Here is a 288,358-nt window from a genome sequence, read left to right as displayed (position 1 = left end):
CAATCGTTACTCACAGAGTTCTGGGCTACAGTATGCTAGAGCGTGTCTCCCCAGTTGCCAACCCTACACAGTTAACAGATTGAACACACACTAAGCTACACAGTTGGGAAATATCATAACTTAATCCCTAATTTGCCTTGGTGTGTTCTACAACGATATCCTCATCTAAATGTCTTAAACTAGGCCTAAGAATGCCTAGGATGGGATGAGGATGCAAAAAAATACACTTAGAAAACATTTTCAGGATTTTCAGAGAAACAGAGTCCCGCTCGAGCGTAGGTTTCCCCGCTCGAGCGTACAGGCAAACAAAGGTACACGCTCGAGCGTAAACTTTCCCGCTCGAGCGTACTGTAAAAGTACTGGATGGGTGAAATCCCCGCTCGACGCCCGCTCGAGCTTGAGACATGACTCCGCTCGAGCGCCCAATCCTCCGCTCGAGCGGACTGTAAAACAGTGCAAGATGCTGGAAGCTCGATTTTCCCGCTCGAGCGGCACTTCCCCCGCTCGAGCGGACGACGGAAATCTGGAAATCCCAGATTCGAGCTCCAGGTCCAAAACCAAGCTCAAAAGCATCAAAACCAATCCTCTTGGGCCCATTTTCTGGAAAACATTTATAAACACATAGGATATCATGTTTCAAAGCTCAATTTTAAGAAATCAAAGCCCAATGGTGTTTAATTCAAACCCAATTTAAACCATTTTTCAAGCACAAGATGAACATGCAAACATGCATGAATTCAAACCATTTTGAAGCTTCAATTTGATGCTCTCAGGAGCCAATTCTTTTCGAAACATGGTGAAATCATGGACTTAAACATGATTATGAACATGCATGTAACCCTTTGCCATGAAAACAACTCAAACATCTACAATACAAACATGCATGCATGAAATGAGCTTCAAATCAACAACAATGAACCAAAATATGACTTAGTTCTACAATGAAGCATGACTCATGCAAGAACTAGCTCAAACACATCAATAAAGGTTGAGTTCCCTTACCTAGAGCCTCAATTCCAAGTGTAGGACCACAAAGCAACAATCAACCTTCAATTCTCTTCAAATTCTAAGCAATATTGAAATGAACTCAAGACTCTCACTTCCTCTCTCTCTAAATTCGGCTAGAACAAGAAGAAATGGCTGAGTAAATGTGTTTGGCTCAAGTATAATGAGCTCAAAGTGTAGAGGTAGTGGCCCACTCAAGGGCAAAACGGTAATTAAGTCCAACTCTTTAATTAGCATATTTTAATCTAATTTAATCATACCTAATCAGTTTTCAGGTAAATACACCACAAAATCACATAAATTATGATGATCATTAAACATCAATCAGTTTCTAATTCGGCCGCCGATAAGGCCTTCAATTAGCAGTTTAAACATATAAGCATGAACAGATAATCATACAATCAAACAGATAGAATGCAATTCAGCTAACATATACTCCATCAATTCGGTTTCCAATTTTAGTCAGTCAGTTCAGTACTTTTACCCGTCCCATTATCAGTCACGATCAGTTCAGTTTTAACGATAATCGATGGTTATCGGTAATCAATCAGTCATAAGTCGGTAAACAGTATGAGGGTTGTTACAGTTCATAAATTAGAACTTGGATGTAAATGTTTTTTTTATTTTTTTTGGGACCTTTAGGATCCACCCTTACAAGCTAGACTGAGAGAAGCTAGCCGATCCACCAAAACCGTTGGACTTCCACTTGAGTAATAGGGGATTCGAATCCTGATTAGTAAGGAGATGAGCATACTCCCTTACCAACTAGAATGGCTCCTTAGTGGTTTTTATTTTTTATTTTTTTTAAGGACAAATTTATATACAGAGCTAATTTAGAACTCTAAAAGATAGAGTACGAACCAGCTTTAATGAGCTAAAAATTCAAAAAAAAAAAAAAACCAGATTCAGCCATCACATGATGGGGGCCTAGTGACTCCATATTTAATGCTCCCAGGCATTTTTTATTTATATAAGAGGAGAGGAGATCGAATTAAAATCCTTTCCATGAGTTCTTTCCTTCACTCCCTACTTGTAAGGTTGTTGGGTTCATTTTTGGGCCTAATTTTAATAATTCGAATCGTTCATATTTTAAGATTTATTGAGTATATCGTACATGTAAAAAATCAAATTGATCGGATATCAGAAAGTATGTGTTCGAAAAACTGTTTATTAAATTTTTAAAAAAAAAAGTTTTTAGTTTGATGATCCGAACATGTAGTTTCTGATATCCGATTAACTTGATTTTTTACAAATATGATATACTCAATAAATCTTAAAATGTGAACGGTTTAGATTATAGAAATTGGGCCAAAAAATAAGCCCAATAACTCTACAAGTAGGGAGTGAAGGAGAAAACTCAAGGAGAAGATCTTGATTCGAGGAGATCAGCAACCCAGGCCAAACATGATGTCGACAGATGGTCGACACGGAGTTTCCTTCATTCACCAAGGGAATTTCCTTCAGTCACCAAGGCAGGAGTGACTATATATATAAGAGGAGAGGAGATCAGCATCCTAGACCAAACATGCAGAGGGGCTTACTACCTGTACTCATGTCATCATCATCTTCATTGCAATCACAAAATTAGAGGTTTGTCTCACTCCTCCTTTGCCTTCCCCATCAAAACCCTCCTTCAAAATTTCTACCATTTCATTTTTATTTAATTTCACAATTCACATTATTTTAAAGAGACATGTTCCACTTGGAATTTAGAAATCTTTTATTAATCTAATAAAGAGCAGTGCTGTTGTTTTATTTTTGTTTTGGAGATAGATGCATGATTTTATTGTGCCAGTGAGAAAGAGTTGAATGCATCTCTTCCATCTCATGCTCTCTTCCAATACTTTGGCGAGAGAGAGATTGAGGAAAAAAAAAAAGAACAAAGAACAAAGAAGATGAAGGTGTAAGGTAGGAAGCTGTGTGCGCGTGGGTTAGTGGCATCAACTCCTCTTCCTACCTTATAAAGAGAGAGATAGAAAAAAGAGTGAGAGAGCGAGTTAGATTTGAGACTGTATTTCTCTTTAGCTTATACACTCAGATCTTAACGGTTTGGGTGTTTTGACATCGACACTCTCTCATTCACTCTCTCTATACAGTGTTTTGACATCCTCTCATTGGTCTTGGGTGTTCTTCAATTTGAAGAGAGAGTGAGTTAGTTTTGAAATTGTATTTCTCTTTAGCTTAAACACTGAGATCTTAATGGTTTGGATGTTTTGACATTGGCTCTCTCTGTACAGTGTTTTGACATCCTCTCATTGGTGTTGGATGTTTTTCAATTTAAAGAGAGAGATAGAAAAACAGAGTGAGAGAGTGAGTTACTTTTGAGACTGTATTTCTTTTTAGCTTATACACTGAGATCTTAATGGGTTAAATATTAGGTAGAAGAGATGAGTCAAGCTTGCAAAAGTAATGCATTCAGATTCCCTGTGGTGGTGCCATGGATGCTATTTGCACACAACCACTAAATCAAATATATATGAAATTATCATTTATTTTTTATAACTTTTTCAAAAAAATATGAATGTAATTTCGTGATTATATTTTTTTCCACTACAAGTTTTTAAACAAAAAATTAAAAAAATTCAACTATTCAAGAATGTGAGAAATTAATTTTAAGATTTAATTTAATAAAACTAGATTAAATGAGATAAATAAAGATAGAGAAATAGATTTTAAGTATCATACATAACAAATTAATTGAGTATTTTATTCTCAAATAATTTCTCCATTCAAGTAAAGATCAATTTTAATTTTAGGTGCAATAAATGAGAGATTGTTTGAATTGTTTATCATTATCAAATGATTTCTTAATCTTTCATTCTCTATCAAAAAATTGTAATTTATTGTAAGGCCATTAAATTTTTAATTTTTATTTTTTTACTTCTATATTTATTTATTTTTTAATTTTTGTAATTATGTAAGATATATTAACCTGTATTTTTTAAATATGCATCAATTAGAAGTTTAATGACTCAAAAATAAAAATTGAAAATTGAAAATTGAAAATAATATATGATTGAGAAAAGATGAAATAATATATTTTTTTTACATATGAATAAATAAGTAATGTAAATTGTAGGAAAAAAATAAATAAATCCATTTATTTCACCTTTACAAAAAATCAAAAAATAAATACATTACTTAAAATGATAAATTTTACGTTGTTTATGTAGTGTGGAATAAGTCTTATATTAAATTATTAGAATGTTATATAGTAATATTAATTTTAGAGAAATTGTTTATTTTTTACTATTGTATCAATAAATTTTTTTTTCAATTAAATGATTTAATAATATCTTAACAATTTAAGGGTCTTATTTAATATTATATGAAATTTAAGAATTTTACTAAATAATGCTAAAATATGTATGAGTCTTTGATAATATATATGCAAAATCTCAAAGGAGGTGTGTGAAGTTTCTTATTTGAATACATAAGGTAACTAATGGGTAATTTCGTCATATTTGGTATTAAAACCTATAACATCAGCATGTAACATCAACGAATTCTATTAAATAGCCTAATAGATAGTAATAATAGGGGAATCTTGATAATAATTTCAAAAATAGGGAAGGTTAGTATAATTATTGAAACTACAGAGAAAATCCTTACAATTTTCAGAAACCTTAGGAGAGGTAAGTGTAATTTACCCTTATTTATATAATTATGAATTCTTTTTCTTCTTTTTTTTGGGGTAAACTTCACTTTAACCCCCAGTGTGGTTTGGATCATGTGCGATTTACCCCCCTAATATTTGAACATGACCACATAACTTCATGTGGTTTGTTGACTGAAGTGTACCGTTAGGCCCGTTAACAATTTAATGAAGAAAAAGACTAAAATATCCCTATATATAAGTAACTTAAGTGTGTGAATTACAGATATTTTCGTCATTTATTTGGAAGGCAAGGTGTACTTTAACCCCCTATGTTTTATTCCATGTGCAATTTTTCCCTTGAGTTTGGAAATAAACATATAACACCGTTATGTGTGTCACGTGTTTCACACTTGCTACTAAGTTGGATGAAATGTTTAACGGTGCACTTTAGTCTACAAATCATATAGAGTTATGTAGTCATTTCCAAATGTTAAGAGAGAGTAAACTGTACATAGCCAAAAATTTGCCCCTTTTTTTAATTTTTATGAATAACTTCTGAGCTATAATATGGTTCTAAATAAGACTATATCGATATCAAAAATTTAAGAGTAATGTTAGAGATTTCAAAAGTTTTATCAAAATTTTTACCGAATGTCTCACATAAGTGTAAGGCCCACACTATATGGGTCCCATGTGAGTCACATACTCAAGTGAGTCACATACCCATGTGAGACATTTGGTAAAAATTTTAATAGAACTTTTAGAATTTTTAGTATTTTTGAAAATTTAATCCATCTATTTGTTTTTTGAGTGCGGCTATTCAAACTAAGGCTATTATGTCAAAATTACTAGTCGACTTACATAGATGCTGTTGTGGCAACAACATATGGGTCTACTCATTTTTCGATAAATGTTTCGATTGTAGTATCCTTGACAAAAAAAATGAGGGTTTTGTGTTTGGAAAATGTTTGGAAACTCTAGAGGAAGAGCTCTAGAGAGAGATCTAATGATGGACCCCATCATGTGATATTATATTTTGACCTGTGTTTTTGGTTTTGTTTTTGTTTGTGTTTTTTTTTTCTTTCTTTTCAATGCCACATGTATAGAGCTCAATTTAGAGCTCTATACCCAGAGCTTTCAATCATTGCTGTTTGTGTTTTATCACACTAATCCGTTGTGGTATCTTTCGTTATAATGGTGTTTGCCTCATATTTAAAACACAAAATCATATATAGTGAGGTGAATGGGGTTGAAACTAAGACTGTTGATCAAAGAAATACATAGAATATATATTTAAATTGAAATTAAAATTTATATTTTATAGATTTAATAGCACACTTAACGAGTGAGCACACAAGCACTAGCATATATATATATATATATATATATCATTCTACCATACAAACCTCTCAAAAGAGGTGTACTATATGTAAGTTTATGATACTATGTACATAACTAAAGATACAACAATGGATTATAACTAAACATTACTTAAAGCATAATTAAAATCTATCAATCATAATATGTCATAACTAATATCACAATAACACCATTTGAGATATAATTAAAAATTTATTTAGTCATAACTAAATTATAACCAACACTATAATGAGTCATAACCAACACCACAATATATCATGATCAAATAACCAACACCACAATATATCATGATCAAATATCACAAGAATTATAACTGAACCATATGGTACATACACTTTTTTGAGTTGTCTACTATAAAAAATTTCCCCATTTTTACAACGAGTGTTTTAATATAAAGACATGGATGACCAGCAATTTTAAAAATGTTTTAATCTAAATCTTAGTGTTGTTCATTTTTGTTTGTGATTGCATATGATTGTACAAAGTGGGAAAGAGTTCAAATCCTTTCCTCCATGCCAGGCCATCTTCAAATACCTCATACCAATCCTAGTCGCCCTCCTCGTAATGAAGTATAATGGCAAAACAGAGATCCCATTTGAGGCCCACCCTGCAAACATATGGACTTTCTTCACGGCCATATGCATCTACTACCTGGCACTGGGACTCATCTAGGAAATGAAAATTGACTCTGCAATTTACTCTCAAATGTTGGGCTATCTTGCAATCATCTCCGGAACTGTTTCTTGTGTCTCCCTAGTTTCGATTTTTCTTCCAAATATGCTTGGGAAGCTTGTTTTATGGGTATCATTACCCATAATTATGGCAGGCATTTTGCTTAAACAAGTCATCTTTTGTTGCCCGGACATGTTTGGTGCAACTTATCTGAGCATTAAGCAGAGAATTTCAAATGCAATCGATTGGATGCAAGACAAGTTCAGCTCTGTAATAAGGAACCTAATGGAGTAGCCATCTCTTCCCACTGCATCCTGTCCTGTCTAGGCATTTGATTGTTTGGTGCAACCTATATCCGTGTCGGATACTCGATATCTGGACAGGAACGTGAGATATGTGTTTGATAGTTTTCATCAAACACTTGTTATATATTTGTGTAACACTACCATGATATATATTATTGTATAATTGTTATAAAATTATTTTTATTTTATTTTATTTTGTTTGGTGGAACAAGAAAAATGTTATGGATAATAAGATTCTCAAGTTAGACTTACCTGAAATAATATATATATATATATATATATAACTCCCATCCCCCTCTCTCTCTTCTCTTCTCTTCTAATTTAATTGATGCGAGTTTATCTAAAGTACCTCGTGGCAGCAATAGATTGAGTAGGAGCTTCAGTTCTTAGGGTTTTCGCCTTTAGGGTTTTCGACAACGCCTCCAACTGATCTAAGTTCCTTTGAAACAAAATTTATGATTTTACGCCAAAAACAATGATAAATTCATGAATGCTCAGTCAAGAAAATGTGGAAAGTAAAAGAAAAAAACATAAACCTCCAATACACTATTCCTCACATGACAATTTAACTTAACCAAGCGACTCAAGCATTTTTATTTTTGAATTAAACAAAATCAACAAACATAGAGCACATGTCTCGAAATTCCTTTTCTTTTGTTTTCTCGAGTTTTATCGAGGAACCAAACAAAGTGGAAAAGTGAAGTTTGTGATAAACCTAAAGAGTAGGGAACTGTGCTGACAGAGCTGCTTGTTCGAGAAGCTTTTAAGATGAATGGAGAATATCGGTCCAGCTACCCATGTCTGCTTCGTTCACCATTCTCTCTCTCTCTCTCTAAATGTTCTCTCTCACTCTCTACAACTAGAAGAGTACTACTTGAGAGATCGATTTCGCGAAGATTGTTTTGGAGCCCAATATCGAAAGGTAAAGTATGAAATGGGTAATTCTGTGAAGCAACCACATCATATCTATCCGTGGATGCCAAATCAGAGCCGTCGGAATAAATACCTTTTTGGCATTTTTTTAATGATTTTTTAAAGTTTTAATAATTAAAAAATAAATAAATTTGGTGCCTATGAGAAATAGTTTATTTATTTATTCATTTTTTTGTGAGGAGCAAAATTAAATAGCTTTTATTTTTTCTTAATTAATAACAATCAATTTTTTTTTTATAACTTTCTTGATGTATTTAGGCCTTGTTTGTGAAAAGATTATTTTATTAATTTTTTTACTTTTTGACTAAATTATGAAGTAAAAAAATTAATATATTTGAAATTACATTTTAATTTTTTACAAAAAAAGTGTAAAAGTATAAAGAAAATGAATTTTTTGACTTCGTTTTTGTGTATAATTTGTTAGTTTTTTTACTTTTTTAATGACTTTTTAATTTTTAAAATAAATTCAAACTCTTCAAACGAGACCTTAATTAAATAAGGCCTGGTTTGACATGTCTTAAAAAAGACAAAAAGTTATTCAAAAAGTTAAAAGTTATCACTATTTATCAAAAAAAATATTAAAAAATTAATTTTACACATAATTAAATTTTAGACAAGTCTGACGTCCCACAGGCGGAGCTGACGTTTTGGAAAAATTACACTTATTTAGGTGCACAAATAACACGGTGCTGTTCGGCTCATAGGGGCCTATCACGGGTCCATTTTAATAATCTGAACCGTCAATGTGTAGAACTCGTCGAGTACTATATGCCTGTAAAAAATCACGTTGATCGGATATCGGTAACTATATGATCAAATCAGTTAAAATTTATAAAATGGATGGTGTTATAGTTAACGGTTGAAAAAAAACTATTTCGATCAGATAGCTATCGATATTCGATCAACGTGATTTTTTACAAACAAATAGTACTTGATGAGTTCTACACATTCAACGGTTTTGATTAGCAAAACGGGACCCTTGGTGGGCCCCCACGGGCCGAACAACACCTCTAATTTAATGCCCGAAAAGTAAGGAATCATATCTCAGCTTACACTCTACACACGCTGTCTTGAATTCATCCCACCGTACCGCCTATTCCATCTTAAGCACCGTTTGGGAAGTAAGTTTATGGGCTTTTTTGGCTATTTTAGCCACAAAAGACAAAATAGGCTATTTTAGCCATAACAAACAAAACATCACATCCAACCCATAATCATTACACTCTTCTCTCACAAAAAAAGTCAAAAAAGTCAAAAAGCCAAAAAGCCCTTCCCAAACCAAGCTTTTTAGCCCAGGCTAAAATAGCCAAAAAAGCCAAAAAGCCAAAAAACCAACCCACTTCCCAAATGGAGGCTTAATCTTCTCCTATACACTAATTTATACAATTTTTTAATACACATTTTTTTATAAAAAGTCAAAAAGTTATCTCAAACAATCATTTTTTTTTCCCTTAACTTCTTAGTCTAAAAAGTTAAAAAGGGCACTTATTGAACACCCCAAACAATCCTAAATCAAAAAATTATCTTACCTAGCTAATTGAAAACAAGGTCTAACCATAATTCATAATTTATCATGACTTGTAATGCATTAGTCGACCTCCAAATATACTTGCCATCATTATCGTGTCATTTCGTATAGTTTGGTTTTAAATTTTATTTTATATCTTATTGTTTTTTAAAAATATTTTACTCAATTTTTTTAACTATTAAACAAACTTAAGATATATGAGAAAATCTTATTTAAATTTTGTTAATACATTCATATATTTTGATTTTCTTAAGAAAAAACTTTTTTATATTTAAAAGACATTTTTAATTTTTTCCCCATAATGTTATCCAACTTGTTAAAAAAAATTCAATAAAAATATAAACTTTTGCATATAAGGCCATATGGGCCAAGCCTAATTTTTCTCCCAAAAATTTAGGGCCTAGGCCCAATTACATGGAGTTTGATTAGCCAACAGCGGGCTAGGCTTGGGCCAATCTATCCTACATTTCTAAAATCCTAGCCCTACCCATGGGCTTATGAGTTTTTTTTTTTATTAAGTCCAAAATTTATTGGGACAATAACAAGAAATTATAATGCCAAAATTTAAAGTGCATGACAACAATTATAATTACACATAATAAAAAATGAACATTATTTATTGAAATATAAAATTTTATCCATTATGCTATTAAACTGTATGCATCTTTAATATCATTGAAATATAGTATTAATTTCATAGTTAACATACTACTCAATAAGTTTTTCAGTTTTAATTTTATTGTATTGTAAAAAAATATACATATATACAAATAAATAAAAATAAAAGAAAACAAGAATAAAAAAAGTATTCGTCTTTAGACGATAATATTTATCATTGTTTGATTCTTTTAATATGAAACAAGCAATGCAATGTGGCATTGCAAGGAGTTTGAGTGTAATGCTTGCGGAAATGCCAAGTTAAAAAATGTGATTTTTATTTTCACGAATCTATTGAGCTTGATTCTACTGAAATTTGGTTCGATTATCAAAGGACCTTAAAAATTTGACTTAAACTTGTTTTTATATTGACATAAGTAGCCCCATGAAGGACATGGCCCACTACTTAAGACGCAATTCATGATTTAAATATTAAAGCCCAACATTCTTATAACCCAACGTTATACCAAGAACCAATGACATCTAAACACTTGTTAAGAGAAAAACAAGCCATATCAGCAGACAAAGATCTTGCAGAGTTATTGCACTACATATCAACCATTAATAAAGTTCCTTGCAGCAATTATTACGATAACCCTTTCACGTCGGAACAGAACAGCCTCACCATGAACAAGGCAAGCTAGAACATAGGCTTTCGGCCAACATGACAGGTCAGAGTGGATAAGAAAATGATGAACAAAGGATATAAGCAAGTTTCTAAGACAAAGAAAAGGTTAAGTTCTCCATCAACATCCTATCTCTAGATTCCATCACTCTTTCTTCTCTAACTTGCTCGTCGGAGGGTTCGTTGGGGGACTCTTGTTTCCCGTTGAACTCTTGTGCAGGTTTCTCTGTGGGCCCAACAATCAGACAACGGTTTAGGAGGCATAGATCAACCTGACCCGTTCCATCAGAAAAACGCAGTATCATTAGTTGGCGCCGTCTATTAGAAGCTTTTACTCCGTGTGATAATCGTGCTCATTGTTGCCGGAGACCTACTCCTGATAATTCCTCCTTGCCACCCACCGGGGTGAATGGTCATAACAAGATCCATGGCTTCTTAACACAACGTGGCAGACCCCCAAGCCAACCCTCCTAACCCAAATAACCCGCCGCAGTATTTCACAGAACTCACCAACAGCATCAACTGCCTAGCCGAACAAAACCAAGCCCTTATCAACATTTTGCTTCAACGAGACCTCCCTGTGCCTCCTCCATCACCACAAGATATCCCACCTAACCGAGAATGAACTTCGAGCCATCCCTTCCAACAAGCCCACCCCTCCAACTTGAAGGGTTTGCGACCCCTACCCCAAGATATGAATCCACCACCTCGGGGTTTACATCCGCTGGTCCAAGCACCTGCTCCTTAGGGAGAGGCCAGCAGTGTTCAACCTCTACTGCATTCTGGGGGTGACAACGTCCTTGTCTGGGATGCAGAGCTCCGAGCCATGAAACTCCAACTTCAAGAAGTCATGCAGAACATACAGAATAAACCCTCTACAATAGCAAACTCACCGTTCGTCGCCTCAATCAGAGACAAACCTTTACCTCTAAAGTTCAAAATGCCTTCGATCGACTCTTTCGACGGTACAACGGACCCGGTCGACACTTGGAAACTTACAGGACCTTAATGATCCTCCATGCTTTTCTTGATGAGATCATGTGTCGGGCTTTCCTCGTAACGTTCAAGGGGTCGGCTCGACTCTGGTTTAGTCAACTGTCGATGGACTTCGTCTCTAATTTCCAACACCTAAGTGATTCTTTTCTTAGCCATTTCATTGGTGCCTAACGCCAGCGGCGTTCGGCGACTCAGCTCCTCAACATCCGTCAGACAGAGGGGGAATCACTACGCAGCTTCGTCACCTGTTTCAACACTGAAGCCTTACAAGTGGCAGAAAACGAAGACAAGGTCATTCTCACGGCTTTCATGGCTGGTCTACGATCATCCAACTTCCTTTTCTCTCTCTCCAAAAACCCTCCAACCTCCATGGCAACCCTCCTCTTCAAAGCCCAAAAATATATGAAAGCCGAAGATTCTCTAACCACCCGACAAGATTCCACAACCAAAAACCCAACCCTCAGAGAGAAGAGAAAGGAATCTGAAACCAGAACCACCCAATACATGCAGCAAACACCTCAGCACACCGATCAACCTGCTCGAGCTAACCGGTTGGCACTTACCCGACCGCCTGGCCGATTCAAACGGTACACTCCACTCAATTCTCCAATGGAACAAGTCTTGAACCAGATCCAACGAGATTTACCCCTAAAATGGCTGCAACCATTGCGGTCTCCCTCCCACCTGCGAGACCAGTCCAAGTACTGCCATTTCCATCAGGACCATGGCCACAATACCAAGGAGTGTGTTAAACTTAAAGACCAGGTCAAGAGCTTGATACGCCAGGGGTGTCTCAATCAGTTCACGGCAGGTCAGCAACGGCCAAGGACTGAACCTACCAGAGGCAACGACCGACACATCCCTCCCCGACAATCCGCACAACCTAACCAAGGCAATGAGCGACTCCCACAACAACCCCGAAACACAAGGCAACCCTTCCCCCTCGATTGGAGAGATTAGAGTCATTGTCGGCGAGCTTGCATACGGGGGACCATCCCGTTCGGCCCAACGAGCAGAACTCAGAAAAATCCGGCAAGGCTCCAATAAAGAAGTCGCGACATTGGACCGCCCTTTCAAACACCCCAAGCAGTGGATGGAGCCCATCACCTTTACGGAGGCCAATTGCACAGGCATCTGTTACCCCCATGACGACCTCCTTGTCATCTCTGCTCTCCTGTCCAATTACAAAGTCAGATGGGTGCTTGTCGACAACGGTAGCTCTTCAGACATCATCTTCCTAAACGCTTATCGCCAGCTTAAGGTCGGGGAAGAAAGTTTGTTCACTCTCCAAACCCCACTTGTCGGCTTCACTAGGGATTGGGTGGCCTCCATAGGCTTCATCGATCTCCCCATCACCATTGGAGAGTACCCACGGTAGACCACCAAGTTGCTTATTTTCCTCGTCATCGACTGTCTCTTTGCTTATAACATCATCATCGGCCGCACCGCCCTTAACACTTTTCAAGCTGTTACATCCACATACCATCTGGCCATGAAATTTCCTACCAACCTCGGAGTCGGCACTATGAGAGGAGAGTAGACTGTGGCCAGAGAATACTACGTCGCTTCACTCAAAGAGGTCAAGCTGAAGGAGGTTATGATCATCGAAGGACTTGACGTTAGAGACGAAGACAAGTTAGTCAGAGGTGAACCAGTGAAAGAACTTGTTGAAGTCCCCATCGACCCCACCAAGCCAACAAAAACAGCCAAGATCGGCAGCCAACTATCCTCCCAAGCCAAGGCCGACCTTACAACCCTCCTAACCAAGCACAATAATATGTTTGCCTGGACCCATTCCGACATGCCAAGTATCGATCCCTCCTTCATCACTCATCGTCTCAGCATCGAGCCCCATTTCTGACCTTTCCGCCATAAGCAGCGCGTCTTTCACTCGGAACGCAACACCCTTATTGCTTCTGAGGTAGATAAACTACTGGAGGCACGATTTGTCAAGAATGCAGGCTACCCCAGATGGCTGTCAAATGTGGTCCTGGTCCGTAAAAATAACGGTAAATGGCGACTCTGTGTCGATTACTCCGACCTCAATTGGGTTTGCCCCAAAGATATTTATCCCCTCCCCCACATAGATCTGCTTGTCGACGTCACGGCCAGACATCACATGCTCAGTTTCATGGATGCCTTCTCTGGCTACAATCAAATTCTGATACACTCGTCTGACCAAGAACATACCTCCTTCATCACTGATCGGGGAACGTACCACTATCGTGTCATGCCATTTGGGTTGAAAAATACCGGAGCAACTTACCAACGATTAGTCAGTGTCGTATTTCATCACCAGATAGGTCGGAACATGGAAGTGTACGTTGATGACATGCTTGTTGAGAGCAAACTCTCCTCTGATCACCTGATAGACCTGCGGGAGACCTTCAACACCTTACGCAAGTATCAAATGAAGTTGAATCCGAATAAATGCGCCTTCGGCGTAGGATCTGGGAAGTTCTTGGGTTTTACGGTCAGTCAATGGGGTATCGAGGCCAACCCCGAAAAGATCAAGGCCCTGATAGAAATGCAGTCACCCAGAACGATTAAAGAGGTTCAAAGGCTTACTGGTAGAGTCGCCGCCTTCAACCTTTTTATTTCTCGCGCAACAGACAAGTGCCTCTCATTCTTTAAAGTCCTTCGACAGGCTTTTGAGTGGACCACAGAATCCGAAGAGGCTTTTCAACAATTGAAGCAGTGCATGGCCAACCCCTCTTACTCTCTCAGGCGCTCACAGGTGAGACCATTTTTTCTCTACTTAGTCATGCGGGAAATCCCACATCGGCCTGTGAGGGACTACTTTTTCACCTTATAAGCAGGCTGGCTCCTCTTACCTTGCATAGGCCTTTTCCCTAGTAGAGGAGGAACAAAATCGTGCGGTCAGAATGCCAAAGCGGACAATATGTGCAAGGCATGGGGACCAGTGACTTTATTTGGCGCTGTCTGTGGGAACTCCCTCCGGGGTGACTGGAGCCAGCGCGGCTGGGGGCTAATGTGCGGGAAATCCCACATTGGTCTGTAAGGGACTACTTTCCCGCCTTATAAGCAGGTTGGCTCTTCTTACCTTGTATAGGCCTTTTCCCCCAGTGGGGGAGGAACAAAATCGTGCGGTCGGAATGCCAAAGCAGACAATATGTGCAAGGCACGGGGACCGGTGGCTTTATTTTAATTGAGAGGGAAATTTATAAGCTGGATTGGGCTGTGGTAATGACCGGGTAGATTATGGGCCGAACATGTTGTGGGCCGTGGTAGCTTGGGCTTAGTCAGAGAGGGTTGTGCTCGGCAATGACCCAGGACCATGTTAGGACCAAGCTACTTGGCTTGTTTGCATGGGAACCGAGCTAATTGGGTAATTTGGCTGAGATAATGGAAGCTGGTCCTGTTCCCATAGTTTGCGTTTCCAGCCCAGCAGGAAAGGTCTTCGGTTTATCAGCTCGACCAGTTTCAGCTCGGCTATGCCGAAATGCAACCAAGCTCGGTCGGCGTTGAGCTCGGCAAGCGGAGCACTCTAGCCTGTTGTGCGACACGGCCGTTGGCAGTCGAGATGATGCAGCCCGATTGCCGAGATCCCGGTAGTGTGGGCTGGCAGTTTGGTTAGGTGATGATCAGCTAGATTTGTGCTGATAGTTGGGATAGCAACACCACGTGTCGAGAGACTAATGGGAGTAGATTTGGGGCGTAGAAGGTATATACGCGAGTCTACGCCCCCCATGCCTAGACAGATGAACATTTGGTGAGATATACACTTACACTCAACTTTCTCCTCTTTATCTGTCCCTCTGTGTGTGTGCTAACTTGATCGTCGGAGGGGTTTTCTGGCCACACACCGCCGGGTAGCTCACCGTCATTGTGCTTGCAGGTCGATTGGACAGACAAGTGCTTGGAAGAAAGGAGTACGGGCTTGCCTGAATATTTGCTCCCTGTACAATTGGCACTATCTGTGGGAACTTGACAGACAAAACGTTGTCTTATAGGCTCATCTGATCGCCGTCCATGGCGAACAACGACGAGATTCCGTTGTCTGCCATCGACGGAGTTACCCTGGAGTCAGGCAGACGGAGAGAAGGACATCCTACCATCCTTCCTATGGAAGACTTGGAGGCTTCTCCAGGAGGACATTCAAGAGACGCGCGGGATAAGCGCGGAAGAAGCTTTGGTCATTCACGGAGTCTAGACGGTCACCAGCGGCGGAGAGAATCGCATGCCCGACGACTGGAACACAAGCTAAGGGACCAAGACGCCGTCATCCGGCAAATGGCGGCGAAGATGGAGGATCTCAAGCGGCATGTCAAAAGGAAGGGTGTAGCTGGAGTGGGAGACCACAGTGAGCGCACCCAACCCCGCCGTTCAAGCAGTCAGAGCCAGCGGCATACTCCGTCCATCTCAATCACCAGAAGTTATAAGGTTGGAGAGAAGTCCAACGCATAAGACAGCACCTATCAACCCTCACGTTCGGCAACGACGTCGAGGTATTCTTATTCCGCTCGTTCAGAGGATTTGCGGGTAGTCTTGAAGGAACGGGCTCGCCGGGGGGAGGCTCAGAGGGTGCCAGCGTTCCAGCGGCTATCCTATGGGGTTCATGCCAGTGAAGAGGTCGAAATGCCTCCACCCCGCCTAGTTGCGCCTCTCGTTTTAGACACAAACTTGGCGAGGCTGAGCGCCACTCCTTTCTCCCTGGAGATAGAAATAACACCGCTTCCGACGGGCTTCCACCAGCCAAAGTTCACACTCTACGACGGAAAAATCGATCCATATATGCATGTAAGCCACTTCTGACAGGTCATGGCCGGACATAGGCGAAATAACGCTCTTATGTGCCTTATCTTCCCGTCAAGTTTGGGCGAGCTGGGCTTGAAGTGGTTCGAGAGGTTGTCGGAGGGAAGCATCGAAAGGTGGCAACAGTTGGCGGAAGCCTTCGTGACACGTTTCAAGACCAACACCAAAACGCCAAAGGAAGTTGACCACCTTCTCAGTGTCAAGATGGAGCCGAGCGATACACTCAAGGCATACAACTCCAGATACTGGGAAAATTTTAATGAGATCTTGGATTGCCTGGTCAACCTGGCAATCACTCAATATAAGCGTAGTCTCTCGGTCGAACATAAATTGCGGGACTCACTTACTATGCACCAGCCGACATCCATGAGCCAATTAATGCAGCGCATCAACGAGCACATTCGAGTAGAAGATGATGCGGCAGCGTCTACTGCGAAGGCAACTCCGGTAGCAATAGAAAAGAGGTTGGCTGGCAAGGTGCACGCGGTCGGATAGGAGACCAACCGTTCAAATGATCGCGCCGAGGAATCTGACTAAGGTTTAAATCGTCGACACCGAGGTAGGGGTCGACGGAATGACCGAGATGAATACCCCCGCGACGACGTAGCTAATGTGAACAAAAGGTTGAAAGCCAGGACAGGCATCACCATGGTCTTTAAGATTCCAATTTATCGCATACTTAGTGAAATCCGTGACGAGAATTATGTCCGGTTTCCTGCTAAGTTGGGCGATGCGCAGAAGGGTTTCAATCCACGATACCGCTGCACATTTCACTGGGAGCGCGGACACCGAACAGAGGATTATTTGCCTCTGAAGCAACACTTGGAGGAGCTAGTCGCAGCCGGACACTTGGACCTTTACATTGATAGGTGTGTTAAAGCCACGCATCCTGCTCCGATTGATCCGCGTGGACCGGATGACTTGGAGGCACCCCCTTAGGGCATTGTTAATGTTATCCACGGCATTGTGGAACTGGCATATGTATGTGAACTCCGAGGTATGATCAAGAAAGCGGAGCACATGAGGGAGGTTTTGTCGGTCCAGCCCGCAATCAAAAGGGGCAAGACCGAAGAAAAAGATGTGATCAGTTTCTCTACAAGGGACCTAGAGCGCATTCAGATGCTGCACAACGATGCCTTAGTGGTCACACTCCGCATCAAAGAATTCGATGTCAAACGCATCTTGATCGATCAGGGAAGCTCGGTCAAGATCATGTATTACGACGCATTCAAACAGCTCAAGCTCTGGGATACAGACTTGGCTCCGGCAACTTCGTCACTGGTTGGTTTCAACTCACAACCTGAGTGGCCTTTGGGAAAGATTATTCTGTCGATCAAAGCTGGATCCGTGGTCAAGCAAGTGGAGTTCTAGGTATTGCAAGTGCCGTCCACATACAACCTGATCCTTGGAAGGGGATGGCTTCACGCTATGCAGGCCATAGCGTCAACCTACCACTAGGTGATGAGATTCCCTTCGGCTATGGGGGCAATTGAGGAAGTTTGGGGCGATCAAGTCATGTCGAAGCAATGCTTCATGGCAGTCAACGGGAGCCGAGCTGCCAAAGGCTTCGTCCAAATGATTGAGGGACCGGAAGACTAGGGAGTCCTTGACGATGTGGGCACCAAGGCTGAGGACAAGGCCGTTGAAGAATTGGTGGAAGTTCGGATTGAAATAGAAAGCCCAAACAAGTTCTTCTTGCTCGGTTCAAGCCTTACCGCCCAAGAAAGGATCGATATAGTGGAATTCTTGATGGCAAACATCGAAGTCTTCGCATGGTCGCCATATGACATGCCCAGCATCGATCCGAGTTTCATTTGCCATCACCTGAATGTTTTCCTCGGTGCAAAGCTGGTCATTCAAAGAACGAGGAGATCGGCGTTGCATCACACCGAGGTAGTTGCGGAAGAGGTGAAGAACTTGCTTGAGGCACGAGCTATTCAAGAAGTACACTACCCTCGGTGGATTTCAAACACAGTTGTTGTACCCAAGAAGAATGGAAAATGGCGTTTGTGTCGACTACAAGACCGTCAACCGAGCTTGCCCTAAAGACAGCTTTTCACTGCCCAGAATGGACCAGCTTGTGGACTTAACGGCTGGACATAGCAGGCTCAGTTTCTTGGATGCCTACCGTGGTTATCATCAGATTGCCATGCATGGCCCCGACCACAAGATCATCTGCTTCACTACACCGAGGGGACTCTTCTGTTACCGAGTCATGCCTTTTGGTTTGAAGAACGCCGGGGCAACTTTTTAAAGGATGGTGACCAAGATGTTCGCTCCTCTGCTAGGCCGGACAATGGAGGCTTATATAGATGATATGGTTGTTAAGAGCCGGCATCAAGCAGACCACTTGTCCGACTTGACCGAGATGTTCGCCATTCTCAAACAACATAAGCTACGCCTGAATGCGTCTAAGTGTGCCTTTGGCGTGGGATCCGAAAAATTCTTAGGTTTCCTAGTCATGAACCGAGGCATCGAAGAAGACCCCACACAAATCAGAGCTGTACAAGAATTAAAGTAGCCAAGCTCGACTAAGGACATACAGTATCTGGCCGGCATGGTCGCCGCACTTAACCGATTTATAAGCCGGTCATCAGATCGCTGACGCCTTTTCTTTCAAGCTCTGAAATCAAAGTTCTCATGGGATGAAGAATGTGACCAGGCTTTGGCCGAGCTCAAGGAGTATCTGTCTTCAGCACCCTTGTTGGTCACACTAAAACCCGGCGAAGAACTCTGCCTTTATTTGGCCGTTTCTCAGCACGCAATAAGTGCGGTGCTTGTCCGATCAGAAGGAATCAAGCACCTCCCCATCTTCTACGTCAACAAAACCTTGCTACCGGCAGAGTCGAGATACTTGCCGCTGGAAAAACTTGCATTGACATTGATGATGGCCTCTGGTAAGTTGGCGCACTATTTCTATACTCATACCATCATTGTTTTGACCGAGTTCCCCCTCAAAGCTTTGTTCGAACGGGCGGATTTCTCCGGTCGAATTCTCAAGTGGGCGGTCGAACTGGGACAGTTTAACGTCAAGTTTCAGCTACGCACTGCCATAAAAGCCCAGACATTGGCCGACTTCGTTGCTAAATTCTCACTTGGAACTCATCCGGTATGCCCGGTGGATATTGCCGCGGCAGATGAGGAGGTGAATGCATGCTCGACCGAAATAACACAGCTTGGCGATGTTGGCGATGCGGACATTGCGCGCCCCGCCGAAGAACCTTCAGCTAGTACGACACCTCCGCCCGGCGATGCGTCGACGGAGTTGGGTATCACCGACCAACCTGCTCTACCTGGTGCCGCATCACCAATGGGGGAGGAAGTGGAATCGATCAGCATTGAACCTGAAGTTGAACGGCCGAGCTACCGTGGTAACATCAATCTTCAGGCCTCCTAAGACCCTTCAGAATGTTGGAAGCTCTTTGTGGGAAAAATGTGGAAACTTTTTGTTGATGGGGCTTCTAACTGCCACGGTGCCGGGCTGGGCATCGTTCTAATTTCGCCAGACGGACTGACCATCGAACACTTTATCACCCTTGGATTCCCTGCATCAAACAATGAGGCTGAGTACGAAGCGCTTTTGGTCGGGCTTAAGAGCGCGCTTCAGATGTAAGCATCCGAGCTAATGGTTTACAGTGATTTGCAGCTTGTGGTTAACCAAGTTTCTGGGGTTTATGAAGCAAAGGATGACAGAATGGTGAAGTACCAAGCTCTGGTCCGAGACCACATCAAGCGATTCCAGGCGATAAGGGTCCAATAGATTAGCCGTGAAGAAAATGGCCGCGAAGACGAATTAGCCGGCATTGCTTCCATGGTCGATAACACATCTCCCAGCCTGATTGAGTTCCTACCGAGGCCCAACATTGAGGAAATCGGGCAGACAAAAGTACTTTGCGCTAAGCTAGGTCCTTCTTGGATGGACCCTATTATCCTCTTTCTCAGAGAACAGACCCTTCCAGCCGACAAGAAGAAGCACATAAAGTCCGGGTGAAGTTAGAGCGGTTTTTGCTCTCTCCATCAGGCGCTTTATACAAGAAGTCTTTCACCGATCCCTATTTAAAGTGCGTGTACCCAAGCAGCGTGGAAGGCTTCCTGTACGAAATTCACAAAGGCATATGTGGCAGTCACATCGGGGGCAGATCTTTGGCCTACCGGGCTATATCGCAAGGATATTGGTGGCCGTACATGCAAGCAGACGTGCAGAAGTATGTTCACAAATGTGAGAAGTGCCAGAAGTTTGCCCACCAAATCCACCAGCCGGCCAGGGAACTTCTTCCCCTCACCAGCCCTTGGCCCTTTACGATGTGGGGGCTAGATATAGTGGGGCCACTCCCAACGGCGCCAGGCAACCGGAAGTTCTTCATCGCGGCCACAGAATACTTCACCAAATGGGTTGAAGCTGAGACTTTGGTGACAATCAAGGAGAAAGACGTCAAATGGTTTGTCTAGCAGAATGTGGTAACGCGGTTTGGCGTCCCCAAAATTCTGATCTCGGATAACGGCACCCAATTTGACGACCGCCTATTTAGAGGATTTTGTGAAGATTTGAAGATTGAATTCTACAATTCTATCCCGGCTTACCCGCAGTCTAATGGTCAAGCCGAAGCATCAAACAAGACCATTCTTGATGGGTGGAAGAAAAGGCTTGAAAAAGCCAAAGGCAAATGGGCCGAGGAACTCCCAAGTGTCCTTTGGGCATACCGAATGACCCCGTGCCGATCAACCGGGGAAACTCCTTTTGCCTTGGCATATGGCATGGAGGCGGTCATCCCTTTGGAAGTTGGTATGCCCACCCTCGGAAGTGAAAGTTTTGAGCCCGAGTTGAACGCCGAAGCCATTGCCCTGGAATTGGACCTAGTGGAAGAACGCCGGGAAAAGGCTCTCGTCCATGTGGCCACCTACCAACAAGAGCTTTCAAGAAAATACAACAAAACGGTGCACCCCAGACCATTCAAAGTAGGTGACTGGGTCCTGAGGAAGGTCATGGGCAATACCCTGGTGCCAGGTGAAGGCAAACTAGGAGCCAACTGGGAAGGACCCTACAAGATCACAAGTCTGGCGGGCAAGGGGGCATACCACTTGGAGGACCTGGAGGGAAGAGGAATACCCCGGCCATGGAATGCGGCCAACCTCAAACTGTACTATTTTTAGCTTTTGTTTTCTTTTTGTGCAAAGGAAGTTTTTGCCTTACACTTCAGGATGTAATATTCTTTTTGTCAATATATAGAAGTGTCTCATCTTTGCCTTAGCATTCTGATTGTTGCTTTTTAATTTTGAGATTAAAACCGAGATGTTTTACTCCGGTTGAATGAGTTGATGTTTTGCTCAACTTTGAGATTCTCAATCGAGATGTTTACTCCGGTTGAATGAGTTGACGATTTGCTCAACTTTGAGATTCTCAACCGAGATGTTTACTCCGGCTGAATGGGTTGATGTTTTGCTCAACTTTGAGCTTCTCAACCGAGATGCTTACTCCGGTTGAATGAGTTGATGATTTGCTCAACTTTGAGATTCTCAACCAAGATGTTTACTCCGGCTGAATGGGTTGATGTTTTGCTCAACTTTGAGATTCTCAACCGAGATGTTTACTCCGGTTGAATGAGTTTATGTTTTGCTCAACTTTGAGATTCCAACCGAGATGTTTTACTCCGGTTGACTAGGTTGATTATTTATTCGACTTTCGTGGAGCTTTATTCCGGCTGACTGAGTTACTGATTTGCTCAACTTTTATATTTAAACCGAGATGTATTGTTCCGGTTGTAACAGTTGATGATTTATTCAACTTTATGCTTAAAACCGAGATGTCTTTTTCGGTTAAATAAGTTAAACAAGATGATTAGTTTTGCCGAGGTATTTTGCTCGGCTGAAGTTATTTAGCTTAAAGACCGTGCAAACACTTGATGGAAATTGAACTTTTTCATTGATGTGCAAAATAACTACAAGAGGGGGGCAGATAGCCCGGTTATATGTTCAGACACAAAAGAAAGAAGACAAAAAAAAAAAAAAAAACTAAGCTAGGGGGAAAAGGTCAGTGAATTCATCCCCACTTGCCTCCAAGTTGACCGTTGGTGTTCGGTCTTGGACACCGGTCTTCGTTTGGCCGGGCTGCTCTTGGCAGTTCTCTTCCTCAGCATTTTTCTCGGTCTCTTCTGCGCCCTCTTCCTCGGCTTCATCTTGCAACGCGCTGAAGACGTCGTTGGCATATGGCACGAGATACGTCGGCAGGAAGACAGCTGGCGGAGAGGCAAACACATCAGTCCCAGCTCCTTGGCCGAGCTGTTCACAAGCAGTCTTCCAACCCGCCTTAAAGTAGATGTCTTGGATGGCATGGACCTGCTTTGTGTAGCTCACTTCGGCCTCCTTGAAGCCGGCATTATTGGCGTCCTCCAGCTCCTTCTCCTTTGATTGTTTCAGCGCATCAAGCTCGGCCCGGAGCTCGTTTCTCTCTTTCTCGGCTAAGCCAAGCTGGCCGAGCAGCCGGGTATTATCAGTGTTGGCTATCTGCAGTGAAGATTGGGCTCTCCCGAGCTCGGCTTGCAGGCTTTGAACTTGGCTGGAAGAGTTAGTTGCCTTCTGCCGGAGTCAGTGAATGCGCTCCATGACCAAATGTTGCTTCTGGATGGCCTGTAGGGAGAAAGTTTGATTAGAAACCGAGCAAAAACTTGTGAAATTTGCATAAAAAGTTTGAGATTCTTACCCTGGTCATGGACTTGACCGAGGATTTTACCAACCTGGTGTCTGGCACATGGTCGCTGCCGACCACGTCGCTCAGTAGGAGGAGGGCTTTGCTGAGATCAAAGGCGAGCAGATATTCCTTATCGCCTTTAACAGAAGCTGTCGCCGGGATCTCTTTACCCCGGTGCTTGAGTTGGGGCCTCCACGAAGGAGTTGGGTCAGCTATCACGGCAGGTTGCTTAGTGTTGAGCTCCGTAACAGGCTCGGCTGAAGGGTCTGCACGTGGCCTTTTGCCAACCCGGCGGGTGTCTTGGCTGGATTGCCCGGCAGCGGGAGACGCCAATGCAACCACGGTTCCGCTGGATAGCCCGGCAGCAGCAGAGTGGGTTGTGATGCTCGGTATCTCGGTGGAGGTGGCGGTGATCAGGTTCTTGATGCGGCTTCTCTTGGCCATCTCTTCTGCTTCGGTCAGACGGATGAATGGAACGTCAGGAAGTGTAGGATCTGGAGGCGAAGATGGAGTGCGGAGAAAGTCTGTGACCCTACTCCGGCGTGGAGCTGAATACCGATATGTTGGTGTGTAACCGAGGAGGTCGTGGCAGTCCCAGTTGCGGTAACGGAGCATGGTGCGGATGGCTGCTTCGTTGGGGTAGTGATAGTTAGCTTGCAGGGCTTTGATCGCTGCGAAGGAAAGAAGAAAAATTTAAGTATAGAATAGTGGAGAAAGTCAATCGACTAAGAAAGTTAGCACGGCTTACATGTGGAACCGAAGTTCTTGCTAATGAACCAGCCCGGCATGTTGGCTGTTTCATAGTTACCGGACACCTAGAAGAAGTCGTCGTCGTGCAAGTCCTTGTCCGGGGTGCCAATCACTATCTTTTCTTTGCCCGGTCTAAATCTTTAAGTAATAGGCGAGGCTACTGCTTGTGTGCCCAAGGGTATATTGGCAGAGTATCTCGGCTAAACCGAAGTTGGTTCCAAGCCGGTTGTTCATCTCGTGGATCCCGTTGATTATTCGGTATGTGTTTGTTGAAACTTGTGTGAGTGCTATCCCGGTGCGACGCAAGAACTCGGTCATCAATGGGTTGACCGGGAAGCAGAGGCCTTCTTCAATGATGGATAGCACGGTGAAGGGGCATTGGTCTAATCTGCCCCAAGGGTTGATGTCTAAGGCGCCGAGCTCTAATTGAACGTTAGCCGGGATACCATACTCTTCTCGAAACACGGCCAAGGCGGCCGGAGCGTCAACAAGGAAGCGGTAACGCCCCATGTGTCACCGACTGGTCTAGCTCGGCTGAGGTGGTTTGGCACAGATTGGTGTTTGATGGCTGCTCGGTCTTTGAGAGCCTCAGTATTTGGTCTGTGGTCCCCTTGGACTCTGCAAGAAAATGATGACAAGTGTAAGTGGAAGCGCGGTCGCGCAAAACGAGCTTGACTTTAGCTCGGTCATGAAGAGTGCCAGACCACCTCGGACGCAAAGGTAAACCAAGGAGCTCGGTCGCTCAAACGAACCATTTGTTAGCCCGGTTCGAGCGGCCTAGTCCTCTGTCTACCTCGGTTTCTACTAAGGTTTTGGAAAACTTGTAAGTTGCTCGATCTCAATATTTTTTGGGATCAAAAGAAGACCTGGAGCCCGGTCCGCTCCAGATTTTCATGTGTTCATCATTGGGATTGAAGAACAACGAAGAGAATAGGGGAAAGTGAGGGGTATATCCTAAAACCTACGGATTTTGTGCCCTAGAATGTGAAATACCAAGTGAAAATAGCAAAAAGGGGCCCAAAGGACTTACCAGTTAAGGGCAGAAGCTTCTCCCTCAGACATGAACTCAGGAATGGCAAGGAATGATGGGCGCAGGAGCTCTGGATCGACGAGGAGGAAGGAAGGTTAGTAAAGAGGAAAATGAAGGAGGATATAGCATGTTTATAGAGGTGAAAAGGCCGCCAAAATTTGAATATGAAAGGACATGATGGTTGGCTGCTCGAGGCCAATCCAGGCATGACATGTGTCCCTATTGACGGCGGCGTCAGTACTGAAGAGACGGGATGGCAAATCGAGGCATCGACTGGGCAAGTCTTGAAGACATGCATGTTAGCTAGCCCCGTCACCGTCTTGCAAGCTGTGGACCGAGGAAGAGTTACCCCGGTCAGAACAGGTAATCCCAGTCACGCTTGCGCGGACGGAATTAAAGGGCAATTGAGAGGGAAATTTATGAGCTGGATTGGGCTGTGGTAATGACCGGGCAGATTATGGGCCGAACTTGTTGTGGGCCATGGTAGCTTGGGCTTAGCCGGAAAGGGTTGTGCTCGGTAATGGCCCAGGACCATGCTAGGACAAAGCTACTTGGCTTATTTGTGTGGGAATCGAAATAATTGGGTAATTTGGAAGAGATAATGGAAGCCGGTCCTGTTCCTATGGTTTGCACTTCCAGCCCGGCTGGAAAGGTTTTCGGTTTATCAGCTCGACCAGTTTTAGCTCGACTATGCCGGAATGCAACCGAGCTCGGTCGGCGTTGAGCTCGGCGACCGGAGCACTCTAGCCTGTTGTGCGACACGGCTGTTGGTAGCCGAGATAATGCAGCTCGGTTGCCGAGATCCCGATAGTGTGGGCTGGAAGTTTGGTTAGGTGATGATCAGCTAGATTTGTGCTGACAGTTGAGATAGCAACACCACGTGTAGAGAGACTAATGGGAGTATATTTGGGGCGTAGAAGGTATATAAGCGAGTCTGTGCCCCCTATACCTAGACAAATGAACATTTGGTGAGATATACATTTACACTCAACTCTATCTTCTCTATCTATCCCTGTGTGTGTATGCTAACTTGATCGTCGGAGGGGTTTTCCGGCCACACACCGCCGGGTAGCTCACCGCCGTTGTGCTCGCAAGTCGATTGGACAGACAGGTGCTTAGAAGAAAGGAGTACGGGCTTGCTTGAATATTTACTCCCCGTACATTAGTCGTATCGAACACTGCAGTCAGTGCGGCCCTCATCAGGAAGGACTGCTCAGTGCAACGTCCAGTTTATTACATTAGTCAGGCTCTCAGGGGAGAAGGACAAAACTACCCATTGCTGGAAAAAATGGCCTTGGCCTTGGTCATAGCCTTAAGACGACTCCGACCTTACTTCCAAGCTCACTCTATAGTGGTCTTTACTGACCAATCTTTAAAGAAGATAATGCAACAACCAGAGTTGCCCGGCAGACTTATGTAATGGTCTGTCGAGCTCAGCCAATTTGAAATCTCCTACCGACCTCGAACAGCGATCAAAGGACAGGCTGTCGCCGATTTTACCTTGGAATTCACCAATCCCACTCCAACCACGGCCCCCTTGCCCAGCCAATTCAATATTGAGACAGAAGATCCCCACTCCTGGACCCTCAATGTCGATGGATCATCCCGCAAAGAAGGCAGTGGGGCTGATCTCATCCTCACCACCCCCGAGGGCGGTTATTTCAAGTGTACTCTTTTTTTCCTGTTCGACGCAAGCAATAATGAGACCGAATATGAGGCCTTGATAACAGGTCTTCGCCTAGCCAGAGACATTGGTGTAAACCATATCCAAGTGTTCAGTGATTTCCAACTGATAGTCGGGCAGATTATGGGGGAATTCGACGCAAAGAAAGACACAATGCGAGCTTACAGGGATATTGCACTCCCCCTTATTCTCCTTTTCAACACTTTCCACTTTAAACACATTCCGCGGTCGAAAAACTCCAAGGCAGATGAAATGGCTCAATTAGCTTCGGCCGACCAGACAGATCTCAGCCATGGCGTTCGCCTTGAATACCTTGCCCACTCGGCTACTTCGCCAACCCAGTAGGAGGTCCACTTCCTCCAAAACGAACCTATCCCATGGGCGACGGACATCCTTCATTTTTTGACAAGTGGGGAGTTGCCAGACAACAAATAGCAGGCCGTCAAAGTTAGAGCCCGGTCGTCCAATTACATCCTCATCAGCGGCCTCCTGTACAAACGTGGATTTTCACGACCATACCTCAGATGCCTCAATCCTGCTCAAGCGACCTATGTGATGAGAGAAGTCCACGAGGGCGTATGTGGTAATCATTCGGGTGCCAGGTCACTGGCCCATAAAATCCTTCGCACCGGTTACTTCTGGCCTACTCTCAACCAAGATGCCACTGAATTCGTGCTTAAGTGTGATAAATGCCAGCACTTTGCCAATATCTCCCATGCTCCTCCTACAGAACTGATTACACTTTACAGTCTCTACCCATTCACCAAGTGGGGGATCAACTTAGTCGGCCCATTGCCCACCGATAGGGGCCAAACCAAGTTTGCTATCATCGCTATTGATTACTTCACTAAATGAGTGGAAGCGAAACCCCTCACCACAACCACCAAAAGGAACACAACTAGATTTATCTGGTAGTCGATCGTATACCAATTTGGAATCCCTTATGCCATCGTCTCAGACAACGGCACGTAATTCGACAATGCCAAGTTCAGAAAATTCTGTGCAGAGCTTCACATTCAGCCATGTTTCTCTTCCCCGAGTCATCCCTAAGCCAATAGGCAAGTCAAGGTTACCAACCGCTCTTTCCTGAAGATCATCAAAACTAAGTTGGAAACCGCTAAGGGACTCTAGGCTGAGGAATTACCAAACGTACTCTGGGCCTACAATACTACCGCCCGAACCCCTACTGGGGAGACCCCCTTTCGCTTAACATACGGTGCTGAGGTGGTCATCCCAGTGGAAATCGGCCTGCCAACCCCGAGGGTTTTGCACTTGAATCCAGAACTAACTGAAGAATTGCATCGGGCTGACTTAGACCTGATTGAAGAGCTCTGAGAGACCACTGCTATCAGACGGCCTTATATCAACAGAAAATGAGAACACACTACAACCACAAAGTCCAACCGAGGGAGTTCATGGTTAGGGACCTAGTTTTGCGGAAGCAACTCTTGCCACCAAAAATCTTGCCGAGGGCAAGCTAGCAGCCAAGTGGAAAGGACCTTACGTTTTTAAGGCCAGACCTCGCCCAGGCACTTACCGACTGTAGGATATGGAAGGCAGAGACCTCTCTTACCCATGGAACGCCGAACACTTGAAGCGTTATTTCCAGTAGAGTGCTATATCCTATTTTTGTATTGATCAATTGCTGTATGTTCTTTTTGACGATCTACACACTTGGTCGTTTTTGTCTTTTCTATACATGGTGTAAATTTGTGATCAATAGGCTACGCCTTAAATGACAATGACTTTATATCTCCATTATCTGCGGTATGTTTCAATAACGACTTGTTACATTGAGTTAATTAAAGCCTCAGCCAGACTGAGCACAAAGAGCTCAGCCAGATTGAGTTAATTGAAGCCTCAGCCAGACTGAGCACGAAGAGCTCAGCTAGACTGAGTTAATTGAAGCCTCAGCCACACTGAGCACGAAGAACTCAGCCAGACTGAGTTAATTGAAGACTCAGCCAAACTGAGCATGAAGAACTCAGCCAGACTGAGTTAATTGAAGCCTCAGTCAGACTGAGCACGAACAACCCAGCCAGACTGAGTTAATTGAAGCCCCAGCCAGACTGAGCATGAAGAACTCGGCCAAACTGAGTAAATTAAGGCTTCAACATGGTAGAGCCTTCTCAGTCTTAGTCAGAACTCGAATGAAGAATTCGGTCGGTCCATTTTCATAATTTAATATTACGGCATGGTTGCCATACTTACAAAATAATCCAAGTCCATATTACAACAGTTTTTAACATTTCTTACACTTTTAACATTTTCAGTAGACGTACAAGCCAAACTTTCATTTTTAACATTCTTTACATTTTTATGTCTGCCCATTTTTAACATTTTTTACATAATGCTTTGGTTACTCATTTTTAAACTTTTTACATCACAATTTACTAGCAAATTTCATAATTCACACACAAGTCTTACTTTCACACCCATTTTGCATTAAGTTCTGCTTAACCATTTTCATTATTCCAAATTTACAACTCAAAAGAAATAGCGACAACAATAATACAAAAGAAAATTCGTTGTTTTATTTACAAACTTACGGTTTCATATAATTCGCTGTAGAAATTACACAAAAAAACAACAACAAAGGTAACATTTTTACACTTAGTTACACAGCTCACCCTTCCTCACTGGAAGCAAGATCCACCTCTTCAATGCCCTCGTCTAGGGGGGTCTGGGTGACATCGTCTTCGCCTACCTTCACCAAGCTGAAATTCACGTCTGGGAACAGCTCTTGCGTCTTATGCTTGAAGGTCATCTAGCCGCTGTCCCAGAACTCGCTCATCTCATGCTTGTAGATGTCAAACCGCTGGAAGCTCTGGATCACTTCCTCTTCACTCCTACCTCTAGCGGCTGCTCCCGACGGCCCAGCCCCTTCCATTCCCCTCCTTCGCCAAGCTGCTGGCGACAACAATATCTATGGCCATCTGGAAGTCGACAGACCCCTTGAATTGCCCTACTGCCGTCGCACACAGGTCTGGGTATGCTGCGCTCTCAGATGCCAACTTCGCCCTTTCCTCCGCCAGGGCTTTCTCCAATGCCACAATCTGACCATCGGCCTCTTCCTTGTCCTTGATCGCCTGGTCCCACAGATCTTCATTCCTAGACCTTCTCTAGTTTCCTCTTCTCACCCGCCAACTCGAACTCTAGTGATATCGCCTTGTGGTGCTCCGCTTCCAGCTCTGACTTGGTTGCGAGGAGCTTCACACTAACTCGGTCCACTAAGTAGCTCTGCACTAGTGCCAACACGCCCATGTTCTTTGCCCTTTGCACATACTCCAACCCCTTGGTGCACGCACTCCGAGCGACCTTCCTTCACCCCGCCGTCTCCACCCTTAGGTTCTGCAGCTGCAATTTTGCCTTTTCCAATTGGGTCTTTAGCGGCTCTACTTCCATTTTAGCGCGCGCTGCCTTATCCATCAAGGCAGTCGCTAGGGTCGCTGCCTCTATCTGGGCTGAGCGAAACCCTCTCAGGAGGTCGGCCTCTGTCAATCGAGCCATTGATCGCACCACTGCATCCTCCACTACTCCAACAAGGTGGTCAGCAGCGACTTTTGGCTTTTCCCACTTCCGCCGAGTGACCTGCCAGCATGCGCGCGTGGTACAAAGCGGTTGCCAGCGCGACACTCATCGCTGGCTTACTAATCCCAGTCTTCTCCTCGCTGGGACTTGAGGTTACTTCTGATGCAGGTGTCATCGTCGGTACCATAGGGGCACTTAGGCCCAAGGGTTCTTTCAGTATTTGGGCACTTAGGCCCAGGTCTTCCTTAACCACTTGGGCGGTCTCTTTTTCTGAAGCCTCCTTCACCTTCCCCTCTTCCAACTTCTCCTTTTTTTGGGGCCTCCTCTGTCCTCCTCTCCTTTAACTTTTTCAAAACTGGGGCATCCTTACTCCCTTCAGCTGTAGCTCTCTTTTTCTTTGTTTTCTTCAGTATTGCCTCCACCTCTCGCTTGCCCCTCTCCTTCAGCGGGTCTACAGGTGGTGGCAACGAGGCATAGTCAGTCAGGTTTTTGTCCCCCAATGGCTTGGGATGCGGTCGGACCCTGTAGACGCGCCCGCGGAGGGGGACCTCGCTACTACAGTTCGGACTCGATTTGTATCACGGTTCTTAATCTGAACCAAAGAGTCCAAATCCGGCAAATCGTTTTGAGAAACAGATTTTTTGAAAAGAAGTGCCAAACATGGACTGCTTTGCCAGATACAGAGTCGCCACCTAAATATTTTAAAATGGAGAAATTTAGGAAACCCTGACTCGGTGCCGAAGGCCACGTGTCCGTCATCACCAAAGTTGCCTCGGCTCGGGAACTTGGGTACGATCGGGGAAGGTCCGCTATGAGCACCCCCTCTCGCTCGGTCTAAAGACCGGCCTCTACTAACCGTGATATCCAATTTTGAAAACGTTATGTGTTCTTAATCCGGTTATTAGCCTAGAATTACTATGTTGTGCGCGCAGCAAACAAGTATAGACCAAATCGCCCAAATTGGAACAAAACATTTCATGTTTGTTTTGAAAATGGTTTGCTACTCGCAAGTAGGCTAAAATGCAGATTTTGCCACCCTCAAGTGGGCTTTTAGAAAAGATGATTTTGCCACTATCTAGTGGGCTTAAAACTCACAGTTTTAATGCATTATTCCAATTTAGGTAATTCAACCTCCATCCACAGGCATTCAAGCAGTTATATCACATAAGCAGCTAGCCTCATGGTAATCATACTGTCATGGCAACACTCACACGCATGCGATATGCTAAAGCATAAAAGCTTACCTAGTACTCCGAGCCAAAACAGAAACTAGTCAGTAATCATATGCATGATCCTAGTTCATGTTAAAAATGGCTAATGCAACACATGCAAAGATGCACTCTAAACAGGCTCGGCTATCCTAAAGATGGCATGTGAAATGCTGCAACTAACAAGTACTCAACTTGGAATTGAAATACAAGTGCAGTTAGCATGATGTGCCGAGCCCGGTGCATGTAAGACAAATGTATGGATGCACGCATGCTATCATACTGTTATGCGAATTTAAATATGCCCTAGTCTACCATCATAAGCGGGTAAATAAAAGGGAGAAAGAAGTGGGGGTTGGAAGACATGCACAACGCACCCACACTTATTACACAATTGCCCTCACTCGGAGGGTCCAAATAAATATTACAGTCCGAATAAATAACTAACCACATTAATTATTACAGAATTTCTAATTACTGAACAAAATGAATGCAAAAAGAAGAAAGGTGGCCACAGCCCCCGCCTCGGGATGCGCGAACGATGCAAGCTTGAACCCGTCTCGCCCGGAAAGTCCGTACCATACCACTGCCGCCTCGGTTTACACTGCCCTGCTTCTCTGAACAGTGCCAAAGTACTGGGACAAGCTTGTTGCATACTGCAGAGTGCCACCGGCTGGGGGAAATGCCCACCGGCAGTGCATAATTTCCATCGGCAGATGATGTAATTATCGGCCAGCCACCAATTGCCGGTCGGCACTAAATGATGCCGGTCGGCAGAAACTCCCTGCAGAAGACAGTTTTTGACAGCAACAAAAACAGACAGTGTATGGCATGGAATTTCAAGCAAGTGTATGCATGGCCACTCTCCCAATCATGTAATGGACTCAAGGGAGTATGCCCCTCGACCCTCGGGCCATCAATTATGCATGATGGCCTAAGAGGCCAAGTTTTGCAATTCAATGTAAAAATACAATGCACACAAAACATACAAGAGACCCAACCTCAATCATGGTTGGTCAAGAGGCGAGGCAATGCACAACAATGCACATGCAACCTAAGCATGCAAGCAAACATACAAACATGCAATATAACTACATGGCACACACAACGCTAACAACATAACATGCACAACGCATTGAAACATGGCATACACAATGCAAGATGGACTTACACCAATGTGAATGGACCTCAGCCGCACCCACATCAGTGGCCATTAGATAAAAATGAGATTCTCGAAGTACGTGCACACGTGCACGCAAACCGAGGACCGGCCCTAAGGCACCAAATGCCGCTCGAACAAGACATGGCAAGATGATATGCTAGCATGAAAATTTCAGAAGCTAAACATGACCCGAAACAGCCCCGAATCATGGCAAAATGGCACCCGATGCATGACATGCGACCCGAAATGCAAAATTAGGCATACGCAATGGCCTACAGCTATACAAAGCATACATTATTTGATCATGACATGTGAAGACAGATTCAAGGCAGCCCCAAAACAAGCATGTTTTCAGTTTTAATCAGGGCCAAACAGCAAACACAAGTAGGGGAAAACTAGTATGCAAAAATGGCCCCGAAAGCAAGCTAATGAAGCAAGTCACACCTGCAGGCCTCAAACAGCCGAGGGTCCTTCAACAATGTTTAAGAGGGACCCAAAATATGACATTTTACAGAACTGTAAAAACCCCAAAAACAAACATAGGTATGGCTAAGCTCTTATGCAAGAATTGGACCGAAAAATGGACAAAGAAGCAAGTGGTAGATGCAAAGCCCAAACAGAAAAAGACTCTTCTACAACACTGAAGAGGGGCCAAGAATATGACTATTTACAGTTTATGGAAGCCCCAAAAACAGTATATAAATACACTCAAAATGTCATGCAAGATGAGGCTCAAAAGAGGCTATAACACAAAGTATACAAAATATTCAACAAACAGCCAAAGACCCTTAATGAAACATGAAGAATGGGTCAAAATGAGGCTGTTTTGAGTTCGGACCTCAGTCCAAAAACAGCAACATCAGGGGCTGCTAAGGCATGCAAAAATGGGACCAAAAAGAGAATATAAAGGCAAGTATAACATGGAGGTCCCAAACAGTGTTGAGCCCTTCTTCAATGTTGAAGAAGGGCTCAAAATAAGCCTATCTACAGTTTATGACATGCCCCAAAACATATTACACATAAGCCAAAAATAACATGCAAGATTAGGGCCTAAAGGAGAGATAAAGAAGGAAGTGCTAGCTACTGTCCTCAAACAGCAAGAGGTCCTCAATCAAACATGAAGAGGACCTCAAAATATGATGATTTACAGTTTGGGTCGGAACCCAAAAATTCAAGCAACTATGGCTTAGATATGAAGCAAGAAAAAGGGAAGATGAGGACTCACCCTTGAAGACCAGCAAACCAGCACCTCTTGGACCAAGTTTAGGTGCTCCTAAGCTCTGAGGAACAGCCTCAAGTTGCTGCAATGGAGTAAGGATGCCTTGTGCTATGAGTTGATGAAGAAATGGCCCAAGAACAAGGGTGTTTGATGGTTGAATGGGAGAGATAGAAGGAGATATATGGAGGGATGTATATATCAATCCCAGCTGGTTTTTCTAACCTAGTATAAGGAAGAAGAGAGCTTCCTTTATAGAGCCAAGGGAGTAAGACTTCTCTTAGAAGCTTCAAAACCAAGAGCCAAGATCCTCCATACACGTGTATGGAGGATCCAGTCTGTGCCCTCCAGCTGGCACAGCTGGAATCCACTCAATCTGCAGAACGCTCCGGAAGGTCGTCGGCTAGCAAAAATGGTCGGTCGGCTACTTTAATCTGCCGATCAATAATCTATTTGGCCGGTCGGCCATCTGTTCTGGCCGGTCGGCCATCTATTTGGCCGGTCGGCATAATGTTTGGCCGGCCGGCAGGAAAAATCTGCTCTGCAGGTCCAACTTCAAACGGGCATAACTTCTTCATATGAACTCCTTTTCAGGTCAATCTTGTGTCCAAATTGAAGCCCCAGAAGTAAGATTTCCAATGGCACCAGCCTTGCATCAAAATTACAACTGTGCAAAAAGTTATGCTTGTTTTGGTGAAGGCTGCTCAGTTTCGGCTCAACCGGGATGATGCCCAACTTCAACCAATCATATCTCCGCCCTCCGGACTCGGATTTAAGAGATTCTTGAGTGAAAAATGAAGCCCCGGAAGTCTTCTTTCCAATGGTGGTGACCTAATAACTAAAATCCAAGTGTACAGATAGATAAGCCCGATTCAGCGAGGGCTGCTCGACTCGCTTCTACCCGGATTCATGCCGAACTTCTCCCAAACTAGTTTTCTCCTCTCCTTTCCTCTCTTCTTCAACTCCAAACCCCTAAACAAAGTGTTTTGAAGGATTTGCCTCTCTCCTTGCCGAAGAAACTGAACATTTGCCCTGTACACCTTTCTCCGCCAAGCAAAACATCAGTGGTGCCCAAGTCTTAAGGGCGGTCAAAAATGGGGTGTCTACAGACCCGCTCCCTCATCACCAGTTTTGGGGCAGGCCCCAACTTTGTCTCCTTATATTTGTCCACTTTGGCGAACACTCTCATTTTTTCCGCCTCCTCCGCATTCCTCCGCGCCTCTAGCTCCTCCCTCGCCAGATCCGCCTCCGTCGACTGCGGTCCCAATCTCAAGGCAAATAGGGTTGAAGGAAGGATCAACTCATCTCACTTCACCCCCTTCTCTTCCCTCCACTCCTTCACATTCTTCACCCTATTTTCGGCCCCCACATCTAACTTTGGCTCCACCTATTTTGTAGGGACTTTCCATGTTATGTAAACTCTTGCCCCACCGTTTGCTGACACATAGAACCATCTCAGCCTCCATCCATTCATCAAAGATGGCAAGCCTGCCACCACACTCCGGCCCGCCACTTCCTGTAAGGTCACCCACGTCTTCTGTTGACCGGAGGCCTTGTAGTAGGAGAAGAACTCCTCCATCGTCATTGTCGCCCCCCCGATAGCCTGCGGCCAGGTGCTCGCACAGGCCATTAGTATTTTTTAGGCGTTCGGCATCAACTACCCTGGCGCCACCTCTAACTTGTTAAGTACCTCCACCACAATTTAGTGGAGCAGTAGCCTTAGGCCCCCCCGCAGTGCTTCCTCGTATAAGGTGAATTCTCCCATCTGTACATCCAACGCCCTCTCTTTCGATGTAGGCATCCTCAACTCTATTTCCTCAGGAATTTGGTACTTCCTCCGTACCTCCTCCAACTCCCCTACTGTAAATGTAGATCTGTCTACCTTCGTGTGCCAGTGGTTCGGCTCCACTTGGCTAATCGGCCTAGCGGCCACGATCATCGTAGTCGGACGAGCCCGCGCCCCTTGTACAGTTCCCTTCTCCTCCCTCCGCTTCACTCGATATGCTCTGCCAACTCCACTGCGTCGTCTTCCCCCAAAGAGTCTAGTCTCATGGTTGGCACTTCATCTCGAGCCATTCCTCCTACGTGTCTGCGTATAGCTTCGGACGCTAGCACAAGGAAGTTCAGAAAGTGTCGCAGAGGCGTATCACACGAAACAAATGCGTTCACTTCTGGGATGCGTTGGTTTTTGCGATAGGATAGGTAAAGCGAATAACTCCAAATGCCCACGGCTTGCCTATATTCCAAGGGTCAAGATTCAATTTCGCTAGTTTGGAAATTTCAAAAATTTGCATCCCCGCCTCTTCACCACCCTATAGTAGCCTATTCTTTTATTTCTTGCCAACGCACCACCTCCCTTATTACGGGATTATGCCACGTGTACGACCACGATCCACTACTCTCTTTCCCTTCCCCATCTATTCCACTTCACATCGTCATGTGCCACGCCGCGCCTCGAGCCCTGTGCGCCACCATTTTCCCTTCTCACTTGGTCACCCTTCGCGGTCGGCCTTCCCCCTCGGTCACCCTTCGCCGTCAGCCCCCCTCGCAGTCAGCCTTCTCACTTGGTCACCCTTTGCGGTCGACCCTTCTCACAGTCGGCCTTCCCACTCGGTCACCCTTCGCGGTCGACCCTCTTCATAGTCGGCCTTCCCACTCGGCCACCCTTCGCGGTCGGCCCTCCTCGCGGTCAGCCTTCTCACTCGGTCACCCATTGCGGTCAGCCCTCCTCCCAGCTGGTCTTCTCTTACTCGACCACTCCTCTTCCGTCTTCTTCCTTATTCCCTTCGTTGGACTAAAGCTGTACTTGGGAATGGGAGACTACTGACATAGGTAGCCCCATAAAGGACATAGCCCACCACTTAAGGCCCAATCCATGATTCAAATACTAAAGCCCAACATTCTTGGAACCCAACATTAAACCAAGAACCAATGACATCTAAACACTTGTCAAGAGAAAAACCAGCCATATCAGCCGACAAAGATCTTGTAGAGTTATTGCACCACACATCAGCCATTAATGAAGTTCCCTGTAGCATTTATGACGATAACCCCTTCATGTCGGAACAAAACAGCCTCACCATGAACAAAGCAAGCTAGAACATAGGCTTTCAGCCAACATGACAGGTCGGAGTGGACAAGGAAATGATGAACAAAGGATATAAGTAGGTTTCTAAGAAAAAGAAAAGGTTAAGTTCTCCATCAACATCCTATCTCTAGATTTCATCACCCTTTCTTCTCTAACTTGCTCGTCGGAGGGTTCGCTGGGGCACTCTTGTTCCCCGTTGAACTCTTGTGCAGGTTTTTCTGTTGGCCCAACAATCGGACAATGGTTTGGGAGGCGTGGATCAACCTGACCCGTTCCATTAAAAGAAAGCAGTATCATCATATATAATAAAAAAATTGTGCTTAAATGAGCAATTTGATTTTTCTAATAATAGGTTGTTGGATTGATAACAAAATTCTTCTAAGAATGGTTCCAACTTCAGATAACCCATTGGGCCAAGCTTATGGATCAAATCATGGGCCCTACCATTTTATCCAAGCCCAACTCATATTTCATGGTTGAAAACTCGACCCATCAATAGGAAAATTTATTAGGATAAACTACCAATAGGTCATAATAGTTAAACTTAATTTTCATCAAGTCCTAATAAAATTGTCGTTGAAAATAGTTGTGTCGATTTCTTGCATATGTCGTTAAAAATTGACAATTAGTAACTTTTTTTTGTCACCGTTTTTATAAGTTGTCGCTAGAACTTATAATTAGTAACGTTTTTCTGTGACGAATTTTCAAACTGTTACTGAAAGTTAAAATTAGTGACTTTTTTATGATAATTTTTTTAAACTGTCATTAAAACTTATAATTAGTGACTTTTTTTGTAATAAAATTTTCAAACGGCTGCTAAAAATCAATAATTAGTGACATTTTTTAATAGTGTTTGATGAAAAACGCTATTAATTATCGTAGGATTTATTAGATAATACGTCTAGCGATTAGGATCTATATGTATGTCTCCCAAATTATTAAGTGGCCTGGAGGTACAATATTTCCACCAATCATAAAATGTCATGCATTTTTACTGTTCTTCATCATCTAACCTTAAATCGTGAATCCCACTCTCTTTAGCAATTACAATACTCTTAGAACACCACCTGACCATGCCTCAAAATTATCAAATAACTTTCCATCATTAGACTTGAACCAAACTATTACTGTAGGTGTACGAGCAGGAAATAATCTTATCGTATAATCCTGTCGATCAAGTTTGCACTCCTCTAAACAACGTTGCTTTGCTACCTGAAAACACAAACGTGAGCGAACTGGCGGGTGTGTGCCGGAAACCCCTCCGATGCCTAAGTTAGCAACTAGACAATAGACAACAAGCTCTATGTATTCTAGAGTAAGAATTGGGATACTTCTACATAGGTCCTGCTATGAGCTTTTATAGATTCTGCCTGGCCCAATCCTAGTAGGATTCCAACTCTCCTTATAAGAGTCCTCCTAGGAATCACACACCCTACTCATTACCAACCAAGTGAGATGGTTTGCACAATCCTAGTAGGACTCTACTCTCTTTAGCAGAGTCCTCCTAGGAATTACATTCCCAAGGATAATGCATATTTTGATAACTCCTTACTTACTACTTGTTTAAGTGAGATAGTTGCAACTCTTACTCTTGCTAGCACAAGACATAACCATACTTACATAACTCGGTGCTAATTAAGTCAATTTAGTCAACCTAATCTTGGAATGACCTCCTGCCGAGCTATCTTTTAGCTCAGTCTGATTCCCACAAATACCTCGGTCTACGACCGCTAGACCAGGCCACTGATAGCCCACCTTTGACCGAACCAATGCGACTAAGGACCAAGGCTACGGAGATAATTACCTCGATCCATGGCTTAGCCCAAGACTATATCTATCTCGTTCTATTCCAACGAACTTACTTAGCTCGGCCCATTTTATGCATAAATTACCCTCTCAATTGCACCTTAATTCCATCTGCGTAGCATGATTGGGATTATTTTTCTCCAGCTGAGCTAAGAACGCCCAACTCTACCAAGCTAGAAAACTTGTTCGGTTTCAATAAGTCGTGTCAGTTGCTCAGCGTGTCCTTCCACTAATCTAGCATGTGCGCGTGCCCTCATTAGCCTCGTTCTCCTGTTACAGCCGTCATGCAAAAAATTTGACTAGTCTCGCCTTTTTGCCTTCAATGTATATACCTTTCGAGTTTGCAATTGTACGACAAGTCTTTCTTTCTGTGTAACCGGGCTATATGTCCCACATTTTGCAATCATCTTCCAATTAATGAAATTTTTTGATCTCATGGCGTGGTTACTGTGTTTCTTTTTCAATGTTTTGCATCATTCCCACTATATGTCTAGCCAAACTAATTAGCTTAGCCTTACCTGATCTTACCGACCTTTTTTGGCCGAGATACGTACCTTGGCTAAAGAATCCAAAAAACTTGTCGGTCAATCCTGCCAACCCGCTTTGGCCGAGGTAACTGTCATCCCGGCCAAAGAGTGCAAAAAAAATTTTGTTGGTCAAACCTGCCAACCTGCTTTAGCCGAGGTAACTGTCATCTCGGTCAAAGAGTTTCAAAAAAGTTTTGTTGGTCAAACCTGCCAACCGCCTTTGCCCCCTAGTTGTGCAAGGAGTCTAAAAAATTTTATTGGTCAAACCTGCCAACCGCCTTTGCTTCCTAGTTGTGCAAGGAATCTAGAAGGTTTCGTTGGTCAAACTTGCCAACCGCCTTTGCCCCCCAGTTGTGCAAGGAATCTAGAAAGTTTTGTTGGTCAAACCTACCAACCGCCTTTGCCCCCCAGTTGTGCAAGGAATCTAGAAAGTTTTGTTAGAAAGAGTTGGTCAAACCTGTCAACCCACTTTGCCCCCAGTTGGGCAAAGATTTTTGCGCGATCGGTCCTTCTTGTCGATCGTGTTAACTTTTGCCGAAGGTGTTTTGTCCGACATTGCTGTTTGTATTGAACTATGCCTTAGTGCGCATCCCATCTTCCTCTACAAAGACGTGTTGGTGCACTCTCTCCATCAGGGCTTCCATAGTAAGAGGCGGCGTCATTGTCATTGAATCCCTCAATTTATTGCCAATCGACAAACCTCGTTTGTACTGTGCGATGGCTAGGTTTGTAGGGCAATCTCCAATCTGATTAAAAGTCTCTAAATATCGATTATTGCAGAACCTCAATGTTTCCTTCTCGTCCATGTCTGTGGAGAGAAGCTGGTTAATCTCCACTGGAATCTTGGTGTTTGTTTTGAATCTGGTCATAAATACTTTTGCTAGTTGCGCCCATGAAGCTATGATACCTTCTGACAACCTTTCAAACCACGTTAAACCTAGGTCACCAAGGCTGGAAGGAAATATGATGCACATTAGAGTTTCGTTTCGCCGATACACTGCCATAACCTGGCGGAAGTGGCTCAAGTGCATGTAGGGGTCCAATTTTCCCACATAAATAGTAAATTTAGGGTGGTAGAAGCCGGAGGGTAATGGTGCGTTCTCTATCGCCGGAATGAACGGTGAGCTCTGCAACCTTGCTAACGCTTTATCTGCCGATTCATAGGCAAGAGGCGGCTCTAGCATTCCAACTTCGACACTTCCATGTGTTCTAGGAGCCAACCGTTGTAATGCGGAGACTTTGCGGGGGTCGTGAGCCTGAGTGTCTCCTCTCCTTCGAGCCCTTTCTTCAAGCACTGTCCGCAGGTTCGCCAACGTAGGCAACTCCGTGTGCCTAGATGTCGTTTGGTGCGAATGTGTACGCCGATAGCTGTTTCCTTCTGTGTAAGACTTTTCAGTCCTCATTCTTTTAGACTTGGAGTAACGAGTCCTGAAAGTCCTCGATTGTGTATCGCCTGACCTAAGGCTTCTATTTTCAGCTTGTGATGGTGTGACTTGTCTGTCACCATCTTCTGAGTGGCGAAGGTGCACCCTACTCTTTTGTTGCCACCCCTTTGCCTTTTATCTGGCACTTCATCGTCTCCATGTTTGCTGTCATCCTTCATATCAATTCGTCTTGCTCCCTTATGCGATCTTCCAGAACCTGAGGATCCAACCTCTGCCTCTGCCTTTCAGGGCTTTAGGAGCAATGAGGATTGGAGCCTCGTCTTTCTCGTGTGTCCCTCTGCGGGTTCCGTCGCTGGAGATCTAACTCTGCCATAGGCGAGATAAAAGGTAAGCCTTCGAGCCTCCTGCCCCCTCCGGGGTTTTCCCATCAATAGCAGAGTGTGGGAAGTCTTCATCGTACGCTATAGAATTCAATTGAAAGAGAACTTAATCAAGAGGTTTGTTCTTTGTGATTGCAATTCCCACAGACGGCGCCAATTGTACGAGTAGGAAATAATCTTTTCGTATAATCCTGTTGATTAAGTTTGCACTCTTCCAAACAACATTACTTTGCCACCTGAAAACACAAACGTGAGCTAATCGGCGGGTGTGTGTCAGAAACCCCTCCGATGCCTAAGTTAGCAACTAGAAAATAGACAATAAGCTCTATGTATTATAGAGTAAGAAATGGGATACTTCTACATAGGTCCTGCTATGAGCTTTTATACATTCTGCCTGGCCCAATACTAGTAGGATTCCAACTCTTCTTATAAGAGTCCTCATAGGAATCACATACCCTACTCACTACCAACCAAGTGAGATGGTTTGCACAATCCTAGTAGGACTCTACTCTCCTTAGCAGAGTCCTCATAGGAATTACATTCCCAAGGATAATGCATATTCTGATAACTCCTTACTCACTGCTTGTCTAAGTGAGATTGTTGCAACTCTTACTCTGGATAGCACAAAACATAACCGTGCTTACACAGCTCGGTGCTAATTAAGTCAATTTAGTCAACCTAGTCTTTGGAATGATCTCATGTCGAGCTATCTTTTAGCTCGGTCCGATTTCTACAGATACCTCGGTCTACGACAGCTAGACCAGGCCACTGGTAGCCCACCTTTGACCGAACCAATGTGACCAAGGACCAAGGCTACCGAGATAATTACCTCGGTCCATGGCTTGGCCCAAGACTATATATCTAACTCAGTCCATTCCAACGGACCTACTTAGCTCGGTCCAATTTATGCACAAATTACCCACTCAGTAGGGATTTGGACATTTTGACCATACACTTTTATTCTTTTTCAACCATGGTTGTTCAAGGAAAAGACTCTTCAAGTTCACATTTAAATGGTCCATGATTTCAAAACTGATTGAAATGAAAACACACAAAACAATCCAATTTATGCAAATTGAACAATTTGATTTGATAATAATGTTGGACAATTATTTCACGAGGCTATAATAACGTTGGACAATTATTTCATGAGGCTAGGAACACTGTCAACACCAGGGACGGAATCGGGAATTCATTTGTGGGGGCCAAGACATGAATAATTTTTTTATATGAATTAATATAAACTATTATTTTTTTGAAATCAAAAAATAAACTAAATTTTGATATTACATTAGTACTAAAAAATAAAACAATCATATATTTAGTATATTTTTTTTTATAGATAGGTATATTTAGTGAATTTAATATAAGAATAAGAATGAAGTCATGTATTAAATAATTCTTTATACAAATAAACTCAATCATCTATCAAAGTGGAACTCGATATTTTTTCATATCTCGAAAGTGTTTAATGATTGACTCTGTAATAAATTTTTTCGCAATTTCCTTTTTAGGCTCCGTTTGGCAAGTTAGTTTGTGGCTATTTTAGCCACAAAAGACAAAATAGGCTATTTTAACCACAACAAACAAAGCATCACATCCAACTCATAATCATTACATTTTTCTCTCACAAAAAAGCTAAAAAGTTAAAAATTCCTTCCCAAACCAAGCTTTTTAGCCCAGGCTAAAATAATAAAAAAAGTCAAAAAGTCAATCCATTTCTCAAACAGAAGCTTAATGTATGCAAACAAAGAGTCTGTAAAAAATTATGTTTAATATATGAATAAAAAGAGATTAATTTTTAATTATATTTTATTCTTTATTTTATGTTCAGTTTTTTTTTTTTTTTTTTGAAAAGAAGAGGCGAAGAAAAAAGAATGGGCCATCTAATGAATAGGTGAGGCCACAACGACAAGAGAGGGACATATTTCATACACAATTATATATTATTAATATTAGGTTCAAAAATAAAATATAATATAAATTTGTTTTTTTTAATTTAAGCGCCGGGGGGGGGGGGGGGGGAGGCGTGGACCTTTTTTTAATTTAAGCGCCGGGAGGGGGTCGGTCCACGCATAGGTCATCGTCCACGCATAGGTCATCAACACCCATGGGCTACGCAACCTATCTATCTATCTATTTTTTTTTTTATGAGCGAAGGGCTAAGTTGATAGTGACGTTTTGTGTCACAGAAGTTCATGTATTTGCAATATTTTTGTTAAAATAATAAATAAATAAATAAATAATTATTTCAAATTTCAAATGTTTAAATTAGATTGTAATGTAATGAAAATAATTATGATAAACATTTTTATTATGACAAATTTTAGAATTACTTCAGACACCGAGATGTATCTATCGTTTGAATATTTTTATTATTTTTTATTTTTAAATTTAAATATTGTAATGTGATTCTTTTTTAATTAGTCGTCATTGAATTTCTTTTATATAATCGATATTTTAATTTAATTAAGAATATTTATTTTATAGTTTTATAATTTTATATATATATATATATATATATCATATAAAATCATTATATGATAATCTAATTGTAACATATTTATATTTAATTTTTTAATAAATTATATATAATTTCTCTTTCTACATATTTTTATTTCCAAATAAATATAAAAGAAAATTAAATAGTTAGAATTACTTTTAATTTTATGTTACTAATTCTTCTTCTAATTTAACTATTATTTTTAATATCAAAATGAGTATTTATTTTACTATTTTATAATTTAATATATATCATACAAAATTATTGTGTGATAATTACACTTTTATAATACGATATAACTAAAATTATCAAAATACACAAATAATTTAACTAAAATTAATATATATAAATATTCAAGTAACAATTTTATAGAATAATAGCACCAATATTATTAAAATAAATAATTAAAATCATAATTTAATTTTAATTTTAATTTTAAATTTAAATTATTATTTTATAACACACATTATACCATTAAATATTTTTTTAAAAATAGTACATGCACTACATGGGTCAATTGTTAGTCGATAAATATACTAAAAAAGAATTTAAAAAATTATTCAAAATTTATTCATTCTATGTAATAGCCCCACTTTGCATTAAATATATATATATATATCTATACTATATATATAACCAAATGTAGTTATTTTGTCAAAAACCTTTAAATATTTATTCTTAAATTCTCATAATTTTGAAACACTCTCTTTGACTCTTTCTTACGTGGCAATTTTCTTTGATTGCCTTTCATGTTTTCTATTTTTCTTCATTTTCTATTTGTTTGATTAATTAAAATTAAAATTAATTTCATTACTTATGGATAAAGATTTGAATTTCAAAATTCCTCTATAAAGATAAACATATAAAAACTGAAAATTAATTTTATAATCTACAGATAAAAATAAAAATAAATAATAATTAATTAATTTAAAAAAAATTAATTTCATAATTTATAGATAATTTAAAATTTCTTCCCATAAATAAACAAATAAAAGTTGATAAATAACTTATAAAAATTAATTTCATGGCCTACAAATAAAGATAAAGATTGAATAATTGATTTTTTTTTTAAAAAAAGAAAAATTACTCTCTTTCCCCCTCCCTCATTTCGTACTTTAATTAATTTCATTATAAATATACATATAAAATTCATAAATAATTTATGAAAATTTATTTCATGACCTATAGATAAAAATAAAAATTTTAAAAAAATAATTTCGTGACTTATAGATAAATAAACATATAAAAATTGATAAATAATTTATAAAAATTAATTTCGTGGCCTACAGATAAAGATAAAGATTAAATAATTGATTTTCAAAAAATTAAAATAATAAAATTTAAATAAAGATATAATTTGTTAATCTATATATCTATCAAAAACATATATATCTAAATCTTTATTTTTATTTACTCATTTTTTTTTCTCCTATCACATATTATTTTTTTTTATTTTAAATTTTTTATCTTGTGAAATGCTCTTATCTATAATTTCTTATCTCCTATTAAATTCTTAACCTTCTCTTGATAATTTTTATTATTCGTTATTATCTACAAAATGATAAAGATTATAAAAAAAATAAAAAATAAAAATTATCGCTCTGAATGAGAATAGTATTAATAATAAAATAATAAAGGCTACATGGGAGAAGGTAACACAAAAATCTCACAAAATTAATTTTTTTCACTATATTTATAAAAGGTATTAATTTGAGATTCTTTCTATTAGTTATTAAAAATAATTTACATTAGATCATTGTTATATTTTTTTTTTAATTTTTTTATAAGGTTGTCATTCTTTATAGTATTTCTTCAATCTCATCTCTAAATTCTCTCTTTGAAATTTTTGTTTTTTCAATAATTAAGTTTAGAATCAATTTTTTATCAAATTTGTTTTCTTGATCCTTATTTTATTGAAGGATCGAGACGAATAAAACTTTCATATAATATATGAAATTAATGAATATAATACAAAGATGATAGGGAAGTACTACATATTTTTCAATATCTCTATATTATTATTAGTTGATTTGCTAAATTATACTATCAATTTAGAGCCCATATGATGATTTAATTTAATGTTTATGACTCTATTTGTATTTGACCTTTTTTCGTTGAGTAACTGATATAATTTTTTTTTTGGTATATAATGATTAAAGCTATCATTTGTTATATTTTTTCAAGTACAATTCAAATAATTTTTTTATCATTTTTTTATAAATAAAAATGGATTAAAACTATTCTCTTATATAATTTTTATAATACTATGACATTCTTATCTTGATTAATTTTTTAAAAATGACGTAAGAACTATGCAAGTATTATTCAAATTATGGAGAATGATTTATACTTTGATATGATATGAGTGTGTCATTGATAGAGAAAATCAAAGATTGAGAGTTGCTAATATAATCAATTAATGATTTGTTTGAGAAGTTCTTTTTATAAGCAAGGCAACAAACTTAGATTAAATTTTTTTAAAAACTACTTATAAATTATAATTAAAAGTTGATATTTATTCATAATTTGATCCCACAATAATAATATACACTACTGATTTAAAAATCCAAGTAAATTTATAATAACTTTTCTGAGCTTATAAAATTTCTCTCTTTTAATGTTTTGTTTAGTTTGATACAAGTTATTTATGTTATCAAGTGATTGTGATACTATTATTCTCAACAATTTTTATAATTAATAATTTCTTATGCATATCAAATTTTATTGTAAAATTTTGTGGGTTAATTATTGTTAACATCTACCTAGATAGCTTAATATTATGGCTTGTCACTATTAAGATATAATTTAAGATTAAGATGATTTATTTATCACACAACATATATATAATCTATTTTTCCGTGCATCGCACGGGTTACCGCTAGTATATATATATATATATATATAAATGGTGAAGTCTATTATATATTAGTAGGGTTGGGTTTGTCTTTAAGTTCAGATATAAACTCGGGACATGAAAGGCTCATGAAAGTCACTAAGAATTTTATTTCGATAATTTGAATTGTTTATTTTATAAAACTCTCAATGTATATTGTGGAGGAAAAAATATTAGGCCAGACTCAATTCATGTATTTCAACCCAAAAGAAGATAATAGCCTAAAAATTAGTGGTGCTACATGCACCAATTAATGTACTAACTAGTGTACCAACTAGTGATATGTCATTATTACTGACCCCACTTATTATACAAATTACAAATACTCAAAATATTTAAAATTATATTACAACATCTATTAGTCCATTATTTAATTGTACATATAACATTCTTTAAAAATACATTGGGGACAAACAAAGAGATGACAACTAACTGACCCAAGCTCAGGCGTGTGAAAGAATGTCTCACTCTTTATTCTTGAAATAAAAAGGTTACCCATTAGAAAGAAAACATGTAAGAATGTCTCACTCTTTTTTTGTTTTTTTGTTTTTGGTAAACTGGAACTAATAGGAATGTCTCACTCTTTATTCTCGACCTCCCAGTAAGAGACTATAACCTGGAAGCTTGTCCCGACCTCCCAAGGCAAGCTCCGCTTAAGTTAGGACTCACACAGCGGGGGAGAATTAAACCCACACCAAGTAGCTGATAAGGCATATTTGAGGTCAACCTCATAACCAACTGTACTACGCCCAGAAGATTGGCCCAGAGAGGAGTTGAACCCAGGACCTAGGGGCTTAAACCCCAGGCCGTTACCAGGTTGTCACTCACCCTTGGGTTTCACTCTTTGGCCCCGTTTATTTTAGGCTATAGGGAGGGTATTGGGACTAGTAATACCAAGGTATTACTAATGTCCTTATTTGTTTGCAGAGATAGCCTTGAGACTATTAGTCCCTTGGCATTACTAATACCCTTGAAAGGGGGATTGGTAAGGAGAAGGTAGAGATGGTATCAGAAAATAGTGAGGGGATTAGAAATTTTTTTATTTTTTATATATTGAATTTTTTTTTTTAAATATAATGTTTAATTTTTTATATTTTTTATTATTTTATATAAAAATAATTTAACAATTGTTCATTATTAATACCCTCATTATCAATCTTCTTACTATTAATTCCTTTCCTTCTATCTCCCAAAACAAAACGGAGCCTTTATTCTTGTAACAAAAAGGATACCCATTACAAAGAATGCACGTATGAAGGCCGAAGTCAAACATCTCATCTGGGTCCACCGAACAACACCAATCAACACGAATCATCCGGGTACGAATCACTACGAATCATCCTTTCCTTTCCATTCTCCTTATTTTTTTATTTAAGAATTATTTGGAATGCTTTAAATAAATATATTTTTTATCTTTTTATATTAAAAAGTTGAGAAAAAAATATAAGTGTTTAAATTAATTTTTTGACTTTTTATGAAAAAATATGTATTAAAATATTGTATAATTAAGTGTGTAGGAAAAGATAATTAATTAATCCGTACAGTTGGGCAATGAGTCGTCTAAAAATGATATAGGAAAAGATTGCCTATTTTTTGACCTTTGATTGGAAGATATTGTTCGGCCCGTAGGAGCCCACCACGGGTCTCGTTTTTCTAATCGGAACCGTCAATGTGTAGAACTCATCGAGTACTATATTCTTGTAAATAATTACGTTCATTGAATATCGATAGTTATCTGATCGTATTAGTTTTTTTTGTTACATGTTAACTATAACACCATCCATTTTTTATATAAAACTGATTTGATCATGTAATTAGCGATATCTGATATACGTGATTTTTTACAGGCATATAGTACTCAATGAGTTTTACATATTAAACGGTTCCAATTAAAAAAATGGAATCCGTGGTGGGCCCCATGAGTCCAACTTTACCATCCAATTTAAGAATCTACATATGTAATATTTATTTTTTCCTTTCACTCCTACGCTTTAATGTCTGTATATAGGCTGCCGTGTGTGTCGGTTGATTTGTATTTAACATTATATATATTAATTTTTTTATATATATATTTTTTTGAATAGTAATAACTTTTTAATTTTTTGCGTAACTTTTTTGACTTTGTCTTTTTTCAGAGTTGCCAAACTTGGCTTTATTAGATCATTGAGCTTACTTTTAGGTCTCATTTTGATGATCCGAACCGTTCATGTTTTAAAATTTGTTGAACATATCATACCTGTAAAAAATCAAGTTGATCGGATATCAAAAACTACGTGTTCGGATTATCGAACTAAAAATCATTTTTTTAAAAAATTTAATAAATAATTTTCTGAACACACGCTTTCTGATATCCGATTAACTTAATTTTTTACAGGTATAATATACTCAGTAAATTTTAAAATGTAAACAATTTGAATAATTAAAATTGAGTCCAAAAATGAGCCCGATACCCCCAACAAGTAAAGAGACAAATTCTGATTCAAACCCAACATCCTCTCGTCTGAACACTTACACTCCACCCCTTCTCGTCTAATGTGTCACATCATCGTCTAATACCGGTGACATCATCGTGTAATACCAGTGTAGCTTCTTATGTCTTTGGATCAGATAACTGTGCTGTATTAATAATAAGGGTTACAATTTGGAAGGAGATTTAAGCCTTGCTTAAAAACCCTGCTTGCTATAAGCCTTGTCCACTCCACCACTTCTAGTCTAATGTGTGACATCATCGTCTAATACCAGTATAGCTTCTTATGTCTTCGGACCAGATAACTGTGCTATATTAATAATAAGGGTTACAATTTGGAAGGAGATTTAAGCCTTGCTTATAAAACCCTGCTTGCTATAAGCCTTGCCCTGTAGTTCTAGCTGCATTCTTCCCCGGCCAAACAAGCAGGGAGACTTACTATCCGTACTCATGTCGTCATCATTTTCATTGCAGTCACAAATCCAGAGGTTAGTAAGGATTAATAATTCTATTACGGAGTAGATTAGTTATCTAATTAAATTAGTGAGATAATTAATTATTATGAGAAGAGAAAAATAAATAAATAAAGTGCATACTCATAGAGATAATCCTCTTTTTACCTCTCCGTTTTCTTCATTTCACTTTTATTTATACAATTTTAGCTTTCTTTTTTTTCTTTTTTTTGAATAACTTATGGGCTGTAGGTGTACTAAACATGGTTCTAAATGAGACCATATCAGATATCAAAGATTAATAATTAAACAACTGTAATACTTGTTTCTAGATTTGTATGTTTTAAAGAATGCCTTACACCTATTGCATAATAATATATGTATTTTTGTATTAAATGTTTCTTTTCTTCTTATACAAATCATAATAATTAAACTATTTTAAAGATGGATTTATATGGCAGTATGTGACACCTCCAACATAAAGGTGCCTTTTGGTATAGAACTTTTAATCACAAATTCATAAAGTTAATTATTACCTTTTCTTCTTTTTTTTTTTTTTTTGGGGTTTGAATTTGGGTTTATATTTTTTGGTGTGATTTGGATTTAAATTAGAAGAGAAGAGAGAGAGAGAGAGAGAGAGAGAGAGAGAGAGAGAGAGAGAGAGAGAGAGAGAGGGGAGAAGGGAGAAGGGGACATGGAACTAAAACAGAGCACCCATTTAACCTTAAATGAATAAGGATAGTACTCAAATTTAATATATATATATATATATATCTTCTAGGGATGGCAATGGATAACCTACCTTGTGGGTATCTATGGAGACCCAACTCAAATACATGGGTTTTCTTCTTTTTTTTTTATCTATTGGGTAGGGTAGGTGATATTCTTTAAATATCCACAGGGGATGGGTTGAGAATGGGTACCCACTAATTTCTCCATATGTTTTTTTTATTTTATTTATTTATTTTTTATTTTTAAGATTCACAACCAAAACTAAATATACATTCAATCTGTTTTCTTTTTATTTATTTATTTATTTTTTCAGGTTCATAACCATTTTTTTTTTTTTTTTTTTTTTTTTTTTTTTTTTTTTTTTTAAGATCCACAACCAAAGCTAAATATACCTCCAATCTTTTTTATTTTTATTTTTAAGGTTCACAACCATTTTTTTTTTAATTTTTAAGATTCACAACCAAAGCTAAATATACATTTAATCTTTTTTCTTTTTTTAATTTTTTTTACGGTTCGCAACCAATTTTTTTATTTTTTTTATTTTTAAGATTCACAACCAAAGCTAAATATATATTTAATTAAATTTTTTTTTTTAAATTTTTTTTAAGGTTCACAATCATTTTTTTTTTTTTTTTTTTTTTAAGATTCACAACCAAAGCTATACATTCAATCTTATTTTATTTTATTTGGCTCAACAATAAAATCAAATACATATTAATTAACATTGTCACATTATTCTTGTCAAATTTTATGCATATCTAGAATTTTTTAAATTTATTTAAAAAAAATTAAGGACACTGTCTAGTGTAGGTTTCGGTTTGCTTTTCTATGTTATTTTATTTTGTTGTGTATTGTAATTTTCAGAATGGTTTGCTTGTTCTGAAATTTCAATTAACGAGTATGAATCTATTTGTTTTATGTTATCACACAATTTATACAACATATATATATATATATATATATGAATGTATTTGAAAATAAAGAAATTGTAGAGAATCAAAACAAGCATGAGTTGTGATTGGTTAGAAATGATGGGTACAAAGATTTATTTGCTAGAAAAACAAAAAGGAGATACAAAGTCATACTAAATAATTTTTTTTAAATTAAAATAATTTTTCTTAGTTATGAACAGATTTAACTGAAATCAACTTGTTTCCCAATGTTATGCTTCATTTATTTAGATAGAAAATATTTTTTAATCAAAAATATTTTTTATAAAAAAAATTCAAAATATATTTTTTTATATTTGGTGGTGGTGGTGATGGAACGAAGGTGAAAATAGAAATTGTTACATTGTGGTGGGGTGATGGCGGCAGTGATGATGGTAGTGGCTATGGTGATGGTAGTGTGACAGTGAAAGTGAGAATAGTGGTGACGGTGTTGTGAAATTAGTAAAAATTTAATTGAAAAAATATTTTTTGTTTTTTAAAAGTAACAAACAACAAAATTCGTAGGGGACTAAAGGAAGAAGATGGAGGATGAATTGGGTGTGGTAATGCATAGATATCTTAAAATGAGTGGTTCAGATTTGTTAAAGGTATAATTAGATTTTGGATAAATTAAAATGAATGGTTCAAATTTGCTAAGAGAAAGATGATTTAATGTCTAAATTGTCCGTGGCTAACAATTCCTTGTTTATGCCCTGATGCAATTTAATATGAGTCTTATAACACTTTCTTCAAACAAACTTTTTGATTGTCTCAAAATTATATATTTGATTATTATAAAACAAACTTTTTAATTAATTAATTAATGTGTATTTGATTTTGTTGTTGAACCAAATAAAATAAAATAAGATTGAATGTATATTTAGCTTTTGTTGTGAACTTTAAAAAAATAAAAAAATAAATAAAAAAATAAGTTGTTAACATTAAATATATTAAAAAAGAAAGAAAAAAGATTGAAGGTATATTTAGCTAAAACCTTTATAAAAAAAGACAAAAGAAAAACAAGAAGGTTGTTAACATGAAATATATTAAAAAAGAAAGAAAAAAGATTGAAGGTATATTTAACTTTTGTTGTGAACCTTAAAAAAAAAAAAAAAAAAAAAATTGTTAACATTAAATATATTAAAAAAGAAAGAAAAAAGATTGAAGGTAATTTAACTTTTGTTGTGAACCTTAAAAAAAAAAAATAAATAAATAAAAAAAATTGTTAACATTAAATATATTAAAAAAGAAAGAAAAAAGATTGAAGGTATATTTAACTTTTGTTGTGAACCTTAAAAAAAAAAAATAAATAAAAAATAAATAAATAAATAAAAATAAATTGTTAACATTAAATATATTAAAAAAGAAAGAAAAAAAGATTAAAGGTATATTTAGTTTTTGTTGTGAACTTAAAAAAAAAAAAAAAAAAAAAAAAAAAAAGTGGTTGTTAACATTAAATATAAAAAATAAAAAAAAGGGGATTAAAGTGGGTTGGGGAAAATCCATACCCATTAAAAAATGGGGAGGGTGGTACCCATGGGGAATGAGGAATGGAGAATGGGAAAAATTTATTATAGGGGAATGGGGATGGGAAATTAATATCCACCCCATTGCCCCCCATTGCCATTCCTAATATCTTCTACTCTTTTTTGCAACCGATTTTACTCATTACCTATCAATTGAACAAATTTTCCAATTATTCAGTACTAATGGATGAGATGTGATTAGGATATGGTGCCCCGAAACTACAACCATATAAAAATTCAATAATCTTGCAAGCATAAATACCTCTTAATGATGCAAAGATAACATAGTATTTTCTAATCATATATTTATTATGAAGTACATATAACAGGTGAAAAGTTTAAAGATATCCTTACATATTAGAGGACAGCCTCAAAATCACTAACTTAAAAAAAAAAAAAAAAAACCCCTCTAATATGACACACACACGACCCCTTTTTAACCCACAAGGTCATTACATACAATTCCCCATATCTAGATCATTACTCAACTTTCTAATAAAAATTACTCATAACCCATTTGAGTGTTAGTATTTTAGCCATCAAATCCACTCAAAATGACTAAGATACCCTCAGAACCCTAACATTGTCCAAGACAGGGCCACATATTTGACCATAGGCATGAACCTTAGTATGATAAGACGAAGTGTAGAATGTGAGCTTTGTTCTAGCTGAAATTGCTTGGAACTTGAGCTTTCATTCTTGACCCCATCCTTTCCATGAGATACATAGGGAGCTTTTAGGGTTTCTTTAGCGACAAAAGCTTCGACCATCATCGATCCATGGCAACCACTCTTGGCATCTCCAATGGAGAAAGTACGGTTGTAGAACTTGTTATGGATTGTTCTTATGACTTGGGCAGTGGCACTCTCTCTCCCTTCAACTAGTTCAATTGTGGTGAGTCCAGAAGGGTTAGAGAAGTGTTTTGAGTTTATGTATTTGATTGGTTTAAGTGACTCAGTGATCCATCCAGGGGCTAGTGAAATTAGGTCTTGTTTTTTGGGGAGGAGGAGGATTTCTGTTGAGAAGTTCTTGAATACATGTGGGTAAATTTCAAATCCATTGTTTTTTACTAGGTTACTTGCATTGGGAAAAATAAAATTTAGTTTAAAAAAATAAAATAAAAGTAGTAATAATAGTATGTGCCATAATTTGGAGCAACAATGGTAGAGAGCTCTAACATTTGAGCTCTACACATGTAGCAAGGGAAAAAAAAACACACACACACACACACACACACAGTCACACACATCACATCACAGGTGTGTCTCACCCAGTTAGAACTCTCTTTCTAGAGCTCTCAATCTTTATTCAATTTGGAGGGTTTGGTGAGGAAAGGAGTACAAATGTGAGGCTTAGGCTTCAGCACTTGACTTTGGGCAACTCTACAAAGTGATGAAAGATAAGGCTTGAATTTTAAAAGGTAAATTGCACTTTTTAATTGTGTGTATAAGTAGTATATATTATTGATTTACTAAAATTTACTTTAAATTTGAACTCCTATTTTCATATGGTCCTCCCAACGCTAGCTACATGCAACTCCATAACGGGTGAGAATTAAATATCACCACAATGGGTATTAAATTCTTCTAAATAGGAGTTGAACCCAATACCTTACACTATAAATACAGCCACTAGGCCAAAGGCCTTGGTTGAATAAAAGTTAAAACATAAGGAATCAAAATAAAATTTGAATAAAAATCAAAAGGAAAAAGTGTTTATCATTATTTATGAGTTTTTTGGCTAATATTTATAAGCCAATAAATAAATCAAGCATAAAAACACAACAAACTCATAAGTTTGGCTCTCTTAAAATTTGATTTAAATAATATATATATATATATATATATTTTTTATATGAGTAATTCATTGTATTTATACTTGTATTTTCACATAATCTGCATTATTTTGATCCCTTGGTCAATTTTACTTAATGAAAATAGGCCGATGGTTTAGATTAAAAATAAATTTAAATAATATAGTTTAAATTAAAAAAATAAAAAAAACTCAAATTTAAGTATTATTTTTTAATCTGTGATGATTATTGTACATAAAACAATTAATAACAATAATGATCAGTTAACATGACCTCATATTTAAATATAACTTTTGTATCGAACTAATTTTCAGTCCTACCATCATCTAAAAATTAAGTTAAATTATAATTTTTGGTGTCCCTTATGAGCCAAAATCTTGGTTCCGCAATAGGACTCATAATCCCTTAACATATAACACAACCAAACATGGGTTTAGTGAGACTCACGAAATTATTAATCTAATCCCCCCTAAGAGGCCAAACAAACATGCCCTTCTTGTTCAACTTTACTATGCAAAACTCTAGGAAGCTATCGCCTAACCTGCCAGTGTGTGTGCGTAGGTTAGTGGCATCAACTCCTCTTTCCACCTTATAAAGATAGAGACAGAGAGAGAGGTTTGAGACTATATTTCTCTTTCACTGCCAGAGTGGCAACTCTGTCAACAACATATGGGTCTACTTCTCATTTTTTGTTAAAAGCTTTTGAAAGCAGTGTTATTTATTTATTAATTTTTGCTTTGGATGCATGAATTTATTGTGACAGTCCTCCATCCCATGCCGTCTTCCAAAACCTCATTCCATTACTATTGATCGTCGTTGGTTTGACGTACATTGGCAAGACACTGAGCCCAATGGAAACACACCATGCAAGCGTGTGGGCTTTCTTATTTGCCACAGTCATCTACTGGTCGACTCTGGGACTCATGATTGCAAGGACATTCGACGGTGAAACTTGCTCTCAAATCTTGAGCTATGTTCTTTTCATCTCTGGAATGTTTTGTTGTGCCTTTCTGTTCTCAATTCTTCTGCCAAATTTGCTTGAACAATTTGTTTTACATGCGTCCTTGCCCTTAATTCTTGCAGTTGTCGTCTTGTTTTATTTTCGCAAGAGAATTAAAATTGCAATTGGTGACAATTTAAACTCACAGATAATTGCAAATTCATTTGATTGGGTGCTAAACAAGTTCAACTCTGCCAAAGGTTGGGTGCAAGACAATTTAAACTCACAGACAATCGCAAATTCATTTGATTGGGTGCGAAACAAGTTCAACTCTGCAAGAGGTTGGGTGCAAGACAATTTAAACTCACAGACAATCGCAAATTCATTTGATTGGGTGCGAAACAAGTTTAACTCTGCAAGAGGTTGGGTGCAAGAGTATTTCAACTCACAGACAATTGCAAATTCATTTGATTGGGTGTGAAACAAGTTCAACTTTGCAAGAGGTTGGGTGCAAGACAATTTAAACTCACAGACAATTGCAAATTCATTTGATTGGGTACGAAACAAGTTTAACTCTGCAAGAGGTTGGGTGCAAAGGTTGCAGCAGCATCCATATTCTCTTCCCACGACATCCTCTTCGGTCTAGGTATTTTTATTTGATTGTTGTATTGCTCTACACTAGTAGCTAAGAATGACAAGTGGATTATGGCAATGTGTTGATTTTAAATAATTTGGACTTAAAAATAATAATTATACAACTATAATAACTGTTTCTTGATTTGTATGTTTTAAGATTTGCCTTGTATTGCATGCATAATATATATAGTTTTGTATTAAATGTTTCTTTTCTTCTTGTTCGAATCATAATAATTAAACTATATTTAAGATGGACTTCCAGGACAATATAAGACACCTCCATTATGGAGGTGTTTTTTTTGGTTTAGAACTCTAAATTTGACAATAATTCTTAATTTATCACTCCTAAATAATCTCTAATGATGTGACATTGAGATTAGATCCTACATAATGAATGTTTGACAAATTAAAATTTGATACTTGTTAGACACGTCATTAGAATTTATGAGTGGTTTTTAAGGGTGATTACATGTCTCAAGCATTTTTGAAATCTCAAATCCATAAAGTTAATTATAGGGTTGGGACAATTTCTTTTAGACTTAGGCCCTGTTTGGCAAGTGGACTTTGGGCTATTTTTTGCCTAATATCCACAAAAAGACAAAATACGCTAAAATAGTTAATACGATAAAATGTCACATCAAACCCATAATCATTTCACTTTTTCTCTCACAAACATCACATCCAATTACAAAAAAATCCAATTATCTTTCCAAACACACAAATTTTAGCCTACTAAAATAGTCAAAAACTAAAATAGCTTACTAAAATAGCAACTTCCCAAACACCTCACTTAATATAAGGATAGATTTTTTGGCCACAATTTAAATAAAAATTTAGGCCGTAAACAACAACTTTATTCGTGAGTAATTATCTTGTTTTTAGAAATTTTATATTGGCGGTGTGCCTAACTAATAGTAGGGGATTTCAAAGTTACATAGACCTAAAAATAAGAAAATAATGAATGAATGACAATACACTATTACATAAGCACACGATCACGTAATCTTTCTGATAGGAATAATAATTTCTGTTTGCTCGTCTATTTCTTGGGCTGACCCTAGTTGCTATTTGATAATTGTATGCCCAAAACTAGAAGAATAGAATATTATAAATTTTAGAGTTCATTTTAATAGGTGTAGATTCCAAATCAATAGATTTGAATTTGAGCTTGGGATCCTTTGTTCCATATTCTTGTACCCCTCTCTGTTCCAAAACTCGTCTAGACGACGTGTCCAACAAAGAAAAAAAATTTGCACCTGCTATAAGGAAAAGTCTATGAACAACAAAAATTTCCAAACACAGAATACAGTGATAAGTATGTGAACATGTTCGTATCTTCGCAACTACAATTACGAACACAGGTCAATCTCACATATGTGTATTCTGTGCGATACTGTAAACCAACCAAACCAGTGAATTCCCCTCTATGTCTTCCTCTCTTTCAATTTAGCAACAGACATTTCCACTGCTTGGCATTCTTCCACTTCTCTTTGGATTTGTTGCACAGCCCCATGTGACTCATAAGCAACTAGATCAAATGCATTGATTGTGGTAGAGAAACAATTACTAAAACGAAATTAGAAGAAAAATTATTTGATCTGGGTCTTTATTTGAGTTCATTTCTTTGCTCTGTTTTGGGTTTGGGTGCTTTTCATTTTCATTTTATTGACTGACTCCATATTTGAGACTGTAGACTTGCAGTCATGTCTTAGTTACAAGATCAGATTTTCCATTTTTTTTTTTTTGGTGGTTTGAATTTAGATTTATATTTTTTGGTGTGATTTGGATTTAAATTAGAAGAAAAGAGAGAGAGAGAGGGAAGGAGAGAGAAGGGCAGGGAACCAGAACAGAGCACCCATTTGACCTTAAATGAATAAGGATAATAATTCAAATTTAGATACAATAGTTTAGTAATGAATTTGAAAATTGAATTAAATAGCTTAATCTTGATGGGTTTAAATCACCATATAAAATCAGTTATTTAAAATCATACGAAGTATTGCTATTTTAATTCTAACATATATATATCTTCTACTCGTTTTTTACAACTGATTTTACTCATTACCTATCCATTGAATGAATTTTCTCATTATTATGATTAGGATATGGTGCCCCAAAACTACCACCACAGAAAAATTCGAGAGTCTTGCAAGCATAGATTCAAATACCTCTTAATGATGCAAAGATCACATAGTATTTTCTAATCACATCTTTAGAATTAGTATTAAGGTCATTTGATAAAGAGAAAGTTCAAACATATCCTTACATATTAGAGGACAGCTCATTTTACTGATTACCTATCCATTGAATGAATTTTCTCATTATCATGATTAGGATATGGTGCCCTAAAACTACCACCATAGAAAAATTCAAGAGTCTTGCAAGCATAGATTCAAATACCTCTTAATGATGCAAAGATCACATAGTATTTTCTAATCATATCTTTAGATAGTAATTATTATTACGGTCATTTGATAAAGAGAGAGTTCAAAACAAATCCTTACATATTAGAGGAGAGGCTCAAAATCACCAACTTTGCAAAAGAAAAAAAGAAAAAAATAAATAAAAATACTATAATATGGCTCACACATGACCCCTTTTAACCCACAATATATCTAGACCATTTCTCAGCTTCTAACCAAAATTACTCATAACCCATATGAGTGCCAAAACATTAGCAAACAAATCCACTCAAAATGACTAAGATACCCTCACAACCCTAACATTGTCCAAGACTGGGCCATGTATTTGACCATAGTCATGAACTTTAGTGTGATAAAATGAACTATAAAATGTGAGCCTTGTCCTAGCTGAAATTGCTTGGAACTTGAAACTTGCATTCATGAACCCACTCTTTCCATGAGATGCATACGAAGCTTTTAGGGTTTCTTTTGTAGCGAAAGCTTCGATCGTCATCGATTCGTGGCAACCATTCTTTGTAATGAGTTGAATCAAATTGAATTTATTTATTTATTATTCTTTTCAATATCTATGTAGATTTTTTTTAAAATATGTTTGTGGGTTCGGGTCTTGATTGGAGTTGGATTGGTACGAATTTTCAAATCGTTTGATTTTTTAGTTGTTATTATTATAGTTGTGGTGTCGTGAACCATTCTATTTAAATTGGTGAAAATAAATTATATTACTTCTTGATTTCGATTTCGTAGGGCCCGCTTGGCAATATTTTTAGTTTTAGTTATAGTAATTCTTGGGTCTTGTGTAATAAATGAGATATAAATTTAATTTTTGAAACTTATTTAATTAGCCCATACTTAATCATTTTGGTTCATATTTAATTATGTGAATGGTGGGGACTATATTAAGTCTTTTAAATTTTATTTATACTTTAATCTCAATTGGAGATTTATTTTAAATTATTAAACTCCATTCATTTTAGACCTAATGGATTGAATCATGACCCATTAGTAACCATGTATTATTGTTGTTGTTGTTATTATTATTATTATTATTTATTTTATAATCTTGTGAGAGTTACAAATATTTATGGTGTGCACCATCAAACGAAATATATTTTGTAGTGAAAAAATATTATATCGTTTTTGTCATTAATGATATTAAAATATACTTTTAATTGATATATATATATACACATATATAGATTCATAGATATTTAAATATAATAAATAAAATATAATAATAATGATAGAAGAGCGGCCCACGTGGGGCTACTCCCTTCCCATCTCCTTCACTCTTTTTTTTCTTGTTTTGAATCAGAGTACCACTTTCTATCTTTCTCTTTCGGCTCTCTCCCGCTACTCCCTCATTTCTCTCATCTCTTTCTAAACACCACCAAAAACCCTTATTTTTTTTTTTGTGATCTAGCAAAATCTATAAACTTTTTGCCTATAGTTCTTAAGGTTAAATTGATGAGCATTTCAAGAGGAGCATTTTGACTGGTGAAGATCAAAATCCGACAAAGTCGAAAATTGGAATTGTTGCTTGTTTCCTCTTCTAGCTTTTGAGATAGGGATTTTCTAAACATTGGGGGTGTTTGGGAAGAAAAAAATAGCCTAATTTAGGCTAAAAATCACAAAAAGACAAAATAGGATAAAATAGCTAATAAGATAAAATATCACATCAAACCCATAATCATTTCACTTTTTCTCTCACAAATATCACATCCAACCACAAAAAAATCCAATCATCTTTCCAAACATAAAAATTTTAGCCTACTAAAATAGCCAAAATATAAAATAACTTATTAAAATAGCCACTTCCCAAACGAGGCCATTGTGTATGTGTTTTAGCTTTATTATGTGTTATTTTGATATTGTGATATTTGAAAAGATTTGGGTTTTATTAATGGTATATTAAATGTATAAAAAGAGGGAGGTTCTCAACTTTTTTTGAAAATCCATTGCTAATTGTGTTTGGTTTTTTTTTTTTTTTTGTATGACTCATGGATGTTGAGGAATATATTTTATTCTATTTTATTTTATTTTTGAGAAATTCCCAAATTTTAATAAAACCTAGAAATTTAAATGTTAAGATTTAGATTTTTGGAATGAGTTTGTGAAAAGCTTACAAAAGTTAAAAATATATGTTTATTTAAACAAATGAGAATTTGAAAGTGGGTGTTTATGAGGATGAGATTGATGAGAATGCTATTAGGAATATTGAAAACCATTGAGGTTTCTTTTGAAAATTATTAAATTTGAAAATATTGAACTTTTGAGGAAGATATGAAAATATTATTATGTTGAGGTATTGAGAATTGTTGAAAGAAACCTATGTTATTTTTGGCATTATGAAAATTATTGATGAATTCTTGAGTTTGAATAAAAAGGGAAGATTGATGAATTTTTTTTGAATATTATGATTCTTGACTGAGTTGGGAAAGAGGAGATTGAACATGTGCTTATGTTGAAATGATTGAAAATATGAGATTATGAGTTAGATTTATCTCTTGAAGTTTATATTTTATATGGAGATGGTTGTTTGGGCAACCGTGGAGGGTTGTTTTGATTATTATAGAAGTTGCATGTGAAATAGGTAAATTGAAATATTTTCAAATTTATGCATGGCATTGAATATTGCATAATCTGATGATTAAATTCTCGCATTGGATTTGAGAAATTGGTTTTGTTTCAAATTGATTCTTTGGGAATATTTGAAATGTGTTGAGTTATGGGATAAATACGTTTGGTAAGTCCAGATAGGGGGTGTAGTTTGATATTGGTTAAGTTGGCTTGAGTGTCCAGAGTGAAAGACCAAAAACACGCGAAGAGAAGGTACCACTGCCCTTTTGGTGAGAGACTGGTAAAGTGGGGATTTGGCGCTCGATATGCCTATTTGCAGACACCAGCCTAGGAATTACCAGTGTTGTATTTACTGCCCTTTGTTCTATGAAATGGATAATTGAATTGGTTATGCTTTTAAACAAATGCATGGCATGAGAGTTTTGAAATGAGAAAACCTATGATTTTTGGCATTGGCATCTCATATGCATTGCACCTCATGATATTGTTAAATTGCGTGCACTTTATTTAGATTATCTCTGCTGGGCTTTATGCTCATCCCTTAGTGGAAACCAATTCTCAGGTGATTGTGGTGTGCCTCTGCCAAAGTGAAGGTGTGGAGCATCTTTTGGAGCACAAGGCTCAATTATTTATTTGTTTTGTTTTCTTGCAAGCCAAGGGCTATCTATGTATGGGTTTGAAAATCATTTTGTTGCAACTGGGCAAAGCCTTGGAACTTGTAGCCGTTAAGACATAAATTTGTATTTTGTTGCTTTAATTTGTTATTATCACATGCTATAAACTTATATCTTAAGGATGATGAATGTATTAATGCAAGTGGTCTCTCTTTGTGAAATCTCATGTTGGATATCGGTAATAGAAAAAAAATAGTGATTTAGTATGAATGTTGACTATTGAAATGTCTATATTATTCAATGTTCTTCTATGTTATCATGAGAAGTAATTAGATTTAGATTATGCCTATGAGTTAATCTAGATATATGAGATGTTAATATTTTTTGGGGCGTTACATTCTTGGCATCTCCAATGGAGAAAGTGAGCTTGTAGAACTTATTTGGGATTGTTCTTATGACTTGGGCAATGGCACTTTCTTTCCCTCCAACTAGTTCGATCGCAGCGAGTCCGGAGGGGACAAAGAAGTGTCTTGAGTCAGTATTTGACTGGTTTGAGTGACTCAATGATCCATCCAGGGACTGGTGAAATTAGGTCTTGTTTTTTGGGGAGGAGGAGGACTCCTGTTGAGAAGTTCTTGAACACATGTGAATGAGTATATTGAGATCTCTACAGCAGGCTTGGCGAAAGATATAGGAATTGATTTGATTGATTCAATCCATAGTCAGAAATTGGGAGTTACGGTGAGTGAGACCCAATTGGAGGAATTTTTCTCCTTGATTTCTTGAGCTCGAACCTACAATTAGGAAGTAGTTTAAAGTATAAGCCATAACTGCTTATGATTGTCAATTGATGCATTCTTGTAAGCGAATGAGATATGTTGATTTTGTTGATTTAGAATGAATTTTTTTTGTTTGTCTCTTTGTAAATTTTGTTTGATGGAAAATGGGTATATTGAACTCACGTGTCGTGGGTTTTGCCAACTTTCCATTGACAATAAAATTTGTGTTGTTTAATTAACAGCTATTGGACAAATAAATGGTTTGGTGTTCAGTTTTCACTTTCTATTTTTGTTTTGCACAAACGAGCTGAATTGCTTTTGTTAGTCGGTCATTTTTGTTCGAAATCTGAAACAAAAGAAAGGTGAACTAAATTAGAAATGCTAAAATGGATTCCTCAAGGCTCAAGGCATAAACAAAATGGATTAGCAAAGGATTGTTGCTGTGTCATGTAAGGCAAAGCTAGGGTGCAACTCAAGCGGGTTTGGACGGGTTGAAAGGCTGTTTAAGCTCATCCCAAGTTATGTTGAGAGCTGTCCAAGTCTGAATTTTAATCCGAAATTGTATAACTAAGCCCGACTTGAGTTAAACTTTAATTGCCCGAATTTTATATAAATTTTAGTTCCCCCTTTTCGCTTTTTTTAATGCAGCTAAGTTAATTAATTTTCTTAAAATTAGATTCTATTTATATATATATTTTTTTATAAAATCATTAATAGCTTCAAAACAAATAATTTATATAATATAAAAGAGATGTCAATATGGTGGTCTTCACAATTTGGGAACTTGGTTATTTGAATTGATTTTTTAACTATTTTAGCCTGACTAAAAAAAGTTGTGTTTGAAAAGATAGTGAAGTGGGTAAAAATTAATCAAGTCTTGGTGCTAGGCCCAATGCGATGCTCACTCTGAGGTTGAGCTAGGTTGGACCTCGGCCCTATGGCCAACACTTGCTCCGAAGCAAGACAATCATAGGAGCTCGGCCCAATGTACGAATGTCACTCCAAAGTGGGCTGAGCAACACGGTGGACCTCCTGGACGGACAGCCAACCACTCCGAAGTAGGTTAAGTAACATGTTGAACCTCCTGGATGGACAGACAACCACTCCGAAGTGGGCTGAGCAACATGTTGGACCTCCTAGTTGGACAACCATTCTAGAGTAGGCCAACTCAAAGAAGGCCAATTCACTGAAGATCTTTCTTGGGCCCACAAGAGACAAACAACTCTGCTCCTCTCCCTTTGTATGAACAGAACGTGGAGACATGGAGGTGCAGAGGGACAAGGTGCATATATGACAGACCTGCATTTGAATGGCAGGCGGAGTGGTCATCCTCCTCCAATGAGAGATGTCCGCTAATGAGACAAACAAAATAGACCTGCACCCGAGTATCAGGCGGAGTGGTCGTCCTCCTTCAATGGGAGACGACCACGAATAAGACACATTGGACAGATGGCGGTGAGAGAAGGACTTGAACGACAAACAACATTCTCTTATAAAAGGTGAACACTATTCACTCTTAAGGGATCCGAAAATCGACACATTCAACACATACACTCTTTGTATTCTCTCTTCTCTCTTTTTCCTCTCCCTGAGTCCCTGACTTTACCATCGGAGGGGTTTCCGACCAAACCCCGGTCGGGAGCCTCACCGTTTGTTACTTTGTGCAGATTTTCAATTCCCGGAGCACGTTGTTCATCCACGAAGTTCAACCCTTCTTCATAGTGCGGAAATCACCCCCGCACAATTGGCGCCGTCTGTGGGAAAACCACTGATTGCTTCGTGACGAACTCCAGCGATGAGAATCGAAGATACACCCCATTCTGGACTAGTAGAGAGGACTCCAATGACGGAGAGAACCAAAGATAACGGTCCAGCATTCCCTAGAAGGCATGAAGACCTTGCAGACCTTAATGAATAGACCACCGATGTAGTAGAGCAACGTCATGTCATCGTCGGCGAGTCACCTCAACATAGCTCCCTTGATAGAGACAACCGCGACCAAAGGGAGAGAGTACCACACTGTTCTATGACAAGCTCTGGTAAGGGAAACGAAAGAGATACCTTTGTTGCCACTGTGGAGGACTCTGTTGACAGAGAAGACAAAGGATAACAAATTAACACTTTGAAGAGTGCCGGAAAACCAGATCTGCACTAATGGATATAGAGAGACCAGATCTGCACCAACAGATGAAGTCCAGACACGGCGTATACCACTGTACTATTGTTTAATCGTTCTAATTCCTTATTCTAAAGGACTCCGACGAAAGAGATGATGATCGATAAAGGACTATATTTTATGAAAGTATTGGAGGACCAGATCTGCATCGAAGAACAAAGTCCAAATACAATGGAACACCACTGCATCATTGCTATTGACTCGTCTCATCATCTAGACGGAAGGACTCCAATATTGGAGAAGACGAATGATAAAGAACCAATAATCCTAACAGTGTCAAAATACTAGATTTGTATCGATTAATGAAGTCTAGATGTGGCAAAGCGTTACCGAATCCCTACTATTCAGTTGTCCCACCGACTAGACGGAAGTACTCCAATGATGGAGAAGACGAATGACAAAGGATAGATGCTCCTGAGTCTTCTGAAAGATGAGATCTGTATTGACGAACAAAGTTTAGATGTGGTGAAGCTCTACTATATCCTCGTAATTGAGTTGTTCCACCTATTGGAAGGAAAGACTCCATTGATGGAGAAAACGACAAACAAGGGTATGGTACAACCAAAACATAAGTTTGGGTTAATCCCAGCCGACTACATTGATGTGGGCCTAACAAAGGTCTAGGCCGATTCCAACCAACCACCTTAGTGTGGGCCTAACAAAGGTCTGGGCTAATCCCAGTCGACCACCTTGACGTGGGCCTAACAAAGGTCTGGGCTGATCCCAGTCGACCACCTTGATATGGGCCTAACAAAGGTCTGGATCGATCCCAGCCGACCACCTTCATGTGGGCCTAACAAAGGTCTGGGCTGATCCTAGTCGACCACCTTGACGTGGGCCTAACAAAGGTCTGGACCGATCCCAGCCGACCACCTTAGTGTGGGCCTACCAAAGGTCTGGGCTGATCCCAGTGGACCACCTTGACGTGGGCCTACCAAAGGTCTGGGCTGATCCCAGTGGACCACCTTGACGTAGGCCTTACAAAGGTTTGGGCTGATCCCAGTCGACCACCTTAACGTGGGCCTAACAAAGGTCTGGACCGATCCCACCCGACCACCTTAGTGTGGGCCTAACAAAGGTCTAGGTTGATCCTAGTTGACCACTTCGATGTGGGCCGAACAAAGGCCACTCCGATATAGGCTGAACAAAAGCTAGGTTGAACCTAGCTGTCCATCCCGAAGTGCAACGAACAAAGGCCACTCTGAAGTGTGCCAAACAGAAGTTAGATCAAAGCTAGTCCTTCACTACGAGGTGGGTTGAATAGAGGCCACCCAACATAGGCCAAAAAGAAGATAGGTTCAACCTAGCCGTTTACTCCAAAGTGTGCCGAACAAATGCTACTCTGAAGTGGACTGAACAAGAGCTAGGTTAAACCGAGCCCTCTACAATGAAGTCTGAACAGAAGCTAGGTCAAAGCTTGTTCTCCACTCCAAAGTGGGATAAACAGAAGCGTAACCGAGTCAAGTAACGGCCGAACAATGATGATCGATTGGGGGCAAGACAACTAATTCAATTAAGGCCAAACGGGAAATCTCGCAAGGTTTCCCTATTACTGCTCGATTGGAAGAACAACTCAATTTTTCAAAGGCATAAGGCGAAGTCTAGCCGAACAATGAAAAATGTAGGGCTACATCCTTGTTGCTCGGCTAGGGGCAAACAACATAAACATGAAGAAATTGAAAGTTCGAGTTACAAGTCCAACACTTGGCAAATTTCGAAGATACTTTATTAACTTAAAGTTTCATTACAAAAGGACCTTAGCCTAACGAAGGTGATACGAAGTGGAAGAGCTACAAAGAGGGATGAACAGCAGAGGTTGGTTGGACGCTCAACGCCCACTTCGAAGTGGGCCGAGCAACAAAAGTTAGTTGGACGTCCAATGCTTGGACAGAACAACAAAGGTTGGTTGGATGCCCAACGCCCACTTTGAAGGGCACCAAGAAATGGAGATTGGTTGGACTCTGAACGTCCACTTCGAAGTAGACCGAGCAACAAAAGTTGGTCAAACGCCCAACGCTTGGGCCGAGCAATAAAAGTTAGTTAGATGCCTAAAGCTTGGGCCGAGCAACAAAAGTTAATTGGACGCCCAACACCCATTCTGAAGTAGGCCGAGCAACAAAAGTTGGTCGGACGCCCAATGCCTGGGCCGAGCAATAGAAGTTGGTCAGACGCCCAATGCTTCGACCGAGCAACAGCGGTTGGTTGGATGCCCAACGGTTACTCTTAAGCGCGTCGAGCAATAGATGTTAATTGGACACCCAACACCCATTCCGAAGTGGGCCAAGCAACGAAAGTTGGCCGGACACATAATGCTCAATTTGAAGTGAACCGAGCAACAAAAGTTGGTTAGATGCCCAATGCTTGGGCCGAGCAATAGAAGTTGGTTGGACACCCGACGCTTGGGCCAAGCAACAAAAGTTGATCGGACGCCCAACGCCTGGGCTAAGCAGCAGAAGTTGGTCATACGCCCAACGCTTGGGCCGAGCAACAAAAGTTGGTTGGACACCCAACGACTGGGCCGAGCAGCAGAAGTTGGTCAGACACCCAATGCCTAGGCCGAGCAACAAAGGCTAAGCAATGAAAGTTGGTTGGACGCTCAATGCTCACTCCGAAGTAGACCAAGCAACAGTGGCTGATTGGACACCTAACATCCACTCCAAAATGGACCGAGCAAAGGAAGCGGGTCAAAAGTAGCTAAGCAAAACCAAGTTTCATAGCTCGAGTAAACAACCAAAAGATTGACAACAAACAAAGTTGGAAGTGCAACATTCTACCAAATAAACACACTACAAACAACAAGCAAAGGTCGAAGGAGTGCAGTGCCCGACAAGAGTCAATATTATCGAAGTCGATACCAAGACTATAACGACTATGTGCTAGACAATTCTCAAGATAAGAGGTGCTAAGGTTGATAGTAGCTTGGTGGTAGAGAAACCGAATTAAAAAATGTAAACTCGCAACGCCAAAGCTGTTAGGGCCAACCAAGCAACTCAGTGTTAAAAAACAAAAACTATGCAAATAAGCTACTACGGCCGACTAACTAAGTGACGGACAATTCTTAAGCTGAAGGTAAAATGACCGATCAATATATGAAGAAACGAGCTGAACAAATAGACGTGCTAATCATGTCCAAACAAAAAAATGGTGCATGATCCGCATGACCGAGCAATGTTAGCAAGCTATGCTTCGAGACCGAACATAGTGGAGGGGCAGGACTTGGCCGACCAAGCATTGAGACCAACACCAATTTATCTCCTACAAGTAGGACCAAGCAAAAAGATAGCGAATAAGTCTTTCAAATTAGAACAAAGCTGTGATAAAACACACTTGGCTTGCTTTGAAGGGTCGCTGTGTTGCTAGGCCCAGTCAACGAACACTGCAAAAATATATATATACTATTCTGTATATATTTTTTCAAGTCAAGCAACGACGCTCAGCCGACTAAAAGAGCACCAAGCTAGACAATTACGAGGATAGTGAAGATACACATTTAGTTTGGGGGCATAATCGAGCTATGAAATATTGGGCAGACGCAAACGTTGGGCCGAACAATAATTTTGAATCCAACTCACGAAGCTCAAATTAAGTTATGATCAACCAAACTTCGAAGTTTGTGACAGAATTGGCTTCCGCTTCGCCAAACGTAAGCGCAAGCCAGAGGGCAAATGAAGTGGGTAAAAATTAATCAAGTCTTGGTGCTAGGCCCAATGCGATGCTCACTCCAAGGTTGAGCTAGGTTGGACCTCGGCCCTATGGCCAACACTTGCTTCGAAGCAAGACAATCATAGGAGCTCGACCCAATGTACGAATGTCACTCCAAAGTGGACCGAGCAACACGGTGGACCTCCTGGACGGACAGCCAACCACTCCGAAGTAGGTTGAGTAACATGTTGAACCTCTTGGATGGACAGACAACCACTCCGAAGTGGGCTGAGCAACATGTTGGACCTCCTGGTTGGACAACCATTCTAGAGTAGGCCAACTCAAAGAAGGCCAATTCACTGAAGATCTTTCTTGGGCCCACAAGAGACAAACAACTCTGCTCCTCTCCCTCTGTATGAACAGAACGTGGAGACATGGAGGTGCAGAGGGACAAGGTGCATATATGACAGACCTGTATCTGAATGGCAGGCGGAGTGGTCGTCCTCCTCCAATGAGAGATGTCCGCTAATGAGACAAACAAAACAGACTTGCACCCGAGTGTCAGGCGGAGTGGTCGTCCTCCTTCAACGGGAGACGACCACGAATAAGACACATTGGACAGATGGCGGAGAGAGAAGGACTTGAACGACAAACAACATTCTCCTATAAAAGGTGAACACTATTCACTCTTAAGGGATCCGAAAATCGACACACTCAACACATACACTCTTTGTATTCTCTCTTCTCTCTTTTTCCTCTCCCTGAGTCCCTGACTTTACCATCGGAGGGGTTTTCGACCAAACCCCGGTCGGGCAGCCTCACTGTTTGTTATTCTGTGCAGATCTTCAATTCCCGGAGCACATTGTTCATCCACGAAGTTCAACCCTTCTTCATAGTGCGGAAATCACCCCCGCACAGATAGTTAGCTTTTTTTTATAATTGATTTGATAGTTATGAGAGAAAAAAATAAAATGATTATAGTTTGAGTGTGACATTTTTTCTTATTCATTATTTTAGTTTATTTTGTTTTTATGAACTATTTTAGCCTCAAACCCTCTTCCCAAATAGGGCCAATTTATGAGTAAGAAAAAAAACATAAGATTTTATATTGTGTTACTTATATATATAATATATTTAATATGATCTAATGATTTAAATTACTTTAATACATCTAATAGCTAATAATTTATATGTTTATTTGCTATATATATAATTCAGATTTCGAGTTGCTTAAGTTGTTTAATGTCTTTGCTCCCTTAAGCAAAACTGCTTTTCAACCATTCTATCTTTGATCTTTGTGGATTCATAGATTTAACTATTCCAATACAGTTGCTCCATAAATTCTTTAACTACATGTTCTACGTCAGATAATTTTGAGAAAAAAATTTGTAAGTGGAAATGTTTTTTAGGGAAAGTATAGAAGTGGAAAATTTGAAAGAAAGACATAAAACCAAGCTCAGGGGGAAAAATTATTAGCCTTTTCAACTTGAGAATTTTGAGCCAAAAAAAAATCAAATAAGCTTAAAACCAGAAAAGTTTTACTAAAAACATCCCAACTTTTCAAACTTCAAAGTGTAACTGATTAAGCATGGAATTTCAAATTTTAAACTACTAAGCGACAAATGCCCCAAGTATTTTAAACTTGTGCAGTAGACAATAACAAAAATAAATAAATATTCATGGTAAGTACCAATTTTCAATCCAAATTGAAAAACAATCGAATAAATGAGGCTAAAATTCATATCATCTCACCATTTTGTCAATGAAGAAACAAGGAAAAAGGAAAAAGAGCGTCATAACCTAGCGCCCCTCCCACCAGTCCTGGGTTTTGCAAGTGGTGAATCAGGTACAGACCTAATCGGGACCATATTGGCCCAAAGCGTGCACCACTCATCTCATCAAAGAAGATCTTTCGACCAAGAAGTTAACATCAAATGGCCATGTATTATTCAAGTTCGCATTTCTCTTCTTCCAAGAAACAATAAAGTCTCAGTAAATTTAAGAATTTATTGAAGGATCCATCCTCTGGTCACACATCAGATTGTCAGTAATGAGATAGCATCGTTACTCACATATCTAACACTTTTGGCAATGATACATCTATCTAATTTTGGAGTTCTAATTGAGTTCTAATAATGTGATAGGGAATAAAAATAAATAAAACTAAAACCAAAACATCACATTACAGTAGGATCTACTCACATTAAAACTCATTAGAGTTTCTTTATTAAAGCTCCCAATCATTTTTCTTCGTAAATAGCTTGAAATCCTCAAAGATCTAATATAAAAAAACAGTAGTCAGCAGCACTGACTTCCAGCTTACAATTACAATCCTTAAATTGCAAAGTCCCAGACATCTCAACCCAAAACTTGGTAATCTTTCTGTTATTCATTACTTCTTGAAGTAGACCCATAAAGTTATCTCTGGGAATGGTATGATGCCAATACCATTACGCTGTGTTTGGTTGGGGGATTTGATAAGGGATTTAGAAAGAGAAAGAGAAAAGTTAGGTGAAATGTAAATAAAACATACTTACATTTCACCTAGTTTCACACACTTTTTCCTTTTTCCTTTTCAAATCCTTTCTCAAATCCCTTAACCAAACACAGTCTTACAGTTTCATTTCAGCATTAATCCAAAGCTACATTATTTCACATTCTGCAAATCCGTACCAATGATTCATTTGGATATCCGCTGCAAATAATTTAAGTACCATAATTACTGACCTCTAAAAGTTATCTAATTAGCATTTGCTCCACTAGCACACCTGTTACCTGCTGTATAATACACTTCTCACATTGTTTACCATTAGTATCCTCGTCTTTCTTCAAAAAGAGTAGAATTAAACGCCAAGCATAGTGGGGCAGATGCGTTTAAAGCCAACCATGCCAAACAAAATGCAGTCTATGCAGCCCTCTCACCATTCCAATACCTCCAAAACATACCCAAAAATTTGATTATGATTATGCAGTAATCCACCTCAACGACATGGTTGAAGAAGACTGCCAACTGAATCAACATTCCAACCCACATTCAACGTCGACAAATCATAGAACAAAAACAATCAAGACTGCTGATTGCGAGCATCATCATAACATCAAAAACCTCAAGAATTTCATAAACCCTTAATGATACATGTGTGAGTCCCACTTATTCCTTAAAAAAAACATAGATCAATGTGAAGATCACTCACTCATATTCAATTACAGATCAAAATCACATCACTTTCATTCCACATAACGATTCAACACATATAGAAAATCAGAGATCAATCAATCAATCAAAAAGCATTAATCACGAACAATTAAAATTAATAACACATCATTCCTCAAATTAGATTAATTAACAAACTAATAATCACAACTAAAGCCTACCCAATTAAAAATAAACCGTCTAAGCTCGGATCAACATAGCAAATCTTAAATTACAGTCAAATTGGAAACAGATAAGCTAACCCATTTCAAAAAACAAGAGATCTAAATGAATTCTGATGAAGCAGTGATCAGAGGATTGAGGTACCTTCTGAGATCTCTGTTTTTTCTTTTTCCAGAAGATGATGATGAGAGAGAGAGGAGAGTATATCACATAGAGCTGGCAATACAGAGAGAGAGAGAGAGAGAGAGAGAGAGAGAGAGAGAGAGAGATGGTTGGTATAATAATTCAGAAAGAAAAGTGAAAATAATTGCTTCTATCTGTCTAACTTTTGTCACTTTTGAGAATTGAAGAGAAAATTTGGAATTGGGAGAGGATATACAGGAATGAGAGAGACAGAGGAAAGATAGTTTTAGAGCGAGAAGGCGAGCGGATGGGATGATGAATGATGAGAGAGAGAGAGAGAGAGAGAGAGAGAGAGAGAAACGTGGGTAAGGATGAGAGAGAGAATGGAGAAGGCGAAGATCCGGTGACGGGGCACCGGCCCTGATGGTTTTTTTTTTTGGATTTTTCTTGTTTTTTCATTATATTTATTTATTTTTTAAAATTATTTAAGGTAAACTTTACAATAATTAATAATTTAAATCTTATACTTTTATATGAATCTATAATTATTATTTTTTAAATATCACTTAATTATAGTTTCTTTTTTTATTTTCGTAAAATTACAATATCCTTTACTTGAGTTTTAGAAAAACTATTATTAATTCCGTAATTTTAACATAATTATATCAATTATGGGTTTTTGCGGTGTGGTTTGGACGGTTTGAGAATAAAATTATAAATCGAATGGCAGATTGGTGGATTTTAGCAGTTTAGCAAATCACGATTTGGGCGATTTTGGTCAAATTGACATATTGAACAATATTCTAACCAATTATCAAATATTTATTTGATATATAACACTAATTTGCATAATATTTTTCATGTATATAACACAAACTAATTTTACATGATATTTTTTTATATATATAACTACTAATTTGTAGTAGATTTCACATCTTAAATATCTCTCACACTTATTTTTATTTTGATATTTTACTAGAAATTAAAATATATATATATATATATATATTAACTATAATGGAGTAGAACGATTTCGAAGACGGATTATAAATTTTAAAGTTTAATCCATGATTAGTAAATATAACAGTGCGGATTAGTTCAGTTTAACGGGTTAAGCGATATTTTACACAACACTAATATCAGTCTCCCCATTAATAGCAAAGTTAATTATAACAGTAGAAAATTATCTTTTTATTCATTTTCAACTTTGTTTAATTTTTTTTATTATATTTTTTTGTACACAACCCCAACTTGCCACTCTACTTCCCTCTCACCGAATTATTAGTCGCCATTGCTCTTTTTTTTCATTGCCTCTTCTATTTCTTCATTGAGAGCCAAAAAAAAACAATTATAACCATGTGATGGCCTTGGTGTACTGCAAATGTGCATGTCGATTCATTGAAGGTACGAAAAATAAAGATGTAACAGTAGTAGTGGCTATAAAATGATGTTAGGAGTGATTTAGGTATTGATTTGGTGTTTCGGTAAGGGTTGACTTGGTTGTGTTGGAGTTTGGAGTGATTTAGGTAGAGTTTGGCAATGGTGGTGAAAATATAATGTGTAGTGAAAGAGTGATGAAGAAAATAGAAGACCTCTAAGTTATTTGGTAATTCAGCGGGGTTAACAATGAAAATAGATATAGCAGAGCCGGCAATGGATAATCGGGGTGTGGTAGTGGAACTTATGCTGGTGGATGTTTTGCACTGTGTAGTAGGCTTGTGGAGATGGGACAAGTGTGCTAAAAATATTTGTTAAAAACAATTAGTATAAGATGAAAAATAGAGTTATATTAAAATAAAATAGTCTATTGTTAAAAATTTGACGTTGTTCTCATGAAGTAGTGTAAAATATTTTGTAATTTAAAATTTAAGAAAAATTAATATAATTATATTAAAATTATGCATTTATTCTAATTTTGATAAACAAAAATTGGTATAATTTAACCATATTATCTATTGAAAAAAATATTTTAACGGCCTTGTTTGGACACACTTTTCCAAATGGGATTGGCTTTATTCCAATGGACAAACAACCATTTTGTCCAATTGAATGTTCCTAATGTTTTCTATTAAATTTCCAAAAAAAAATACTAAAAATTCCGTGTACATGCATGCAAGTAAATGCCTTCTCCCAAGTTTATCGAAACTGTGACTTTTTAAATGCTTTTCAAATTTCAAGGTGAAAAGTCAATTAATATGTATGAATATGAAAATTAAAATTAAAATTAAAATTAAAATTGATTATAATCCATAATTTAAGTTTATCTCAAGAGAATTTGAGGTTATGCCATTTATTTTGTAAGGTCGAATTGTAATTTTTAGTTACAAAATATTGTTAATTTATTATAGTAAGTAAGTTAGATTACAATAAAATGATGATACATTTTATCGATTTGAATCTTAATGCTGTGTTTGGTTGAGAGATTTGAGGAGAGATTTGGAAAGGGACATGGAAAAGATAGGTGAAATGTGAAAAAAATATACCTATATTTCACATAATTTCACAAACTTTTTCCCTTTTCCTTTCTAAATCCTTCCCCAAATCCCCCAACCAAACACAGCATAAATCTCTAACATTCTCACTATTTCAAATTACAATAATATAGATCAATAAAAGAATTAGATGATCTAATTTGTTTTAAGAAAAAAAAAAATATATTCACTCTAATCAGTTACAAAACTGAAACTACAATAATGTTTCATACATATCATTTTCAAGGGGAGTAATGCTAGAGACCCCAAATATTCTACTAAAAGTTTTACTAAATGTCTCACATGGGTGTGAGATGTGGGTCACATACCCATGTGAGACATTTGATAAAACTTTTAGTAAAATTTTTGGGACCTCTAGCATTTTTGTTTTCAAGGGCCACACTATGACATCCATTTCCATACGCAAACTAAACTAATTCAACTGGGGCTTTTCGTTATCTGTCAAAGTGGTGAACTTTTTAAATGGCCATTAAAGACTTCTACACTCACTGTTATTTTTACGTACAATTTTTACAGACTTTTATTTTCTAATGAGAAATATCTTAAATAAAAAAATTAATAAAATACAAGTGAGACATATTCAGTAAGTAAGAAACTAATTGTAAATCATTTATACCTACTTAGCACTCCATTTATTATAATTTTATTTATTTCAAATTTTTTATTCATATGTTATTTTTCACTTAAAAAAAAATATTTTGTGAGTCCAACGTTGCTCGGACCATGTTGGCCAGAACGTGAACGTCATATACATCAAGCTCATAAGTGAGAGAGAGGCCATTAGGTGGAGTAATATTACACCCTAAATAAATAAAAATAACAAGGAGAAAGAAAATGAACCAACGCATATACAATAAATATATGTACCTAAAATTCATACACAAAAATTAGGAATGGCAATGGGGGCAATGGGGTGGATATTAATTCCCTATCCCCATTCCCCATTCCCCATGGGTATCACCCTCCCCATTTTTTAATGGGTATGGATTTTTCCCAACCCACTTTAATCCCTTTTTTTTTTATTTTTTATATTTAATGTTAACAACCACTTTTTTTTTTTTTTTTTTTTTTTTTTTTTAAGTTCACAACAAAAACTAAATATACCTTCAATCTTTTTTTCTTTCTTTTTTAATATATTTAATGTTAACAATTTATTTTTATTTATTTATTTATTTTTTATTTATTTATTTATTTATTTATTTTAAGGTTCACAACAAAAGTTAAATATACCTTCAATCTTTTTTCTTTCTTTTTTAATATATTTAATGTTAACAATTTTATTTATTTATTTATTTATTTATTTATTTTTAAGATTCATAACAAAAGTTAAATTACATTCAATCTTTTTTCTTTCTTTTTTAATATATTTAATGTTAACAAATTTTTTTATTTATTTTTTATTTTTATTTTTATTTTTTTTAAGGTTCACAACAAAAGTTAAATATACCTTCAATCTTTTTTCTTTCTTTTTTAATATATTTTATGTTAACAACCTTCTTGTTTTTCTTTTGTCTTTTTTTATAAAGGTTTTAGCTAAATATACCTTCAATCTTTTTTCTTTCTTTTTTAATATATTTAATGTTAACAACTTATTTTTTTATTTTTTTAAGGTTCACAACAAAAGCTAAATATACATTCAATCTTATTTTATTTTATTTGGTTCAACAACAAAATCAAATACACATTAATTAATTAATTAAAAAGTTAGTTTTATAATAATCAAATATATAATTTTGAGACAATCAAAAAGTTTGTTTGAAGAAAGTGTTATAAGACTCATATTAAATTGCATCAGGGCATAAACAAGGAATTGTTAGCCACGAACAATTTAGACATTAAATCATCTTTCTCTTAGCAAATTTGAACCATTCATTTTAATTTATCCAAAATCTAATTATACCTTTAACAAATCTGAACCACTCATTTTAAGATATCTATGCATTACCACACCCAATCCATCCTCTATCTTCTTCCTTTAGTCCCCTACGAATTTTGTTATTTGTTACTTTTAAAAAACAAAAAATATTTTTTCAATTAAATTTTTACTAATTTCACAACACCGTCACCACTATTCTCACTTTCACTGTCACACTACCATCACCATAGCCACTACCATCATCACTGCCGCCATCACCCCACCACAATGTAACAATTTCTACTTTCACCTTCGTTCCATCACCACCACCACCAAATATAAAAAAATATATTTTGAATTTTTTTTATAAAAAATATTTTTCATTAAAAAATATTTTCTATCTAAATAAATGAAGCATAACATTGGGAAACAAGTTGATTTCAGTTAAATCTGTTCATAACTAAGAAAAATTCTTTTAATTTAAAAAAAATTATTTAGTATGACTTTGTATCCCCCTTTTTGTTTTTCTAGTAAACAAATCTTTGTACCCATCATTTCTAACCAATCACAACTCATGCTTGTTTTGATTCTCTACAATTTCCTTATTTTCAAATACATTCATATATATATATATATATATATGTTGTATAAATTGTGTGATAACATAAAACAAATAGATTCATACTCGTTAATTGAAATTTCAGAACAAGCAAACCATTCTGAAAATTACAATACACAACAAAATAAAATAACATAGAAAAGCAAACCGAAACCTACACTAGACAGTGTCCTTAATTTTTTTTAAATAAATTTAAAAAATTCTAGATATGCATAAAATTTGACAAGAATAATGTGACAATGTTAATTAATGTGTATTTGATTTTATTGTTGAGCCAAATAAAATAAAATAAGATTGAATGTATAGCTTTGGTTGTGAATCTTAAAAAAAAAAAAATGGTTGTGAACCTTAAAAAAAAATTTAAAAAAAAAATTAAATTAAATATATATTTAGCTTTGGTTGTGAATCTTAAAAAAAAAAAAAAAAAAAAAAATTAGTTGTGAACCTTAAAAAAAATTAAAAAAAGAAAAAAGATTAAATGTATATTTAGGTTTGGTTGTGAATCTTAAAAATTAAAAAAAAAATGATTGTGAACCTTAAAAATAAAAAAAAAAAAAGATTGAAGGTATATTTAGCTTTGGTTGTGGATCTTAAAAAAAAAAAAAAAAAAAAAAAAAAAGGTTATGAACCTAAAAAAATAAATAAATAAAAAAAAGAAAACAGATTGAATGTATATTTAGGTTTGGTTGTGAATCTTAAAAAAAAAAAAAAAAAAAACATATGGGGAAATTAGTGGGTACCCATTCCCAACCCATCCCCTGTGGATATTTAAAGAATATCACCTACTCTACCCAATGGATAAAAAAAAAGAGAAAAACTCATGTATTTGAGTTGGGTCTCCATGGATACCCACAGGGTAGGTTATCCATTGCTATCCCTATCAAAAATATATCTAAGAAAATAATGTGTAGTTAAAACTCAAGTTTTGTATAATAAAACCTATAAACATCTTGAATGAATTTAGATCATAGATTAAATTTTTCTGGGTATTTTTCTATATATAAATCATATGTTTGTAGCATTTACTCATTCATACTGTTAATGTACACCTCCTACACCACTAAAACCTACCACTACCACTACACACCTCCACTACTCCTCACCCACTCCACCTACCACCTCCACTTTACCTACTACCACCACCCACTCTACACCTACTACTCCCAAAACCTCTCTATATATAGGACTTGTAATATACAGATACAAATAACAACACAACAATCTTGTAATACATCAATCAATAAACATCAATCTATCAATTTCTCTTACATGGTATCAGAGCTATAGGTTAGCTCTTGGTGATCTTCACCTTCCGGCGGGCGGCAACCTTGCCTTCACCGCCCGCCGGAACCCAACCATGCTTATGCTGCGCCACTCTGATACAAACCTCCAAAGCACATAATTTTCATCTTGGGAATGGTCTTCAGCTCTAACACCACTTCCTTTAGATGAATATTGACCATCATCATCATAAGCACGGTCCCTTTCTCTGTCGGAGCTCCTACCTCTCGAGCTATACTGGTAGTCATCAATGCTTCGACTTCTTCCCTGGTGATCATCATCCCTGTAACCATCTCTGCTATAACGTTCATCGGAATCTCTACCATAGCGATCTCCATCACGACCATACGTGTCCCCATACCTACCATAGCGGTCATCATCCCTATAGCTCCCTTCTCTTTCTCTCCCATAACCATTCCGATCATCATCTCTACTTCCATAACGGCCTTCATCACGATCATCATCATATCGGTCACCATATCCTCCTGAACCTCATTGATCATGTCCTGAAGCTCAGCTTCTGTTGGGTTCTGTCCCAAAGACCGCATCACAGTGCCAAGCTCCTTGGTGGTGACACATCGCCATCGCCGTCTTCAACCCTTACTGTCCGAACCGGCCTCCTCTCCTTCACTTCTCTCGCCGACAACGTCTTCACCTCCGCCGCCTCTCCTCCACATCACGGCCGGCAACAGCCGCCAGCGCTACCAACCATAACCTCGGCCTCTATCAGATCGGCACGTGTCTCTTCCCTAGTTGCTTCCCAGTCACTGCCAGCCCAACCACCACGCCGCCACTCGCGGCAGCCACCGCCGCCGACCTGTGCACCGACCCGCCACCACGCTACGGTCACTGGAATTGGACCCCAAACACTGCCAGATGGATCCTTCTTCTCAACACTCTTGATGACACCAACATGGTTCGAGTTGGATTTGGAGAGCTTTTACCCAGATCTAGATTTGGAGAGCTTTTACCCAGATCTACTCCTCTTCCTTCTTCTCCTACATCTCTTTTATTTTTTTTATTTTATCGTTGCTGATAATGCTGACATTAAGTATAGCTTTTAGTTTTTTAAAATCAACAAATTCCACCGCCCATCCAAGACTTCCACAACACCTTTCTTTTCTTTTCTTTATTCTCCACCCACACAACCCAACCCTCCACTCTCACTCACCTTTTTTTTTTTTTTTTTTCAAACCCATCCACCGCCCACCTCTTATTTTTTATTATAAACCTTAATTGATGCTCTATTTTTTATTCATTATTCCATATTCATCATCCCCATCTCCATATCTTTTTTTTTTTTTTTTTTTTTTTTTTTTTTTTTTATTGTTCGATTCCCTTGATTTTCACACACACACACACAACAAAAAAAAAAAAAAAAAAAAAAAAAAACAAGCAAAAAAAAAAAAAAAAAAACAAACAAACAATTTCCAAATTTGCACAACACCCATATTTTATTCATCTCCGGGCTCAACCCCGATCACCATTTTCCACAAAAAAAAAAAAAAAAAAAAAAAAAAAACAAACAAACAAACAAACAAACAAACATCACCCACAAACACCCACCTACCGGCGGGACTTTTTTCCATCTCCCTTCTCTACTCTGCAGCCGGTCTCTTCTTCTTGCCTCCGTCCTGGGCAGCCCTTGCCGGTGTTGCCTCCGAGTTTCCCACTCCACTGGGCATGATCACTACTCCCTGCTCCTCCACTGCAGCATATGGCGGCCCTCCAAATCGGAACATCACGGTCGCCTTCCGCTTCAGCTCCTTGTTTTCTGCCCTTAGCACGCTTATCTCTGCTCGCGCATCCTTATACATGCGTTGGAGCAGAGCCAGCTGGGAGTTTAATTGCTGCACCTCATTTGTCCTACTCTGCAGCCGGTGCGACAAGTTTGTGACCGCCGTCATGGACTCCACACATGCCTTCAAAGTATACTGATTCGCCTCCACATCCGTTTGCACTGCCATTTTTTGCTCCACCGACTGCATCGGAAAGTTCACCGGAGCAAACCCAGTGGTGTTTGGTTGAGGTTCACGGGACACCGCACCAGTTCTCTCTCCTGTGGACTCGTTCAGGTCGGGAAAGAGGGTGAGCAGCCCGCGGGACGACGAAGCCATTTTCTGGGCAACAGCAACAGAGTGTTACAGACTATCTCTCTCAGCAAAACGACCTCTCTTTCTCAGCAAAATGAAAAATTTTTCAGAGGTTTCTCTCAGTTTTTTCTGTCTCAGTTTCTGCCTCCTCCGCTTCGGTTTATAAAGACCATGACACAGAGACAGCCACGCGCATCGCGCGCCTTTTGACGCCGACAAACGGGCACGCCAGCCAAGGCACTCACGTGCCTCGCCATCATATTTGGCACCCGTAAACTGTCTTCTACATCGGTCCGACATGACCCCGTAAACTGTCTGCTACATCGGTCCGACATGACCCCGTAAACTGTCCTGCTACATCGGTCCGACATGACCCCGTAAACTGTCTTCTACAACGGTCCGACATGACCCCGTAAACTGTCCTGCTACATCGGTCCGACATGACCCCGTAAACTGTCTTCTACAACGGTCCGACATGACCCCGTAAACTGTCCTGCTACAACGGTCTGCTACAACGGTCCGACATGACCCCATAAACTGTCTTCTACATCGGTCTGACACGACCACACAGTGTCTGCTACAACGGTCCGACATGACCCCGTAAACTGTCTGCTACAACGGTCTGACACGACCATACCGTGTCTCCTATCCTGTTTTATTTTATTTATCAGTTTATTTTTTCTGTTTTGTAACTCTCTCCAAACTCAAGTTGGTTTGTGTCTAACCTCCTTGAGTTTGAGGGGGGCTGTTAATGTACACCTCCTACACCACTAAAACCTACCACTACCACTACACACCTCCACTACTCCTCACCCACTCCACCTACCACCTCCACTTTACCTACTACCACCACCCACTCTACACCTACTACTCCCAAAACCTCTCTATATATAAGACTTGTAATATACAGATACAAATAACAACACAACAATCTTGTAATACATCAATCAATAAACATCAATCTATCAATTTCTCTTACACATACATATGTAAGGATGGATAAATATGAGATAAATAATAAATTGATATATATGCGAAAGACAATTGAATCTCGCTTTTTTTTTTTTTTTAATTGAACTTATTTGGTGTAATTTATTACAAACCAAAACATTGATAATAAAAAAATAGAAATGAAAAATATCTTACGAGGCTTGCTACCAAATTGAGCACCTTTGCATGCTATAGATGGGAAATATTTAGGTATTATTGTTAGGTAGAATGTTATATTTAAACATCCAATCGAAACATCGGTTCCTTAATCCCAAAATTTCCCTTTAGTTGATTGGATAAGAGAGTTTTTGTCATTTATTTCTTGTCAAATTGGAATTTCTTAAAAGATCCCCTATATTTCTAACAAGTGCTTTGGACGAAAGCAAAAAATAAATATAAATAAAAAACATATTATTTTTAATATATTTTAAATCGTTTCAAAACAATTTTTAACATTTATATTCATTCGTTTAACTTGTCATTTTGTAGGCTTCCAATACTAAATAACATTATAGAGCAAAAAGAGATTGAAAGGATCTTTTTCTTGAATGGTTATTGAGTGTTTTGGGAGTACGGTCATGTGGTGTTTTAAGGTATTGCAATTGATAGAGAATGTAAAACTCATAACTTGTGTCAAGTAATTAAAGAATATGAAAAGATATGATATATAATAATAAATTTTAAATTATAAATACCTAACGCTCTAAGAACATTGAATAGTTTTTCCTTTTTCTTTCATTACTTTTTCCAACTATTTTGCTCTTGTTTGACAGTTTTGTTGAGAGAGCACTAAATGAACATATCATGTGGTTTGTGATATTAAAATGCACATTTTGTATGCCTCCCCCTATAATGGTGGTACCCAAGGAAGCATAATGTTCACAAACACTCGCAACATTGTTTGGTTGAAGCCAAATGGGTCCATTGAGGATATTTGGTCTTTAGACATTCTGCGTTGGTATTCTTCACTTGCAATTTCCCTATAATTTACAATTTCCCCTATATATTAATAGGTGTTTTTAAAACATTTATTAGCATATTTAAAATGATTGTACATATATTTATAAAAATTGATAAATGAGAATAGGAACCCAAGATTTTAATATATGAGAATGAACATATATATTAACAAAATTTTTAAAAAGAAAGTATCTATATCTATATCTATATATATTAAGGAAAAAGTAGTTTCTAACCCCCAAGCCTTGTGGGAGTTCTAATATCCCAATCTTAATTTTTAAAATTTTTTATTTAAGAAAAAATCTCAGCATTTATTGATTTGGTCAAAATCCCCTATCAGCATTTATTAACTTTTTTCAATCCACATGTCTTTTCCACATGCCTGCATTTATTGATTTGGTCAAAATTCTCTGATCAGCATTTAAAATCCCCTCATACAAATAATTATAGATACCACCCGTGCATAGTTACTGCAGTAGTTTTTCAACTTCTCCCATACACCATGGTTAGTGATAAGATTGTTAAATTATTTTTACAAAAAAATTTTAAAAACATAATTTATATATTAAAAAAAATCTAAAACAAATATAAATATTTATAATTATCCCGTGCATAGCACGGGTGATAGGCTAGTAGACTATAACATCATTTTCTCTTGATATAATTGGCGAAAAATAATATGAAAAGATTTATAAATAAATAGGTTTTCTCATACTTATGTTGAGTTACAAAAGATAGAAATTGTAAGATAATCTATCGATACTAATTATGAGAAATCAATTATTTTAATTATATTTTGGCCAAATTGTTAAATTTTATACTTAGAACCACATATTTCATAGATACAGAGGTGTGTGGGTCACCAATTAAACATTTTTAAAACCTAGATAGAGTGAATTTGCATAGTTTAAAAATAATCATAACTAATACTTATATAATTTTTTTTTTTTAAAATCGTGGGAGGATGATCGCCCACTCTTTCCCTTCTCTAGATCCATCATTGAATGACAAATAAACTACATCTTTTAATGCTTTATTAACCAATATTTTTAGAGTATTCATTAAAAAAATTATAGCCAACAGTGTAGTACACGAGACTTCTATTCATAGAGGGTGTAGGATAGATAAGATGTATCTATAAATGGACTATTTTTATATTTCAAACTCATAACGATTACATCAAAAAAAAAAAAAAAAAAAAAACAATGTTATCAATATCTCAAGATTAACCCTCCAAAAGTTACATATCTAAAAATAAATAAATAAATAAATCATAAAAAAAATTCAACTTGCCATCCATTAACATCTAGAGTGTGTACCAATTCATACCCTAATACTATCCACCAAACACAATAACATCAAACAATGTTTGCAAAAAAGATTAAAATGTAGAATTCAATAGGTCAATAAAACTATGTAAAATGCAAGTAAGTCAGCAGTGAAGAGCAGCATAAGTAAATGTAGTTGGATGGCTTTCTTCAGAGAGAAGAGTAACAAAAAAAAAAAAAAGAAAAAAAATCAAGAGAGAAGAGTAACAGACCCAGAGCTGATAAAGAAAGGCTTTCTTCTTCTTCTTTTTCTTTAGTTTTTTTTTTTTAAATAAAAAAAAAAAGCTTTCTTCAATACATGCTTTTTCATGGAGACCCAAAAAAAAACATAAGCAAATAAAATTGAAATAATTGAAATGCAGGCTTTTCATAGGGAAAAGATTTTTACCAAAAAAGAAGAAGAAAAGAAAACAAAAGGATAAAGAAAGATAAAGCAAAAGGGGCCCACAATGGGCCTGCTGTGAGCAAAATGGGCCTTCATTTTCTTTCTGAAAAGTAGACCAACCTGTAAGCTGTATACATCAGTCACAACCACGTTCAGATTTGGAAACATGATCCACCACAGGAAAAAGAACTACTGGACTGTCTAAATGGAAAAGGATGCTCATAGTATTTTATTATTAAGGGAAATTAAGGTTGGAGTTAGGGAAAAAAATTATTATTACATAGAAGGGTACAAGTGACATTTGTATTTCTTCGTGTGTTTATAATTTTTTTTTTCAATTCCTACCTGCATATCCCTTTAAATTAATTGAATATTGGCGTCTACAAGTTTGATCATATTTATGTTTAAAAAATTGATAATAAATATAATTTAAAAAATAAATCTCTATTTATTTAAAAAATAAACGAAATCTTAACAAGTGAAGATTGATCTGCTCAACTTAAGTTTTACATGAAAAATTTATTAAAAACAATACTAAAAGTATAACAATACACATTATTGAGATGGACCAACAGGAGCCTAAATTTTCCACAAGCCCAACTATGTAAAAATTTCCATTTTTTGGATAATTGGGAGAACGACATCGTATAAAGAAAGATCCTTCATACCCACCAATGCCGTGTCCTTCATGTAATCCCCCAACTCAAACTCTGCAAAAATACCAGTTCTTCGGAGAATTTAATGTGTGTGTTGTGTATTTTGTGAACGACAAATCATATACGACAAACAAACGTATATATAAATATATATATACAGATGACGGCTTCGAATTTGGATTTTCAATCAGAAATCACTATTGCTCCATTGAACTCGTCCCAGTTTCATCATACCCCTTTCTACTGATACTCTATCTCTCTCTCAAGATTCTCTCTCTACAACTGGAAAATATACGGGAATTTAGTTTTGAGCAGTATATATATATACTAGGGTTAAGTTAAATGCGATTTGCACATACCCTTTTTGCTCAAATGCCTCTTTCAGTGATCGTTTTTGGTTTTTGGTTTTTGGTTTTTTTTTTTTTTTTTTCTCAACTTGTAAGTTTGGCAGCCTCAAAAAAATCTAAAAAGTCAAAAAGTCATTATCCTATTTAAGTCACATCATCTTATTTAAGTCACATCACCTCTCTAACACATCACTTCAAATCCATCCCAAATCCAACTCATATTTCATAAAAAGTCAAAAAATACACTTATTTAGTATTTCCAAACTTGGCCTAAGCTTGTTTACAATTAATGATTTTGTTTGGAATTAATTATATGTTAGTTGTGTTCTGCCCAAAATTTATCTTACATATAATATGGGTTCACATCAATTGTATTTTTTTTAATACATTTTTTTACATTAGTAAACAATGAGCAATGCTATGACACTTAAGATCTTACTAAAAAGCATCCAGGTCCAAACATTTGGAGGTTTAAATATTATTATTTTTTTAACAATCAATCACATTTGACTATTTGTATTTTTAGTAAGATTGTTAGTACGTGTAGAATTATTCACAAACAAATGCTTGTTAATCTGTGAATTGGGTCTTCTTTGGTGTTAGGGAAGAGTTTGCCTAAAACTTGGTGTTAGGGAAGATTTCAATAATATCTTATATGGTATTCGATATCACGTCAGCAAGCCTGTTTTTAGAGCAGTTGTAGTGAGCGACATTGTACACACAGCATTCCTTCCCTCTCTCGGGACTCAAATCCCATGATAACCTGAATTTGATACCACTTGTTAGAGAATGCTTCACTTAATTCTTTTATGACATTTGACATTATGCCACAACCTGTTTTTTGAGCTGTCACAGGGAACAGTGTACTCAATATAAGGGACTAATATGTACGCACACATTGATATTGCTGCGCGTAGGCAATAAAATGCTTCATGTCTGATTTTAACTGTTTTAGACTTTTAGTTCTATGTAATTCTTGAGTTGAAGTTGTGGATAATGTTAATACTATACCTATAATATGTTATAAGTTAATACTATATTAATCTGTATAGATCTACAGCTGCTAATAGTAGATAGTATATTTAATATATTATATTAAATATCTGTATAGATAGTTGTTGCTAGCCTAGCACAGATAGACGCCTTCTTTTCCTTTTGCTTTCAGTTATCTTTCGGTGGCCTTTCATTTGTATATTTTCTTTGTTCATCATTTTGTCTTGAAAAACATCTCCTATATAATGGAGGTTCCATTTGGTTGCAATATACATCAAAAACATAGAGCTAATATTTGCTCTCTCAATCTCTCTCAATTTCTTATATGGTATCAGAGCACAGGTTTTCTGCCTAGCCTCTTCTTCCAACATATTTTTTCTGCAGATTGCATTTCATCTGTATCCCTTTTTCTTCCATCTCTGAAATACAGTTTTCACCACACCAGAGCCTTCGTCTCCTCCGGACGATTCCAACGCCACCAATTTCAGCCCAATACGACGTTACACGCGCTCTCACGCGCCACTTCTGTGAACGGCGCGTCGCCTGCCTCCGCCTTCCGCCTCACACGCGCTCCACGCGTCCTCCACACTGTCCCGTGCTAACGTGCCCGCGCACTACCTTGCTAACGTGCGCCGCGTGTTTCTGATGTCAGCACACGTCAGCCCTCTCTGCTACCGTGCACTGCCTGGCCTATTTTGCTAACGTGCACCACGCCCTTTCTTGCTAACGTGCGCCGCGCCCTTTGCCTCTCATTTCTGTGCCTATGTGGTCATATTTTGGGTCGTTTCACTCCTTTTCCCACTAATTTCGGCCTTCTGAATTCACTGGTAACCTCGGTTTTTTCAGATTCTACCTCCATTGTGCTATTTTTCCCTCATGGATCGCCCGGATTCCTCTAATCACCCTATTTCCGTTATTCTTGACGGGACTAATTATGTCCTTTGGGCACAAGCCATGTCTGGATTCCTCAAAGGCAAGAAACTTTGGCGTATCATTACTGGGGATGTGTGCAAACCAGTCCCAGCAACCACGGAATCCGCTGGCACGGACTCCGCTGCCAAATATATCGACCGACTAGAAGATTGGAATAGTAAAAACTATCAGATCATCACCTGGCTTCGCAATACTTCTATTACATCCATCAGCCTTCAGTTTGGTAGGTTCCAACTTGAGTCTGCTTCCTCTCCAGCCAAGGCCATCTGGGATTTTTTGCAAGAACGTTATCAGATTACCGGTCTTGCTCACCAATATCAGCTTCTGAGTCATCTTCACCGTATGCGCCAAGAAAACACTCAGACCATTAATGATTTCCTCTCCCAAATGTATTATGTTTGGGATCAACTCGCTCTTTCTGAGCCTCTATGGCCTCATACTGAGGATGCTGCCTTGTTTACTACCTACCGTGACCAACAGCGCTTGGTTCAGTTTCTCATGGCTCTCACTCCTCGTTTTGAGCCCGTCCGCGCATCTCTCCTACATCGCACTCCTTTACCCACTCTTGAGCAAGCCGTTTCTGAACTCCTGTCCGAGGAAACCAGGTTTGGTACTCTCCATCCACACCCTGTGGACTCTGTTCTTGCTACTCCCCAGATTCGGAGTTCTCCTTCACCACAGCGGTCCATTACCTGCAACTATTGTCACAACCGCAATCTTCCATCGACTCATCTTCTGGTTCATTGTCCCGTTCGTCTTTGTCGATTTTGCAACAAGACTGGCCCCGGTCATCTCCAACAAGATTGCTTCCGCAATCCTACTCGTGCCTCTCGCCATGGTCCTTCTACCGGGAATTTTTCCCGCAACAACTCTCACCGTTCTGGGACTTCATTTAAAAACTCCCGCAGCAACTCTCACCGTTCTGGGACTCCATTTAAAAACATGCCTGCTCCACGCACTGCTGCTGCCGCCTCCGAAGATTCACCTTCTTCTGTCCCTGTAGATCCTTCCACTCCGGTCTTCTCTCATACCGATGTTGAAGCCATGTTTCAACATTTTTGGTAGCATTCCGGTACTCCTCCATCTACTGCTTTGTCTACCACCGCAGGTAACACTTCCTGGTACTTTGACTCCGCTTGTTGTAATCACATGACCTTTGATCCTACTATTTTTACTCCTCTCTCTTCGACTCCTCATGTTCCTTCTATCCATACTGCTGATGGGTCTCTTCTGTCTGTAAGTCATGTTGGGTCTGTTTCCACCTCTCACTTATCTTTATCCCATGTATATCTTATGCCTGCTCTCACTTTAAATCTTATCTCCATTAGTCAATTATGTGAGCATGGTCTAACTGTTACCTTTTCCCATACTGGTTGTTTGGTGCAGGACCGTCGGACCAGGCAAACTCTTGGGATAGGCCGTAAGCAAGGACGTCTCTACGAACTTATCCATCTTCATGTTCCGGATTCCTCTCAAATCACTGCTCCTACCACTGCTACCACTGCTCCTCCTTTATCTCATTTTCAGCTTTGGCACTATCGTTTGGGCCATCTTTCTGTTGGTCGTTTGAAGTCTTTAATTTCTAGTGGTCATTTGGGTACTGTAAGTTCTGATGCTTTCAATTGTGTGTCCTGTCAACTTGCAAAACAACCTGCTTTGTCGTTTAATAAAAGTGATTCTGTTTCTCTTGCGCCCTTTGATCTCATTCATTCTGATATTTGGGGACCCTCTCCTACTCCTACTATGGGAGGCACACGTTATTTTGTTGTTTTTATAGATGATTTTTCTCGTTTTACATGGTTGTTTCTTATGAAAAATCACTCTGAACTCAAACAACTTTATTACAATTTTGCTGCAATGGTTAAAACCCAATTTTCTAAAACTATCAAGATTTTTCGCTCCGACAATGCCATGGAATATAAAGATTTTGACTTTCTTTCCTTCCTTAGTAGTCATGGTACCCAACCTCATCGTTCCTGTCCAGGTACGTCCCAACAAAATGGCCGTGCTGAACGAAAACATCGGCATCTACTTGACACTACTCGAGCCCTCCTTCTCTCTTCCTCTTGTCCAGAAAATTTTTGGGGTGAAGCCGCTCTCACTGCTGCTTACACTATCAATTGTATCCCTACACCGGTCATTCATAATCACACTCCATATGAGCGTTTACATGGCACCCGTCCCCCTTACGACACCCTTAGGGTTTTTGGCTCTGCCTGTTTTGTTCTTCTCCAACCTCATGAACGTACCAAACTTGAACCTCGTTCTCGCCTTTGTTGCTTCTTGGGGTATGGTATTGAACATAAAGGGTATCGCTGTTGGGATCCTCTCTCCCAGCGTCTCCGTATCTCTCGTCATGTGGTCTTTTGGGAACACACAATGTTTTCCTCCCTCTCTCAATTCCGTTTATCAGTTCCCTCACCCTCTCTGTGTTTTACTAACCCTTCTGCAGATCTGTTTTCTGATGAGCTTCCTCCACTGCCCATGCCTGACTCTCTTGAGACTGCCTTGCCTACTGGTCTTTCTCAAGCACCTGCCAGCTCTGATGGTCCTGATCTTGCTCCCTTGGACTCCTCACCCCCTGTTGAGTCTCTTCCTCTGGCTCCTCCTCCTCCTGCTCGACCACACCGGGTAATCCAACCTTCTACTCGTCTTCGTGACTTTATTGTTGGTTCTACTGCTTTTTCTACTTATGAACCCACCTCCTATCGGGAGGCTCGCTCTAATCCTCTTTGGCAGCAAGCTATGACTGATGAATTACAGGCTTTAGACAAAACTCACACTTGGGACATTGTTGATCTTCCTCCTGGCAAGACTGCCATTGGCTGTAAATGGGTATACAAAATCAAAACCTGTTCTGATGGCTCTATTGAGCGCTATAAAGTTCGCCTTGTTGCTAAAGGCTTCAATCAAGAATATGGTATTGATTATGAGGAGACCTTTGCTCCTGTTGCTCGTCTCACCTCTGTTCGCAGCCTCATTGCAGTTGCTACTACTCGACACTGGGATCTTTATCAAATGGATGTGAAAAATGCCTTTCTTAATGGTGTTCTTCTTGAGGAGGTCTACATGCAACCTCCCCCTGGGTCTACTTATCCACCTCATAAAGTCTACAAACTTCAACGTGCTTTATATGGTCTCAAACAAGCTCCCCGCGCTTGGTTTGCCAAGTTCAGCTCTACTATTCATGACTGTGGTTTCACCTCCAACTCTTATGATACTGCACTTTTTATCCGCAAAACTGCTCAAGGGACCACCTTGCTTCTTCTTTATGTGGATGATATGATTATCACCGGTGATGATGTCAATGGTATTCTTCATCTTAAACAATTTCTTAGCCATCATTTCGAGATGAAAGACCTTGGTCCTCTCAGCTATTTCTTGGGTCTTGAAATCTTCCATGATTCCACGGGTTCTTTTCTCTCTCAAGCTAAGTACACATCTGATCTTCTCACCCGTGCTGGTCTTACCGATTGCAAGACTGCCTCAAGTCCCCTGGAGCCTCAGAGTCGTCTTACACCTCTTGATGGCACTCTTCTCTCTGATGCTACTCTATATCGTCAGCTGGTTGGCAGTCTTGTCTATCTCACTGTTACTCATCCTGATATTGCCTATGCCGTCCATATTATCAGCCAGTTTATGTCGGCTCCTCGTACCACACATTATGCTGCATTAATTCGTATCATTCGCTATCTCAAAGGCACTATGTTTCATGGTCTTCATTATTCCGCCCGCTCCTCTCTCCAGCTTCGTGCTTTCTCTGATGCTGATTGGGCTGGCGATCCTACTGACCGCCGCTCTACTACTGGGTTTTGCTTTTTTTTGGGTGATTCTCTTATTTCTTGGCGCAGTAAGAAACAATCTTTTACTGCTCGTTCTAGTATCGAAGCTGAATACCGTGCCCTTGCTGATACTACTCAGGAGCTTCTCTGGCTTCGTTGGCTTCTTGCTGACATGGGTGTTACTCCCTCTGGCGCTACTGCCCTCTTTTGTGACAATCACAGTGCTCTTCAAATTGCTCACAATGATGTTTTTCATGATCGCACCAAGTACATTGAGATTGACTGCCATTTTATTCGGCAACACGTTACTCATGGTACTGTCCATCTCCATCCGATCTCTTCTGTTGATCAACCTGCTGACATCTTCACCAAAGCTCATTCTCCTGGCCGCTTCGTTGACCTTGTCTCCAAACTCAAGTTGGTTGATGTTTGTCCTCCTTAAGTTTGAGGGGAGATGTTAATACTATACCTATAATATGTTATAAGTTAATACTATATTAATCTGTATAGATCTACAGCTGCTAATAGTAGATAGTATATTTAATAGATTATATTAAATATCTGTATAGATAGTTGTTGCTAGCCTAGCACAGATAGACGCCTTCTTTTCCTTTTGCTTTCAGCTATCTTTCGGTGGCCTTTCATTTGTATATTTCATTTGTTCATCATTTTGTCTTGTAAAACATCTCCTATATAATGGAGGTTCCATTTGGTTGCAATATACATCAAAAACATAGAGCTAATATTTGCTCTCTCAATCTCTCTCAATTTCTTATAGATAATATGATACATTAAACGAAGTCCTGCAGAATCCAATAATATTTCTTATCTAGCCTTGGCTGTCGAGAAATTCTCTAACTATGTTTTATATCTCATAAGAATGAGGGGACATATGGACTGGCAGTGTCTCGAGATACATAAAGTTTCCAATGGTTCTATATAGAATCTTATCATTTGGTAAAATCCCCCTGCACCTAACTTGGAAGAAGTTATGGATGTGTTTGAGAGAGTTATAAGTCACTACATCAAAGACAAGGAGTCATTCTTTATACTGCTACCAGATATGCTTCATTATAAGATAATAAAATAGTTTTGTTTAATATATTTATTTATTTTCTTTTATAAAGTTTAATGAATAATTTTTGAAAAATAAAATAAAATAATATTCCATGCAAGAAGGTAGGCTGGATCTCTATCAAGCAAATAATCCTGAAGTTTCTTTGTCTATATTTGATTGGTTAACATGCATTACCTGTCAGCTGTTTCTTTTTTGTATTTCCTTGATCAAGATTTTTTGGGTTGTTTTTTATATTACTTTTTGTAGTGAGGAGAATGTATACTTGCTTTGCAAAAAGCTCTGCACAAGTGGGGTAGCTGATGCAGAGGGATCTGATCTATTTGTTGTTTTCATCTCCAATGAGAAGAAGCAGGTGTGTAACCTCCCATTTTTCTTATTTCATTTGTTGTGTTCCACTAGATTCTGGAGGTTCTGTGATATATTTATCATCATTCTCCTGAACTGGATTTATAATTGTCAAAGCTCTATTTGGTGGTGCAAAAATGAGACATAAAACTTCTAACTGATAAACCCAATCCTTGACTGCCTTAGCTTTATTAAGACACCATCCCAAAAACTCCATTACACTGTTGTCATGGACGGAAAGCATCTTCCCCTCCCGACCACCCTTACAGCCATGATGACCAACACTCAACAGTTTTGGAGGCCATGTTGGTGCCTCCACTTCCTGAACAAAGATCTTCAGCTCAGACTTTTTCCTCCAACCACCACCATGAAAGGTCCTTGATGATGATCATGGGACCCATACCCTTCACTTAAGGTTTCCAAATCCTATTATACTTAAGTATCCATTCAATAGATGCAGCATCATATGTTGTTAAACATGTGCAATTGATGTGGTATCATCACTTGTTGATGCATAAATAAATGTAACAAGTTGCTTGATTTACTTTTCGCAATCACCCATTTTGAGTGTTAACACTTTTTTCCTGTTTCCATGTGGTGGAACTTGTCATAAACTTCTTTTAGTACTAGATTTTTGTAACTGGAGCAATACTTCGCTTAAAACCAGTTCCTATCTCGCATTGTTGTCTTCTGAAGACATCCGGATTGAATTTTAATTTTATTTTTTCATTTTCTCTTTGGAACCAGTAAGAAGGTAATGATATCATACTCAAGAAAGACTGTCTAAGCACCCCACGTTATACGTAAAGAGCCATCAGGACTCCACTTTAGCTCTAATTGAATTTTGACAATTTCACGTGGTTTTGCTTTAGTAAACAAAAGAAAAGGCATTCAGTCATAAATGCACTATTGGATAGATTAATTTTTTTGTAGACAAGGGTGTGCTGAACTGATAACCACCTTGCAGGTTCCACTGTGGCATCAGAAGGCCAGCCAGAGAGCTGATGGAGTTGTTCTGTGGGATTTTCACGTCATCTGCATTCAGGTGACTGTTGTGTTGGTTGGAAGAGTCTTGTGAACCAGTATACTTATTTTTTGCATTAATGGTTATTAGAAACAACATTTTTGTTTACAAAATTCTGATATTGCAATGATTGTAACAGAGAAAAAAAGGTGACTCTTCTCCTCTAGTGTGGGATTTAGATTCAAGTCTTCCATTCCCATCTCCTCTGGCCTCCTATGTCTCGGAAACTATACGGCCATCTTTTCAGCTATTTTCTGAGTTTCAGAGGTAATATCTAGTCTTTCTTAGGTTGCCATACAATTTTTCTGACTTTCATATTATCCTTCCATTGATATGCCTTGTCGTGGTTGATTATTCAAGGAAGCTTTCTGTTGTTCTTTTCCTGTATTTTTCTTTATCACTTGATGAAAATTGATTCATCACTTTGTGCATTGCTAGATATCTTTAAAACCCAACTGCGAAAATATACAAGTTCATGGGAAAAACTTCTCTGTGATCTCAGGTTTTTCCGGGTTGTGCATGCTCCAATATTCCTTCGTTCCTTTGCATCTGATAGAAGACACATGAAAGATTCTGTAGGAAACTGGATTGCCCAACCACCTGCATATGAAGCAATAGTTGCTGAAGGTAAATGAATGAATCAGTTAGATTTCAAATTTGTGCCTATTAATATTGAACTCACTTTCCAATTGAATTTCTGTGAATACTGATACAAGATTACTTTGTGAAAGAGATTGTAGTTTGAAATTTTGAATTGTATTTCACGTATAATTTTTTGAAAGTAAGGTGTCTAAACATATATATACTTGGAAAGTCATGATTTTGATCATTGATTATGTCTTCTTTCCCCTCTTCCTGCTAATTCCTTTGTTTTTACTTGTGTAGATGGAACTGTTCACAACGTGAATGAGTACATAGAAATCTCTACAGCAGGCTTGGCGAAAGATATCGGAGTTGATTTGATCGATGCAGTCCATAGCCAGAAACTTGGCGTTATGGTGAGTGAGACCCAATTGGAGGAATTTTTCTCCCTGATTCCCTGATATGACCAGTGAAACCACTCTGAGCTTGAACCTGCAATTAGGAAACATTTTAAAGTATAAGCCACAACTGCTTGCGATTGTCACTTAATGCATTCCTGTAAGCGAATGAGATCTGTTGATTGTGTTGATTCAGAATGAATTTTTTTGTTACTTTGTAAATTTTGTTTGATGGAAAATGGGTATATTGAACTCACGTGTCGTGGGTTTTGCCATTTTTCCATTGACAATAAAATCTGTGTTGTTTAACTGCTATTGGACAAATAAATGGTTTGGTGTTCAGTTTTGCTTTCTGTTTTTGTTTTGCACAAACGAGCTGAATTCCTTTTGTTAGTCGGTCATTTTTGTTCGAAATCTGAAACAAAAGAAAGGTGAACTAAATTGGAAATGCTAAAATGGATTCCTCAAGGCCCAGGGCAGAAACAAAATGGATTAGCAAAGGATTGTTGCTGTGTCCTGTATGGAAAACTAGGGGTGCAACTCAGGCGGGTTCGGATAGATTAATAAGTTGTTTAAGTTTAACCCAAGTTAGGTTGAGAGCTATCCAGGTTCGAATTGTAACCAAGCCCAACCCAAGTTAAACTTGAATTACCCCCACCTTTTTTGATACAGCTAAGTTAATTAATTTGTTAAAATCAGATTCTACATATATATATATTTTTATAAAATCATTAATAGTATCAAAACAAATAATTTATATAATATAAAAGAGATGCCACTATGGTGGTCTTCACAATTGGGTTGTTGTTGAATTATGATTTGAAAAGAGAATTTGTTTGATTCTGAGTTTTGAATTGAATTTTAAATTGAGTTTTGAATTTTTAAAATGAGTTTTAAATAAGAAAAATTGTTTGGTTATGAGTTTTCAAAACTTAATTAAAAAACTTATAACTCATAACCAAATACACAACTCAAAACTCTATTGAAAATTTTATTTAAAACTTATAACCAAACTTTTTTTAAAATTCAATTCAAAAAAATAATTATTTAAAAAAATAATTTTTTTATTTAAAAGATTCAAAAAATTCTGAAAATATTTTTAATTTAAAATATTAAAAATATATATTATTTTTTGTTAAAAAAAATTCAGCTAGTGCTTTAAAATTACTTTTGATTGTATATTTGATTGAGTTTTTTTTTAATTGTTTTATTTAAAAATGTTTTTTTTTTAAAAAATTACTGTGACAAATTAATTTTATTTTAATTTTTTTTGGTTAATTTTAAATAAATGGCCAAATAATTTGTCATTTTGGTCTAAAAAAAATAATTTATATATTTAAAAAATATAAAAAAACAAATATAATTTTTTTTTTCAAACAACATGTGGCAATTGCAAAAAAAAAAAAAAAAACAATATTCCGGTCAACCTGCCGGACGTTCGAAGGATGTTCAGGCTGACAATCAGGTAAACCAAAAATTCAAAAACTGTCTGAAAGGATGTCCGGGTGAATGATCGGATAGATCAAAAAATTCAAAAACTCTCTGGTTATCAAACATGTTTTTAAATGTATTTTAAAATGTCATTTGGAATCATATTTTGAAAATTATAATTAAACAGAGAGTTAGAATATGAAGGTAGAATCATGATTCCAAAATGAAACCAAACAGAGCCTTAATTTTTCTTTTTATTTTTTTGCACATTTTTTTTTATAAAAAAGTTTAAGAAATTATTAAAAAATCTAATTCTCAAAACAACCTTAATATGAAGCGAGGAAAATAATTACAAGTTACACAATTTTTTTATACTCAGCACTCAAATTCATCCACCCTAAAAATAAAAAATTAAGAATCAACCATACATGATAATCAACCCAAAAATATCAGCAACCTTGTTTTTATTTTTATTATTTTTTAACTAATGGCATGTGTTTGCTAGACAAGCTAGAAAAAAAAAAACTTTTTTTTACGCAATAAAATGCAATCAAAAATAAAATAAAATTATACACGACATCTAAAGAGAAAGGAGAAACCTTAATTTTGTTGGACAAAATCTCATTGAACTTCTATACATAATCAACTCTGACGAATCAATTTTGAAAATAAAGTTCTAAATGAACTTTGTAGGAGATTAACTCCTTCAATTCAATTTTGAAAATAAAGTTTCAAATTTCATTTGATCAATTTTGAAGATGAAATTCTAAATGAACTATGTAGGAGATCAACTCCTTCAATGCAATTTTGAAAATAAAATTTCAAATTTCATTCGAAAATACAGACAAACAAATGAAGAAGAGCACCAAAAAAAAAAAGCATAAGAAAAAAAAAAAATGTTGAAGAAGAAATAACAGGTGTCATTAATATCCAAAATTACCCATGAAATAGTTTGGTCGACCAAGAAAAACATAGGGATAAAAATGGGATAATTCTATTTCCACACACCTACTTACCTTAGTGCACATAATTTATTAGTGCACACATTTAGTAATTTGATTATGAGTTATTGTTCTCATTTCACACACTAAATGTTTCAATCATATTCTTAACTCATATGCTTGTATACACACCACCTCAATCCTTTTTCCACGCACCTATCCAAAATTGTATACCAACTGTTCAGACCCTACTTCGATTTAAGGCAATGCAAAGTTTTTAATTGGTGGTGTGACTGTGAAGCAGAGGATCAGTGGGTGGAACTGCAATGAATATGTGTTTGAACTAGACCTTGTTTTTCTAGGGAGTAATCAAGATGATGATATTGTGAACAAGTTTGATTTAGCGGCAAAACCATCATTCAAGACAGGGAAGGAGAGTCAGAGAAGTTGGATTTACTGACCCAAATGGATGAAGGTGAGATTGGTGGTGGTGGTGGATCAATGGATAGGGAGGTGATGATGGGAGTTTGATGTTTTCGAAGAAGAGTTTGGATGATCAGAGGCAAAAGGTGATGAATATAATTGATATGATTAGTGGGGAAGAGAATATGAAAATCAATTGATAATTACAATTGATGCAAGTGATTGAGAATTTGAAGATAGAATTGGAGGTTGTGAAGAAGATGAACTCTGATTTGGAGATGGAATTGGGGGTTTTTTAGTTCATAGCAAAACAATAATTCCTCTGATTTTGAGATGGTTCCATGGATTTCAATGGCTTCTCTCTTGCTCTCTCTCTCTCTCTCTCTCTCTCTCTCTCTCTCTCTCTCTCTCTCTCTCTAAATTAGGATTTTTTTTTACTCAAAAAAATGTGCATTGAGAAATTTTTTTATTTTTTTATTTTTTATAAAAAAGATGTGTATAGAGAAAATTTAAATTTAATATTAAGGGTGTGTTTTGATGTCCATTATAGTCATTTTATTTTAAGGTATAATTGTCATTACAATAATGTTTCATTAAGATAAGTAAGTGTGTGGAAATAGAATTTTCCCTTGTCTAGGGACTGTGAATTTTCCCTTGTTGTTGAATTATGATTTGGAAAGAGAATTTGTTTGATTATGAGTTTTGAATTGAATTTTAAATTGAGTTTTGAATTTTTAGAATGAGTTTTAAATAAGAAAAATTGTTTGGTTATGAGTTTTCAAAACTTAATTAAAAAACTTATAACTCATAACCAAATACACAACTCAAAACTCTATTGAAAATTCTATTTAAAACTTATAACCAAACTCTTTTTAAAATTCAATTCAAAAAAATAATTATTTAAAAAAATAAATTTTTTATTTAAAAGATTCAAAAAATTCTGAAAATATTTTTAATTTAAAATATTAAAAATATATATTATTTTTTGTTAAAAAAAATTCAGCTACTGCTTTAAAATTACTTTTGATTGTATATTTGATTGAGTTTTTTTTTAATTGTTTTGTTTAAAAATGTTTTATTTTTATTTTTTTAAAATTACAGTGACAAATTAAATTTTTTTTAAATTCTTTTTGGTTAATTTTAAATAAATGGCCAAATAATTTGTCATTTTGGTCTAAAAAAATAATTTATATATTTAAAAAATATATAAAAACAAATATAATTTTTTTTTCAAATAACATGTGGCAATTGCAAAAAAAAAAAAAAAAAAAACACTATTTCGGTCAACTTGCCGGACGTTCAAAGGATGTTCAGGCGGACAATCAGGTAGACCAAAAATTCAAAAACTGTCTGAAAGGATGTTCGGGTGAATGATCGGGTAGACCAAAAAATTCAAAAACTCTCTGGTTATCAAACATGTTTTTAAATGTATTTTAAAATGTCATTTGGAATCATATTTTGAAAATTATAATTAAATAGAGAGTTAGAATATGAAGGTAGAATCATGATTCCAAAATGAAACCAAACAGAGCCTTAATTTTTCTTTTTATTTTTTTGCACATTTTTTTTATAAAAAAGTTTAAGAAATTATTAAAAAATCTAATTCGCAAAACAACCTTAATATGAAGCGAGGAAAATAATTACAAGTTACACAATTTTTTTATACTCAGCACTCAAATTCATCCACCCTAAAAATAAAAAATTAAGAATCAACCATACATGATAATCAACCCAAAAATATCAGCAACCTTGTTTTTATTTTTATTATTTTTTAACTAATGGCATATGTTTGCTAGACAAGCTAGAAAAAAAAAAAAACTTTTTTTTTACGCAATAAAATGTAGTAAAAAATAAAATAAAATTATACACGACATCTAAAGAGAAAGGAGAAACCTTAATTTTGTTGGACAAAATCTCATTGAACTTCTATACATAATCAACTCTGACGAATCAATTTTGAAAATAAAGTTCTAAATGAACTTTGTAGGAGATTAACTCCTTTGATTCAATTTTGAAAATAAAGTTTCAAATTTCATTTGATCAATTTTGAAGATGAAATTCTAAATGAACTATGTAGGAGATCAACTCCTTCAATGCAATTTTGAAAATAAAATTTCAAATTTCATTCGAAAATACAGACAAACAAATGAAGAAGAGCACCAAAAAAAAAAAAAAAAGCATAAGAAAAAAAAAATGTTGAAGAAGAAATAACAGGTGTCATTAATATCCAAAATTACCCATAAAATAGTTTGGTTGACCAAGAAAAACATAGGGATAAAAATGGGATAATTCTATTTCCACACACCTACTTACCTTAGTGCACATAATTTATTAGTGCATACATTTAGTAATTTGATTATGAGTTATTGTTCTCATTTCACACACTAAATGTTTCAATCATATTCTTAACTCATATGCTTGTATACACACCACCTCAATCCTTTTTCCACGCACCTATACAAAATTGTATACCAACTGTTCAGACCCTACTTCGATTTAAGGCAATGCAAAGTTTTTAATTGGTGGTGTGACTGTGAAGCAGAGGATTAGTGGGTGGAACTGCAATGAATATGTGTTTGAACTAGACCTTGTTTTTCTAGGGAGTAATCAAGATGATGATATTGTGAACAAGTTTGATTTAGCGGTAAAACCATCATTCAAGACAGGGAAGGAGAGTTAGAGAAGTTGGATTTACTGACCCAAATGGATGAAGGTGAGATTGGTGGTGGTGGTGGATCAATGGATAGGGAGGTGATGATGGGGAGTTTGATGTTTCCGAAGAAGAGTTTGGATGATCAGAGGCAAAAGGTGATGAATATAATTGATATGATTAGTGGGGAAGAGAATATGAATATCAATTGATAATTACAATTGATGCAAGTGATTGAGAATTTGAAGATAGAATTGGAGGTTGTGAAGAAGATGAACTCTGATTTGGAGATGGAATTGGGGTTTTTTTAGTTCATAGCAAAACAATAATTCCTCTGATTTTGAGATGGTTCCATGGATTTCAATGGCTTCTCTCTTTCTCTCTCTCTCTCTCTCTCTCTCTCTCTCTCTCTCTCTAAATTAGGATTTTTTTTTACTCAAAAAAATGTGCATTGAGAAATTTTTTTATTTTTTATAAAAAAGATGTGTATAGAGAAAATTTAAATTTAATATTAAGGGTGTGTTTTGATGTCCATTATAATCATTTTATTTTAAGGTATAATTGTCATTACAATAATGTTTCATTAAGATAAGTAAGTGTGTGGAAATAAAATTTTCCCTTGTCTAGGGACCGTGTATTCCACCCCCCCCCAAAGGACATGATAGTCTCACATATTGGGGACTAAAAGTCCGGTTAGACTATTAGTCCAACTTATAATTTTTTAACAAAACAACGGACATATCGATATGACATGGAGTCTAATTCCCTTTCCAATCCCTTCAAACAAACGCTCCCTTAGTGTGATAAAATGAACCGCAAAGTGTGAGCCTTGTTCTAGCTGAAATTGCTTGGAACTTGACACTTGCATTCTTGAACCTTCCCTTCCCATGAGATGCATGGGGAGCTTCTAGAGTTTTCTTGGCGGCGAAAGCTTCGATCATCACAAACTGTGACAACCATTCTTGGCATCTCCCGTGGTGAAAGTGAGGTTGTAGAACTTATAGGGATTGTTCTTATGACTTGAGCAATGGCACTTTCTCTCTCTTCAACCAGTTCAATCACTGCGAGTCTAGAGGGGACAAAGAAGTGTTTGAAGTCTATGTATTTGACTGGTTTGAGGGACCCAATGATACATCCCGATAGTGGTGAAATGAGGTCTTGCTTTTTGGGGAGGAGGACACCAGTTGAGTTTTTGAATACAGAGGACCAATTTCAAATCCAATGGTTTTTGCTTAGGTTACTTGCATTTGGAAAAAAAAAAATTAAGTTTAAAAAAATAAAATAAAGTAGTAATAATAGTATGTGCCATAATTTGGAGGATTTGGTGAGGCAAGGAGTACAAATGTGAGGCTTAGGCTTCCTCACTTGACTTGGGCGACTACTACAAAGTGATGAAATGAAAGATAAGGTTTGAATTTTTAATTAAAGATAAATTGTACTTTTTAATTGCGTGTATCAGTATATATTATTGATTTAATCAAATTTACTTTAAATTTAGGGGTAATTACACCCCAGTGGAATTTTGAATTTTGTTTTATATTCCTGAAAAGTTTTATAATTTTAATTATTAATATTTATAATTTTTTTATTGATTTGTAATTATTTTTTCAAAATGTTAATGATGTGATATTTTTCCTTAAATTTAAACTCCTATTTTAATATGGTCCTCCCGACACTTACACTTTAAAATTTGAATAAATTTTTTTGGGTTAATTAGTAGAAGAATAATTACAAATACAACAACTATTCCATCCAATAAATCATTAGCCTAACAATAACTAAAAAGTCAATATTAACCTCAAATGGCTTAACAACTACTAGCTGCATACAATTGTGGAGAATAAAACACTACCACAGCGAGTATTAAACTCCTCTTCATAATATTTGAACTTGAGACCTCACGTTATAAAGGGTGCTACACAATTACTAGGTCAAAGGCTTTGATTGAATAAAAGTTAAAATATAAGGAATCAAAATAAAATTTGAATAAAACTTAAAAGGTGAAAGTGCTTATCGTTATTTATGAGTTTTTTTGGCTGATATTTATTAGCCAATGAATAAATCAAGCATAAAAATATAGTATATTTGGCTCCCATAAAATTTGACTTAAACAATATTTAGTTTCCTTTTTATAAGTAATTCATTAGCCGTATAAATAAAAAATGATATTATCAAAATTTTAAAGTGTTTACACTTGTGTTTTCACATAATTTGCATTATTTTTGGTTCCTTTAATACCCCATTTTCGGTCAATTTTACGTAACATAAATAAGTAGATGGTTTAGATTAAAAAATAAATTTAAAAATTAAAGTTTAAATTGATAAAGTTAAAAATTAAAAGTTTATTATATTATAATAGTCAAACTCTATAATTTTTGTTTATTTGTAATTTCTCATTCCTTTTATGTTTACAATAATGATTTGAAAGTTAAACCGTTGAGCAAATTAGAAAAGGGACCGGATTAAGGAATCTTGGAAGCTTGCTCTGTTGCTGGTTGCATTCTGCTTTTGGAATGAAATCTTTGAGATAAGGTTTTTGTTTACTCTCTGGTTGGTATCCCAGTGTTGTTCTAGTGGTGGGTTGGACTGTTTGGGAATATTTACTAACGTTTATATTTATAAAATGGGTAAATTACATGGCACCCCTTGAGGTTTATATTTATTACAGTTTTTTTCTCACTTTTTGAAAATTACCTCTCCCCCTGAGGTTTAAAGTTTCATTATAGATTCTCCCCTCAGCAATTTAATTTTTTTAAATACTAATTTGCCCTCACTAGGTAAATTACATTGACATCCCTCACATTTTAGAAATTACAATCCCCTCCCTAAGGTTTAAAGTAGCATTACTAATTGCTCCCTCGGTTAGTATTAGTTGGAAAAAAAATTAATTGGAAAAAAATTAATTGAAATTTTTTTTTGTTAGTAAAATTTTTAAATTTCTGTTTAAAAACCAACATAAACTCAATTTTTGAATTTACGTTTTTTTCTCAAATTTACAAACTGAGATAACAATTTATAAACCAAAAAAATTATCAAACAAGTTTCTATGACAGTTTTTAAAATTTTTGTAAATATAAATTGAAAACTGAAAACGAAATGGTTACCAAACAGGCCTCAGATAGTAAAAATGTTGTAAAATTAACAAATAATTAAATAAGTTACTAACGTAAGAAATGACTTATCAAAAGATTCTTAGGTTATGTATGGTTTGATTTTTAGAAATTTTTTTAAAACATTAAAAATTAATTTGGTTAAGAAATAAAAAATAAAAAATAATTATCTTTTTAACTTTTGGACAAGTTATATACATACGTATGGCTGTTTCAATTTAATTTGTAAAAAATTATTTCTAACCACTCGAAAGATAAAAATTATATAAAAATGATAATTATTTTTTATTTTTTATTTCTCAACCAAATTAATTTTTAATTTTTTTTTTCTAAAAATCAAACTATACATAGCCTAAGAATCTTTTAATAAGTCATTTCTTATGTTGGTAACTTATTTAATTATTTGTTAATTTTACGACATTTTTACAATCTGAAACATGTTTGGTAACCATTTCATTTTCAGTTTTCAATTTATATTTACAAAAATTTTAAAAACTGTCATAAAAACTTGTTTGATAATTTTTTTGATTTATAAATGGTTGTCTCAGTTTTTAAATTTGAGAAAAAAACGTAAATTCAAAAAATGAGTTTATATTGGTTTTTAAACAGAAATTTAAAAATTTTACTAACAATTTTTTTTCCAAATAATTTTTTTTCCAATTAATTTTTTTTTCAATGATTTTTTTTCCAACTAATACTAACCGAGGGGGCAATTGGTAATGCTACTTTAAACCTTAGGGAGGGGATTGTAATTTCTAAAATATGAGGGGTGTTAATGTAATTTACCTAGTGAGGGCGAAATTGATATTTAAAAAAATTAAATTGTTGAGGGGAGAATTTGAAATGAAACTTTAAACCTCAGGAGGGAGATGTAATTTCCAAAAGGTGAGGAAGAATTGTAATAAATATAAACCTCAGGAGGTGCTAGTGTAACTTACCCTCATAAAATTTATAAATTTTTTAAAATTTATAAAAATTGGTTTAGTTTTTGTTTTTATTTTTATTTTTAAAAAGTTGTAAGTAAACAAAAGTTGATTTCGTTTTCTATTTAATTTTTTTTTTCATTTCTTCTTCTTTCTTTCACTTTTTTTTTATTACCACCCATTACTCTTCTGTCCCGATCTATCCTTGCCTCAATTTTATTTATTAAATATATTTATATAATTTAATTTTTCTAATATAATAAAACTAAAATATTAAAATATAATATTTAATATTCATTTTCACTCATTTACATATTTTTACTCTCGTTAATTATAAATTATTATTTATAATATATTATATTATATTATCTTTAATTTTTAATTTTTAAAGTTACAAAGCTAACCTATCCCCCACGGATATGATATGGGATGGGAGTGGGGGACGACTAATTCGTTCTAAATCTGTGTCGTTGCCATTCCTTCTCATGGCTATCAGCTACCATCACCAATAATGACTTCATTCATCAACTAACTTCAACCATCACATCCTTCAACCGCTAACCACCTTCCATTGCCACCAACCACCTCTTACTAGTGGCAACCATTTTTGGCCACCACTTTTTATTAAAAACTACATTCAACTATCACTTTAGGCCGTTGCCGGCCATCATGACCGACCATTGACAATCATTTTCGACCAACACTTTTGTGGCTAATAGCCACCCCTAGCCATTGTCAATTGCCTCTTACCCGTGACAACCACTTTTAGCCATTACCTTCCGTTACCAACAACCACCTTAGCCTACCATTGACAATCATCTTTCGTAGCCTCTATTTTCACTTGTTTTCAAAATAAAATTTTAAAATGCTTATGTACCAAACATGTTTTTTGTTTTCGTTTTTACTGAAAATAAACATAACTTTTCCAAATAGCACCATAGGTCATGTTTGTTTTGTAGATTAGGGGTGAAATTGGAGTAGTAATGTCACGACCCAACCAGCCCCTAAAAGGTAGGTTTATGACCAGCCTGTACTTAGGCCTCAAAACAAAAAATTCAAAATAATATATACTCAAATACGGGGCCTTAAGCGAAGGCAAATACCAACATATATATATATATATATATAATGCCCATTGAGCTTGTGCATACATGAAGATTTAGATTGAATGAGCATTTAAATACGCTTGCCATATATACATATAATCACAGAACTTATATAGATCTCACACACAAATACATAAGACTTAGTAAAATATATAATTCACCAACACAAAGTTAAAGCCTCGACATAGAGGCGTAACTCAGGCGGCTTGACACAGAGGTGGTCCTAAAAACAACTCTAGTGTCGATCCCCAATGGTTCACCTACAAAAATATATAAATAAAACGGAGTGAGCAAGGCTCAGTGAATAATAGCAATGTAAGGAGGTTAGTTGAATGAGCATAGCCTTGGAGAATATAAATATACATATATCAAACCATATACAGGTCTTATCCATAGCCATATTTCAAAACGGCCTCCGGCCTATATGTAATACAGAACGGCCTCGGGCCCATGCATGATACGAAACGGCCTTAGGCCCAACATAATGACAGCTGTCCAAAGCAATATAGGGAAGATGGAACATCAGCATGTCTCCATCTCCCTTGGCATTAGAGCCATTAGCCATGTATGATTCATATCATTATAGGGTAGATGGAATATCGGCATGTCTCCATTGTAAGATTTTAGGATCTATATACTAGAAATCAAAACAATATGAATATAAGTAACTACTAAAATATAAACTCAGATACATACCATTTGATTCCGTTATTATCTCGAGTTTTGCTTCCTTGAAAGAATATGGCATTCACAATTGGAAAACCTTAGCACCAGCTCTTCCTCTCCTTCTCCTAATCTTTTTGTTGTCTTTTCAATGGGCCTGACAACCCTTTGATCTACATATATATAGATATATGTAAACCCTAATAAGGATAGGAGAGGGGACTGGGCCTCAATAAAACAATTACTGGGCCCTCCCATTAAGGAACCCAAATAACTTAAAACAGGCCTTACACCTCCATATCACATATCCACATATAAAATAATATATACATTAAGATGACCATGGCCCAAACTTTATGGATCACAATAATAATTTTGGGCTCATACCAGTCAATCTATCTGAATCACATTCAACCCGTTTTTCACAAACCAAACAAAATATAGTCAATGACAGTCTAATTAAGAATAAATTCTTACATTCTCCCACTTAGGCAACATTGACTACTACTTCAAGAAAATATTTTATTTAAGAAAAATGACTCTCGGGTTAAAGAACTTTAGTGGCCACATAAACATGATTCAGAATAAAAACATCTCAGTACACAATCCCGTTCAATGAGAAATATTAATATCGAACTGTAGCGGTAATTATGCTATTGAACAACATAACACCTTCCACAATTACAAACACTAATATCTCACCAACATGGATTCCTATATGTGATAAAGTGTAGTGTGGAATTTCAGCATAATTGATCCAAAAATTATATAACATGCTAATTCCACATTCAGTCCTCTGTATGGTCTTGACGAGACCCTGCAAGGAATTTTATTCCATTTTACACTTCCAAAAGAAGCCTTTATTCCTCTAAATGGAGGTCTTTCATGCTTTAAACCAAGCATTATACTTTATGGATCCATATACACTTCTAAATCGAAGCATTATACACTTCTAAATTAAAGTGTCAATCTTTATATCTCAAAATTTAAATATAACTGTAAGAGCTCATATAAGACGGATACATACATAACAGTTACCATTTATGTGTACACACATAACTATAAACAAAATGTGAATAAACACATTAAACTTTATTAACTGAAATACACCATAGATAATATTCATGGGTAAAAAATTTCTTTAACCAAGAACATAAAAACTGTAAAGTACCCATATGCTCAATATATTTAGCAAACTAAAATTTGGCCTAAGCCCTATATTTAGAGGATCAACTAGTATGTATTCTATAACATATGCTCATAAAGAATATCATCTTTAACAACTCTGTAATTCTGAAATACTTTAAAATTATGTATTTAACACCATCAGAGTTTTTGTTATTCTTCATAGAGAAAATTAAAACCATATATCATAATACATCTTTATAGGTTTGGAGATAAAATTAACAATTCCAAACTCTGAAATAAAATTCTTTAATTACATAACTCAAGTCGAACTCTAAAACATGTTTGTATAGTGAAAAATTATAAGAGATTTTATGAAACTCTTTCATGAAACAAGATCTCATGCAAACATAAAAAATGTAACCAGTAACAGACACTATATATCATTTGAGCAACTTCCAAAGTCGACATTATACAACCAATAATATTAACATGATTAATTCTTCCATAGCTAATTGTATAATCTTTAATTCTCTATAAATTTCATGACACTTTATGTCTTTCAACCCAATTGTCCAGGCTTAAATTAAAATAATAATTGTCTAACAAACTAATTGCATATGCACCAAGTTTAATTCAAACTTCATAATTCATTAAACTCTCACAACACTAGCATACAAGACATTCCTCATGAACTTTTTCTCAAAATCATTTTATGAATACTGAATGTTACTTAATTAATCTCGATCATTAAGAAGAGCAGTGTAAAGCTTTCAATTTTGCATATTAAATTCAGTAAAAATGTGATCTAGGTATGCTCTTTGAGATGAGACAAATAATCCTTTAAGTTATTTTTCAAGTACCTCAATGCCAAACACATAAAATACTTTATCAAGATATTTTATACCAAAAATTTATTAACAACAATATCTTCACATCAAGTATTAATTCGAAATTATTACTAATAAGTAAAATTCCATCGCTATAAGGGATCAAAAAAAAAAAAAAAATTGCTCCCACTGACCTTGAGATGTATGCATAAATTAATAGTATTATCCATAAAGCCAAGTAATAATATTTGGTGAACCTTTAAATATCATTACTCAGAAATTCGTTTAAAACCATAAATAAATTTGTTTAACTTACAAATCAAATTTATTTTGTTTGGCGAAGCAAAAGATAAAAATGTCACAATACCACAATAATAATTATAAACCTATATTTATGACATTGGTAAGAACAATACTCTTTTCAAATCACAACCTCTTGCAATAGTATTGTATTTATTTATTTATCTTCAAAAAAAAAAAAAAAACTCATTAGATTTCAAACTTTTAAAAAAGATATAACATGATCTCATATCTAATTAATAATTTGTACCAATTCATTTACCATATTACAAATCGCCAATATCTTCATCATACGTAACAATCATCTCTTCAATCTCTTGATATTGCTCATTTAGAAAAATAATATAATCGCAAGGATCTTTTAATTGTATGAGAATGTCTAGAAGGTTGCACATGTCATACATGTTCAACTTTTATCAATAGACTGAATAGACACTTCAGATTCTACTTGCACTCTCACTTTCTCTATGTGAGAATGAACGGACCAATTTATTATAATAGGCACAAGTATACAGGAAGATTTATATATTTAAATTGTTCACCAATCTAATAACTTCACATTTTAAAAGCTTAAAAGATTCTTATGTCAGAAGCAAGATAATAGAACCATTGACAACTTACAAAGTAACAACAAATAGCGATAGGTCCCATTTTGATTTAAAAATATATCATAAAATTTTTTACTTCTGTACAATCCCAAACTCAAAAGTTATTCTAACTAAATTTTATATTAGTTCGTAATTCAAAAGTGTTTTAAAAATATTTTTAACTTAGTACCATATATAAAGTATACATAAGTATACATAGCAATTAAAAATATTTTATCACAAAAACTTGTATAATTTAAACATGTTAACATACACCTCATCATTTTATTGGAGTCCAATTACGACACTCAAGTACTCAACTTTCTTTCGAAGTTACAAGCATGATATGTTTAAATTGATTCCACAATTTTATAAAAAAATTAATAAGAGGTTATGCATATTAACCAAAATTATCATGTTCTCTATAATATCGATCTTCAATTAATAATTTTAAAATCTTTATCAGTGTTTTTCAACATAAACGAGATTAGACAAACGCATAACATATAGCGATCCCGGTTTTCCCTTTTCTTTAACTGTTGTACCCGGACTTAGGTTCCGTGGAGTTGGTTGTTGTATATGTTTTGTTTACATCCTTTACTCCTTGCATTCGAGTCTTGAGTTGTGTTGGGCGAGTTTGAAACAGGTTGGTTGAACTTAGAAACCAAGAGTAGTTGCCCAGATTTTGGCCCTCACGCTCGAGCGGGCCCTTCGTTGTTGTCTGTCCGCTCAAGCGGGGTTTTCGACGCTCGAGCGTAGTTTTCCATCTTCCAGTATCTCCTCTGCAGAGTTGTACGCTCGAGCGGGAGTTTTGACGCTCGAGCGGGTTGTTGTGTGTGACGCTCGAGCGGGAGGGTTGACGCTCGAGCGGGAGTTTGTGAGTGACGCTCGAGCGGGGCGTTGGACGCTCGAGCGGGGCGACTGGGTTAAAGCTCCGTGTTTTGACTTTTCAAATCACTTATTCCATTTCTCTTCTCTCTCTTACTTTTCCAAAAACCCCATTGTTGAGCCTCTCACTCTAGGACTCTACCTTCTCTCTAGGTATTGATCTAGTAGGAGTGATTTGCTCACCTTTGGCCTTTACAAAAGAGTTGTTGATCGTCGAGGGCTACCTTTTGATCCGAAAAGTTTGTGGTTTGGAGCACTTCCGTTTTCTTCGTCTTCTCGGTTGGGAGTTATCTTTGGAGGTAGGGATAACCTACTCCTCACTATGGGTTTTGTCTTTAAATTTTAGTAGTTTGAGATGTTGGCGTTAGTTTGTTAATTTTGTGAAAGTTTGAGACTTTTGTACAAATTTACAAAGTTGGGGTTTTAACTACATAAAAGCCTAGATGCATGTTTGGCATGGAAAAGTGGAATTAATGTTAAAACATTAATGAAAATGGAACCTAAGGGTTGAAATGTTAATTATGAAAAATGCCCTAATTACATTGGTTAATTAATTTGTAAAATTAATTCTGAGAAATGAGGAATTGAATTGGAAATGTTGAGATTAGGAATACATGGGATTAAAGGGTGTAGTTGGATTTTATGTCACTCACCTAGTTGGAAATGTCGATTTTATATCCATTTGTTGCATTTATTCTCTGTATAGAAATAACTACTTTGGGCTATCGGTGGAGGATAGTTTTGGTTGTTGTAGACAATGCATGATGATTAGGCAAACTAAAACTAATCACTGGAATGTGTCATTGAGTATGACGGTTGAATGAATACATTAAATGTTATGTATTGGTTGATGATGTGTATAATTATTGTTTATATGCATTATGTTGTGTTGGAGGAGATAGGGGATGTACTCCGCGGTTTAGGGGAAGATAGGGGATGGACCTCTAAACCGGATGTTGTTGGGAGAAGATAGGGGATGGACTCCGTAGATAGAGCTCATATGCTTATCTAGTAATGTGTTGACAGAGCTCATATGCTTGTCATTGGAAGTGTGATAGTGCTCATACGCATATCTGTGGAAGTGATGATATAGCTTGTATGCTTATCTGTTAGTATGTGATATAGTTAGTATGCTTATCTGTTATGTAATGGGAGGTACTTGATATGAGTTACTGTCTCATATGAGTTGTTTGGCCAGGTTCTGAGCCATGGTTATAAATTGAGAATTTGAAAGGAATTGGAAAATGAATGGTAATATGGACTTGTATGTCATGAAAATGTAAAGTGTGATAAAGGAAAGTATCAGTGTTGGCCATCTATCAACTGCTAATCTTTTAGTCATTGTTCATATTTGGTTTAGTATATTTCTACTGGGCTGTGGCTCACCCTATATGGGAATATCATTTTCAGGTACAGGTAGCATGCCACCTCCAAGGACGTAGCTTGGGAGGCTAGAGGCAGGCGGACTTTTGTTGTTTTATTTCTTGATGTATTACATGTATATTCAAGCCAAGGGCTTAATGTGTAAATGAGTTAGCACTCTTTTGTTGTAACCAAGTGTTAACTTGGAAAGCTGTAAGCCCGTAGGGCATTTGCTTTTGTTGATTAACATGTAATACTTTTGTAAAGAATTACTCTGATGATTGGAAGAATGATATTCTTTATTACCAATGCATGTCTATATTGATGGGTTTAATGTGTTATTTTGAGGGCGTTACATAACATCAATACTCATTTATGAAATTAATAAAATAATTTTTCCCACACACCTTATGATAAATGAAAATCTATTTCAATTATTATTATTTTTATTTTATTTATTACCAAAATTAAAAATAATAACAATGCTTATTTTGTTGACATAAAAATTGAACTGTATCTCATGGATAATATAAAATAACATTCTTTAAAATAAGATCAGTACTAAACTATAACTTAAATAACTTGACCATAAAATAAAATTTTGATTAACACAAGCATTTTTTTTAAAGCAGTTTAAAAAATAAATAAGGAGATTCCGAAGGTAGGAAGAGCGTCATAGCTCACAAAAAATTCTAAAGAATTTTTCTTACTTGAGTTAATAATATATAAAGAGATTTGCGGAATATTCTGAAAAGAAAAACATAAAATACTAAAGAGAGATAACGATTTGTAAAAGTCGAAGGTATTATATAGAGCATTGTAGAGTATAATTTAGATTTTCTTATAAGAATCACCTAGTGAATATTTTAAAATTCTACTTTCTTAAATAGTTAACATTGAATATAATTTCAATCTTTCACACTATATTGAGGTCTTAATATAAATGGTTAAGAAGACACATTCTCGAGTATGTCAATGTCTAAATCAGTTAGTCTTAAAGCTAACTCAATATCTTTTAACCGATTCATAATCAAAACTTTAATGGAGTAAATTTGATTTTCATAAAAATATCTCCCTTCATTGCTTTCAATTCAATATAATATCATTCAATTATATATAGACAATAATAATCTCATAATCACAATTAATATTCTCAAATATTTAAAATATATCACTCTTAAACTGAATATATAGAAAGCATGTTCACAACTCCAACTTTCAATTATACATAGGCAATTAGTATAATCTCACAAGAATATGCTGCGAATAAACTTTAGCAATATTCTCAGATGTGCCAGAATGTATCACTATATAAACACCTTTGGGTTGAATATATAGAATACAATCAACATCTTTAAACTTTAATATAATCTTAATTAATTATACATGGGCAATAATTATAATCTCACAACAATGGGCTGTAAATAAACTTTAACAATCTTGTTAGATGTTTCAGAATGTATCATCATATAAATACCTTTGGGCTAAATATATAAGACACATTCTAACACCTATAAACAAGTCAACTAGTAAGAATGATTTATCAAGAAATTATCTCTTTTGGGTAGATAAATTCTTTCAAAAACAATAAAATTTCCCTTACTAGCGGCTCACACTACCTCTAAAATTAATACACTCAATTAACCCCCTTTGGGTAGGTAATTGAGTGATATAATATTAGAAGGGCTTCCCAGAATCCTTATTGGTAAATCACTTTAAATCTCAATAAGTTAACCACTTCGGCAGTATCACCCATATTGATTCAAAAATCTTCCAATTGAGACTACAAAATAAATATTTGTCCACCTTTAAAACTTTATTTATTTATTAACAATAATGCAATCTGTAACCCATCAAAGCATATATAATATCATATTACGAATCACTACTAAACAGTTACTCAAAAATAATAGCTCACGGCCAACCAAAATTCGCATATGAATTTACAAAAAATACACCAAAGTGATATACATGAAATAGAACTCTTAAACAATCTTAATGTTTATGTAAAAGTCATAAAAACGAATATGTTTCATATGTTTTGCAAATATTTGATTAGGTAAGATTTGAAATATATATATATATATATATATCAATACAGATTCAATATACACATGTCCATACTTCACAATTTTCGTAAAACTACCAGATCTAAATTACTTTTTATTTTTTATTTTTTATATGATACAATTGGAAGCAAACTATCAATACTCAAATAGTATGTACTTGTTACATTGAAAAAGTTTGTTTGAAATTACTAAAGCACAATTTTGAGATGCAAAAACATCATTCAGTAAAAGAAATATTAATTTATTCCTTATCATTATATAAAATAATTTTACTGAAATAATCTGCCATGATTTTGATTCTAGTATAAACTTGCTCTGATACCACATGTAAGATTTTAGGATCTATATACTAGAAATCAAAACAATATGAATCTAAGTAACTACTAAAATATAAACTCAGATACATACCATTTGATTCCGTTATTGTCTTGAGTTTTGCTTCCTTGAAAGAATATGACATTCACAATTGGAAAACCTTAGCACCAGCTCTTCGCCTCCTTCTCCTAATCTTTTTGTTGTCTTTTCAATGGGGCAGACAACCCTTTGATCTACATATATATAGATATATGTAAACCCTAATAAGGATAGGAGAGGGGACTGGGCCTCAATAAAACAATTACTGGGCCCTCCCATTAAGGAACCCAAATAACTTAAAACAGGCCTTACACCTCCATATCACATATCCACATATAAAATAATATATACACTAAGATAACCATGGCCCAAACTTTATGGATCACAATAATAATTTCGGGCTCATACCAGTCAATCTATCTGAATCACGTTCAACCCGTTTTTCACAAACCAAACAAAATATAGTCAATGACAGCCTAATTAAGAATAAATTATTACATCCATCTCCTTCGGCCTTAGGGCCATGAGTCATAAACAATTCATATCATAATGGCCTCGGGCCCATTTTTATTAATAAGAACAAACGACCTTAGGTTCATATCATTGCCATCGTTCAATTTTAAGTCAAGCAAGGCACAATGACAATAATATATGCCATTCACAAACTACGATATATAAATCATGATCACAGGAAGTGATTAAAACATATCGTTACACTACTATTACTCACAGTGATGGGCTTTCGGTAGCAATGGGATGATGTCCTCGCTTTGACCTACAAACACAATGCGCAAAGTATAATATGAGAATATAACCGATCCCTTACTTGGTCTCTTTGATCAATTATTTATGTCGGTTCTAAACTCATAGGTCTTCAATGAATCCTAATTCATGTCAAGGGAAATAGGGAGAAATGAAAGGAGATTGGGTTAGATGAGAAAATGGCATGAAATGGTTGGACAGAAAGTGAACCATCTTCACTAATTTGGGCATATCTATTTGTGTACTAAGAATTTGGGAGTGAGACCACCACCATTGAAAACTAGACTTTCGAGGCTTGAATTTAGGCTCAAGAATCACTTAAAACGGAATCCAGATGCAAGAGATATACTTAGTTGAAATTGGCTAAAACAGGGATGTCCTGCACCTGCGGGAAATAGGGCCGCATGTGCGGGACAAGGTGCTTTTATTTCAGATTCATTTTTGGAGCTGGAAGGGGACTGCCGCACGTGCGGGAAGCCCCGCTGCACGTACGACTCTGGGCAAAAACCAGTTCGAAAATGGCTTCTTGACTTGGAACCCTTCATTTTCAAAATTAAACTCCAATTTCATGTAAATCAATGCCCAAGACTCTTTAACACATGTTAAATTTCACATTCTTAGCTTCCATCAAAAATCATAACTCCAAAATACTACTCAATTTCCCAATTACAAGAACAAGATTAGGAATCAAAAACATAAAATAGACATGGTTGGGGAACAAAGCTCACTTACATGGTGAAATTCTCTTTAGCCTCTTTAAAAGCCATAAAACTCTTACAAGAAATTAAGTTGTAACACAAATTCATGCTATGTACAAAGATTCAACATCTTCTTGCTTGAAGATACAAAACTCATACATATAATCATAGACAACTCAAGAAACTCACTCTTTAGCTTATGATCTTCAAGTATTGAGAGGGAAAATCTTACCTTAAGCCTTTAACACCACTTGTTCTTGCATAAGCATGATGAATTCAAGCCAAATCTTGGATTTCCTCTTTCATTCCTACACTTTCTCCCTTCTTCTCTTCAATCTCTTCAATTTATCTTCAAATCCCCCATGAATATTGAGCTCTCTCCCTTAGAGAAGCTTTGTCTCTCCTTCCCTCTCTCTCTCTCTCATGGTTCTCTCCCTCTCCCTTGATATTTTGGACTTCAATTGATGAGTTCCACAACTCATGTCATATGTGTATATACATATATATATAAAAGCCTATCACAAATAGGGAAAGCCAAACGCGCCCTTACGAATCGTACGAAATCAAATTTCAATTAAACTACTCAGATGACTCTAAAAATTATGCTGATCATAATTATGTACTCTGTTCTGGTTTCTAAAGTCTCTAAGGCCTTCAATTTGCAGTGCAAAATTAACTACCCAGACATACCTTAACGAATCAGACAAAATAAATTTCTAATTAACTTTCTCAAATGGCTTTAAAAATTCCCATTCACATATCCGTGTACTCAATTTTGATTTCTGAACCCATAAAGGTTGGCAATTCAATTTTAAAGTCGTAACTCAACAGATAATTCTTCAATTCAAATAGATATCATTAATTTAAAGTACATTAACCCACAATTAGTTAAAGATAATTTTCGATACGCATTTTGGGGTCGTTACAAGTAAGGAGGTGAGTCCCACTATAGCTTGTTTGGTGGCTTCCTTGTGGAGGGGGATTGCTACTCCAAGTGGAGTATTACTCCCATACACCCCAACAGGATTAAGTTGCGCTCATATGGACTGAGATTGAAAAAATAGCAAGGGGATTAGGATGCACTTTTTTTTTCTTTTTGTTTTTTGTTTTTTTGTTTTTTGTTTTTTTTAAACCCAAGTGCAACCTATTATTTGTAAAAAAAATTACATTTGTTTTAGAATTTTTTTAATATAGAAATATTTTATTTTTATTTTATATAAAAATTATTTAACAATTCCATCATTCATCATCTCTCTCGTTATCATTAAAACAAACACACTTTTACTTAATACCTTCACTAACAATTCTCACATTAACAATCTCTTCATTAACCATCCCCTCACTAACAATCTCTTCATTAACCATCTCCTCACTAACAATCTCATCCACCTTAATCCACCAAACAAACGTAACCTTAGTTTTTTGTTTTGTTTTGTTTTGATTGTTTCCTCATCAACCTATCAATTTTTAATGTTGTACTAGTAAATGATTGGGTTTACTCTTCGGGACCAATGTAGTTGGAATCTTCAGTTTTATTTTGATGCTTTTGCCCTCATCTTCTTTATTGATGGTTTTCATCTATTTTGTAAGTTGATCCTTATCAATAAAATTCTTTTTTATTGATTAAAAAAAATTATTGATTCAATTGTGGGATCAACTATATCATAAATATATTATTTTAAATTATTTTGATATTGGTTAAAAAAAAGTGTATGACAAAAGAATGAAATGGATGCATTTATGATAAAAATGTTTTCTTATTACTGTTTTACGGCGTACACATTTAGTCTCCGCATCGAATAGTATAATCACCATTGTGGAAAAAGTAGCTATCTTTAAATTTAATTTGGAGCTCTTTCACTGATCTAAAGTATATTTTTTAATTTTTTATAAAAAAATATAAAAAAATAATATAATTCAAAAAAACTAAAAGAATAAAAAATATATTTATATCGTACACCTCAAAGAAGTTCTTGGTCTCGGGTGGTTTGGATGTTTTCACATCCTCACTCACTCTCTCTCTCTCTCTCTCTCTCTCTCTCTCTCTCTCTCTCTCTCTCTCTCTCTCTCTCTCTCTCTCTCTCTCTCTCTCTAGTGTTTTGACATCCTCTCATTGGTCTTTGGGGTGCTTTGACTGGTTGAATATGTTTTAGACCTAATTTGTTTGGCAAATTAAGTTGGATGAGATTAAAAATACGGTAAGATTAATTAAGAAAATGATTAGTGTAATCATATTATGTTAGAGATGTAAAATAAAGTGTATTTATTTGTGCATTAGTATAGTACTATTAATTAGTTAGGATTAAATATGCAAATTATGTCAAAACTCTTATCACATAAAAAATATTTTTATTGGTTTTGTAGAATGTGGTGCAAAATGATCTTTTTACCCTCAATCCATGGGAGTGGCATGCTAATCCCACCTCTCCTATGAGAATGCTAATTCCACCATGGGGGGAATTGATTGTCTCATGGCATTAGTAATCCCATGCCACTTTCCTACAAACAAATATGCTATAGGTGGGCCCTATGGATTAGTAATCCAATCTCCTCCCCTAAACCTCTAATTAAACATGACCTTATAGTGATGATGAGAAGGAACTTGAGAGGGCGGGAGGGTACTGTCCCATGGGGACCTTTACCTCTAATCAAACATGACCTTATAGATGATGAGAAGGAACTTGGGAGGGTGGGAGGGTACTGTCCCATGGGGACCTTTTTTTTAAATCTATTTTAATAATTCCAACAGTTTATATTGTAGGAATTGTAAACTAGATCATCCATGAAAAAAATTAAGTCAATTAGACATCTATAGCCTATAAGATCACATTTATGTTTTAAAAATTAAACGGTTATCATAATTTTGATAATTTTTTTAAAAATAATTACGATCCAATCATGAGGTTAAATATGTCTGATTGACCTCATTTTTTTAAATGGTTAATATATTTGACGAACTATATAATATGAACGGTTCAGATTATCAAAATAAAATCGATACACACCTCAACTTTATTTTTTAATTTTTGTTTTAATTTAGATTTTTTGTGTCAATTTAGGGATTGTTTGAGATGATCTAAATAAGTGCACTATTTGACTTTTTATGAAATATGGGTTAGGTTTGAAGTGATGTGGTAGAGATGTGATGTGATTTAAATAAGATGATGTGAGTTAAATAGGATGGTAACTTTTTGACTTTTTTAGATTATGACAAACAGGATCTTAGTACAATTGACAACAACGTTATGGTTTTTAACAAAAATAATTACTAAGTTGGTTGATATTAACTCGGTAAATTAATAAAGTTTATAAATTTGTCCTTACATGATATATATCGCTCATATTCACATTTTTCATTAAAAAAAAATAACAATTATAATGAATTGAATCAAATTGGGACAAAATAAAAAATTTATAGTAAAAATCGAATCAATTAAAATTGCATGAATCAAAATGACAAAAAACAAAATATGAGAACGATCAGTTCAATTTATCCTAAAATTTATTTTTACAAAAAAATGATTTTGAGACAAATAAAAATATTATAAAATTCAATTTTTATACAATTTTTTACATATTTTTTTCAACTAATCAAACCTATTGTTTCAAATTATTTTATATAGCTTCTTATTTTCCTACGGTCAACGCAAACGTAGAAGTGTTGTTCTACACATACACTAAAGCAAGCCGGTCATTTAAGTCACATACACTAAGCAAGCCCGTCACTTAAGTCATGTGTGGTCTACATACACATAACACTAAGGCCGTCACTTAAGTCATGTGTTATTTTTTTGAGTTAATTATTTAAAAATTTTATTTAAAAATATTATGGTAGTTCAAGTTTTAGTTTTACTAAATAGGACTTATTGATTCAAAAAATCTTAGATAAAACTTGAACTACCATAAATATTATCAGTTTTTCAATTTTTAAAACAAAAAACATTATCAATTTTGCATAATAATATTCCAGATAATTGTTTTACTAACTGATAAAAAAACAGAATATGAGATTAAATGTTTTTGCCCTTTTGCTTATTAGTTTGATTCAACTATCCAATAAAACTAAAAACATTATCATGTTTTTTTATTTTTTATTTTTTTTTTCTAGTTTTGCATATCAATGTTCCACCATTATATTCCTTTATAGACACAAGATTTTTAGCTTTGCACAAAAAAAATTCAATTTTTTCAATTTAAAAAAAAAATTCTTTTTATTTGCACATAATTTTTTTTTTTTAGTTTTTTCAATTTGAAAGTTGATATTTTAAAGTTTTGAAAATCAAAATAAATGTCAAATCATCATGTTTCTTTATAGATAACCATAAATGATGAATAATCATTGTTTGAAGGTTAATTCCAACTATTAAAAATTTAATAAGACTTGAAAGTCCAAAAAATCTTAATTAAGACTTAATGGAGTATAAGTTCATAAATTAGAACTTGGATGTAAATGTTTTTTTTTTTCTTTTCGATCCACCAAAATCGTCGGATTTCCATTTGAGTAGTAGGGGATTCGAACCCTGGTCAATAAGGAGATGAGGATACTCTCTTACCAACAAGGATGGCTCCTTGGTGGGTTTTTTTTTTAAGGACAAATTTATATACAGAGCTGATTCAGAACTCTAAAAAACAGAACACTAACCAGCTTTAATGAGCTAAAAATTCAAAATTCAAAAAAAAAAAAAATTCAGCCATCACATCATGGGGCCTAGTGACTCCATATTTATTGCTCCCAAGCATTTTTGATTTATATAAGAGGGGCGGAGATCAGCAACCCAGGCCAAACATGATGTCAGCAGACGGTCGACACAGAGTTTCCTTCATTCACCAAGGGAATTTCCTTCAGTCACCAAGGCAGGAGTGACTATATATATAAGAGGAGAGGAGATCAGCATCCTAGGCCAAACATGCAGAGGGGCTTACTACCTGTACTCATGTCATCATCATCTTCATTTCAATCACAAAATCAGAGGTTAGTCTCACTCCTCCTCTGTCTTCCCCATCAAAACCCTCCTTCAAAATTTCTACCATTTCATTTTTATTCAAGTTCGCAATTCACATTATTTTAAAGAGACACGTTCCACTTGGAATTTAGAAATCTTTTATTAATTTAATAAAGAGCAGTGTCGTTTTATTTTTGTTTTGGAGATAGATGCATGATTTTATTGTGCCAGTGAGAAAGAGTTGAATGCATCTCTTCCATCCCATGCCCTCTTCCAATACCTCACTCCATTGCCTTTGTATAGTATTATTTGGCAAGAGAGAGATTGAGGGGAAAAAAAAAAAGAACAAAGAAGATGAAGGTGTAGGATAGGAAGCTGTGTGCACGTAGGTTAGTGGCATCAACTCCTCTTCCTACCATATAAAGAGACAGATAGAAAAATAGAGTGAGAGAGTGAGTTAGATTTGAGACTGTATTTCTCTTTAGCTTATGCACTTAGATCTTAATGGTTTGGGTGTTTTGACATCGGCACTCTCTCCCTCACTCTCTCTATACAGTGTTTTGACATCCTCTCATTGGTCTTGGGTGTCCTTCAATTTGAAGAGAGAGATAGAAAAATAGAGTGAGAGAGTGAGTGAGTTTTGAAACTGTATTTCTCTTTAGCTTATACACTAAGATCTTAATGGTTTGGGTGTTTTGACATCGGCTTTCTCTGTGTATAGTGTTTTGACATCCTCTCATTGGTGTTGGGTGTTTTTCAATTTAAAGAGAGAGATAGAAAAACAGAGTGAGAAAGTGAGTTAGTTTTGAGACTGCATTTCTCTTTAGCTTATACATTGAGATCTTAATGGTTTAAACATTAGGTAGAAGAGATGAGTCAAGCTTGTGAAAGTAATGCATCCAGATTCCCCTGTGGTGGTGCCATGTATGCCATCTGTACACAACCACAAAATCAAATATATATGAAATTATTCTTTATTTTTTTGTAACTTTTTGAAAAAATATGAATGTAATTTCGTGATTCTATTTTTTTCCACTACAAGTTTTTAACCAAAAATTAAAAAATTCAACTATTCATGAAGGTAAGAAATTAATTTTAAGATTTAATTTAATAAAAATAGTTTAAATGAGATAAATAAAGATAGAGAAATATATTTTAAGTATATATCATACATAACAAATTAATCGAGTATTTTATTCTCAAATAATGTCTCCATTCAAGTAAAAATTAATTTTAATTTGAGGTGTAATAAATGAGAGATTGTTTGAATTGTTTATTGTTCTCAAATGATTTCTTAATCTTTCATTATCTATCAAAAAATGGTAACTTATTGTACGGCCATTAGATTTTTTATTTTTATTTTTTTACTTCTATATTTATTTATTTTTTTAATTTTTGTAATTATGTAAGATATATTAATTATTTTTTAAATATGCATCAATTAGAAGTTTAATGACTCAAAAATAAAAATTGAAAATTAAAAATAATATATGATTGAGAAAAGATGAAATAATAATTTTTTTTATATATGAATAAATAAGTAATGTAAATTGTCGGAAAAAAAATAAATCCATTTATTTCAAATTTTTTTTAAAAAAAAATCAAATAATAAATACATTACTTAAAATAATAAATTTTACGTTGTTTATGTAGTGTGGAATAAGTCTTACATTAAATTATTATAATGTTATATAGTAATCTTAATTTTAAAGAAATGGTTTATTTTTTACTATTGTATCAATAAAAATTAATTTTTTTTCCATTAAATGATTTAATAATATCTTAACAATTTACGGGTCTTATTTAATATTATATAAAATTTAAGAATTTTACTAAATAATGCTAAAATATGTATGAGTCTTTGATAATATATATGCAAAATCTCAAGGGAGGTGTGTGAAATTTCTCATTTGAATAGATAAGGTAACTGATAGGTAATTTTGTCATATTTGGTACTATAACCCATAACATCAGCATATGACATTAGCAAATTCTATTAAATAGCCTAATAGATGGTAACAGTAGGGGAATCTTGATAATAGTTTCAAAAATAAGAGATATTAATATAATTATTGAAACCACAGGAAAAGTCCTTATATCAGAAACCTCAGGAGAGGTAAGTGTAATTTACCCTTATTTATATAATTATAGCTTCTTCTTTTTCTTGTTTTTTGTTTTTGAGGGGGGAGGGGGTAAACTTCACTTTAACCCCTAGTGTGGTTTGGATCATGTGCGGTTTACCCCCCTAATATTTGAAAATGACCACATAACTCCCACGTGGTTTGTGGACCGAAGTGTACCGTTAGGCCCGTTAACAATTTAATAAAAAAAAGATAAAAAACCCCTATATATAAGTAACTTAAGTGTGAATTATAGCTATTTTCGTCATTTATTTGGAAGACAAAGGGTACTTTAACCCCCTGTGCTTTATTCCATGTGCAATTTACCCCTCGAATTTGGAAATAAACATATAACACCGTTATGTTTGCCACGTGTTTCACATTTGCTGTTAAGTTAGATGGAATGTTTAACGGTGTACTTCAGTCCACAAATCATATGGAGTTATGTAGTCATTTCCAAACGTTAAGAGAGAGAAAACTATACATGGCCAGAAATTTGCCCCTTTTTTATTTTTATTTTTATGAATAACTTTTGAGCTATAACATGGTTCTAAATGAGACCATATCGATATCAAAAATTTAAGAGTAATGTTAGAGATCTCAAAAGTTTTACTAAATTTTTTATCAAATTTCTCACATGGGTGTAGGGCCCACACCATATGGGTCCCATGTGAGTCCCACACCTATGTGAGGCATTTGGTAAAAATTTTAATAAAACTTTTAAAATTTCTAGTATTTTTGAAAATTTATCCATCTATTTGTTTTTTGAATGCAGCTATTCAAACTAAGGCTATTATGTCGAAATTACTAGTTGACTTACATGGATGCTGTTGTGGCAACAACATATGGGTCTACTTCTCATTTTTTGATAAATGTTTTTGAAAGCAATGTTATTTAGGGTAAATTTCACTTTAACCCCTAATAGTTTGGATTAGGTACAATTTATCCCCTAACGTTTGAAAATGACCACATAACTCCCACGTGATTTGTGGATTGAAGTGTATCATCAGCCCCGTTAATAATTTAATTAAAAAGAATAAAATATTCTTGTATATAAGTAACTTAAATGTGTGAACTACGGATATTTTCGTGATTTGTTTGGAAGGCAAAGTGTACTTTAGCCCCTGTCCCCTCGAATTTAGAAATTGGCATATAACTCCCTTAAATTTTGTTATATGTTTCACACTTACTATTAAGTTGGATAAAATGTTTAATGATGTACTTTAGTTTACAAACCATGTGAGATTATATGGTCATTTCCAAACGTTAAGAGAGTAATGGACAAAACCACAAGAATAAAGTGAAATTTGCTCATTTTTTAATTTTTATGAATACTTCTAGACTATTACATGGTTCTAAATGAGACCATACCGATATCAAAAATTTAATCCATCTATTTGTTTTTTGAGTGCGGCTATTCAAACTAAGGCTATTATGTCGAAATTATGAGTCGACTTACATGGATGCTGTTGTGGCAACAACATATGGGTCTACTTCTCATTTTTTGATAAATGTTTCGATTGTGGTATCTTTGACAAAAAAATGAGGGTTTTGTGTTTGGAAAATGTTAGGAAGAGCTCTAATGGTAGACTCCATCATGTGATGTGATATTTTGACTTGTATTTTTGGTTTTGGTTTTGTTTTTGTTTTTGTTTTTCCAATGCCACATGTAGAGAGCTCCAGTTAGAGCTCTATACCTAGAGCTCTCAATCATTGTCGTTTGTGTTTTATCACACTAATCCATTGTGGTATCTTTAGTTATAATGGCGTCTGCCTCATATTTAAAACACAAAATCATATATAGTGAGGTGAATGGGGTTGAACCTAAGACCGTTGATCAAAGAAATACATAGAATATATATTTAAATTGAAATTAAAATTTATATTTTATAGATTTAATAGCATACTCATTGAGTGGGCACACATGCACTAGCATATATATATATATATCATTCTACCATACTAACCTCTCAAAAGAGGTGTACTATATGTAAGTTTATGATACTATCTACATAACTAAAGATACAACAATGAATTATAACTAATAAACACCACTTAAAGCATAATTAAAATCTATCAATCATAATCTTTCATAACTAATATCACAATGAGTCATAACCAAACACCATTTGAGATATAATTAAAAATCTATTCAGTCATAACTAAATTATAATCAACACTATAACGAGTCATAGTCAACACCACAATATATTATAATCAAACATCAAAAGAATTATAATTGGACCATGTGGTACATACACTTTTTTGAGTTGTCTACTATAATTGTTTCCCCATTTTTACAAGTGTTTTAATATAAAGACATGGATGACCAGCAATTTTGAAAATGTTTTAATCTAAATCTTTGTGTTGTTCATTTTTGTTTGTGATTGCATATGATTGTACAAAGTGGGAAAGAGTTCAAATCCTCACCTCCATGCCAAGCCATCTTCAAATACCTCACACCAACCCTAGTTGCCCTCCTCACAGTGAAGTGTAATGGCAAAATAGAGAACCCATTTGAGGCCCACCCTGCAAACATGTGGACTTTCTTCATAGCCATATGAATCTACTTCCTGGCACTGGGACTCATCCAGGAAATGAAAATTGACTCTACAATTTACTCTCAAATCTTGGGCTATCTTGCAATCATCTCCGGAATTGTTTCTTGTGTCTCCCTGGTTTCAATTTTTCTCCCAGATTTGCCTGGGAAGCTTGTTTTATGTGTATTATTGCCCATAATTCTGGCAGGCATGTTGCTTAAGCAAGTCATCTTTTGTTGCCCAGACATGTTTGGTGCAACTTATCTGAGCATTAAGCAGAGAATTTCAAATGCAATCGGTTAGGTGCAAGACAAGTTCAGCTCTGTAATAAGGAACCTAATGGAGCAGCCATCTCTTCCCACTGCATCCTGTCTTGTCTAGGCATTTGATTATTTGGTGCAACCTATATCTGGTCGGATACTTGACATCTGGACAGGAACGTGAGATATGTGTTTGCTAGTTTTCATCAAACACTTTTTCTATATTTGTGTGCAACAAGAAAAATGGTATGGATAATGAGGTTCTCAAGTTAGGCCTCGTTTGGGAACAGGCTAATTTAGTAACTTTTTGGCTATTTGGCTAAAACATGAGCTAAAAAAAACTAGTATGTTTGGGATGACTTTTTGACTTTTTACGAAAAAATGTGCAAAAAGTAGAGAGAAGAGAATTTTTGACTTTTTGGTATGGGTTGTTGGCTTTTTGGCTAATTTAGTAATTTTTTGGCTTTTTGACTAAAATAGAGGGTTCCCAAACGAGGCCTTAGACTTACCTGAAATAATATATATATATATATATATATGTAACTCAAATTTAGTAAGAGAATTTTTTTGCACCAATTGGTAAGTTGCTACTAACCAAGTTCAAACAACCCCTCTCCTCCGTTATACTAACAAAGAAAATGCTAATAATAATATTGTTGTGGGTTGCTACTTGATTAATTTGTATGTGTGAAAATCTTGAAGTACTATTTGCTTCATTTGAGCTGCAAAAGAAATAAAATATTCTAAACTTTTAGTTAATGATTTTTCTCAGTATTACATAAAAATTTCAAGTATTAATTACATGAAAAACTCTGAACTATAAGGAGTAAATCTGAGCCATTGTTTTTTAAATCTAGATAGATCTGGACCATTAATTTGAAAGATATTTTCAAACTAACCCTTCCATTGTTATATATATATATATATATAAATAGATGAATGATGATATTAACAAGTCAAACATTTACTTATGGGTCAATTCGAACAACACATCCTATCGTCTGAACACATCTCCTTAATTTTGGCTTCCCTCCAGTCCATGATCGAACTGGAGGATACTGTTGGGCTCGTGAGGGCTCACCACGGGCCATGTATTGATAATCTGAATCGTTTAATGTGTAGAACTCATCGATTACTATATGCTCGTAAAAAATTACTTTGATGATCAAATCAGATTTGTATTAAAAAAATGGAAGGTGAAAAAATAAATGATTGATAGAAATCTAACCCGATGAGATAACTATCGATATTCGATCAATGTGATTTTTTACAAGCATATAGTACTCGACGAGTTTTATACATTGAACGGTTAGGATTTCTGAAACAGAACCCATGATGGGCCCCCACTAGCCCAACAGTACCCTCCATCGGATTGGAGGAAGAGAGAAGATGAAGAGAGTAATAGGGGGTTTGGGGTTCAGTTGCCAGCAAGGGTTGGGCTCCGACAGGGAAGCACGAGAATGGGCTCTGATGGAGGTAGAGGTAGAGAGAGAGAGAGAGAGGATGTGTGTTGAAAATGGTCCAGAGAGGGTAGGTGAGATATTTTCAGCCCTTAGATTAAATCAATCTAATGGTCCCAATTTTGACAAAGGGACAAAAGTCCCATCTGATTTCAAAATCTGAGCTGTTTTGTTATATGTATATATATTATTAAAAATAGTGTTTTTTCCATGCTTAAGTGGCACATTATAAGGATTTACTTCTTTTTAAGAGAACCACGTCAGTATATATTTTTTTTAATTACACATAGAGTTTTACACAAATCCAAAATTTAAATTATACTAACTTCACCTATTTTATATGGAATCTATTTGACAAATATTTCTTTTCCATATATTTTTCATCGTAAATTGAGATAATCCACAAACCTAATACCAATTTTGCATTTTATGTTTTTCTTCTTAATTCTTTCAAGGTTATTAGAATTTTTTTTAATGCTAAATTACTTTCTTCTTCTTTGTTTTTTTTTTTTCCCCCCGGTACATTATTCCATACCCAATATTAATTCTATATTATGAATTTGTCGTTTAAATTTTATAGTGATTCTATATATGAAGTTATACTTCATTTCCTACATTATTTTATATAATCACAACTCACAGGAGGAAAAACCTGCACAATAATGATACTTTCAAGGAACCTCTGAGGTTTGGATTTTACTACTTGAGTTACTTTTTCAATTGCTGAACAGTAACTTCTTTTATGTTTTGACATCATATTACAGATGATTAATCACTTTATACACTGAGATGTATCTATCGTTTGGATGTTTTCATTGTTTTTTATTTTTGAGTTTAGATGTTGTTATGTGATTCTTTCTTAATTAGTTATTGTTGAATTTCTTTTATATAGTTGATATTTTAATTTAATTAAGAGTGTTAATTTTATAATCTTATAATTTAATATATATATATATATATATATCATATAAAATCATAATATGATAATCTAATTACAACAAATTTATATTTAATTTTTTTAATAAATTTTATATAATTTCTATTTCTACATATTTTTATTTTCCAAATGAATATAAAAGAAAATTAAATAGTTAGAATTACTTTTAATTTTATGTTACTAATTCTTCTTTTAATTTAACTATTATTTTTAATATCAAAATGAGTATTTATTTTACTATTTTATAGTTTAATATATATCATACAAAATTATTGTATGATAATAACACTTTTATTATACGATATAACTAAAATGATCAAAATACACAAATAATATAACTAAAATTAATATATATATATATATATATATATATAAGTATTCAAGTAATAATTTTATAAACCGACAACGCCAATATTATCAAAATAAATAATTAAAATCATACTTTAATTTTTATTTTAATTTAAAATTAAAATTAAAATTATTATTTTATAACACATATTGTACCATCAAATATTTTTTTTAAAGAAACAATATGTATATTGCACGAGCCAACTGTTAGTCAATAAACATACTTAAAAGAAAAAATTTATTCATGCAACGGTCCCTGGAGTAGCCCCACTTTGCATTAAATATATATCTATATATATAAATGGTGAAGTCCATTATATATTAGTAGGGTTGGGATTGTCTTTTAAATTCAGGTATAAACTCGGGACATAAAAAGCTCATGGAAGTAATTATGAATTTTATTTCGATAATTTAAATTATTTATTTTGTAAAACTCTCAATTTTTATTGTGGAAGAAAAAATATTAGGTCAAACTCAATTCACGTATTTTAACGCAAAAGAAGATAAAAGTCTAAACATACATTAGGCACAAAGAGATATCAATTCAAATGAGACCCAGGGGTGTGAAGATAGGGGTAGATCTCTTTCTAAAAGTAACAACTATGATAGTTCTAAATTTGGAGTTTCAAAGAGAGCTCTAGCGATGTGGCAAGATAAAAAGATATAGGTACACACATCACATCACATGTGGGCTCTACTCATTGCCACATTGTTAGAACTTTCTTTAGAATTTCAAAATTAAAACTCTCAATCTTTATTCTAAAAGTAATATTTTTGGAATAAGAAGACCCATTAGATCAAATCTAATTCAACGGCTAAGAATGCATGTCCTAAGGCACAGAAATATGGACTAGGCCTAGTTATAAAAAATGATTGAGAGCTACAAAATCACAACCTACTCATCATTCATGCTAATATAAATTCCCAATTCTAATATAAATCTATAACCAAACCGCGCCCCCCTTCCTAATGTCTTGACCATGATCTATGCATGCTTTAGTCTTGTTTTGGAGTGCCTTAGGACTGCTTTAAGTCATTTTGGTCCTTTGGGGTTTGGTTGACATAGCTATGGTTTGGACCCCTTTGTTGGCTTCAAGTTTTGGTCATGGTTGCATGCCTTACTTGCATGACATGGTTGATTTGGCATCATCCTCTATACATTTTCAGAGCTTAATATGTTAGTCAAGCATCCATGTTTGTCATCATGTGAGTGCTCTTGAAACTTGCCTTTCATACCTTAGCCTTAGGCTCATTGGTTTGCATGTTTATTTTGTATGATTGGCATCATCATTTTAGTACTTTTGGCCACTGTTTTGGGGTGTGGCTGAGGTTCCTCCATCTTAGTGTAGATCCATGGATCATGCATTTGCATCTTGTAGCATGCTCGTTACATTGTATGATTGTTGCATCCTTGTAGTTAGTGCATTGTTACATGCTTATCACTTTGCCTAGTTTCCTATCTAGGTTGCATTGTTGCATTGCATGCTTGGCACATTGCACACTTGCATGATAGGTTACATTGCATTTGACATGTTTTGTACCTTAGCATCATGTACATACTTGAGCCACGTTGCATACATGCATTACATTTTGCTTGGTTTGGGGTGTCAAACCAAGCATGAGGAATGAAATGTGTTTGTACTCAAAGTGACGAAACACGTCTCAATCCTCGGTCGCCGATGCCTTTGATCTCAACATGATAGGGCATGTAGCACTCATGTGTTTTTGTTGCATTCATTTACATTGACTTGCAAGCTTGGTACTTTTGACCATCATGCATCAAAATGAGCGATTGGTGGCTCGAGTACCGAGGTCTACACCCCCATGAGTCCATAACATGACAGGGAGAGTGGACATGCACACACTTGCTTGAAAATTCCATGCCATGCCTTGTCTGTCCTCTGCTGCTGTCAAAACAGGATTCTACAAGAAGATTTGGCCGACCGGCTACCTACAGTGCCGACCGACGAAAAATAATTAGTCGATGGCTTAACAATTGGTCGATGACCATTTATCAATGGCCAGTGATCTTATGCCTTGGTCGGTGGCATCTCACAATGCTCAGGGAGCAATTCAGAGGCATCTCTAGGGTTTTCATAGTCTTCAGAGGTATAGGACAGTGCATACAGAGGCAACAATGGCATGGCAGCGAGCTTCCGGGCAAGGCAAATCGAGCATGCATCATCCACGCATTTCGAGGCAGAGCTGCGGCAGTCTCTTTTAGTTTCATATTTAGGCTGTTTTTGTAATTAATTTGTTAATTAATTAGAAGTTTTGTAATAATTAATTAGCTAGGATAGTTGATTCGTTATTCGGTCTGTATTATTCTTTCGGACCCTCCGAGCAAGGGCAATTGTGTAATAAGTGTGTGTGAGTGTGTGTATGTCTTCCAACCCCCACTTCTTTCTCCCTTTTACTTACCTGCTTTCAATGGTTAGTATTAGGGCATATTTAAATTAGCATACCTTATGTTATGCATGTGTGCATCCATTCATCTGTATTGCATGCACCAGGCTCAGCGCATCATACTAACTGCATTGTATTTTCCATTCCAAAGTTGAATACATACTATCTGTTGCATCATCACATGCCATCTTAGAATAGCCGAGCCTAGCTTAGTTGCATCTTGCATGTGTTGCATTAGCCATCTTAACATGAACTAGGATCATGCATATGATTACTAACTAGTTTCTGTTTTGGCTCGGAGTACTCAGTAAGCGTTTATGTTTAGCAACGTTGCATGTGTGTGAGTGACTGCCATGATAGCATGCTTACCACGAGGCTATTTGCTTATGTGATATAACTGCCTGGTTGCCTGTGGGTGAAGGTTGGATTGCTTGAATTGGAACAATTCATCGAAATTCATGTTTTAGCCTACTTACGAGTAGCGAACCTCAAACTATTTTCCAAGCAAACGGATATGCAATGCTTTGTTCCAAATTAGGCGATCTAGCCTATACTTGTGTGTTGTGCACATCACATAGTAAATTCTAGCTAATTAACCGGAATAAGAACGCATATGTTTTCAAAACAAGATATCATGTTTAGTAGAGGCCGATCTTTGATCGCGCGAACGGGGTGCTCATAGCTGACCTTCCCTAATCGTACCCAAGTTCCCGAGCCGAGGCAACTTTGGTGATGACGGACACGTGGCCTTAGGCAACGAGTCAGGGTTTCCTAAATTTCTCCAAAATAAATATTTAGGTGGCGACTCTATATCTGGCAAAGCAGTCTATGTTTGGCACTTCTTTCTAAAAAAATCTGTTTTCAAAAATGATTTGTCGGATTTGGACTCTTTGGTGATGTATCAATCTCACATTGCACATTGTGAGATCAGATTAAGAACCATGACAATTTGAGTCCTGAACTGTAGTGAGCCCAAATGAACAGAACGGGATTCCCTCCCAGGACGTTCGGGGACGTCTACAGTTTCTGGCGACTCTGCTGGGGAGTTTAGAGAGCTTGACTCGAACTCGTGATGTCTTGTTTTGATTACACTTATGTGTTTCTTTGCATTGCATGTGCATTGGTGCGCCTAGGACACAGTGTTTGCCATCTGCTATTCCTGAGTGGTCAGCCTGAGGCTGTGTGCCATAAGGTTGACCGATTACGGGCTCTGCCAGTATGGGAACACAAATCCCAGTTTTTACTCGGGCACCCTTTTTGACCATTCGACCTAGTGCATATTCGGAATCCATAGTGACCATTCCAAACTAGGACAGGTTGCTTACCCGATTATAGGTTGTTTGAAACCGCTGCGTGCGTTGTGAAACCCTAGCTCCTGACAAAATAGGACAGGAAAACCCTACCCCAACATAGGGGTGTTTTGGCTCTCACTTATCTGTTATGTGCTTTAGAGTTGGCCTCTACAGGAATGCATGTATCAGCTTACGAATTTGGGTATCAGGCCTGCGGGCACCAGTTCAGTATTTCGGGAATCAGTTATCTGCGGGTATCAGATTCAATTTTTGGGGCAGTGATTCAGGGACAATGATCAGTATTGAGGAACAGTGTATTCAGCTTATCAACCGTGTGTTGTGATGCCCAACTGTGTGTTGTGTGTTTATTTTATGCTGTTATGTTGTCCGTTTGTCTGGTTATTTATTTTCTTATTATTGCTTTATTTATCTTTTTGCTAGGTAGTTTAGCACAATTGCTTTCGACCTAGCAGATATTCCCCAAGCACTCTGGACTAGAGGTCGCCGACTTAATTGATCTGAGGATCTGGTCAACGGACAACCAGTGTTTTATTCTTTACCCCCGGTTATCAGACGAAGGTCGAGAAGACGCAGTGTATCCGAGCAGAGATTGCCAGAGCAGTGGTCAACCCTACTAGTGGACAGTCAGGTCGAGGCCTCAGTTTTCACCACAGAAAGGGAATATATATTGGTAATTCAATCAAAGCAGAGCAGTATGGCAAGCTTAGAGGAGATGGTGCACCAGCTCCAAGAGAGCATGAAAACTATGCAGCAAGACGCTGTCCGACAGGCAGAGTTCGCCAAACAACAGGCCACGATTATGACTGAACAAGCAGAGTTAATCATAAGGCTATAGTAGCAAACCGGGGCATTTGCCTCACATCAAGCTCCTCTCCCACCAAGGGTTCCGATACCTGAAGAGACACCAAATGTCCAGAATATCCAAGAGGATACAGACATTCCAACGGGGCCGGCTCCGCCCCCGATTCTACCGCAACTATCCAAGGCGCCCACACCTATCAATGTACTGGATTCTCTCTTCGAGTTCGAAGTGGACCCCACAGCATTAAAGCTGAGCAAGCTGGAAAAGATGTTTAAGAAATCCTAGGGAGTCAAGACCATCCCTGATATTGAGGACGGGTATACCGACGCAGCTGTGACGCTGCCGAACCGATTCAAGATGCCGCATATTGACCGATTTGATGGGTCCGAGGACCCTATGGTGCACCTGAGGTTTTTTTTCAGATATCTTAAGGCCGATAGGCCTCACCAGATTACAGAAGCTATTTTTGTTCGGCCGGACCCTGTCGGGTGTGGCGGCCATCTGGTACGCCAAATTAGAAGATGATGTTAAGAGGAACTGGGATGAGATGGCCGAGGCATTCATTGCACAGTACTCATATAACATGCAAATCGAGATTACGACTCGTGATCCCGAGATGACAAGTTAGGAGCCTAAGGAGAGCTTTTCGGAGTTCGTAATCAGATGGAGGGCCAAGGCCTCAATGATGACCCTAAGGCCCACCGATAAAGATCAAATTCGGATGATTGTGCGCAATCTCCAGCCTAAGCTGATGCAGAAAATGATCGTGCTCCCCTTCTCTAGCTTTTCAGATCTGCATGAGATGGGAGTACATATTGAGGATGCCTTGAAACAAGGCTTGATCGACAATGACAGAGAGCAACCCAGGAGAACCTTTAACCGCAACACTAATGCAGGCCCGAGCAGCGCTACAACTACAAGAGCCTCAGAAGTGAGCATGGTCACCACCATTCCCCCTCCAAGAACCATGGCAGCTACGCCATTCTCCGGTGCGTCCGGAAGCAATACACAAACAGCCAAATACCCGCCCAAAAATCAAAGAACCTTCGCTCCACTATATATGCCCCTGTCCAAAGCTCTAGGGGTTTTAATCAGAAAAGGGCACTTGAAGCCCCTAGAGTCGCGGCCATTGCCGGAAAAACTTCCCCATACCCACAACCCAACCAAATATTGCGCATTTCACCAACAGCACGGTCATGACACTGACCAATACTTCCGATTACGTCATGAGATTCAAGATCTCATTGATAATAGGGTGATTGTGCCTCCCGAAAAACCCAATGTCACAACAAACCCTCTCCTACCGCACCACCAAGCTCCACCTCCCAAAAGATTCAACTTTATCCAGACTGGGGTCGTGTCTTACGATCCTAGCATATATATCACCCCATCCCACCTACCCAAACCGGAGGTGCTCCTTCCTAACTGCACTGACTTGTGCATGTTGGACATCTCCAGAACCCAACCTGAACCAATGGTGGTGACTGTCGAAGACAGAACATGGGAGATTTCAGAGGAGAATGGGATTGTTGAGTCAGAATCTGAGGAATCTAGGAGTTTTGCCGAAGAGATGTACAGTCCAAGTGACTATATTTTGTCGGTAGGATAGGATAGATCAAGTGTGAAATTGCCAAAAAGGGCAGAGCTTTGTGTGATACAGGGAGATAGATTTGATCAGAGATTAGAGGACTTAGCGGCTGTGGAAGGGGAATTTGCTGACCTCCAATTTTTCAACGAACAAGGCCCAGGGGACATGGCCGTCAATTGGTCAGATTTCGAGGAATCAGTAGAGGCTACCGGGTGGCTTGATGACCTACCAGACGTTGTCAAAGAATTTCAGTTGGAACGGGGCCCGTCAGGGGCAAGGACATCAGTTGTGGCCGGAAGGGCCGAGGATCGGAACGCATCGCCGGAGAGCGCCGGTGTTAAGAATTTCGCTCAGGATCTGGGCACTTTGAATACGGGAATTATGGAACAGACAGCTGTACTGACGCAGTTGGAACATGAAAGGTTTGAGGATTCTGAGAGAATCAGAAAAGCTAAAGCCCATAAGGGGACTGAAAATACTGTGAGTACAAGGACAGTAGAAACGGAGCCGAACAGGTGTCTGTCGGTTACCGATGGAATGTGGTGGGAGGACGATGCTTTATGTCTTGCCCACACGGATGAGGATTGGGGGAGCAATCAACCAGACGATACCTGGTATATTGGTGAAGTCGACCACATGACTAGGAGTGGACAGTATTTCAAGCCTCCACACCTAGATCAGCCAGAGGCGTCTGGGAAAGATAAGGAGGCAGAGAAGCAAAAAGAGAAGCAACTTGAAGATGAGGCTGTACTGAAACAGTTGAAAAAGATACAAGCAGACATCTCTATCTGGGGATTACTTATGGCATCGCGGGTGCATCGATAGGCTGTCTTATCGGCTATGGACAAGGCCAAGCTCGCAATAGACACCACACTCGAACAACTGGTGGGCTTAGTTTTTTTGGGAGGAGCTACCCCGATGTTGACTTTCTCCGACAAAGAACTGCCACCTGAGGGTGCGAGCCATAACAAGCCACTCTACGTCTCTGTGGAGTGTAGAAACAAATGGATACCCGTGGTGCTTGTCGACACAGGATCCGCCATCAATGTGTGCCCAGCAAGAACTGCATATGCAATCGGTTTAAAGACCGCGAACTTTGTGCCGATAGCCCAAGTGATTCGGGCATATGACAAAACGAGTAGAGAAGTAATGGGGACGGTAAAAATTCAGACCAAGGTTGGGCCGGGACAGCATGAGATAGACTTCCACGTCTTAGAGGTTCCCGCAACTTTCAATATGCTTTTGGGGCGGCCGTGGCTGCACCAGGTAAAGGCAGTTTCGTCCACCTTACATCAGATGGTGAAATACCCCATGGGAAGAGAGTAGCCATTATCTTTGGAAACGCGTCAATCCATCCACCGCTAGAAGTATCCACGGCAGTTTTAGAAATTGAGCACAGTATGGAAGATGTATTCTTGTCGGGTTTTACCTTAGCTGAGGCTCAAGTTGTGCAGAACATCATGGCTGTTAATGAGGGGGTGTATGCCAGCGCGCAATCAGTATACCTCATGAACAAGCTCCAACACATCCCCGGGATGGGATTGGGAAAGAGTGGCCGGAAGGGCGTCGCAGCATTGCCCGAAGTGCTGCACAACCCACACACCTTTGGCTTGGGTTATCTGCCCACCAAAGAAGATTGGGTAAGGAAAGGCAAGGAGATGGCTGGGAGAGCCAAAGCAAAGAAGGTCGGGAAGCCTTATGAGCAAATGCACCGACCTATTCAGGGTACCCTAAATGGACGCTACGTCTGGGAGGGGAAAGATTTTCCGTTCTGCGGCATCCCAGAGCTGTGGCTGAATGCGGAGAGGAAGCACATGCTAGGTTTTGAGATCTTCTTTGACCTACAACTATCCAGGGATAATGTTGCCAAAGAGCAGACAGACCCATTAGCTGAGGTTGAGCAGAGCAAGAAAGTGGAGTTTGAGGACGCTGAAATTGAAATGGGGATAGCGCTGGCTTGTCTACTTTCAGATCCTCCGATCGAACAGAAGTGCTTGGGGGATAACTTCTCGGTGTCCGCGATCGGGAATGAAACGGTTGCGGGCCTACCGTCAACTATTTTGGATGCACCCATCGCACCCTCCCTCATTTGGCAGTACGAGGAGGGATTTTTGTCAAGCAGCACCGGGTCAGGTAGTGAGCCAGAATCTGATTCCACTGAGTCTTGTGAGTCGGAATCAAGTTCCAGCTCGACTGAGTCTGAGTCCGGTATTCCTGGGGGTGATGACCCGGATGCCACAGTCCTGCCGAGGTCGTCTTTTTCTTTCTCTTTTGAGTCTATTGTAACAGAAGAATCGGATGGTTTGGATGTGCTTAATGAGAATGATGTGGATGTGGTTTCTGAGTATTTTTCTGTGCCCTTGATTTATTGCTTAAATCAGGACTTTCAAAATTTTAATAAAAACGACGAGGAAGAAATTCCTCCGGTTTTGCAACAATTAATTGATCAAGAGCAGGAGAGATTTGTTAAACCCTTAGTGGATGAAATCACTACTGTGAATGTTGGTACTGAGAAGGACCCGCGACTGGTCCAGATCGGGTCTACGTTGTCTTCGGAGGAACGCGAGCGCTTAGTCGCTTTATTAAAAGATTTCAAAGATGTTTTCGCGTGGTCCTACGAAGACATGCCTGGAATCGATCCTGAGATTATACAGCACCGGATCCCTCTTGACCCCGAGGCCCGACCCATCAAGCAGAAACTCAGAAGAATCCGCCCGGACTGGGCCCTCAAGATTAAGGAAGAGGTCACCAAGCAAATTGACGCAGGGTTCCTGTTGGTTTCCGAATACCTGACTTGGTTGGCCAACATCGTTCTGGTACCGAAGAAGGATGGCAGGATCAGGGTATACGTGGATTTCAGGGATTTGAACAGAGCTAGTCCGAAGGACGACTTTCCCTTACCGCATATCGATGAGTTGGTGGACTTCACAGCGGGGCATTCTTTGCTTTCGTTCATGGATGGCTTTTCAGGCTACAATTAGATAGTGATGGCACCTGAAGATCGAGAGAAGATTGCTTTCACTACCCCGTGGGGGACATACTGTTACAGAGTAATGCCATTTGGGTTGAAGAATGCTGGAGCTACATATCAACAGGCCGCGACCACGATATTACACGACATGATCCACAAAGAGGTTGAGGTATACGTGGACGACATGATTGTTAAGTCCAAAGAAAGAGAGGGCCACTACACCGCCTTGCAAAAGTTTTTTCAAAGGATCAGAGAATTTCGGTTGCGGCTGAATCCTCAGAAGTGTACGTTCGGTGTTACAGTAGGAAAAATGCTGGGGTTTCTGATTACACAGAGAGGTATCGAAGTCGACCCTTCCAAAATCAAGGTCATCTTAGAAATGCCACCACCAAGGACTAAAAATGAGGTGCGAGGCTTTCTGGGTAAAGTGCAATTCATAAGACGGTTTATCTGAAAATTAACCTTGACTTGTGAACCACTTTTTGGTCTCCTGAAGAAAGGAAAGAAATTCCAGTGGGACGGCCGATGCCAAGCTGCTTTTGAACAGATCAAGGAATACTTACAGAACCCACCCGTGTTGTCACCACCAGAGCCGGGGAGACCGTTGATTTTGTATCTTTCAGTAACTGAGACTACAATGGGCTGTATGCTCGTGCAAGAATTAGAGGACAAGGTGGAGAGAGCCATCTACTATCTGAGCAAGAAGATGCTAGAGTATGAGACTCGCTACACACTGTTGGAAAAGGCTTGCTTAGCCTTGGTATGGGCTACCAGGAAGCTGCGACACTACCTGTTAGCTCACTCTGTAATGTTGGTTTCATGGTTAGATCCCATCAAATATCTTTTCGAGAAACCGGCACTTACGGGTAGGCTAGCTTGTTGGTTGCTGTTGCTTTCCGAATTCGATCTGAAATATGTGACGCGCAAGTCAGTCAAGGGAAGAGCAGTAGCAGAATTCTTAGCTGATCATCCAGTGGAAGGAGGTGAAGCAGTTGAGTACTTATTCCCAGATGAGGCCATTTTGCACATCGAGGATGAAACTTGGACGATGTTCTTTGACGGAGCGTCAAACCAGTACGAGTATGGAATAGGGGTGTTGCTGATAGTACCTGACAATTCCCGTATCCCTCTAGCCTTCAAACTCCGGTTCAAAGTCTCGAACAACGAAGCAGAATATGAGGCATGCATTGCCGGTCTAGAAGCAGCCCTAGAACTAGGGGCAAGATGATTGGACGTCATTGGGGACTCGAACCTTGTTGTGTCTCAAGTAAAAGGAGACTGGAAAGTCAAAGAAAAAAAGATGATAATGTACCACCAGACCTTGGACTTGTTAATTCCTCGGTTTGAGAAGCTAAACTTTGCTCATCTGCTAAGAGAGAACAACAGGTTCGCAGATTCACTAGCAACTCTATCTTCCATGATAGACATCCCGTTTGGAGTCCGGATGCGTCCAGTCATCATTGACCAGAAGTTTGCGCCAGCATATGAATCAATTGCTGCCATAGAGGAGGTTCAGGACGACAACCCTTGGTATTACGACATTTGGAAATTCTTGGAGAAAGATGCGTATCCACCAGGGGCAAATGCCAAGGATAAAAGGGCAATCAGAAGAATGGCCGTTCAGTTCATCATCTACGGAGGTAAATTGTATAAGAGAGGTCATCTGGGAATGCATAAGTTGTGCGTTGAAGTTGAAGAATCAAAACGCCTGATGGAGGCCATATATGGAGGGGAATGCGGTGCGCATCTGAATGGGGTAATGCTAACGCGGAAGATCCTCAGACAAGGTTACTACTGGTCCATCATGGAGGAGGATTGTATCGGTTTTGTTCGGCGATGCCACCAGTGTCAGATCCATGAAAACCGCATGAATATCCTGCCGTCGAAGCTGTACAATATGACTTCGCCATAGCCATTTTCAATTTGGGGAATTGATGTGATCGGAGCTGTTACTCCGAAGGGGTCAAATGGGCATGAGTTCATCCTGGTTGCGATAGATTATTTTACAAAGTGGGTTGAGGCCTAATCTTATGCTGTATTGAAAGCGTCGCACGTTGCAAAGTTTATCAGGAATAACATCATCTGTCGCTATGGAGTCCCAAATGAGATTATCTCAGATAATGGTTCCCACTTCAAAAAGGAAGTGATTGACTTGTTGGAGAAATACAATGTGGCTTTTCACAAGTCATCCACATACTGGCCTCAGACCAATGGAGCGGTTGAGGCCGCCAACAAGAATGTCAAGCACATTTTACAGAAGATGGTGGAAACCTACCAAGATCGGCCAGATAAGCTGCCGTTTGCTCTGTGGGGCTACCGGACTTCGATTAGAACTTCTACTGGGGTGACCTCGTATTAATTAGTTTATGGGATGGAGGCCGTTCTACCTATTGAAATCGAGGATCCGTCTTTGCGAGTACTGGTTGAGTGTTAGATAGCCGAAGCAGATTGGCAGCAGAGCAGATTTGAGGAACTCATGCTCTTTGATAAAAGAAGACTGAAAGGACTGTACCATGTTCAAGGTTATCAGCGTAGAATTGCCCGGGCTTTCAATAAGAAAGTTAAGTCCCGGAATTTGAAAGAAGGGGATTTGGTGCTCAAAGACAATCGAGCTCCCATCTACGACCCAAGGGGCAAGTTCAGACCCAATTGGACCGGTCCCTACATCATGAAATCTCTATGGTCAGGTGGAGCTGTGGTTCTGATGGACCTAGATGGCCTTGAGTTTTCACAGCCGATCAATATGGACAAGTTGAAGAAATATTACCCCTGAGAGGCTCGCTAGGCCGAAAACCCGAAAGGGTGACCTAGGCAATAGTTAGAGCATAGAAAATTTGAAATTATAAAAACTGAGCTCACAAGGTTGAAAACCCGCAAAGGGCGGTCTTGGCAAAAGTTAGAGCGCAAAAGGAGAGTGAAAATACTCGAGTGAACCCAAGCCTGAGCTACGTAAGGCTTGATTCCCATCTTTGGGATACGTAGGCAACTTCATCTTGAAGTTCAGCCATAAAATTTTTCCCCGATCAATTTTGTCCATTTGATCACCTCGTTCATCTTTGTCTATTTAGCATTCAAGAGCTTCGGTAGTGATCTCCGGTACAGTGCTATTCAGACTAGGGGCAACTTTCCAATTGCTGGGATCTGGGGTTGTGCATCTCAGTGACAGATCTCAGGCGTGTCCAGTTCCGATCTATATTGAAAATGGTTTTGAAAAGTTTTGATAAAAGTTGACTTTGTTCAAATTAATCTTTTTACAACTTAGACCATTTTTGGACCAAAGCGAAAAATTTTCAGTATCCACAACCTTCAATTTCATTGATTTCAATACAGAGTTCTCCTGCTCTTGCATACAAATTGAAGTTGTTTTTTTTATCACATTCATAAAGAAAACCTGAAAGTACTAATAAAGCAATAAATAGGGGGCATAGATAAGTCAGGTGTTCCTGCGCCCCCTCCCAGAGTTGGTCGAAGCCTCTGATGCCAAACTGGACCTAATCTATGCCTCTTTATTGAGCCAATCTATGCACTCATCAGACAAAGTGCAATTGAAAGTAGGAGCGGGGGCCAGGAGTTCTCTAGTCCTCCACGCTGTGGCGTATCGAGCAAGCTGCGTACCTCGGACTGGGAATGCAGCTAGGTACTCTATTCCCTCTGGCGGGCAAATCTGATCATGGCCGAACTGGCGCTGGAACCGAAAATAAAAGTAGAATACGCAGTGCGCCAAGCCAATCAACTGAATCTCGGTCTGTTGGGACATGCTGTAACTCATTGCCGGTAAGTTGAGCCAAGGGCACCGCTAAGCAATACGGTCCGCAGACAAGCTGCACATCCAATCGAACCACCATCCCTTATCAAGGGCATTGACTAGACGATGTCGGAAGAAGTAGCCGCGAGCTGAGTATGCTGGGCAAGAGTCCACAACCCGCAACTTATCCATCAACCACACTTGGAAAGGGATGAAAAATGAGAGAATAAAGAATAGAGAGATGTACGTTGAGAGAAAAGTGAGAAAAGGGTTTTGTGAGAAAAACTGAGCCTGAGGGTCGAGTGATATGAGCAAATACATATGTGAGATTGGGTAGGAAACATTACCTGCGGCAGTAGCGGACTCCCCGCAAATCTGGTCGTCTCTCGGCTATAAAAGGCGTCCGAGCCTATCAACGTCTCAGCTAGAGTCATGGCAATATAGCTCTTGCCCTCTTTTAAGCCTTGGGCAACCTCGATCAACCGGACACTAGACCCTCCGGAGCCTGAGGCAAGCAACAAGTAAGATAGCATGCACAAGCAGAGGGCGTGTCACCGAAAGCCCTACCAATGATGGTCGTCGCGGTCACCGGCATCAGAAAACCGGCAAATCAAACTCGGAACATCCAGCATTCCGTCATAAATCAAAGAGCGAGCATCGTGCATCGTGAGCCCATACATTCGCCCTAAGGCTTGGGCGTGGCCGAAACGAAGCTGAGGCAAGACTTCTTCGTTGCGCTCAGATTCCATCAAAGCTTGGAAATCCTCGAAGGTAGGACATACCTCTTGCCCGCCAAAGCTAAAGACATGTGTTATCGGGTTCCAAAACCTCGCCACGACATGAAGGAATAGAAAGTACAGCGGGGTACGACTTAGAGTGAATAGTGCATTTATGTCGAAGCCCCGAAAATTCAGCTTTTTCGAGCCGTCCAAGTTGGCAATCCAAGCCATGAGATTCTGGGCAAGAAACTCTTCCATTGGGAGCAAATCAGTGTTGAATTGAGAAAAACTACGAAGCTGAGGCCTTTTGTAGATGATAAGGTGGGTGGAGGACATGTGTCAACATTCTGGTGGTTCTTGCCATTTTTGACCGGCCAGCCATGAATAGTGCCGACCGACCACCATGTTTGGCCGATCGGCTAGTTATAATGGCCGGTGGCCATTTATTGTGGCCGGTGACCTCTTTATTTGGCTGGTGGCCTTCCCTCCTATCCTCAGAGTTATCCATCTGCTGAAAATGCTAAAACCTTGTGACTGGTTCCACTTCCAGTGTCTTTAGTGATTGATTTTGCGGAGTCACGCCTATTGGCTTATCGAGTTGTTGCATATTTACTTATCGAGTTGTATTTCACTCTCTTTAAGTCTTTGCTTTGCTTATCGAGTTATGCTCACACTTGGTTAGCTTATCGAGTTTCTTTGTTTTGCTTATCGAGTTGTAGGTCGGTTCACTACCTGATTATTACGATGCAAGTGCTTAATTTTCAAACGAAGTTCAATTTCATTCACATTGTTATGTGATGCCACGCGATGCGATGCGTAGAAAGTACAAATGTAATACCTTTTTGAACAAAATAGCTGTTTCATTTCCATCATGTCTATGTAAAAATACACAGTCTTGAAAAAGTAAAACCTGCCTGAGGCAGTGTAATGTGCTTAAAACTAACAGTAGTAAAGGAAAAGTAAAGCAAAAGGAGAGTAGGGCAGCAGAGTGTCTGGATTAATACTGGTGGCCTTCTCTTGTGATCGATGCACCTCCCACGCCTTTGTTCGGGTCAATTATACGGTTTAGCACCTTCATTACTCGAGATAGTGCAAGAAAATGCGCTTTGGAATGTTAATTGGTCTTCTTGTTGACCTCGAACCATGTCTTCTGAGTGTGATGCTCGGTGCGCGCAAAGTGTATCCTTTCCTGTATCCTTTTATCTGGCGAGTTCCGCATGTCACTGTAATAAGCAAGCTCGTTACGCGTCTTGCTTTCAACAAATGCCTCGTCTCGATTTGGTTGCACCTCAACGAATGCGAGTAGCATGCCTTCACTATACTTATGCTAAACATGTGTTCATACCTTGCTTGCTTTACACATTGCATGCGTTGTCGCGTTATGCTTTACTTACATGTGTTCAAGTTCCTTTTATACACATTGCATGCGTTGTCGCGTTATGCTTTACTTACATGTGTTCAAGTTTCTTTTTTATACATATTGCATGCGTTGTCATGTTATGCTTTACTTACATGTGTTCAAGTTCCTTTTATACACATTGCATGCGTTGTCGCGTTATGCTTTACTTACATGTGTTCAAGTTCCTTTTATACACATTGCATGCGTTGTCGTGTTATGCTTTACTTACATGTGTTCAAGTTCCTTTTTATACACATTGCATGCGTTGTCACGTTATGCTTTACTTACATATGTTCAAGTTCCTTTTTATACACATGGCACGCGTTGTCACGTTATGCTTTATTTACATGTGTTCAAGTCCCTTTTTATACACATTGTATGCGTTGTCGTGTATGCTTTACTTACATGTGTTCAAGTCCCTTTTTATACATATTGTATGCGTTGTCGTGTATGCTTTACTTATATGTGTCTACATCTTCACACATTGTGCACATTGTCACGTGTTCTTCACTTACATATGTTTATAGCATTGTTATGCCTACCCCAAATCGCATTGTTATGCGTCTTACTCGACTTGAGTTGTCACGCAGCTTCAGATTGCATTGTTATGCATACTGCTACCGATATTGTACCTGCTAAGTTTTCTTTCTCTTACAGGCACGATATTGTATGAACGGTTCATTTGAAGCTGGCGCGACCAGACGAACCACACAGGTATTGTATTCTCCGCATGAAACGTAGCGAGAATTACATAATTTTCTTACATCCTTTCTGCATTGTAATGTAGTTGGATTTGTGTTTGATTGCTTAAAACTATTGCATTTACTGTATGTATGTGCTTCGTTACAGCTTTCTTTGCATGATCATGAGTTATGTTCAGCTTCTTGCATTGTCAGTTGCATTTTGCCCCCGCCTTCGGGCACATATCTTTATTGTCTTGCATGTTTGTCTAAGTCTTCGGCCTTGTCAAAAATGGGTCGTCTCTGGACTTTGACATTCACTCCTGTCATTGTTATGACTTTCGAGTTCTGTCAAAGAGGGGTAACTGTAGATACTCCATTTTTTACCGTCCTCAAGACCTGGACGTCATCGTTTGAACACTCGGTGATCATCCATGTTCGTGTTCATTTTGAGTTCCCGGAGGCCTCGGTCGCGCGCCGTGTCTCAGGATCTCTTAACTTGCCTGTTTTGTGCTTGGTTTTGCACCAAGGACTTGTGTTTTGTGCTTCCGAGGTGGGAAGAGGCTTGTTAGCCATCCCTGAAACCCACCGGCCTTGTTTTTCTTCTACCGACCAAATGTTTGGTCGGTCAGCATTCTCTTAGGTGTATCAGCCTTTTCTTGTGGTCGGCCGACCATTTATTTGGCCGATTGACTCCTGTTCTAGCCGATACCTCCTTTTCGCCTTTTTCAGGCATGGTGCATGCCAGCTGTGCCAGTTGGAGTGCATGGACTTGTCCTCCATACACGTGTGTGGAGGATTTGCCCCTTTTGCACCCTTTTGTTCTAAGCTTCTTGGAGAAGCTTGCACCCTTTGCTCAAGCTTCTTGAGGAAGCTTGGACCTTTGTCTTAGCTTCCTCAAGAAGCTTGGACCTTTGAGTTAGCTTCTCTTAGAAGCTTGACCTCCTTGACCCTTTTGCCTTAGCTTCTTTAAGAAGCTTAGGCCTTTGTCTTCCTCTATAAAAGGAAGCCCCCCTCCTCCTTTGAGGAGGTTCAGTAAAATCAGAGTTATATAGCATATATACATTACTCTCTCTATATATCTCCCTCTCTCTCTTCATTTGTGTGTGTTAGAGGGCTTAAAAGGGTGTTTTGTTCTTAGTTTTGCACTAAGGCGCCTAGTATTACACCATACTTGGGTTATTGAGGTCTTGAGAGTTTGTTCTTGGAGTTTTGAGCTGGTTTTGATCAGAAGAAGGGGGCTGGATTTGCTGTTCTTGAAGTGTTCTCCAACGGTAACACTATTGCTTTATATTCCCCATTCTTGCAATAGATTTTAACCCCCGTTGCATGCTGTTTTGAGCTTTGTGTATAACATATAAAAGTTCTATTTTTTTTGTGTGTTTAAGATACTTCATTAAGGTCATTTTGGTGTTGGGGGTCGACCTCCCCTTCTTAGGCCTTGTTTGGCCCTTTCTGTGCTTTCTTTGTTGAGCTTTGGGAACCTTTGTGCATTGGCCTTCTCACCATTGAAATCCAGAGGATTTTCAGTGGTGAAGAAGAGGTTTTGAGGTCTTGCATAGGGGAGGGACACCCCTCTCCCTTTGTGTCTCATTTGTTCATATTTTTGGCTCATAAGGGTAGCATGCATGCTTAGTTGTTTTTGGCTCCATTTCAGAGGTTTTTAGGTGATATTTGGTCATAATATATCTCTGTTTTTGGTCGGATTAATGCCCCCTTGCATGCATAATATACTTGCCTTGCATTCCTCTATTTTGCCTAGAAATGCATCTTGCCATTAGACCATCATGCTTGCATGTTTTTGCCTAGCTTTGTAAAGCTTGTGGTCATATTTCATCATGCTTGAGGTTAGTTGAGTATTGATTTGATCATGTTTGCCATGTTTGGTATAGCCCCTTTGTATTTTGGTTTGCGAGCCTTAAGTGTGTGGGTCATTAGCATGCTTTGCTTAGCTAATTCTCATGATTTGGCATCATTGGAGACCATATTTTAGTCCATAATCCCTGCTTGTGCACTTGCATTTGGCTCTCTTTCAATGCTTGAAAGTGTTGTAGTTTTGTGCCTCAAGAGTTGGTCATTGTGTATGATACCATGTTTAGTCTTTGGGCTGCCATATCAGTGGGTTTTGGGGGCTTATTTTGCATGTTAAAACTCTGAGTTTGCATTGGTTAGTCCATGCCACGTGTGGTTGGGGTGGTTGTAATAGAGTGCCCTCTTTGTGGCCCTAAATCCCCCTTTGTTTTGCATCCATTTCTTAGCATGTCTTGACCATGATCTATGCATGCTTTAGTCTTGTTTTGGAGTGCCTTAGGACTGCTTTAAGTCATTTTGGTCCTTTGGGGTTTGGTTGACATAGCTATGGTTTGGACCCCTTTGTTGGCTTCAAGTTTTGGTCATGGTTGCATGCCTTACTTGCATGACATGGTTGATTTGGTATCATCCTCTATACATTTTCAGAGCTTAATATGTTAGTCAAGCATACATGTTGTCATCATGTGAGTGCTCTTGAAACTTGCCTTTCATACCTTAGCCTTAGGCTCATTGGTTTGCATGTTTATTTTGCATGATTGGCATCATCATTTTAGTACTTTTAGCCACTGTTTTGGGGTGTGGCTGAGGTTCCTCCATCTTAGTGTAGATCCATGGATCATGCATTTGCATCTTGTAGCATGCTCATTACATTGTATGATTGTTGCATCCTTGTAGTTAGTGCATTGTTACATGCTTATCACTTTGCCTAGTTGCCTATCTAGGTTGCATTGTTGCATTGCATGCTTGGCACATTGCACACTTGCATGATAGGTTACATTGCATTTGACATGTTTTGTACCTTAGCATCATGTACATACTTGAGCCACGTTGCATACATGCATTACATTTTGCTTGGTTTGGGGTGTCAAACCAAGCATGAGGAATGAAATGTGTTCGTACTCAAAGTGACGAAACACGTCTCAATCCTCGGTCATCGATGCCTTTGATCTCAACATGATAGGGCATGTAGCACTCATGTGTTTTTGTTGCATTCATTTACATTGACTTGCAAGCTTGGTACTTTTGGCCATCATGTATCAAAATGCGTGATTGGTGGCTCTAGTACCGAGGTCCACACCCCCTTGAGTCCATAACATAATAGGGAGAGTGGACATGCACACATTTGCTTGAAAATTCCATGCCATGCCTTGTCTGTCCTCTACTGCTGTCAAAATAGGATTCTGCAGGAAGATTTGGCCGACCGGCTACCTACAGTGCCGACCGACCAAAAATAATTAGCCAATGGCTCAACAATTGGTCGATGACCATTTATCAATGGCCGGTGATCTTATGCCTTGGTCGGTGGCATCTCACAATGCTCAGGGAGCAATTCAGAGGCATCTCCAGGGCTTTCACAGTCCTCAGAGGTATAGGACAGTGCAAACAGAGGCAACAATGGCATGGCAGCGAGCTTCCGAGCATGCATCATCCACGTATTTCGAGGCAGAGCTGCGGCGGTCTCTTTTAGTTTCATATTTAGGCTGTTTTTGTAATTACTTTGTTAATTAATTAGAAGTTTTGTAATAATTAATTAGCTAGGATAGTTGGTTCGTTATTCGGTCTGTATTATTCTTTCGGACCCTCCGAGCGAGGGCAATTGTGTAATAAGTGTGTGTGAGTGTGTGTATGTCTTCCAACCCCCACTTCTCTCTCCCTTTTACTTACTTGCTTTCAATGGTTAGTAGTAGGGCATATTTAAATTAGCATACCTTATGTTATGCATGTGTGCATCCATTCATCTCTATTGCATGCACCGAGCTCAGCGCATCATACTAACTGCATTGTATTTTCCATTCCAAAGTTGAATACATGCTATCTGTTGCATCATCACATGCCATCTTAGAATAGTCGAGCCTAGCTTAGTTGCATCTTGCATGTGTTGCATTAGCCATCTTAACATGAACTAGGATCATGCATATGATTACTAACTAGTTTCTGTTTTGGCTCGGAGTACTCGGTAAGCGTTTATGCTTTAGCATCCTTGCATGTGTGTGAGTGACTGCCATGATGGCATGCTTACCACAAGGCTATTTGCTTATGTGATATAACTGCCTGGTTGCCTGTGGGTGAAGGTTGGATTGCTTGAATTGGAACAATTCATCGAAATTCGTGTTTTAGCTTACTTGCGAGTAGCGAACCTCGAACTATTTTCCAAGCAAACGGATATGCAACGCTTTGTTCTAAATTAGGCGATCTAGTCTATACTTGTGTGTTGTGCGCATCACATAGTAAATTCTAGCTAATTAACCGGAATAAGAACGCATATGTTTTCAAAACAAGATATCATGTTTAGTAGAGGCCGATCTTTGATCGCGCGAGCGGGGGTGCTCATAGCTGACCTTCCCCAATCGTACCCAAGTTCCCGAGTCAAGGCAACTTTGGTGATGATGGATACATGGCCTTAGGCAACGAGTCAGGGTTTCCTAAATTCCTCCAAAATAAATATTTAGGTGGCGACTCTATATCTGGCAAAGCAGTCCATGTTTGGCACTTCTTTCTAAAAAAATCTGTTTTCAAAAACGATTTGCCAGATTTGGACTCTTTGGTGATTTATCAATCTCACATTGCACATTATGAGATCAGATTAAGAACCGTGACAATTTGAGTCCTGAACTGTAGTGAGCCCAAATGAACAGAACGTGATTCCCTTCCGAGACGTTCGGGGAGTCTACAACAGCCTACACTTGTGAACCGAGTGTTGGAAGCGCAAAAGGGTGACCTAGAGGTAGAATCCCTCTGAGAGGAGACCTCCAGTGGGAAAGTAGAAAGAGGCTTGGCTGTGTATCCCGACCAGAGTATGAGATACCGTGACCGTTTGTTTGTGTCGTAGTCTTGCTGAGAGGAAGTACTCCGAGAGTTTCATCATTCACGCCTTGCGATGCATCCGGGAGGCACAAAGATGTATCATGACCTAAGTCGCCAGTTCTGGTGGAGGGGTATGAAGAAGGATGTAGCTGTGTTTGTTTCGAAGTGCTTTACTTGTTAACAAGTGAAGGCCAAACATCAGAGGCCAGCTGGTTTGTTGCAACCCTTGCCTATAACTGAGTGGAAATGGGAGCATGTCACGATGGATTTTGTTGTGGGCCTTCCAAGGGCCCAACGAGGTAGTGATGCCATTTGGGTGGTAGTTGACCGATTGACCAAGTCTGCGCATTTCTTACCTATGCGCGTGAGTGATTCGGTAGACTATCTTGCCGACTTGAATATCAGGGACATAGTAAGGTTGCACGGGATCCTTGTGACACTAGTTTCGGATAGAGATCCGCATTTTATAGCTCAGTTGTGGTAGAGTTTGCAGAGTGCCTTGGGCACTAGATTGACTTTTAGTACGACGTATCACTCTCAGATTGACGAACAGTCGGAGTGTACCATTCATATCCTTGAGGATATGCTTCGAGGTTTTGTGGTTGATTTCAAGGGATCGTGGGAGAGGCATTTGCCCTTGGTAGAGTTTGCCTATAACAACAGTTTCCAGTCAAGTATCGGCATGGCACCATTTGAGGCCTTGTATGGCCAACCGTGTAGATCTCTTGTGTGTTGGGCCAAGGTGGGTGACGCACTTTTGTTCGGTCCAGAGTTGGTTCGGGAAACGATGAAAAAAGTTGCACTTATCCGTAAGAGGTTGGTTACAGCCCAGAGTCGCTAGAAAAGTTATGCCAACCATAGGAGGAGACCCTTGTCTTTTGAGATGGGAGACCATGTGCTTTTGCAAATATCACCTAGACGGGGTTTGATGAGATTTGGGAAGAGTGGGAAGTTATCCCCTCGATTTATTGGCCCTTTTGAGATCCTTGAGCGGATTGGGGAGGTTTCTTACCATTTGGCGTTACCGTCACAACTTTTCAGAGTGCATGACGTGTTTCATATTAGTATGCTTCAGAAGTATGAGCCGAATCCATCACACGTGTTGGATTGGACCAATTTGGAGGTAGATGAGGATGCCTTGTATGAGGAGAGACTAGTGAGAGTCTTGGATAGACGGGACTGAGTTTTGTGAGGTAAAATAATTCCCTTAGTTAAAGTATTGTGGAAACATCACAGAGTTGAGGAAGCAACTTGGGAGCGTGAGTTGGAAGTCCGTGAGAAATATCCGGACTTATTTGTTAATGTTTGAGCATATGATGAGATTTTAGCTTTGTTTATGACCTATAGAAACATTGTATGTGTTTTGAATCATGAGAATATTGTATATGTTAAATATGTTTCGGAAGCGCAAGTTTAATATGGGCATTGTATATGTTGTTTAAATTTTGGAAATGCAAATATGTCATAAACATTGACTATGTTTTGAAAATATGAGGCATACGTATTGAAATTGGTTAAAATTTCGGGGAATGCTTATGGGTAATATATGTTGAGACGTATATTACGAATCTGTTCTCTTGTGAAGGGATTGAATGACCGGTAAATGGGTCATGGTGTTGAGTATTGATTTGTAATCATTTTGAGAATTGGCTAAACTTGATTTTGAAACTTAATTCGTAAATTTCGGGGACGAAATTCTTTAAGGAGGGAGGTTATAGCGATCCCGATTTTGACCCGACTCTTGTGATGTTCCGGGCTCGGGTTTAATGCCTTCGTATTGTTTTTTATCTCCTTCTTCCCTTGTATACCTTTGAAATTGGTGTTTGGGTGGTTGTGGGTGTGTTTGGAACAGATTGGTTACTTAGTTTTCAAACTTTGTGTTGCCCAGATTTTTGGTCTTCCGCTCAAGCGGTCATTCTTGCGCTCGAGCAGGAGTTGCAAACTCTCAGTACTTTACACCTCTGCAAAAATGCTGGAGGAATGTTTTTCATGCTCGAGCGGCGTTTCTTACACTTGAGCGGGTGTGCACTAGAGTGTCCCTTCTTGAGCTCGAGTGGTTGGTCTGTCGTCTGCAAAAGTTCTGGAGGTGTGTATTTTATGCTCGAGCAGAACAAATCTTTGTGTCTGGCACTCGAGCATGAAACCCTCCGCTCGAGCGAACTGCGCGTATATCAGATCGCGAAAAGCATTTTTTATATCACTTTTTCATATCTTTTCAGCCAAAACCCTAAAGTTGAGAGCCTCTCTCTCTTAAATACTTTCTCTCTTTACATTTTGGCCTAGATCCGTTGATCTCTCCACCCTACTCCCTTTGATAAAAAGGCAGAGCTTCTCAAGATCTTCTCTTTGAACCGATTAGAGTTGGATTTCGGCACTTTTGGGGTTTCTCGCTTTTTTGGTTCATCTTCTCTCTTTGAGGTAGGGATATTCTATACTTTTGTATGAGTTTTAACCTAGTTATTTATGGTTATGTATAATGGTGGAAATTTTGAGGTTTTTTGGGTAAACTCAGGGTTTGTTCTCAAATTGAAAGAGGGGTTTCTATGTTGTGTTCCATAGATGATTATGGGGTTTTGAATATGAGGATATCTTGTGCTAAAATGATGAATTTTAGCCTTTGGATTAATATTTGAGTAAGAGGGGGGGGGAGATTTACCATAAATGTGTTTTGAATATTATTTGTATAAATAATGAAATTGATGTGAGAAATGTGAAATCGGGAAAAGGTGTAAATGAATGGTGTAGTTGGATTTGTTTAATCACTCATTCTTGGACAATTTGATAAATTATTTGTTATAAAGATTGTATATCTGTTTAGAAATATCTGTATTGGGCTATCGATGAAGGATAGCTAGGATTGTTGTAGAAATTGCATGATGATTAGGTGAATTGAAACTAATTGTTTAAATTGTCATTGAATATGACGGTATGATTAAGGCATTAAACATGTGTTATGGATAGTCATTAGATATGACGATGAATTAAATACATTGTATATGTATAATGTTTTTGGGAGAAGAAAAGAGATGTATTCCATTGTTTGGGAAGAGATAGGGGATGGACTCCATTGCGAATTAAGTTGGCCGGAGTGTCCAGGGTGAAAGTCTCGAAATCTTGTGAATACATGGGTGTCGATCCCGCGGACGAAACTTCTGCAAAATGGCAAGGTTGAAGTGTATGTATGATGGTTATGTGGATAGGGAACCACTGAGTTGTAGTCTCAGTTGGATCATTTGAACAATTATGTATATTTGCCATATGACTTGGAATGAAATGAATTAACTCGAAATGAATAGTTGAGAATAGAATGAGGTATGAATATCAGTATTCAATGGTTATGGAAAGAATGTAAGTTGATCAAGGTATGAATATCAGTATTGAATGGTTATGAAAAGAATGTAAGTTGATCATGAATATTGAACATTTATCTGACACTTAGATCTTAGTTAAACTTCATACATTGTATTAGACTGTTTCTACTGGGCTTTGGCTCACTCTACTTGGGAAACCATTTTCAGGTACAGGTGATATGCTTCCTCCAATAGCATAGATTGGGAGGACTTAGGAGCTGAAGGCTCTTTTATCATTTTTGTGTCTACGTGTTTATTCAAGCCGAGGGCTTTACGTGCATAGAGCTTAGGACTTTTTCTGTTGTTGTAACCAAGTGATCTTGGAAAGATGTAAGCCCGTAGGGCATTTATTTTGTTATTAACTTGTATCACATGCTTTAGATTCCGGATGAATGTTTATGAATGTATAATGCATGTAATAGCTTTTGTAATACGAACTCTGACATATGAAAGTGAATGAATTATATTATATTCATTTCTCTTATAAGTTGGGCTATTTGTATTTTTTTGAGGGCGTTACAATTTAATAGTTGTGAGAGAAAAAATAAAATGATTATAGTTTGAATGTGACATTTTGTCTTATTAATTATTTTAGCCTATTTTATTTTTATTAACTATTTTACCCTCAAACTCTCTTCCCAAATAGGGTCAATTTATGAGGGGGAAAAAAAATGATTTTATATTGTGTTACTTGTATATATAATATATTTAATATAATCTAACGATCTAAATTACTTTAATATCATCTAATAGCTAATAATTTATTCATTTATTTGCTATATATATAATTCAGATTTCGAGTTGCTTGGGTTATTTTAATGTCATTGTACCCTTGAGCAAAACTGCTTTTCGACCATTCTATCTTTGATCTTTGTGGATTCAACTATTCTAATGCAGTTGCTCCATTAATTCTTCAGCTACATGTTCTGCGTTAGATAATTTTGAGAAAAAAATATATAAGTGGAAATTTTTTTTTGGACAAGTATAGAAGTGGAAAATTTGAAAGAAAGACATAAAACCTTAGGCCCTGTTTGATTTCTGGATATAAAGGGTTAGATTAGATATTATATACTATGGGGTACACATATCCCATGTTTACTTCTTTTTTTTCCAGAGAGGATATAATCTACTGTGGAACTGTATATCCCCCCCCCCCTCGAAAAAAAAATGGTGGATATACAATCCCACCCTCCCCCCATTATATCATATCCTTTGGTCTGGGATAGGAGTTAAAAAGACAAATTTACCCTTCTTGTTTGTCTAATATATACACACATTCAATGATGATTATTTTTATAAGATAGAATTTTTTTAGCATGAATAATGGTTATTTGTTGTTTTCAAATAATTTATTTTCATGGATTTTTTTGTAAGAATAATGGGTGTGGCATGATAAATGAGTGATGGTTATTTTTAAAATCAAAATACTTGTTTAAAATGATTTTGTGGCATTTATTTATTTATTTATTTTTATCATTATCAGGTTGGCATTAATATAATAGAATTTTTTTATTTGGAAAAATTATTGGATTTAATATGAATCTTTAATTTGTTTAATTGCATTAGTTTTGCAGGTGGTGTGTTTTTTTTTTTTAGAATTGAACAGTGTTCCTTTTGATGGGCATAAGGGCAATATGGGTATTAAAATATATTATGAGGGCAATCTTAGAAATTACTTGTTTATATCTCACAATATATTTTGTAAAATAAACATGGATAAGATATATCCAGTATTATATATTAAGTCAACGAACATAAATTGAGGGATATGTTATCCAATACATATAGGAAAATGCTATGGATCCCAAAGAAATTATCAAATTTTCTACCAAACCTCTCACATGGGTGTAGGACCTACAAAAATCACATGTGTTAGGTTTTTATTCTTGGCAATCTTGTTTGACAAAACTTCTTTCAGTTGTAATTGTATTCACGCTTTTATTTCAGTGAGACTATGAGTTTTTAGATATGAATCCAACTCGAATTGTGCCTTGCAGAGAAGTTTGTAGTGTTAATTCTTTTGTGTTTGCCACTTCGCTGACTATGATGGGAATCGCGCCCCTTGGCGGGTCCGGGGCAACGCCACGGCGGGGTTGAGGGGAAGCGCCCCCAAAGCAAAATGCAAAAATGCATTCAAAGTTGCTTGTTCGCTCGAGCGGACATTCCCCCGCTCAAGCAGAGAATCCTTGGTTCCAGAAGTTTGATCGCTTGCAAAAACACTGGCAATTGTATTTTTCCGCTCAAGCGAAATTTCTTGCACTCGAGCGGCCATTTCGGCACTCGAGAGGAGATTACGGAACAGATTACTATAAATATGTGTTTTAGTCAGATTTTAGGATTACGCTTCCAGATCTTCTTCTTGGATATTAGGGTTTATATCTGGGGCTATTTTGATAGTTTTCTTTGATGTTTGATTGAGTATTCAACTCATGGTTTAAGAAGTATACATCAAAGGATTGTTTGTTTATTCGATACAAAAGAGAGTGTTCTTTTTCGGTGGATTTTGGAGTGGCTCATCTTTGTAATTCGACATCGGCGTTGTGGATTCAGCATTGGGCAAAACAGTTCCGAGGTGAAGACTGTGGTGGAAGAGGCATATAGGGGTTGGTTCAATTCGGGCGTGGATTCGCTAGGTAATTGAGAGTACACTTGTGTAATTCCCTTTGTCTTGTTAGTGGATTGTTTTGTGGCTTTGGTCCGTGGTTTTTTTATCACAATTGGAGGCGCTCCAATTACAGTTTTTCTACGTTAAAATCGTTGTGTTGATTTGTTTTGATTGTTTGATTGGGATTATTATTTATTGCTTAAAATTGATACATAATCACAAATCAATATCTAGAGGATTTCTAGATTTTTCATATTGTATATATAATTGTATAATCAAAGTTTTAATTGTAACTTTAGTCTCATATGCAAGTATGAATTTATAAATTTTTTGGCTTGTTAAGTCTCCTGAACAAGCTCGAGTTCGTTAAAATCTTAACAAACAAGCCCAAACATACTAAAACTCAGCTCGGCTTGTTTACAGCCCTAGCTAGAAATGCCTAAAGTATTTTAAACTTGTGCAGCAGACAACAACAAAAATAAATAAATATTCATGGTAAGTTCCAATTCTCAATCCAAATTGATAAACAACCGAATAAATGAGGCTAAAATTCATATCATCTCACCATTTTAAACGCTCCAATATGTAAAAAATGCTAATCTACTAAGTGAAAAACTTCATCCACATGCAACAAAATTTTACTAATTACACAACCTGTTGATAATATTTTCCAAAAAAATCACTTACCTCACCTCAAAAACATTAGACAACGGGTATGAAAGATTTGAACATAAAGTAGCTACTACTTATTGTTGCATAGTAAAACTAGTCCCCCTCCATTTCAGAAATGGCTTCATTCAAAACTTTCTGAAGTTCCTTCACACTTTGTTGTGTTAATGCAATACAGTCTTGTAACTATAACACCATTCCTCATTAGTAGACAGCACTAAAGTCATTTGTGTTTTCGTATGGTGTCTTACAGCAAGCACCATATATATACTTTGTACTGGAAGGTTAAAAGTCAAGTCAAAACAATATTTTAGTGGCAAAGAAGTATTATAATCCTATTATCACTTTATCATTTCCAGATTGGATAAAAGAAACCATTTCAGTTGAAATTCATTTTCTAAGGTTCTTACTTTGAAAGAAATGCATTTTCTTGTATAAAAACCCTTTTTATACTCCAAACAACTTCAATGCAGTACACAAAAATTGGGCTGTGATTTCATCAAGAATTTGAGTATAGATTTATGGAGGGAAAGGAAAAGTCAATAAAATTTACCTTTTTATTTCATTCACTTCTCCCTTTCTTTTTCCTTTCTCTCTGTAACTATCTCCCCCAATTGTTGAACCAAATGCAGCCTTAGATTACATTTAAACACCTAAAAATTTCTAAAATTCTAGGGTTCCCTACTAATTGTGGAGCTAACAGTTTGGGACATACAGCCATATATTGGGCTATTTGGTGGAGTCTCAACAAACATAACATTTGAGAACTTGATCTCACACCAAAATGTGGACTGAAAAAGGTGAAAACAAACCAGGATGGCTGATGTGTATGCAAGAACTAGTCCGCCCTTGTAGAGAGACACTAGTTGAAAAGAGGAATCCAATACCACAGTTACAAGAGTTTCCATTATGGACTCTTCCTCCGCTGTAAGGTCTGCTAGCATGTAATTTTTGTGAAGTATGCATGTCAAAGAGAATGGGACGCTGCTCAGCTTAAGCTTCCTCTTCCCTTTATTGACCGGCTCACATTTCAACTTGCCTCCATCTTCCTCAGAAACAACTATTACTCTTCCATCATCATTCAGAGAAACTACTAGGATCTGCACTGCAAGACAAAAATTCAATGGTAAATAAATTGTCGGAATCAGAGGTGCTTTATCAAACATGACAATATGCTTTCAACAGAAACACAAATGCAGAACATTACCTATTCACCCAGATTTTGTTGAAATTTGACAACAATCTACCAAATACAAGAATAACTTTGTATACAGAAACAAAAGAATATTAATTTTGATAGGAATCTATCAAATATAGTAATAATGGTGTAAACAGAAACAAAAGAACATTGTCTACTTTTTGCCCTCTTTTTAAGCCAAGTTGAGCATCATCAAACATTGTCATGAAAATCCATTATGCATGCGTGTACCAACTACTCACCTTGATGCTATAAAATCATGAAAAACACTATAACAAGCATATCTCACTCAGACACCATTAACTATATCGAACAGGACAATATCCTTTGAGCAAGCAAATTGTGAGTGACAGAGACACAAGACAACCATTCATGCTATGATAAGTTTGAAATTTTTGACTTATACCCTTGTGCTCCTATTCAATCAGGTTTCATTACACATCGAGCCCCATAGAATTCAAGTACACATTCGGATCAAAAGGTCTTGCATCTGTTGGGCATGTGAAACTCCTCCTTGTTGAAGCTAGAATAGCTACAAGAAAGCTTGTTGATTATGATGTAGGCCGTGTGGGGAAAATCTCTTTGCATAACTTGTCTAAGTTTGGAGCCAGTAGGATTATATGGAAACCAAATATTTTTATTTAGGGTGTTGCTTGTTGGCCACCACCAGCACTAAATTAAGGCATGCACAGGAGGAATGATAGAAATGTAAATGGTGTGTATATCTTACAATGAGAGAATGCAGCAACTGGTGCAAGTAATGCAGTATCAAAAAGAGCACCATCAACATCCAAACAGTATACGTCCTGCAAGAATAAAATAAATGTCGTCCTTGTCCAATAAAGAAACAAATGAGCAGTGGTATCCGTTTTTAATGACACCATAAGCTAAAAACATTATATGGTCAGTAACCACAATGTTGAAGGCCATCTATTATTGGATATACACAATTCATATTGAAAAGCTCAAGATCAAAAGTCAAATAAAGAACATATTTCAATTTATATAAGTGAAATAGAGAGTTCTTGTCTCATAAAACATTACCAAATAGGCCATCCAAGCAGATTTCCCACTGACCAAGGATAGCTCCTTAAAGTAAATCATGCCAGAACTACAACCACCTAAATAATTAGTCAGTTAAATACATACGTATTAAATAACTAACAAAGTGTTCCAAGTATAGGTGTAAGACCATCAAAAGTCAGTAATCATCTGTGTTGAGTATATCATTGCACTAAACATCACATGCGTAGTGAGATAGTTCATGAAATTTCAATCCTATATTTTGTTAGGTGCATTACAAGACTACATGACTGATAGTATTTTGAAGTTTGAAGTCACTAGAATTTCCACCCATGCAAATGTGTAAGCTTTTGCCAAAAATACTCCCTATACCATAATACAAAATCTTGTAAACAAGTTACAATAGGCGCGCACGCAATCAAAATTTTGGAAGATAAATGACTAAATTGCATTTGACACATATATCTACACACTACACAACATACAAGATTCACAAAAGGAATATGCTTTGAATGCTGAAGACGCATATCCTTTATGAGTGCATCCAAAGGCAAGATTGAAGCAAAACTAAAATAATATAAAAAATTCAATAATTAGCATCTCTCATAATTTAGAAACTTCATAACAGAACAACATCACAGCAATGAGACAACTTTTTCTCTTTTGTTTTCTTTCTCTCTTTTTCTTTTTTTTTTTTAAATTTTTTTTTGGGAGGATGGGAGTAAACCAAAGAATAACATAGAAATAATCACGATGGCATGCCTTAAGATAGTGTCAGATAACTGCTTCGAGATAACTGGTGATGTATCAGCTGGCTTGCCAGGCCTAACAAGTGGAGAACAAATTGGATGCATGTGGAAATCAATAGCTGCAAACAACAAAATATCACGCATTGGCACCCCATGTATAAACGTGAAAAGGGAACAAAAAGAAAAAAAAAATATGCAGTTGATGGTTCTTAACCTATGCAGCCCTCATCTGGTGACTCTGTGGTAGGTGTCATGACTTCCATTTTAATGGCAGCCAACATGGTCTGCACAAAGACAAAAGACTTGAGAGTCCAACTTAGTAAATACAACACAGAAAACTAATTTTCTTAGCTATATATAAAAACAAATTTAAAACCAGAATTTCATGTAAACAACTTATCTTAACTCAAGAAACCTCATTCGTCATTTTTTTTCTTTTTGGTATAAATGGGTGTTTGTAGGTGGATGAGTGAGTGGGTGTGGGGTGTGGGTGTGGATGTGAATGTGAGAGTGTGAGAGATAAAGAGAATAGGCAAGGGCAGAAAGCACTTACAGTGCAACCTATCTTGGCTAAAGCTGACCCATCAGCAAAAGCAACACCTCCTAGATTACAAATGGTTCAACGCAAGTAAGGACATGAACCTAGCAAACCCCAAATCAGAGGCAAAAAGTGCTAGTTTCAAATAAATAAAATACAAATGAAGTAACCAAGAGCAAGTGTTGTATCTCTAGCTTTCCTAAGTTTCCTAGCATCAGGGTGAGTGGATTCAAGTAGATGACGCTCATGAAAGCGTAGAGGAAAGAGGCGCCTAAAAGCATCCACCTTCATCTCTGATGACAAATCGCCAGAGGCATTCGCCGAACTCATTCCCTTTTGTTCTCTTGTCTGCTAACTAGATTTTCGACCTTCAAAATAGAAAGCAGAGAGACAAATATGAACAAATGGAGCACCTTATCAGGGTGTTTCCAGTTTAGGAATACAATGACCTGTTCGAAAAATACATTATAGCCACATAATTAAACCTATCACAACAAAATTAAGGTGAGAAAAAATCATGTCAGAAGAACAACCTACTCAGATAAAACTTCACAAACAAAAGCCGGAAAAAATAAATAAATAAAACAAAACAAAACAAGTTACATGACAATAGAAATATAATAAACAAAGGAAAAACGAATATTATTTCTGTCTTAATCAATTACATAACCATCAAGAAACTAAAAAAGGCAGAGTAAAGTACCCAGTCAGCAATAACCCAGAACTGAACAACCTAATTTAGTTCTTGAATTAAATGAGAACCAAACTGACCAGAGAGTGTAATTAAGCCACAGACACAACATTTGGTAACACTAGTTTATTTTTGCTTTAATTGTTTGTCGTCCTTTGTTTTTATTATTATACAGTAAATTAATATGGATCCTAATGCAAATTTTGATGAGTTTTTATCAATGTTGATGAATATACTAGTAATGCACCACAATACAATCACAATGTAATTTTGTAGGAATTAATTAATTCTCCTTCCCCTCATATTGCAACATCATCATAATCTACGGGTTCTAGTATTTGCAAGTATTTTCAAAGAATAAATACGACTCTTCCTAGCAAAACCTAAATTGTGTACTTAAAGTCTTGGTGCAATTTCAAAAGGTCAAAAAATGCAAATTATTAACTATATATATAATCTATGCCGAATGCAATATATAATATGTTTAATGTAGCTATAAAACAAAGAAAACCTATTCTGATAGGGGAGGGGGGAAAGGTTTCAATCTCAAAATACATATTCACAGACCATAGATCGTTTCAATGGTGGATATTCGAGGCGTTTTGGTTTTAATTCTTCTATTATTTTCAACAAAAGCTTCTACAAAGACTATAGAGAGAGAGAGAGAGAGAGAGAGAAACCAATGATCCAATAACACCACTACCTCTGGTTCAAAATATATTTAGATCTCTATATATATGTGCAAAATCAATCAGGTAAGAGATTGACATGTCAATATATATATATATGCATATGCATACAATTGAATAAGGGCAATGAAGTTGATTCAAACTGTCTGAAAGTGAGAGAGAAATAAGTACATGTCAATAGCTTGACCGCTTCGCCCAAAAGAAAGAGAGAGAGAGAGAGTGTGTGTGTGTGAGTGTTGGGAACTAGCCTGTAAATGGATCGGATTTAGATTCGATTCGATCCAATCTATTTATCTATTTGTTGAGTTATAATTTTATATAATTTGATTTTTTTTTTCATTTGGTTTTTTCTTCATTCAAATGAAGAATAATCGGATCAAATCGGATTTTTACATATTCAATCCATTTAATAAATGGATTAAACAGATTCGTGTTAGGTTGTTGGATCAAATTTTTTATAAATGAATTTGGACTTTCAAATCAAATTTGGATTAAATTTGATCTATAGACAACCTACTAGGAATGGCTGTGATTGGGGTGGGTTTGAACGGATTGGACTCATCATGGCCAGTCCGAGTTTTGAAGTACTAAGTCAAACCAAACCCAGCCCTGAATAGCTGAGAAAAATCAAATCAAAATTCTTCTGAAAAAACTACAAAAGGAAAATTTTGATTTAGAGTGAAAAATATGAATAATATTATATGTATCAATTGATATTTAATTAATGTATTAACGGATGATATGATATAATTTTAAAGTTTTGGATATTCGTAATTTGTATAATAATTGGGGTCGTAGTTTTGAAATGACAATGTGATAACATATGTTAGTACATTAATTAATATATCAATTAGTGTATGTAACACCACAAAAAAAAAAAAAAAATAAATTAATGAAAAAAAAAGATCATGTACTTTTTTTTGGGGAAAAGAAATTGAAAGTGAAGTCACTATACTTATATGAATTTTACGAAAATTCCACTTTCTTATAATTTTTATCATTCTCATGTTAAAAGAAGGGTAAATTACACTTTAATCCCCTGTGGTTTACCCAAAAAACATGGAGTCCCCCTATAATTTCATTTGTAACACTTAAACCTCCTAAACTTCATACTAAAGTGTAATTTTGGATAGAACTGTTTATTTCAACAAAGCGTTTATTGCACGACCATAAAATCAAAATTTTCCCCCTCAACCATACTGGATAATTCCTTACCTTCTTCTTTTTTCCAAGTTTTTTGAAAGTATGAGATGGTAGTGCTCTCTCTAAAATGTTTCCCTTTCTCTCTAGCTTACATCACTCATTTCTCCATCTTTACCTTCTATTTTTGTTTCATTATTATTCTAAAATCTATGTTTATCATTCTCTTAACTCAAATAAAGTTAACTTAGAAATTAAAATCTATGTCTATCATCCTTCACCATGACAACCACCATTATCCTTCATATACTCTTTACCCGAGGTAGTAGGAGTAAAATAATTCGAATTTAGAACAGCCCTGGATGTGGAATAGACATGGTGGGGGATTCATGGGAAATAATTTAAGAAATAAGAAATGTAACGTCCCCAAAATAATAAAATAAATACTATTGTTCAAATTGTGAAATTAAATAAATAGATTTATGAAGAAATCAAATTATATACCAATAATATATGCTGATAATTACAATTAAATTTCAACAGAAATACACAAAACAATAAAAGGTAAAGAGACGAAACCGAAGCCTACACGGAAGCAGTTTCCTTAAAACAGATTTCGCTGCCTCACGGGTCGAGTGCTTGAGGAATCCCGGCGTCTGTCTCCTAGGATACGACGGTCAAAACCAGTTATGGCAGAAGCACTTTCTGTCTAGCTTAGCGAACAAGAACAGTGGTAGCACTCTCTCAATGTAGGAACTTTCTGACAAACTGACTTGTAAAATGGAAGCAAAAAATTTCTATTTGAAACTTGATAGGAGGGTCTCAATTTATACATGTAAAGGGGAGAGAAGAAGAGCCTCCAGCCTTTAAGGCTGGTCATTAAAACACCAAGCATCTATAGCCCCTTTCCAAAAATATGAAAGTTTGGATGCCCAAAGAATTCACACTCTTTAGCCAAGAAAAAGGATTTAAATACTCTTTAAAATCCTATTCATGAATCTAACATCATGAGGCAATTCTTGGCAATTTCTTATTCAAAACCCAATGGTTTTTGGCTTACTTAGACCTAACACAATAAAAGGTTGGGACTCACTTTAATATTTAATTAAAGTCACCACACTTTAATATTAAATTAGAGTCAGCAAAAATCATTTTTTCCAACAATCCCCCACATGAATAAAAATTGACCGAAAGACTCAACAAATGGACATCGTTCAACAATAATGACTCGAAGAGAGAGTACAACAAACTAACCCCGACATCAGAGAAGGTAGCTTTTGGCCTTGAACCTCTCCCAGTGAAAACCTATCGTGTTTACTGGCTGATCAATGAATAAGACATCTTGAACTGCTCTGCCGTTTATGTAAACTAAAACAATAGATCTCACGCGGGAATTACTCCTACCACCATTCTGTTCTCACTGGTGTGCCCTGTGTGGCCCTGGACACTAGCCTGGTTCAGCGAGTGGTTTCAAAGAATCTTGGCCTGCCCAATTCTTCTAGAAGCGGCCCCACTTCACACTCACATAGGTGACTCTACTTGAGTATGCTGCAATACGCAGCTCAACAGGTTAACACACTAGAGTCATTAAAAGCTCAGCTTAACCTCTACACTTTCAGGTATCATTGATAGAAGGAATGGCTGGAGGTTTAACCTCCTCAGTGACATACCACCGTTACACGCAATTAGGTTGTCCCATTGAACCTAGATCTTGGGATCTCCAGTCAACTAGGTTGGGTTTCCATTCCGGTAACTTCCAAAGGCCTCAACCCCATTCTTTTTGACGACGTTTCGACTAACACTCGACTTAACCCTTTGGTTAGCGGATCCGCAATGTTGTCCTTAGACTTTACAAAGTCTAAAGAGACAACTCCATTCGAGAGTAGTAGTCGTATGGAATTATGTCTACGATGGATATGCCTAGACTTTCCATTATACATATTACTTTGTGCCCTACCAATTGCAGATTGACAATCACAATGAATACAAATAGCTGGCACATGTTTAGACCAACGTGGAATATCTTTAATGAAATGGCGAAGCCATTCTGCTTCTTCTGTTGCTTTATCCAAAGCAATAAACTCTGATTCCATCGTTGATCTAGATATACAAGTTTGCTTGGAAGATTTCCAAGACACGGCTGCCCCACCAAGAGTGAACACATATCCACTAGTGGACTTTGAGTCATTTATATCTGATATCCAATTCGCGTCACTATATCCTTCAAGCACCGCTGGATATCGAGTATAATGCAGCCCATAATCCCAAGTGCAGCGTAAATACCTTAACACCCGCACAATGCCCTTCCAATGAGAAGCATCGGGATTACTTGTGTATCTACTAAACCTGCTAACCGAGTAAGCTATATCCGGCCTAGTACAACTCATCAGATACATTAAACTTCCAATTACCCGAGAATATTCAAACTGTGAGACACTTTCATTATTATTCTTGGTAAAATGTAGATTTAAGTCTACAGGTGTCGATGGCACACTCATATCTGATCCACTAAACTTCTCAAGTATCTTATTAACATAATGAGACTGAGATAGTACAATTCTGCCAGAGATTCTGGTAATCTTAATTCCCAGAATAACATCTGCAATGCTCATATCCTTCATGTCAAACTTAGAGTTTAACAACTTCTTGGTAGTTTTGATCGTTTCATCGTTACTACTTATAATGAGCATATCATCAACATATAGACACAAAATGACATAACCTCTGTCAGTGTCTTTGACATAAATACACTTGTCACATTCATTGATTCTAAACCCATTTGACAACATTACATTGTCAAACTTCTCATGCCATTGTTTAGGCGCTTGTTTCAAACCATACAGAGATTTGACAAGTTTACAGACTTTCTTGCTTTATCCTGGAGCTGAAAACCCTTCAGGTTGCCCCATGTAGATTTCTTTATTCAAATCTCCATTTAAGAAAGCTGTCTTTACATCCATCTGGTGTATCTCAAGATTGCGCAAAGTTGCTATCGCAATCACCATACGAATGGATGTCATCCTAGTTACAGGTGAGTACGTATCAAAGTAATTCAGGCCTTCTCGTTACCTGTACCCTTTGATAACGAGCCTCGCCTTATACTTGTCAATTGACGCATCGGCCTTCACCTTTCTTTTAAAAATCCATTTGCAGCCTAAAGGCTTACAACCTGGTGGTAAATCTACCAACTCCCAGGTGTGGTTCTGTAAGATGGAGTCAATCTCACTTTTGATCGCTTCTTTCCATAAAGGACTCTCAGGAGAAGTCACAACTTCGTGGAAAGTTTGAGGTTCGTTCTCAACCATGTAAGTCAAGAAGTTTGGACCAAAAGATTTGGATATCCTAGCCCTTTTACTCCTTCTGGGCTCATCTAAAGCCTCAATTTGATCATCACCTGAATCATCAACATGATCATCCTCACTAGCAAGCTCATCAAATTGCTCCAAAGACCTTGGAACCCCGTCATGGGTTTGGCAAGGAAAAATGTCTTCAAAGAAACATGCATTCCTTGACTCCATGATGGTATTCCTGTGTATGTCTGGAATTTCAGACTTATGTACAAGAAACCGATATGCACTACTATTATGTGCATAACCAATGAATATACAATCCATGGATTTCTGGCCTATCCTAACCCGTTTGGGTGTAGGAATTGCCACTTTTGCAAGACACCCCCACATTCGTAAGAATTTATACGAAGGCTTAACGCCTTTCCATAACTCATACGGCGTCTTGTCCACCTTCTTCCAGGGTACTTTATTCAGAATGTAATTTGCAGAGAGAATTGCTTCCCCCCACAAGTTCTGTGGCAATCCAGAACTTATCAACATTGCATTCATCATTTCCTTTAGCGTCCTATTCTTCCGCTTAGCAATCCCATTAGACTGAGGAGAATAAGGCGCCGTGGTTTGGTGAATAATCCCAGATTGAGCACAAATCTCAAGAAACGTAGATTCATACTCACTACCACGATCACTTCTTAAAGCCTTAATCTTGCGGCCTACTTGATTCTCAACTTCATTCTTATAAAGAACAAACTTGTCAATCGCCTCATCTTTGCTTTTGAGCAAAAAGACATAACAATACTTAGTGCAATCATCAACAAAAGTGATGAAGCACTTATTGCCACCACATGATTGTATAAATTTTAAGTCACACACATCACTATGCACTAAATCCAACGATTCTGAACTTCTTTCAATAGAATGAAACGAAGATCTTGTCAGCTTTGCTTCAACACAAGTTTCACACTTGTGTTTGGGATTAATCTTAAAAGATGGTATGTGATCTAACTTGATTAATCTACGTAAAGATTCAAAGTTCACATTTCCTAGTCTACCATGCCACAAATTGGAAGACTCAAGCATGTATACAGAAGAAGATGCACCTTTATTCATCTTTGGGATAACAGTCATAACATTGAGTTTAAACATACCCCCAAACATATAACCCTTACCCACATACATTCCGCTTTTGGTAAGAACGACCTTGTCGGACTCAAAAACCATGCGAAAACCATGTTTACTGAGAAGAGACCCTGAGACAAGATTCTTACGAATGTCCGGAACATACAGGACTTCGTTCAAGGTCAGCTCATTTCCTGACGTCAACTTCAGGACCGCCTTTCCTTTCTCCTCAACAATCGAGGTAGCAGAGTTTCCCATAAACAACTTCTCACCGTTTGTAACCGGTTCGAAAGTTGTAAACAGCTTCTGCTCGGAGCAAATGTGGCGTGTAGCCCCAGTATTAATCCACCATTCTCTTGGGTTTGAACCCACCAGATTCACCTCAGAGACAACGGCAGACAAGTGCATATCATCCTCCTCATGGGAGTTCTCTTGTAAGTCTACCATATGAGCTTGGTCTTGTATGGCTTCTTCTGCTTGCGGCAGTCACTAGCCCGATGCCCCTCGTTACCACAGTTATAACACTTCCCAAAGAAACGATAACCTGGTTCTTGCGGCTTGTAAGCCAACTTCTTTGCAACACCACCCCTTGGCCCCAGCTTAGAGCTCTTGTTCACAAGGGGCTTCTTCCTTATCCCAGAAGATTTGCCATGCTCAACGATATTGGCCTTTACTGAGGAGGTACTCCCTCATTTCTTTCTATTGTCCTCCTCAATCCGGAGTCGGACAACCAGCTCTTCAACTGACATTTCCTTGCGCTTGTGCTTCAAGTAATTCTTGAAATTCTTCCAACCATTGGGAAGTTTCTCAGTGATCACAGCAACTTGGAATGACTCATTCAAAGGCATCCCCTCAGCATGAATATCATGCAAGATCACTTAGAACTCCTGAACTTGGCTTACACAGTTTTAGAATCTATCATTTTAAAATCAATGAACCGGCCAACCACAAATTTCTTTGTCCCGGCATCCTCAGTCCTGTACTTTTTGTCCAGAGATTCCCATAATTCTTTTGCTGAGCTCTTGGAACAAAACACACTATAGAGTGAGTCTGCCAAGCTGTTGAACACAAAGTTTCGTCAAAGATAGTCTGTTTGCTTCCATGTGTCAAGCGCCATGACTTTCTTCCTGTCAGGCTCATTCTCTGCCACGGATGGAGGATCCTCACTCAGAACCTTGGCAAGGTTAAGCGTGGTCAAGTAAAACAGTATCTTTTGCTGCCATCTCTTAAAATTTTCCCCAGCAAATTTTTCTGGGCGCTCATAATGACTAAGCGGTCCTCCCGGAACAGCCGGAGTAAGACCAGGGTTGACCACAGAGGTCACAGCAGTAGGGGTTGGTAATCCAGTTGCCCCGGGGTTCAAATCCCCACCGACATTAGCAGTAGCAGCAGCATCAGTGGCAGTTGCCATTTTCTGAAAATTACACCAGAATATCACTTCTGTGTTTCCAGAAATTAAACTTAACCCTTAGAAAATCCCTTAGAAGAAAAATTAATTCAAAAATTAGTCTCACCACAAAACCTAGAATCGAACATGGTCAAGAAAGTTCCCAGGAAGACTGGAGGGGTCACATCGGTTCCACTTAAAACCCAGTTAACCTTTTGACAAAACTTTTAAGAGCATGTGGACTCCTAGTCCGTGATAAACAATTTTAAGAATTAAATTTTCTTAGGGATGAACTAGGTTAAAACAAACCAAGGTCCAAAATTTTTACAAGCAATGTAAAATGATTGCTACAACAATATAAGCAAATAAAACTTGCTACCACAAATTGGTAAAAAAACCAACTACATCTCAAGCAAACATGCTTCAAACATTTAAATAAAATAGTCAATCCATAAGGATTCTATTTAGTCCAAAAGCCTTTCCACGCTTAGGTATTCCTATTCAACACAAAAGTTAGTAGTCCAAACATTTTTGTTTTTACATCCCAAACACTATTCATTTGGTTTTATATTTGTTTTTCGCATTGGTATCCCTACAAAGAAAGTTAGTAGCAAACCACAACAAAATACAAACAAATAATCTAAAAAATTTAATAAATTAAATGAAATCATGTAGCCAACTTTTAATTATATAAGTAACCAATGCATTAAAATGCCAATTAAATTAAAACTTAAAAATAAAGTTCTATACTCATTGGTTATGAATGAAATTAATTCATAATAAACATTTAAACTATTAACTCCAAATAAATAAGTTAAATTCAAAGTTAATGCACCCAATTAAATAATTCAGATTAATGCTCCCAATTAGATAATTTAGATTAATGCACCTAATTAAATAATTCACATGAATGCACCCAATTAGATAATTTAGATTAATGCTCCCAATTAGATAATTTAGATTAATGCACCTAATTAAATAATACACAAATCAAAAAAAAAAAAAAAAACTCTATAACTCCAAAATACATTAAATTATGTAATCTAGTCTAGAAAATAATAAGCATGTAACAAATTAAAACTAGAATAGAATTAGCAAGTCAAAATTGCAACATCCATAAATTATATTTTATAATCTTAAAATTCATGCAAATTATGATAGAGAATTCTGACTAAACTAAGCAATTAGAGAGTACCATTGCATAATTTACAATCATTGAAATAGTGAGTAATTCCGCAACAATTCCTAGTAACATTAGACAAAGCTAACCTAATAGTCTATATAAATCTATTCGATCAATTTCATAGAAAATATATATATAATTTGTTTTAAGCTTGTTGTTCAAATTGTGAAATTAAATAAATAGATTTATAAAGAAATCAAATTATATACCCAGAACATATGCTGATAATTACAATTAAATTTCAACAGAAATACACAAAACAATAAAAAGGTAAAGAGACGAAACCGAAGCCTGCACGGAAGCAGTTTCCTTAAAACAGATTTCGCCGCCACACGGGTCGTGTGCTTGAGGAATCCCGGCATCTGTCTCCCAGGATACGACGGTCAAAATCAGCTACGGCAGAAGCACTTTCTGTCTAGCTTAGCGAACAAGAACAGTGGCAGCACTCTCTCAATGTAGGAACTTTCTGACAAACTGACTTGTAAAATGGAAGCAAAAAATTTCTATTTGAAACTTGATAGGAGAGTCTCAATTTATACATGTAAAGGGGAGAGAAGAAGAGCCTCCAGCCTTTAAGGCTGGTCATTAAACCACCAAGCATCCATAGCCCCTTTCCAAAAATATGAAAATTTGGATGCCCAAAGGATTCACTCCCTTTAGCCAAGAAAAAAGATTTAAATACTCTTTAAAATCCTATTCATGAATCTAACATCATGAGGCAAATCTTGACAATTTCTTATTCAAAACCCAATGGCTTTTGGCTCACTTGGACCTAACACAATAAAAGGTTGGGACTCACTTTAATATTTAATTAAAGTCACCACACTTTAATATTAAATTAAAGTCAGCAAAAATCATTTTTTCCAACAAATACATCCACAAACATATATATAAATGATAGCATAAATCAAAGTCAATAGTCCTTTCATTACAAGAAGTTAATAATACATTGAGTTTAACATAATTAAATACCCTATTGGTTTACATCTTTCCAAGCCTTGACTTGGTTACACAAAAGAAGACTAGCTCATACATATTTAGCCCTAGGCTTTACAAAAATATACAATTCAAATAAAGAAGCTCTTGCTCCCAAAATGTCCCTCCAAGCTATTGCCTTGGTGGAGGTAAGTTACTAACACCTGAAAATGTTATTCCCAAATAGGGTGAGCCACAGTCCAGTAGAAATCATCTAACACGGTATATGAAACTTAGCAAAGGTTTAAGTACAAGTGCGTAAACAATGCACGTGTTAAAACTTTTCATAACTTTACACTGATAAGATATCAATTTCGACTCTTAATCCACTTACTTTCAATTCACATTCCAATTACCTATCTTTCTCAATTCATGAGTCAATTTCATTATTTGTCAGCAACCGCACTAAAGCTACAACTCAATAATTTTCAAATCGCACAACACATATATACAAACACTTCAAACTTCCATTTCACGGATATTTCATCTGCGAGCAGCCGTCAAATGGGACCCATGTAAACGTAGGCTATACAAGCATTACAATTGCCATTTTACAGATATTTCGTCTGCGGGCTAGGCACCCATGTACAATTTCAGGACTTTCACCTAGGACACTCTAGCCAACTTAATTATAATGGAGTCCATCCCATTTCTCCTCCAAAACCAACATCCATACATATGCAATTTATTTAAACATATAATCAAACATGAAGCACATCCCCTTTCCATTTTCAAACAAACATGCATGTACAATGTATATAAACATGGTCATATTCAATGACAATCATCAAAAGATTAGTTTCAATTCACCTAATCCACATGCAATTTCTACGACAGTCAAAGCTATCCTCCACTGATAGCCCAATACAGTTATCTCTAGACAGATATTCAATTTCAACAGATAGTTTTATTCAAAACTTCTAAAAGAATGAGTTAATACATAACCAATTCCACTATTCATATTAAGACCCTCTCAATTTCATATTTTCATTGTTAATTCCAATTATTTATACAAATAAATAGTTTGATCTAGTTAGAGCAATTTCTCCATTTTTTCCAAATATTAATCAAGTGCCAAAATCATCAAATTAGATATAACACATCATTTTCAAACCCCACAAGCATTTATTCCATCTTCACCCAAAACCTCTCCTTCCATTTGTGCCCAAACCCTAGGTTTGTTTAAAACATCCCCAAAACACACCATTGTTACACAAGAGACAATAACTAAGCTAAATATCATATGAAGGTCATATGAAGGTGTAGAAAGAATCCCTACCTTAAAGGAAGAAGCTGAGCCAAACAAGAGAGAAACTCCAAGAATGTCGAAATCCACTTATATTCGGATCAAAATATAGATCTTGAGATGCTCTATCTTTTTCTCAAAGGTACTAGGGTGAAAAGATCAATGGATCTAGATGAAAACTTAGAGAGAAGGTGAATTTTAGAGAGAGAGGCTCGAGGTCATGCTTTTTGGAAAGTTAGAGAGAGAGAGAGAAGAAGAAATAGTGGTTCAAAATGTCATCTTCTCAGACTGTTATATGCTCAGTCCGCTCGAGTGTAGAAACTGATGCTCGAGCATCAGACACAGAGTTTCGCTCAAGTGTGAAATGAGGCGCTCGAGCGTAAGATACGCACTTCTAGAAGTTTTGCAGACGAGGGTCCTCGTTCGACATGGAACTGGATGCTCGAGCGTCCAATGAACATTTCCAGTATTTTTAGACCTGCAAAAGAAATACTGAGAGTTAACGAATCCCGCTGAAGCGCAAGAATGGCCGCTCAAGCGAAGGAGCAAAATTTGTGAAGCCCATTCGAGCAAAGGTTTGGAAAAATGAGCAACGAACTTGTTCCAAATGCACAATTACAACCCGATAACCAAAATAAAAGGGGAGACAAGGGAAACAAGACGTGAATAACCATTCTAGACCATACCAAGCCGAGTCCGGAATACAATAGATAATGGGCCAACGCCAGAATCGCTATAGGAAACTTTCACCTAAAATGAGGTCATTTGGATTTGGAAACTTCCACCTCAGAAGGAAATGTGTTTTTTCATTATGTTTCATTATTTGAATAAAAAATGAAATTGACAAATAAAGCATTGATCTGCGGTGGCCACCATGGATTTGGTGTGTTTTGCTTTGTTGCTATATTATGTAGGGTCATTTTTGAAGATTCTCAACCTCATTGGGAGTGCATTTTTGATCTTATTAAGGTTAAAGTGGCGATATGGGTCAAGGCCAAGCCTAATTTGAGGATTACTCCATAAACAATGTGGTTTACCATTTACAACAGATTAGAGATTGTTTTTAGTTGTCTTGAGCCGGTATGGAGTGCAAATTTTACTATGTTGCTTTTTTTCTGGTTCAGTAATCATTTGGGTTATTGCTTGGTGTATTCCGAGGTTGCATTTATTGGTTCAAAGTTGCTCAGATATATATTTGATGATGGTATGAGATGTGTGTGGTTTGCCATGGGATGAGAAAGAAATGCGAGAAGAAGAAGACGAGGAAAAGAATACATAAAAATTAAAGAAAAATGGGAGAGAATATTCTAGTTTATAATGGCATTAATAAGAAAATTAGGGAAAGAAATAAAGGTAATTTAGATTTTTTACAACTTCTGTTATGTCCATCCGAAATTACAATTTGGTATAAAACTTAGGGGGTTTAAGAGTTACAAATGAAATTATAATGGGATTCTGTGTTTTTTAAAGTGAAATTTACCCTAAAAAAAAGAAAGATAATGTATTTTTTTTGGGGAAAGAAATTAAAAGTCAAGTCACCATACTTATATGAGGAATAATTTTGGAAGTTAGCTAAAGTTAGTTTTTAACTTTTAACTTATTTTTGATCACATCACCTCTCATATTTTTTATACACAAAAGGACAAAAAAATAAAAAAAACTAAAAACTCAATTTTTAATTAACTTCCTGAATCAGCCCTGAGTTGTACCAAAATTCGACCTTCTTATAATTTTTATCATTCTCATGTTAAACAAATGCCCAAAAACAGAAAATAAAAAATTCCTTTTTTTAAAGTTGAATTTGTAATGATCTTTCATTATTTGGATGAAAAGCATTTTTTGAAAAATATATATATATATTTTTATTTTCTGATATTTGGTATAATAAAAAATAAAAGTTAACAGAAAACATTTTTCATAGTCAACAGAAAACAAGCCTATTTAAGCAGAAAATGTTTTCTAAATATTTTTCAAACTAAAATTTTATCAATGCCACCTCACTATCACCACCATTCTCACCGCCACTATCATCGCTGTAACGCCCTCTAAATAATACACAAAACCCAACACTCTAGACATGCAATGATATAAGAGAAATCAACACATTTCCATTCATCAGAGTAGTTCTTACAACAGTATTACATGTTAACAACAAAGTAAATGCCCTAAGGGCTTACAGCTTTCCAAGTCAACACTTGATTACAAAAAAAAAAAGAGTACTAACTCTATACAAGGAAAGCCCAAGGCTTGGTACACATGTTTAATACAAACAAAAGAATCAAAAAGAGTCTTCAACTCTCATCTCCATCCAAGCTATGGCCTTGGAGGTGGCATGCTACCTGTACCTGAAAATGATGTCCCATATAGGGTGAGCCAATGCCCAGTAGAAATATGCTAAACACAGTATGAGCAATAACTAAGACTTTAGCAATTGATAAACGTTTAACTCACACCAATCAATTCACACTCCACTTTCGTTACAAGACCACTGCATTCATGTTTCATTTCATTTTCCATTTCTTATCCAATTCACAATTCAACGACGGCTCAGAACCTAGCCAACAACCTAGATGAGACAGTAACTCATGTCAAATATTTCCCATTTCCCATTAGATATGCATATGAGCAATACCAACAAATCAACAGATAAGCATATGAGCTATATCAACAATTCAACAGATAAGCATCTGAGCTATATCAACACTTCAATAGATAAGCATATGAGCTATATCAACACTTCAATAGATAAGCATATGAGCTGTATCAATTTCCGGTTTAGAGGTCCAACCCCTTTCTTCCAATAAACCGTTCGGTTTAGAGGTCCAACCCCTTTCTTCCAATAAACCGTTTGGTTTAGAGGTCCAACCCCTTTCTTCCAATAAACCGTTCACACAAAACAACATATATATTTACACATTGGTAGTATACATAATCAATCAATACATAAAGTTAATGTATTCATTCAACAGTCACACTCTATGACACGTCCATTCGATTAGTTTTAGTTTACCTAATCCTCATGCATTGTCTACAACAATCGAAACTACCCTCCACCGGTAGCCCAAGCAATTATTTCTAAACAGATAATAAAAGCTCCAACAGATAAAATTTTCAACATTTCCATAAATGAGCGATGAATAAATCCAACTCCACTAGTCCATCTAATAATGAGCCAATTTCATTATATTCACTTCAATTTCACAAATCCATAACTTTCCCAAATTTAATTATATCAATTAATCAATACACAAATTAGGGCTTTCTCCCCCAACTCTCAATATTAACCATAGGTTTAAATATCAACAACCAACACTCAAATCATTATTTTGAGACCCAAAATAAATGTTTAAGAATCAAAATAACAAACCCTTGTTTATACCATTGTGAAACCCTAAGTCCCAAAATCAACCAACTTCAACACTTTATCAAAACTACCAATAATCTATGTCGAAGACCATAATAGTGAGTAGGAATCCCTACCTCAAATTCGGGGCTCAAGGGAAGAAGATGACGGAACTCAACGTGCTCCAAAACTTGAAATTTTCGGATCAAAGGAAAGCCCTCGACGATCAACCCAACTTTTGTAAAGACCAAAGGTGAGGAAAACACCCTAGCTAGATCAATACTTAGAGAGAAGTTATGGTTTTAGATAGAGGAGCTCTCAAATGGCTTTTTGGAAAAGTAAGAGAGAGAAATGGGTGTGAAAAAGTGATTCAAAAAGTGATTTCACGGACTGATATAATCGACTCCCCGCTCGAGCGTGGAAACCCCCGCTTGAGCGTCAGATACAGACTCACGCTCGAGCGCGGAAAGAGCCGCTCGGGCGTAGATTGCACACTTCCAGAAGTTTTGCAGACTAGGTCCCCGCTCGAGCGTCAAAACTCCCGCTCGAGCGCACGAAAACCTGCAGAGGAAGATACTGGGAGATGGGAATCCACGCTCGAGCGTCAAAACGCCAGCTCGAGCGGAGAAGCAACAACGAAGGGCCCGCTCGAGCGTCAAAATCCCCGCTCGAGCGTGAAGGCCAAATTCTGGGCATCAACTCTAGGTTTCTAAGTTCAACCAACCTGTTTCAGATCTGCCCAACACAACCCAAGACTCAAATACAAAGAGTAAAGGCCTACAATGAGAATAGGACAACAACAAATCTATGGAACCAAGTCCGGATTATAGTTAAACAACAACAGGGAAAACCGGGGTCGCTATAATCGCCACCTCCACCTTTGTCTTGCCAATATCGCCACCATATATAGAAAAATATTCTGTTAAAAAATATTTTTTATCCAAACAAACGGAGCATAAATCACAAATAAATTTTACCGAACAACCTTGCATGAGAGTTGCTTTTATGGATGATTTGCCCATGGTTAAGTTTTTATTCTTGGCAATCCCGTTTGACAAAACTCCTTTCAGTTGTACTTGTTTTCGCATTTTTATTTCAGTGAGGCTATGAGTGTTTAGATGCGAATCCAACCCGAATTGTGCCGTGCAGAGAAGTTTGTGCTGTTAATGCTTTCAAGATTGCCACTTCACTGATTATGACAGGGATCGAGCTGCCCGGTCAGCTCGCGGGGGTCTAGGGGGTAGCGCCCCTTGGCGAGTCCGAGGCAGCGCCACGACGGGGTCGAGGGGTAGCGCCCCCGAAGAAAAATGCAAAATTGCATTCAAAGTTGCTTGTCCGCCCTTGCTCGCTCGAGCGAAGGAGTTCTCGTTCGAACGAAGGATTGCGTCTGCATAAAGACCTGAAAGAGGTGTTTGTTCGCTCGAGCGAAGGGTGCGTGGCTCGAGCAAAGCCATTTATGGAAAACATGCGTTTTTGGTTCCTCGCTCGAGTGAGAGAGTCTTCGCTCGAGCGATCATTGCGATTCAGATTTCTATAAGTACGGGTTTTTGTCAGATTTAAGGATTACTTCTCCAGATCTTCTTTTTGGATATTAAGGTTTATCTCTGGAGATATTTTTCTAGTTTTCCTTGATGTTTTGATTGAGTATTCAACTCATGGTTTTAGAAGTTTACATCAAAGGATTGTTTGTTTAATTCTATACAAAAGAGAGAGTTGTTCTTCGGTGGGTTCTAAAGAATACGAGCCTGAAGCTTTGGTGGATTCTGGAGTGGCTCATCGTCAAGACAATTCCGAGGTGAAGACGGGGTTGGAAGAGATACATAGAGGTTGGTTCAATTCGGGCGTGGATTCGCTAGGTAATTGAGAGTATACCTGTGTAATTCCTTTATATCTTCTTAGTGGATTGTTTTGTGACTGGTGCCCGTGGTTTTTTTATCACAATTGGAGCTGTCCAATTGTGGTTTTTCCACGTAAAATCATTGTGTCGATTTGTCTTGATTGTTTGATTGGGATTGTTGTTTACTACTTAAAATTGATACATAATCACAAATCAACATCTAGGGGATTTCTAGATTTTTCAATTGGTATCAGAGTGGGTCGCTCTATTTTTTTGTTTTACAAATCTATTAGAGCGAGATCTTGTTTGATTTGTGATAATGGATACAATTCATGTGGGAAATTCTATGGTTCGACCACCCCTACTTGACGAATCCAATTATTCTTTTTGAAAAGCTCGGATGAGATCGTTTTTAAAATCTATTGATGAAAAAGTTTGGCAATCTGTTATGTATGGGTGGACTGAACCAATGATTATCGTTGATGGAGTAACTTTCCCCCAACCAATTGATAAGTGGGACACAATTGATTACCAAAATAGTAGCTGGACTAGTAAAACTCTCAATTCTCTTTTTTGCACTGTCACACCTGAAGAGTTTAGTCATATTTGTAATTGTGAAATCGCAAAAGAGGCTTCGGATATCTTACAAACTATTAACGAGGGCACTCCTTCTGTTAAACGCTCAAAACTTCAAAGGCTCACGTTTAGTTTCGAAAACCTTTCAATGAAAGATAGTCAGACCTTTGATGAATTTTATGCGAAGTTGAGTGACATTGTAAATTCCACCTTCAATTTAGGTAAAAAAAATACCAGAATCCAAAGTTGTGGGAAAAATTTTGAGATCCTTGCTCGATCGGTTCCAACCAAAAGTTACGGTTATTGAGGAGGCTCAAGATGTTGACATCCTCAAGCTGGATCACTTGGTTGGAAATCTCCAAACTTATGAGGCACATAGGAATTTCAAAAAGAAACAAAAAGATACTATTGCCTTTAGTAGTGCTCATAGAGTTGGAGAGGATTCTGATGAGGATTGTGAGATAGATTGCAAGATTACGGCTGTTTTTGTTAAACAATTTAAAAAATCTTTTTTGAAAAAGAATCCTAATCTTTTGGAATCTACTCATACTCATAAATCTAAAGGCAAAGATAAACTCAAAATTAATTCTATAGCCAAGAAGGAGAAAGGAAAGATACAAGGGAACTCTGAAAGAGTCTAATGCTATGAATACCAAAGATTTGGCCACTTTGCTTCAGAATGCCCCACTCGTTTGAAGAAGAAGAAAGCCCTCGCCATCACTTGGGATGATGAATCAGAATCTGATGAAGATGAAAGTGACAACGAAGATCAAGGCGAAGAGGGACATAAATAATTCCTTGCTTTCATGGCAGCTTCTGAAACTGAAGGACGAATAGAGTATTCGAAGAGGTCGGTTGAGAATGCCACTGATGATGAATCCTCGGAGAGTGATGGTGAAGAGCTTGAGTAAGCTTATGAAAAGTTGTATAAGGAGTCTCTTAAGTTATCCAAATTGAATGACAAACTCACTATGAAACTCAAAGCATGTGAAAGTGAGAATGTCAAACTAAAGGAGGAGATTTCCGAGGCTAGGATTGATGCCATCAAGATAGCTAATGATCGACAAGCTCTTTGTGTAAAACTCTTGACTTGTGAGACAGAGAGGAATGAGCTATAGCAAATCTATGCAACATATAAAGAAAAAATTGAAACTCTCGAGATGTCTCAAGTTGCTTTAGAAGAACTAATGATCAAGAAAGAGGAAGAACTCAAGTGTGCTATGGCTACCATTGGTCTTTGGAACAGAGGATCAAAGACTTTGGACAATATCATTGGGTCTCAACAAATTTGTTCTGACAAGAGGGGCATTGGCTTTGGTGGTAAGAAAGAGCAAAAATAGAGTGCTTCCACATCTCATGATACAAGAACTCAAGGAAAGGGAGAACAAAAAATTCAACATAAGGATGGACTTCTCAAACTTTCTAGAGTTGGTAAGGTAAAAGTAAAGAAGGTACACCCTGTACACCCTGTTTTTCTTTGTCATCATTATGGTATGCATGGTCATATTCGCCCTTATTGTTATAAGTTGCATGGGAGAGTGTATTTGCCTAGACCTAAAAATTGGAAGTTGGAAACCATGTTGAGACAGGTTCCCATTGAAAGGGAAGGGAACCACAATGTCAAGACACCACCCAAGAACCGCAATTCTCACAACTTTGTTCGTACTAAAGCAGTTTAGGTGAGAAAACTTGACTTGTGTTAATTTGTTTTGTTGTTTTAGTTTTTGGGTTTCTGTGTGTTTTTTGTTTTTGTCACTACATGTGTGCTTGTTCATTTTTTTGTCTTGCTTTATTTTTGAAAAAAAAAAATCCTAAAAAGATTTTCTTAGTATAGTTTTGCAAGCTTAAAATTTTTGAGTGGTCCTTGGTGCATATTGGAATTGATGAGAATATCCATTACATGTTAATATATGTGTGCTTTCTGTGGTCATTACTCATTTTGGAATGTGTGTTTTTTGATTAGTATGCCTCATTCTGTACATACTCTTGGATTAGCAAATTTTGGAGTCTTCCACCTTAGTGATTATTTTTTCTCTATGGATTTCTGTCATTGATCTTTTGCGTTTCTAGAGGAATTGACCCATACTAGTATATCATGGGTGATGTTGAGTCTCTTAACCATCTTCCATCTTTTGCATCTCCACGGCTTTCCCCTCTATTCTTTGTAGTCCAGCCATGAAGAAAAGGCTACCTTAGAGTCACCAACCAAGCCATCCTTATTATATCCATGCTTCTCTGGTTCAGTTTCCATACTCTTGAACGTGTCAGCTGCCAATGAGTGTGCAAAAGAAAGAAAAGATGTGCAAAAGAAGAAAAAAAAATGTGCAAAAGAAAGAAAAAAAAATAAAGGAAAAAATAAAGGATTCATTGATTGAGGGGGAGCCTCCGCCTTTACTCACCAAATACCCCTTGATTCCTAGTGGTTTGACTTTCATTTGTTGTGCTTAGATTCTCTTGTCGGAGGTCCAACTTTCAGATCACTACTAGGATTGAATCTAGTGTTTGTCGAACTCCAAGAGTCATACACACATTTTTATCATGGAATCTATGCTTTTCACATAATGCATCACTTTCTTTCATGAGGAATTTCTATAGATTGTGCACATTGTGTTTTCAAGTAATTGTGCTTCTTGGATAGTCTTGTGTGTTTTAAGGTACTAATCTGAAATTCCTTGCTTGTTCCACCATATTATTTTTGTCGTTTTCCTTCTTGTTCATTGTTTTTAGTGAAGGGGAGCTTGGTTTATCATTGCAAGAGTTTGTTAGTATGAACACTTTGGTCATCATGTCATTGCTTGTGTGGTTTCTGATTTTGATTTAGTTGATTGAGCTTCCTTTGTCAATTCATGAGAAAAAGGGGGAGAAAGTTGTTTTTCATGTGTCTTAGGATTTCATGTATTCATGTCATGTGTTTTCATCTATCCATGCTACATGTTCTTAAAATCTCCAAGTCGCATCTATTCATGTTTTCCATCTCATACTTCAAGATAATCTTGTCATATGTTTATTATTTTTTTCATATACTCTTGTGGGACTAATAGTTGTTTTGGAGATTGTGGCATTAATAGTTGTTTTGCAGATCTTGACCGTCAGAAAGAAGGTTGTTTTTGTTGGCTGTAATGGGTTGGGGTGTTTAGATTTTATTTGTTAGGTGTGTTTTGTCACGACATTGCCAAAAGGGGAGATTGTTAGGTTTTTATTCTTGGCAATCCCATTTGACAAAACTCTTTTCAGTTATATTTGTTTTCGCATTTTTATTTCAGTGAGGCAATGAGTGTTTAGATGCGAATCCAATCCGAATTGTACCGTGCAGAGAAGTTTGTGCTATTAATGCTTTCAAGATTGCCATTTCGCTGATTATGACAAGGATCGAGTTGCCCGGTCAGCTCACGGGGGTCGAGGGGGTAGCGCCCCTTAGTGGGTTCGGGGCAGCGCCACCGCAGGGTCGAGGGGCAGCGCCCCCGAAGCAAAATGCAAAATTGTATTCAAAGTTGCTTGTCCACCCTTGCTCGCTCGAGCGAAGAAGTTCTCACTCGAACGAAGGATTGCGCCTGCATAAAGACCTGAAAGAGGTGTTTGTTCGCTCGAGCGAAGGGTGCGTGGCTCGAGCGAAGCCACTTATGGAAAACACGCGTTTTTGGTTCCTCGCTCGAGCGAGTATCGCGATTCAGATTTCTATAAGTACGGGTTTTTGTCAGATTTAAGGATTACTTCTCCAGATCTTCTTTTTGGATATTAAGGTTTATCTCTGGAGATATTTTGCTAGTTTTCTTTGATGTTTTGATTGAGTATTCAACTCATGGTTTTAGAAGTTTACATCAAAGGATTGTTTGTTTAATTCTATACAAAAGAGAGAGTTGTTCTTCGGTGGATTCTAAAGAATACGAGCCTGAAGCTTTGGTGGATTCTAGAGTGGCTCATCGTCAAGACAATTCCGAGGTGAAGACGGGGTTGGAAGAGACACATAGAGGTTGGTTCAATTCGGCGTGGATTCGCTAGGTAATTGAGACTATACCTATGTAATTCCTTTATATCTTCTTAGTGGATTGTTTTGTGGCTGGTGCCCGTGATTTTTTTATCATAATTGGAGCTGTCCAATTGTGGTTTTTTCACGTAAAATCATTGGGTCGATTTGTCTTGATTGTTTGATTGGGATTGTTGTTTACTACTTAAAATTGATACATAATCACAAATCAACATGTAGGAAATTTCTAAATTTTTCATACTTAACTGTTGCTTTTCCAAGAGAATTTGTGTTTAAAGTTTAAAACTTCCAAAAAGATTACAACTTCCATTCTTGCTATGAAATAAAAATTATCAATAATCTATTTACAGTGAATACAAATGACACTGAACTATGGCAATTCAAAAAGCAAGTATTAACGTAAAACAAGTTCTCAATTCCTCACTTGTATGAATTTGAACCACTAAAATGTACAGATTTAAGACAAGGTAAACTTGTTACCTTTCCAGACAACAGTTTTACATAAAAAATGTTCACCAATATCATTGTCTATCACATCACCACGATCATCAACATCAAAAATTTTCTTTGCACCATGTTGGATTATAACAAATGAATACCCAAATCACAAGGCAAGTAATCAATAACCCTAAACCCTAATTGAGCTTGTTTGTTCCAGTGACAGACATATAGTAGTACACCTATGTGGTTTCAATCTCGGGGCGTCTTTGAATTCCCCATTGCAATCACTTTGCTAACCTTTGATTTTTGCTAGGTTTAGAAGCGAATCAGAAGGGTAATTCGACAGACGCCACGATCCATCGTTTGGATCAAAAATTTGAGAAAGAGGACGAATTATCGATGATGGGTTCGATCGAATTCCAATTGATTTGAGGAACCTAATTCAGACGATTCTATAGAGATTATTAGAGACCCATGCGGAGGAATTTGAGGGTTTTAGGATCGGAGAGTTGGTAGTGTTCTGTTTTGGGTTTTGGGGGATTTTGGGGTTGAATGATGTTGGAGCAACACTGATCCGAGTACTGAAACTACACACAAACTACAGTCGCTCTCTCACTTTCTCACTCTAAGAACAGGATAGCAAGCAGAACGTACTCTCTCTCTCTCTCTCTCTCTCTCTCTCTCATGTCGATCGCTTTCTCTCAGTTGGTGGCTGTGTTATTAGGATAATTCCTGGTAGCTCGAATAATTGGCTCGAATTTTGGCTCGAATCTGTAAACATTTTTATTTTTTTTCCCTTTCTTTTTCTTCCTTTTCTTTCTTTCTTTTCTTCTTCTTTTCTTCTTCGTCTTCTTCGTTGAAACCAGGAACAGAGGGGAAGAGGAGAGAGGGAGCTCCCCCGCCTCCGCCCGCCGTCCCCGTCGCAGCACGCCGCAGCTCCGTGCAGCCCCGCCTCCGGCCCCGACTCCTCCTCCAGCCATTTTTATGGCCCCCTCCCCTCCCTCCTCCTCCTCCTCCCTCCGACTCCGACTCCGACTCCGACTCCGACGAATTCGAGCCAAATTCGAGCCTCGAATTCGAGCTACGAATCACTACTCAGTTGATGGCTGTGTTATTATTATTATTATTATTATTATTTATTTTTTTATTCAAATGAAAGGATAACAAAGTTAAGAGTTTAATACAAGCAAATAAATAAAAAGGTACTTAGACCCTCCTAGACCTAGTAGTCACCATGTCTGCAACTAAGACAGATAGAAGAGCACTAGGTGGTCCATCTAAGAAGACAAAATGCACGGTTTGGCTGACTCCAATGTTGGCAAGTGCATCGGCACATTGGTTAGCTTCTCTTGAAATATAGGAAATGTTGCAGTTGCACCTTCTCAGGAGGAAGTTGGCATCTTCAATGAATGCTCTATGTGGGCAAGAGCTGTTAGCTCCATCTTTGATAACCTGTATTGTTAGTTGAGAATCTGTCTCAAGCTCTATGTTTGCCATTCCTTTTTGCATAATGATGGTGAGTCCTCGGTGGAGTCCCTAAAGTTCAGCTTCTAAGCTCGTGCAATTCCCCGGGCAGCTGTGATATCCCCACTGCCAAGTGCCTACTTTATCTCTCAATAGACCACCATATCCTGATTGGCCTAGATCTCCTTTAGAGCTTGCATCAGTGTTTAATTTTAATTTTCCTATAAGAGGAGCAAACTAGATAGTTAGACGTGGTGCTGAATAATTTATTTAATAACTATAGAAGATTCTTTTGAATAATTTGTAATTTTGAAATGAAATTATATATTTTTATGATAATATTAATACATTTTTTATTAAAACAATTTCGAATAAAAAATAAAAATAAAATTGTAAGTTTTGTGTTGATTGTCTTAAATGTTTTTTTTTTTTGGGAGTTATGACTCACAAATGACATTGACAATAATCAAATTCACAAATGACATAATTGGCATATGATAGCATTATCTTTTTTTATGAGGGAATACTTATGTTCAGGTCCTAATAAGTGGATTTATTGTCTAATAGATCCTATGGGAAAAATTTGTCATAAAAAAATCACTAATTGTAATTTTTAGCGATAATTTATAAAAATCATGACAAAAAAAGTTACTAATTGTCAATTTTTAGCGACATATACAAAAATTGTCACAAAAAAAAATTTACTTTTAGCGACAATTTTACTAAGACTTATTTTTAATAAAACTTGATGGGAATTAAGTCCAACTATTAGGACCTATTGATAGTTTACCCTTTTTATGAGAGAAGCATTTACATTCACCGAATTTATTTAGTCCAAATTTGCGTGAACAAAGCTCTTCTCAGTATGAGTTTCCTGTTTTAGAAACTGGCAGAAGACTCCTCTCGGCGAATTTAAACTAAACAAATTCGGTGGATGAATCATTAATCATATATAAAAGGAATACTGTTTCACCAAAATACATACTGAGAGATACAAGAAAAGTGATTTGAAGATAAAGGCTGCGTTTGGAAAAGGGAAATTTTTTTTGGTTATGAGTTTTGAAAAGTATTTTGATAGGAATTTTGAAAAAAGTTTTGAAAAGAGTTTTTGAATTTTGAATTTTGAAAAGAGTTTTGAGTTGTATTTTGAATTTTTTGGATTTATTTTTTTTAAATATTAAAAACTATTTAAGAAATTATTTTATTTTATTTTTTGTATATAATTTTTATTTAAATATTTTTATTTTAACCATTTTATTTCATTTTGTAAATATTTTAATTTTTAATGTTAATATTTTAAACTCAAAACACAACTTTACACTCAAATCGTAACAAAACACATAATTCAAAACTTAATTAAAAAATTATTTTCGAAACTCATAACCAAATACATAACTCGAAATTTTACACTATTTTCAAAACTATACACTCAAATCATAATCAACACATAACAAAAAAATTAAAATACATTTATAAAATAAAATAAAATATTTAAAATAAAAATTATATATTTAAAATAAAAAATGATTATTTTAATTTTGTAATATTAAAAAAAATACAACACATAAATGTATGAAATATAGTGCACATTAAAATAAATAAATAAATATTTAAAATATAAAATATTTACCTTAAAAAATAAAATTAAGAAATTTTTTAAATATTTAAAATAAAAAAATCCAAATTTTTTTAAATACAATTCAAAACTCTTTTCAAAACTCATAACCAAATAAATTTTCTCTTTTTAAAACTCATTACTCAAAACATGACTCAACACTCAAATCATGATTCTGAAAATAATTTTAAAAAATAAAATAATTTTTTTTTTGAATTTTTACTTTTAAAATAGAATTTTGAAAAGAGTTTGATTTTGAGTTTTCAAAAAAAAATTTAAATTGAGTTTTGAGTTGTGCGTTTGGTTATAAGTTTTGAAATTAATTTTTGAATTGAGTTTTGAATAATTTTGAGTTGTGTGTTTGGTTATGAATTTTGAAAAGTGATTTGAAAATTTTACCTTTAGAATCATGATTCCAAAGGCAAACCGAAAGGTTTCTAGAGAGAGTTCTCTTTGTTTTTATATATTGTTTTGGGTAATTATTAGGGGTGTTCATGGACCTGACTGATCTGTCAAAACCAACTGACTTGACACAATCCACCTTCTTTTAAGCAGTGTTGATAGTATGGGCAGATAGACGCGGGTGAAAATTTTTCAAATTCGCCTATTTTCGGACAGATGGCAGATAAGAAACTACTTGACCCGATCTGCCAACCTCTTTAAGAAAATGATTCTATATTTTCATGCTTTGTCTGTTAAAAAAATGAAATTTTATTTGGTAATAATATTAACTATTTATGAAATATGAAAGTTTAACCTTTATTTTAATTATAAAAAAATTTAGACTCAAATTGGTCCAAAATTATAAAAAATTACTCTAAAATAATTCAAAAAAAAAAAAAAAACCTTAAAACAGTAAAGTCTAAATTGCTAAATCAATCCATATCCACCCGTCAACCCGTACGGTCTACTCAATTTGTTGTTGTATAAATTGTGTGATTAATTAAAACAAATTGATCCAGAATTAACAATTCAGAACAAGAACCATCCTGCAAATTACAAGTTGAACAAAAATATATAATAAACTAAAATGGCAGAAGGAAAGCAAACCGAAACCTGCACTAGACAGTATCCTTAAAACAGATTCGTCGCCTCACCGGTTGGGTGCTAGAGATTGTTTGACGTTTGTCTCTCAAGATATAACAGTTGGACCAGTTACAACAATGCACCGATTGAGTAGCTTTGGCGAACAGAACTATGGAAACACTCTCTTACTAGGAAGAATATAAAACTAGAGGAAAATTTCTGGAAGGCAAAGGGAGCAAATTTTCTAGTAATCAGAATGAAGGAGAATGGTCTCCTTTTATACACATGGAGGGAGAGAGGAAGAGGCTCCAGCCATCAAGGCCTATCGCAAATGCAGAAATCAATTCTGTATTAACCTACAAAATTGATGGATTAAATTCATCATGAATAGAGGAGTTACCAGCTCTATTATACACATAGGTTTTGTGTGTATATTCTTCCAGCCCACAGATTTGGCTTGGCCTAAAAAGATTAAGATGGGTGGGCCAAGCCCAACGCCCACACTCAATCCATTCTAGCAAGCCTCAAGCCTCAAGCCCAAGTCCCAAGTCCCAAGATTCGAGATCCACGGATCACGGAGCCCGCCCCGGCCCTGTCTGGGTGGGCGAGCTGCACATGCGTGGCATTTTTTGCATAACCAACTTGGACCATAGTCTTGGCCCAAGTCCATCATTGAAGCTTCCATAACTCATTTCCTTCGGAATATTTGGATACCCTAAAGGGCTCAGACATTTAGAAAAAAAATTGGATTCAAATACTCATCGATGCTCTCCTTTACAATCAATGGGGATATAAGATTTTACACCTTTCCAAACACCTCTTTTATGAGACCAACTTAATGAGTCAATTTCTCATTCAAATCTTAATGGTTTTTGGTAATGCTTTTTCTGGTGTAAAGATCTTATTACAAAGAATGTAAACCCACTTTACTCCACCTCAATTGAGGATTGACACCCACTTTAATATTGCATTAAAGTCATCAAAAAATTATTATTTTTCCAACAATCCTCCACATGAATAAAAATTGACTGAATAACAACAAATGGACAATGCTTAACAACAAAGACTCGGAGAGGGTGTAATGGAATAACCCTGGCACCGGAAATGGTAGTTTTGGCTTTGAACCCCTCCTAGTGAAGCCTATCAGATTTACTAGTTGTCCAGTGAATATGAAGTCTTGAACTGTTTTACTATTTATGTAAACTAAGACAATAGACCTCACACAGGAATTACTCAAACCATTGTTCTGTTTTCACTGTTGTGTTCGGTTTGGCCCTGGAACACTAGCCTGGTTTAGTGAGTGGTTTAAAGAATTAGACCCTGTCAATTCTTATAGAAGCGGCCCCACTTCATACTCATATAGGTGACTCTACTTGAGTATCCAGCTATACTCAGCTCAACAGCTCAGTAAACTAGAGTCATTAAAAGCTCAGCTTAACCTCTACACTTGCAAGTATCATTAATAAAAGGAATGACTGGAGGTTTAACCTCCTCAGTGACATACCATCGTTACACGCAATTCGGTTGCCCTATTGAACCTAGATCTTGGGATCTCCAGTCAACTAAGTTGGGTTTCCATTCCGGTAACACCTTACACTTAAGGCCTTAACCCCATTATTTCTGACAACTTCTCTACTAACACTCAATTTAACCCTTTGGTTAGCGAATCCACAATGTTGTCTTTAGACTTTACATAGTCTAAAGTGACAACTCCGTTCAAGAGTAATTGTCGTGTGGAATTATATCTATGACGAATATGTCTAGACTTTCCATTATACATATTACTTTGTGCCCGTCCAATAACTGATTGACTGTCATAACAAATATAGATGGTTGGCACAGGTTTCGACCAACGTGGAATATCCTCAACAAACTGGCGAAGTCATTCAGCTTCTTCAGTTGTTTTATCGAAAGCAATAAACTCAGATTTCATCCTTGATCTCGATATACACGTTTTGTTGGAAGATTTCCAAGACACGGCTGCCCTTTCGAGGGTAACACATAACCACTGGTGGATTTGGAGTCCTTTATATCAGATATCCAATTAGCGTCACTATACCCTTCTAATACCGCTGCATATCTAGTATAATGCAGCCTATAACCCCGGGTGTAGCGTAGATAACCTAACACCCGCATAATGCCCCTCCAATGAGTAGCATCCGGATTACTTGTGTATCTACTTAAGCTTGCTAATTGAGTAGGTTATACTCGGCTTTGTACAACTCATCAGATACATCAAACTTCCAATGACCCGAGAATATTCTAGCTGACAGACACTCTCACCATTATTCTTGGTCAAGTGTAGACTCAAGTCTACCGGTGTCTTAGACACACTTGTAGCTGATTTACCAAATTTCTCAAGTATTTTCTCAATGTAGTGAAACTGAGAAAGTACAATACCACTAGATGTTATGGTAATCTTAATGCCTAGAATGACATTTGTAAGGCCCATATCTTTCATGTTAAACTTAGAGTTTAACAATCTCTTGGTAGTTCTAATCATATCATCATTACTACCAACAATGAATATGTCATCTACGTGTAGACACAAAATGACATAACCTTTGTCAGTGTCTTTAACATATACGCACTTGTCGCACACATTGATTCCAAATCCATTTGACAACATAGCATTGTCAAACTTCTCATGCCATTATTTAGGAGCTTGTTTCAAACCATATAATGACTTGACAAGCTTACAAACTTTTTGATTTTGCCCCAGAGCTGAAAACCCTTTCGGGTTGTTCCATGTAGATTTCTTCATCTAAATCTCCATTTAAGAAAGCTGTCTTTACATCTATTTGATGTATCTCTAGACCACGTAAAGCGGCTATCGCAATCACTATGCGAATGGATGTAATCCTTGTCACAGGTGAATACGTATCAAAGTAATCCAGGCCTTCTCGCTGTTTGTATCCTTTGATAACTAGCCTAACTTTATACTTATCAATTGGCCCATCTGCTTTCATTTTTCTAATAAAGATCCACTTACTCCCCAAGGCCTTATTGCCAAAATTTAATCTATGTAAAGAGTCAAAATTTACATGAGCCAGTCTACTATGCCATAAATTAGGGGACTTAAGCATATAAGCAGAAGAAGAAGCTTTCTCATTAATTTTAGGAACAAGAGTCATTACATTGAGCTTAAATATACTACCTGACATATATCACTTTCCCACATAGACCCTGCTCTTGGTCAACACGACCTTATTTGACTCAGACACCATGCGAAAGCCATGCTTACTTAAGAGCGACCCTGAGACAAGGTTCTTACGAATGTCCAGCACAAAAAGGACATCGTTCAGAGTCAGCTATTTTCCTGAAGTCATTTTCAGGACCACCTTGCCTTTACCCTCAACAGTTGAGGTCATAGAATTTCTCATGAACAACTTCTCATCATTTGAAACCAGTTCGAAAGTTGTGAATATCTTCTTCTTCGCACATATATGGCGAGTGGCCCTAGTGTCCCCCACCACTCCTTCGGGTTGGACCCCACCATGTTCACTTCGAAGATGATAGCTGCTAGATGCATGTCGTCCATATCTTGTGATAGATCCTCTATTTCAACCATGTGGGCACAATTCTTGTTCAGTAGAGGGTACTTGTTGTATTTTTTTTTTTTTTTTTTTTTTTTTTTTTTGCAACAATCAACCACCCAATGCCCATCGCTTCCACAATTGAAGCACTTTCCATTGAACATAAAAGTAGGTTCCTGCGGCTTGTAGATTGGCCTTTTGGAGACACCACCTCTTGCCCCTAGCTTTGAGTTTTTGCCTATCGGTGGCTTTTTTTTTTTTACCTCTGAGGACTACCCATGCTCAACCACGTTTGCTTTCACTGAAAGAACTTGAATTTTTAGACAACTAATTAGTTTGTTAATAAGAATATTAAGTCAATTAATAATGATTATTAAATTATTAAATTATAATGTTAATAGCATCATAATTAATACCAATATTAAATTCCTTTAAATAAAATTATTTATCTTTCTGTATCTAAATAGAGTTGTGGAAACTAAATGAGTTAAATAAATAGTAACTAAATTAATCAGAGGATAGTAGGGAGAAAAATATCTAGTGACTTGGTTATATATATTCAATGACTTTTATTTTTGTACACACACCCAAAAAAAAAAATGAAATCAGATTTTTTTTTTTAGGTAGAGGAATTCGACCACCCTTCCTTCCCGAGAAAGGAGGCTGCTGAGAGCAAGCATGCTAAGGCATGCATACAACCACACCCTAGGCTTATACATTGTAGGTAATGTTCCCAAGTCAAGAAGAAAAGAAAAAAAAAATGCCTCAAAACTCCTACAAATAGAACAATATTTCTGCCCTTTCATTTATATCCACACGACTGAGGAAAAAGACAATGAGAGGATAAAAAGAGAGAAAAAGATAGGAAGAGGAGAGGGTGCTTGGTGGTCACCATTTCAAAACTAATCTTAAGAATAGTTTGTAAAAGCTCTTGAGGTAGGAATACTCAACCTTTATCCTCCCTTAGATATTTTTTTTAACTGAATCTATATATTAAAAATATGCAAGAGTGTGCATTGTTAATACACACATAGCAAGAATAGCTCAATGCATGTTTACATTTTGATAGAATAATAATTTCTTGATTATGTGATTTCCATTCCTTATTGCAAGCATAGATTAGATGGTTTAGCTACTGATTTTTTCTTCTTATGTGTTCAAATATTCTCCATTGTTTGAAATAATCTTGCATGGGTGTAAAATGAGATAGGGTTGGTTCATTTTTACTCCAAGCTTATATTTTCTTCACTGTTTCAGATTTTATCAGAGGTAAAATGCTTTAATAAATTGAAAATAACTTGTGTCAAAAATATGTTGGTACTGGGAGTATATATAGGTGTTCTATACACGTGTAAATTTTTATAAAATCATTGGAAACCATTTTCTTACCGAAATAATATTTGTCCTAAGTGTTGTTCAGAACACAGCAGAAACAGTGACTTCAAACAGGTCCCATTTTCTCTGCAAATGGTATTTTTTTGTACGACCACTTGGGATAGTTAGGTATAAGAGTTATCTTTCTTTTTCCACCAATTTCACAAAAAAATGGATTAGTCTAAAAGGAGAAATTGTAGTTTTACTAAAATGTAACAGAATCTGTCCAATTTTCTTAGAAAAATTATTTAACCATCTTCCATTGGTTTTCAGTCTTCAAACTCCCCAGAAATATGTTCTAAACTCAAATATCTAGTAAGTCATTCTGACCATACCTCTTTTTGACACCGTTTGAGGCCCCTTTTTATTTTTCAAACACAGATCATCTATGCTAGAAGTTACTGTAACTCACTGTCCCAGAAACCAGATTTCTTTAAAATTTTATTTCTCCATTTTAAAATCATTTTTAGCCTTGGTATTCTTCTCAAAATATTTTCCTAACTCACTGAACTAGCACCAGTTAAAATATTGTAATGATTGGAACTTCATTTGGTATGGGTTTCATACAGACAGTGCTGAAAAGAAGAAGTGTGTGAATTTCTAAGAAATTTTGTGATGACTCCTAAGACATACTGTAATATTTATTTTGGTTGCTATACATGATTGTGTTATGCTATATAAACCTTATGTCACCGTGGTTTTCAAACTAAAACTCGCACACGCATCAAAATGTGAATTCGACAAAGTAAAGAAACACAAAATTGAATATATGCATTAAAGTTTAAAAAGGACGGGGTGAGCCTAGTTTAGAGTCTTGCACAAGTGAATTGCAAACCCTTGTTGTGGGAATTGAATAACAATTATTTAAAATCAATTTTATAGAATAAAATTGAAAGCAAAACAGATTCTGAAAAATAGGTTTTTACAATTCAATAAAACTATATATACATATATACAGAATAAGAAGAAGATAAAGAAAAGGGTTCAGAAAATAGCTTGTGTGATTGTGAGAGGCACGTCAAAGACGTTGTCCTAAAGTCGTTATGTACTCTCTCCGTGCAGGTTTTAACGATCACAAACGACTCCAAGATACAACCCCAAAACTTTACAGGATCTGACACAATGAACAGTTGCACCAGAAGAATTTGCCCAGAAATATAGAATATAAAAATACAATAAAGAAGAGAAGGAGAGGGAGAAAGAAAACCGAGAACGTTGTATATCTTTTCCTGAGTAAGAGTCCTATTTAAATAGGCTTTTTGATGCCTGTTTGGAACAGACACACCCTTTGTTTTGAAACCAAATATTTATTTAAAATTCAAACAAATAAGATGTTAAAAGAAATATATAAATAAATAAATACAAATAAAAATAATATAAAATAAAATACAAATAAAGTTTTGAAACTTTTAGGAAATTTCCAACAACCCTAACATGGCATGGGAAGGTATTTCGGCTCTTATCGGTATACACAATAAAAGGTTGGTGGTGTGGGTTATACAACATAGACCGTTCCTTTGGGGCAAACTGTGATGTCACGACTTGGGGACGTAACCTTGGTGGTTGGACATCATTGGTAGTTACAGCAAGTAACATTTAAATATTTAATGAAGGGGGAGTCAGAATTGCCCGTGGCCATTGCTTAGCTGTTGAGTGGAAATAGTGCTCCGCGAGGAGTTACTTAAACATACTTGATAAACTAAATCCATGTGAATTTAAAAGAAAAGTTGACATTTTTCCTTATGATGAAGTACTGCTTCCACTTGCCATTATTCTTAGTATCTATTGTTATTATTTTAACTGATAGCATTCTTATTATGCTTATTAAATGTTGTTTGTTATTCTGTTACTATACAATATTCATTAATTGTGAGTATTATTATCGGGGTGAGTATTTTTGGGTTGTAGTATCTTATTGAGCTCATCGCTCATTGGCATTCCTGTTGCCCTAGCGTTTTATGCCAGGTACCGAAGAAACCGAAGGAAACACCGAGGTCTTGGATGGCAACATTCAGCCTTGGTTAGCTTGAAGTGTACCCAAGTTCCATGAACCATTTTTCTGAGTTTTCTAGTTTTTCTCTAGTTTTCTTTTTATATTTGTGTTATTTTTTTTCTTTCATGTACTAAGACTAAGCTTTGAGTTTTATTGGAGTTGTAAGTTGAGAATTTTTAATTTCTGTGTTATTAATTAATGGATGATAGTAAACTTGGTGCTAACAAGGATTAGAAGTTCTCAATTAACAAAATTGATTTTAAGTTTTAAACCTTATATTGATGTCCACAAATTTTGGGGCGCTACATTCAAAGTGGAGGTATTCCTCAATTTCCTACTGTTGTCTTCCTCAATCCGGAGCCTGACAACGAGCTCTCCAACTATCATCTCCTTTCGTTTGTGCTTCAAGTAGTTCTTGAAGTCTTTCCATCAGTTAAGCAGTTTTTCAATCAGTACAGCTGCCTGAAATGATTCACTTAGGAACATTCCCTCTGCATAAATCTCGTGCAGAATTACTTGGAACTCTTGAACTTGACTGATGACGGTTTTTGAGTCTCTATCTTGAAGTCCAGAAACTGGCCAACGACAAAATTCTTTGCCCCATCATCCTTGGTCTTGTACTTCTTGTCCAAAGCATCCTATAGCTCCTTTGCCAATTTCTTGGCATAAAACACGTTTAAAAGTGAATCTGCCCCACCATTCAGAATATAGTTCTGGCAAAAGAAGTCTCACTACTTCTAAGCATCTAGAGCCATGAGCTTCTGTTTGTCTTGTTTATTCTCCTCCATAGCTGGTGGATTCTCACTCAAAAATCTCGCAAGGCTTAGAGTAGTCAGATAGAACGACATTTTCTGCTACCACCTCTTGAAATTCACTCCCGTGAACTTCTCTAGGCGCTCGTGATGGTTGAGCAGGCCTCTCAGAACAACAAGAGCAACAACAAGGTTGACCACAGTGGTCACAACAACCGGGTTGACCACAGAGGTCACAGCCGTAGGGGTTGGCAAGCTAGTTATCCTGGGGTTTTGATCCCCACCAATATTAGCAGCAGCAACATTAGTGACAATTGCCATTTCTGAAAAATACAACAGAATTTCACTTTCTGTGTTTCTAGAAATTAAACTTAACACTAGAAAATCCCACATTGGAAATTTAATTTAAAACTAGTATCACCACTTAATCTAGAATCGAACATGTTCAAGAATGTTCCTAAGAAGACTGGAGGGGTCACAGCAGTCCCATTTAAAACTCAGTTAACCTTTTGACAAGACTTTTAAAAGCATGTTGACTCCTGGTCGATGGGAAACAATTTTCCGAATTAAGTTTTCCAGGGGATGAACAAGGTTAAAACCAAACTAAGTTCCAAACTTGCATGCAATTTAAAAATTGTGAACCAAATTACAAGCAATGTAAAAAAATGCTACAACAATACATGTAAATAAAATACTTCCAATATGCCAAGCAAACAACCTTGCTTAAAAAAGAAAAAGGCAAATAACCACTACTAAATCTCAAGCAAAAAAAAAAATAAAAAATAAAAAAAATAAAATAAAAAGAGCATAAATGATAAAGACAGTAACCAATCCATAAGGATTTCAATTAGTCCAAAAGTTTATTTCCACGTTTAGGTATTCTTGTTCAACACAAAGGTTAGTAGTCTAAACATTTTTGTTTTGACATCCTAAATACTATTCATTTGATTTTGTATTTGTTTTTCCAATTCCTTTCGCATAGGTATTCCTATAAAGAAAGGTAGCAGAAAAACACAAGAAACTATACACCAACCAATCTAAAGAAACTGCAAAATATAATAAATTACTCGAAACTATTTAGCAAACTATTTAATAATAAAATTAACTAATCAATTAAAATGCTGAATGAGTTACAAAAATCAATCTATAATCTACGAATTAAATTAAAAATCAGTAGTCAAGAGTTATATATATATATATATAATTATTACACAAATTACAAAGCCTTCTACCTCCTAAATATTTAAAATTCTAGCCATGAGTTACATATGAATTTAAAACACAACAAATATGTAAACTAATAATACCAAATAAATAAATTAAATTAATATGTAAGAGTTACATATGAATTTATACAAAACAATAACAGTGTAATACACATGTGAATGTTTCTAGAAATTAAGATGTAAATAAGATCATACACATAACTTTAGAAACAATAAGCATGCAACAAAAATTAAAATCTAGAAAATTTTGAACATGCAAATTATGTTATGAAACTATAAAATAAAGAAGCATACAAATTATGGTAGGATATAAAAAGCATGCTCATGAAATTATATTAGAGGTCTAAAATAACATGCATTCGAATGAACTGGAAAACGTAAAACTTAACTTTACATATCTTAATTCACAATCAAGCAATTTTAGAAAAAACCAGTGGGCAATTCAATTTATTTATTTATTTTTTAACCAGTTCCGATTCAATATGAATTAATAATTTATATTCATGCACTAATAATAATAAACAACTACTATGCAAACTGTGCATACAGTGAAAATAGTAGCATGCAATAAGTCACTGTATGACACTCATGAATCTGATTACTAGCAAACGAAAATTTACTCATAAGGATGAATCAGTGCAAGAATGCATGAAAATATTTCTATCAGCATGCATATAAGTAGAATCATGAACCTACAATTAATTTACATAAAATGGAATAGTAGCCTATTCATATAAAACAATTGTGAAAAATCTAGAAATCCCCTAGATGTTGATTTGTGATTATGTATCAATTTTAAGCAGAATATAACAATCCCAATCAAACAATCAAACAATCAAACAATCAAGACAAAGAGACACAACGATTTAACGTGGAAAAAACCACAATTGGACACCTCCAACTGTGATAAAAAAACCACGGGCAACAGCCACAAGAACAATCCACTAAGAAGAATTAAAGGAATTACACAGGTATACTCTCAATTACCTAGCGAATCCACAACGCCTAATTGAACCAACCTCTATGTGCCTCTTCCAACCCCATCTTCACCACGGAATTGTCTTTCTGATGAGCCACTCCGGATTCCACCAAAGCTTCAGGCTCGAATTCTTCAGAATCCACAACTGAAGAATAACTCTCTCTTTTGTGTATAACAAACAAACCTTTGATGTACTCTCTTTAGATCATGAGTTGAATACTCAATAAAAACATCAAAGAAAACTCCCAAAGTATCCCCAGATATAAACCCTAGAAACCAAAAAGAAGATCTGGAGAAGTTATCCTAAAAATCTGACCCAATACGCGAATTTATAGAATCTGTCCCGCGATCTCCGCTCGAGCTCAACACAGCCCGCTCGAGCGGACTGACCAAAAACTGCGTGCGAATAAACTGAGATGCGCTCGAGCGTAGGAGAATCCGCTCGAGCGTAAAATCACACCTTCCAGTATTTTTACAGGCGACTGCAGAGATGCTGAGAGCTTCCAATCCCCGCTCGAGCGTCACTTTCCCCGCTCGAGCGGGACGGCCAAAAATGGAAAAACTAGAAAAAAATAACATGCTCGGACAGGCAACTTTGAATGCATTTTTGAAAGCTAAAGTGGCAATCTTGAAAGCTTTATCATCACAAACTTCTCTGAAATGCTTGATTCGGGTTGGATTCGCATCTAACAACTCATAGCCTCACTGAAATAAAAATGCGAATAAAATTACAACTCAAAGGAGTTTTGTCAAATGGGATTGCCAAGAAATAAAACCTAACAATCTCCCCCTTTGGCAATGCCGTGACAAAACACACCTAACAAATAAAATCCTAAACACCCCAACCCATTACAGTCAACAAAAGCCAACTTCTTTTTTCAAGGTCTTGATCTGCAAAATAGTTATTAGTGCCACAATCTCCAAAACAAATATTAGTCCCACAATAGTATATGAAAAAGCAATAGACATATGACACGATTATCTTGAAACATGAGATGGAAAACATGAATAGATGAAAACTAAGACTCATGAACAACAACTCTCAAACAACAAAAGCAAGATCATAAACCCCACAAGCAATGATATGACGATGTAAAAACCATGAACATACAAGAAGGGCAAATAGTGTATAGCAACATGCAAAACATATAGCAAATCTCCCTTATCAGACATAACAAAGTGTTCATGCTAAACAACTCTTGCAATGAAAAACCAAACTCACTTACACACCCAAATCAAGATGAACCAAACTCCCCCTCACTAAAAGCAACCACAAACACTGAAAAACAGTGAACAAGAAGAAAATGATAAAAATAATATGGTGGAGCAAGTAAGGAATTTCAGATTAGTACCTTAAAACACATAAGATTATCCAAGAAACACCATTACAAGAAAACACAATGTACACAGTCTGTAGAAGATTCCTCATGCAAGAAAGTGATGCATTATGTGAAAAGCATAGATCCCATGATAAAAAGTGTGTGTGTGACGCTTGGAGTTCGACAAACACTAGATTCAATCCTAGTAGTGATATGAAAGCTGGACCTCCGACAAGAGAATCTTAAGCACGACAAAGGAAAGTCAAACCACTAGGAATCAAGGGGTATTTGGTGAGTAAAGGCGGAGGCTCCCCCTCAATCAATGAATCTTTTTTTTCTTTTTTTTTTTTTCTTTTTTTTTCTTTTGCACATTTTTTTCTTTCTTTTGTATATTTTGTCTTCTTCTCTTTCTTTTTCTTTTTCTTTTGCACAATCATTGGTGGCTGACACGCTCAAGAGTATGGAAACCGAACCAGAGAAGCATGGATATAATAATGATGGCCTGGTTGGTGACTCTGAGGTAGCCTTTTCCTCATGGCTGGACTGCAAAGAATAGAGGGGAAAGCCATGGAGGTGCAAAAAAGATGGTAGGTGGTTAAGAGACTCAACATCACCCATGATATGCTAGTATAGGTCAATTCCTCTAGAAACACAAAAGATCAATGACAGAAGTCCATAGAAAAAAAAATAATCACTAGGGCGGAAGACTCCAGAATTTGCTAATCCAAGAATGTGTACAGAATGAGACATACTAATCAAAGAACACACACTCCAAAATGAGTAATGACCACAGAAAGCACACACATATTAACATGTAATGGATTTTCTCATCAATTCCAATATGTACCAAGGACCACTCAAAAATTTCAAGCTTGCAAAACCATACTAAGAAAATCTTTTTGGAATTTTTCTTTTTTCTTTTCTTTTTTTTTCAATTTTTTTCTTAACCAAAGCAAGACAAAAAACAAACAAGCACACATTTTTTCAATTTTTTTCTTAACCAAAGCAAGACAAAAAACAAACAAGCACACATTAAAAGACCCGAAAAAAATACACAAAAACCTATAAACTAAAACGACCAAACAAATTAACACAAGTCAACTTTTCTCACCCAAATCTTTTTGGTCTTAACAAAATCAGGTCTAGCGGTCTTGGTAAGTGTCGTGGTGTAGTGAACACCCGCATGAATCTTGGTATTCCGCCTAGACATGTAAGGCTGTCTCCTAACCCAAAAAGTATTTGAATTCCTACCCTTTTGAGACACTCTCCCATGCAACTTATAACAATAAGGGCGAATATGACCATGCATACCACAATGATGACAAATAAAAACAGGGAGTCTAGGGTGTACCTTCTTTTCTTTTACCTTACCAACTCTAGGAAGTTTGAGAAGTCCATCCTTATGTTGAAATTTTTGTTCTCCCTTTCCTTGAGTTCTTGTATCATGAGATGTTGAAGCACTCTGTTTTTGATCTTTCTTACCACCAAAGCCAACGCTACTCTTGTCACAACTCATTTGTTGAGATCCAATGATATCCTCCAAAGTCTTTGATCCTCTGTTCCAAAGACCAATGGTAGCCATAGCACACTTGAGCTCTTTCTCTTTCTTGATCATTAGTTCTTCCAAAGCAACTTGTGACATCTCAAGAGATTCAATCTTTTCTTCATACATGGCATGGGTTTGTAGCAGCTCATTCCTCTCTGTCTCACAAGTCAACAATTTTCCACAAAGAACTTGTCGATCATCAGCTGCCTTGATGGCATTAATCCTGGCCTTGGAAATCTCTTCCTTAAGTTTGACATTCTCACTTTCACATGCTTTGAGTTTCTTTGTGAGTTTGTCATTCAACTTGAATAAGTTAAGAGACTCCTTGTACAACTTTTCATAAGTTTCCTCAAGCTCTTCATGATCACTCTCCGAGGATTCATTATCAGTGGTGTTCTCAACTGACATCTTCGGAGACTCTGTTTGTCCTACAGTTTCAGAAGCCACCATGAAAGCAAGGAATTGCTTATGTCCCTCTTCGCCTTGATCATCGTTGTCATTGTCATCGTCATCAGATTCTGACTCATCATCCCAAGTGACAGCAAGGGCTTTTTTCTTCCTCAAACGAGTGGGGCATTCTGAAGCAAAGTGGCCAAATCCTTGGCATTCATAGCATTGGAAACTTTCAGAGTTCCCTTGTATCTTTCCTTTCTCCTTCTTGGCTATAGGATTAATTTTGAGTTTATTTTTGCCTTTAGATTTATGAGAATGAGTAGATTCCAAAAGATTAGGATTCTTTTTCAAAAAAGATTTTTTAAATTGTTTAACAAAAGCAGCCATAATCTTGGAATCTATCTCGCAATCCTCATTAGAATCCTCTTCCACTTTATGAGTACTACTAAAAGCAATATCTTTTTGTTTCTTTTTGAAATTCCTATGTGCCTCATAAGTTTGAAGATTTCCAACCAACTGATCCAGCTTGAGGTTGTCAACATCTTGAGCCTCCTCAATAGCCGTAACTTTTGGTTGGAACCGATCGGGCAAGGATCTCAAAATTTTTCCTACAATTTTGGATTCAGGAATTTTTTCACGTAAATTGAAGCTGGAATTTACAATGTCACTCAACTTCGCATAAAATTCATCAAAGGTCTCACTATCTTTCATTGAAAGGTTTTCGAAACTAGATGTGAGCCTTTGAAGTTTTGAGCGTTTAACAGAAGGAGTGCCCTCATGAATAGTTTGTAAGATATCCCAAGCCTCTTTTGCGACTTCACAATTACAAATACGACTAAACTCTTCAGGTGTGACAGCGCAAAAGAGAGAATTGATAGCTTTACTATTCCAGCTACTATTTTGGTAATCAATTGTGTCCCACTTATCAATTGGTTTGGGGAAAGTTACGCCATCAACGGTAATTGTTGGTTCAGTCCACCCATTCATGACAGATTGCCAAACTTTTTCATCAATAGATTTTAAAAAAGATCTCATCCGAGCTTTCCAAAAAGAATAATTGGATCCGTCAAGTAGGGGTGGTCGAACCATAGAATTTCCTTCACGAATTGTATCCATTATCACAAATCAAACAAGATCTCGTTCTAAAAGAATTTTTTTAAAAAAAAAGAAGAACGACCCGCTCTGATACCAATTGAAAAATCTAGAAATCCCCTAGATGTTGATTTGTGATTATGTATCAATTTTAAGCAGAATATAACAATCCCAATCAAACAATCAAACAATCAAACAATCAAGACAAAGAGACACAACGATTTAACGTGGAAAAAACCACAATTGGACACCTCCAACTGTGATAAAAAAACCACGGGCAACAGCCACAAGAACAATCCACTAAGAAGAATTAAAGGAATTACACAGGTATACTCTCAATTACCTAGCGAATCCACAACGCCTAATTGAACCAACCTCTATGTGCCTCTTCCAACCCCATATTCACCACGGAATTGTCTTTCTGATGAGCCACTCCGGATTCCACCAAAGCTTCAGGCTCGAATTCTTCAGAATCCACAACTGAAGAATAACTCTCTCTTTTGTGTATAACAAACAAACCTTTGATGTACTCTCTTTAGATCATGAGTTGAATACTCAATAAAAACATCAAAGAAAACTCCCAAAGTATCCCCAGATATAAACCCTAGAAACCAAAAAGAAGATCTGGAGAAGTTATCCTAAAAATCTGACCCAATACGCGAATTTATAGAATCTGTCCCGCGATCTCCGCTCGAGCTCAACACAGCCCGCTCGAGCGGACTGACCAAAAACTGCGTGCGAATAAACTGAGATGCGCTCGAGCGTAGGAGAATTCGCTCGAGCGTAAAATCACACCTTCCAGTATTTTTACAGGCGACTGCAGAGATGCTGAGAGCTTCCAATCCCCGCTCGAGCGGGACGGCCAAAAATGGAAAAACTGGAAAAAAATAACATGCTCGGACAGGCAACTTTGAATGCATTTTTGAAAGCTAAAGTGGCAATCTTGAAAGCTTTATCATCACAAACTTCTCTGAAATGCTTGATTCGGGTTGGATTCGCATCTAACAACTCATAGCCTCACTGAAATAAAAATGCGAATAAAATTACAACTCAAAGGAGTTTTGTCAAACGGGATTGCCAAGAAATAAAACCTAACAAATTGAATCTCTAAACATGCATTTTCATATTTTGTATCATTGAAACAGTGAACAATTCTGTAATAGTGTCTAGTAGCAGTATACAAAGCTAATCTGATTGCTTATATGAATCTATTCGATTAATTTCATAGAAAAATATATAATCTGTTTTAAGTTTGTTGTATAAATTGTGTGATTAATTAAAATAAATAAATCCATAATTAACAATTCAAAACAAGAACCATGCTGCAAATTACAAGTTGAAAAGAAATACATAACAAACTAAAATGACAAAAGGAAAGCAAACTGAAGCTTGCACTAGACAATGTCCTTAAAACAGATTCGCCACTTCACCGGTTGGGTGTTAGAGGTTGTTCGACGTCTGTCTCCTAGGATACGACAGTTGGACTAGCTACAATAATGCACCGACTGAGTAGTTTCGGCAAACAGAACTATGGAAGCACTCTCTTACTAGGAAGAATATAAAACTGGAGGAAAATTTCTGGAAGGCAAAGAGAGCAAATTTTCTGGTAATCAGAATGAAGGAGAGGGGTCTCTTTTTATACACATTGAGGGAGAGAGGAAGAGGCTCTAGCCATCAAGGCCCATCACAAATGCAGAAATCAATTCTATATTAACCTGCAAAATTGATGGATCAAACCCATCATGAATAAAGGGGTTACTAGCTCTATTATACACAGATCAGTTTTGTGTATATATTCCTATAGCCCACAGATCTTGCTTAGCCCAAAAAGATTAAGATGGGTGGGCCAAGCCCAATCCCCACACTCAAGCCTCAAGCCTCATGATCCACGGCCTACATATCACAGACCACGGGCTAGGCCTGGTCCAGGCAGTTGGGCTGCGCGAGCGTGCCAATTTTTGCATAACCAACTTGAACCATAGTCTTGGCCTAAGTCCTTTTTTGAAGCATCCATAACTCCTTTCCTTCGAAAAATTTGGATGCCTTAAGGGGCTCACACCCTTAGAAAAAAAAAATGGGATTCAAATACCTATCAATGCTCTCCTCTATAATCAATGTGGGATACAAGGTTTTATATTTTTCCCAACACCTCTTTTATGAGGCCAACTTAATGAATCAATTTCTCATTCAAATCTTAATGATTTTTGGTCATTTTTTTTGTGGTGTAAAATTTCACTACAAAGAATTTAAACCCACTTTACTCCACCTCAATTGAGGATTGACACTCACTTTAAATTGCATTAAAGTCACCAAAAAACCGGACGGATGTCGGATGAAAGACCACCCGACCCAATCCGATTTGCGTTTGTGACTTGATTCAAGTCTCCTAGTGGTTGTGAACACTAAATAAAGGACGTTTTGAACAAACTGGGTTTTATTTTCACGAGGAGGAAAATTATTTTTAAAATAGTGACAACGCTGCTTCTAGACTCTCATATCTATTGTTTTTTACTCTAATTTATTTTCTGCTCATATCATATTGTTTTTTAATTTTATTTATAATATTTGTGCTAATTATTTAATTACCTTTAATTTGTTTGGTCCAATAATTTTGAAAGTTAAAAATTATTATGTAATCACCTTGATCTTGATCGTATGATTTTCAACAAACTACCCAAGTCAATGTACAAAACCCATTATTTCTGTGAGATATAGAGTGAGAAAGTTTAATGTTAATCTACTACTACCTAGATTCATGCACTCATAAGCAGAGCAAGAAGAAATGGATGCCTAAGCCTAGATGATCGTTGCCATTCAAAAAGTCACTTCCAAACCAAATAAAACCCAATCTATTAAAAAAAATAAAAAAATATATATACAAATAAATCCAAAAAAGAAGAGATTGGACCTTTAAAAATTCAAATGGACCTTTAGAATTTAATCTTAAAAAATTGTCGAGGTTTATTGAACCTTTTTCATACCGAATGTTATATTTTTCAATTCAACCAAAGAGCTAAAGTGAATAATAAAAAAATTATAGAACTGTTGGCAGGCCCACTTCACAAAACATAAGAACTACTTTAAAAAAAAATAAATTTTTTTCTTACTTTTTTACACATTTTTTATAAAAAATTAAAAAAATTACTAAAAAATTTAATTCTCAAAACAACCCTTAATATGAGGCAAGGAAAATAATTACAAGTCACACAATTTTTTTATACTCAGAACTCAAATTCATGCACCCTAAAATAAAAAATTAAGAATCAACCATAATCAACCCAAAAATATCAGCAATGTTGTTTTTACTTTTATTATTTTTTTAACTAATGGCTTATGTTTGCTGGACAAGCTAGAAAAACAAAAACCCTTTTTTCACACAGTAAAATATAAACAAAAAAGTAAATTACATCCGAAGAGAAAGGAGAAACCTTAATTTTATTGGGCAAATTGTCATTGGACTTCCATATACGAGCAATTCTGTTGAATCAATTTTAAAGATGAAGTTCTAAATGAACTTTGTAGGAGATCAACTCCTTCGATTCAATTTTGAAAATAAAATTTTGAATTTCATTTGATAAATTTTGAAGGTGAAATTCTAAATCAACCCTATAGGAGATCAACTCCTTCAATGCAATTTTGAAAACAAACTTTCAAATTTCATTCGAAAATACAGACAGACAAACGAATGAAAAGCGGGGAAAAAAAAAAAAAACATAAGAAAAAAAATAATAATGATGAAGAAAAAGTACCAGGCGTCATTAATTATACTTCATCCGTTTCAAAATATTAGTCTCTTATTTCATTTTTCATTATTCTAAAATATTAGTCCCTCTTCAAAAATCAAGTACAAAAATAATATAAATTTTCTATTTTACCCTTCTTTTAAATTAATAAACGATATTAAAAGTACAATTATGACATTGATATTTTTCAAAAAATGTACTATCAAAAGATAATTTTCAAAATTTAACTTTTTTTAAAGTTCAATAATTATATTATCAAAAAATGTTTGATTCTTTAAAAAAGACCATTATTTTGTAATGGAAGGAGTAACTGAATTTTCAAAATTACCCATGCAAGAGTTTGGCGACCATGAAAAACGTAGGGATAAAAATGACATGTTTGATTTCCATTAATAGCTAGCCCTGCAAATTTATAAGCCCAATGAAGAAAAGAATCAATAAGGAGGCTAAAATTGAATTTACAATACAAATCAATATTGATATATGGGGCCCACGCAAAAAGAATCAACAAGAACATCGATATGAGCCAGGATCCTCTAGAGTTTTTTTTTCTCTAAAGTTTCCTAGAGTGGTGCATTTGTGGTTGAGATTTAATGATAAGTCACATCAATTTTTTAGCATTAAATCGCAATCACACAATACACCACTTTAGAAAATTTTAGGAAAAAAACACTCTAGAGAATCCTTGGTGCATCGATATATGGGTCCATACAAAAATAATATGATACGCTCCAACATCAAAGGAAAAAAAACCACATCGACCTTGTCCGTTGTTTATAAGGTCTGTTGTTTATATCATTTTTGTAAAAAATTATGCTAGTTGAATATTAATAATTATTTAATTAGATAATATTTATATTAATAATTTATTTTAAAATTATATTTATCGGTAATATAAATATGATCTGATCAAATAATTATTAATATTTAATTAATATAATTTTTTACAATAATAATATACTTGATGAGTTTTATACATTAACTGATTTAAATCATCAAAATAAATTCGAAACAAGACCTACCATGGACCAACAACATCCTCTAATTTGCAATTGGATTGAGAGGAGTCAAATTCCAGGAAAATTATTCACCCAAGAAAACTCCCAAGAAAATTCTTAAATATCCCATTCAAGAGACTTTTCTCACACGGCCCACGTACATAGAGAATAACCCCCCTCCCTCTCCCGCCCATTTCCCCATGCCCTCTCTTCCCCCACTATATACCCCCCTTCACCATAGCACATAGAGGCCCAACACATTATTCTCTTTAGCTTGTACACAGAGAACACATAACACACAGACTTGCTCGCGTCGGTGGTGTCATCTTCAATGGAACCACGAAGGTACCTTTACCATCATTTTTTTCAAACATCTATATTATCTATACTATAAAGCAAACGTTTCAGTTGGTGTCAAGTGTCTCACTTCTCTTTCTATGAAAAACAATTCACCATTCTCACCTCCACCTTAACCACAGCCATTCTAACCTCCACTACCATACCACTGTAACCATCGGTGTTGCCATCACTGCCACCACCACCCCACTACCATGCCATCACCTCCTCCTCCACCTTCATCCTACTACAACACCAAATATAGAAAAATATTTTCACTGAAAAATATTTCTCCCGTTAGAAAATATTTTCTGCTCGAACAAACGGAGCGTAAATCACAAATAAATTTTACCAAACAACCTTGCATGAGAGTTGCTTTTATGGATGATTTGCCCATGGTCATTTCTTTAAACAAATATGATTCTTATGACTCTACCTCACTACTAATCCAATTCCCTCCTCTATCACTCAAAACAAACAAGGCCTTAGGGATTGAAATGTTAATGGGTATAAAAAGCTGAGAGATTAAGTGTATAATGATATAGTTGAAATTATGAAAAGTGCAGTGAGATAAAATGATAATTTTAAAATTTAGAAAACGGTGTAATTAGAAAATAACCAACTAATCCTACTATATTTCAAGAGATAACATTAATTCTTATTATTTTTGTATTAGAAGAATTTAGTCATACTTTTCAAATATATTTCCGTAACGAAAATTCTTTTTGCACATCACAGAAAATCTCAGCATATATCATTTATGCCATTCAATATAATTTTTCGAATAAAACCCGGATATAAACTTTACAAAAAATATATATATATATATATATATTTTGAAATTTATATCTGAACGAAATGTATATTTGAATAATTCACTTTTGTTTGAAAGATTAAACATAAAAAACTGACTTTTATTTAGAAGTTTATATTTCAATAACACAAATAATGTGTACTTGGATTTTTATTTATTTTCATTTTTTTTAAACGTGTGAATAGCTTGACTGCTCCTACAAAAGTCCCATTTCCCTATATTCCTCATTTATCCTCGAGGTATCTAAGATTGGAGCTGTGATTGCTCCATACCTTTGCCTGGAAATTCATTTCGATATTATGATTCCCATCCAAAAATAAAAGGTCAAGGTAAGTTGGTGAAATATAGTGGTCTACTAAACTACTAGACTCTCTTGTTTGAGTTGATTGAATTAGATGATAATAGCATTCTTAGGACAATTACTCTTTAGATTAGTAATTCATTTGAATTGTGTATTTTATTTCAAGTTTGGATTAACTCTGGGTTATGAAGACGGATTGATAGAATTCTATCAATTCGTATTTAATTAACTTGTCTGAACTTTTTCTTAATCTCTCATTTTGTATCTTATTTCCCCGTTGAGATTCAATAGTTCCCCATATGAGAATTCCATATCCAGATGGGCTATTAGGCCAGGTTTGTTTGGTCTCTTAGAAAAGGGATTCGATTAACAATATGTGAGGCTCATCAAAACCATTTTTAATAGTATTTATGTTTTAAAAAATTTATTAGTGAAAGAAATATTTAAAATTTTTAATAAATACTAAAAAAAATATGATTTTGTTTATATTTAGTGAATTTTAAATGATTTTTAAGCAAAATTTATATTTTTAGAACAAAAAATAATAATTATAATATTAAAAATTACTAAAAATTAAAAAATCTTAATTTTATATATTAATACTATCTATAGTAGTACAAATCTGGTAGAGTGCAAACAATTACTCTTTATCCTACATCTCCAACATAATATTATCATACTAATAATTTCCTCACTCAATCCTACAATACTCTTAATCCTCTCCATCTTATAAAGCCAAACAAACGTGACCTTGGTTTGAACCTCAATTTTTTTCGCCTAATATAAAATTATATATTTTGTTAAATTACTAGTCTAATTCCCAAGTTATATGTCTAAACAAACATAGGCCAAGAGTTTTAGGTTACAGTTATTTGGACAAACTTGATTAGATGAGATTTACATTTATAGGACTGTTAGTCTTGGAATTATTAATCCTTTTATAATAACATAGAAAATAGATATAATTCTGGGACAACTAGGAGAAGACTAGCTACCTACTACTTTTCTAAGACCTAATTGTACGTAGGAACATCGTGTACTAATACTCTGTTTTGTACTCCTATTTTTAACTAACTCATTTTGAATAATAATTCAAAAAGAAAAAAGAAAAAGAAAAAAAAAGCTAAGGCAAATTACATGGGTGGATATGTATTTTGGCCATTGTTTTAAATTGGTCGCTCTAATTTTAATTACTTTAATTTTGACTCTAAATTTATAATTTTCTTTCAATTTGATTCGATAACCACACCCTCCCCCCCTCCCCCCTCCTTTTTTACACCAAATGTTTTAATCTAAAGCAGAGTGTTGTTGATTTTTGTTTGTGATTGCATATGATTGTACAAAGTGGGAATTCCTCTCCTCCATGCGATGCCATATACAAATGCCTTCCATTTCTAATTGCTTTCCTTCAATTGATGTATAATGGCAAGACAGTGAATCTATTTGAGGCACACACTGCAAACATATGGACTTTCCTCATAACCATATGCATCTACTGTCTGGCACTAGGACTTTTCAACCAAATGAAAATCACCTGTGAAACTTTCCCTCAAATGGAGGGCTCTGTTACTTCCATCTCCGGAGCTATTTCTTGTATTTCCCTAGTTTCACTTTGTTTCACAAGTTTTCTCGGCCAACTTATTTTATGGGTACTATTCTTGCCCATGATTCTGGCAAACATTTTGTCTAATGGATTCATCGTCCGCTTTGTTGATCGGTTACTTGCAAATGCAATTGTTTGGGTGCAAGACAATTTCAACTCATAGACAATCGCAAATCCATTTGATTGGGTTCGAATCAAGCTCAACTTTGCAAGAAGGAACCAAATACAAATGCTGCAGCAGCCATCTTTTCCTACTGCATTCTCTTCGGTCTAGTCTAGGTTTTTTTGATTGTTGTGTTGCTCTACACTAGTAGCCTAGAATAAATTTTGAACTCTTTTTTTTTTCTTTGTGTGGATAAGTAAGTCATATTATAACAAAAAAGAAAGAAAGATATACAATGAAGTTCAATACAAATCTTTTGTAGAGAGAACAAACATAAACAAAAACAAATTACTCCCTCAAAAGAAATAAACTAAGCCAATAGAAAACAAACACAACGTACACAACAAAGGATTCAAAATTTTCCTCTAGCACTCTTCAAGTAATGAAGTTTCGCTTTGAGTTTTCTTCTGTTATCCTCCTTTGTAGTCTCCCCATTATTGGGATCACTTGGAGATGGAATCCCTCTACTTTTTAAGCTCTTCGTTTGGCACAACAACTCTTGATTTAATTCTCCATTCCCCAACTCTCCCATATCACATCATTCAAGGACATCAAAAGCATTAGATATTGATGGGGCGAAACGCTACGTCTTACTCTTTTTGTTTATCACTGTTGTTGAACCTTGTCCACCATCTCTCTCATTTTTCTTCACCACTTCCCATTTAGTTGGATTTTGTATGTTAGTCTCCTTGACTCTTCACTCTTGTTTGGAAGATGGAGTGTCACGACCCAAACCCTTGCCTATAGGTTTAGCGTCTTAATCGGCTAGTAATTTGTAGATTACCAAAGGCCTTATAGGCAGAAAACATAATATTATTGGCTAGCGGAAGCAAATAACAAACATACAATGTCCATCAAGCTGTGCAGACTTACATGAGACATAAAAATTTTAAAACTTTTCATATACATATATCATCACATAATTTCCGACGTCATTATATATACAGATGAGACAAAATGAGATTTAGTCCTATTTACAAAATAAACAAAGACTTGTTTGACCAAACAAGAAAATAAAACTTAAATTTTAATCACACAACCATAACCACTTGACATATTCAGAACTTCCACGAAAGGCACTTAGGTTGGCTAAAAAACAAGATTCTAGGCAGACGCCTCTAAGCCTGGTTACGCGCGTGATCACCTATATACATAAGTAATATAGTAAGCTAGAATCTAGTGAATAATAACAAAGTAAAATACTTTAATGAATGATGTCCATCACAAAGTCAGAAATTAGAGTTTATATCAAAAACAGATTCTTATCAGAAACAGAGTTTTATGCATACTCAGATTTCAAATCAGAAACAAATTCATATACACGTTCATATTCATATTCAGATTTTGCATATGATCATACGTGATACATCCATTAGTGCTAACAAATCTGATGACCCATAATTATATAGGACGTGGTACCAATGACTCATGTGCACACGGACGTTCATAGCTAATGAACCACAAAGGGACTTGATGACCCATAAAAGGACCTGATGACCCATAAAAGGACCTGATGACCCATAAAGGGACGTAAAATATCACATGATGCTAAGGATGCCACAAATACATTTTAGAAACTTGGACAATCATTCATTCATACAAAACATAGCATTTCAGAAAACTGATCATTTTATATCATCAAAAAATAATTAAAGTTAAACATAACTTTACAGAGTTATTACTCACAAATAACTCCAGAAGCAGATCAGACATATTTGACAAAACAGATAGATCAGGCAAACGATAGTGCGAGACCTATACAAACACATAACATATACACATGGAAATAAAATATCACTTCCTTGATCAAACTAGACTTCTTTTGTCTTTTTCTGTCTGAGTAATTTGAAATTCTACTACGCGTATTATTTCTTATTCAAATGATTTGGGTTCTTATTTCACATATTATTTCATTACCAAATCCCTCTTTTCTTAATAGGCCGATTTCTTACTTGGCTTCTTAATTAATTACTACTAGATCAATGATTCATTCTTTAACTAACTAATTTATGTTGATTGGTAGCTTGTTAACTTTTATTGAGTCATAAATCATGTCTAGAATGTTTTGGGAGCAGATGAGATGAAAATATGAACTAAATGCAGTTTTTCAAAATATGCTGAAAATTTCGCTCGAGCGAACCTTTAGTCACTCGAGCGGTCTGTAAAAGACTGCAAAAGTACTGGAAGCCTTCAATGTGCGCTCGAGCAGTAATTATACCGCTTGAATGGTCTGTAAAATTTCAAAGTTTCGAATTTCGCCAAAATGGCTTCCAGATGCATTTTCAATCTTTAAACCCATACTAATCTTGATCAAAACTTTGAAATTACCTTAGAAAACATAAACAATTATTTATTTATAAATTATTTGCTCAAAATCTTGAAACATAATATTTTAATCAAAACCTTACTTAATTTCAAAATCAAAACCCATAAACTCATGGTTCTAAAATTCTTTTTCAAAATCAAATGCACAATAAAATTGCATGTAATTTATAGAGCTTAATTTAATTACAACTTTCAAAATCAAATAAAAAATAATTAATTTCTAAATTAACTTTCATAAACTTGAGCTTAGCTCCAATTCTTCATTTTCTTGTCAATTTCTTTCTAATCACATAAAATTGATTTCAAACTCTTTTCCATTTTCCTTCAAAACGTGAAATCAAAGTTGTAAACTCCTTGGAAAATCATTTACATGTATGAAATTGGCATCAAAATTAACTAATTTTATATTTTTATAAATTTTCGTTATATCAAACCCCAAATTCAAACTCATAAGTCTTTTAACACATGAATTAAAGTCTAAAACCTTGAAATTCCAAGATGTATGTAAGGTTGAGTTTCAAATTTATGAAGAACAACAAAAAAAAATCAAACTCAAACTAATTATTTTTCAAACTTATTTCCATAATCTTAAACTTAACTTAGTTTGTAACCTCAACTTAATTCATAATCATAGATGTTCCAAAATATGTCTAATTTGAATAAAACTCTTAAATTACATTACATGCATGGATTAAAAATCTAATTATAAAATCAAAACTTTATCTAACTTTAGGATTATAGCGATTTTGGTTCAGGCCCGATCCATTTTGTATTTCGAACTCGGGTTTCATAGTTACGTATTATTGTTCATGTCTTGCCTCCCCTGTATATCCTTAAATTTGGTTATTAGATTGTAGTGGTTGTGTTTGGAACAGGTTGGTTGCTTGGTTTTCAATCCTTCGTTGCCTAGAATTTTACTCCTCCTCTTGAGCGGCACTTCTTGCGCTTGTGCGGGCTTTGTAAACTCTCAGTACTTTTTCAAGTCTGCAAAACTACTGGGAGAGTGTATTCTAGGCTAGAGTGGTGCTTCCTGCGCTCAAGCGGCCTTTCTTGCGCGCGAGCGTTGGTCTGTTGTCTGCAAAACTACTGGGAGTATGCATTCTACGCTCGAGCGTCACTTCTTGCGCTCGAGCGGATTGTGCGTATATCAGTTCGTGAAAGTGACTTTTTACATTACTTTTTCAAGTCTTTTTTCTCCAAACCCTAAAGTTGAGACCCTATGTAGACCACCCGAACTCCGCTCTGCGCGCGAGGGCGCGAATCGTAGTTCTAGCTACTACAGTTCGGACTGTTGTCATGGTTCTGAATCTAATCTTACAAAGTGCAATGTAAGACTGATAAATCACCAAAGAGTTCAAATCCGGCAAATCGTTTTGAAAAATTGATTTTAATCAAAAAGCGCTAAACATGGACTGCTTTGCCAGATTTCAGAGTCACCACCTAAATATTTTGTTTTGGGAAAATTTAGAAAACCCTGACTCGTGCCTAAGGCCACGTGTTCGTCATCACCAAAGTTGCCTCAGCTCGGGAACTTGGGTACGAGGGAGGAATGTCCTGAAATGAGTACCCCCGCTCGCTCGATCAAAGATCGACCGCTACTAACATGATATGTTGTTTTTGAAAACACATGCGTTCTTGTTTCGATTATTAGCTAACCTTACTATGTGATACGCACAGAACACAAGTATAGACTCAATCGCAAGAATTGGAACAAAACATCTCATGTTTACTTTTCGAAAAGTGGTTTGAAGTTGCTACCCTCAAGTAAGCTAAAGTGCGGATTTGTCACCCTCAAGTGGGCTTAGGGAAACATGATTTGCCACAAACAAGTGGCCTTAAAACACATATTTTGATGAATTGTTCCAATTCAAGCAATGAAGCCTTCATCCACAGGCATTCATGCAGTTATAACAATTAAGCAAATAGCCTCATGGCAAGCATGCTAAAGTGTAAACACTCACAGTGTACTCCGAACCAAAACAAAAGCTAATTAGTAATCATGCATGATCTTAGCTATGTCAACGATGCCTAATGCAACACATGCGAAAATGCAACTAAAATAGGTTCAGCTATCTAAGGTGGCATATGAATGCTACACTTGATACATGTATTCAAATAGGAATTGAAGATACAATGCAGTTTGAATGATGCGTCGAGCCCGGTGCATGCAATACGAATGAATGATGCACGCATGCAAAGCATAAGTATGCTAATTGAAACATGCCCTAAAACTAACCATCAAAAGCCGGTAAATAAAAGGGAGAAAGACGTGGGGTTGGAAGATATTCACACACACACGCATGCACACTTATTACAACATTTGCCATCTCGACGGAGGGTCCGAATAATAAGCTAAGCTAACTATGCTAAGCTACATATTTACAAACCAACTAATTAACTAACTTAGCTAATTAATTATTACAACTCAAATGAATTCAAACAACTAGCTAATCTAAGCTAATTAAATACAAACCAAATTAATTAATTAAACACTTAACTAATTAATTACAAAATAACTAAGTTAATGAACTAGTTTAGTTAAGCAATTTAAACAAATGGCCTCAGGGAGCGAGGGGGGATATGCATGCTCAGTCAACTTCGCTCGGAAATCCACTACAGTGCCTCATGATGCCTCTGTTTGCACTCTTTTGAACTTCTGAAAATTGTGCCAACTTCTAAGATGCTTCTGATCCACCTTAGGAACATGCTGAGGGGTGGTCGGCCAAAGTTAATGGTCATCGGCCACTTTTGATAGCCGATCGGCAGACTTGGTGGCCGGTCAGTAGCTTTGATGGCCGGTCGGCCACTGCTTCCTGCAATTTCTCCTTTTGCTGCAACAGAACACCAACAGAGGCATGGTAGTGTATTTGCAAGTAAATGTGTGTGCAATTACACTCCTTATCATGCCTCAAGCTCAAAGGAGTGTAGTGCTCGGCTCTCGAGCCACCAATCACGTATCTCAATGCATGATGGCCAAAGAGTCAAGCTTGCACAATGTTGATGAATGCGCACATAAGACTCAAAAGGCCTCCACCATATCATGCACAATCAAGGGGGACGACGACTAAGAAATGAGGCACGTTTCGTCACTTCAAGTATGAAACGTCTCTCATTCCTTGTGTTTGGATTAACGTCCGATCCAAACACACGCAATGCAACACAAACATGTTATCTTGGCGTGTTTTACTTGGTTCAATTTTGTTTACTCATTTTAACTTACCAATTAATCCTTTAATTGATTTGTCCAAATGTGATTGTCCTCTAATGGGAAAGATGGTCTAAACCACAAGCACCTTGAGCATGAAAGAAGTCTCATGCTTTTGGTTAGTATAAACCCTCAAGAGAAGGCTAAAACCATTAGGCATGAGAACCTCAATTTCATGCTCAAGCCAACAAGGGGCTCAAGACCACTTTCAAAGTGATACAACAAATGAAAGATGGCATACAATGGTATGCATTTCAGCACTGAAATAGGATGCTAAAGACCTTAAGGCATGCAAACAATGCAAGCATAACATGTTAAAGGTCAAAAACATCGAAGCTAGTAAAGAGCATTTCACAAGAGGCATGCAATACCAGGCTTAAATGACCAAACTAACCCCTGACAGAGGTTAAACATGCCAAAACAATGGCCTAAACATGCTGAAATGGGAGCTCAAAATGCTAGAAGACCATGCACACATGTTGGCCTATGAGCAAGGCATAATACACAACCCTCAAAAGCTATGAAGAAGTGAAGTACATGAGAGTGTGACTATACTATATGCACTAAAATTACTTGCTAAATGGTGCCATACCATGCAAACATCACATGCATAACATGTTAAAGGCCTCAAAACCCAAAGCTAGGCAAGGCCCTTTACACTACAACCATACTAAGCAATGCTTAAATGACCCTAACCATTCAAAATAGATCTAAGGTAGGTCAAAATAGTGGCAAAAACATGCTAGACTCGCAACATAGATGGCAAGAAAGATATGCTCATGTATTAGCTCACAAACAAGGCATAATGGCACAACTCTTAAACCCAATTAAAGAGTGATAAACATGAGAGTATGGCAAAGATATAAGCTCTGAAATACCATGCCAAATGATGCCAAGGCATGAAAACATCACAAGTATAGCATGGTAGTGGCCTCAAAACTTAAGACTAGTGAAGCCATTTACACTATAGCTATACAAACCAAACCCCAAAAGGCCAAGAACACCCAAAACATTCCTAAAGTATGTCAAAATAATGCTAAAACATGTATGACGTATAACCAAGATAAGCTAGCATGAAGGGCCAAAACACCAAGTACACTAGGCTAATGGGCAAGATTGCACTACAAGCACATGGAGCATACAAGGGGTGATCAAACCAGCCCAAAACAGAGTTATATCAGGTCCTAAAAGTCACAAAAACATGCTTGAAAAGAGCTAACACAAGCCACAAAAAGATACTACTTTATAGTGCTAACAAGGCATGGCATGGAGAGATAAGGAGGGGAGGCTATCCCCTCCCATTTGGGATCTCAAAACAAGCTTTTTGTTACTGAAAATCCCCTGGATTTTAGTGGTTAAAAGGCTAAAAAGAGGTTGTTTGAAAAGCTATGAGAGATGGCTCAAAAGGCTTTACAAGCCAAGGAGTAAAAGGGAGGAAACACCCCCTAGCCAAACAAGGCTCAAATCAACACTTCTAGGACTGACAAATAGAGGTTTTTGTTGTTCAACATCACCCCAAAAACAACCCCAAAGTAATTGAAAACTATGGCAAAACAATAGTGCACAAAGAGCTTAAAAGGGATAAGAAGTTACCTTTGAACCACAGCAGCAAATTAGCCTCTTTTCTGAGCCAAACAACCATCCAACAACCCAAAAATAGGTTCCAAGGGACCTCAGCCCAATGATATGCAACTTTGATGAAGGAAGTGTATGCAAATATGTAAGGAATTCTCACTTTCAAGCCTAAAACAAGAGGAGAGAGGGAGAATTTTGCTCACAAAGCTTCTAGAGAGAGAGAATTCTAGAGTGAGAAGCTCTCAAATTTTCTCTAAGCCTTTAACATGTTCTAACCTTTTTGAATATGAGATATAAGGCCCTCATATATAGCAAAATATCAAGCTTGGTCGAAATATCTGAGCTAGGACAGGTGGCACAACCTGGAAACAGTTGGAGGACAAAATATCTTAAAAAATTCTGAGTTTGGGTCACTCTTGGCCGGCCGGCCATCTTTGGTGCTGACCTGCTACTTGTGATGGCCGATCAGCCATCTCCATGGCCGACTGTGCATATTTGTAGCCGACTGCAAATTTTACTCTGCAGGTCTAACTTCAAATGGGCATAACTCCTTCACATGAACCCTTTTCAGGTCATTCTTGTGTCTAAAATGAATCCCCGGAAGTAAGCTTTCCAATGGTGATAGCCTCACATCAAAATTCCAACTGTGAAAAAAGTTATGCCTCTTTTAGTGAAGACTACTCAGTTTCGGTCCAACCATATTGATGCCCTAATTTAACCAACCATATCTCTCTCATCTGGCTCGGCTTGAGGAGATTCTTGATTGAAAAATGAAGCCCTGGAAGTCTTCTTTCCAACGGTGGTGGCCTCATAGCTTAAATCCAAGTATACAAAAGGATAGGTTCGATTTAGCGATGACTACTCGTCTCTCTCTTAACGATTCATGCCCAATTTCTTCCTCAACTAGGTTTCTTCCCTCCATTCCTCTTTTTTTCAACTTCAAACCCCTAGATAAGGTGTTTTGAAAGATTTTTCAGAGATTTCACCTTTCTTTCATTCATTTCCACTTTGTCCTTGCTCGGTTTGTCGAAAAGCGCAACATTTAACAAAATGCGAGAGTCGGAACATCATAGGAACTTTTTCAAAAACTATTTTGAAAGAGAGGGTTTCAAGGTCTAAATCTTTTGATCAAGATCATTTTGGTCCAAAAAGGGGTATAAAGTTGGGATTTGACTCTCTTCTTGCCGAAGAAATCGAACATTTGCACTACACAACTTTCACCACCAAGAAAACCATCAGTAGCGCCCAAGTCTTAAGGGCGGTCAAAAATGGGGTGTCTACACCCTTTGTCTTTAAAACCTTCATTCTCTTTACATTTTCATCTAGATTTAGTGGTTTCTACACTTGTGTGCCTCTGGTAAAAAGGTAGAGCACATCATGGGCTCTTTTTTCATCTGAACAAAAGTGGGTTTCGGTTCATTTGAGGTTTCTCCGCTCTCTCCTTGCTCTCTAGCTTCGAGGTAATGACTTTCTACACTCTTTTATGAGCTTTAACTTAGTTATTTGTTGATGTGTAAAAAACATTGGAACTTGGGGTGATTTGAACAAACCTAAGGTTTTGGTTTAAAATCAAAAGAGAGGTTTTCAAATGTATGCATTAAAAATGGTTATAGGAGTAGATATGGGATTGTGTTATGATAAACTTGTTAATTTTAATACCCAGGTTAGATTTTGAAAGAAAATAGAGTTTGCCCTAAAATATCTCAAATAATTATTTTGTGTAAGTAAATGAAATTGGTATTGAGAATTGAAATTGGAATGTTTATATAAATGGTGGAGTTGGATATGTATTGCCTCTCACTTATGGAAATTTAGATAATTTATCTGTCTTGGAGATTGTATATCTATTTAGAAATATCTGTTTTGGGCTATTAGTGAAGGATTGATACGATTGTTGTAGAAATTGCATGAGGATTAGGTGAATTGAAACTAATCTCTTGTCTATTGTCATTAAATATGATTATGTTTTAATGCATTATAAATGCATGATGCGTGAGAGAAGAAATGAGATGTACTCCATATTTGGGAGAAGAAAGAGGATGTACTCCATGTTTGGGAGAAGAAAAGGGATGAACTCCATTGAATTAAGTTGGCTTGTGTGTCTAGGGTGAAAGTCCCGAAAACCGTATGTATTCATGGGTGCCGATTATCTCGGACGAAATATCCGTAAAATGAAAAATTGAAGCGTTTGTATAATGGTTGTGTTGGTTAGAAACCCATTGAGTTGTACCCTCAGTTTGGTTGTTTGAACGAATTGGTGAATGACTCGTGAAATGAGATAAAATGGTGAATAATTCATGAATTAAGATAGCATGAATTGAGATATAAAACTTAGCATTGCATGGTTTTGCAAATAAGTTATAAATGATTTTAGCATGGGCATTGGATATGCATTTCATACTTATATCTTTGTTAAGGTTTATATATTGTGTTAGATTGTTTCTACTGGGTTTTGGCTCACCCTATTTGGAAAAAACTATTTTCAGGTATTCGTGATATGCCTCCACCAAGACAATAGCTTAGAGGGTTGTGGAGCAAGAGCTTCATTTTGTTGTATTCATTTTGTGTAGCCAAGGGCTTTAAATTGTATTGAGTTAGACTCATTTTTTTTTGTAACCAAGCGGTGACTTGGAAAGATGAGCTTTCATTCATTTTTACTACTTGTAACACATGTATAGATTCAGGATGAACTACTTATGAATGTAAATCGCATGTGTCACTTTTTGTATATTAACTCTAATGAATGAAAGTATTTTGTTTTAACTTTATTTCCACTTATGAGATGAGTTTATCATATTTATTCTGAGGCGTTACAAGGATTAATTCCAAATTTCCATAAACTTGATTTTCATAAAATATTTCCTTTTCTCTTCAAAATATGAACTTAAATGGCTCAATTTCTTCAAAATCCAAGATGCATGTAAATATAGACTCAAATACTCATAGAATTTCTTCATGCATGTAACAATAGAACTTAATTTCGTGCAAGGTTGTAAAAGTCAAACTCAAGAAAATTAGTTTCTATAAACATGAGCCTAACTGAATTTTCTTTATCTTCTTGCTAATTCCTTTTGGCCCCGTTTGTTTTGGGTGAAAGAGAGGGTATTGGGATTGCTAATATCAAGGTATTAGTAATAGCCTTGTTTGTTTTGGAAGAAGGCCTTGGGACTATTAGTCCCTTGGTATTACTAATACCCTTGGAGAGGGAATTGGTAAGGAGGAGGTAGAGATGGTATTAGAAAAATAGTGAGGGGATTAGAAATTTTTTTATTCTTTTTATTTTTTATATATGGGAAATTTTTTTTAAAATATAATTTTTAATTTTTTATATTTTTTTATTTGTTTTATTATTTTATATAAAAATAATTTAATAATTCCTCACTACTAATCCCCTCACTATCAATCCCCTCACTAACAATCCCCTCACTATTAATCCCCTCACTATCAATCCCCTCCATTCTATCTCTGGAAACAAACGGGGCCTTTAATCACATGATTTTGATTCCAATTTCATCTTTAATTTCAAGTGTAATGTGAAGATTCTACAAAAATCAAACATAAATTTCATGCCTTAAACTTTAATTTCAGAAATTTTGGCTGATTTTTCTTTGAATCTTCTTTCTCTCTTTCAATTTCCTTGAGCTTTTCTTCTTTTTCTTTCACTTTCCTAACTTTTTCCCTTCGCCTTTCTTCCTTAAGTTCAATTTTCTTTTCTTCCTTTTGTTTTCCAGCAGTCAACACACTCTTTCTCTCTCTCGGCTGTTCTTTCTCTATCTTTTTCTTTACTTCTCCAAATGTTGTTTTGAGCCAAATGAAGTTATATTTCTTCTTAAACTCACCAGCACACACACATACACACATACAATTCACTCCTTTATCCTCAACATCACACATGCACACACACTTGTCAATACACACTCACTGAATTGCTCTGTACATCTACACCCACATATACGTTCAATTCTAGTTCTTCCATAATTTAATTTATGTTTAGGATTAATTTAATTAAGCATCATTTAATCTTAATATATCTTGATTAACACATCATTAATTAATTTTAACTAATCTCAAATCCCACATAATTTAATTTGACTTCCATTAGAGCCCAATGAATTATATTTAAATTTATCACAGATTTTTAATCAAACTCCCAAAAGGCTCCAAATATCAAATTAAACTTATTTCTATCCTTAATTTTGGTTTCTCACATCATTAAGACCTTCAATTTCAAATCAAGCTCAAAATCTTCGTCAATAAATTACATATTCAATTGAATACCCCATAAATAAATTTAGTTCATAATAATCTTAATTCCCAATCCTCATAACTTAATTAACTTCAATTTGGATCCAATTAATCAAATCTCAATTATATAAATTTGAATCGAACATTTAATTAACTCCTATATGGTCCAATACTCGAAATTAAAATAATTCAATTCACCAATTATAATCTCTTGAGCCATTTAGGCTTTCAATTTCTAATTCTAAAATAAATTCTCAATAGAATCATATACGAATCAGTCTCCACACTTTTCATAAATCCCAAATTAAATTAGAATAATAGGCAATTAAAATTCAAATCTCCTTAATTAATTAAATGTTAATTATTATACACGGTGAGGTCGTCACATGGAGGGTTCAAGGTCTATGTCTTCTGAGGGCACAAATTAGAGGTATGACCAAAAGTCTTACAAACATCACAGATTTGAGGCTTCCATGGAACCTCAACTTGAATCTCATATGGGTCACCATAATCAAGATTTATTTTGAAAGACTCAGGGATCTCTTTATTTGCTGGCACTTTAATACATATTCTTGTAAACGTGAGTCTGTTTCTCTTGAACATAGGCTCATCCAAATAAAGAGGAGTTCTCACGATGCTAGCAATGTAACCCAAACCTTCTTCAGCCCAAAGCTCCAAAGGAACATTATATAACTTCACCCACAACGGCACACTCAAAAATTCACACTTCGTTAGTTTTAACCCAGGTTGCCATTTTTTAACAACAATCAATCTAGCCCCAACATAACAAGGGCCATCTAAAATTTTGTCCATAGGCTCTTCACTTTTTACGTTAAAAATAAAAAAACCCATTATCAATGGAGACAACATCCTCAAGCAAAATTTCCCAAAGTTTATTTGCCCAAGTTTTCACATAATCAATGAAGTATCCAACCAAGGCATTTTCCTAATGAGAAAAGTCTTTTTTTGAGATCTTTATGGGGACATTGTACATGCCATCCACTAGGTTCTCAATTTTATGGGCACCTATTTTATACTTTATTTTGGACACCTTGTTAATCTCTTCTTTAAGTAAAGAGGTCCAAGCTTGTAGAGGCTTACCTGATATAGCAGTTGTATCACCATCAAGACATTCACCTTTGCCAGATTGTGTGTCTTCCATATGTAGTTCAACCAAATCCTCATTTCTACAAGCTCGCACATTTTCAACACTCTTCCATTGCTTGGTGCCAATTATTTCTCTCTTCTGATTAGCATTGGGTGAGCCAAGTTTATTTGACATTATCACTTCATTTGCCGCTAGTGGGGACACAATGGCCAATTTTGGCCACTGCTCAAGATCAGTTAGCACTCTATTTGGTGTGTTCCACGCATTAGGTGTTTGATGCTGCTTTGATGATTGATTAGTTGATGCTTACATTTCCACATTCAATTGCAACCGTGGTGTACCAAGATTTCCACAAAAACATAGATCAACACAATCACACTCGATTGAGCTATCCCCCGATTCCACATCCCTTTAATCCCCTTTTGTTTTCATTCGAAGGCCCTTGCCATGGTCCCACAAAATCTCCAGATATGAGAGATTTGGGGGCTCCTCAGATGCGCGTAGACCTGCGGGGGAGTACATGAGCATCTACCTGATTATCAAACTCCTTCAAGGAGACCTTGGTTGATTTGCACTTAGCAGATTTGCTTTTTGATTTACTCTTGGCTAATTTGCTCTTAGCTAGTTTGCCCTTCTTTATTGATAACTTGCTGCCCTCTCTGTCTCTCTCTCCCTCCGTAATCATCTTATGACTTTTCAGTAGTAAAGTTCACTGAGGCATTTTGTCGAACAGGTGGAGGAAATTTTGAACTTTACAAATACTTACATACAGCTGTAAGAACTTTTATTCGTTGGTATGTTTTAAGATTGATTGTTATGGTGTTTATATGATTGTTATTGTGTTTTTATGTTGTTTCCCTGGTTGGATCGTCTCCAACAGATCAGTTGTTTGGGTTGTGCTCGGAAATAATTGTGTTTCATGTTCTGTGCTAGCCTAGTTGAGACGGGATTGTTTAGCTTTGATACATTTTGCATATTCATTTTCTTTATTGATTGGTTACGTTATTTATGTAGGAGTAATATTTCTTTAGTATTCATTAGTGTTCTTTTTTGTTGATAAAATTTTTTTTAAAATTGATTGTCTTATTGCATAATTTATAGTTTCTTATTAAATACTTCTTTTCTTCATATACAAATCATAGTAACTAAAGCAATGCTCACTTTTCAAATCGGTTGTTAACTTATGTTTAAGATGGATTTATAGGACACCTCTATTATGGTGGTGCCTTTCGAGTTAAAACTCCAAATCACATACCCATAAAGTTTATTATTGAGTTGGGCTCTGTAACAAATAATATTTTTAAGTGGGACTTGAGCTGCATCTAATATTTACAAAAAAAAAAAAAAAAAAATACTAGTTTAGAGCCAAATTTGATTTTCTTTTTAGAGTCATTTCGGATTGGGATGGCTAGTCACTATTGTTGTGCGGTCTTTTGGGCTCATTTTGAGACCCATTTTTTGAGGTTCATTTTAATAATTTAAATCTTTCATTTTTTAAAGTATATCAAATAGAATATACTTGCAAAAAATCACTACAACCAATATCAAACACTTTTTCATAAAAGCTCTGAGCTCTCACACCACAAAGGGTGCTATATACACAACCACTAGGCAAAAAGCCCTGGTTGAATAAAGTTAAAACATAAGGAATCAAAATAAAATTTGAAAGAAAAAAATGTTTATCATTATTTATGAGTTTTTTGGCTGATATTTATAAGCCAATAAATAAATCAATCGATCATAAAAATTCAATAAGCCTTAAGTTTGGCGCCCATAAAATTTAATTTAAATAATATTTAGTTATCTTTTCATAAGTAATTCATTAGTCGTATGAATAAAAAATGGGATTATCAAATTTTACAGTGTTTATACTTGTGTTTTCGCATAATTTGCATTATTTTTAGTTCCATCAGTTTTACTTTACAAAAATAAGCAAATGGCTTGGATTGAAAATAAATTTAAATTTTAAATTTAAATGGATAAAATTAAAAATTCAGTTTACTTTGTTGTAAGGGTTAAATTTTATTTTATTTTGTGTGTAATTTCTCATTCTTTTTATCTGTACAATAATGTTCTAGTGGTGGGTTGGATTTAGTTTTTTTTTTTTTCTTTTTTTTTTTTTGAGTAGTTCCTCACTAACTTACCAACTTTACTTTTTGTGTTGTGTTAGTAAATGATTGAGCTTAGTTTTCGAAACCAACTTAGTTAGAATTGTTCAATTTCGCTTTAATACTTTTACACTCACTTTCTTTATTGATATTTTTCATCTGTTTTATAAGTTGATCCTTATGAATAAAGTTCTTTTTTATTGATTAAGAAAAAATATATTGATTCAACAGTTGAATCAACTAAAATTGAACTATGATATCATAAATATATTATTTTAAATTATTTTGATATTGATTATTTATTAAAAAAAGTATTTGACAAAAGAATGAAATATATGTATACATTAATAATAAAAATATTTTCTTATTACTCATTAGGAAGCAACGTGGTGTATTGGTTGTAGTTTCACGATGTAACAATTAGGACATGTTTGATTGGAAGGATTAGAGCCTGAGATTGAGATTATTAATCCGTGGGCCTAATTATCCTATGTTTGTTTTGACATTTTGGTTTAGAATTATTAATCCAATAAATAATTAATCCAACAAATTTGTAGGATTATTAGTAATGGGGTAATGGTGAGATTATATATCCTGAATTGAGAAATAAAATAAAAAGACTATTAATACTTCACTATTAGTCTTATCCTATGTAAATCAAACAATGGATAAGAGGATAATTTATCCTACTAATCCATTAGGATAATAAATACCACACTAATTTGATAGGATAATTAATACTCCACTATTAGTCTTGTGAATCAAACATGACCTTAGTCTCTGGATCGAGCCGCATAGTTATGACTATTGTGGTAAAAATAGCTATCTGTAAAGTGGACAATGTAGCAACAAAAAGATTGGTAAGGACGAAGTATCAACAAAAAGATTAGTATTTCCTCCTTAGCAACAAAAAGATTAGCAAGGACCAAGTAGCAACAAAAAGATTAGTGTTGCGCAAAAAGATTCTCCAACTAAAAAATATTAGGCTCTGTTTGGTAGAACTTTTGAAGTTTAATTCTACTCCTTAGTTTGAGTGTGTTGTTTGGTTACAGTTTTAGAAAATTAATTCCACACCCATTTTTCAAAACACTCACTTTTCAATATTATATGTCACATCACGCAATTCAAACTCTTTTTAAAACTCATAACCAAACAAATTTTTCACACTCAAATCATAATTCTAAAACTTACAAACTCAAAATACAACTCTATTCTCAAATCAAAATTCTAAAACTCTACCAAACGTAACCTTAGTCTTTCCTCCTCATTCCTCAGCGACAAATATTAGTCATTCCTCCTCACTCCTCATTCCTTCTCTGCAACAAATATTAATCTTTCCGCCTCATTCCTCTTTCCTCCTCATCCTCAGCAACAAAACGGAGGGAGGGAAGGACAACAATAAGATTCTCCAACTAAAAGATATTAGTCTTTCCTCCTCAGCAACAAAGTGGAGGGAGTGGAAGGACACTTACGCTTTGCTTATAAAAGCCCAGCTGTAAGCCTTGCACTGCAGTTCTAGCTGCTTTCTTCATTTCCACAGGGAAGGAGAAGCAAAGTAGGAGAGATCCTCATCCCTGGCCAAACAAATAGAGAGACTTACTACCCCTACTCATGTCATCGTCATTTTCATTGCAATCACAAAACCAGAGGTTAGTAAGGATTATTCTATAGGATTAGTTATCTAATTAAATTAGTGAGATAATCAGCTAGTATGCATTTATTTAATTTTTTTCATTCATACTTAAAAAAATTGTGATCCTCAGTCCATCTCAATATTAAAAATTCGTTAATTTTATACATGTAATCCGATTAATATCGAATATAAGATTGTGAGTTCATGGACTAACAATCCAAATCTTATGCTATAATCTTCCCAATCAAATATGTCCTCAAAGACATGTTTCACCTGCAATTTAGAAATCTTTTATTAATCTAATAAAGAATAGTGTTGTTTTATTTTTGTTTTCGAGATGCATGATTTTATTGTGCCAGTGAAAAAGGAGTCTGAATCATCTTCCATAGTAGTGCTATTGTGAATAGTATTGTGTCATTATCCTTGATATAGTTCTAAAATGACATCGTTGTTGTACAGATATTTTTTTCTTCCCTTCTTCTCCCTCTTTTTTTCTTTTCTCTCAGATCTCAGGTGAGTATTTAGGAGTCTCGGAGTATGAACCCGTGATACTCCTTAGTGTTATGATTGGTAGAGAAGATGGGTAAGTAGGGTATCGTGTTGAATGATTGATGAAATGCGTGAGAAGAGAAAAAAATAAATAAATAATAAATTGCACTACTCCTAGAGATAACCCTCTTTTTACCTCTCTGTTTTCTTCATTTCACTTTTATTTATATAATTTTAGCTTTCTTTTTTTTTTTTTTTTTTTTTTTTTTTGAATAACTTATGGGCTGTAGGTACCAAACATGGCTCTAAATAAGACCATATCAGATATCAAAGATTAATCCATCTATTTGTTTCTTGAGTGTTGCTATTCAAACGGGGACTATTATGTTGAAATTACTAGCCTCCTTACATGGATGGTTATTTAATTTTGTTTGGATGTATGATTTTATTTTATTGTTGTGTTGCTCTACACTAATATAACTAAGAATGATAGGTGGACTGTGGTAATGTGTGATTTTAAATAATTTGTACTTTACAAATAATAATTCAACAATTGTAATAACTTGATTTGTTGTTTTAAAGAATGCCTTACACCTATTGCATAATAATATATATAGTTTTGTATTAAATGCTACTTTTCTTCTTGTATAAATTATAATAATTAAACTATATTCAAGATGGACTTATATAGCAGTATAAGACACTTCCAATAGAGAGGTGCCTTTTGGTTTGGAACTCTTAATCATAAATTCATAAAGTTAATTATTGCCTCTTTTTTTTCTTCCTTCCTCCTGGGTTTGCATTTGGGTTTATATTTTTTGGTGTGATTTTGATTTAAATTAGAAGAGGAGAGAGAGGGGAAAGAGAGAAGGGGGCATGGAACTAGAACAGAGCACCCATTTCACCTTAAATGAACAAGGATAGTACTCAAACTTAAATACAATAGTTTAGTAATGAATTTGAAAATTGAATTAAATAGCTTAATCTTGATGGATTTAAAATTATTGTATAAAATTAGTTATTTAGCATTGCTATTTTAACTCTAATTTATATATATATATATATACATCTTCTACTCTTTTTTGCAACTGATTTTACTCATTACCTATTAATTGAATGAATTTTCCAATTATTCAGATCTAATGAATGAGATATGATTAGTATATGGTGCCCCAAAACTACCACCATCTAAAAATTCATTAGTCATGCAAGCAGAAATATCTCTTAATGATGCAAAGATAACATAGTATTTTCCAATCATATCTTTAGATAGTATTTATAATTAAGTACATATAACAATTAGAAAGTTCAAACATATCCTTACGTATTAGAGGACAGCCTCAAAATCACTAACTTTAAAATAAATAAAAAGACCTCTAATATGACTGACACATGACCCCTTTTTTAACACACAAGGTCATTACATACAATTCCCCATATCTAGATCATTACTCAGCTTTCTAATAAAAATTACTCATAACCCATTTGAGTGGTAGTACTTTAGCTAACAAATCCACCCAAAATGACTAAGATACCCTCAGAACCCTAACATTGTTCATGAAACTTAGTGTGATAAAATGAACTATAGAATGTGAGCCTTGTTCTAGCTGAAATTGCTTGGAACTTGAAACTTGCATTCTTGAACCCTGCCTTTCCATGAGATGCATAGGGAGCTTTTAGGGTTTCTTTAGCGAAGAAAGCTTCGACCATCATCGATCTGTGGCAACCATTCTTGGCATCACCAATGGAGAAAGTAAGGATGTAGAACTTGTTAGGGATTGTTTTTATGACTTGGACAGTGGCACTTCCCTTCAACTAGTTCAACCGCAGTGAGTCCGGAAGGGATGGAGAAGTGTTTTGAGTCTATGTATTTGATTGGTTTTAGGGATTGGTGAAATTAGGTCTTGTTTGTGTTGAGAAGTTCTTGAATAGATGTGGATCAATTTAAAAAATCCACTGTTCTTGAGTAGGTTACTTGCATTGGGTAAAAGAAAATCAAGTTTAAAAAAAAAAAAAAAGTAGTAATAAAAGTATGTGCCATAATTTGGAGGGTTTGGTGAGACAAGGAGTTTAATGTGAGGCTTAGGCTTCAGCACTTGACTTTGGGCAACTACTACAAACACTACGCCAAAACAGGGCATTAACGGCGGTTTTTTTAACGGCGGTAATGAAAACCGTCGTTAAAGGTATCATTAACGGCGGTTTTGTTACCGCCGTTAAAAAAACCGCCGTTAATGCTCACTTTTAACGGCGGTAACAAAACCGCCGCTAATACCCAATCATTACTGCCGTTAATGACGGCGGTCTTTGCCGGCGAAACTCCGGCGAAACCATCTACAATAAAGTAAAAGTAATGTTTAAATATTTATTTAGGGAATATATTTCACAAAGACTGGCTATGGTAGAGTGGTTAGTGTGGGTGGATGAGAGGTTGACGGTTCAAGACTTGGGGAGTGCAAGAAGAAAGAATTATTTTTTGAAAAATTTGAACCTATTTACGGCGGTAAAAAACTGCCGTTTTTTGTCTTATGTTACCGCCGTTTTTGGTCGACTTTTAACGACGGTAATTTACCTTTTTATGACAGTTGTACTTTTTTTGACACGCGCATAAATGGCGGTAACAAAACCGCCGTTAATACCGCTGTTAAAGGCTTTAACGACGGTTTTACAGCTTTTAATGGCGGTAAAAAACCGCCGCTAAAGCCCAATTTTGGCGTAGTAAAAGTGATAAAAGATAATGTTTGAATTTTAAAAGATAAATTGCACTTTTTAATTGTGTATAAGTAGTATGTATTATTGATTTACTAAAATTTACTTTAAATTTGAATTCCTATTTTCATATGGTCCTCCCAACTCTAGCTACATACAACTCCATAACGGAAGAAAATTAAATACCACCGTAATTTGTATCAAATTCTTTCTAATATGAGTTGCACCCGATACATTACACCACAAACATAGCTACTAGGCCAAAGGCTCTAGTTGAATAAAAGTTAAAATATAAGGATCAAAATAAAATTTGAATAAACATCAAAAGGAAAAAGTGCTTATGATTATTTATGAGTTTTTTTGGCTAATATTTATAAGTTTGGCTCTTTTAAAATTTAATTGATATAATATTTATTTATTTTTTTCCATGAGTAATTCATTGTGTTTATACTTGTATTTTCACATAATTTGCATTATTTTGGTCCCTTTAATATCTCTTTTTCGATCAATTTTACTTAATAAAAATAGGTGAATAGTTTAGATTAAAAATAAATTTAAAGATTATAGTTTACATTGAAAAAATAAAAAAACTCATATTGTATTTTGTTTTGTGATTTTTTTTGGGAGGGATTTGGTCAAAACCCATCATAATAAAATTTTAATGCATTAAGAACAAACACAAAGAAAAAAATTTTTTTTTTTTAAAAGGTCTAACACATACCATTATTACCAAAATATTAAACTTTAAAAATAATATAACTTTTGATCTACATGTCAGTTTTTAATAAAATTAGTATTTTAAAAATTCTCTCATTAAGATTTATCAAATAAGATCTATGTTAACTATGGAATTCTTAAAAAAAAATTTATTACTATTGAAATTGATATAAACAGTAACATCTTACTCAGTAACATGTTACTCTAGTAATATTGTCTAAGAAAAAAAAAAGAAGATATTTTACTTTGTCCTTTCTCAATTATGCACCTTTTTCTTAGGGAGTTTATGAAAAAAAATAAATTGGGCCGTCTTTTTCACTAAATAAGAGTCTAATGAAAGGGTTTTGGTTAAATGTTCTTCTTTTTTTTTTTTTTAATTTCTCCTTTTTGAACAATAATGTTTTGAAAGTTGAATTGTTAAGCAAATTAGAAAAAAGACCAGATTAAGAATTAAATTGTGATGTCATAGATATATGTATGAGCACGAATTAAATTGTGATGTCACAGATATATGTATGAGCACGAAATAATCTTTCTCATATAATCCTGTTGATCAAGTTTGCACTCCTCTAAATATCTTCGTCTTATCACCTGAAAATACAAACGTGAACTAATCGCTGGGTGTGTGCCAGAAACCTCTCTGATACTTAAATCAACAAGTAGACAATAGACAAAAAACTCTATGTATTCAAGAGTAAGAATTGCAATATCGGATGGACTATTAGGCTATGTTTGTTCGGTTTTTTAGAAGAGGGGATTGGATTAACAATCCGTGGGGCTCATCAAAATCATGTTTGGTTGTGTGTGGTTGTATTAAAATGTTGTAGGACTATTAGTCCAATTGGACTACCAATCTCCCTTAAGGGTGAGATTAGCATATCCATGGTAGAGTTGGGATTGCTAATCCAATCCCCTTGAATTGACAATAAAAGACCATTTTTAATATTATTATGTTTTAAAAAAAATTATTAGTGAGAGAAATATTTAAATTTTTTAATAAATACTAAAAAAATATGATTTTGTTTATATTCGGTGAATTTTAAATGATTTTTAAGCAAAATTTATATTTTTTAGAACAAAAAAATAATTATTATAATATTAAAAAATACTAAAAATTAAAAAATCTTAATTTTATATATTAATACTATCTATAGCATTATTAATTTGGTGGTGTACAAACAAACACTCTTTATCCTATATCTTCAAAATAATGTTACCACACTAATAATCTCCTCACTCAATTCTACCGTACTTTTAATCCTTCTATCCTATGAGTCAAACAAATGTGACTTTAGTTTGAACCTCAATTTTTTTCATCAAATGTAAAATTATAGATTTTGTTGAATTATTAGTCTAATCCCAAGGTTATATCGTCTAAACGAACATAGACCAAGAGTTCTAGGTTATGGTTTTTTAGACAAACTTGATTAGATGAAATTAACATTTGTAATACTGTTAGTCCTGGAATTATTAATCATTTTATAATAATATAGAAAATAGATATAATTCTTGAACAACTATGAGAAGACTAGCTACCTGCTATATTTCTAAGAATTACATGGGTGGATATGTATTTTGCCCATAGTTTTAATTTGGTCTCTCTAGGTTTAATTATTTTGATTTTGACTCAAAATTTATAATTTTCTTTCAATTTGATTTGATTACACTTTTTTATTTTATTTTATTTATTTTATTTACATCAAATGTTTTAATCTAAAGCAGAGTGTGGTTGATTTTTGTTTGTGATTGGATACGATTGTACAAAGTGGGAATTCCTCTCCTCCATGCGATGCCATATACAAATGCCTTCCATTTCTAATCGCTCTCCTCCCATTGATGTATAATGGCAAGACTGTGAATCCATTTGAGGCACACCCTGCAAGCATATGGACTTTCGTCATAGCAATATGAATCTACCGTCTGGCACCAAGACTTTTTAACCAAATGCAAATCACCTCTGAAACTTGCCCTCAAATGGAATGCTATGTTACTTCCATCTCTGGAGCAATTTCTTGTATTTCCCTGGTTTCACTTTGTCTCACAAGGTTTCACGGCCAACTTATTTTATGGGTACTATTCTTGCCCATGATTCTGGCAGACATTTTGTCTAATAGATTCATTGTCCGCTTTGTTGATCGGTTACTTGCAAATGCAATTGTTTGGGTACGAGACAATTTCAACTCACAGTCTCACAGACAATCGCAAATTCATTTGATTGGATTCGAAACAAGTTCAACTTTGCAAGAAGGGACCAAATACAAATGCTCCAGCAGCCATCTCTTCCTGATGCATCTTCTCTGGTCTAGTCTAGGTACTTTTGATTGTTGTGTTGCTCTATACACTTGTAACCAAGAATAAAATTTGAACTTTACAGATACTTACATGTAATAACTTTTTATTGGTTGGTATGTTTTAAGATTGATTGTTATGGTGTTTATATGATTGTTATTGTGTTTCTGTGTTGCTGCCTTGGTTGGATCCTCTCCAACAGATCTGTTGTTTGGGTTGTACTTGCAAATGATTGTACTTTATGTTTTGTAACAACCTAGTCGGAATGAAATTATTTAACTTTGATACGTTTTGCACTTTTTTTTTCTTTATTGATTGGTTGCGTTATTTATGTAGGAGTAATATTTCTTTAGTATTCATGAGTGTTCTTTTCAGTTGATAAAAAAAAGATTTAAAATTAATTGCCTTATTACATAATATATAATTTCTAATTAAGTACTTTTCTTTTTATACAAATCATAGTAACTAAAGCAATGCTCACTATTCAAAAAAAAAAAAAAAAAGCAATGCTCACTATTCAAATCAGTTTTTGACTATGTTTACGATGGATTTATAAGACACCTTCCTTATGGAGCTTTTCAATTGACAACGAAGAGTTTGTAATTCATATATTTTAATCCAAATCATTTTTGTTTCAAGAAATAGAATACTTTTAAAAATTTTAAAATGAAAAAGAATTTCACATAATTTAAGGAAGTGAAACTATGATAATTTTACAAAGAATAAATTAAACATAAATTTGATAGAGATAGCGTAAACGACACGCCATTCTCTCTCTAAAAACTATCAAACTACAACTTTTTCTTCTTCCTCCTTTCTCTCTAAAAAACTACAAAACTCACCGCACTCTCCTGCGACACTCACCAACGCGACCACTCACCACCGTGCTCTCTCTGTTCGGTCTCTCCTCTCCTCCCGACAATATCCCGACCATGCCGATGACGAGATCTGACGACCAATCTCCTCTTGCAAGTTGGTTTAGATACACGAACAATCAAAACGGAAACAAAAGGTAAAATCAATTTCTAAAGCTATGAAACCCATTTAGTATCCATGTATTGGACCCAGAAAATAAAAAAAAAAACCCAATTTCTTAGTATTCTTGTGTCTTGGCATCACTGCTTGAACAATAATGTTTCACTTTGTTTGCTGTTTATTACTTTTAAAAAAAAAAAAGAACTCTTTTGGGAGAGCTCAATTGGAAAATGCCATTTTTCAGTAAATCAGAGCAACCAACAGTGACCATTTTTCATTGTTTCATTGCCTAACAATGCCATCTCAGATCTGGTAATAGGTTTGCGGAACGCCGTGGGGGGAGTCCTACAGCGGCGGAGAAGGAGATGGTGGATGAGGCGAGGGAGAAGTTGGTGCGGATGTGGCTTCCCATATGGCTTCTTTCTCTCTCTCTCTCTCTCTCTCTCTCTCTCATTTTTCGAGTCAGATTTGGGATTCCTGCTTGTGACTTGGCACAGCAGGAGGCTACTGTGAGGCCCATTAAGGGAGTGAGTCTTCCGAATCTTTTTCAATAATTTGAACGGTTATATTGTAAGGTTTATTAAGTAAATTATTTATGTAAAAAATCAAGTAAATTGGACATTTACAACCTCATAATAAGTGCAAATTTATTTTTAAAAAAATAAACGGTTAACATGATTTTAATAATTATTTAAAAATAATTAAGAATTGATCATGGGATTATTGATATCCGATTAACTTAATTTTTAATATAAATGATATATTCGACAAATTTTATAATATGAACGGATCAAATTATTAAAATACACTCGAAAAATATCCCTAAAATTTCTTACAGCAAGGCTGTTGTGCCTTATGACATAAAAACAACCCTCAATCCTATTGCGTTGTGCGAACGCTGTGCCAATGTAGGATCAGGGGGTCACGTGCCCCTAAGTTTTTCATATTTATCCTATTTCTCTTATATATGAAATTTTATAAAATTATAATAGTGTCCTTCCTTAAATCATGTAAAATTATTTTGTATTTTGAAAATTTTAGAAATGCTCTATTATATATATATATATATATATATTGTTTATTCTTTTATTCTCTAAACTAGAAAGTCAAAAAAAATTGAATTAATTGAACATTTCATTCTAAGGATTTGTTTAGTTTATTGTTTTTTTCAATTGTGGGAATTTTTTGTTGAGTTCATAGTAATGAATTTGTCGATCATAAATTCAGTTGGGTGGTTGATTGTGGATTTCTAAGTTGTATTGATGTAGTTCTCACGATAATTGTAATATTGAATATTAACAATGGACCAAAAAAATGTATAAATTTAATAGTATCTCATTGTTGTTTATTGTGAATTTTTTGTTTCTTTCTTTCAAAGATGTGAGTAATATGTGTCCCAACTGTCTTGAATTTCTAACTCTACCATTGATGGTGTGCACCGAATTATCAATGAATTCATGACTGATATTTGGCTAGTTATGTACAAATGAAATTAGATCCCAAATACCATTAAATTTTTCTAATCCACTAAGTAAATAAGGAAAATAATAATATAAATTCTTAGAGAGAAAATTCATAGAAATTCTTTATACAAATGCCAACCCTTTATGCCTTCATAGAGGCATAGGTTTGTATCCTTTGAAACAAGGGTTCTATACCTTATATTTAAATGTCGCACCCTTTTGATTTAAAATCTAGGGCAAACTATCAATAAGTCTTAATAGTTATACTTAATTCACATTAAGTCTTATTGAAAATAAGTCTTCATAAAATTGTCGCTAAAAATAATTTTTTTGTGACAATTTTTTATATATGTTGCTAAAAATTAACAATTAGTGACTTTTTTTGTCATGATTTTTATAAATTGTATCTAAAACTTACAATTAGTTACCTTTTTTTGTGAATTTTTTTTCCATAAGACCTATTAGACAATAAATCTACTTATTAAGACCTACACGTAAATATCCCTTAAATCTAGTGATTACACCCTCTGTTTAAACTTAAAGTCACATTTCTCTAATAATTCATATCATCAAATTATATATTTAATATATACAAATATATTATAAAAATGTTCCAACAATTGTTTTTTCGAAACCATGTTCCAACAACTCCTACATCTCAGTAGGGAGAGAATCTCATTTTTTTGGGTGCTACTCTAGCTTATATTTGGTACAAGTTCTTTCTTTGTGGTTGGTATAATTTTTTCTTATGTATCAAACTTACATCTAAAATGAAAAATTCTAAATATACATAAAAATTTTACAAAAAAAGTTTGGCCAGAATGATGTAGAATTGTCATTATTATAAATAAATTTATCTTCAATAATATTTTGTTTTGAAATGAAAAGACCATAATGAGACATATCATTATGTATGAATTTTTTAGTGGTGAAACACTAATAAATCTTAAATAGTGATCTTATAAACTGTTTAGTCCTTCATTTTTCTTTATGGACCTAAAAGTCCCATTTTAGTATGAATTACATAAAGGGTCAAGCATAAATACTTGTGTGTTATGTGTTGATGAACAAATGTAAGTTTTCTCATAATTAGGGCTGCAAATGAACAGAGCCGTTCATGAATAGGCTCGAGTTCGGCTCGATAAGAGCTCGTTCGAACTCGGTTCATTAATTTTTTTTTTTGCGTTCAAGCTCGATCTTGAGCTCGTTAAATTTTTAATAAACAAGCCAAACATTCTAAAAAGCTCGGCTCGTAAGCTCGGCTCATTAGCTGGCTCGTTTAATATTTATTATTTATGTATTAAATAATATAAAAATATGTATAAAAAATAAGAGAAATATGCTATTTATATATTTAAAAAATATAAATGTAAATAATAATTAACTATAGATGGTACATTTATATAATAGTGGTAGTAAATATTATTATTTTAGTAAAATATGGACTTTTTTTTAGTATATTTATATATATATTGTATATATAATTATATAATCAAAGTTTTAATTATAACTTTAGTCTCACATGCAAGTATGAATTTATAAATTTTTTGGTTCATTAAGGCTCGTGAACAGGCTCGAGCTCGAGTCGAGCCCAAGCCAACTCGGCTCAAGCTCGATTCGTTAAATTTTTATTCAGCTCGAGCTCGAGCTTAAGCTCGTTAAAATCTTAATAAACAAGCACAAACATACTAAAGCTCGGCTCGATTCGGTTCGTTTGCTGCCCTACTCATAATCTTGAAATTACTAAATATAACACTTCAAAAAAAAAAAAAAAAACTCCTTATTATATTTTTTTGAAAACATAACATTCCGAAAATGTAATACTTTAATGTAATACACTAAAAAACTTCTTAGTGTATTTTTCTCAAACGTAACAACGTAATATTTCATAAAACCCATTGGTGTACTTTTTCCAAACGTAACACTTCAATCAATGTAACATTAAAAATTCCTTAATTAGTGTACTTTTTCGTAACGTAACACTATAATGTAACACAAAAAAAAAAAATTAGTGTACTTTTATGGAACATAACAACATAACATTCTAAAAAATTCTTTAGTATATTTTTTCTTAACATAACACTCAAATCAATGTAACACATAAAAATTCCTTAGTGTACTTTTTCTAAAAGTAACACTCCAATGTAATACATCAAAAAAGTTTTTAGTGTACTTTTTGCGAACGTAACAATGCAACATTTAAAAAAAACTCTTTAGTGTATTTTTTTCAAACGTAACACTCTAATCAATGTAATATACTTTTTGCAAACGTAACAATATAACATTTTAACAAAACTCCTTAGTGTATTTTTTTTCAAACATAACACTCCAATCAATGTAATACACAAAAACTCCTTAGTATTTTTTTTTTTTCAAACGTAATACTCTAATATAACCAAACCAAGCCTTAAGTGCCATCAAATTGGGTCGGCTACATGAATCATTTTTCTCCACACGGCCCTATCAAATGCCATTTCGTTAGTCAAATTAAGTAGATCCATAACTCTATTTATAATGCTAACCAACGTTAATCAAGGCCTATCTTGTCCCCTAACACTTCCATCTACCATTACAGAATCGCATCTCTTCAATATTGCCTCTATTGGTCTCCGTTGAATATGACCAAACCATTTCAATCGATTCTCTCTCAACTTATCTTCTATCGATGCTACTCCTACCCATTCCCGAATACACTCATTCCTAATTCTGTTTTGCCTAATTCTGTTTTGTCTAGTCATGCCACACATCTACCATAGCATTCTCATCTTAGCCACACTCATCTTATTTACATGTTGTTTCTTGGTTGCCCAACACTCCATTCCATATAACATAGTTGGTCTAATAGTCATTCTATAGAACTTACCTTTAAGTCTAGTGGGTATTCGTTTATCCAATGGGCTACATCCGCATTAATCTCCCTCGCAGTTGTGATAATCGACCTTAAATAACGAAAATGTTCACTCTTAGGCAGTTCTTGGTTCTCAATCTTCACTTCTCCTCTGCTTTCATTATTACTGTTACTATTACTAATACTAAATTTACACTTCATGTACTCTGTCTTAGTTCTGCTTATCCGGAATCCTTTAGATTCAAAAGTTTTTCTCTAAATCTCTAACTTTATATTAACTCCTTCTCTAGTCTCATCCACTAGCACTATGTTGTCTGCAAAAAGCATACACCATGGCACGTCATCCTAGATATTTCTCGTCAACTAATCCATAACTAAAGCAAAAAGATAAGGACTTAAGGTAGATCCTTGGTGTAACCCTACAATGATAGGAAATTCCTTTGTCTCTCCAGCAGGCGATCTAATAGTGGTCACCACCCCTTCATACATGTCCCTAATCACATCAATGTAACCTTTTGTCACAATTTTCTTTGCTAACACCCTCCATATTATAATCCGAGGCACTCTATCAATGCTTTCTCAAGGTCGATAAACACCATATGAATGTCTCTTTTCTTTTCTCTATTCTTTTCTATACTCTCCTCAAAAGATAGATCGTTTCCATTGTTGACCTACTAGGCATAAACCCAAATTGATTCTCTGACACCTATGTTATATCTCGCAATCGGCGTTCCATCACCCTCTCCCACAATTTCATTATATGACACATTAGCTTGATTCTTCTATAGTTGTTGCAATTCTGGACATCTCCTTTATTCTTAGAGATTGGCACTAACATACTCTTCCTCCACTCATCTGGCATGTTCCTAGTCAACAAAATTTTGCTAAACAACCTAGTCAATCAAGCAACCCGCTTTTGTCCCAAACACTTTCAAGTTTCAATAGCGATATTATCTGGTCCTAAAGCCTTATTTGATTTCTTCTTTTTAAGTGCAATCTCCACTTCTAAATTCCTAATCCTGCGATAGAACCTACAGTCATGGTTTATCGTATTACTGGCTATTTCTTCTCCTATTGTCGTACCTCCATGTTCCTCATTTAATAGTTTCTCAAAACAGTTCTTCCATCTTTCATTAATCTCTTCATCCCTTACCAATACCTTAGAATCCTCACTCTTGATGCACTTAACTTGATTAAAATCTCTTATTTTCCTCTCTCATATCTTAGCAAGTTTGTATACCATCTTCTCTCCCTCTTTACTGTCTAGTCTAGTGTATAGGTCATCATAAGCTTTCAACTTAGTCTCTCTCACTACTTTCTTAACCTCCTTATTAGCCAATCTATAGCTCGTAAGGTTTTCCTCAGTTCTATGATTTTTCCACTTTTTAAAGCACTCTTTTTTTGCCTTAACTACCGCTTGAACCTCTTCTCTCCACCACCAAGTTTCTCTAGAGTTGGGTCCCATTCCTTTTGACCCTCCAAGCACTTCCCTTGAGATTCTCCTTATACAATTAGCCATCGAGTTTCACATAGTGTTAGCGTCATCTTCCAAGTCCTAAGTACCTTCCTTATCTATTCTATTCTTAAATATTTTTTAATTTATCATCTTTTAGGTCACACCATCTCATCCTATGACGCTCATCATCCTTCCTAGCTTGGTATTGCCCTTTAAAACATAAATCTAGTATCAAAATTTTATGTTGAGAGGTCAGGCTCTCTTCACGAATCACCTTACAATCATTGCATTTTAGGCAGTCCACTTTTCTCATTAAGAAGTAATTTATTTGGCTCTTAACTGACCCACTCTTAAAGGTTATCAAATGCTCCTCCCTTTTCTTATATATAGTATTGGCCACCACCAGATCAGAAGCCAACGTAAAATCTAAGATACTCTCTCCAGCCTCATTTCTGTCACCAAAACCATATCCACCATGCACCCTTTCATAGCCTAGTTTATTTATGCCTGCATGGCCATTAAAATCTCCACCTATAACCAGGTTATCTCCTGCGTTTATCTCCTGTAAGATCTCATCCATTTGTTCCAAAAAATCATTCTTAGTCTGATCATCTAATCCTACTTGAGGGGCGTATGCACTAATAACGTTCACTATATTCCCTCCAATAACTAGTTTAACTAACATAATCTTATCCCCTTTTCCTAATGATCGCCACTACATTCTCCACAAGATCGTTGGCAATTAAGATTCCTACCCCATTTCTGTGTCTATCCTTACCACTATAATACAGTTTAAAACTGGTATTCTCAATTTCTCTAATTTTCTCACCCGTCCACTTAGTTTCTTGTACGCAAACTATACTAACTCTCCTCCTAATCATAACATCTACCAACTCCATCATCGTACCAGTTAAGGTCCCTATATTCCAAGTGGCTACCCTAAACCTATAGTCTTGGACTAGTTTCTTTACCTGCACTCGTCCAGAAAAATGTGACAACCTTTGCCCATTTTTCAATGCACCCAAGCGTCAATGCGGTGTCCCTTGCTTACTTTTCGAAACACTCGGAGGCAAGCGTAACGCGTCACTTGAGGGGAACAACCTAGCATTTAAATGATTCAAAGAAGGATTCATTATCATAAGGGATCCGACCGACTTTTTTTACATGTTGGTTGTCGGCTACCTGACACATAACCCTCCTCTTTAACCCAGGCTTGGGACTGGCGGAGTTGTTAAAAACCCCGGCGGAGTTATGTAATACTCTAATATAACACCAAAAAATCACACTAACAAAAATGTAGATTTCCACACTTGGTGGACGAACACTTCAGCCATCAATGTCCCCAAAAAGAATTTTCCACATCTCACCTTTTCATTTTTATCTCTAAAATGAATAAGAAAATTAGAAAAATGAATCACAAAATGACATTCACTTAAACTCAAATGGCACTAAATCAAATAAATACAACTTTTCAAGACAAAAATGATTAATTGATTCATAAGAAAACTCTTAAGACTAAATAGATCAACATTCTCCCACATGAGATTTATAAGTAAATGTTCTTTTTTTATTTGTATAGCATTACTTATCTAAAATATTTCAATGTTTAGTTGTAGTTATAAAAAAAAAATTATTATTTTTCATATTTTTAATTATTTTATCAATCAATAAAAGAATAATTATAAGTATAAAAAATATTAAAATATCAAACAAATCACTAACTCACACAATGACTAAAAAGTCAATAAAACTTACTTAAGAATCAATTAATAAGCCCATCAATCAACAAAGCTAGCTAAGAACTAATCACCAAGCCCACCAGTCAACAAAACTTATCAATTATTAAGCCCACCAAACCCCAAGTCCAACATCTCCCATAACATAACATGGGAAATAAACACTACTACAAAATATTAAACTTCTCACCAAAGGGTGTCACCTTTTAAATTTTTGATTGAAGTGCTTTCTAATTTAGCTAATTTTGGATTTGAATAAAAAAAAGGGGTTAAATTCACTTTAATCTTGTGGTTTAAATAACTAAGCATCCTTTCAATTTGTTCGTAAATGGGTAATCGATTTAAGTTTAGAGTTAATTCGTAATGATTTGTGTGGAAAATTTGGAGTAATTTGGCCCCAGATCTGTTTGGTTGCCGAGAGTTTCATTGCTGGAAAGAGAGAGAAAAATTCGCTCTACTTGGTTTTGGTTTTCAGAATTTACTTTTCAAAAAATTTTACTTTTTTATTTTCCGTATTTTTTTGTTTTCATTGAATTTTTTTAATATTTTAAGTAATTTTTTTTAAAAAAAAATTTAAACACACCTAACATAAGTATATTTAAAAACTATAATTTTTGTGAATTTTTTTAAAAAAAATTTATTAAATACCAAAAATACAAAAAAAAAATGAAAATTTAATATATTTTTTGTATTTTTGTGTATTTATTAATTTTTAAAAATATTTTCCACAAATATTTTACATTTTAGATACATTTAAGTAAGTGCATCTAAAAAAGTAAAAAAATTGTTTAAAATTTTAAAAATATTCACTAAAAATAAAAAAAATGAAAATCAAATAACTCAATTTTCAAAAAATTAAATTCAGAAAATTGAAACCAAACATACTTATTAGAATTTTACAAAAGGTATTAAGGTCATTTCATCTTTACTTAACAGAGTTAGGATTGCAATTTAGTATAAAATCATGTGGGGGTTTTCTTCATATATTTGAATTTGAGGTAAAGTGCTCCAAGCCTAAACGAAGAAGGGTAAAAACCCATAAAAAAAAAAAAAAAAAAAAAAAAAAAAAAAAAAAAAAAAAAAAAAAAATCTAATTAGAGATAACCATTGACAACAGATGTTCAAGCTGCAATTTAGAAATGTTTTATTAATCTAAAAAGTTTCATTTTTCTGCTGGATGCGTGATGCATGATTTTATTGTGGCAGTGAGAAAGAATTGAATGCATGCCATGCCGTCTGCAAATTTCTCATTGCATGGCTATTGGGCTTTCTAGCTTTGACGTGCATTGGCACACTCATCTACTTTCCAGCACTGGGACTCATGAAGACAAAGAAAATCGACTCTGAAACTTACCCTCAAATCTTGAACAATGTTCTTATGATTTCGGGAACGTTTTCTGGTGTTTCGCTGTCCTCAAATTCTCTGCTATGGGCTTTCTTGCTCATAATTCTGGTATGCGTGTTGTTCTTTTGTATTCGCCAGAGATTTACAAATCTAATTGGTTGGGTGCAAGACACGCTCAATTATTACTCACAGAGAATCGCAACTTCAATTCATTGGGCACTTGGTTGCGCTCTAGAGAAGTTCAATAGTTACTCACAGAGAATCGCAAGTTCGATTCGTTGGGTAACTGGGTCAGCTGGAGTGAAGTTCAATAGTAACTCACAGAGAATCGCAATTTCACTTTGTCGGGCACTTGGTTGCGCTTGGGAAAAGTTCAATAGTTACTCACAGAGAATGGCAAGTTCAATTCGTTGGGCACTTGGTCGCGCTCAAGAGAAGTTCAATAGTTACTTACAGAGAATGGCAAGTTCAATTTGTTGGGCTCTTGGTTGTGCTCGAGACAAGTTTAATCATTACTCACAGAGAATCGCAACAGCAATTCGTTGGGCGCTCGGTTGCGCTCGAGAGAAGTTAAATAGTTACTCACAGAGAATCGCAAGTTCACTTCGTCGGGCACTTGGTTGCGCTTGGGAAAAGTTCAATAGTTACTCACAGAGAATGGCAAGTTCAATTCGTTGGGCACTTGGTCACGCTCAAGAGAAGTTCAATAGTTACTTACAGAGAATGGCAAGTTCAATTTGTTGGGCTCTTGGTTGTGCTCAAGACAAGTTTAATCATAACTCACAGAGAATTGCAACTTCAATTCGTTGGGCGCTTGGTTGTGCTCAAGAGAAGTTCAGTCACAACTCACAGAGAATCGAAAGTTCAATTCATTGGGCTCTTGGTTGTACTCGAGAGAAATTCAATAGTTACTCACAAAGAATTGCAAGTGCAACTCGATGGGCGCTTGGTTGCGCTCGAGAGAAGTTGAATAGTAACTCACAGAGAATTGCAAGTTCAATTGGTTGGTCGCGAGACAGGTTGGTTGTTGGTCACTTGGATGGGCTTGATAGAAGTTTAGTAATAACTCGCAGAGAGTCACAAGTTCAATTGGTTGGGTGCGAGACAAGGTCAATAATAACTCAGAGAATCGCAAACCCAATTCGATGGGCACTTGGTTGCGCTCGAGAGAAGTTCAATAATAATTCACAGAGAATCACAAGCTCAATTCAATGGGCGCCTGGTTGCACTCTAGAGAAGTTCAATAATAACTCACGGAGAATCGCAAGTTCAATTTGTTGGGGGCCTGGTTGCGCTCAAGAGAATTTCAATAGTAACTCACAGAGAATCGCAAGTTCAACTAGTTGGGCACCTGGTCGTGCTCTAGAGAAGTTCAATAGTTACTCACAGAGAATCACAAGTTCAATTTGTTGGGCACTTGGTCGCGCTCGAGAGAAGTTCAAGCATAACTCACAGAGAATTGAAAGTTCAATTCGTTGGGTGCTTGGCTCTATTCGAGAGAAGTTCAATAGTTACTCACAGAGAATGGCAAGTTCAATTCGTTGGGCACTTGGTTGGGCTCGAGACAAGTTTAATCATAACACACAGAGAATCACAACTTCAATTCGTTGGGCACTTGGTTGCGCTCGAGAGAAGTTCAATCATAACTCACACAGAATCGAAAGATCAGTTCATTGGGTGCTTGCTTGTGCACGAGAGAAGTTCAATAGTTACTCACAGAGAATCGCAAGTTCAATTCAATTGGCGCTTGGTTGGGCTCGAGAAAAGTTGAATAATAACTCACAGAGAATCGCAAGTTCAATTGGTTGGTCGCAAGACAGGTTGGTTGTTCGTCACTTGCTTGGGCTTGATAGAAGTTTAATAATAACTCGCAAAGAGTCGGAAGTTCAATTGGTTGGGCATGAGACAAGGTCAATAATAACTCACAGAATCTCAAATTCAATTGGTTTGGCGCGAGAAAAGTTCAATTCAATTGGTGGTTGGGTACATGCCTGGGCTCGAGAGAAGATCTACTCTGCAGGAAGGAACCTAATGCGGCAGCAGCAATCTCTTCCCGCTAGATGCTCTGCAGTCTAGATATTTTGATGATGTGTTGCTCTACCATGTTTTTGGGTAGAGATGATTCCCTGTGGGGGCAGTTTGGTAATGACTTTTTTAGTTGATTTTTTGATTTTTTTTTACTTTTTTTAGTCTGAGATTTTTTTGTTCGCTTGGTATTCTTGATTGGCTTTTTAGCTTTGGAATAGTGAATTTATTTTTGTCTTTTTGTAATTTTTTGACTTTTTTTTGTCCTTTTGTGATTATTTAGCCCAACATGTTTACCAAACAACCCCTAATGCTGCGTTTGGTTGGGAGATTTAGAAAGGGAAAAAGAAAAAGTAAATGAAATGTGAATAAATTATACTTACATTTCACCTAGTTTCACACATAGTTTTTCTTTCTCTTTCCAAATTTCCTCATAAATCTGCTAACCAAACACAGTGTAAAGGTGAAGATAGGGGCTAGCCATAAGTTGAAAGTTCATTTGCTCCTGCCCCAGACAGCTTCGAGGTTCCCTATTTCAAGTTTTCCACTTTAATTATCACTTCTAACATCTTAGCGTGAAGATCCAAGTTTATTTTTAGTAACCTCATATTGCTCTACAATGTTATGAGTGATATTAAACAATTTTGGAGTTTCAATTAATTAAACAACTGTGCTAACTGTTTCATATATGTTGAGTGATACTATACAAACAAAATATTTGTATATAATGATCATGGACTATTCACTTAAAAAAAAAAAATTACTATTGAAGATGAATTTACTTACAATAATGACAATGTCACATCATTTTTGTTAAATTTTTATACATCATTTTTGTTAAATTTTTTGTATAAATTTTATGTATGTTTAATATTTTTTTATCATAATAAATTCAAGACAGACTTATAAGATGGCGTATTTTGGGTTAAAGCCAATTATTGAATTGGCCATACCAAACAATATTTTAAAGGGGGAGTCAAGCTGCATTTACATTCACAAGAGCACACTTTGGTTGCATCTAGTTTAATTTTTGAATTGTGATTCTAATAAAAATAGAAACAAATTCCATAACCAAACACACAACTTAAAATTCAATTTAAAAAATTATTTTCTAAACTTATAACCAAACACATAATTCAAAACTCAATTTAAAACTTTTTTCAAAAGTCATGACAAACATTATTTTAAAAAAAAATCAAAATAATATATATTTTTTTATTTTGTTCTGTAAATTATTTTTTATTTTATATTTTTTTCAAAAAATATTTTGTTTATTTTTTATTTTTGAAAACAAATATTTTTTATTTTTTCAAAAAAAATATTTGTTATTTTTTTAGGTATTGGCCAAATAATTTGTTATGATAGATATATATGGACAATCTAAAATTTTTAAAAATTAAAAAAATATTAATTATTTAAAAAAATGTAAAAAAAAATTAAACATCTTTAAATATTTAAAATAAAAAAATAAAAATTTCTTAAATATTTTTAAATATTTTAAAAAATAAATCTGACTCCACACTCAAATCATGATTCTAAAACTAAACTAAGCGGATTTTTTTCATCACCAGAAACAATAGATGAACTCAAATTTTGGAAAAAAATTCTTGCACAACAATTTGATTCTTCTTACATACGAGAATCTTATTCTTCTTATAATTATTTGAAAATTTTTAATTTAAAATTATAATACCAAATAAAAATTGCAGCAAAGTATTTGTTAATACTCTCAAACTTTCACTGAATGCCGAACTAAGTAATGAATTTTAAATTTTAAATTTTAATTTTAATTTTAATTTTTTTTTTTTTCGCAATTAAGACCATTATGTTTTTTTTAAAGTTAAAATTGACTACCGAATATTTTAGTTTTGTAGACTGTTAGCTTTTGATTGGTTTTTTCACCTTTTATTTTTTACTTGAGGGTTGAGAGATTTGAGAAAAGATTTGAAAAGAAAAAAACGAAAGAATAAATTAAATATGAATAAAATATACTTATATTTTATATAATTTCATACAATTTTTTCTTTTCTCTTTTCAAATCTCTCAATTAAAAACAGTGTAAAAATAAACAAAAAAATTTAGGATCATAAACGGTGGCTTTGCTTGCCTATGCCCTGGGTCAACCCTGGTTGCTAAATGATTAATTTGTATGTGAAAATCTGAAAGGTTCGAATATTCTAATCTTTAGTCAAGGACTCTCAGTTTTACATAGGAATTTCAATTAAATCTTTATTTAGTAGTATCTCTTTATAGTTAGAGAATTTGGAAAAGAATTTAGAAGAGAGAAAAAAAAAATTAAAATGTAAATAAAATATATTTATATTTTACTTAATTTCATATTTTTTTTTCTTTCAAATTTCTTTTTGAATTTTTCAACAAAATACAGCGTAAAAAAATACAATCCATGACTTGTGAAGCTAATTAAAAAGGATCCAAAAAAAACCAAACCTGATTAACAAGCTAGTGAAGCTGAAGTATAGGAGTTCGCAATCGGGCACCGCAACAAGCGACACAAAGCAACCAGCATCACCACTCTACCATCGTTGTTCTGCTACTGAAACAAATTCTTCGCCAGAGTATGAGAGAGAGAGGGGTAACTTGTTGAAGGCAAGGAAAGAAATACAAAAGTGAAGCTACAGGCTTGAGCACTTGACTTGTGCAACAACTATAAAAGTCATGAAAGAGAGACTTGACTTGTGCAACGACTATAAAAAGTTATGAAAAGAGAGTCTGAATTTTTAATTAAAAATAAATTGCACTTTTTAATTGTGTTTATCAGTTATAATTGCAATAGCTAAGTTATTAAATTAAAATCGTATTTTAAGATTTAAATAAAAGTTAAAAGTAAAATAAAATTAGAATAAAAGTTAAAAAGGAAAATAATGTAAATTTTCATTATTTATTGATATTTTGACTTGTTTATAAGAACAACTTCAAAGGAGAAGGTCTTTTCTTTTTCTTTTTTTTTTTTTTTTTGGGTGGGTAATCAAGGGAGAGGTAAATTGAGCATTTGAGGGATTTTGCATATTGAGGCTGTAATTTATAGAATTTAACATGCTCTGCAAAGCTATAGACATTTTTCTTTTTTCTTTTTTTTTTTATTTTATTTTCACTTTTTACATATAGCTAGTATTGAAAACTAGGCAAAACTGTTTTTTCCACCAAATTCATTATTCAGCCTTCCAATGAGCATTTCTTCAAAGATTAAAGTATGACTTCACCTAACCACCCCCCTCCCCCCCCCCCCCCCCCTCTCTCTCTCTCTCTCTCTCTCTCTCTCTCTCTCTCTCTCTCTCTCTCTAAGAATATAATTGTGCAAAAATATTATTTAAAAGAATAATCTAATGATATATTTTTAAAAAATAAATATTTTCAAATGAACATCTGCAATCACGTGTATATTTAGCCTGTCATAAAAAAGTTTGTATTTTTTTTTATTTATGTTAAATAGTATTTTTCTTTTGAAAATAGTTAAATTAATTTGAGCACTTGGCCTCAGCCCCCACTGTAATCAAAAAAATAAAAAAAAAATAAAAAATGAAAAAATAAAGCTCAAGTAAGTCATGAAATTTAAAAGTGTATGGAAATATATGTAATGGAAAAATTACATTCACACCGCTTGAGGTTTAAAGAGGAGAAAAAAAAGACAGTAAAGTCCACAAGTTTGATTCATTTACGATTTTAATTTATATAATACGTTATATGAGTGAAAAAATGAAGTTGTCACATTTTTTAGGAAAAATTAGTCTAAGGTCCCTCTCTCATTTTTAATAATGAAAGAGATCCACAATATTATTTTATGATGTCTAAGGTCCCTCAATCCCCAACACCCATATATCACAGAGAAATTTGATTCCCTTAAATCAAACTGGCTCTCCCTCTCTTCTTTTCTCTTTGCTCTTCTCTCTCCGACGAACTCTACCTCCATCATCGGAGTTCATCGTCGTCATTTGTACTGGACCAGACCAGACCGGATACAGTAATCAAGTATATGACAGATGGTATGCTTCTGATAGAGATTTTGATTGATGAGAATTTATCTCAGTATTCAGTTATAATGCTTGATGAAGCTCATGAGAGGACAATCCACATTGATGTCCTTTTTGGATTGTTGAAGCAGCTTGTAAAGAGGAGACTTGACCTTCGATTGATTGTCACATCTGTCACATTAGATGCAGAGAAATTTTCAAGTTATTCCTTTAACTGCAATATCTTTACAATTCTTGGAAGAACTTATCCGATGGAGATACTCTACACCAAATAACCAGAAAGTGACTGCCTAGATATATCTCTAATCACTGTTATAGAGATCTACTTGACAGAACCTGAGCGTGATATCCTCCTCTTCTTGACTGGTCAAGAGAAGATTGCTCTCTCTCTCTCTCTCTTACAACTCATACGCATATAAACATCCATGTATATAGTATGAAGTTAAACTGTTTGACAAAATGCTTCTTAGAACTCCAAAACACATAACTGTGAGATTTGGTTTGACAAAACTCTTTTTAGAACTGTAAAACATATAGCTATGAGCTTTGAAGCTAACTTGTTTGATAAAATGTTTCTTAGAAAAATAATCATAGAGAAAAACAATTACAATTTTCTCTAGTTTGTTCAAAACACAGAGAAAATTATGATTGTTTTTTTGTTTCTAGATAGCCCAAATTTCTCTGGTTTGGTTTGATTTTGAATGACCAATAATAAAGAAGTTTAGATAACCAAGAAATATTTCCTGGTAGGTAACTAGAGAAATTCTTTGATTTTGAATGACCAATAATGGCTATAAGAAATTTGGAGAATCAAAAGCTTTTTCTGCAACCATATATCCAAAGAAAAAATATTAGAGAGTGAGAGAGAGTTTAGGCTAAGATGAGACTTGAACTTACTTTGTCCAAAGAAATTAGAGTGGGAAATCCAGAGAAATTTGGCGAGAATTTCTCTGGACAGTGGGAAGTTCAGAGAAATTTGGAGAGAAGTCCAGAGAAATTTGGCGAGAATTTCTCTAAACAGTGGGAAGTCCAGATAAATTTGAAAAGAAGTCTAGAGAAATTTGGAAAGAAGTCCAGAAAAATTTGGAGAGAATTTCTCTGAACAGTGGGAAGTCCAGAGAAATTTAAGTCCAGAGAAATTTGGAGAGAATTTCTCTGGAGATTGAAATTTCTCTGGATCAATGTGTGAGGGACCTTAGACATTATGAAAATATTTGATATCCTTTATGCTATAAACTCTTAATACCATGGACCTTAAAAAAAAAATCTCCCATTTTTTATTGAAATTTATATTTTACTTTATTTATTTTTATATTTTCACACCATCTATGTTATATTTGATCACTTTTATATTGTATTTTTTAGAACTTTAGTCACATTCTTTTTTAAAATTTGATCATAGTGTGCAATAAGAATGATAAATTTCAATTATAGATACTATCATATCACTCGTGCTATGCACGAGATAAAATAATATATTATTATTAAAAATACGATAATTATATTTAATTTTTTTATATTTTGTCTCTCGTAAATAAAATTTTATATATAAATTTAAGGATTTTGTTTCAAATATTCATTTACTATAATATATAGTATAGATAGATTAAAATTGATGTATTGACAATTAATAATTAAAATTGTGCTTTGTTATAAATGACATAGTTCTAATACTTCATTATTTTAGAATAAAAATATATGAATTTTAAAAAATTATCATATTGATTTTTGAAATAGAAATAATTAAAGAAATTTTAAAAACTTAATGAATAAGAAAGAATCATCGTAACATGTAAAACCAGTAAAATTACGGTTAAACCAGCAAATCATTCAAACCAAAAACGATTTAACTTAATCAATTAGGTCAAAAGGCCAACCAACTTATACAAAAATTAATTAACTAAAAAATTTAAAATTTATTTTAAAATTTAAATTGTCACTAAATATGAAAAGCAATCTATTAATTTAAATTTAAAATCGACACAATATAAATTTAAAATTATAATAATATATCTTATAATTTATAAGTTTTAAATACACATTTAAAATTATCATAATTGTCACGCCCTCAAAATAAACCCATAATAACCATAACATTAACATGCATTTATAAAAGAAAACGAATCATTTGAGTTATTCATCAGAGTATTCTTATTGAAAGACATCACATGTAACATCCTGCAACATCAAAATAAATGCCCTAAGGGCTTACATCTTTCCAAGCTAACACTTGGACACAAAAAGGATGAGTACTAACTCATTTACAAGTTAAGCCCTAGGCTTGAATGTTTACATGAAACCTCAAAAATAACAAAATAAAACATATAACTAAAGACAAGTCTTCAAAATCCCAAACATCAAATCCTTCCAGGCTAAGTCCGTGGAGGTAGCTTATCACCTGAACCTGAAAATGATGTTCCCATAAAGGGTGAGCCACAGCCCAGTAGAAAAATACTAAACCAAATATAAGCATTGAATAAAGCTATAGCATTCAATAGATGGTTAACCAAGATAATCAATTTTATCATTAAACAGTCTCATGACACTAATGTCTAAGACACATTTCACTTTCCATTATTATCAACATGGCTCAGAACCTGGCCAACTTACAACAGTGAATTGTATAGCATATTCACATTACTTCCAATATCAACAAAACAAACGAGACTCATGCTCATATCAAAACACTTCATACTTCCCATTTGATACACATTTTAGTGCTGTATCAATAATCATGTAAAAACACTTCAATATAATAAGCACACATAAAAATGGTGCTAATGGAGTCCATCCCCTATCTCCTCCCTAACAAAAATCCGGTTTAGAGGTCCATCCCCTATCTTCCCCTAAACCGTGGAGTACATCCCCTATCTCCTCCCACACAAAACAATGTATGCAAATGCAATGCTCAATCAATACACGTATTTTCTGTATTAATGCAATAGTCAAAATTAATGACTTAACCAATGTGATTAGTTTCAGTTATTCCTAATCCACATGCAATGTCTACAACAATCACGACTATCCTCCACCGATAGCCCAAAACAGTTATTTCTAGACTGGAAATAAATATAACAACAATTCACTAGGCGAGTGGTTTAAATTATCCCACCACACCATTTAATCAATGAATTCCTCAATTTCATGAATTTAACCAAATTCCCTTAAACTAATTATACAAATTAATTTATTAATACAACTAGGGTTTTTCCCAAAATTACCAAAGTATCCCCAACATATCAAAATACCAAAACTTAGAACAAAACTTATAGAATGGAGTAGGAAATCCCTACCTCGAAGAAAATAACCCGTATGGAGAAGATGGAGATGAAGACCAAAGACCAACGTGCTCCAAATCCCAAGTTTCTCAGATTAAAACGAAGCCCTCAACTCACTCTAACTTTTTAATAAAGGATCAAAGGTAGAAACTCACTCTAAGTAGATCAATCGAAAGAGAGAAGGTGTGTAGAGGGAGAGAGAGATAAAAAAAACACTCCAGGGGCGGTTTTTAAAAAGTTATGAAGGAAAAGTAGGTCAAAAAGTGATCCAAAAAGTGAAATCACGGACTGATATAATCGACTCTACGCTCGAGCGTAGAAAGCCCCGCTCGAGCGTAAGGCACAGAATCATGCTCGAGCGTGAAGAAAGCCGCTCGAGCGTCGATTGCACCCTTCCAGAAGTTTTGCAGGCGCTGGCACCCGCTCGAGCGTCAAACTCCCCGCTCGAGCGGAGGAGCAAAAACAAGGGATCACGCTCGAGCGTAAAAACTACCGCTCGAGCAGAAGAACTGCAGAGCAAAATACTGGGAGATGGAAAATCCCGCTCGAGCGTCAAAAATCCCGCTCAAGCGGAGAAGCAACAACGAAGGGACCGCTCGAGCGTTAAAACTTCCGCTCGAGCGTGAAGGCCAAAATCTGGGCATCACCTATCGGCATCTAAAATCAACCAACCTGTAACAGACCCGTCCAACACAACCTATACTTCAAATACAAAGAGATTAAAGGACAACAACAACCAATAAGTAATGACAGGATCCACGGAACCTAAATCCGGATACAATAATTTAAAGAGAAAAGACCGGGGTCGCTATAACCTCCCCTCCTTAAAAGAATTTCGTCCCCGAAATTTAGCACAAGGTTTTGAAAACAAGTTTTTCTCAAATTCCAACAATATGATAACTCACTAATAAACAACTTGACCCAACACCGGCCATTCCATCTCTTAACAAAGAGGCATGCCACAATATGCAAAACAACCATATATTTCAACCTGCATTAACACTATGCAATTTTCTTTCAATTTCAACAATTTTCAATATATTCAATATATACAATGTTCCCTTAAACTTCCATTTCGAGGCAAGTTCCAAAATATTTCCATTAACCAAAACATTCTAAATGTTTTACAGCTTAAGACATATATAAAAAGTTTTAAAGTTCGACAATATTACAAAATCTAACTACAAGATTACAAATCAATAAACATGTCCGGATATTTCTCGCGGACTTCCAACTCACGTTCCCATGTGGCTTCCTCCACCCCGTGATGTTTCCACAAAACTTTCACCAAAGGAATGGTCTTGCCTCGCAAGACTTGATCCCGTTTATCCAAGATCCGAACCGGTCTCTCCTCATACGAGACATCCTCATCAACTACTAAGTCGGTCCAATCCAATACATGTGATGGATCCGGCTCATACTTCCGAAGCATACTCACATGAAACACGTCATGTACTCCGGACAACTGCGGCGGCAAAGCTAAACGATAAGCAGTCTCGCCAATCCTCTCAAGGATCTCAAAAGGACCAATGAATCGAGGGGACAACTTCCCGCTCTTCCCAAACCTCATCAATCCCCGTCTTGGTGATATCTTCAAAAAGACATGATCACTCACCTCAAACACCAAAGGTCTCCTCCTACGGTCGGCATAAGATTTCTGACGACTCTGGGCTGTAACAAGCCTCTTACGGATAAGCTCAACCTTCTCCGTCGTTTCCCTCACTAACTCCGGACCTAACAGAGGTGCATCACCCACCTCGGCCCAACAAACAGGAGACCTACACGGTCGGCCGTATAAGGCCTCAAACGGTGCCATACCGATACTAGACTGGAAGTTGTTTTTGTAGGCAAACTCCACTAATGGCAAGTGCCTCTCCCACGACCCGCTAAAGTCAAGAACACAACCCCGAAGCATATCTTCAAGGATCTGAATAGTACGCTCGGACTGCCCATCAGTCTGAGGATGATAAGCTGTGCTAAAGGTCAACTTAGTACCTAAGGCGCTCTGCAAGCTCTGCCATAATCTGGCAGTAAAACGAGGGTCCCTATCGGAGACGATCGTCACTGGAACCCCGTGCAACCTCACTATGTCCCGAATATACAAGTCGACAAGATGATCTACTGAATCTCTAACGCGCATAGGAATGAAGTGCGCCGACTTAGTCAACCGGTCTACAACCACCCAAATAGCATCACTGCCCCGCTGAGTCCTCGGAAGACCTACAACGAAGTCCATAGTGACATGCTCCCACTTCCACTCAGCAATAGGCAAGGGTTGCAACAAACCCGCTGGCCTCTGATGTTCGGCCTTCACTTGCTGACAAGTAAGGCACTTAGACACGAAAGCTGCCACATCTCTCTTCATACCCTGCCACCAAAACTGGCGACCCAAATCCCGATACATCTTAGTACCTCCCGGATGCACTGCAAGGCGTGAATGATGAAACTCTCGGAGTACCTCCTCTCGATGAGACTCCGGCACAAACAGACGGTCTCGGTATCTCACACTTAGGTCGGGATACACCGTCAAACCTTTCTCAACCTTCCCACCAGAAATCTTCTCACGGAGGGATTCTACCTCAAGGTCGCCCCTCTGAGCCTCTAACACTCGAGTCACAAGTGTAGGTTGCGCAACAACAGAAAACAAGGCCGCAGCCTCAACGGATTCGCCCAGAAGCAAATCAAACTCTCCAAGTGCACCTAACATCTCCCACTCTCGGATGGCTATACTAGCCATGTCACCAACAGGTTTCCTGCTAAGGGCGTCGGCCACCACATTGGCCTTTCCCGGATGATAATGCAATTCAAAGTCATAATCCTCAATAAATTCCATCCACCTCCTCTGCCTCAAGTTCAAGTCTTTCTGTGTGAACAGATATTTCAGACTCTTATGATCCGAGAATACCTCGAACCTCTCACCGTAAAGATAATGTCTCCAAATCTTCAAGGCAAATATCACAGCTGCTAACTCTAAATCATGCGTAGGGTAATTCTTCTCGTGAACTTTCAACTGACGTGAGCCATAGGCAACCACTTTCCCCTCTTGCATCAACACACAACCAAGACCCTCTCGTGAGGCATCACAATAGACTGCATAACCCAACCCTCTCTCCGGAATAATCAAGACTGGAGCAGTGGTCAGCCTAACTTTCAACTCCTGGAACGACTTTTCACAAGTCTCACTCCAAGCAAATTTGACTCCCTTCCGAGTCAATCTAGTCAAAGGCGAAGCTAATCTGGAGAAATCTCTTACAAACCGGCGATAATACCCAGCTAATCCCAGAAAACTGCGGATCTCAAACACACTCTTAGGCTGTACCCAATCTTGCACTGCCTCTGTCTTGGATGTATCAACAGACACCCCTTCCCTAGAAACTACATGGCCTAAGAACTTCACCTCCTCTAGCCAGAATTCACACTTCCCAAACTTAGCATAAAGCTGATGGGCTCTAAGTAAATCAAGCACCACCCTCAAGTGTTCCTCGTGCTCTTCCTCTGAAGGTGAATAGATAAGGATGTCGTCCACGAAGACGACTACAAAACGATCTAGAAATTCCCGGAATATCCGGTTCATCAAATCCATAAATACTGCCGGTGCGTTGGTGAGCCCAAATGGCATCACCAAAAACTCATAGTGGCCATACCGCGTACGGAATGCCGTCTTTGGAATATCCTCCTCCCTGACTCTCAACTGATGATAACCTGATCTCAAGTCTATCTTCGAGAAACAACGGGAACCTTTCAACTGATCGAACAGATCATCTATACGGGGCATAGGGTACTTATTCTTAACCGTAGCCCGATTCAATTTCCGGTAATCTATACAAAGTCTCAAAGCACCACCTTTCTTTTTAACAAAGAGGGCCGGTGCTCCCCAAGGCGAAACACTAGGACGTATAAAGCCTTTATCTAGCAACTCCTGGAGTTGGATCTTCAACTCAACTAACTCAGCTGGGGCAAAACGATAGGGTGCCATAGAAATCGGCGCCGTGCCGGGCACTAAGTCAATAGAGAATTCAATCTCTCGATGCGGTGGCAAACCAACAAGATCCTCGGGAAAAACGTCCGAGTACTCACACACCACCCTTGGCAACACAATCTGAGTCTTACCGTCCTCACTAATCGAAAGGTTAGCAAGTAGACCACTAAGCTCACTCCGTCCTCGCGGAACATACCCCGGTGGCAAAACACTACCAACACGGTCCCCCAGAAAATGAAAACACTCACCATTCACGGTACAACAAGTGACTCTCTGGCGGTAGCAATCAATAACTGCCCGGTATGACGATAACCAGTCCATACCCAAAATAACATCGAAACCTCTCATAGGCATAACTACAAAGGAAAATGGGATTCTATGGTAATCAACCTCTATATCACAACCCCTAACACCGTGTTTCAAAATCAATTCACCCCCAAGAGGCGACACTACACAAATAGGAGATGCTAACTGTGCTAACTCCAACTCCAAAATAGATGCAAATGCAGCAGACACAAAGGAATGAGATGCACCCGTATCAATCAAAACATTAGCAACCGAGTTGCAAAACAAGAAAGTACCTCTCACAACAGATGGAGCCGGTACAAAATCCTGCGCGGTAACAGCATACACGCGCCCAGATGACCTCTGATCAACCTGCTCACCCCTAGGAGCATAAGATAGTTGCACCGACTGAGACGATGAAGCCCCCTGATTGGCCCTCGAGGCCTAACCCGACTGAGCTGGCTGTTGACCCTGAATCTGCCTCAAACCAGATGCACCAGGTGTGCCACCCAACTACGGGCAATACCTCTTCATATGCCCTGGCTGACCACACTGATAACACGAGAGTGGCTGGCCTCTACCCTGACTCTGGCTCTGAGATCGAGCCGAAGATGATGCTGCTCTCTGCACTCCTCCCCTCTGAGGACAAACTGGAGACTTGTGGCCCAGCTGGCCACACTTGAAGCAGGTAATGCCTCCTTGACTGCCTTTCCCCGAACTAGCACTCGGCACAGGAAAAGTCGATCTAGAAAAGCTACTCTGAGACTGTTGGGGATTAAAACCCTTCTGTCTCCTACCATCACTCTGACCATCCTGACTCCTCTTGGAGCCCTTCTGTCCTTCCTCCTCCTCCTGCATCATGATTTCCATGTGGGCTGCAGCATCAACCAAACGCCCATAATCCCGAATCATAGTTCCCCCAACTCTCAGCTTGAGGCCACGCCTCAACTTCCTCTCAAACTCAATACAACGGCGTTCCTCAGACGCCACCAATTCAGGTGCAAACCTGGATAAACTAGTAAATGCAGCCTCAAACTCGGCCACTGAAGAACTCGACTGCTTAAGCTGGCAGAACTGGTCTCTCAGCTTCTCCCTAACTGCTGGAGATAAGAACTTCTCCTGGAAAGCATTCACAAAAGCCTCCCATGTACCTCCTATACGCCCCTTAGTGAACTTCCACCACTGACCCGCATCCCCCTTCAACTGGAATGATGCCAAGGTCACCTTCAACCCCTCGTCTTCGATGCCAAGCATCTCAAACGTCTTCGTTGTCTGTTCGAGCCATTCGTCTGCCTTAAGCGGCTCTTTAGGATCACCCACAAATTCATCCGGATTAGACCGGAAGAACTCCCTCTTCAGAAAGGAAGGTCCTGCATCCGCAACAACAACCTGGGCTTGATTCTCAGCCCTAAGAATGCCTACTGACTCCCTGAATGCCCCTACTATCTCTCGGGCTAAAGCGCCCATAGCCTGCTGGCCTACTGGCTCGGCCACATTGGCCTGGCCAATTCCCTCATGAACTGCCGGAATCTCCTCTGGCACCGGTACCTCCTGCCTACCCGGCCTACCACGCCTACCGCGTCCTCGTCCTCGCCCTGACATCCTAATAAAGGAAACAAACAAAGACGTTAGCACATTAATAAATGTGCCGAAACTAAACACTCGCGTCCTAATGCATTGGACAAAAATAGTTCATTCCACGTAAGCACATAATCACATAAGCACCTACAAATTTCATTCCTGGATAATAATAGTCCCGAAGCGTTACTATAGTTCCGGTTGGAAACAGCATTGATCAAGTGCCTTTCCAACAAGACTACTAGAAACTCAAGGGTCCAATTAACATCCTAGAAACTACGTTCCATACCCACATAATCACATAAACATGCTATCATATAAGCACATAACAGTACATCTAAGTCTCTATCAAGCGAGACGAACCCATTGTGATACTAATCACTTCCCACGTACCCAAAGTATTCGAACCCGGTACGCTCTGATACCAAGTTGTCACGCCCTCAAAATAAACCCATAATAACCATAACATTAACATGCATTTATAAAAGAAAACGAATCATTTGAGTTATTCATCAGAGTATTCTTATTGAAAGACATCACATGTAACATCCTGCAACATCAAAATAAATGCCCTAAGGGCTTACATCTTTCCAAGCTAACACTTGGACACAAAAAGGATGAGTACTAACTCATTTACAAGTTAAGCCCTAGGCTTGAATGTTTACATGAAATCTCAAAAATAACAAAATAAAACATATAACTAAAGACAAGTCTTCAAAATCCCAAACATCAAATCCTTCCAGGCTAAGTCCGTGGAGGTAGCTTATCACCTGAACCTGAAAATGATGTTCCCATAAAGGGTGAGCCACAGCCCAGTAGAAAAATACTAAACCAAATATAAGCATTGAATAAAGCTATAGCATTCAATAGATGGTTAACCAAGATAATCAATTTTATCATTAAACAGTCTCATGACACTAATGTCTAAGACACATTTCACTTTCCATTATTATCAACATGGCTCAGAACCTGGCCAACTTACAACAGTGAATTGTATAGCATATTCACATTACTTCCAATATCAACAAAACAAACGAGACTCATGCTCATATCAAAACACTTCATACTTCCCATTTGATACACATTTTAGTGCTGTATCAATAATCATGTAAAAACACTTCAATATAATAAGCACACATAAAAATGGTGCTAATGGAGTCCATCCCCTATCTCCTCCCTAACAAAAATCCGGTTTAGAGGTCCATCCCCTATCTTCCCCTAAACCGTGGAGTACATCCCCTATCTCCTCCCACACAAAACAATGTATGCAAATGCAATGCTCAATCAATACACGTATTTTCTGTATTAATGCAATAGTCAAAATTAATGACTTAACCAATGTGATTAGTTTCAGTTATTCCTAATCCACATGCAATGTCTACAACAATCACGACTATCCTCCACCGATAGCCCAAAACAGTTATTTCTAGACTGGAAATAAATATAACAACAATTCACTAGGCGAGTGGTTTAAATTATCCCACCACACCATTTAATCAATGAATTCCTCAATTTCATGAATTTAACCAAATTCCCTTAAACTAATTATACAAATTAATTTATTAATACAACTAGGGTTTTTCCCAAAATTACCAAAGTATCCCCAACATATCAAAATACCAAAACTTAGAACAAAACTTATAGAATGGAGTAGGAAATCCCTACCTCGAAGAAAATAACCCGTATGGAGAAGATGGAGATGAAGACCAAAGACCAACGTGCTCCAAATCCCAAGTTTCTCAGATTAAAACGAAGCCTTCAACTCACTCTAACTTTTTAATAAAGGATCAAAGGTAGAAACTCACTCTAAGTAGATCAATCGAAAGAGAGAAGGTGTGTAGAGGGAGAGAGAGATAAAAAAAACACTCCAGGGGCGGTTTTTAAAAAGTTATGAAGGAAAAGTAGGTCAAAAAGTGATCCAAAAAGTGAAATCACGGACTGATATAATCGACTCTACGCTCGAGCGTAGAAAGCCCCGCTCGAGCGTAAGGCACAGAATCATGCTCGAGCGTGAAGAAAGCCGCTCGAGCGTCGATTGCACCCTTCCAGAAGTTTTGCAGGCGCTGGCACCCGCTCGAGCGTCAAACTCCCCGCTCGAGCGGAGGAGCAAAAACAAGGGATCACGCTCGAGCGTAAAAACTACCGCTCGAGCAGAAGAACTGCAGAGCAAAATACTGGGAGATGGAAAATCCCGCTCGAGCGTCAAAAATCCCGCTCAAGCGGAGAAGCAACAACGAAGGGACCGCTCGAGCGTTAAAACTTCCGCTCGAGCGTGAAGGCCAAAATCTGGGCATCACCTATCGGCATCTAAAATCAACCAACCTGTAACAGACCCATCCAACACAACCTATACTTCAAATACAAAGAGATTAAAGGACAACAACAACCAATAAGTAATGACAGGATCCACGGAACCTAAATCCGGATACAATAATTTAAAGAGAAAAGACCGGGGTCGCTATAACCTTATAATTTTTGTATTAAGGAGCAATAAGAGTGATATTGAGATTATCGATATATCTATATATTTTATAAAAGAATACTTTTAAAGATAGATATTATGAGAGTTTCAAAATTCTATACAAAATTATTTTAAAATCAAAACCTCTATGTGGGATTAAAAAATAAAAGTTATATGAAAACTAACCAGTGGGGATTTTCGTAATTGTTTAAAATTAAGAAAATAAAAAAAAAATTAGTATGAGATATTGATGATAAGGCTTTTCACTAAATATCTCTTTTTGCTTAGATAAATGGGAGTATAAGATTTACTTTGTGCAAGTGAAACAATTTACTTTTTCTTTCTTTTCTCGATGTAGGATTTTAAAATAAAAGTTAAATAGAAACTAACCAATGGAGATTTTCTTAATTGTTTAAAAGTTAATAATTGTTTAGGTGAGAAGTTTATTTCAAATCAAGTAATTTTAGCCATTTAATCTTTAATTAGGTCAATTTTTAATTTATTTCGAATTAAACAAATTTAACTAATATATTTTGATAAAACTGCTAAAATAGCAGCGAATCAATTAAACAGAAAACGATTCACCTTATCCGCTTGGTCAAAGGACCAACCAATTTTTACAAAAATAAATTAATTAAAACTTTTAAATTTTATTTTAATTTTAAAATTACAACTGTCTTGAACTGAAACATACACAACACTATAATATTAAATGGGAGCATAACGTTTATATAGTAAAGGAACTCATTTTTTCCTCATTTTCTTGATGTGTGATTGTAAAATAAAAGTTAACTGTTGTTTGGACGGAAAGTTTATTTCTAATTCAGCAATCTCAGTCGTTCAATTTTTAATATGATCAATCTTAGTTTATTTCAAATCAAACCAGTCTAAGTAATATATTTTGATAAAACAACTAAAACCACGGTTAAACCAGGGAATCATTCAAACCGAAAACGATTAAGCCTAATTGGCTAAGTCAAAAGACCAACTAATTTACAACAAAATTAATTAATTAAAACTTTTAAATTTTATTTTAAAATTTAAACCATCTTGAACTGAAATATGTACAATACTATAATATTAAATAAAAGTATAAGATTCACTTTATATAAGTGAAACAACTCACATTTTCTTTCTTTTCTCAATGTGGGATTGTAATTATTTTAAAGTTAATTATTATGAGAATTTCAAAATCTCATACAAAATTATTTTTTAAATCAAAACCACTATATGAGATTGTAAAATAAAAGTTAAATATCAATGAAGATTTTCTTACTTGTTTAAAATTAAGAAACTAAAAATAAATAAATAAATAAAAAATTGATATTGATTATAGGACTTCTCACTAAAAATCTCATTTTGCTTATATAAATGGAAGCATAAGATTTACTTTATATAAATTAAACAATTCACTTTTTCCTTCTTTTCCCAATGTGAGATTGTAAAATAAAAGTTAAATGAAAGCTAACCAATGGTGATTTTCTTAATTGTTTAAAATTAAGAAAATAAAAAAAATGATATTTATTACTAAAAATTTCCTTTTGCTTATATAAATAGAAGTATAAAATTCACTTTATAGAAGTGAAACAATTCACTTTTTCCTTCTTTTCTTGATGTGGAATTGTAAAATAAAAATTAAGTGGAAGTTCGTCCCATTTTTTTAATTTTTTAAAATTAAGAAAATTTAATAATTTATATAAATTGAAGCATAAGATTCACTTTACGTATATGAAACAATTCACTATTTCCTTTTTTTTCCTGCTGTAAAATTGTAAAATAAAAGGTAAATGGAAGTCAGGTAATGGGAATTTTCTTAAAAATTAAGAAAATTTAATAATTTTAGAATGAGAGTTTGGAACTTGTAGAAGGCTCAAAACCCTTTTATAAGATCTTTATATAAGTAAAACAACTCACTTTCCCCCCTTCCCCTCCCTCTCCTCCCCCCCAACCCAATGTAGGATTGTAACACTTTATATAGTGAAACAACTCATTTTTTCTTTCTTTTCTTGATGTGAGATTGTAATTATTTTAAAGTTAAATATTATGAGAGTTTCAAAGTCTTATACAAAATTATTTTTAAAATCAAAATGTCTATGTGGGATTATAAAATAAAAGTTAAATGGAAGCTAGCCAATGGGGATTTTCTTAATTGTTTAAAATTAAGAAAATAAAACATAGGATTTCTTACTAAAACCCCTCCTTTTGCTTATATAAATTAGTTTGTTTTGAATTTAATCAATATATTTTGATAAAATCGCTAAAATCTCGGTTAAACCAACAAATCAATCAAATCAAAAATGATTTAGCCTAATCGGCTAGGTCATAATTAATTAATTAAAATTAAAATTATATTGAATTGAAACATGCACAACACTATATTATTAAATGGAATGAAAGTATAAGATTCACTTTATATGAGTAAAATAACTCATTTTTTTCTCTTATTTTTTCGATGTGGGATTATCAAATAAAGTTAGTCAATGGAGATTTTCTTAATTGTTTAAAATTAAGAAAATCGAGAAAATTATTATGAGATATTGAAACGCTCACAAAGTTCCTCACAAAATGGGATGAGAGTATAAGATTTTTTTATATGAGTAAAATAACTCATTTTTTTTTCCTTCTTTTTCCGATGTGAGATTATCAAATAAAAGTTAGCCAATGGAGATTTTCTTAATTATTTAAAATTAAAAAAATTAAGAAAATTAATATGAGATATTGAAACTCTCACAATACTCCTCACTAAAAATCACATTTTCCTTATCTAATACTAGTCTATCACCCGTGCTATGCGTGGGATGATTATATATATTTATATTTGTTTTAGATTTTTTTAATATATAAATTATGTTTTTAAAGATTTTTTATAAAAATAATTTAACAATCTTATCACTAACCATAGCGTATAGAAGAAGTTGAAAATGATACTGCAGTAACTATACACAGATTATATCTATAATTATTTGTATGAGGGGATTTTAAATGCTGATCAGAGAATTTTGACCAAATCAATAAATGCAGGTATGTGGAAAGACATGTGAATTGAAAAAAGTTAATAAATGTTGATCAGGGAATTTTGATCAAATCAATAAATGCAGATTTTTTTTTTAAATAAAAAATTTAGAAAATTCAGATTTGGATATTGAAACTCCCACAGGCCCTGGGGGTTAAAAAACACCCTTTTGCTTAATATATAGTATAGATAGATATAAATAGATAGATATAGATATGGATAAATATAGATATTTATATTTGTTTTAGATACTTTTTTAAGATACAAATTATTTTTTTAAGATTTTTTATAAAAATAATTTAATAATCCCATCACTAACCATAGTGCATGGGAAAAGTTAAAAATGGTGTTACAGTAATTATGAGAGAAGTCAAAAATATTAGTGGGTTGGGAGAAGTCAATAAATGTTGAGGTTATTTATTATTTTAAATCAAAAGGCATGTGGATTGGCAAAAGTTAATAAATACTGATGAGGGAATTTTGACCAAATCTCTCAAAAAAAACATGTGGATTGAAAAAAGTTAATAAATACTGAGTTTTTTTTTTAAAAAATAAAAAATTTAGAAAATTAATATTGGGATATTGGAGCTCCCACAAAGCTTGTGAGTTAAAAAGATCAATTACAATTTTTTTTTTTTGTTGTCAAAATACAATCAAATCATCATCAATAATTGGTACATTATGTGAACCTAATGAGTACAATCCATTTTGTTTTTCAAAAAACAAAGTGAGTTAAAAATCAAATCAAAAATTAAGTGAATTGATAGTTAAAAAAACACAATAATTTTTTTTTTTCAAAAAACACAGTAAGTTAAAAAAATCAATCTAATCATTATCAATAATTGGTACTTTAAAAATCAAATCACAAAAAAAATCAAATCGAATCACAAATATTTTTATACTATTTAACTACAATAATATTTTTTTCATAAATAATTGTAAAAAAAATATTAAAACAGTAAATAAAAGATTAAATCACATTAAAAAAAAGAACCATTAAACAAATTACAATCACATCACATTTTTCCCATAATAAAAATAAATAAATAAATGAAAAAAAGAACCATCGACTAACTACAATCACATTAAAAAAAAAGAACCATTGAACTAACTACAATCACATTTTTTTCTTTGTGAGTGTTTATGTTTATCTAACTTCAATTATATTAAAAATAAAATTAAAATAGTAAATAAAAAGATTAAATAACATTTAAAAAAAATCATTGAACTAATGTAGACGTCCCGAATGTCCCGGGAGCGAATCCCGTTTCGTTCGTTGGGGCTTACTACAGTTCGGACTCAAATGTCACGGTTCTGAATCTAATCCCGCAAAGTGCAATGCAAGACCGATAAATCACCAAAGAGTCCAAATTCGGCAAATCGTTTTGAAAAACTGATTTTTAGAAAGAAGTGCCAAACATGGACTGTTTTGCCAAATACAGAGTCGCCACCTAAATATTTTATTTTGAGGGAATTTAGGAAACCCTGACTCGTGCCTAAGGCCACGTGTCTGTCATCACCAAAGTTGCCTCGGCTCGGGAACTTGGGTACGATTGGGGAAGGTCACTTCGTGAGCACCCCCGCTCGGCCGATCAAAGATCGACCTTACTAACCTATGATATCGAGTTTTGAAAATATTATGTGCTCTTATTCCAGTTATTAGCGTAGAATTACTATGTGATGCACACAATATACATGTATAGACTGGATCGTTTGAGTTGGAACAAAACATTTCATGTTTATTTATTTGAAAGCGGTTTGCTACTCGCAAGTAGACTAAAATGCGGATTTTGCCACCCTCAAGTGGGCTTAGAAAACATTGTGATTTGCCACTCTCAAGTGGGCTTAAAACTCGCAACCGATGAATTGTTCCAATTCAAATAATCCAACCTTCACCCACAGGCATTCAGGCAGTTATATCACATAAGCACTTAGCCTCATGGTAAGGATGCTATCATGGTAGTCACTCACACACATGCAAGGATGCTAAAGCATAAACACTTACCGAGTACTCCAAGCCAAAGAAAGAAGCTAATTAGAAATCATGCATGAATCCTAACTATGCTGAGATGCCTAATGCAACACATGCAAGATGCAACTATAGTAGGCTCGGTTATTCTAAGATGGCATATGATGATGCTACAACTAACACGTATTCAACTTGGAATTGAAATACAATGCAGTTAGTATGATGCGCCAAGCCCGGTGCATGCAAGACAAATGTATGGATGCACGCATGCATAGCATAAGGTATGCTAATTTAAATATGACCTAATACTAACCATTGAAAGCAGGTAAGTAAAAAGGAGAAAGAAGTGGGGGGTTGGAAGACATGCATACACACATCCACACTTATTACACATTCGCCCTCGCTTGGAGGGATCAAAAGAATAATACAAATTAAACAAATAATTAACTACTCTAGCTAATTAAATATTACAAAGCTTCTAATTAATTAACACATTAAATACAGAAGGAAAGTGGCCGCAGCCCCGCCTCGGAATGATGGGATGATGCATGCTCGGTTCGCCTCGCTTAGAAACCTGGTACCATGCCACTGTTGCCTCTGTTTACACTGCCTTGCTCCTTTGAAATTTATGAAAGTTTCCAGAATCCTTCTGAATCACTCCCTGAATGTTGTGGAATATCACCGGCCACAATTCAAATCCACCGGCCATGGGAATAGGCTTATCGACCAAATATTTAACCACCGCCTGGACACTGATGGTCGGTTGGCACAAAAGGTGGTCGGCCGGCCATTTCTTCCTGCAGAGCCCTGTTTTGATAGTAGCAGAGGACAAACAGTGCATGGTATGGAATTTTCAAAGCAATGTGTGCATGGCCACTCTCCCTATCATGCTATGGGCTCAAGGGAGTTTGGTACTCGACCCTCGGACCACCAATTGCGTATTTCAATGCGTGATGGTCCAAGAAGTCAAGTATGCATTTCAATGTGAATGAATGCAACAAAACACATGAGTGCTACACGCCCTATCATGTTGAGATCAAGGACGTCGGTGACCGAGGATTGAGGCGCGTTACGTCACTTTGAGTACGAACGCCCCTCATTCCTCATGCTTGGTTTGACACCCCAAACCAAGCAAAATGTAATGCAAGTATGCAATGTGACTCAAGTATGCAACATGTCTCAACCATGCAATATGAGGCTAAGGCAACAAACATGCCAAGTGCAATGTGCCAAACATGCAAGATGCAATGCAATACAACCTATCACGCAAGCTAGGATATGAAATGCAACTAGCTAAACAACATGCAAACATACAAAGATGAGATAATGCAAGCATGAAACCAAAGTAATGCAACATGTCAAAACATGCAATGGTGGACTTAAACCGCAATTGGGAGACCTCAGCTCACCCCAAAACAGTGGCCAAAATGATGGGTGAAGGCGACAAAAATGCAAAGCAAACAAGCTTACTAATTGGTCCATTACTTAGACCACGATGCACAACCTTCAAGCATGAGTGAAATGAGATGAATATGAGGATATGGCATTATAGTAAACTTTGAAATCTCATAAGGAGTGATGCCAACTCAAACAAAACATGCAAGTAAGGCATGCAATAGGGCCCCAAACTTGAGGCCAACAAGGGGGTTCAAACCATAGCTATGATAACCAAACCCAAAGGACCAAAATGACTAAAAACAGTCCTAGGGCATTCCAAAACAAGACTAAAGCATGCATGGAACATGATCAAAACATGCCAAGAAATGGGCCCAAAACAAAGGGCATTCAAAGCCACGAAAGGGAGCATTGCTCTACACCCACCCAAACCAAACATGGCATGGATTATGTGATGAAAAACAGAGTTATAATACATCAAAATGCACCCCAAAACCCACTGATATGGCAGCCCAAAGTCTCAAACACATAGGCATACACCAAGGCCCTAACATGGAGCATAAAATCACATCTCTTCAAGGCATTGAAAGGGTAGCAAATGCAAGCATGTAAGCACAAAACATGGACTGAAATGGCATAATAAGTGATTTCAAATCACTAAAATAGCCTAGGTAATGCAAGCTAATGACTCACACACTCAAGGCTCACAAGCCAAAATGCAAAGAGGCTACATCACACATGGAAAACATGATCAAATCAGCACCCAACAGACCTTAAGCATGATCAAATATGACCAAAAGCTTCATGAAGTCAAGCTAGAACATGCAAGCATGGAGGTCTAAAGGCAAGATGCATTTCTAGGCAAAAATGGAGGAATACAAGGCAAGTATATTATGCATGCAAGGGGTCAACAAACCACCATGGAACAGAGGTACAACATGCTAAATAAACTCTAAATAACCTCTGAAACAAGACCAAACAAAACTAAGCATGCAAGCTACCCTTATGAGCTAAAAACATGAACAAATGAGACACAAAGGGAGAGGGGTGTCTTTCCCCTATGCAAGACCTCAAAACCTCTTCTTCACCACTGAAAATCCTCTGGATTTCAGTGGTGAGAAGGCCAATACACAAAAGTTACAAAGGCTCAACAAAGAAGGCACAAAAAGGGGTCAAACAAGGCCAAAGAGGGGGAGGTCGACCCCCAACACCAAAGTGACCTTAATAAAACATCTTAAGCATGAAAAATCAGAGTTTTTATCAGTTATACAAAAAACTCAAAACAGCATGCAAAGTAGGTTAAAAGCTAGTGCAATATTGGGGAATATAAAGCAATAGTGTTTACCCTTGAAGAACACTTCAAGAACAGCAAGTGCAGCCTCCTTTTTCTGATCAAAACCAACTCAAAACTCCAAGAACAAACCCTCAAACCTCCAAAACCGAAGTATGGTGTAATACTAGGTGTTTTAGTGCAAAACTAAGAACAAAACACCCTTTTAAGCCCTCTAACACACACAAATGAAGAGAAAGAGAGAGAGAGAGAGATATAGAGAGAGAGTGGTGTATATATGCTATATAACTCTGATTTTTGCTGAACCTCCTCAAAGGAGAAGGAGGACCCTCTTATATAGACAAGGCAAGGGCCTAAGCTTCCAAGAGAAGCTAACAAAAGGGGTCAAGGTTTCTTAAAGAAGCTACGGCAAAGGGGCCAAGGCTTCTTTAGGAAGCTGAGACAGGTGTCCAAGCTTCTTGAGGAAGCTAAGACAAAGGTTCAAGCTTCCCCAAGAAGCTAGACCAAAAGGGTGCAAAGCGTGCAAATTCCTCCATACACGTCTATGGAGGACAGGTCCGTGCACTCCAGTTGGCACAGCTGACATGCACAATGCCTGAAAAAGACAAAAAGGAGGTGTCGGCCAGAAAAAGATACAACCGGCCAAATAAATGGTCGGCCAACCACACGAAAAAGCCGATACACCTAAGAGAATACCGACCGACCAAACATTTGGTCGGTAGCAGAAAAACCAAGGCCGGTGGCTTCATGCCACGGCCGGTGGGTTTCAGGGATGGCTAACAAGCCTTTTCCCACCCTCAGAAGCACAAAACACAAGTCCTTGGTGCAAAACCAAGCACATAACAGGCAAGTTAAGGGATCCTGAGGTAAGGCGCGCAGCCGAGGCCTCCGGGAACTCAAAATGAACACGAACATGGATGATCACCGAGCGTTCAAACGGTGACGTCCAAGTCTTGAGGATGGTAAAAAATGGGGTGCCTACAACTAACTACAACAATCATATAAAAAAAAAGAGCCATTGAACAAACTACAATCACAGCACATTTTTCCCATAATAAAATAAATGAATGAAAAAAAAGAACTACTAAACTAAGTATAATCACATTAAAAAAAAAAAATGAATCATTCAACTAATTATAATCATATTTTTCTCTTTGTGAGGGTTTATATTTATCTAACTTCAATCATATTAAAAAATCAAAAATAAAATTAAAATCGTAAATAAAAAGATTAAATAACATTAAAAAAAAATCATTGAACTAACTACAACAATCATATTAAAAAAGAGAGCCATTAAACAAACTACAATCACATCATATTTTTCCCATAATAAAATAAATAAATGAAAAAAAAAACTACTAAACTAACTACAATCACATTAAAAAAAAGGAATTATTCAACTAATTATAATCTTGAAAAAAAGAACCATTGACTAACTACAATCACATTAAAAAAAAAAGAACTATTGAACTAAGTACAATCACATTCTTTTCTTTATGAGTGTTTATGTTTATCTAATTTCAATAATATTAAAAATAAAATTAAAATAGTAAATAAAAAGATTAAATAACATTTAAAAAAAAACCATTGAACTAACTACAACAATCATATTAAAAAAAAAGAGCCATTGAACAAACTATAATCACATCACATTTTTCCCATAATAAAATAAATAAATGAAAAAAAAACTATTAAACTAACTACAATCACATTAAAAAAAAAAAAAAGAATCATTCAACTAATTATAATCACACTTTTCTCTTTGTGAGGGTTTATATTTATCTAACTTCAATCATATTAAAAAATTAAAAATAAAATTAAAATAGTAAATAAAAAGATTAAATAACATTAAAAAAATACCATTGAACTAACTACAACAGTCATATTAAAAAAAAGAGCCATTGAACAAACTACAATCACATCATATTTTTCCCACAATAAAATAAATAAATGAAATAAAAGAACTATTAAACTAACTACAATCACATTAAAAAGAAAGAATCATTTAACTAATTATAATCACATTTTTCTCTTTGTGAGGGTTTATATTTATCTAACTTCAGTCATATTAAAAAATCAAATTATAATTTTTTATTCGCTAGACAAATCACAAATATTTTTATGCGCTATCTAACTACAATATTAAAACAGTAAACAAAAGGAAAAGTCAAGAAGGAGAAAACAAAAAGAAGACTTACTATTTGCATAGGTGATCACTGAAGTTGAAAGTGTAGAAATGAGAAGTCAAGAAGGAGAAAATAAAAAGGAGACTCACTGTTTGCAATAGATATATGAAAAGTTAAAAAGAGTGTGTGTATTGGAAAAGTTAAAAAGACTTGGAAGAATTTAATAGGTGCTAAGTTTTTTTTTTCAAAAAAAATTAAGAAATGAGTTATGCTAGGGATCCCAAACAAATTACCAAATAAATTACCAAACCTCTCACATGGGTATGGGACCCACACAAATCACATGTGTGTGGGTCCCACACCCATGTGAGAGGTTTGGTAATTTATTTGGTAATTTGTTTGGGGTTTATAGCATTTTCCTTAAGGAGGTTCAGATATTGAAATTCCCACAAAACTTGTGGGTTAGAGATAGATATAAATAAATAGATAGATATAGATATAGATATGTATATTCGTTTTAAATTTTTTTAATATACAAATTATTTATTTTGGAAAAGGTACTGCAGTAATTATGAGAGAAGTCAAAAAGTCTTGTGAGTTGAGAGAAATTAATAAATGCTGAGGTTAATTTTTTTTAAAAAAAATCAAAAAATTAGAAAATTAGGATTGACATATTGAAACTCCCATAGGCCTTGGGGGTTAAAAACTCCATTTTGCTTAATATATAGTATAGATAGATAATATAATATATATATATATATATATATATAGATTATAAGATGAGAGAAATAAAGTACTATCTTATTATAATGGAGGAGATCTTATAAAAAAAAAGTGTAGACATGAATGCCCTCCTATTTTATTGTGTTTACAATTATCTATATATGTGAATTGTAATTTTTAAATATATTTTTTTAAATGTCTTCTTTTTTCCTTTTTTATATTATATTAAAGTTTAATATTTTGATAATAATCATATGTGTTGGACTTTTTAAGGAATCAAATGTCTTTTTTTTTATTATATTATATTAAAGTTTAATATTTTGATAATAATCATATGTGTTGTACTTTTCAATTTTTTTTTTTTTTATGTTTGTTCTTAATGCATTAAAGTGTTATTATGAGAGATAATAATCATATGTGTTGGGACTTTTCAAGGAATTCATATGTGTTGGATTTAAAAGAAATTTTTTTATGCTTGTTCTTAATGCATTAAAGTGTTATTATGAGGGTAAGACTTAGGAGTTGGGAGATGTTAATAAATGCTAAGATATATTTTTTTTAAATCAAAAAATCAGAAAATTTAAATTGGGAGATTGGAGCTCCCACAAGACTTGGGGTTAAAAATCTCATTTTGCTTAATATATAGTATAGATATATATGGATAGATAGATAGATATTTTTTTTTTCCTCTTCAAAAGCACCAAAAACCATCTCATTAAAAACGAAAAAAAAGAAGAAAAAGAGTAGTTTGTGGAAAGGCTAAAAAATGGGAAAGTATCTCCTTTTTTTGCAACTTATTTTACTAATCAATGAATGAATTTTCTCATTGTTGGATGAGATATGATTTGGACATGGTGCCCCAAAACTACACCATAGAAAAATTCTAGAGTCTTGCAAGCATAACTTGAAAAGGTTAGGCTTTTCTTCAGTCGGAAATTGAATTGGAGTGTGTTGTTGGGACTGTTAGAGCCCATCATGGGTCTTATTTCGATAATTCAAACTGTTCAATATATAAAACTTGCCTAGTATTTCATTCTTGTAAAAAATTACGTTATCAGATATCGATAGTCACTTGATTAATTATATTTTTATAAACAGTAAATATGACTTTCAAAATAAATTGTTGACAGAAATCAAATCCTATTAAGTAGTAATCGATATCTAATTAACATGATTTTTTACAAAAATGAAATATCAACGAGCTTTACACATTGAATGGCCCGAATAACATGAATCTGTTTCCTAAATTGGAATATCTCTTAATGATGCAAAGATAACATAGCATTTTCTAATCATATATGTAGATAAAATTTATTATTAAGTTCATATAATAAGTAGAAATTTTAAACATATCCTTACGTATTAGAGGATAACCTATAAATCACTAACTTTAAAAAAATAAAATAAAAACTATAATATGACTCACACATGAACCCCCTTTTTAACTGACAAGGCCATTACATACAATCCCCTATTATCTGGATCATTACTCAGCTTCTAATCAAAATTCCTCATAACCCATTGGAGTGGTAGTACTTAAACTAACAAATCCACTCAAAATGACTAAGATACCCTCACAACCTTCACATTGTCCAAGACAAGGTCACATATTTGACTATAGTCATGAACCTTAGTGTGATAAAATGAACTATAAAATGTGAGCCTTGTCTAAGCTGAAATTGCTTGGAACTTGAAACTTTCATTCTTGAACCCAACTTATCCATGAGAAGCATAGGGAGCTTTCAGGGTTTCCAATGGAGAAAGTGAGGTTGTAGAACTTGTTTCGGATTGTTCTTATGACTTGGACAATAGCACTTTCTCTCCCTCAAATTAGTTCGATCGTGGTGAATTTGGAAGGGACAGAGAAGTGTTTTTAAGTCTATGTATTTGATTGGTTTGAGTGACTTAATGATCCATCCAGGTATTGGTGAAACAAGGTCTTGTTTTTTGGGGAGGAGGAGGACTCCTGTTGAGAAGTTCCTGAACACATGTAGACCAATTTCAAATCCACTATTTTTAACTAGGTTATTTGCATGGGCAAAAAAAGAAACTAAATAAAAAAAATAAAAGGACGAAAAATAAACAATCATGTACAACCTTGTTAGGGAAAAAATATATGTGGCCAAATATGCGAACTCATAATTTTAAGGGTTTTGGACAATTTTGGTAAATACTAGTGAAAAGAAAATTATATTTGTACCTAATAGATTCACACAACAAACATTCTACATTAGTGTACTAATGGGTCTAAAATAACATATCATTTTGTTACGTGAATCGACATTAAGAAGTGAAAAAATGCAAACTAAACTTTTAGTCTATTTGAGTTCAAAAAAAAAAAAAAATACTTTTAGCTTTCATTTGGCATCCCAATCTTGGGCTAAAATAGTCACAAAATGTTACATCTAAACCATAATTATTTCATTTTTTCTCTCACAAAAGTCAAAAAAGCTAAAAAGTTCATCCCAAATGAGACTTTTAGCCCAGACTAAAATAGCCAAAAAGTCAACCCACATTCCAAATGAACCCTAGTCTATTTTGTTTGTTTGTTGTGTCAGTTTGGTACTAGCAACTTTAATTGCATCAATTTTATCATTAAGTTTTTCACGTTGTATCAATTCAATCCAATTAATAACATTATAGTAGAAATTTGATTGCAATGAAGGGGCAAAATAGTCTGTATACCCTCTCAAGGTAATTAATGGATTAACGTCCCATTCAAAAGGTTTTGTCACTTTTGAATGCCCCAATTTCCCTTTGATTTTGGTTCTATTTCTTAGTAGATATTATCAATTAGACTAAATTGATATAACATAAAAAATTAAAGAGCTAAATTGATACAATTAGAATTACATGGGTCAATTTGATATTAGAGGTAAATTAAAAGAACTATTGGTGAAATTTTTTAATTTTTTTGGGTGCATAACTTTCATAAAAAAGAATGATGTGAGTATCCTTTTATTTCAAACTGAAATAGTCACAGCTCACCATCATAGCTCATAATTTTTAAAATTAAATGACTCTAAATGATTTTTTTTTTTTTTTGAATATAGAAAAATTGTGTTAATGAATTGTTTTCCTTATGTAAAACACCTAAGATTGAAAATCAATCATATCTCTAACTCTAACCCCACAACACATTAATTTTTTTATAAAAAAAATAAATAAATAAAAAAGGGACATTATGAAGAGTTACCTCTAGTATAAGTGAGAGGGGCAAGCTCTTTGATAGCAATGGCATCCAAAAGAGGTCCACAAGTAGGATCCTCTTGAACCCCAAAGTTATGAAAACTGAAAAGTAACCTTAACAACCTTAGAACTAGCCAGGAAAATGTTTGAGAGTGTGTCGGCCCATCTAACGTGAAGCTTTCTTTGGCCTTTATTTTTTTTCCACACTGCTGCCCATTCACGCTAATATAAATAAATGAATCGCGCTCATTCATGCTAATATAAATACCTACCTACCGCAACCCCAAAACCCCCCCGGTGCAATAACAACTTACGAAACATATTTGAATATTAATTTTTTTTTAAAGAAAAATAAACATAATAACATTTCATATTTATAATAAAAAAAATTGACTTATAAAAATTACCAAATGTTACCTCATAAATATATATATATATAAATTATCATTTTATCTTTTCATAATCTTATATTATTCTCAAATTTTAATTATCATTAAAAAAATAAGTCAATATTTCTTACGTTAATAATAAAATTTTTAAAAATAAATATAAAAGTGAAAAAATATCTAATCATGTTACAATAAATTAAAATTAGATGATAGGGACTGAAAGACAAAAAAAATTATTTGAGAATAATAAAATATTTAAATTTGTCATTTCTGACATCTAATTAAAATAGAATTTTACTTGAAGAAATAAATTATTTGAATATAATAAAATACTCAAATAATTTGTTATTTATTACATCTAAAATCTATATCTCCATCTTTTTTTCTCTCATTTAAATTATTTTTATTAAATTAAATCTCAAAATTAATTCAAATAAGAAACATGAATATTCATTCTTAATTTCATTAATGGTAATTTCATTAATGGTCGATTTTTTTTTTTTAAAAAAAAAAAAAAAACTTATAGTGGAAAAAAAATACAATGTCAAGGGAATAAAATTATTATTGAGTAATCTTAGGGATCTTAAAAAAAATATCATAAAAATTATCACGAAAGATTATCCACTCTTAAATTACAAATACAATAAAATATCATATACTAATCAAAAGATAAAAAATTTTCACAAAACATTTTATAATATTTTTTTCATGATCCTAATATTATTCTATTATTCCACACACAAATGCAGCGTTAATTTTTTGGGACATGCTTATCTCCAATCTACAAAGGCATTATTGGGCCCATGGAATTCACCACGGATCCTGTTTCAATAATCTGAATCGTACAATATGTATAGTTCATTGAGTGCTTTATCCTTATAAAAAATTATATTGATTAGATATTGATAGTTACTTGATCGGATCAGATTTTTGTCAACAATTTATTTTAAAAATTATATTTACCGTTAACAGAAATCTGATCCGATCAAGAAGTTATCGATATTCGATCAAAGTAATTTATTACAGGAATAAAATACTCGACAAATTTTACATATTTTTCAATTTAGATTATTAAAACAGGACTCATTGTAGGCCTCCACAGTCCCAAGAACATATTCCAATCCAATCTCAAATTGAAAAGAAGGCTGATCCTAATTTTTTTGCCTTTTTTAATAAACAAAGGGATGACAAATCAACACCATACTCGCACTACAGAAATGTTTGAGAGGTCTAGGTGAGATCTCTAATAGCTTGTGTGTGGGTCCGAGATCTATTATAGCTTGTTTGTCGGCCCGAGATCATATATCTTCTGTGTCGGCCCATCTAAGATGAACCTGTGAACCTTTTGCGTTTATAAACACCACCAAGTCTGATACCAAGGCTCTGTTTGGTGTAACTGTTAAAACAGTTTATACATTATAACTTAACAGATTATATATTATGACTTCAATCAGAAGTTGTTAATCTGTTTGGTGTAGCTGTTGGATTATAGATTTAAGTTGCAGAGTAGTGTTTGTTAAATAAGCTGTGAAATAGCTTTTTCAATTAATTTTTATTTTTTGTTTGTCTACATTTCTCATAAATAATAATAATAATAATTTATAGTCCATTTGAGTCTTTTTCTATTTTTAAAAATATAAAAAATAAAAAAATTTAAGAGTATAACCATAAATTAACATGTCCACAACAGAAGCTAATAATCAGAAGCAAGGGATGAGCAACTTCTCAGAATCAGCTTTTTTGAGTTAAAATAAGCTGTTAGAATTAGAAGCTGTTTGAAATAAGTTTAACCAAATAGTCCAAAATAACTTTTTCAAAGCTAAAAGTCATAAGTTGGCTCTGAAAAGCTGAAACAAACAACCCCCAAGTCAAGAGGAAGCACTAATAGCTGGTTTGTGGGCCCATCTAACATGAACCTTTGAACCTTTTCCGTTAATAACACCACCAAGTCTGATACCAAGCCGAGAGGAAGCACTCCTCCCCTCCCCTTCAAACCACCACCATCACCACCACGCCACAAAGTCCAATACCAAGTGGAGAGGAAGCGCAAGCAGAAAAGCTAGCAGAAGGGAGCAGATGTCATTCAAAATGAAAGGGTTAGGAGTTTCCTTCATTCACCAAGGGAGAATGAGTGACAATAAGAGGAGAGAAGATCAGCATCCCAGGCCAAACATGCAGAGAGGCTTACCTGTTGTAAGAGGAACTAATTTGAGCCCATTAAATTAATTAGGTCCAGTAGTCCAAGGTTGGTGGGCCTGAAATTATCCCAAGTCCAAGATTGGTGGGCCCGGATTTATCTCCATCAAACGGGTTGAATCGCTCTAAGCCTCGAAAGGGTTCGGATCCACGAACTTAGAGACTTACTCGGGCCCAGACTCGAAAGGGTATTGAGCAAGCCTAGAGATCCGAGACACTCGGACTCAAAAGGGTTCGGATCCACGAACCTAGAGATCCGAAGCACTTGGCTTCGAACGGATTCAGATACAATCTAGAAGTTGCTCCGTTAATGAGTCCCAGAACACTTGTGGGCTCGGAGCTTTCCGGGATCTACGCACCAGAACCATGGATGTAATGGAGTTCGAACAAAGGACCCGATCCTAAGGACGGTGAGTGGAGATAAATTCACTCTTCGGTTAAACTAGCCTATACTCGGGTCGAGGTGGCACGATCTGGGAGATCCCTGAGACTCGACAATAATTGCGGCAGGGCGTTCTCTTGAACTACCCCTAACCCTTATGTGGCAGGATGTCCTCTGGGACTACCCTTGACCCTTTGCGATGATTGGGGATCATTGGTTAGGTGTGACTAAGAAGAAGGGTTCGCCGAGAGGTTGATCTCCTCTTCGAGGGTTTTCCTCATCCTCGAAGAGGTCACTTCCTCGGACAAGGTAGTTAGAGAGAATATTCATCATGTTCCATGCACATGGGCTCCATCCTACATCATGAGGTGCCTATAAATAGCACCTACCCATAGCTTTACAAGGGATGGATTTTGGAGAGAAGACTCTTGGGAAAGAACTAATTTCCCTTCTCCATTATTAACCTTGAGAGTGAAAGTGAGAGATCAATGGGAGAGCCTTGCCATTATTCTCTCTCTAGCTGCTTTGCCTTCTTTTTCACCCAATCTCTTATCTCCATCATCTCCTTTGCTTTTGTGTTCTTAGTTGAGACTATTGAAGAATCCAAGCCTCTCATCATCTTCTAGAGAATTCAAATTTTTCTTCAAGGATCTTCGAAGATATTCGAATTTTTCCAACGACGTTCTTGAACCCTCTCATACACCTGTCATGTCATCATCATCTTCATTGCAATCACCAAATCAGAGGTTAGCCTCCCTCCTCCTCTGTCTTCCCCATCAATGCTCCTTTAAAAATTCTATCTGTCAGGAATGGTTGTATAATATTCCTTTAATCCAAAAAATCCTTCGTTTAATCTTGATGCCTGAAACAGGAAACACTCCAGTTAGGTGTCGGAATTAGCACTTTGATAGAAAAATTAGATGAGTAGGGATTAGTATATTTTTTAGAGAGAGAGAGAGAGTTTAGTGGGTTGATGGTGCATACCTTTCTTCTTCATTTCCCCTTCCTTATATAGCCATTTGGTGTAAATATTTCTTATATAATTTATGTCTGTCATCATCACTTGAATGTCAGGATTTAGTTTTCTATTACACCTTAAAAAAGGGACATCCCGGTCCCACTTTGCACTACAAAAAATTAAGGTTTTACAGACCAACATTTAGGAACAAAATTAATTTTTAGGAACCAAATATTTTTGTTACGAAAAGTGTCATTATATTTTTAACAATGAAAAATAGACATTAGTGATGAATTATTATCCTTTGGGACCAAATTTTTTGTTTCAAAAAATAAACCATTTTGAGATCAAATTATTTTGTCCCTAAAAGTCTTTATTAGTGACATTTTCAAATTTTGTAGCTAAAAACCTTGTTTTTGACTTTTTAGAACAACCTTTTAGCGACTATTCTCATGATGATAGAAATTTGTGTCTAAATGTCTTTTGCAACAAAATTTTCACTTTTAAAGACCAAAACATTTGATCCCTAAAACTCTTATATGTTGTATTGTTATCTTCTTGGCATAGGTATTAGCCGTTTACACCAGCATCTCTTAGTCGACATTCCTATTGGTCGGCGATCGTGCTGTTCGGCATTGAGTTCTTATCAAACTCATTGGGCCTGGTTAGATTTGGGCTTTATGATAGATGGGTCTAGGCATCTTGTTTGCCGTTTGTTTAGGAGAATTACTCGGCTCACACACTATCATTTCATTTTCATTCAATTTCACAATTCACATTATTTTAAAGAGACATGGTTCACCTGCAATTTAGAAATCTTTTATTAATCTAATAAAGAGCAATGTTGTTGTTTTATTTTGTTTTGGAGATAGATGCATGCCAGTGAGAAAGAGTTGATTAATGCATCTCCTCCATCTCAGTGCATCCACACTTCGTGGGGTGGTGCCCCACGGATGCAATCTTCACAAAACCACAAAATCATATATATATATATATATATATATATATGAAATTGTCATTTATTTTTCATAACTTTTTCAAAATATAAATGTAATTTCTTGACTCTATTTTTTTTTCACTACAAGTTTTTAAACTTTTATAAACAAAAAATTAAAAAACAATTAACCACTAATGAAGTGATAAATTAATTTTAAGACTTAATTTAACAAAAATAGTTTAAATGAGATAAACAAAGATGGAGAAATAAATTTTAAGTATCATACATAACAAATTAATTGAGTATTTTATTCTCAGATAATTTCTCTATTCAAGTAAAGATTAATTTTAATTTTATGTTTAATAAATGAGAAATTGTATGAATTGTTTATTATTCTCAAATGATTTCTTGATCTTTTATTCCCTATCAATTAATTTTAATTTATTGTAAGGCTATTAGATTTTTTTACTTCTATATTTATTTATTTTTTAATTTTTGTAATCATGACAGATATATTAATTTGTATTTTTGTAAATATGCATTAACTAGAAATTTAATGATTCAAAGATAAAAATTAAAATTTGAAAATAATATATGATTGAGAAAAGATGAAATGATAATTTTTTTATATATGAATAAATAAGTAATGCAAATTGCCGGGAAAAAAATAAATCAATTTATTTCAATTTTAAAAAAATTCAAATAATAAATACATTACTTAAAATAATAATTTTTTTTATTTATATAGTGTGAAATAAGTCTTATATTAAATTATTAGGATGTTATATAGTAATATTAATTTTAAAGAGATTGTTTATTTTTAAGTATTGTATCAATAAAAATTAAGGTTTTTATTTTTTTTTATTTTTTTTCCATTAAATGATTTAATAATGTCTTAAGAATTTAAGGGTTTTATTTAATATTGCATGATTTAACGTTTTTACTGAATAATGCTAAAATATGTACGAGTTTTTAATAATATATATGCAAAATCTTAGGAGAGGTGCGTGAAATTTCTTGTTTGAATAGATAATGTAACTAATAGGTAATTTCGTCATTTTTGATATTATAATCTATGATATCAGTATGATATTAGCAAATTCTATTAAATAGCCTAACAGAGGATAACAATGGGGAAATCTTGATAATAATTTCAAAAATAAGGAAGGTTAATGTAATTATTGAAACAACATGGGAGGTCTTTGTAATTGTCAGCAATCTCAGGAGGTGTAAGTGTAATTTACTCTTATTTTGATAATTTTAGCTTTTTCATTTCTTCTTTTTTTTTTTTTTAGGGTAAACTTCACTTTAACCTCCAATGGTTTGGGCCATGTGCAGTTTACCCCCTAACGTTTGGAAATGACCACATAACCCCCACGTGGTTTGTGGATTGAAGTGTACCGTTAGGCCCGTTAACAATTTAATGAAAAAGACTAAAATACTCTTGTATATAAGTAACTTAAGTGTGTGAACTATGGATATTTTCGTGATTTGTTTAGAAGACAAAGTATACTTTAACCCCTTGTGCTTTATTACGTGTGTGATTTACCCACTCGAATTTAGAAATGAGCATATAACTCCCTTATATTTGTCACGTGTTTCACACTTACTATTAAGTTGGATGAAATGTTTAACGGTGCACTTCAGTTTACAAACCATGTGAGATTATATGGTCATTTTCAAACGTTAAGAGAGTTATGGCCAAAACCACAGGACTAAAATGAAATTTGCACTTTTTTTTATTATTTTATTATTTTTTAATAATTTTATGAATACTTCTGGGCTATAACATGGTTCTAAATGAGACCACATCGATATCAAAAATTTAATCCATCTATTTGTTTTTTGAGTGCTGCTATTATGTCAAAATTACTAGTTGACTTACATGGATGTTATTGTGGCAACAACATATGGGTCTACTTCTCATTTTTTGATAAATGTTTTTGAAAGCAGTGTTATTTATTTGTTTTGGATGCATTAATTTTTTGTGAAAGTCCTCCATCCCATGTCGTCTTCCAATCCCTCATTCCATTGGAATTGACTGTCCTTGGTTTGACGTACATTGGCAAGACACTGAGCCTAATGGAAACACACCGTGCAAACGTGTGGGCTTTCTTATTTTCCATACTTATCTACTGGCCGACTATGAGACTCATGATTGCAAGGACATTCGATGGTGAAACTTGCTCTCAAATCTTGAGCTATGTTCTTTTCATCTTCAGAACGTTTTCTTGTGCCTCTCTATTCTCAATTTTTCTGCCAAATTCGCTTGGACAATTTGTTTTACATGCGTCCTTGCCCATAATTCTTGCAGTTGCCGCTTTGTTTTATTTTCACGACATAATTGAAATCGCAATTGGTTGGGTACGAGACAATTTAAACTCACAAACAATCGCAAATTCATTTGATTGGGTGCTAAGCAAGTTCAACTTTGCAAGAGGTTGGGTGTAAGACAATCTAAACTCACAGACAATCACAACTTTGCAAGAGGTTGGGTGCGAGACAATTTCAACTCACAAACAATTGCAAATTCATTTGGATGGGTGCAAAACAAGTTTGACTCTACAAGAGGTTGGGTGCAAGACAATTTAAACTCACAGACAATCGCATATTCATTTGATTTGGTGCGAAACAAGTTCAACTCTGCAAGAGGTTGGGTGCGAGACAATTTCAACTCACAGACAATTGCAAATTCATTTGGATGGGTGCAAAACAAGTTCAACTCTACAAGAGGTTGGGTGCAAGACAATTTAAACTCACAGACAATCACAAATTCGTTTGATTAGGTGCGAAACAAGTTCAACTCTGTAAGAGGTTGGCTGCGAGAAAATTTCAACTCACAGACAATTGCAAATTCATTTGGATGGGTGCAAAACAAGTTCAACTCTGCAGAGGTTGGGTGCAAATGATGCAGCAACAACATCCATCTTCTCTTCCCACGACATCCTCTCCGGTCTAGGTATTTTTATTTGATTGTTGTAGCATCCATCTTCTTTTCCCACGACATCCTCTCCAGTCTAGGTATTTTTATTTGATTGTTGTGTTGCTCTATTTTTTTTATTTTTTATTTTTTTGTTAGGCAGGGAATCCTGGACCAGCTTACACGTACCAGACTAAGTCCTTACAGGCCGAAACAGGGCTTGCACCCGACGGTCTATGGCCCCAGGGTATGCATTTGCTAGTTAAGGGATTTGAACCTGAAACTTGAGAGGAAGCAAACCTCTAGACCCCAGTTGTCATCCAATAGGCCAACCACCCTATGGTTGTTATGTTGCTCTACACTAGTAGCTAAGAACGATAAGTGGATTATGGCAATATGTGGTTTTAAATAATTTGTACTTAAAAAATAATAATTATAAAATTGTAATAATTGTTTCTTGATTTGTATATTTTAAGATTGCCTTGTATTACATTCATAATATATATATAGTTTTGTATTAAATGCTTATTTTCTTCTTGTACAAATCATAATAATTAAACTATATTTAAGATGGACTTCTAGGACAATATAAGACACCTCCATTATGGAGGTGCCTTTTTGGTTTAAAACTCTAAATTTGACAATAATTCCTAATTTATCACTCTTAACTGATCTCTAATGATGTGACATTGAGATTAGATTCTATATGATGAAATGTTTGACAAATTAAAATTTGACATTTATTAGACACATCATTAGGATTTAAGAGTGGTTTTAAAAGTTTTAAATTACGTGTCTCAAGCATTTTTGAAATCTCAAATCCATAATTATAGGATTGGTACAGTTTTTTTTAGACTTAATATAAGGATAGATTTTTTTGGCCACAATTTCAATAACAATTTAGGCCGTAAACAACAGTTTTGTTCGTGAGTAATTATCTTGTTTTTAGAAATTTTATATTGGCGGTATGCCTAACTAATAGTAAGGGATTTAAAAGTTACATAGACCTAAAAACAAGAGAATAATGAAGAAATGACAATACATTATTAAATAGGCACATAGTCATATAATTTTTCTGACTAGAATAATAATTTCTGAGTGCTCGTATATTCCTTGGGCTGACCCTAGTTGTTATTTGATAATTGTATGTCCAAAACTAGAAGAATCAAATATTATAGATTTTAGAGTCCATTTTAGTAGGTGTAGATTCCAAATCAATAGGTTTGAGCTTGGGATCCTTTGTTCCATATTCTTGTCCCCCCATCTGTTTCAAAACTCTTATCTAGATGCACGTGTCCAACAAAGGAAAAAAAAAAATTTGCATATGCGGGTTTAACTGATAGGGTGAACCATTTTTTGTTTGACTAATTTGCAGGTTTAACTGCGATTTTATCAAAATGTATTAATTAAATTTCTTTGATCCAGAATAAATTAAAGATTGACCTAATTAAAAGATTAAACGGCTAAGATTGTCTGATTTGAAATAAATTTCTTGCCTAAACAATTGTTAACTTTTAAATAATTAAGAAAATTGCATTGGCTAGCTTTCATTTAACTTTTATTTTATAATCACACATCGAGAAAAGAAGGAAAAAGTGAATTGTTTCACTTACATAAAGTGAATCTTATACTCTTATTTATATAAGCAAAATGAGATTTTTAGTGAGAAACCTTATGATCAATATCTCATACTAATTTTTTTTTGATTTTCTTAATTTTAAAAAATTAAAAAAATCCCAATTGACTAGCATCCATTTAACTTTTATTTTAAATAATATAAAAAAATTAAATATAATTATCATATTTTTATTAAATAATATATTATTTTATCCCGTGCATAGCACGAGTGATATGCTAGAATTCTCTAAGGAAAAGTCTATGAACACAAAAATTTCCAAACGCAAAATACACCGATAAGACATGTATGCAAACATGTTCGCATCTTTGCAACTACAATTGCAAAAATACTGTAAACCAAACCAATGAATTCCCCTCTATTTCTTCCTTTCTTTCAATTTAGCAACAGAGATTTCCACTGCTTGGCATTCTTCCACCCCCACCACTTCTCTTTGGATTTGTTGCACTACCCCATGCGACTCATAAGCAACTAGATCAAATGCATTTATTATAGCAGAGTCACAATTACTAACACGAATTAGAAGAAAAATTATTTGATCTGGGTCTTTATTTGAGTTTATTTCTTTGCTCTATTTTGGGTTTGGGTGCTTTTCATTTTCATTTTAGTAACTAACTCCATATTTGAGATTGCACACTTGTAGTCATGTCTTAGTTCCAAGATCAGATTTTTTTTTTAATAAGACTCACACATGACCCCTTTTTGACCCACAACGCCATTCATTACATACAATCGCCTATATCTCGACCATTGCTCAGCTTCTAAGCAAAATTACTCATAACTCATTTGAGTGCTAGAACATTAGCTAACAAATCCACTAAAAATGACTAAGATGCCCTCACAACCCTAACATTGTCCAAGACAGGGCCACATATTTGACCATAGTCATGAATCTTAATTAGTGTGATAAAATGAAATGTAAAATGTGAACATTGTTCTAGCTGAAATTGCTTGGAACTTTAAACTTGCATTCTTAAACCCACCATTTCCATGAGATGCATAGGGAGCTTTTAGGGTTTCTTTTGCAACGAATGCTTCGATCATCATCGATCCGTGGCAACCATTCTTGGCATCTCCAATGGAGAAAGTGAGGTTGTAGAACTTATTTGGGATTGTTCTTATGACTTGGGCAATGAATTTCTCTCCCTCCAACTAGTTCAATCGCGGCGAGTTCGGAAGAGACAGAGAAGTGTCTTGAGTCTATGTATTTGACTAGTTCGAGTGACTCAATGATCTATCCAAGGATTGGTGAAATTAGGTCTTGTTTTTTTGAGAGGAGGAGGACTCCTGTTGAGAAGTTCTTGAACACATGTGGACCAATTTCAAATCCACTGTTTTTTACTAGGTTACCTGCATGAGGGAAAAAAAAAAAAAAGAAAAAGAAAATTAAGTTTAAAAAAAAAAAAAGTGCTAATAATAATAGTGCAATCATGTACAATTTTTGTAGGGAAAATATATGGCCAAGTATGTGAACCTATAATTTTGGGGGCTTGGACAATTTTGGTAAGTACTACTAAAAGGAAAATTATATTTGTACCTAATTCACACAACAAACATTCTACGTTATTGGCCTATTGGGTCAAGAGTATACATACACATGACATTTCCATGAGAAGTAAAAAAAGAAAAACGAAAAAAGAAAAAATAAAGGGCAAATTAAACTTGTAGTCTCTGTACTTTATCTATTGTGTTAGTGTGATCCTTATAATTCAAATTGTATTAATTTTATCATTTAATTTTTCACACTATGTCAATTTGTCTAATTAATAATGTTTATTTATAAATAGGACTGAAACGGATGGGCAAAATAATATATCCACTAAGGAATTAGCATCAAATTTGAAATGTTTATTCACTTGAATGCACCAATTTTCCCTTGATTTCTCTTCAATTTTTTTTAGTACATATCAATTTAGACGACTCAATATAAACATTAAATGGTGAAATTGATACGATTGGAACTACAAAGAATAAATTGACACAATAAACAAATTACAAAAGCTACTAGTGTAATTTAGCCTAAATCTTTTGTATGTAATTCTCATTAAGAGAATGATATGAGTATAACAGTGACACTATGAAAAAATTGCAAATCAATGTACCTTCACAAAATATTTACAAATTCACAGAAAAAATTAATTATTGAAGTTAATAAAATTTACCACTGATTTAATTTTTTTTTTTTAAATATACGCTGTAATTTTTTCAAAATTAATCACATCTCAAAACCCACGTACACTAAAAAAAAAAAAAAAAATTAGACAGAGAGGACATACTTACCTCTAGTACAAGTGCGAGAGGGAAGCTCTTTGATAGCAATGACATCCAATAGGGGTCCACAAATAGGGTCCTCTTGAACCCGAGGGTTATGAAAAGTGACCTTAACAACCTTAGAACTAGCCATGAAAGCCCACCCATAAGTATCACCCCCAACATTGCTATACAAGGTCTGAATTGGAAGATCAGTAGAGAGACTAGAGGTAGAGACTCTCAACACCTCATCAAGTGCACAGGTTCTTGTGGCTCCAAAGGTGAGAGAATAGATTGCACCAATAGTGTTGACAGTCACATTTTGAGAGATTGATGCTTCATTTCCTAGCCTCATTGCATGGGCGCCACGTGGAATGGCAAAGTAGAAGCCACCTGGTTGAGGCCCACTTGAAATGCGCTCAACTAAGCCATTGATTTCCCAGTTGGGTAGAGAGTGTTTTCCTTTGATCACTGTTTCGTTGAGGTTTGAGGGCTTTGGTGGTATTTCAAAGTCTCTATTTGCAAGAAGTCCTGTGGAGAGAAAGAGTGTTCATAATTAATCAACACCTAATTAATAAAATGTAGTCAAAATTTGGACTTGATTGGTGTTTTTCTACCCAAGTTAAAAGTTAATAATAAGATAAAAAGGTCGATTCACAAAAAATCTTAAAAATTATTCGAAACATATTAATTTTTTTCAAGAAGTCATAACAAAGTTAAGAAATCACACAAAAAGAGAGAGAGAGAGAGAGAGAGAGAGAGAGAGAGAGAGAAAGAAAGAAGCTGGAAAATGGGCACTAAAGCACTTATTTCTCAACTTTCAACTTTTATGTTTAATTTTTTTTTAAACTTATTTAATTTATTTATGTTTTATAAGAAGAAATTGCAACAAAATACTCTAGCATAAATTTTCAAAATAAAAAGGGAAAAACTATAGGTAGCCTTTTAGAAAATTATACATTTTTATGTTCTACTAAGACGAAAGAAAAAACTAAAGACTTTTTATTTTTAATGAACCTTATAAAAGATTCTGTGTAGATGAAACTGTTCACAATGTGAATGGGTACATTGAGATCTCTACAGCAGGCTTGGCAAAAGATAGGAAAAAGGTTGGGACCCCTTTTTGGGGAATCCCCACCATCCCCAATGCATTGTGATTGGCCAACTTTTTGTTTTGTTTTGTTTTGTTTTTGTTTTTATTTTTTTTTTCCGTCCTATTTCTGGTTGAGATGTGTCTATGAGGGTTGTAGGGGTCAAAAAAAAAAGGGGAGGGGGGTCTGTATCATTTCTGCAAAAGATATAGGAGTTGATTTGATCGATGCAGTCCATAGTCAGAAACTTGGCATTACGGTGAGTGAAACCCAATAGGAGGAATTTTTCTCCCTGATTTCTTGATATGACGGTGAAAAATACTTTGAGCTTGAACCTGCAATTAGGAAACAGTTTAAAGTATAAGCCTCAACTGTTTGCGATTGTTACTTGATGCATTCCTATAAGAGAATGAGATTTATTGATTGTGCTGATTTAGGATGAATTTTTTGTTTGTCTCTTTGTAAATTTTGTTTGATGGAAAATGGGTTGATAGGTTGTTTAAGCTCAACCCAAGTTGTGCTGAGAGCTGTTCAGATCCGAATTGTAATTCGAGGTCCAGATCTGAATTGTAATATGAGGTTGTATAATCAAGCCCGACCTAAGTTAAATTCAAATTGTCCGAATTTTATATAAATTTCAATTCCCCTGTCCCGCCTTTTTTAATGCAGCTAAGTTAATTAATTTGTTAAAATTAGATTCTATTTATATATTTTTATAAAATTATTAATAGCATCAAAACAAATAATTTATATAATATAAAAGTCGTGCCTCTATGGTAGTCTTCACAATTTGGGAACTTGGTTATTTGAGTTAATTTTTTGACTATTTTAGCTTGACTAAAAAAGTTGTGTTTGAAAAGATAGCTTTTTTATAGTTGATTTTATAGTGATCTTGGTTTTGACTCGACTCTTGTGATGTTCCGGGCTCGGGTTTAATGCCTTCGTACTGTTGTTTATCTCCTTCTTCCCTTATATACCTTTGAAATTGGTCTTTGGGTGGTTGTGGCTGTGTTTGGAATAGGTTGGTTACTTAGTTTTCAAACTTTGTGTTGCCCATATTTTTAGTCTTCCACTCGGGTGGCCATTCTTGCGCTCGAGCAGGCTATGTAAATTTTGGTCCTCTGCTCGAGCGGACTTTCCGTTCGAGCGGGAGTTGCAAACTCTCAGTACTCTGCACCTTTGCAAAAATGCTAGAGGAATGTTTTTCACGCTCGAGCGGCATTTCCTACGCTCGAGTGGGTGTGCACTGGAGCGTCCCTTCTTGAGCTCGAGCGGTTGGTCTGTCGTTTGCAAAAGTTCTGGAGGTGTGTATTTTGCACTCGAGCGGGCCTTTTCTTGTGCTCGAGCAGAACAAATCTTTGTGTCTAATGCTTGAGCATGAAACCCTCTGCTTGAGCGGATTGCGCGTATATCAGATCACGAAAAGCACTTTTTACATCACTTTTTCATATCTTTTCAGCCAAAGCCCTAAAGTTGAGAGCCTCTCTTTCTTAAATACTCTCTCTCTCTCTACATTTGGGCCTAGATCCGTTGATCTCTCCACCCTACTCCCTTTGATAAAAATGCGGAGCTTCTCAAGATCTTCTCTATGAATCGATTAGAGTTGGATTTCGACACTTTTGGGGTTTCTCGCTTTCTTGGTTCACCTTCTTTCTTTGAGGTAGGGATATTCTATACTTTCGTATGAGTTTTAACTTAGTTATTTGTGGTTATGTATAATGGTGGAAATTTTGGGGGTTTTTGGGTAAACTTAGGGTTTGTTCTCAAATTGAAAGAGGGGTTTCTATATTGTGTTCCATAGATGATTATGGGGTTTTGAATATGAGGATATCTTGTGCTAAAATGATGAATTTTAGCCTTTGAATTAATATTTGTGTAAAGGGGGGGAGATTTACCATAAATGTGTTTTGAATTATTTGTGTAAATAATGAAAGTAATGTGAGAAATGTGAAATCGGGGAAAAATGTGTAAATGAATCGTGTAGTTGGATTTGTTTAATCACTCATTCTTGGACAATTTGATAAATTATTTGTTATAAAGATTTTATATCTGTTTAGAAATATCTGTATTGGGCTATTGGTGAAGGACAACTAGGATTGTTGTAGAAATTGCATGATGATTAGGTGAATTGAAACTAACCGTTTAAGTTGTCGTTGAATATGACAGTATGATTAAGGCATTGAACATGTGTTATGGATAGTCATTGGATATGACGATGAATTAAATACATTGTATATGTATAATGTTTTTTGGAGAAGAAAGGGGATGTACTCCATTATTTGGGAAGAGATAGGGAATGGACTCCATTGCGAATTAAGTTGGCTGGAGTGTCCAGGGTGAAAGTCCTGAAATCTTGTGAATGCATGGGTGCCGATCCCGCAGACGAAATTTCTGTAAAATGGCAAGGTTGAAGTGTATGTATGATGGTTATGTGGATAGGGAACCACTGAGTTGTCGTCTCAGTTGGATCATTTGAACAATTATGTATATTTTCCATATGACTTGGAATGAAATGAATTAACTCGAAATGAATAGTTGAGAATGTATTGAGGTATGAATATCAGTATTGAATGGTTATGGAAAGAATGTAAGTTGATCATGAATATTGAACATTTATCTGACACTTATATCTTAGTTAAACTTCATATATTGTATTAGACTGTTTCTATTGGGTTTTGGCTCACCCTACTTGAGAAACCATTTTCTGGTACAGGGGATATGCTTTCTCCAAGAGCATAGATTGGGAGGACTTAGGAGCTGAAGGCTCTTTTGTCATTTTTGTGTCTGTGTGTTTATTCAAGCCAAAGGCTTTACGTGTATAGAGTTTAAGACTCTTTCTATTGTGTTAACCAAGTAATATCTTGAAAAGATGTAAGCCCGTAGGGCATTTATTTTGTTGTTATTAACTTGTATCGCATGCTGTAGATTCAGGATGAATGTTTATGAATGTATAATGCATATAATACCTTTTGTAATACGAACTCTGACATATGAAAGTGAATGAATTATATTATATTCATTTCTCTTATGAGTTGGGTTATTTTTATTTTTTTGAGGGCATTATAACTTAGTATCAGAGCGTACCCAGTTTGAATACTTTGAGTACGTGGAGAGTGGTTAGTACCATAATGGGTTGGTCTTGCTTAGTCGAGACTTTAGTATGCATTGTGTGCTTATGTGATAACATACTTACATGGATATATGGGTATGAGATTTAATTCCTAAGATATTGATTGGGCCTACGGGTTTCTAGAAGTCCTATGAGAAGAGCACTTGATCACTGCTGTTTCTCATTGAAACTTTGGCAACGCCGCGGGACGGTCGATATCTAGAAAGGAAATTCGTATATGTTTACGTGATTATGTGTTTATGTGGAGTGAATTATTATTGTCCAACGTATTAGGACGTGAGTGAGTTAGCTTCGGCACATTTGTAAATGTGCTAATTTCTATTGTTACCTCTATTAGGATGTCAGGATGTGGTAGGCCTAGGCATTAGGAGATGCTGATGCTGGCTGATATTCTGGCATAGGAGGAAGGAGTTGGTCAGGCCAATATGGCTGAGCTAGTAGGTTAGCATGTCATGGGCGCCTTAGCCTGTGAGGTGGCCAGAACATTGAGGGAATCCATGGACATTCTTTGAGCTGAGAATCAAGTTCAGGCCCAGGTAGCTGAAATAGGGCCATCTTTTCTGAAGAGGGAGTTTTTCCGATCAAATCTGGACGAGTTTTTGGGAGATCCTAAGGAGCCACTGAAGGTTGACGAGTGGTTAGAACAGATGGTGAAGATGTTTGAGATGCTCGACATCGAAGACGGGGCTTTGAGAGTGACCTTGGCGTCCTTCCAGCTAAAGGGAGACACGGGTCAGTGGTAGAAGTATGCGCGTGGGCGTATTGGAGGAACTTGGGAGGCTTTTGTCGACACCTTCTAGGAAAAGTATTTGCCTACTATAGTAAGGGAGAAGTTGAGGGATCAATTCTCCAAGTTGGTGCAATTGAACATACCGGTGGCCGAGTTTGAGGCCACATTCACCAGTTTATCGAGGTTTGAACCGAAGTTGGTAGCGACTGAGGAGCGTTGTTGTCTAGAGTTCGAGAAGCGGTTAAGGACCGGGCTCATGTTTAGAGTGGCCGGATCCATGATTAGGGATTATGGGTGGCTTGTGGAGGCTGCCGCCCATCTTGAGACTATCATGCATATGGAGGAGAAGAGAATGAGGGGCTCCAAGAGGAATCAGGAGAATCAGGGGAACGGTAAGAGGCAGAAGGGTTCTAATCCGTAACAGTCCCAAGGGGCTCAGTTGAGGTCCATTTTTCTAGTATCGAGTTCTGGTTCTGGGAGAGGTGGCCAGAGTGACGTGACTTGCTTCAAATGTGGTTAGTTGGGCCACAAGTCACCGGCTTGCCAGCAGAGAGGAGGAGGGCAAATGGCAGCATCGTCTTCGGCCCGTTCTTAGGGCCAAGATAAAAAAAAAGGCCAACCACTCACTTGTTACCAGTGTGGTCTGGCAGGGCACCTAAAGAGGTTTTACTCACAGTTAGGTGGCATATCTAGTGCGTTTGGTTCAAGGCAGACACAGAGTCACCAGCCAGCACAGGCTTCGAGGGCCAATCAGGGAGCCATTTCGGCTCAATTCGTGTAGCAGGGCAATGCTCTGAGGGGTGAGCAGGTAGATTAGAGGCCAACAGGGCGTGTGTATACCGTTACCACGCCAGATCTTGTACCGGCACCATCTGTTGTGAGATGTACCTTCTTGTTTTGCAATTCAGTTGCTAGTACGTTGATTGATACGGGTGCATCCCATTCATTTATTTCATCTGCATTTGCATCGGTTTTGGGATCGGAGTTGGCACAGTTAGCATCTCCTATTTGTGTAGAGTCACCTATTGGTGGTGAGGTTATTTTGAAACAGGGGTGTCGGGGTTGTGACATAGAGGTCGCCGGTCGTCGACTTCCATTTGCATTTGTTTTGCTTGATATGACTGGTTTTGATGTTATTTTGGGTATGGACTGGTTATCGTCATATCGGGTTATTATAGATTGCTACCGTCAGAGGGCTATTGTATGTACCTTAAGCGGGGATTGTTTTTATTTCTTGGGGGACCAGGTGGATAGAGTCTTATCCCCGGTATATGATCCGCGTGGGCGGAGTGAGCTTAGTTGTCTTCTTGCTAGCTTTAAGAGTGGTAAGTGTGATGAAATTTGGGTTGAGTTGCCAAGGGTGGCTTATGAGTATCCAGATGTCTTTCCCGAGAATCTTACTAGTTTACCACCTCACCGAGAGATAGAGTTCTCTATCGATTTAGTGCCTGGCACGACACCAATTTCTATGGCACCATATTGGTTTGCACCAATTGAGTTGAGTGAGTTAAAGATTCAACTCCAGGTTCAACTCCAAGAATTGCTAGATAAGGGTTTTATCCGCCCTAGTACATCGCTTTGGGGAGCACCGGCTCTCTTTACTAAAAAGAAAGATGGAGCGTTGCGACTTTGCATAGATTATCGAAAGTTGAACCGGGTTATAGTTAAGAACAAATATCTGATGCCTCATATAGACGACTTGTTTGATCAGTTGAAAGGGCCTTGTTGGTTCTCTAAGATAGACCTGAGATCGGGTTATCATCAGTTGAGAGTAAGGGAGAAGGATATCCCGACGATGGCATTCCGTATGCGGTATGGCCATTATGAGTTCCTAATGATACCTTTTGGGCTAACCAATGCCCCAGTTATGTTTATGGATTTGATGAATTGAATCTTCTGGGTGTTTCTAGATTGTTTTGTGGACGACATCTTGATTTACTCACTTTCTGAGGAGGAACACGAGGAGCACTTGCGAGTAGTGCTTGAATTACTTAGAGCCCACAAGCTATATGCTAAGTTTGGGAAATATGAATTCTGGCTAAGGGAAGTTAAGTTCTTAGGCCATGTGGTATCCGGAGAAGGAGTGACTGTAGATTCATCCAAGATAGAGGCGGTGCAAGATTGGGCACAACCTAAGAATGCCTTTGAGATCCGTAGTTTTCTGGGATTAGCCGGGTATTATTGTCGGTTTGTGAGGGACTTCTCGAGATTAACCTCACCTTTGACTAGGCTGATGAGGAAAGGAATCAAATTCGTGTGGAGTGAGACTTGTGAAAAGTCGTTCCAAGAACTTAAAGTTAGAGTTACCATTGATCCAGTCTTGATTATTCCGGAGAGGGATTTGGGTTATTCAGTATACTGTGATGCTTCACGGGAAGGTTTGGGCTATGTTTTGATGCAAGAGGGGAAGGTAGTGGCCTATGGGTCACGACAGTTGAAAACCCATGAGAGGAACTACCCTACTCTCGACTTAGAGCTAGCAGCGGTGATCTTTGCCTTAAATATTTGGAGGCACTATCTGTATGGCGTGAGATTTGAGGTGTTCTCTGATCACAAAAGTCTGAAGTTTCTGTTTACACAGAAGGACTTGAATTTGAGGCAGAGGAGGTGGATGGAGTTCATATTCGGGTTACATTACCATCCCGGAAAGGCTAATGTTATGGCCGATGCCTTGAGTAGGAAATCAATTAGTAGTGTAGCTTGTATTACCATCCGAGAATGGGTAATGTTGGGTACTCTAGGGGAGTTTGATCTACACCTAAGTGAGTCAACTGAATCTGCGGCTTTGTTTTCAGTAGTCGCACAGCCTACACTTGTAAACCGAGTGTTGGAAGTGCAAAAGGGTGACCTAGAGGTAGAATCCCTCCGAGAGAAGACCTCCAATGGGAAAGTAGAAAAAGGCTTGACTGTGTATCTTGACCAGAGTGTGAGATACCGTGACCGTTTGTTT

At 36.0% G+C, this 288,358-nt stretch overlaps 3 protein-coding genes, 1 long non-coding RNA gene and 2 pseudogenes across 4 annotated transcripts; 1 reads left to right on the top strand and 5 right to left on the bottom strand.

Annotated features, from left to right (window-relative positions):
• Positions 1–52,987: 52,987 nt before the first annotated feature.
• Positions 52,988–55,143, bottom strand: LOC145800121 (protein TEEBE pseudogene; annotated as a pseudogene).
• Positions 55,144–58,518: 3,375 nt separating this feature from the next.
• On the bottom strand, positions 58,519–269,043 carry LOC145800120 (protein TEEBE-like). The gene is made up of 4 exons (XM_082889762.1): positions 268,797–269,043; positions 267,482–267,629; positions 61,829–61,970; positions 58,519–58,752 (listed from the first exon to the last, which is right to left on the bottom strand). The coding sequence occupies exons 1-4, from the start codon at positions 269,041–269,043 to the stop codon at positions 58,519–58,521; spliced, it is 771 nt and encodes a 256-aa protein (XP_082745888.1).
• LOC114312106 (uncharacterized) lies at positions 69,642–71,986 on the bottom strand. Its single transcript, XR_014341615.1, has 2 exons — positions 71,550–71,986; positions 69,642–71,039 (listed from the first exon to the last, which is right to left on the bottom strand). It is a non-coding gene; the product is annotated as an uncharacterized LOC114312106 (long non-coding RNA).
• LOC114312052 (protein N-terminal glutamine amidohydrolase-like) lies at positions 91,397–94,008 on the top strand. Its single transcript, XM_028258231.2, has 5 exons — positions 91,397–91,672; positions 92,633–92,710; positions 92,829–92,956; positions 93,192–93,316; positions 93,575–94,008. The coding sequence occupies exons 1-5, from the start codon at positions 91,412–91,414 to the stop codon at positions 93,730–93,732; spliced, it is 750 nt and encodes a 249-aa protein (XP_028114032.2). The 5' UTR covers positions 91,397–91,411; the 3' UTR covers positions 93,733–94,008.
• On the bottom strand, positions 153,606–157,420 carry LOC114314952 (uncharacterized). The gene is made up of 8 exons (XM_082893332.1): positions 157,261–157,420; positions 157,106–157,155; positions 156,767–156,836; positions 156,566–156,671; positions 155,825–155,891; positions 155,511–155,586; positions 154,395–154,687; positions 153,606–153,768 (listed from the first exon to the last, which is right to left on the bottom strand). The coding sequence occupies exons 1-8, from the start codon at positions 157,418–157,420 to the stop codon at positions 153,679–153,681; spliced, it is 912 nt and encodes a 303-aa protein (XP_082749458.1). The 3' UTR covers positions 153,606–153,678.
• A 9,869-nt stretch (positions 269,044–278,912) lies between the features above and the next one.
• LOC114314964 (protein TEEBE-like) lies at positions 278,913–284,324 on the bottom strand (annotated as a pseudogene).
• Positions 284,325–288,358: the final 4,034 nt, after the last annotated feature.

The sequence above is a fragment of the Camellia sinensis genome, chromosome 10 (genome assembly GCF_055761805.1).
Source record: "Camellia sinensis isolate YWXY chromosome 10, ASM5576180v1, whole genome shotgun sequence".
NCBI lineage: Eukaryota > Viridiplantae > Streptophyta > Magnoliopsida > Ericales > Theaceae > Camellia > Camellia sinensis.
Note: the sequence above shows the minus strand (reverse complement) of the source record. Positions and strands in the feature narration are given on the sequence as shown.

Coding starts and splice junctions, on each gene's coding strand:
- LOC114312052 (XM_028258231.2), top strand. CDS start 91,412: ATGCAAGAAGGTAGGCTGGATCTCTATCAAGCAAATAATCCTGAAGTT. Junction 92,711..92,828: donor TTCACGTCATCTGCATTCAG/GTGACTGTTGTG, acceptor TGATTGTAACAG/AGAAAAAAAGGTGACTCTTC. Junction 92,957..93,191: donor CTATTTTCTGAGTTTCAGAG/GTAATATCTAGT, acceptor CTGTGATCTCAG/GTTTTTCCGGGTTGTGCATG.
- LOC114314952 (XM_082893332.1), bottom strand. CDS start 157,420: ATGAGTTCGGCGAATGCCTCTGGCGATTTGTCATCAGAGATGAAGGTG. Junction 156,837..157,105: donor TAGCCAAGATAGGTTGCACT/GTAAGTGCTTTC, acceptor GTCTTTGTGCAG/ACCATGTTGGCTGCCATTAA. Junction 154,688..155,510: donor AGTTGCTGCATTCTCTCATT/GTAAGATATACA, acceptor TTTGTCTTGCAG/TGCAGATCCTAGTAGTTTCT.
- LOC145800120 (XM_082889762.1), bottom strand. CDS start 269,043: ATGAATGAGCGCGATTCATTTATTTATATTAGCGTGAATGGGCAGCAG. Junction 61,971..267,481: donor CTCAAACCAATCAAATACAT/AGACTTAAAAAC, acceptor CCAGTCAAATAC/TGACTCAAGACACTTCTTTG. Junction 58,753..61,828: donor CCATTGGAGATGCCAAGAAT/GTAACGCCCCAA, acceptor CTCATTACAAAG/AATGGTTGCCACGAATCGAT.